The following is a 240,257-nucleotide window of genomic DNA, read 5'->3' on the forward strand; positions in this document are numbered from 1 at the left end:
CATCCTCCTAAGGTCACCTTGGTAGATATGTGACCTTTGTGGCTTCCACTGCCCCTAACCCCAGGCTGGGGGAAGCCAAATCCATGTGGCTTAGAAAAGCTACATGCGTGGAGCAGGAGCTCGCTGGCTGCCAGTTTTCTTTGGCCAGACTTGCTTTTCCTGTTTAGCCTGTTGCTATGAGCAACAAGCTCAAGAAATATCTCCTCCCACTTCTCTTGGCAGCTATGCTGACTGCTTATTTTAAGGAAGGTGAGGAGAAAGGGGCAATAAAGAAAATTAATCTCAGTATCTCTCTCTAACAACAACAACATCAAAAAAAAAAAAAAACTAACCCAAATCCTTCATGCTTGAAGCCCCTCCCCCAGCTGGTGGCAATGCCCTAGCACTGAAGTGAAGAGAAGGTCTCCTTTATACCCAGAGGACAGAGATGTCCCAGGAGTTAAGGATGACTCCTGAGCAGGTAGAACTAACACTCTTAGAGACAGGCCATGACTCTCATTCATGAACATCCTTTACCAGAGAGAAGCCAGTGCCTAGCAGGCAGCCTGAGCCCCACTGGTTGTCATTCCACGGCTGGGCAAGGCCACTAAATTCTTTGTTTAGTTACAGAGGCTTCTTTTCCCCCACAAGACTTTCATGGAGGGGCAGAACATGTTTATTTGCATTCTGGTTGGCTGGAGCGATCCAGTTATTTGTTCTCAGAACCTCTGGCTAAGCAGATGTTGGGTTAATACAGTGAGGTCCAGAGATGGGTGGCTGAGGAAGGCAGGTAGCCTGTCTCATGCTCCGGGGAGTTTTTGTGAGCAGGCTGGGGACATTTGACAGGCCAAGGAAGCTGTGTGGGGAAAGGAGGCCTCACTTCTGTGTGGTGTGTCCTGATTCATCCATAGCCCTGGTATGTGTCTCGCTGTTGTCCCCCCCCCTCCCCCCCACTTTACCCTGGTCTGCCATTCTCGCTGTGTCCCCGCTCCGGTACTCTGGGTCATGTAGGGCAACATCTCCTCCATCTTAGACTTCACCACTCTACACATCCTGCTGGAGACTCAACTATTGCTGAGCCCACTCTCCTAGGGCTGGTGCCTGTCTGAATGGGATGGTTACCAGGGCAACAGGAGCTAGATTATGAGCTGCATGGCTTGCCACATGTCGCTGTTCCTGAGGGCTGGGCACTTGGGGCACCTGAAGAACAGCTCTAACCTTCCCTCACCTGTGCCCTCTGAGCCCCAGGAAGAGTGGAATGTCCCCCAGAGAGACACCCCTGCTGTGGGCTCTTTTGCCCAAGGGGGACCTTCTGCTCTTACAAAGGCAAGATGCTTTTTGTGTCTTCTGTGCCCTCCAGCTCTCCACTCCACCCCACCCCACTCCAGGCTTTTGTCTTGTCTTTCCCTTTCAAGGTCAGGGCCAATCTACCAGCAGTTGTATTCAGTCTCGTGGGTGACAGTTGGTGGCCAAAGCACCCAAGGAGGAAAAACCACAGGCACCACCTTGCCTTTCTTCCCAGTCTTTTCTGTCAGTATGCCCACACCCTCCCCTTTCCCTTTTCAGAAGTTGCTCTGGGCTTCTTGCCACGCAGGCGACACGCCTATGATAAATTTCGACTTCCATCAGTTTGCCAAAGGCGGGAAGCTAGAGAAATTGGAGAACCTGCTGAGGCCCCAGTTAAAGCTGCACTGGGATGACTTTGGCGTGTTTGCGAAGGGAGAGAATGTAAGTCCACGGTGAGTCTCATGGGGCCTCAGACTCCTGCTGGGGAGGAGTCGCTGTGGAGGCTGTGGGTGCCTTGGGACATGTACCAAAACAGAAATCATTTCCCTCCCTGGCTGCCTGGCTGCACTGTGGTGTTCTGAAACATAAGCTCTGTGACATTGGCTTCTGAGGTCCTGATCATCCCCACTCCCTCCTCTGTAGTCAGAGACATGCTTCTGGATTTAGTGAGAAAGATGGTTAATGCCTGGTCTTCTGGAAAAAGACATGTCAGAACATAAAGTACTGTGTTACAACATTGAGCTCCAAGCTGGCAATGTAGCTCAGTTAGTAGAGTGCCGGGCTAGCATGCATGAAGTCCTGGGTTCAGTCCCCAGCATTAAGCAGAACTAAGTATGGTGGTATACACCTGTCATTCCAGCACTTGGGAAGTAGACATAGAAGGATTAGAAGTTTAAGGTCATGCATGTACACTGAGTTCTAGGCTATCCTGGGCTACCTGAGACTCTGTCTCAGAAACAAAAGCAATAAACCACAAACCCAACCAACCAAACGAACCCTCCCTGCCTCCCACTGCCACCCCGAGCTCAGATGACATGACTTAGCCACACTGAGACAGGACCTTTGAGGGGAGCAGATGCAAAGCCATAGTGCCACATCATTGGGCTGCGAGGTACCCTATTCTGAGTGGAGTGTGAAGGAAGTCCAGCTTCCACAACCACAGTCTGTCATCAGGAAACCTCAGGTTTATGAATTCACTTCCTCACTAAAACTCCCTGGCAACCCAGAGTCTCCTCACCGCATACATGTTTGCCGTCACTCATAGACAGATACAGCACAGTGAAAACTCCCCCCTCCCCCAGTGAATTGAACAAGGCCATGCTCTGCCACCATGTCTCGGTTCTTCCTGTAAAAAGTACCTTTTCACTATTTAACTGATTGCTGTGATTTTGTGCTTCATTTGGGTGATGTCCCTGTTTAACCTCAATGCCAAGGTGCTGCCTAGCATTCCAGACACGAGACAGCAAGGCTGTTCCCTGTGTAGGAAATGCACTGGGTACCTTGTTTAAGACAAGAACTGCAATGCAAGTTAGCAGAGGGTCGCATTAGTGAAATAAGCAGTATGCCGTGCCACTTGACTTGCAGGGGTGTCGCTGCCTGATGAACCCATTTTATGTCAAACCCCCATAAGATTGAAAAACAAAAGGTTGAGTTGCACCATCCCAAGGTTGTCTGCCTGTGTATATTTACCAGTGTGTATTTCTGAACAAAAACATGCAAAGCAAGGTCATTATTGACCAGCTGATGCAGTGTCAGAGACACAGGTCTTAGCTTCTCCCAGGAAGAGATGCTTCAGTGCTTGCTAAAGTGCTATAGAATGCCATTTTGTAGATAACAAGAACCAGCTGTACTTACAATGACCTGGCACGTGGGCTGCTTGAGAGTGTGCTCTCGGGTCTGCCTGTCCTTTCTGCAAGTCAGGGTCTATTGGGATGTTGCTCTGGACTGCTGCTGAGCCGATGGGGAAGAGGCAGGGGGCTCTCTTGTGGAGTAGGTTCCCTTGGGAACAGACAGACCCAGGCCATGTACTGTAGCTATTGGTCTTCCAAACACACCTCATGATCCTACCGTGTCTCCTGGCCCTAAGTTTTCAGAAAGGCACTCTGCGGATGAATTGTCTCGACTGTCTGGACAGAACCAACACTGTACAGTGCTTCATTGCTCTTGAGGTGAGTCCTTGGGCCATCTGTGTCATCCTGGCAGTCAGTGGGGCAAGGGTGGCTTTACTGGGTTGACTGTCTAGTTATAGATCAGGAGGGGGAACATTTAGAGAGGTTTCCTTGGTGGCTTCCTGCTTGTCCCACCGTATGCCTTCCCATCATAGATGTACTTATTTATATGCCTGCTGAGATGTGTCCCAGATATTGTGGGCCAAAGGCTCCAGGTGCCCTTAAGCAGATATTCTGGGGCTGAAGAGATGGCTCAGAGGTTAAGAGCACTGGCTGTTCTTCCAGAGGTCCTGAGTTCAATTCCCAGCAACCACATGGTAGCTTACAACCATCCATAATGAGATCTATCTTCTGGCCTGCAAGAAGACATGCAGGTAGAACACTGTATATGTAATAAATAAATAAATCTTTAAAATTCTATATAGAGATAGTCTTGAATATCCCCCAGAGCCAAGGCAGTGTGAGACTGGCTGAGTTACTGACTCCGAGTGTCACTGTGGCTCTAACTGCTTGGCCAACTGCCTACAGCTCCATCTGTGCCACCTATTGTCTCCCCCACTGCCTCCCGACAGTAATGTTGGTTGATCTGGCATTGGGCAGTCAAAGAGGGGCTGGAAAGATGGTCTAAGGAAAGTTGGGGGAGTCAGGCTTGGGGACAGTCTGGTGAATAAAGTACTCACTTGGAGGCCTCAGTAGGTTTTCTAGGCATCCAGTGATAACCATGGTTGGTTTCTCTCCTAGGTCCTTCATCTGCAGCTTGAGAGCCTGGGGCTAAATTCAAAGCCCATCATTGACCGCTTTGTGGAGTCCTTCAAAGCCATGTGGTCTCTGAATGGGCATGGGCTGAGCAAGGTGTTCACAGGGAGCAGGGCCCTGGAAGGAAAGGCCAAGGTAGGGGGCACCAGGGGTGGTGGGAGACCAAGGAGGGGGGGTGGTCAGGGGTGTTGAGAGGCCAAGGTGGGGGAGGTCAGGGGTGTTGAGAGGCCAAGGTGGGGGAGGTTAGGGGTGGTGGGAGGCCAAGGTAGAGGCAGGTTGAGGGGACAGGAGGAAGGTCCCTTAGTAGGTCCCTCTCACCGAGCATTGTGCCATGCAGGTGGGGAAGCTGAAGGATGGGGCCCGATCCATGTCTCGCACCATCCAGTCTAACTTCTTTGATGGTGTGAAGCAAGAGGCCATTAAGCTACTGCTGGTTGGAGATGTCTACAACGAAGAGTCCACAGACAAAGGAAGGATGCTACTTGACAATACGGCTCTTCTGGGTAATGCATGCCCACCCTTGCATGGGGAAGGCTATGAGGAGGCAAGGGTGACAGTGCATGAGGCTAATGGCCCCACCACACCCAGCCACGTGATCTGAGGTGGAGTTTCTGGTCTGTTCTGTATTCTGATTTGATTCAGTTGACCTAAGCAGCCTGACGTCCCTATACCATTGTCTCTTGGTGTCCAGAAAGCACTGATTCTAGGTTCCTGTCTTAGGGTTTTTATTGCTGTGAAGAGACACCATGACCACGGCAACTCTTACAAAGGAAAACGTTTAATTAAGAGGAGACTTACAGTTTCAGAGGTTTAGTCCATTATCATCATGGCAGCCTGCAGGCAGGCAACAGGAAGTAGACTGACTCACCAGGCATGGTTTGAGCATATATGAGACCAAAGCCCACCTCAACAGTGACACACTTCCTCCAACAAAACCACACCTACTCCAACAAGGCCGCACCTCCCAAATAGTGTCACTCCCTTTGGGGGCCATTTTCTTTCAAACCACTACAGTTCCCATGGGATAAACTTCACAGATGTTCAAGTCCCCCTGAGAAACAAAGGAAAGAGAGCATTGTTAAGCCCTGGGGTTAGGGATGTATCCAATCTCATAAGGCTGTCAGGCTTCTTTGGGGCTAGTTTTGCCCTGTTTTGTCATGGTGGCAGTGGAGCTTAGGGCTCAAACCTAGAGCCTAGCATATGAAAAGTGCTGGGCCATGGATCTGGACACCCCAGCCTCCTTTTACTTTTTGTGTTGAGCACCAAGCTGCCCACTCTGTCCTTGAACTCACAATAGCCAAGGAATACCTTGAATGTTTGATCCCTCTGCCTAAGACTCCCAAGTATGTGACTGCAAACTCTGTCATTAGTCCTGGTTTCTGTAGGGAATTTTCCATGAAGTCTTATTCCTTAGAGGCTGTGAACTTATGCTTAATGGAAAGTGGAAGGGTGGAATCAGCTGTTTAAAAAGAATGACAATGTTTTAGAAAAATAAATGAACCCCAATGTTAAAGTAGTTTTATATAGACCTTTCACTTTTCATTGTTCCATAGTTGGGGAACACTTAACTTTCCAAGGTGACACTGTATATCTGCTCTGGAGTTAATTTCCAGCTCAGGAAAATTGAAGCCAACTCCAGGTGCCATCGTGAGCTCATTTAGTGGCGAACAGAGGATATAAATGGCTGATTTTAGGGGGTTTCCTAGATATGTTTATTTTGTTTTCTGTATATGAATGTTTTGCATGCATGTACATATATGTGCACTATGTGCATATCTGATGACCTTGGAGCCACAAGAAGGAGCTGTATCCCCTGGAACTGAAGTCATAGATGGTTTGAGTCACCATGAGGGTGCTGGGAATCAAACCCTAGGTCCTCTGTAAGAGCAACAAGTGCTCTAAACCCCCTAGCTATCTCTCGAGCCCCGGAAGTTGCTAGCTTTTAAAACTGTGGATAAATTTTGGGTCTCTAAGTAGAGAGATGGATGCAATGCCTTAGGTTTGAGGTCAGATAAACAAGAATCTTGCTGGATGGGGAAGGCAAAAAATGCAAAAAAGCAGATTTGGGTTGATAAGGTGCTCTATCATCCATCCATCCCATATAGACGTGAATGCTTATGTGTTTTTACTATACCATCATGTGACACATTACTTACTTGGTTTATTGCAGTTTGACCTCACTTTTATTCCTGTGCCTTGTTCTGTAGATCATGGGCTGCAGGGTCAGTGCTAGGCTTTTCCACTGAGTACCGTGTCACTGGGTGCCCCATGCCTCTCTAACTATAGCTGGAAGGTATATTTCCAGTCCCATGCTTTCATGCTTTATCACAGATAGGAAAGCAGAGTGGTTAGGGTGGGTATTAGCCTTCTGTTTTTTACCTATGGACCATGTTCAGCTCTGTTGTTCACAGCTCATGAATGGATTCTCTGACAGGCCACCCCTTGGACAGCATTAGAGGGTCCCTACAGAGTCTGGGCTGCAGATCACGTGCCTTTTATGCTTCCTAACAGTGACACCCAGGATCCTGAAGGCCATGACAGAACGCCAGTCAGAATTCACAAATTTCAAGAGGGTCCAAATTGCTGTGGGGACCTGGAATGTCAATGGAGGGAAGCAATTCCGTAGCAATCTCCTGGGAACAGCCGAGCTCACAGACTGGCTTCTGGATGCCCCCCAGCTCTCAGGAGCAGCGGACTGGCAGGGTGAGAACAGCAACTTGGGAAAGGCCAAGTACAGTTCCCTATAGCCTGCCATGCCCGGCAGCTTGACTTTGCCCACATTGCCTTGTGAAATTTAGTATCGGTATTTGCATTTTCATTTATCAACGTGTTAAAAAGCACCATGGGTCTCACCTAGAATGTTGACTGGAAGTATTATGTTACCTTCAAGATGCCTTTTCTTTTCCAAGTACATGGAGGAGTTTCCAGGGAGTGGTTTGCCTTTCTCTAAATGGGCAGAGATTTTGTGGTCCGAGGTTAAGTGACAGGATAGTGGTCATCTGTAGGTGCTGCCATCAGGAGCTGACTAGAGCAAGGCTTGCAGAGGATCTTGGGCATTGCTTCAGTCCTGTCTTTCTCCAAGCCTATGCCAGCACAGACAGTCCCACTCTGGAACTCTGGAATCCTAAATGCTAGAGCAGCTGGAACTTGTCAGTACTGCTGTGACATCACATGGGCGTGGAGACAGTGTCACAGGGGAGGGTCTTCCACTCCTGATCTATGATGAGTCACAGTCAAAGCTTGGCCGACTGGAAATGTATAAAACTACGTGTTTGGGGTGTGTGTGTGTGTAAAGATGTACATGGCAGAAGGGATTTTGAGAGTCCATCCCTTGTGAAGGGATGCTCTCTTGGCCTGGACACATGGGGAAGGGCCTAGACCTGGCCCAGGATGATGTAGTAGACTTTGGGGAGCCCCTTTTGAGGGCCTTACCCTGCCTGGGGAGTGGAGGGGGGATGGCTAGAGGCAGGTAGGATGTTGGGGGGAGGGGTGGGAGAGGGAAAAGGGATTGACATGTGAAGCAAGCTTGTTCCTAATTTGAACTAAAAAAAATAAAATAAAATGTACATGGCACAGATTAATTCCTTGTGTAGAATTGGGTGGCATCCCCAAGATATCTCATTACACTTGTACAGATATTCCTAAATCCAGAATCTGAAACTCCTCTATCCCAAGCATTTAGGTAAGGGTTACTTAGCCTGTAGGAGTGTTCGTTCAGAGGCCTGACTGCTTCCTGCATTTCAAAATAAGGAACAGGTTCACTCCTGGGTGATGAGTAGTGACTCATATTTTAATAAAAGCATTTTCTCTTGTCACATAGCCATGTGACCCTCATCTCAGGGCAGGTATGGGGGGGGATACAGTTCAGGGTCACTGAGTCATTGGTGGTTAGTGTTGGCATTGCTAAAGTACCTAGAAGTCCTCTGAATGACATCAGAGGCAGCCCACTACTACCAAGGATATTCACCCCCCATCACTGAGGAGAGTTCCCTAATGCCATGGTGGCCCTCTTCTTCTGCCTATACAATAGGCTGGTGGTTAAGGCACACTGATGCCTGTTTGGCAGCGTTGTTACTGAGGAAGATGGCGGTGGGCTCACTGGAAACCCACCAGGTTCAGAATAAAGGGTGTGTTGACTTACTATTGCCCACTAACTCAGAGAGAGGAAAGCAGGTGTTTCATTTAAAGAGAGAAGCAGATTTATGCTTTCAGCCCATTCAGCTAAGGTGCCAAATACCATGTGGCCAACAGAGGACATGGAAAGCTAGCTGGATTTTTGCTGGAGAGGCCTCTTCCTCCCTGGCAGGAGCCATCTCATTCCTTCATTTGGAACACTGTCTGGTGTTGATGGCTCAGGTCCATACGTGTCTGAAGAAGTGTCTGGGAGATCCTCCATTAAATGGCTGTAGGGAGTCTATGAAGCACTGGCCTCCTTTGTAGCAAGGGGTGGCAGCTCCAGACTCACTGTGCTCTACGGCTCACAGGCATCTATGACACTTTCCATCAGTGGTCTTGGACAGTGTCTCCTGTGACCACAAGCAGCCATGCCAGATCAACCTGAAAAATACTTGGGAGCCACAAAATATACATGAAATAATGTTGTTCCTAAGTTCCTGGTCACTTAGGATCTGGCTGGAGAGACTTGTCACCGGGAAGGTGAGAGAATGCTCTTTAGAGGGACCAGACTGAATCAAATATTTTAATCATGGTACCCAATTTAAATGCTGCATTACCTGGTGACACGGCCATTGCTTGCTGTCCCTTTGTAGAGGAAGAGCCAGAGGTTCTTACTGTTCCAGGCTGAATACAGGGTAGGGCAGAGGTTGCATGGGCAATGAGCACAGGAGGGGAATGAGGGCAGGCTCCAGTGGCTGGTCCCTTGTGAGTGACAAGGTTCAGTGGGTTTCAGCAATGAACAGATGTGGGCAGGAAGAGTGAAAAGGACTTCATGACACAAGATCTGGCTGTTGTGATTTCTTTGACCTCTTGTTCTCCAGGTGATGGCAGCCCCGCTGATATATTTGCTGTGGGATTTGAAGAGATGGTGGAGCTGAGTGCAGGGAATATTGTCAATGCTAGGTAAGGGGCTGGGCATGGAGAGCAGGGTGTCCCTGGACCAGATGCCTTGCCAGGATCCAGGGCTCCAAGCATCCCTAGAGCCAGCCTGTTTCTGGGCCAGCTGCCCATGGCCTTGGCTGTCTGGGTCCTTCTGGCTACATTGCCTGCACACACTGGCTGATGCAGTGCTCTGGCCCTCTTCCTGCTGGTTAAACAAACAGAAGGAGGCACTGGTGTGTGTCTTCTGTGAAGTGTTACAGCCTGGGCATTGTGTTGTGGTTGAGTCAGAGAGAGGGAGAGGAAGAGAGAGTATGGTGTGTGTGTGTGTGTGTGTGTGTGTGTGTGTGTGTGTGTGTAGGATAGTGCCTGGGGAAAAACGAGGGGTGAGAGCCCTGTGGTGGGTGTTGAGATGCCCTCCTCTTAACACCAGGCAGAAAGGGGAGACCCCAAACCACTGAATCAGTACTTGATATAAAGTCAACCAGACATTCACCACCATAAGTGACCCAGTCTTACATAAAGGAACTCTTTAATTTTTAAGATTACACGTATTTATTATGTGTGTGTCTATATACACACCAGTGCCCCACAGTGCAGTATGAAGGTCAGAGGACAACTTTCAGGAACTGGTTTTCTCTTTCCACTTGGGTCTTGGAGCTTGAACTCAGGTTGTCAGGTTTGGCGGCAAGTTTCTTTACCCACTGGGCCATCTCATCATCCCTTAAGGAACTCTTAAAATAAAATAAAGCAGGCTTGTGGGAGGTCTTAGCAGATCTTTATTGTGCTTGAGTGTCAGGGGTCTGGGGAGCCACTGTGATGTGTAAGATACAATCAAAGCTAGGCCTGGTGTCACAAACCTGTCACACCAGCTACTCAGGAGGCTGAGGTAGAAGGATTGTGAATGTCAAGGGGTACCTAGGCTATAGATTTAAGTTCAAGGCCAGTCTGGGCAAGTTTAATGAGTTACTGTCTCAAAAAGTGACAAGAGGGTTGAGGATGCTCAGGAGTAGTTTCCTGACCTAGCATGCAGGATGCTGTAGGTTCAAACCTCACTACCACCAAAACGTCAAAAATAATGGACAACAGCAAAAATAGGGCAGAAAACATGTAGGCGTCAGTGGGAAGGATTGATGGCTGACACTCATTCGGGGGTACAGGCTTCATGAAATCAACCTGTAGAAAAGACAGATGGAGGGCCGTGGGGTGGACAGTGGTAGATGGGTGCTCCCTACTAGCAGGCTGAGACATCTTTGACTTCCTTGCCTTTTCAGCACCACTAACAGGAAGATGTGGGGTGAGCAGCTTCAGAAAGCCATCTCCCGCTCTCATAGGTACATCCTCTTGACTTCCGCGCAGCTGGTGGGCGTCTGTCTTTATATCTTTGTACGTCCATACCATGTCCCATTCATCAGGTAAGAACACTGAATTTATAAGCATCTGGGGAATGGGAGCTTGTGAGTCTGTGTTTTGTTCTGTGACTTCCTCCTGATGCCCCCCCACTCCTCCCAACACCAGCAGGAAACAAGACCTACCCTTTATTCTCAATACACAGAGCCAAGCTCCTGAGGGAAAATGGGCTTGAATTGAATATTGTCTGGCCACTGAAAGCTACCACGGGAAAATCCTAACTCAGGAAACCAGCCTGAGGAGGAGTCAGGACTGACATCAAGCAAGCTCAGGCAGCGCAAGGAGCAGGTGTCACATTCACATTTCCCAGACAGGAAATGCTCTGAGCAAGGGCTGAGTGGACTGCTCGGAAACTTTGAGTTCACCTCTTCTAGAATTCTAGGTAGAATTCATTTTGCCTCATTATTGCCTCCCCAAGGTGACGGCTTTGTAAGTGTAACAGTTAGCCTTGGGAAATAGGTGTCTTTTAGGAGAAGGCATGTGTAGGTGAGATCCTAGAGGAGTTTGCCTTTTTCTTGCTTTCTCCTTGTCTCCTGTTGCTACACAGTCAAGCTGGTGGCATCAGCTTGCTAATTGCTAATGAGTGGCCTGAGACCTGGCCAAGCACCTCTATATAGAGAGGGCTGCTAGAATGCCCTGTGGTGGCCCTTAGGCTCTGCATTCATAATTTTCTATTACCTTAAAAACCCACTTAGACCCTGCCCCTGCCATTGTGTTATTAGCACAGGTTGGCCATGCCCCAAGTGGAAGTTCGGGTAAAGGTTAATGATAAGTCCTGGTGATCCCAACCTGCCTGAGGTCTTCTCACCTTGTCTCAGTTTCCTGTCCCTCTGCCTCATGCCTGTTTGACTCAACCCTTGGGCAGGTTATCACCCCCACCTTGTCTCCCCTGTGGCGGTATAGCAGCAGTCTCCAGCTGTGGCCTGCTCACAGAAACATTGTGTAGCCAACAGTCTGGTCCAGGGGCTCTGCACAAGGGTGTGCATCCCCAGTGCATTTGGAGAAGGGCATTATGGGACTGATTCCCAGGTCAGCTGAAGGCCTGTTTCCTTAATTGTCCATTGTCACTTCATAGGGTATGCACTTTCATGAGAACTGAGGGGTATGGGAGGCACAACAGTGAAAAAGAGACACCATGACCATGACAACTCTCATAAAGGAAACATTTCACTGGGGTAGCTGGCTTATAGTTTCATCGTAATCACGAAGGGGAGCATGGCAGAAGCATGCAGGCAGATGTACTGGGGCTGAGAGCGCTACATCTTGCAGGCAACAGGAAGTTGACTGTCACACTGAGGGAAGCTTGAGAAAGAGACCTCAAAGCCCACCCCCACAGTGACACACTTCCTCCAATAAAGCCACACCTCCTAACAGTGCCACTCCTCTTGGTGGCCATTTTCTTTCAAACCACCACACCCCTGTTGCTTCTGCTGGGGAGAGAACTGGGGCAGACACAGAAATGATGTTTCTGCGGCGTCACAGGATACTGATGGAGGACCTGACAGAGATGCATCCCACCCAGGCAGTGCTTGGCGGCGAGGAGGACCATGGACTTGACCGCAGTCACTTCAGTAACCAAGCTTTCAGCTACAGGCTCTTCTGTGGTCGAATAGGTTTATATTCTCCCACAGCCAACAAGGCATGCCATCTTTTTGTTACAGGGACGTGGCCATCGACACCGTGAAGACTGGCATGGGGGGAAAGGCGGGGAATAAGGGCGCCGTGGGCATCCGCTTCCAGTTCCACAGCACCAGCTTCTGTTTCATCTGCAGCCACCTGACGGCTGGGCAGTCGCAGGTGAAGGAGAGGAACGAAGACTACCGGGAGATCACGCACAAGCTCTCCTTCCCCGCGGTGAGCGAGCCACGTGGGTTGGCTGTGCACTGGGCCTGCCTGCTCACTTCTGCCACGAGTGGCTTTCTGGGCTGCTGACAGGAGCCCCACCCTCAACACCTTGACAATCTTCACCATGGGGGAGGGAGATGTGCCCAGTCCCTCAGTGTTCTGTCACTTCCTACCTCAACTTCCTGGGTAACCTAGCTTTCCTTGGGTGTACTTTAGGGTGTTTCAATTCAGATTGTGGAAGGAAATGAGCGTGGTCATGTGAAGAACATTTGAATTCAAGCAGTATGATTTCCTTTTCATGGAGGCGGTAGTGCAGATTTTATCTCCTTCTGATGCGTACACACCCATACCTCTGCTGCTGTTCAGCCAGGAACTCCCATTTCCAAACTGGCAAATCCTGACTGCAAAGCCATAGAGGTCTCCAGTAGTGCATGCCACACTGCCCTCTAGTGACAACCTAGAGATTTCCTTGCTCAAGCCAATGGGCTTTATTTTCAAATTTAGATTTTAGTCTTCTCCTTCCCATAGAAAGATGATGTCCCAACACCTCAGTCTGATGTGTGAGCCTCGCCGGCTAGACACAAAAGTATGGGTCAGATGTCCTTGCCATAGATCCCTCCAGCTTCCTGCAGCCTGGTTGGACCTGGAATTCTCCTATTGGACCCAGCAGTCCCCTATGAGAATAGAGCTTTAAGAATGGCATTTCCAGCCAGGCGGTGGTGGCGCATACCTTTAGTCCCAGCACTCGGGAGGCAGAGGCAGGCAGATCTGAGTTTGAAACCAGCCTGGTCTCCAAGAGCTAGTTACAAGACAACCTCCAAAGCCCAGAGAAACCCTGTCTCAAAAAAACAAAAAACAAAACAAAACAAACAAACAAAAAAGAATGGCATTCCCAAGGATTCTCTGCACAGCAAAAGTTCATCTGTTTTCAATTATAAGTTGAAATTATCCAAATATCCAAATCCTCACTGTTGTTTTTATTTCTCCAGTTAAAGAACAAATACATTAGGAAAATCTCGATTTGTATGTAGTCTACTCTTTCTTACTTGAAAACAGGAACTTTGAAACACAGTGTACTTGGGATACATTCCACTAATTGAAATTTTTACTATATGATCCCTTTTCTTCTGTAGAAAGAAAAGTTGCATGGACTTATAAATTAGTTCTCTGTACTGGTTGTGTGGACTACAATAGCCACTGACCACGGGTAGCTATTTAAATTAATTTAAAATAACTGCATTGGTGCCTTAGTCAGTGTTCTGTTGCTGTGAAGTGACACTGTGACCTCAAAAGTCTTTTAAAAGACAGTGTTTAATTGGGGCTGGCTTACAGTTTCAGAGGTTTAGTCTACTAACTGTGTGGCAGGGAGGTAGGTAGACGTGGTGCTGGAAAGGTATCTGAGAGTTCCACACTCCAGACCCACAGGCAGCAGAAAGAGAGTGACACTGGACCTGCCATGGGCTTTTGAAAGCTGAAAGCCCATCCCCAGTGACATACTTCCTCGACAAGGCTACACCTCCTAATCTTTTCAAAAAGTGCCACTCCCTAGTCATTCAATTATAGGAGCCTGTGGGGGCCATTCTTATTCAAAGCCACCATATGTGGTCATGTTCAAAATACTTGGCATGCACTGGCCTTTGGCCAGTGGCTTTCTCAGTCAGCAGCATGGGAAGCATTTCCACTGATACAGAAAAATGTGTGGCTTGCTTGGGGCCATCGTAATCTGTCTATACCATCAAATTTGTGAGTGAACAAATTTGAATACCATAGTAGTGGGGAGAGCTAGGCAGATCTGGGTTCAAATTTCAACTTTATCTTGTACTAACTCATATCATGTAGTATGAGTTACACAACACATACACAGAGGGGAGGGGTCACCTTAATGTCTGCTGCGTGGATTCGTAAGGATAGGGTTCACTTTGGAGCAGAGTCCTATGCTTATGGACAGTCCCTATGTCATAGCTACTAGTGCTATTGTGTTGGGGGAGGAGCTCTTGCTTGGCTCCTGTTGGGCAAGATAGGAGGGAGAGAGGGAGGGAGAGAGGGAGGAAGGAAGGAAGGAAGGAAGGAAGGAAGGAAGGAAGGAAGGAAGGGTGAAGAAGAAGTTTACAATGTTGCACACTGTCTCCCTCATGCTGAACCTTTGGGTAATACCCCTTTAAGATTCAGAGGTAGGAAGAGTACAGTGACAATGATTATTGGTATAGTGCTTTTAAAGTGGTTTGGGGGCTCTGCCTGGACCGCTCAAGAACACTGTTATATCAAATAGAAAATCGGGGCTGAAGATACAGCTCATGTTTGCCCAGCACTGCATACAAATGGGTGTAGAGGTGCACGCCTGGTACCTCAGCTACATATTCCTAGACTACTTGGGGCCTTATCTCAAAAAGCAATGAAATAAAACAGAAGCAAATGAATTAAGGATTTCTTGAAAGGTTTATAGGGTTAGGTAAAAATGACACACTTCAGTGGAAAGCTTAACATTTTAGGAGAAAACCCCAAAGGCTTGTTCCTTGCCCCTCCCCACCTTCCTTACACTTGGTGATGTTCTTTACAACTTAGGGGAGAAATGTCTTTTCGCACGATTACGTGTTTTGGTGTGGCGATTTCAACTACCGCATTGATCTTACTTATGAAGAAGTTTTCTATTTTGTTAAACGCCAAGACTGGAAGAAACTTATGGAATTTGACCAGTTACAGCTACAAAAGTCAAGTGGCAAAGTAAGTTCTGCTTTTAAGACATTTTCGGTAACTGTCATGGCGTGGAGTGCCGTCTACTAAACGCAGGTACTGGTGTGTTGAAACTGAGTGGCTTTAACTCTGATTGATGGTGTAGAAAACACGTAGGATTTTATGAAGTGAGAAGAAAATCAGGAGAGTACAGTCACACAGACTGCTGAACATAATTAGGCTCTGGCTGGCCACACACAGGGTCCCTGTCTCTTGCTCAGGCTGAGGGGCTGTCCCTGAAGGACAGCATTCAGCACAGAGGAGTGAGGGTACTGACTGTCCACCACCTGTGATGCACTGTCTTACACTTTTAGAGGTGGAGTCCGCTCCTCTGAGGTGCCCCAGAGAGGGTCTGCACTTAGCCGGGGTCGTGGTTGCCTTCTAGAGTCCTGGTATCAGAAACTACTGAGTGACACTTTGGACTTTGCTCATAATGTCTTGGTGCTGTCCCTTTCTTGTTGGTGAGAATGCTAAGAGAATCATTTGCACACTCATTTGTACATAGACTCCTCCAGTGTGTCCTGCAAGTTATACCCCTTTTATTGACAAAACAGAGTTAAGTTGAATTATGTATCATGTAGTCAGCACACCAGGCCACCATTTGCTCCAGAACTGTCCTCCAGAGTGCACATGTGCTGCATCATGGCCCAGGTTTCTGAGGTCTCCAAAGGATATGGCATACATGACACAGGTTCAGGTCCTGCAGTAGTTCTCAACCCCATGGGTCAAGACCCCCTTGAGGGTCACATATCAGCTATTCTTCATAACATGTTTACATTAGAATTCATAAAGGCAGCAAAATTATAGTTATGAGGTAGAAACGAAATAATTTTATGGCTGGGGACACCACAACATGAGAAACTGTATTTTAAAGGGCTGTAGCATTAGGAAGGTTGAGGACCACTGGACTATAGACCTGTCTTCAGTTCTTTAGCATCAGAGCATCCAGCTTCCAGGTGTTCGCAGCTTATCCTCTCCAGCTAAGATTGTTGCTTATTTCAAAGCCCTGCCTTCCTAGCAGCAAATAGTGAGCCTGCCATTTGCCTTTGAGGATGCAACTACTTAAATGCAGGAGGATTTTCCCTCCAAAAAATGAGACTCAGCCACCGCTCGGGAGTTTGCCTAATTGTATAGAGATGAGCCTATCACCCTACAAATGTTTTTTCGGCCTCTACCTAATTCTCACTGCCTTCTCTGCTACATCGAGTGAGAGAGCTTTTTGTATACTGGTGCTGGAATGCCCAGATGAGCACACAGTGATACCTGTCCCGTGATCCCTTTTCTGTCTCCAAGGGTGACAAAGGTGACTGGCAGGAATACAGAAGGGAGAGGGAGGTACTTTCAATGGAGTGTGTGTGCCCAGCTATTAAAATACCTAAACATTCAATATCAGACATATTTGCAAATATAGATTCTATTGCTTTTTAGAACACTTTGGAATGTACCTCCCCCCACCCCAAAGATAGCCATGTAATTTCTTTCTCCAAATAGATTTTTAAAGACTTCCATGAAGGAACTATTAACTTTGGACCGACCTACAAATATGATGTTGGATCAGCTGCTTACGATACAAGTGACAAGTGCCGTACCCCAGCCTGGACAGACAGAGTGCTGTGGTGGAGGAAGAAACATCCATATGATAAGACAGGTGAGTGCCATATGTGTGTCTGAGACAAAATGGGGGCAAATGGGAAATACCACAGGGAAAGAGCCAGTCACTCAGCCCAGGGGCCTGGCTGTGTAGATCACAAATCATTATAGATGTCACCATCTTTGACCCACCTGTATCCTGACTCCTCCCCTCCATCATGGCTGCTCCCACCCACCCTCTGCCCTTCATCCTGGGAAGAAAGAGGAGTGGAGTCATGGGCTGACTCTTACCACTCCTTAAACCACTCGGGTACTTTTTGTCCAACCCAATTCTTACCTCTGAAAGCCTCAATTCTAAGTGATGTATGAGCAAGACTGGATTTTTTTTTTAATCAGTTAGTTGTGAAGTTATTTGGAAGTCATTGATGCCTAGAAGGGAGTGGCAGAGCTCCTTAAAGCTGGGTAATCTGAGATCTAGAACAAAAACAGGCTTTTCCACTTTTTAAGAGGAAGGTCTATGGAGATTTCAAAGCCAGGAAACTAGAGCTACATGTAGAAGAGATAGCTTTTCTTCAAGGTTAGTCTGAGAGCATCCGCATGGTTCCTGGGCACTGAGAGGCAGGGCCTGGTGAGTCGTGGCTTCTAAGCCTCAGCGTCTCTCACCATGCAAAGACTCCAGGTCTCAGAGGTGGAAGACTGCTGCAGCTGGTCCACAGTTTCAGTCATGAGCCAGGAATGGGGGGTGAGGGGGACACACATGAGCCAGAGCCAAGGTAGTTAGGTACAGAGACATTTTGAGATGTCTTTGCTGCAGGCAGCCTCACTTACATTCATATATATGTATATGGTTCTGTGTCTCTTGTTGGCTATTGGCTTCTTGAATGGAACCCCGTGAGCAGCTGGAGAACTCAACCTTCTAGACAGTGATCTAGATGGTGACACCAAAATCAGACATACCTGGTCTCCAGGAACTCTCAAGTACTACGGCCGTGCAGAGCTGCAGGCATCTGACCACAGGTATGGTCCTCTCTGGGTGGAGCATTGGCTCCGCTTCCCCATAGGATACCCACATGCTGTCCCTGTAAGGATTCGAGTGTGTGTGTGTGGGGGGGAGTCTGTGTACCCACCATTGGGAAGTAATTATTGCTAGCATTTTGTCATTGTTCTATATCGTAAGTGATGTTATCTAGGAAAATTTCAAAGATACAGCCTGTACAATGTTGTATCTTCCAAATGTTCCCAACTGTTCCACTGCACAGCTGGCTTTCCTGGCAGTTTTCAAGCTGGAGATCCTGTGCAGCTTACAGATCTGGTCCACTCATTTGCAGCCACTGTCTAGCTCTAGGCAGAGCCACGGGACTGCCCCACTCATCTATGGATGACACTTTTCAGGCAGTATTGGTGTTGTGACGTACATTTTTTGTATCTTGGGTTCAGGTTGCTAGACACTCTGAGATGTCATTTACCCTCAGCCACTGTGGGCTAAGAATGGTAGGAGACAGTAGGTGGCAGGAAGGGAGAGGGCAGTCTGACGGTCGCCTCTGGGGGATTTATTTGCTTGTTGAACACCTTAGAAGGTGGCAGCATAAGACAGTACAAGCAAGGAAGGTTTAATTATCCTGCAGTTGCTACCAGTATTGTGTAAGTTTCAGGAAGGAGGGAGTGAGGGAACGGAAGAAAGGATGGAGGGAAGGAAGGAAGGAAGGAAGGAAGGATGAGGAGAGTGGTAAAAGTGAGGCAGTTAGTAAGTCGGAACTTTGGGTCCCAATTCTTTTATCCCCTCCCATCAGGAATCAGTTTTTTTGTTTGTTTTTTTGTTTTGTTTTGTTTTTTTGGGTTTTTTTTTGGTTTTCGAGACAGGGTTTCTCTGTGTAGCTTTGGAGCCTATCCTGGCACTCGCTCTGGAGACCAGGCTGGCCTTGAACTCACAGTGATCCACCTGCCTCTGCCTCCCGAGTGCTGGGATTAAAGGTGTGCACCAACAACACCCGGCAATGGAAGCAGTCTTGTATGGGAATCTGTCCTAATTTCTGGCATTTCCTCATAATCAAATCCTAGAAAATGAGCTCTCTACACAAAAAGGGACAGGGCTTTGAGATTCAGCATGGGTTGCCATGGAGCCATGTGGAGAACTTATGCTCTAGGAGATGTGATGCCTAGGACTGGCAGCCTGTGGGCTAACAGCTCTGGGGGACAGAGGCCGGTCGGAGACTGGGATGTGACACCTGCCTAGGCCAAACATTCGCTACCATTTCCTCTTCATATCTGATACAGACCTGTGCTGGCCATCGTGGAGGTGGAGGTGCAAGAGGTTGACGTGGGAGCCCGGGAGAGGGTTTTCCAGGAGGTGTCCTCTGTCCAGGGCCCAATGGATGCCACTGTTGTTGTGAACCTTCAGTCGCCAACCCTAGAAGAGGAGAACGAATTTCCCGAGGACCTGCGCACAGAGCTTATGCAGACGTTGGGGAATTATGGGACGATTATTCTGGTCAGGTAACCCACCCCTCAGATGTACGTTTTGGAGTGTCTGCAGTATCCGGGAGAGTTGCATTAAGATCCTAGTGTTGACGGCTTGTCTCTATCATAGGATCAACCAAGGGCAGATGCTGGTGACCTTCGCAGATAGCCACTCGGCTCTCAGTGTGCTAGATGTGGATGGTATGAAGGTGAGTGGCTCCAGCCAGTGCCCTACCTATGTCAGCGCCATGGTGCATAGAAGCTGGGATTCTCCATCTGGGTCTTGTGTCTTGGAGCTGGAAGTGTGGTTCCCGCTGAGCCTTAGCTCCCTCCTGATGGAGAGCACTTTCCTCCTTTCTCCTAAGACTGTTTTGGGGCATGCAGCTCACACTTAGTTCCATTGTGATGAGATCCTGGTTTAAATTTGCATAGAAGGAAAAGTTGGAGGTGTTAGTTCAATTTCTATTCTAACTGAATGTGTGTGAGCTCTACTGAGATCACCTGAGGTCTGGACTTTGGGTTCCCTTAGCAAACTGTGATGAATGCACAGGTTTCAGAGAGAAGCATTTTGCGACTGAAGGGAACTGGTGACTTCTCTGTTCTCACTTGCTGACTGGCCTCCCAGGTGAAAGGCAGAGCCGTGAAGATCCGACCAAAGACCAAGGATTGGCTGAAAGGCTTGAGAGAGGAGCTCATTCGGAAGCGGGACAGCATGGCCCCTGTGTCTCCCACCGCCAACTCCTGCTTGTTGGAGGAGAACTTTGACTTCACGAGTCTAGACTATGAGTCAGAAGGTGAGTGACCCTGACAGGAAGGACAGGCAAAAAGTTCTAGTGATGGGCAGGCCTTGCCCAAGACCCCACCTCACAAAAGTTACTGAGGACATGACAAGTGTGAAAGTTGCATCTGTGTGTTAGCTGTGGATCACATCCATTTGTCCCAGTGGTCACACATGGGGATGGTGCAGGGAACTGGAAAGGGACAAGGTGTCCTCATGTATATTAACAGGGGCTTAGAGGCTGCTAGCGAAGGGCATGAATTTAGGTGGGAAGCTGGCCTGGGCACCTGTGTTAGTTACGTTGGCTTCACTGTGTCCAAATTCCCGACACAGAAAAAGAGAGGAATTCTTTATTATTTTTGTTTGTTTGTTTGTTTTTGGTTTTTCGAGACCGGACAGGGTTTCTCTGTGTAGCTTTGGAGCCCGGCTGAATTCTTTATTTTGGTTCAAAGTTCATAGCTGTCTTAGTGAAGGTTCCCATTGCTGTGATAAAAAGCAACTTGGGGGCAGAGTGGTGGTGGCACACACCTTTAGTCCCAGCACTCAGGAGGCAGAGGCAGGCGGATCTCTGTGAGTTCGAGACCAGCCTGGTCTACAAAAGCTAGTTCCAGGACAGCCTCCAACGCCACAGAGAAACCCTGTCTCAAAAAAAAATAAAATAAAAAGCAACTTGTGGAGGCCCAGGTTAGTTCCAGCTTACAATTCCACGTCACAGTCCATCATGGGAGGAAGTCAGGCAGGAGCTCGACACTGGAGCTGAGGCAGAGGCTGTGCAGGAATGCTCCTTACTGGCTTGTGCCCCATGGCTTGCTCAGCCTGCTTTATTATAACATCTAAGACCATGGGCCTCTGAGTCAGGCAGGCCCTCCCACATCAATCATCAGTTAGGGAGATGTCCCCCAGACTTGTCTGGAAGCAATCTTATGGAAGCATTTCTCAATTGAAAGTCCTTCTTCCCAAATGACTCTAGCTTGTGTCATGTTGACATAAATCCAACTAGAACAAAAGCCTTTGGCTCCATTGACTCTGGGTCTCTGGCAAGGCATGAACTTCATGGCACTGGAGCATGTGACAGTGGCTACTCCCCTCCCAGTGCACAGGGAGCAGAGAGAAAATACTAGTGTCCCCACAGATACTATCTCGTAGGTAACCCTGAAGCTAATCAAACTGACAGCCAGCTAGACAGTCTCACTGATGGAAGGCTGGGCTGCTACATCCTAATTACTCTCACCCTCATGTGACTTGTTCTTCCTCGAAGGGGATGTTCTTGAAGACGATGAAGACTATTTAGTGGACGAGTTTGGCCAGCCTGTGGTCTCAGATGGTGAACTTGGCGGAGATGACTCTTCTGATATCATGAGCTCCTCAGCACCATCCAGCAAATCTCCTGCACTAGCTAAAAAGAAGCAACATCCAACATACAAAGGTAGCTGCTCCCCTGCTTTCCTGGGGTAGGGTTGGAACAGTGTCCTCTTTTTTCCAATGTTTGCCCCATGCCACATCTAGCTGGAGATGCCAGTACTGTCCTTTGTGAGCTGTGACTCGAGGGGCACAGCTCTGTAGAAACTGATTTTACATCTGTGACTTTGTCCCACAGTACTTTTCTGATTGAATCTCTGAAGAAATATATTGAATGTCGACACCCTGATACATTGTTTCACTCACATAAAGACATATTATACAGTGGCATCATTACATTTTAGAATATGCAGGATGAATTCATATCCTGCATTAAATGGCAGAGTGTTAGTTAGATTCAGTTGTCTCTGATCTATCCAAAATTCCCCACCTGCCTTCCACGGTCAGTCACTGGAAAGAAGCATTAGCCAGCAAGTTCAGGACCCTTGAGCTAAGGCTGGAGATGTAGAGCATGCTGACAAGGAATTAAGGTCCAAGAGAGTGGTCCAAAGACCCCCATATGTTCCTTTGATTAGATAATGGTCCTCAGGCTGATCAGTACTTGCCACTCTGGCACCACTGGTTGGTTTTAACATCTTGAGATGCAGATTTGATAAGGTGTGTGGGGCAGTGTGTCCACGGGCAGTTCTGGTGGCTGGCACCAGGTCAGCATCAGTGACCTTTACATCCCTCTGCTCTTCTCTCCTACAGCTTTGCCCACTCTTGTTCTTTTCAGAGGAATGTCCCAGGCCAGGCATGGCATTAGGCACTCAGGAAGTGGCTAGCTTAAGCTTCTAGTATCCAAGAGCTTGCCACTGGGTGCCAGGCTAGCAAAGAGGGGAAACTCTCAACTTCCGAATCAGCTGTCACATTTTAGAATGAGGAATTAGGCTCTCCTCCCTACGGTGGGGTCCGTCTCAGCAGCTCTGATTTCACTGTGTTGTTTGCTTGTGTAGACGTGTTGGCTGATCCTTTTGGAAGGAAATGGGTCTATACATTAAAACATGCCAGGGTTTCTTAAGTCTGATAAACCAGGCCCACAGTTAATTGAGTGTTCTAAGCAGGCATTGGGTATACCCTCACCCCTGCAGAGGGGCTCTCACTTCTGAATCGGACTCTCCGGGTATCCCATGATGCTTCTGTCTCCTGTGGCTGGCGTGCTCTGTGCACAAAGCCATTTCTGACCCTTGCGTTTGGAAGAGACCGCTTTTCTCACAGCTGCCATGTCCTCCAGACGATGCTGACCTGGTGAAGTTAAAGCAGGAGCTGGAAGTTGTTGGGGATTTTCGCCACCGTTCTCCAAGCAGGTCCCTGTCTGTCCCCAGTAGGCCTCGGCCACCTCACCCACCACAGAGACCCCCCCCTCCAAGTAAGACTTTGCTTGCTATGAGCTTGCCACAATGCCTGCTGGGAATAACCGCACACCTCCTGCTATTGAAAACACAGTTCTAGACTGCCGCTGAGTCCCTTCTGACGCTCTTCCCACCCCCACCCCACCCCATCCCTGGGGCTCCTTGTTGTCCAGCTCTAGGACATGTTCCCTGTAGGAGGTCATTGGCTTCTCAGGGCATGTGAAACAAAGCCATTTTAAGGCTGTTCATCCAGGAATTTGGCTTTTGCTTCCAGACACCTTAAATCGTTAACGTAGAAATGGCCATAGCCCTTCAGGGAATTTTTCTAACCTTTCAGTCAGGCACTTGTTTCTTTGACAGATGCCCAGAGCTGCTCTTTAGGAATCTGGTTCACCCAGAGTCCCAATCATGCATGCCGCTAGCCCAGGCCATGATCTACCTCCTACTTTTGTGTTTCTCGATCTCTGGGGATGAGCCCTGTTTTACCCAGGCTCTCCCAGGATGCTGGTCCAGCCTCTGTGCTCTCCCAGGATGCTAGTTCAGCCCCTCTGCTCTCCCAGGATGCTGGTCCAGCCCCTCTGGCAATGCTTCTCCCATCAAACTTGCCTTTATCTCAAAATAACCTTGTGGCTTGCTTCTGATTTGTTTCTGTTTTACACCATCACAGTTTCCTTTCCCCCAAACCATGAGAGTCAAACACAGACTTTTCTAAGCCATTCCTTTCAAACTCTGGTTCGCCCATAGCTAGCCTATAGCAGTAATCAGTGTCAAGTTACAAGCATATCGTCACTTTTGTGAACTTACACTCAGGAAATAGAAATGATAATTTGTGGCCAGAGACTGCAGCAAGAAGGTGAAGAGCTTAGGGCCAGTATAGGCTACTTAGTGAGACTGTGTCTCAAAAAAAGTAAATTAAAAATTATTTAAATAAAATTTACAAATCACACTATTTTAGAGCTTTAATAAAAATAAAGAATTATAGACAAGAACAAGATTTAAAAGTTACTTGGCTACCTAAAAGTAACAGTTCTAATCAAAAACACTTCCATTGTTTTTCCAGTTGTATACATGGGCATCTGTTCACTATTTTAAAAGAAAAAATGAAGGGCTGGAGCTGTGTGTCAGCCTAATTTGCATGAAGCACTGGGTTCGATCCCTAATTCTGCCAAAAAGAAAATTTTAACAAATTGTTATCACTTTTGCTTGGTCACTTGATTTTTATTTCACTGACCATCTAAGACATAACTCATTAATGGTTAAAAGCAAAATGTAACGTAATTTATTTCTCCTGAGTTGGGGACTCCAGGACTTTTATTGTCTCTCAAACATTAAAAAAAAAAAAAAAATGTCCTAAGGCTAGGGAGATGGCTCAGCGTGTAAAAGCACTTGTCACACATGCCTTATGGCCTTCCCACTGTGATGTGCACCTCACATCAGAATCCATATAAAAGGCATGTGCTGGAGTGCTGTCTTTAATCCCAGCATCCTTACTGCATGATGGGAGGAGGAGGAGAAAGGGGGATCCCCAGAATCTTGACAACCAGCCATCTTGGAGTGTGCAGTGCACACAGTGGGAGACCCTGCCTCAAACTAGTTGGGAGATAAGGACCAACACCCAAGGCTATCCTCTGTCCTTACACATGTGGATGTCCTCATACACAAACACATACTTTATACACACACCTACAAACACACACACACACACACACACACACACACACACACACACACACACCATTGTTTAACAACATTTGAAATAGATTGGTCCTGATGATGTGTTTTAAGCCACTTAAACATCAATTGGTCTGTATATAAGATTAGAAACCCCCTGAGTGTTAGATTTAAATTTGCATTCCAGTCCTGCTGCCCTAGACAGTCTGTGTCAATAGGCCAAGCTATCAGAGAACCCAGGAAAGCTGCTTTGTTTCTTGTGGATGCTAGGGATGGAGCCAGGGGCCTCATCCATGCTGTGTGAGCGCTCTACTGCTAACCCACAGCCCCAATGGGTCTGCACTTCCAACCATGACTGTGTCTGCCTTTGCTGCTGCCTCCTCCCAATTTCTTGTAGCTAGCTAGCATGTCCCAAGTCACTGAAGCTGATGCTGTCTTTTCACAGCCGGTTTAGTGGTGAAGAAGTCAGCCTCGGATGCTTCCATCTCCTCTGGCACTCACGGGCAGTATTCAATCCTGCAGACTGCAAAACTTCTTCCAGGAGCACCTCAGCAACCAGTGAGTCCTTTGACTCCCAGGGAAGTGGTTAGCATGTCAACCCCGAGGGAGTGCTCCACCCCAAGGTCATGTGGATCACGCCTTTTCAAGAAATGTATAACTCTTGTCCACTTAACCCTCTCCCTGCCCATCACTCATCCCGAAACCCCTAACACTCTTCTTTACAGGACTTTATATTGTTCAGAGCACTGTAGAAGACACTTGGGATAAACAACCCCCAGTGTCCCTGTGAAGAAAACTGCCCACTTCCAGACTCCTCTTTCATTCCTGCAATTCTTAGCTACACCTAGATCTATAGAGCATTGAGTGGTAAAGGGAAAAGGAAAAATTCAGATATGTTTGGCCATTGCAAGGGGAGGAGGCAGGGGGACCACCCTGGAGGAGTCCTGAGCCACTAATGGACATGCAGATGAAGGTCAGTGGCAAGGAAGTGCAGGCTGTGCTGATGTGCCCAGGAAGCAACACAAGCTGGCAAGCTGGGCCAGGCTGGCTGTGCAGTCAAGGCAGGCTGAAGCATTGACTAGATTCCAGAATGTACAGTAATGAAAGTGGCTCTTGGGTGACCCAGGAGTTGAGGGAAGAGGTAGAAGATTCTGTTAGGAAACAAGAATCCAGGAGGTGTTTTCATATCCACATGGATCATGAAGGCACTGCCTGAGATTGTGCTCTCCAGCTCTACCTGGCTATGGAGCGCCACATTACAAAAGCCCTGTCTGTTATCACCCTGTTTGGGAGCTGAAGGTCTTCAGCTCTGGCCTTTATTGCATTCCTCTCTTGGTGGGTGGAGAAGGGCATTGAGAGATGTGGTTTAGACTTAGTGGGTGTGTCCATCACCCGATGGGGTTCTGCATAGCTCACAGCCACATGCGGACCACCTGCCGCCTCTACAGACAAGCAGGTGATGCACACACTGTGTGCCTCAGAGGCTCAGTTCCTGCCTCTGTTAATCCATGTCTCTTCCTGATTGTGCCTTCAAGCCCAAGGCTAGAACTGGAATAAGTAAACCCTACAACGTCAAGCAGATCAAAACCACCAATGCTCAGGAGGCAGAAGCAGCGATCCGGTGTCTCTTGGAAGCTAGTGGAGGTAGGCTCTCTTGGGAACCACCTCCCTGGCCAAAAGGGAGCGCGCCGAGTCCCTTTCTATCCTCTTACTGATAGCGGCCTAGAAACTATCTCTCTCTCTCTCTCTATCTCTCTCTCTCTCTCTCTCTCTCTCTCTCTCTCGATGTAAATATGTAAATGTTAATTGGTAGTAGCCTTTAGTACTTTATCTTTGATATGTTTCCACTTAAAATTATATACCCAAAATGCAGGAAGTATATAAGCCGTAACCCCGTGATGATTAGGCAGCATTTTAGAGAGAAACAAATGAAACTTTTAATGTTGGGCCACTGAGCCTGATGACCTGAGCTCAATCCCAGGACTCATGTGATGGAAGGAGAACTGATTGCCCCCAGTTATCTTGTGACATTCTCAAGTGCAGCATGGCATTTCTGTGTCCCTCCATATACAATAAATATATAAATATAAACATGTTTAGGAAAAGGTTAGAGTTGCAGGAAGTAACTCATTCTTCCAGCTGGGTGACAAAGGACCTTTGTGTATTATGTCCCTGCTGCAAACACAAAATCCACCTTGTAAGTATCGGGCAAGTGTAAATAAAGCGTGTGCTTCAGGCTGGGCATCTCCCCGCCACACCACTGTTAATTTTCTGTTGCTCCTCAATTAACCCTTGTTGTCCTACTTGGAATCCTCCCGTTCTTTTACATCACTGCTGCTAACAACTGCTGTTTTTGTTTTGGGCTATAATCCAAAATCTCTTTTGGAGAGATTATACCCTTTGTAAAAAAATAAGGGCATATTATAATAGCCCAATTATATTATCCACGGTCTTCATCTGACTTGGGGTTCTTAACACTCTAAAGGAGGGCAGAGGGCCTGGGTTAGAAACCTGAGAAACATTGTTGAAGGATTACACAGCCCAGGTGGTTTTGTTTTTTATTAACTGATACATGAATAAAAATTACAGTACATTCATAAAGTGGAGTATCAGTCATAGAAATGTAGTGGCACAAACTATAGTGAGGGTTAGCCTTGGAAATGTTACGCTGAGTGAAAGAACTGAGACATGCAATCACGTGCTGGGCTATTCCACACGTGCATGATGTCTGTGGAGACATGGAATCACATACTGTGTTATTCCACATACATGATGTTTGTGTAGACACAGAATCACATATGTGTTATATTCCACACGTGCATGATGTCTGTGGAGACATGGAATCCCATATGTGTTATTCCACACATACATGATGTTCGTGTAGACACAGAATCACATATGTGTTATATTCCACATGTACATGATGTCCGTGGAGACATGGAATCACATATGTGTTATTCCACAAGTACATGATGTCTGTGGTAGGTAGATCCACAGAGACAGAAAGCTGTAAAGAGGAATGGGTATCTTTTGGCAGAACAAAAATGTTGTGGAATTGGTTAGTGTTAATGCCTGTGCTGCTCGGTAAATACATTAAAAACCATTAAAATGGGAAATTTTTAAGGCAGGGAATTCTATTTCAGTGACACATAAAGTGCAACCAGCTCTAGAGACGCGTACTGGCGAGGTTTGAGGTTTGAAGTGTGCCACCATCTCCATGTGACACTGTCTTGTTCATGCTCTTGTTGAGGTTCTGTTGCTTTGTGGGTCTTCTTTCTTGAGAAACATCTGACACTTTCTGTATGGTATCAGGGTCTTACTGATCTTTCCTCAGGTTCCATGGGTCCCAGGCCCCAAACCTGGCTGTCTAGTACTCAGTAGCCCTAAAGACCTGTCTGTAGCTGGAAGTAAACATATTCATATGGATTCATATGGCTCTGAGGTGTAGCCTCTCTAAATGTTAGGTCGTGCTGGGGATTCCATCACCTCCTGCTTGAGCTGAGTGATTTTGTTTCAGGTATCCCAGAACTGGCCCCAGGTGCCATGCCCCTGAGAGACCAAGGGTCTTCTAAGCCAGAGGCCTCCCTGGACCCTCCAGTCCTCCCCCGCCGGCCTGCTCCTAGGGTTCCTGCCATCAAAAAGCCAACATTGAGGAGGACAGGAAAGGTAAGAAGCCGAGATGTGTGAGCCACTCATTCCAAGGTTGCTCAAGGCCATGTTACATGAAGTTATGCCAAGGACAGACATGAAGTTGGATTTGGTTTCTCTGCCCACACTTGAATCCCAGACTTAGCCCATGTCTAAAGGGGAAAACAGCTCGTTTGGCAACTGCTTTTCCCTCATCTTCCTGCTGCATCTTGGCCTCAGCTGAGCAGAAGAAGGAGCTGACTGTCCTTTGCAGGTTCTCACTCTGACAGACTGCTTCCTGAATGTTCCCAGTTCACAGGGAACTGCCGCGGGTGCTTTCTGCCCAGTGGTCCAGGCTGCTGTTTGTGTGCAGGAAGTGCATGTGGCTTCACATGCATAGACTAAATGCATTCGAAAAGCACTATGGGGGGTAGGGAGGATGACTCAGTGGTAAGAGCACGTGCTGCACCAGCCTGAGGACCTGAGTTGGGATTCCATCAGCCATGTAAAAAGTAACATACAGGTGTACATGTACCTGTAACCCCAGAGATGTAGAGGGCAGAGGCAGAAGCAGGATTGCTGGGGCTTAATGGCTGCCAGCCTAGCTCCAGATTTAGTGAGAGACTCTGTCTCAAAGGAATAAATAATGTGGGGAGTGATAAAGGAGGACATCCCAGCTCCTCCAGGCTTCCCTGTACAGATGTACCCCACACCCATATAACACTTCCTCCCTCCTTCCCTCCTTCCCTCCCTCCCTCCCTCCCTCCCTCCTCTCTCTCATGCACGCACACACGCACACAGAAAAACCATAACCAGCTCCTAGATTAGCAGTTTTTACTCTGCTCACACAGCCGTGGGGCTCATGCAGGCTTACAGGACAGTGGCCTCCTGCAGGCCAGACAGCTTCTCACCACTTTTCTTGCAGATCGTTTTCTGCTCTCGCTCGCAAGCTTCTCAGCCTTGCTTATTGCTGCAGAGACATGAGTTTGTAAGGACAGTAGCTGCACAGAGACTGACACCTGTAGATACCTCTGGATCTTCTGTTTGATCTCAGTTCTAGGAGCAAGCCACTTGGTAATCCCTGCCAGGGCACCATAGAGTGACTATTGCGTTTCCAGCCTGCCCAGCGTGAGAGGTCGCTCTGGCATGTGCCTACTTATTAAGTTCGCTTTCTGTCTTCTGGGTTGTGCTTCTGTCCTGCTGCATTGGTGTGTTGCTGTCTGTTCATTTTCCATGTTTTGTTGCAAAATGAACTCCCCCTCCTTTCCTGTCTGCAGGAGCAGAGTTGGGTTGTTTCTTCAGTGGCTGCACAGGAATTTTGGTACGAGGCTGGTGGAGAAGGCTTATGCTTTCTGTTGGTTTTCTTTCTTAAGAACAAAAGGAAACAATGGACCAGAACCTGGCCTAACTCCCTGGCCCCATTGGTACCAAAGCTTCCCTTGGCACCATGTAGTTTAAAAGCAGAGCTAAAGAAGTGGGGCTCCTGTGTGAGGTTCTCCCTCCTTCTGTATTGAAATACAAAAGATCCAAGGAGAAAGGAGAGCTGTTGGTCCTTCCAGCTGCAACGTGTTCCCTCCCAGGGTGTTTCGGTGCACGCTGAATTACCTGCTTAGGCCTTGCAGCCTCATAATGTTTCAGAAGGGTTCTCACTGAATGAAGGAAGAAGGACATTGCCCCATTTTGTCAGGCAACCAAGACAACTTCTTCATAAATTACCCACTGTGGCTCTGGTTTTAAATCTTGGTGCCCATGCTGGCCCATGTGCTTCTCCTGTACCCCCTCACTTTACGGGCTTCCAGACAGTCTCTTAACTGGTTGCCTCAGCCTCATCCATCTCTATTCCCTACTGAGTGTTGTCTGAGTGCCCACTCCTTACATGCTGGCTTCACATTTACACTCTTTCTTGCCTCTTTTCAGCCCACATCACCAGAAGAACAGTCTGAACAGCAGCCTGTCCATTTTACAGTCGCTTCCAAGGAGATGAGCCTTGAGACCCCGCTTCGAACGACAGCCCCTCAAGTCCTGCCTGTTCCCAAGCCAAGAACATTTCTACCTGGGAAAGGTGTTGAGAGGAGGCCAAGCAGAGGCAAGACAGCACTGGATGAAGTTCCTCCTGTGGCAGGTGCTACAGAGTTATCACCTCCAGAGGCCCCGTCTCTGGCTCCCAAGGTGCCCCCGAGGAGGAAGAAGTCTGCACCAGCAGCATTCCACCTGCAGGTCCTGCAGGACAACAGCCAGCTTCTCCAGGGCCACACGTGCCCCAGCAGCTCTCTGCCCCCGCTGCAGCCCGAAGCCCACCCACTCTGTCCGCAAGCTGGTCTTCTTGGCACCTCATCCGCCATAAGCCCTGAAACTGATGACCCCAGAGTGGCGGAGCCCAAGGCAGTCTTCTTCCATGGTGATGATCCGGATCCCTTCTGGAACCTTCTCCACCACCCTAAGCTGTTGAATAATACCTGGCTGTCCAAGAGTTCTGACCCTTTAGACTTGGGGCCCAGGAACTCTGAGAGGACAAACACAGACCCAGCACAGGTCAGTGTCTCAGTGGCTGAGAGGGGGCTCCCACCAGACCATGGGGGAAAAGACTTTAGTCACTGGTTGGCAGCCAATAACAAAGACAAGAGGACAACATTAGGTGTTTGATCCATGGGCAAGAACATGCCCTCTCAACTTTGAAGATACTCTTGTTCCAGATGTTCGCCTTCCTCATGTGGGCACCGCTCGACCTGGTCAAAAGGGGTTATTGGTTAAAAGTTGTGCGTCTGTCCCTCGTGTGTAGTTTATAGAAACTGTCTCCCAGTCAGTATAGTTATTCAGCAGTCACCAAAGTGTTTTGTTCAAGACCTGTGCATTCTAAGCTTGCTCTCAGGGGAATAGGATTTGCGCTGTTGGATTCAGCATATGGATTTTAAAGGAAAGAAATCTAGCTGTCCAAGATGCTCTCACTTACTGAATTTTAAATGGTTGTTCAACTTAATGTGTGTGTGCCATTTGCTTGTTGGTTTTGGTTGTGTTTTACAGATTTGGGGTAAGTGGTGGGTTCATAAAGCATAACATTAAAAGCAGTTGGGACCATTAAGAGCTGTTCTGGCCCACTTTAAACCAGGCTAAGGAAGAAAAAAAAAAATCAGGTTGAAAACAGCAGATAGGTCAACAGCATGGCTGGATCTCGTATTCTTGTGAGCCCTTTTTTTATGGAGTTGCCTTTCATAGCTGCTGGAGCTGCTGCTTCAGGCTCAGGCAGAAGGAGCCCATCTACAATGAGCATGCGTGTTCTGTTATTCCCTAAACACTACAGTGTAACAGGTGAGTTGTATGGACACAACTGCACACATACAAGAGTATGTGTAGGAACTATAGAAATACTGTGCCACTGGGGGACTTGGGCATCTAAGGATTTGGGTACCTCAGGGTGTCCTGGAACAGATCTCCCACAGAAAATCAGGCAACTCCCCGTGGGTATTAACTTTGATTGTGTGAGTCCTGTGGAAGCTGGTGGCAATTCCATTTTGGATGTGACCTGTGCATGAGTTTACACTCCACTCAGATATGGACCAGCTGCCTCCTGCATGCCCTGTACACGGCCATGGTCTTGAGCTGTGGTGTGCTGCGTAAACCAGTTTATATTCACCCCTTGGATGGAAGCTCCTCCATATTGTCCATGTCCCATAAAGGCACAAAAGGTGAAAACTCACACTGGGCCACAATGACTGATTTTCATTGGTGTAGGATATAATGTCTTCAGGAAGGAGTGTACCACATGACTCCGAAAGGGAGCGCCTCCAGGACATGCAGTGTGGGCTTGGTATCTGCATGTCTGTTGGGTCTATTGTCTCCCCATTTTCATGCATTTCCAACACTTCTGTACAAGAACTGACAAAAACACCAGGATGCTGTTTTATATTTTCAAAATACTGTGGAGCCTAGAATCTATTTGAAGCAGGTATCACATTTTTGTGTATAGAAAGTTCATTAGCTGAGGAAGACTGAAAGATAGGAAGGTCACAAGGTCAAGACCAGCCTAGGCAACAGAGCAAGGTCCTTTTCCAGAAAGAAGGAAATTCATTAGCAAATCTTATGATACCAGCTGCCATCGTTAGGAGACTTTCTCATCATAGACCGGTACAGCAATGCCCAGTGTTGTCCTGCAGTGGATGCCGGTGGGTGGGCTAGTCATAGCCACTTCGCCTGGAGCATGCCATTCACTCTTTTTACCACCAGACTCCTGGGATCTCAGAAATCATTTTATGAATTATTTAAACCTGGCACTCAAGAACAAAACTCCAAGTGTCCACATTCATCAGAAAACTGATGAGAGAAAAAGGAGCCACTGACTTACAAAGATTGAGTAGATAATATGCATATTTGGCAGTTATAAAAGATGGTATGGGGGCTTGGGGAGAGTTGGCTCAGCAGTTAAGAGCACTGGCTGCTCTTCCAGAGGACCTAGACTTGAATCCCAGCACCAACATAGTGGCTCACGATCATCTGTAACTTCAATTCCACAGGATCCAATGTTCTTTTATGGCCTCTAAGAGCACTGTATGCTCAGACACACATGCAGGAAAAAAATGCCAACAAACAAAAATAAAGGAAACAAAGATGGTGTGGAGATGATCGGAGTGCTTTCTGTGGTGCACAAGAGCTTTGTAAAGGATTATGTGGTTCACCTCGAGTGTGTTCTACAAATAAAAACCTAGAATGCATCAGAGGAGGCAGGGAGGGTGAGCTGCTTGGCAATGTTAAAGGATTGGCCACGATATTTCTTCCCACAAGTGCAGTCATGGTCGAAGAGTCTTTTGGTTTTTGGTTTGTTTAACTCAGATGCCCTCTTCCTGTATGTACCTTCTTTTCCCGCCACAGAGGAGGTATATTTGATGGCAGATAAATGTAACCCACAGTTGGAAAGGCAGCAGGGATGTCAGCCCCACAAAGTGGCTTGTGGCAAGGGAAGAACTCCAGCTTGTAGTTTTCTTCTTCGTTCTACATAGCAAAGGGCTGGCGCAGAAGCCAGGAGCCCACGAGGCAAGTGCTCATCAGAGAAGCAGCCATTCCTGGGAGTCTCAAAGTGAAGAACCCACACCCAGGACTGTAGGCCAAAAGGAAAAGTGCAGAGTTAACAATTGAAGAGTGCGAGCAGTGGTAGCACATGCCCATAGTCCCAGCACTCAGGAGGCAGAGGCAGGTGGATCTCTGAGTTCGAGGCCAGCCTGGTCTACATAGTTCCAGGACAGCCAGAGCTACATAGTGAGACCCTTTCCCTGGGGGGGAAGGAGGGGAAGGACAGTTGGAATGGCCTTATTTTAAAAAACAGCATTTATTACTAATTGGAGAATGTCTTAAGCCAGTAGCAGTAGGTTGCATAACTTCATTCTGTGCTGGGTTTGGTTTTGGTTTGGTTTAGGTCTGCCTTAGTTAATGAGACTGCACACAGCCAACTGCTTTGAAACATGCCGCAGTTCAGTATTTCAGGTATGATACTGACAATTTCACATGGTCTCTTTTTAGACTTCCTACACGTTACAAAAAAAAAAAAGTGACTGAAATTAGGAAATCTCAAGAAATTTCTACAAAGGTTTAAAGTTGCTTAAGTTTGAGATACTTAAAAAACAAACAAAAAAAACCTTCCCAACATGTATGAGTGCTAAAGCATTGGCTTTAGAATGGTCATTTCTTTCGGAAGGAAAACTGAAGGTTATACCCAGAGACTAGCAATATTAAGTCTGCACTGTGTACTGGGTTGGTAATCTGTCCTGATTGTTGGATATGTTATTAATCATTTCTGTCTTTTTAAAATTGGAGTTCCTTTCAGATATGAAGAGAACCCTGGACTCGTCTTTGACCAACCTTCCTCTACATCAAATGCAATTGCTAGTTTTTTGTTTTTCAAGACAGGGATAGGGTTTCTCTGTGTAGCCCTGGCTGTCCCAGAACTCACATAGATCAGCCTGTGTCTGCCTCCTGAGTGCTGGGCTTAAAGGTGTGCACCACCACAGACATGGGCAGAATTTAAAACTCTTGTCTGTTTCCGTGAGAAATGTATGCACAGTTCATCCATTCCTCAGTCTGCCTTAAGGGCCTTGAGGAGACAGAGGCTCTCCAAGTCTCACACACAGTGGAGCCTAACTCCCATGTCTATGGTCCATGAGAGCAGCTTTCACACGATACAGTGTGAAAGGCTTTTTATTTTTTTTCTTTACATTTAGTTACTGTAGGTCAGAAGACAACGTTAAGAGTTATTCCCTCCATCCACTTGTGAGTCTTAGAGGTCAAACTCCGGTCTTAAGGGTTGGCAGCAAGCACTTCTAGCTACTGAGCCACCTCTTGGACTCTGAAGCCATAAATTCTCAACCTTCAGCCTGGTCTATAAGAGTGAGTTCCAGCACAGCATCCAAAGCCACAGAGAAACCCTGTCTCGAAAAACAAAACAAAAAACTTCCAACCTTATTATCCTCCTGTTTTATTTCTAATGAGTTTTGATTATTGCAACGCAAAATACAACATCACCATACAGTAACAACTAGTGATTGCAGTTGGGCATGGTGACACACACCTTTAATCCCAGCACTCAGGAGGCAGAGGCAGGCGGATCTATGTGAGTTCCAGGCCAGCTCGGTCTACAGAGTTAGCTCCAAGACTGTTAATGGAGAAACCTTGTCTCAAAATAAAATCTGCCCATGTTTTGTTCTAAGCTAAGTAGTCACAAAATACAGTGACTAATGTCATGTTTCTCAGGAGTAAGACAATACTGGTCATCTCAAAGTGATAAAAAAGGAAGAACTCGCTTTGTCTGAGGACTCGGACCTGGCCAAGGGAGGGACAGACTGCAGATTCTTTGTTCCAAAGTGGTAGGAACCAGACTCAAACTCACTGCAATGCAAACTCTTGCCTGGGCTGGGCTCAGCTCAGCAGCATAATGCGTACAAGGAGTGATGTCAATAATGCTAAGAAATGCAGGGTTCCCATATACTACCTTCTCCCACAGGTAGCACCTGCACTGATATTCTGCACCAGGATGGTTGCAATTGATAAACCTAAGCCTGATGTCATTGCCTCTGATGGCCCTGGCTTCACATTAGGCATCACTGCCCTGTGTATTCTAAGGTGTGATGACACGTGGTCCACCATTGCACTATTGGAGCTGTTTCACTGCCCTAAAAAAAAAAAAAAAAAAAAAAAAAAAAAAAAAAAAAAAAAAACCAGAACCTTGCTCCTATGCATCTCCCAACCCCAACTCCCAGGAACCCCATCCCTGTCTGTCGTTGCCCTCAGATTTGCAGCCACATACTACGTGACTTTTCCGTGCTGGCTTTTAAAACCTAGTGACAGGAATGTAAGGGTCCTTCTGTCATTTCATGGGCTGACAGCACGTTTCCTGTTAGTACTGAGTTTTCTACTGTCAGGATGTACCAGTCGTCAACTGAAGATCGTGGCTGCTCCTAAGCTTTGTCAATTGTGGATGAAATTGCTATAAATATCAAGGTATGGGGTTTTGTGTGGGTATAATTTTCTACTCACCTGGTTACATACCAAGGCTAAGAGTGTGTCTTCTAAGAAATTGCCAAATGATTTTTCAAGTAGCTGTGTCATTTTACATTCCTATCAGAATCTCTGTGGCCCTACATCCTTGTCCATACTTGGCACTGATATTTTGGCTGTTCTGGTGTGTAACGATGCCATGTGATGAGCACCTTCACACACCTTTGTGTATGTCTTTGGTGATGGGTATGCGCCCCTGACCATGGTTTTAGTTAGGCTTCATTTTCTTCCTCTTGAGGTTTAAAGGTTGCATTTTTTAGATAAGTTCTTTATCAGATGTGCCTTTTTTCTCCCAACTGCTTTTTATGCATTTTAATGTTTCAGCTGTTTCCTTTTCTTGCATTTAATGTTTTCCCTAGTTTTAAAGGAGCACTGTTTCCATTACTTCAGTTTCTCATATATAACAAGGTTTTAAACTTACAAACCTACAAAACCTAGCCTCACCCTTTGAATATTTTGCTTTTTATTTTTCTTTGACCCAAGAGAAATGATTGAGACTAAGTGTAAACACAGAAGACATGATTTTGGAGAGGGCTGGGCATTTGAGTTTGTTTTTCTAGACAAGGTCTCATTCTGTATCTGGCTGGCCCAGAACTAGCTATTCTCCTGCTTCTACCTTCCCAGTGGTACACGGTTTGTGACCATGTGCAGGACTTTGCTGTGAAACAAGATCTCACTAGGTAGCCTTGGCTGGCCTGGAAAGGGCTATGTAGATCAGGATGGCTTTGAACTCAGAGATCTTGCTTCCTGAGTCCTGTTATTAAGGTATGTGCCATCATGTACAGACCAGGATATATTTTTTAATGATTTCACCAACATATTTTTAGTTGTAGGTTGGTTTACCCCAAATGTATCCATAAATTAACATTATTCTAGAAATCTATGTGCATGTATTATATACCAGATTATGTTCCATGCCATTATACCACACATACTAATTTATGTAAACTCAAGCTGAAGCTAGACCTTGCCAACACTACTTGAGTTCCTGCAGACTGACCATATCCACTCATTATAGTTATCCATTTCAAGGGCAATTTAGCTGAGGATGTAATTCCTCCCTTATTAATGTTTCTAACATGAGGTAGGAGGGTTACATATTTTTTAGGGGCTACTGTTTGCATTTTAAAGCACAGTATTTTCATTCTTTCCTTCCGTTTGCCCTCATGTAGTCACTAAAGGCACATGGGCCTTCTGCCCATGCTGCCTCGCATCGAGCGAACAGCTTGCTTCTAGTTAATATCATTTTACTTTCCTTCTGCAGTTACTGTGCTTCTGTGCACATCAAGCCATCCCTGGGCTTGAGGGTGCATGTTTGTCCAGGCTTTAACGTTATGGTGCCTTTTAATTATGTCACTGTACCCGTCTGTTTCAATCCCTTCTTTGTTCAGGTTACATTGTCTTTTAGAAGTACACGTCAGCCAGTGCTGCGTTTGCTCTAGGATGTCAAAGTCTCCGCCATTGCTTTCCCCTTGATCTTGTGCATGATAAACCTCATCTATCTACACTTTGGTGATTAATGTCCTTTCCATCGTGTACACAACAAAAATGCTGTCTTGTTGGAAAAACAGCAGCAGTAATTTAATAACACACCCGAGAGCTCTTTCTAGACTTCAGATTTAAAGCAGAACTGTATTCACCTTCACTTCTACAACAGATACCTGGGCAGCAGAGTTCAAGGAGGAAAGAGTTGCTTTGGCTCATGGTTTCAGTCAATGGTCACTGGTCCCACTGACTGAGATGGGGCATCATGGCAGAATGGTAGGACCAGCAAAACTGCTTACCTCGTGGCAGGGAGGAAGCAGAGACAGGAAAGGACCGGTGGGGGATGGAACCATTATGCTAAGAGCAACAAGGTTGAGCCACCAACTTTATGAATGACCATCAGGTAAAGCCACAAAGATGATAAATGCATTAGTGTTCATCCAGGGGAGTGGGACAGAGGAGAGGGAAACCAACTGCTGCTCAGAGAGCTTTGAGGACGATAAAATAGTCTAAAACGGACCATGGTGATAGCTGGTAACTCTGAATACACTAAAAACCAGTAAGATGTATACTTTAAGGTAAAAATTGGGGGCAGGGATGTAGCTTAATGGTAGAGTACTTGGCTAGCATGCACAAAGTCCGGGTTTGATCCCTTAGTACCACAAAAGAATTTCATGTTAATAATGCTGTTACTCAAACACAGAAGTCCATCAGCACAACTTCCTACTCCCCATGCTGGATGTGCCTCTAAACGAACACAGGAAAGTTGTGCATTATTCAGCCAGAGAATCAGAGAGCCCTGCTACCACATGGTTAGTGTATCTGACAGCTCCACATAGTTTTTTCATATGCTGATCCTTACTTTATCCATACCCAGAGCACATTACTGCGGAACTAGTGAAAATATCCTAGAAAGCATATTTGGAAAAAAACTTCTCAGCAATAGGAAAAAACAGAAGTACACAAGACCTACCCATGCATACAACCCGGCATGTGCGAACCAGTGAGAAAATATGTAACGGGCATATTAACAGTTAAAAACTGGCACTAGAACATTACAGCACATGGCACCCATGACAAACACAGCCTCTGTAAGTTCCAGTTTGTTCTCTCCAAATGGCATTTTTCATGGTCTCTTAGATGAGCCTGGGACAGTCTCACTCATGTGGACAGGCATTCTGGCCAGCCCAACTCTGTCCCTCAGTCCTAAGCCCAGCAACAGAGTTTCTTTTGAACCAGAGAAACTCAATTTAAAGCTTCCTCTGTGACCTCCAGTCTATGAGGGCACTTCCCAGTGTTGCATGAAGAGCTGTGGTCTGCTATCTGCACCACACTTGCAGACCAGGCTGCCACCATGATGGCACAGAACTGCATATAGCTTAACAAGAGGAGAAATGCCATGCACGTTTCTTGCACTGCATTCACACTCAGTTTTTAAGGTCTCTGGCTAAAGTCTCACAGATGAACTGTAGAGTACGTTGATACAAAAAAGCATCCTTTGTCTTCGGCTTGCAAATGTCCAGATGGTTGACATCTACAGGAATTAGATCCCCAATGCCTAAATCTGAAGAAAACAAAAATGTCAATAAAGCAAAGGGAGGCCAAGTTCGCCTGAGTAGAACTCTGACTCCATGTGTGAAAATGGAAGCCCAGCAAGCGTTAGTCTCGGTCTGTATTTTCCAGTTTCCATGCGCCTTTTGAGAACAGCCCGAGCATCTGTACTGAAGAGACGTCCCTGTGCCTGCAGGTGAACACAGACCGTTCTGATGCTTCACGGGAAACCCATTCTAGACCCAAATTCCCAGGAGCCTTCCCAGAGTGTGAGAGGTGGGGGAATATAGTGAGTGTGCTTGGGGGTGTGGGGGTTATGGGGGGTGAGGAGGGTAGGAGAGGGTGGGGGAGTATGGGGGTTATGGGGGGTGAGGAGGGTAGGAGAGGGTGGGGGGAGTGTGGGTGCGGTAGTAAGTGTGTGTGAGGGTGAGTGTGTGGGAGGGGTGGGGAGTATGTGAGAGGGTGTGGGGAGCGTATGTGTGGGATATGTATGGGAGTGGTGGGGAGGGTGTGTGAGGGTGTGTGGGGGCAGTTGAGAAGATGTGGGGGTCAGGCTTTAGTACTTCAGGGACTGGAAAGGCATCTGCTGTCTTGGTCTGACAAGTCCACCTGGCTGCAGGTAACAAGAGATGCCAATGAGTCACCACTGAGTGGAGGGAAGAGAGTAATACAAGGATAGTCAGGATTTTGGGGACAATGCTATGGACAGCTGCTCAGGAGACTGGCTCTGCTGTGGCTTTAAGTTTAAGGTTGTCTTGGACATCTGGAAATCCTCAAGTAGCTGCTTTGCAATACCTCAGCCTAGAACATGGGATCCCTTCCATCTTGTGTGGTGTATACTGAGATAAAGACAAAGCTCATTAGCACACTAAGAATTATCACTGTCCCTGGCTGCTAAGAGCTTGCCATTGCTATGAGCTACCAGGATAGGACCTAAGCCAGCCTCAGAAAGGAGTTCCGAGAGATGACACTCAAGCTGAGGAGACATGGTCAGTTAAGGGAGGCAATTCAGACAGTGAACTGTCTAGGTGGCCACAGTGCGAAGTAATCAGGAGGCTCTAAGAGCCTGGAAGTAGAGTCTGCACTACATCAGCAGGCCTGGGCTACTCCCATCCACGCCCTCCCCATATGTTAACACACTGGTGTCTTCTAAATTATTTCCTGCTTGAATATTCCCCATACACCTTCCACTAACCAAATCTTCCAAACATTTACATCCTACATTTACTAAAACATTTACATTTATTACAGGTTTCTTTAAGGTTTCTCTGCAGCTATCAATTTGTTGAACAAATGCCTCTTTTATTCTAGCTTACAGAAGTGCTTAGTAGTCTCTTTAATGCAAGCACCAACTGCTGGCACCTTAGAGCTGCCAACTGGCTACTGTCATCTGTTCTATAGAGGCTAAAGCCAAGGCTGTATGCTTGCAGCACGGTTTGAATCTGTTGCTAAAAAATGAATTCTGGATTGTCATTAACTTTCTCCTATACATCCCCAAGACACTGGATATAAAAACTGACATCTACTAAATGCTAGGCATCCAATAGCCACATGCCTCAAGAGTGAGTACCTGCCGACTCCACGGGCACTATGTGTAGCTTGATCATCCTGCCGATAAATGTTGGTTGTGTTTCTACAAAGTTCAGCACCTGGAAGTTCTTGTCTTTCGCAAACTCCACAAAGTCATCCTGTAGCTTCTTGAGTGCAGGAGAATCTGTAAAGCACAGAGGGAGATCGCAACAGTCTAGATCACTCAGTTCAGGACACACTCATTCATCTTTAACACAAAGGACAGGAAACTTGGGCAGCCGACTTGGGCAGGAGATGTGCTCAGCAGGTAAAGCATTTGCAGTACAAGCCTGAGGTAATGGCTGTTCTTGGTTGTCAACTATACCTGGAATTAACAAAAACCCCAACCTCTGAGCACCTCTGTGGAGATTTTTAGTTAACTGGATCATTTAAGGTAGGAAGACCCACCTTAGACCCGGATCACTTGAGGGCCCATCTTTAATCTGGGCCACACCTTCTGGTGGCAGCCTAGAGGACAAGGAGGCATCGAAGCATTTCTTCAGTGTTCTGACATACACTGAAGACCAGCTGAGACATCCAGCCTTGTGGACTGAACAACTACTGCATTCTTGGACTGTCCATTAGGAGTCAGCCATTGTTAGACTAGATAGCCTGTAAGCTATTCTAATAAATTCCGTGTGTGTGTGTGTGTGTGTGTGTGTGTGTGTGTGTGTGTGTGTGTGTGTGTGTGTGTGTGTGAGAGAGAGAGAGAGAGAGAGAGGGAGAGAGAGAGAGAGCATGCAACCCATCAGCTCTGTTCTTCTAGAGAACCCTGATTAATACACACAAGGACTTGTTTCAGTCTCTAGAACCTGTATAGAAAGCCAGCTGTAGCTACACAACTGCAATCTTAACTCTAGCAGGGTGGGAGAACAACAGGAGGCTCTGTGGGGCTTGCTGGCCAGTCTAGTCAATCATTAAGCTCCAGGGTCAATAAGAGACCCTATCTCAAAAAATGAGGCTGGTGACAAATGACAATGACCTAAACACACAGAAATGCACAGACATCAGAAGTTTGATTAATACTACTTCTGTGAAACATAGGAACCTTACAGAGTACTCAAGTATCTTCAAGATGATGAGAAATCACAGAAAACACGAATAAACAATAACCACCGAACAAGGAAGAAAAAAAATAATGCTGGGCTGTAAGAATACAAAAGCTGAAGATCAGAGCCAAGGTGGCTGAAAAGAGGCATCCTGTGCGTGCTTGGCCACACGTATTAGATCTATATGCAGAGACAGCTGGAGACATCCAGACCCTACTTTCCACTATGCTGAGGTCATCCAGAGAAGAAGCTGAAACACAGTAACTGGACCTAACATGGATTCTTAGGACGTTCTGTCCAAAGCGGTAGAGTACACATTCTTCATTCACACAGTGTTCTATAGGATAAATCACATGCTAGGCTAGAAATCACGTGTTAATGACAAACACACCATGCTTTATTACAGGATGTCTCAAAAGTTTATGTATATTTTGACAGTTCATAGTTTTTCCAAATTCATGGAAAAGGCAGTTTACTAGCTTGGAAGCAAAAGTCATAATTTGTCTAAGTTTGAATAGTTGGAAATAACATAAAAATTATGGCTACACTTGAGTAGTCGGTTAAAACAACAAAAAAAAGATAACAAAAAACCAAGCCAAGCTAAAAGTTGTGTGCAAATTCAAAAACCAGATGGAATTTAAGGAAGAAACTGATCGTTTTTTCCCTCTTTCCATATACTCAATGTTCTACAGCCTCAATTCCCCTCACAACAGAGAGCCTTACCCTTGCTGAGTTCTTTGACTTCCAACGAAGGAAAGAGAAGATAGCGAATGTTAACTGAGTATTCAGCCAAGCGTGATCCATGGTGCGGGACACTATAAAAAATCATTCCTCTGGTGTTGTTTATAAGAGCGCTCAGTTCTGGTTTCCTAGAGGCTTCCAACAGCATCTTTTTGACAAGAAGACCTAGTCACGGAGAAAGAGAGTGAATGGTTTCCTTCCCTCTGTTACAACACAACAAGACAAATATCTAAAATTTAAATAATTTCCTTTATATAAAACCTTTAATATAATGACAGTACCACAGAATTATCAATATGAGTCTACAAACAGTCAGCAGACTGCTTTGTGGCACAGACCTTTCTCTCACAGATTCCACTGCCTCAGTAAGGAAAGTCCGGCCCTGCCTGAGCAGGCTGCCAGCCACTGAAGCCCAACACTGGGAGAGTACTGAAGTGCCAAGTTACAGGTTCTGCCAAGAAGAATCAGCTATGGCCAAGGCACCTAAGCAGGTTCCCTAAGCAGGTAATGCAAAGACTCCAGGATGGTGACGGGACTTTTGAGAGGCAGAAGGGTCACATGCAGCTTTCTCAGCAAAAAGCTATGGCTGAGGCTCAGCCTAAGTCACACTTATCAGACACCCTAGCCTAGGGCTAGGTATATGGAGAAAGCAGAGAGCTGGTTTGGGGGAGGGCAGGAGAAGTGGGGCATGCAGAGAAAGTGAGGGCAAACCCCCAAGCACAGCAGCCAGGCACAGAAAAACTGTGAGCACATCTGAGCAGCACAGGTACCTGCCTGGGACTGGAAGCACACATGCGACAGCAGAGTTGGCAATGTGGAAGAAGCATGGACAGAAAGAAAGGGAAGCCTCCGGGAACACCTGCTTAACTGAGTCCAACTGGTCAACAGTCCACAGTGTGAGGCTGACGCATAATGACCACATGAAACCACCAAGTTATCAATCCATGCCCTCCCACACAGTTTGTTATTAGCTGTCCCCTTCTAGAAAAACAAATAGCATGGAAGGAGAGTAGCAACTTTAGAACTCTTAGCTAAAACATTAACTTGGGGTGGGGAGACCAGTTAAGTAAGACAGACGCGGAACTTTTGGTTGGCTGTAACCTTGACAACCACCTCATGATGGTCACTCTATGAAGATGAAACCATCCTTACCTCCCATGCTATGTGATATCCAAATCACTGGCCTATCCCCAACACCAGCAGCTCTGAGCTTGCTAAGAAGTTCGTTGCTTCTGAATGCAATGGACTTTCTGAACAAAACGAAAACAGCAAGCATGACGGGAGGCATCCATCCCCCAAATCTTGCTACCTAACTTTTGAAGACAAGAATGTTTGCTTGTTCAATGCTATTGGCTCCCAGTCTGGAGTGCAGGCTGTGCCAATATCATTCTCTATCTGAAACTTATTAACACTCACATAGTTAGAACTATCTAAGCCCCTAATAGCCCACTCATACACTAAGCACACATTATTTGAATATCAAATGGATCTGGCAATTTTTACAGGTTGAATATGGGTCTCATCCCAGTTGTTCTGAGCACTTAGGTATGAGAGGAGGGGGCGGAGGATCCCTTTTCACATCCATGGCCCGACAAAATGTCCCAGAGACTTGACTGAGTTTATGCCTACTTTGTTTATGCTATGGAAATCAAGCCTTTCGCCATTGGATTTATGTGTTAAATATTAGGAAATGATCATCAGAGTTCAAAAAGAGTAATTTCACACCAAAAGGGAATTTAACTTCACAGCTTATCAGCCTGCTAGTTTCACGCTCTTCAACTGTAATACCTCTTTCTTTTTTTTTTTTTTTTTTTTTTTTTATAACAAAGGTTTTCCTGTGCTCCTCTGGGACTGGATATCCCTCTGTTGGCCTCCTTCTGGGGCACCCATGTGGGATCCACTCATCAGCACCATGCTGTGTCACTAACCAGACCAGCTCTCTGTGACAAAGCTTGCTACACTGCACAGTGAGCCAAGGCTGGGCCTCAGCTATCTAGGTCCTGGAACCCAGGAAGGCACTGCTGCTTAAGACATAAAAGGGACCCACGTCAAAACTGCTTGGCCTCGTTTTCCTTGTGCTTCCCTCAGCCAGGAGGATTGTGAATACACAAGCAACTACCAGTTTTACCTGCAGGAGAAGTGAAGGCTTTGACAGAAATCCATGGTTCTTTCCTATTACACAGTTGAGCTCCTTATCAGGAACTCAAGACCACGTGGTATCTAAGTATCTACAGCTAATTACTTATTGTAAGCTAACGCCTTCTAGAAGGAAGACAACAATGGAGGTGGATTGGAGCATTTGCCTAACATGCACAAGACCTGAGCTCAATCCCCAACACTTAGAAGATCCACTGTGGCGTGAGCCCTTCCCCTCTCCCATCCAGTGAACCCTTCAATATTACCTTTCCATGGGGCACCTTGCTCGCCAGTCACTGAGGCTGGTGTCATACTCCACAGATATGATGCGAAGCGCAGGACAGTCTTTTGCTAGCCATGTCTAGGTAAAACAAAAGATTCATGAGCATATGCATGCATCTCCCCATCCACTTCCTTCCTAGGAATTGCTGTAGTTAGGGTGCTGATAAAAATAAACACTATCTTTTTACAGCTCTGGCCACAAAATGCCATCAATATTTGTTACACAGGCATGAGAACATTGTCAATTTTAATCTGCAACTGCCAAAATCAAGACTTGTTTGGTGGCTTTCAACACTTAGTATAGAGCTGTTTTCTCAAAGCAGAAGTATTTTCTGCTGGAACACACTGAGGTCTGAGACCTGGAAGCTAACGATAACTGTGTTGTCTCTGGGAGCTGGAGGCTGACATCTCCAGACTTCAGCAGTAATGGAGAGAAGAGCATGCTATTCTAAGGAAGCGGGAGGGGAACAAAGCCCTGGATACAATTCACACACAGTATTCACCTGCACTGACTTCAAACAAATTTTATCCCATGAATTCATTCTGGGGTTGTGGCTCTTTGGAGAAGAAAATATCAAAGAACTGCAAAGGAGAATTATATCATCCAAATTTTTCTACCTTTATAATTATTAAGTTCATAAAGTTGGCTAGTACAAGGAAATTATGGCTGTATTATTTTAAATTATGAAGCAAAGTGTATAATTGCACTCTTATCCCACTTTATCACTCATGGAACATTATTCCAGAGTCACAATATATCCTAAACAAAGTACACATGCAGGGTCACAAGCCCAGATGATGATGTAATGTCCTGCAGGTGTTTCCAAGGGAAAGAACAGCAAGAGGGAAATCCTAGTGGCACAATGCAGTGCAGCACCGCCTTAGTATGGGTGACAGTCACAGCTCCTTACCTTGGGCCAGCACGTAGTGTACCTGTTCTCATCCACCACGACATTTTCCGTCAGAGCCCGCTTACTGTCGTGCTGGCGCCAGGTTTTAAACGCTGCCCCCATAAGGCCATGGATAAAAAGGACATCGGCTTTAATGGGCTGACTGAGAGGGAAGAGAGTTTTAAAGAGAAGCAGAATAAATGCATTACTACTGTGGCAAGCCACAGGGCATTCTCTGTGGAGGGCTTTGGCAGGCTGACACAACGCAAAGGAGACTTGATTAGGGAAACTATCAACATAGGGCTGCTGAGGATCCTGGGAATTGTGACACAGACACAGCACCGTCATTGCTCCTTCAGTGAAAAGACGCACTTAGCCAGGCAGACCACCCAGCACCTCTAATGAAATCCATGTCACCACAAGGTTACCCTCTAAATAAGTCTATGAAAACATTCCACAAACCAATGAAGGTCTTTGAGAAATTAGACAACATACGCTCATCTAATGGCAAAGTCACTGTACATGAGAAATGTCAGGAGGACCTCACTAGGACCTGCAGTGGCCTCATGGGGAAACCCAAGACAACATGCCTCATTCCAGAGTTGGAAGGAAACTTGCTGACTCGGCCAGAAAGACACACATGGGGTGGCTCACCCAGCGCCTTGACCACCTCCCTTACAGTTTCACAGCTGGCAGAACAAACCTGAGTCGTCATGAGATGACTCAGCCTTAGGGGGAGACAAAAGGGAGCTGCTGCTGTAAGCCTGTGCAAATCCAATTCAAACAAGTCCCACCAGCTAGCATAGAAGGTTACCATGTTCAGGGAAGAGGGAAAGAAGACTAAAACCAGAAACAGAAGTGCAAGGAAAGAGGAAACTATCACTTTGTACTCTAGTTGGCGTAATACACACTAAAAGTCCTAGGCAGAGGTAAGAAATAAGTAAAATTCAAACACAGCTCCTGTGTTACCCCTAATCTTTAAAACTACCAACCTCACTGTTGTCTTTGCTGGGCTTTTTACTCCTTCACATATAAAAACACTGAACAGGGACCAAACTTCCCCCTTACACCTCTAGGGGGCTCATCTTTGGCTTTCCTTTTTCTGTTTTATAGGAATACTTTTAAAAACATCCTTTTTTTTTTTTTTTTTTTTTTTTTTTTTGGTTGGTTTTGGGGTTTTGTTTTGTTTTACAGAAATAATATTTTCAAAGTGTGAGGAAACACTGAATGATTTGATTTTATTCAAATGCCTCCAAACAGGCCCTAATGTTTCCACCAACCAAAAGCTAAAATGTCACCAGGTAAAATGGGTGAACCTGTTCTGGAGTTTTCCCTGCTTTTCTGTTCCCCACCAGAATATTTGGTAAATGTATTTACTCACAACTTTTTTCTTGTTTTGTGATGATAAGAAGTTGACTTTGGTCATATTATCGCTGGCAACCTGAAGCCTGAGCCATGGTCACTCACACTTTACTCATATTAACCCTCTTCCTCTTTTTGGAGTGGGAGCTAGGAGTACACTGGTCCTCCTAACATTTTACTTGCCAGTTAGAATGAACCAATAAATCCATTTGTCTTTTTGCAGAGGATTTTTTAAAGGATCTTCTGGAAGGGGACCCTGGATCCTGGTGACAACGGCTCGACAGCTACCTTCAGTGACCTTGAGTCTCTGAATGTCAGATCTCCTGTGATGTGAGTGATTGCTCCTCCCGGCTCCCGCAGCACAAAGCACTGACCCTGGGACCCTGATCCCTTCACATGCTGCTGCATTCCCATCTGAAGAGTGGACTGCAGCTCCCTGAAAGGGGTGTTGTGAGCCAGGCCCTCCAGACTGGGCATGGGAGCAGGGCTCTGACAGTTGTGGGGCTGAGGGAGGGGCCCTGTCACTGTCTCCTGTCAGCACCTCTTGCAGTCAGAATTAAGGAGCTGGTGGGGATGGAGGAATTGACTGCTACTTTTAATTTCCTGTGAAGAGGGACTTGGAGTTCGGTTCAAAGAAAGATTGACTTAAGAAATGCTGGGGGTGAAGAAAGAATGTGGGCAAGGAGGCTCCTCAGAGGGTCTGTCTCTGGAGCTCTCCATTCTTCCTCATCTAGGGAAAGGGTATGGGCTGCAACAACTCAGTGGCTGCTTCCATGCACAGCTCTTCCCTAGTCCTGGGCACACCACTAGCTGGAAACAGGGAAAACAGAAGGGGAATGGTGAGCCTACAGAGATGGGGACTATGAGTTTCTTGGATCTCTCTTTTGTAGGTCTTTCCCTCTCTTTCAATTGCAAATAAAACCACTTTCCAGTATAAAAAAATGATCATTTAAATTCATGTGATGCTCACCTTGTCCGACACTGGGGATGGAGTACATACACCCCATCTTGGTATTTCTCACACACAGTTTCTCGGTCTAGATTCGCCAGGGTTCTGGCAGCATGGGAAGCCTCCATAATGTGGTAGGATTTCAAAGCCTCTGCCATTATAGAAACCCAGCCTGAAGAAAAGAACAGATATCCTAAGCATATATATGAAGTGCATGTACATACACACACAAGCACACAAAGGTCTGGAAAGACACAGGACACCCAACTCATTAGTGGTCATTACCTCTCAGGAGGCAAGTGAGTGGAAGAGGGTGCTGAAAAAAAGACAGGTTGAACTGGTTTTGCTGTATCTGTTTTCTCAAGTATAAACAAGTGCCTACTTGTATATCATTATTTATACAGACACACGTACACACATGACTTAAAAGAGAGACTTGGGGTCAAATGTCTGTCCCCCTTATGTGCTGTGAAAGCTCAGTGAAGTTACTTCACAGCTCTGATGATCTCGCTCCTCCAATCAGCACCTGACTTGTATGAGGGACTCTCCTTCTCATGTGTCCCCTCCACCCCATGACTAGACTGCCCTGTGGAGCAGGTGCATACCTTCCCTCAGAATGTGGCCCAAACTTCAGTTAATAAGCAAAATTAATGACTGCTGCCATAACACAGGTTTCAGGGTAGTCTGATAGCAACAAAAACTTGTTTTCTTTGAACTGTTCATTTCTTCTCTCAACTATCTTTTTTTTTTTTTTTTTTTTTTTGGTCATGAGCCTTGGCCTATAATGGTTGAGCCATCTCTCCAGCTCCATTGTATACTTTTTATTTTACTTTACAAATAAAAAGTGTGTGTGTGTGTGTGTGTGTGTGTGTGTGTGTGTGTGTGTGTGTGTGTAATGGTATGAAACGTGATTTGTACTTTGTGTGCATGCATGTGAGGTTGTAGGACAATTTATAGATTCAGTTCTGTCCTTCAACCACATGGGTTCTGGGGACAGAACTCACGCTGTGAGGCTAGGCAGCAAGTATCCTTACCTGCTGAGTAACTTCACCAGCCCACTATATTGTTCTAAAACATGTTCAGTGAGAACACTTGGAATCTATTCTGGCAGTTTTCAAGAATATAATAACACGTTGTTGCTTATGGAGCTGCCCTCCCAGCATCAGGGTTCCTCAACACATCTGCAACAAAGAGCTGCAGGATGACGATGACTGATAATTGCTGTTACCTGGGCCTACTTCTCAATATACCAATTAAAAATCTTACTACAGCTCAGACAGCAAACAAGCGAGGCTCAAATGTGTGATACAAATTTCTACTTAAAAAGCCAGGCGTGGTGGTGCATGCCTTTGATTCCAGCACTTGGGAGGCAGAGGCCAGCCTGGTCTACAAAGTGAGTTTCAGGACAGCCAGAGAAACCCTGTCTCCAAAAACCAAAACCAAAAACAAAAGCTATTAAAAAAAAAAAAAAAAAAAAAAAAAAAAAAAAAAAAAAAAAAAAAAGCTGGGTGTTGGTGGTGCACACCTTTAATCCCAGCACTCGGGAGGCAGAGGCAGGCGGATCGCTGTGAGTTTGAGGCCAGCCTGGTCTCCAGAGCGAGTGTCAGGATAGGCTCCAAAGCTACACCGAGAAACCCTGTCTTGAAAAAAACAAACAAACAAACAAACAAAAAAGTGGTGTCACATGGCTGTGAGTCCAGAGTGGGGGAAGGCAGGACTATTAGGAGTTCAGAGTCATCCTCAACTACAGAGTGAGTTCAAGGCCAGCCTAGAGGTGGGGAAGGAAAAAGAGGGAATGAACACTGGCAATATGAAAGAGGAAGGAAAAAGTAACTTTGATACTTTCCAAGAGTTGTAAAATCTCATGGATGTGACAGAGGTCATATTTAGTTCTAAAAGGTGAATAATTGGGCTGCTTCATGCTTTTCAGAAACATTTCTGGTTTCTGGATTTGATTTCATTAAAATTAAAATCTGCTGAACTGGGAGTTGACCCAGGTTCAATTCCCAGCACCCCCAAGTCAGATCACAACTGTAATTCCAGTCCCAGTGGATCCAACACCATCTCCTGGCTTCCATAGCATCAAGCATGCATGTGGTACACAGACTTACATGCAGCCAAACTATTCATGCACGCCTTTAGTCCCAGGCAGAGCTAGAGTGAGGCCCCATCTTAGAAAAAGAATCTGCTGATCTAAAGACTACTTAAGGGTCAATGCATAGCTTCTAATATGTGTGTGTATAATAATGATTATACAAAGTTATACGAGCATGTATCTGCATACTCTCATTTATATATAAGTATATGTCTATGGATGTATATGTGTCTTGGTTAGGGTTTCTATTGCTGCAACAAAACACATTGACCCAAAAGCAAGGTAGGGAGGAATGGGCTTATTTGCCTTACACTTCCAGATTCATAGTCCATCACTGAAGGAAGTCAGGACAGGAACTCAAGCAGGGCCTGGAGAGAGGGGCTGATGCAGAGGCCACTGAAGGTGCTGCTTTCCCTGGCTTGCTCAGCCTGCTTTCTTACAGAACCTAGGATTACCAGCCCAGCAATGACACCACTCAAGATGTGCTGGGTCCTCCCCCATTGATCACTAACTGAGAAAATGCCTTACAGCTGGATCTTATGGAGGCATTTCCTCAACTGAGGCTCCTTCCTCTCTGATGACTCTATCTTGTGTCAAGTTGATATGCAAAACCAACCAGTACAGTATGTATATATGTATGTATGTATGTATGCATGTGTGTGTACATATGTATGTTTATAATGGTTTGAATGGATGTCCCCATAGGTTCATATATTTGAACAGTTGGTGGTTCAGTTTGTGGATATTTAGGACATGTGGCCTTTGTTGAAAATGCACGTCACTGGGGGTGGGCTTTGGGTGTTTATAGTCTCATTCCACATCTAGTTCATGTTCCCTCCTTCATGCTTACAGTTGAGGGTGTGAGCTCTCAGCTTCCTTCTCCTCTGCCATGCCTTCCTGCCATGCTGGACACTCATCCCTCTGGAACCACAAGGCAGATAAACTTTCTTCCTTAAGGTGCCTTGGTCATGTTTTAATGGCAGCAAAAGAAAAGTAACTAATACAAAAGTGTACAGACACACACACATACCAAACACACACGCACACAAAACATCATATGTATGATATGTGTGTGTATAAGTTTTCTGGGTCTCCGCTAGCCAAAGATGAGACAATTTAGCATTGGTTTAGTAAGTACAGTAATAAATTATAAACCTTAAAAACATTTTAAAAAGAGTAATCTGTGTTGCTCAAAGGGAGGGAAGGAGGAAGAGGGTGAGAAGGGAAGAAGGCAGATGTGTGTCTCCTCACGGGTGGCTCGTAGGCTGCAGGGGAAATGAATTAGTTCTACAATGGGTCTCTTTTCTGTCTGCCTCCTGGTTAACTAAATCACATCAACAATTTCAACAACCTTTATGCCAAAGTCTGCTCACCTATAATGGCTCTACATGCTAAGTTCTCAGTGTGGAACCCTAGCAATTCCTTATCACCCCAAACAACATAGTATAAAGGACCCAAGAAAACCCCAAGAGTGTTAAGTCTATTGAAAAATGAGTATAGCATGAGTTGAGCAGTGGGAGAACAGTGCACACAAAGCTGTTACCTGAGCGGACTATAGCAGGGTGAAGATGCTCGTTCAAGGCCATGTTTCCAATGATCCTCATGATGTTTCTCTGTACTTTGGGGCAGTCCTTGTAAAGCTGGTAGAGCCTCTGCAGTAGCTGCAAGCCTCCGCCTGCTTCAATGTGGTCACAGTGTGAAGGGATCTAGCACAATTAACAGAGCTCCTGTTACACTGCACCACTCACACCTCAAAGGGTGACTTCCCGCACCCTGCCCTGTGCTGCAACGCTGTAGTCCCTCTTACTCCCACCTAGTTTCCATTCCACAGGTGGGAATCAAAGATGACTAAGTTCAGCCATGCATTTCTGTCAGGTCTAACGTTTTTAGGTTACAGTGGCCAGCTCAGAACCTGGAAGACAGTGCTTCTGCAGATGTGGGTGGGTCCTTTACACTATATTGTTATTTGAGTGGCAAATGCAAATTCTGGCACTCCACACCAGATCTGCTTAGTTCAAACATTGGCAATTGGATACTGTGCCTAGCATGTTTCCCAGGTGATGTCATACTTCACTTGTGGGTACCACTAGGCTTTTTGCCCCCCCCTTTTAAAACCCAGATATAGCTGGGCATGGTAGCATACAGCTATACAAGGATACATACACAGCAAGATCCTGCCTAATAAATAAGCAAACTGCAATGACCACAATGCCAAAATGCCTAGAAATTACTAGCACTTATAACTTAGCAGTATAGCAATCTGATATTTCCCTTTCCTCTCTAACTGATTCCTCTCTAACTGATATCTTATGGAAATTAAACTATCTGATGCTACATGCACAACCATCTGGGCAAAGGAGAAGACAGCACAAATCAAAGACAAATGTCATGTTAGAGCATGGGCTGCTTCCTTCATGTGCATTTAAGAATTGTTTAAAATATGTAATAGGGGACTGGAGAGATGGCTCAGTGGCTAAGAGCACTGGCTGCTACTCCTACAGAGGACCCAGGCTCAATTCCCAGCACCTACATGGTGGCTCATCATTGTAATTCCAGTTCCAAAAATCCAATGCCCTTTTCTGGCCTCCAAGGACATCAGGCACGCACATAGTACACAGACAAAGCATCCATACATAAAATTAATACAATAAAACTTTTTAAAAATTAAATATGTAATAAAAATGAAAGTCACGTATTGGTGCTAAATCATTCTTATTAATTCTAACAGTTGAAAGTGGAATTCTAAAAGTGTAATATCTTTACCAACTCTAAGAATGTCATACCTGCACACAATGTCTTTTCATCATATTCACTGCTTACTCTGCCCCTAACTCCTCCAAGATCCTCCTCCCCATTTCTCCCCTCCCTCAACGCGTGTTCAGGTAACTATGGGAGCCACACTTGGATGCAGGTTACCTCTGAATGCTTTACTACAGCTTCTAGGCAGAACATTTCCACCGTGGCAGAGGGAACCTCGCCAAAGCTTTCCGCATACGGAAGTCCATTTCCTCCAAAGCACCACAGTCCTCCCTGAAGTCAAGACAAAGTATTTACATCTGTGTAACAGATACAAATTAGGGATTTCAAATATGTAAATCTGTGACATATTCAAATTAGGAATTTCAAGTATGTAAATGCCTCAAGGTACTTTGGAAACTGAAAGGGAATGTCATGCAAACTTCTACTACTTTTTAGAATAGAATAACACATCAGGCAATTCCCGGAACAATTTTGACACCTTTCGCCATCTGTACTTCTGTCCTCTCCTAGCAAAGTCAATTCTTTCTCCCCTGGTCAGAGTGTTCTGGCATCAATTCCTTCAGCATTTACTAATTCATACAGACTATGCTAGCTGAGTCAACTAAAAACCTAAAAGTAAAAAAAAAATTTAATGGAAAATTATCACAAACCAAAATATTAAAAACATGGTGGCTTTTATTTCTTCCCAGTTATAAGTGAAGCTCAAGTGAGAGAGTAAGTATAGTTAAGTGGCTGGGGAGGCAGCTCAGTGGGTAAAGTGCTTGTTGAACAAGCACGAGGAACCAAGTTCAGACCCCCAGCACCCAGATAAAAAACAGGTAGGGAGTGCACATCTGTTACCTCAATTCTGGGTCTGAGAGGGGAGAGCACACTCAGATCCCAGGAGCTTGCTGGGTAGCCAATCTAGCTGAATTGGCAAGCTACAGATACAACAAGACACTCTGTCTCAAAAAATAAGGTGGAAAGAAATAGCCAGAGATCCCTGATACTGACCCCTGTATACACACTTGAACACACTCACACTCACACGCACACGTATACACACACACACACACACACACACACACACACACACACACACACACACACACACACACACACACACACACGTTCAATTAGAAAATGTGACCAGTATCCAGAGTGGTGCTGAGAGCAGCATGTGCTCACAAGGAACACTGTGCACCCTATGAGTTTGCAGCCTGTCTTTGCCCTCTGACCTGTGTGAAGAACTCTATCAGCTTTCACACCTTTTGCCACTGGACAGGCTTTGTGTCTTGCAACTGTCTACTCTGCTACCCTTGGTTCTGACCTGAAGGCAACCATGTTGGTAAATAGTCCATGCATGCCTTCAACAAAGAACATACAGAGCTTCGTTTAACATGTAGAGGAAGCCTCTGGACAGTTTTCAACTGGACAACAGCAGTTCTTACTAAGGTTTGTAAGATTACTCTGGCTACACTGAGGAAGATGAGCTGAAACCTCAGGTATCTCGGAGAATGTCTAAAATGTTTCAAATGCTGCTAGACACAGACAAGCTCTAAGGGGGAGGGGGAAGAAATGAAGAGAAACCCTGGGTGCTAGAACTGGAGACAACATAAAGCCTAGGAGGTGAGCAAGGGTGAGGGTGTCAATTAGGCCCTGGACTATGTTCAGTGTAAACAATGCCTTCTTAGGTGTTTCTTTGGGGCTACATCTGAGGCTTCCATCGAAAACAAGGTCTTGAAATGTCCTTTTAAGAGGGCACGGAAGAAACTGCCATGAAGTGCTACACAGAAGACAGACTAGTGGGGCTGAAAGAAGGGAATCCTACAGGCAGCCTCCACCCTGCATTCTGCTTCATGTCAAACCCTGGCCCCAGCCTTCAGTGTGAAATCCCAATTTAAAACTAACAAGTCTTAGCCATCACTGTCAGATCCATCATGGTCCTTGAGGGATCTGGGTCCAAAGGGATCTGGGTATGAGGTAGCCAAGTGACAGCTGTTTCTTAGCAGCTGTGCTCCTGATGTCCAGAAAGTCCATCTGTGGTTAAACGTTCTTAAAGCTACAGACAGGCCCCAGGGCATCTGCCCACACATGTGCACTAACAAAGGTACTGCATCCCTCCTCTTTGTACGCTTTCTAGAGGAGCATGAGAATAAATTCCATAAAGGGGAGAGCTTATCCACCATGATGTAGAAGGGGGAAAGGTCACCTTACACCATGAATATGCCACCAACCTTATGAATCATAAAAACTTCTTTAAAATCCACAACACAGAGCCCACTGTGTAATGACTGCTCTGCCCACTCCTGCCACACACAGACTTTTGTGTTGGTCCATGGAATTCCTTCCTTTAAGAGGGAAAATATCAAGAAACCTTCAAGGAGAAAGAAAAGACCCTGCTGTGTGGGGACAAATCTATCATCCACGGTGCTTGGCGCACACTAGAAAATAGTTCATACAAGAGTGAGGCTGCAGTCCAAAGGCACAACGAAGGAAAAACACAATCACAAGGAAAAAGCCAACACCACCACAAGCAGAATCAACACCCTAAACAGGAACAGATACAAAAATCCGGAAGAGATTTTAAAACCACTGAAGAAGTGAAAGAAGAAACAGAAGCCAAGACGGTGGAGAAGATGCATGAGAGCGGGCAGCTGTAGAAAGTCGGGGTGAACAGACTCAATGTGTGCCCACAGCAATGGCCAGCAGCAGCTGCTGACAGCTATATACATGAAGACTGAGTGGCATCGGGATCACTAGGCTGCAACGTGACCAACTGAGATAAAGACCAGATGGTAAGGGCTGTATTAGGGGAAGGCAGGTTTGATCGGCTAAATTCAAGATTCTTGCTATACTCCAAGAAGAGGAGGCTGGATAATCAAATCTCGAGTTCAGATTAGAACACAGGCCTAGATGTATCAACTCAAATGATGAGAATCAAACCCATGGCTAGAGCACACTTGGCAGGCACTGTCACTGAGCTGTACCCCAGTCCTGACTATTCACTATAAAGGTACAATACCAGAGGTTGCTCCTACAAAACAATAAATGAGCTCACAAGCTAAGGATTCCTGTAACCAAATCTTTCTAATACACATCTATGTTTATCATTCTGTGATTCCCGACACCACACAGCCAAGTACAGAGTCCATAGCAGGACAAACTGAGGTTCTAAACGCTAGTCCCAGTGTCTTGGAGAAGGGTAAGTGCTCAAACCATTTGCTGAAAAAGATATAAACCAACCTTCTGCGCAGCCAGGCTCTGGCTACTCTCACTAAGAGCCAAAGATGTAAAATACTGGAGACACTCATCAATCTCAGTTTGAGGTAGAGAAGCCAGCAAATGCCTGAGTTCCTCTTCAGTGGAGGAATCCTGAAATAAAAGGCAAAAACAAAATCGTCAGACACAAGCCCAACAACCAAGTGTAACAAAAAGAACACCTCAAGAATCAAGAGTCAAGGCAGACATACAGTAAGAACAGGATGGACAGTGCAATCTGGAGAGTACTCAGCCACAAAGGTGGAGATACATAATCATTTATTTGGGTTCTATACTGCCATGCCTGCTGTTACATTTAAAGACCTATTACAAGGGCTGGAAAGATGGCTAATAATTAATAACACTAGCTACTTTTGCAGAAGATATAGGTTCGGTTCCAGCACCCACATGATGGCTCACAAACACTTGTTAACTCCAGTGCCCTCTTCGGCCTCTATGGACACCTAGCATGCATGTAGTGTATGTACATACATGCAGGCCCCACACATACATATAAAATAAAATCTTAAAAATAAACAAACAGAAAAAGGGACTGTTACAAATTGTAATTTAATTTTTACCTTAGGGACTTCTTGATATTTTGACTCAAAATGAGATAAACCCTTAATAACTAAAAATATCATTAAGCCTGGAGTTTGTGAATATTTCATTTTTTGTGATAATTACATATTCACTTTTCTTTTTTTCCAATGATTATTTACATCAAAATTTCAGTTTTGTTTTTTTATCTAAGGAAAGTTCCTCAAGATGCCTGTAGTTCAGCATGCTTTTGGCCATGGTTCTCACCAGGGTTTTTTTAAGATTTTTTTTATGTGCATTGGTATTTTGCCTGCATGTATGTCTACGTGAGGATATCAGATCCCCTGGAACTGGAGTTACAGACAACTGTGAGCTGCCATGTGGGTGAGGGAATTGAACTCAGGTCCTCTGGAAGAGTAGTCTGTGATCTTAACTGCTGAGCCATCTCTCCTGCCCCACCAGGGCTATTTTAAACCCCAAGACATATTTAGCAATGTCTGAAGACAATTTTCTTTGTTACAACTTGGGGGACTCCTTGCATCTTAGGAGCAGGGTCCAGGAATACTGCTAAATATCCTGCGGTACACAGAACAGCCTCCTCCGATAAAAATTATTTGATCTAAGAGGTCAAGAGTGCTCAGGATGAGAAATAAATTGTCTATAAAACAAGGCAGGCTGGAGAGATGACTTGGCACTTAAGAGCATGCATACCTTTTGCAGAGGACCCAAGTTTGGTTCCCAGCACTCATTGGTGGTTTACAACCACCTGTCACTCCAGCTCCTGGGGATCTGTTGTCCCCTTCTGACCTCCCTAGACACTGGTATTCACATGCAAATACTCATGTCTAGGTACCCACACATAGTTAAAGATAAAATAAATCTTGAAACAAAGCAATCCCAGCACTCAGGAGGCAGAGGCAGGTAGCCTAATGAAAGTTCCAAGATAGCCAGTGCAACACAGAGAAACCCTATCTTGAAAAATCAAAAACAAAACAGAAAAAAAAATAACAAAAAACTTACTATGAGGCACCCTCTCTTGGTTGACATCTTGTAGAATTACCTAGCAGAACAGACTCTCTCAACCCACAAAGGCAGAAAACGGCAGCGGAACAGCTGCTTGTGAGGTCCCAGCCCTGCAGAAACTAAGATTTTCAGCTCTGTATCCAGTTCACCTGTTTTTCCCAACCAGGCACCAGCTCTTCTTATTTGCACCCACACTAAAAACACGCATTCAGCCTTTCCTTCCCTAGACTACTATGCTTGCTTACTTCTTTTAAAGATGGCAAAGGAGGGGGTGGGAGAAAAAAGCGACGGTCACTTTCTTTGCTTCGTGCCAAACCAATAAGGGTCCTTGGATCACAGGCTTGCGCAATTATCCTGTACTGGTAGTCTGTTGTGAAAATAAAGTTTTTGTTAACATCAAGATTAACTCAAAGTTACCACAAGACTAAATAAAAAATTACTTGAAAGTACCCCAATTCTTAAACTGTTCTTTGTCACTCCAAATTTCCAAAGTACTTTTCACAACTCAGATGTACCTACAGTACCTGGAAGCTCAACACCCAATATAGCTCACAGTTACCACCACCTACACACCAGGAAGCTCAATGCCCAACTGGCTAAGTTGCCATCAATCACACAATTCTCCTCAACACTCCCAGTCATACTCTGAGTAACTTTTTTAAAAATCTGAAGTTCAGGGGCTGGAGAGATGGCTCAGAAGTCAAGAGCACTGGCTGCTCTTCCAGAGGTCCTGAGTTCAATTCCCTGCAACCATATGGTGGCTCACAACCATCTATAATGAGATCTGGTGCCCTCTTTGGCATACATGCAGACAGAACACTGCACAATTAAATAAATAAATTTTCAAAAATCTGAAGTTCAAAATAATAGTTGTGGTGCATGCCTTTAATCCTAGCACTCCAGAGGCAGAGGCAGGTAGATCTCTGTGAGTTCGAGGCCAACCTGGTCTACATCGTGAATTCCAGGACAGCTAGTGCTACACAAAAATCCCATCCTGAAAAAAAAAAAAAGAAAAAAGAAAAGTTACAAAAAATCTTAAGTTCAAATGTGAAGACTTAGGTAACTCAGAATCAGGAGTTTCTCTCAGTGAAATAGTATAATCTTGTTCTGGTGGAACAGGCCTCAGTTTGAGAGATGCCCTTACCAAATATACTTGGACTGCCAGATCAGCAGGTTTTCCAGTTTTGCATGGAGTTATTCTCAGATGTTTGAGAGAGAGATTGTGTGTGCATGTGTTTCCATATTAAGACTGCCAGACTCTTTTTCCTTCCTTAACCTCATTCCCCTTCTCTCTTACAGCAGAAAACAAGAGGTGGCTAACCCACAACCCGGGTTCTCATTACCATGCCAGTGGTGGGCCTCTGACAGTTCCCGCACAGCCTCCAGTCTTGCAGCTTTACTATCCTCCCGGCTCTTCCTTAAGAGCAGCCATACTGCACAGTCATGATCTTCTATGTCAACTGTGCTGAAAGTGTCTTTGCAAAAAGAACACGACAGACACAAAAGACACAATATCAACAGTTAAGGCAACATTTGTACACCTGTATGGTGTATGCAAGTTGCACATTTCTGTGTGTACACTACATGCATCTAATATTCCTGAATCGAAATTGAAGCAGCTTGCCAAGCCTGCTAGGCTGTCTGTCCAGAAAGCCCCATGATTCTCCTGTCTCTGCCTCCAAAGCACTGAGACCATAGGCATGTGCTTCAATTACTGGCTTTTTATGGAGGTTCTGGGTTAGGATCCTCACACATGAAGGGCAAGGACTTTACTGATTGAGCCAGCTTCCCAGCAGTCAAAATCTTTTTATATTCACTGTTATGTTAAATGACAACTTTAATTCGTAATAGAGAGTGAAATCAGATACAGATGATGACCAAATGTTTGATCTAAGCTCTGTCATATTATTTTTTCATATTTACTACCAGTATTACATGTATACTTTTAATATTCAATGCTATCTTTTATGTGGTCATTTTTAGTCTTAGGTTGGCTGTCCACACAACTTCCAGACCTGTGATGAAGACTTGTGTCTACACGTACCAGACCAGTGACGAGGACTCAAGTGTCTACACGTACCAGCAAATGGGCTCCGCAGTACCCTGGCTGATGCTGCCAACACTTTCCTTACTGCTTTGTGAAGTTCTTTTCTTGCCTGCCAAACAAGCCCTAAAATGATGGCAGCAAGTAAGACCAAGTGTGCACTTTTGGTATTGCCCCAATGCTTCAAAAAGAAATACATAAACCAGGCTCCAAAGTTAATCATAAAGAACATAAAACAAAAACCTTTGACCTCTTATTGTCACTATTAAATGCAAGTATTTATTATGGGAGTACAGAATACTCTGGACTCCAGAACAAGATCAAGGAGAAAATAAAAACAAAATGAGAAGATCAACTACAGAAATCCTCCTGAATAACAGAAGCTGACTAATATTCATAAGAACATTCCTTGTAAATAGCTGACCTAGAACTGAACTTGGAAAATGCTTTAAGAATGAGGTTGAGCCTTGCCAGACAGGTAAATATCAGATGTGGTAACAGTCTACACAATCAAAACTGTAAGGAGTCCTAATGGATGCTGAAGTCCAGGAAGTAATGCAATAAAGATGGTGTGGTAATAACATAGTTCAGAAGGAGCAGGGGAGCCCATCCCAGGCAGGGGTTGTAACCTGGTTATGGGCATGTGAAGGCTGACATCCTAGGACAGACTGCTGCAAGGCAGGGTAGGGTGGGGTTCACCAGGCTGCCCAGAGATAAGGAAAAGACTAAAATCTCACATCTGAGCTAAAATCTCACATCTATCAAGTAACCAAGAGGCCTGCAAGCAACCTCAACATTGAGAAGGGGATGTCCTAACTAGCATAGACATACCACTCAGGCTTGGTAACAGATGGCAGCAATAAATAAGTTGAATTCATCTTTTTCAATCTGTCAAATGAGTTTGACCGCATGAGTCACCCCCTAAAGCATGATGGTCTCTGAGCTAAATGACAAAACAAGCATTTGCACTTGTCAAACTGAACTGATGGCCCCCTGAAGAAGGAACTCAGGGTCAGACACAAGGGCTCTGGCCAGCTCTTACTCTGTTCTAAAGGAGCTAAAGAGTTGGGGAGACACAGAAGCCCCAAATCTGGCCATCAGTTAATGCCTGGTATGGTGGCTTCAATAAGAGTGGGCCCCATAGGCTCATATATTTGAATGCTTAGTCACCAAGGGTATGGAACTGTTTGATACAATTAGATTTAGGAGGTGTGATCTTGTTGGAGGAAGTGTGTCACTGGGGGTGGGCTTTGAAGGTTTCAAAACCCCATGCCAGACCCAGTCTCTCCACCTGTATACAGATCAGGGTGTAGCTCTTGGCATGGCTCCAGCACCTGCCTGCACTCCATCATGCTCCCTGCCACCATGATAATGGAGTAAACCTCTAAAACTGTGAGCCAGTTAGATGCGTCCTTTTAGGAACCTGTCTCACACGGGCTCTTCGGACTGTCCCAGAAGGCTGAGCTTGCCTTGCCAGACCCATTTTTACATTCAATAATTCACCACAAAACTTACCATGACTTTCTACCTTGTCTGCAGAGACTGTGTGCACATAGATATAAGACTTCATTTTCTCTCTTTCTACCACCTGAGTGTCTAATGTTACAGATTTCTTCAGGGCCAGAACTTCGTATGTAAAAAATAAAGAACCCCTAAAGAGAAACAAAAAGTTCTACAAATCAGGGTCTGAACATGACCCAGAGCTTTTCATAGTGAACTATTTTCTATTTTACTAGGAAACACAGTATACAGTAAAACACACAAGTGTCATTTTACATGTGAGTGCACACATAGATGTACATATGTGGGTGCATTCATCTCAGTTTCAAACAACAGTAAGTGGCTGCATGACTACAGTCAAGGAAGAAACAGAAGATTATCAGCACCCAAAGCTAACAGTATGCTCGCTCTCATTCTTTCACAGCTGATCCGTAGCAGTAACTGAATCATCCTTGCTTTTCATCACCTGTCTGCTACCTGCGTGCACAACCTTAAACAACAGTGCTCTGTTTGGCTTCATGGGAATGGACTAGGCTAGATGTGTTCTTCGTTCAGCCTTATGTGTGTGTCAGTCATCTACACTCGTCTGTACACAGTTCCCTCATGACAAAAATACACTTACCACACTTCTTTACCCACTCTCCTGCAAATGGACACTTACAGCATTTTTAGTTTAAATCTACTACATGTAATGTAACTGCACATTTTATAAATATGTACACATGTGTACCTCTTCAAAGGCATGCTCAACCTTCTGACATCCCATATCCGTGGCTACTACATGCTAACAGTCTCTTCTGTTAAGATTTCCAACTGTGGTAACATGAAGCCATTAACTGTTCACTGATACTTACCCTAAAATGAGGGATCCAGTAAGTCTTATTATATTCCCTTCAAAAAGAAAGAGGAAAAATCAACATGATTTCATTTTTGAAAGTATGAAAAGAAATAGGTAATAGTGCAAACCTTTTGTGTATAACTGGGCCAAAAGTTAAATTTTTGTTACATAGGTGATCTATTTATTACATTGAATATTATATTTATTTTCAGCCACTATAATACATGGTGGCACCAAGTACAACGTATGATTTATGCTTATGACTTCCACACACATACTCCAAGCTCCTGTTCTACCACCCCAAACCAAGTCACAGGAATCCAGGTCCCTGTGCCACCGTTGCACGTACTGGATCACAGACATCCACTGAGCATGACCACTAGGAGGGTCTACTGCTAGAGCCAAGGTGGGCTCGCCAAGTGTCCCAGCCTTTACAGAGGGACTGTCTGTCAAGTGGGAACATTAACATGACTTCTCCCTCCAGTAATCACAATGTACTTGATGGTTTAAACACTACAGAGCACATGGCCCCATTTAAAATATAGGCAACAAGAGTATAAGCTTGTATTTGGACCTTGGAAACATTTTAAAAATGTATTTTTATTGTCAAACAGTCAAATTTTATTGGCGGACAGTGGCCTACTCAATACACAACCATTCCAAAATATTCAAATCCTAGACTGCTGAGCAGGAAGGGTGGCCATGCTCTACACTGAAGTCAGACACACATGGAGATCTAGAAGGAAGACCCTTCCCCATGAACTCATGGGCCTTCACAAGATCGGGAATGAGAAGGTCTGCAGAGGTAAGACACAGAAATTCCTGGCTGTGCAACTCTCTGGGACAGTTGTGACTCCAAGATGGCCTCCTGGTGTCCTCCTCTGGCCCTCACCATGGAGATTCAGGGAACAGCCAGTATTCTCTTCTCTAATGCTACCACCTATGGTTTCTTACTGGCCTTTGAGTGTGCCTGTCAACGCTAGGCGTCACACACAGTGTGCCTCTCAACATTACTTGTCACACACAGTTTGCCTGCCAACGCTGGGCATCACACACAGTGTGCCTGTCAATGCTGGGCATCACACAAAGTGTGCCTGTCAATGCTGGGCACCACACACAGGGTCTTGTGCATGTTGGACACATGCTCTTCTCCTGAGCTCCATCCCCAGCCTCCTAGAATGTTTCCTGTCAATTTTCATGGCCATCCTCCCTTTTCTCCTCCACTACAGGTAAACTCAATACTCTGAAGTTTGCTATTCTGGGAATACTGAGAGAAGGAAGTGAAAGCTTGCTTTTCTGCTCTGGCTTATTTTCATATTTAAAATTCAGAATTAGAAGTCCCTACATTAAAAAAATCTACTGCAAAAATGTGTGTGTGCCGGGCGGTGGTGGCGCACGCCTTTAATCCCAGCACTCGGGAGGCAGAGGCAGGCGGATCTCTGTGAATTCGAGGCCAGCCTGGTCTCCAGAGTGAGTACCAGGATAGGCTCCAAAGCTACACAGAAAAACCCTGTCTTAAAAAAAAAAAAAAAATAGGTGTGTGTATGTGTTTGCGTGTGCATGTGTGTGTGAATGCATGTCCTCTCTTATGCACTGGTGCCCATGTCCATGCATGGTGTATGGAGGCCAGAAGAGGACATCTATCCTTCTCTACACTCTTTGCTTTATTCCGCTGAGACAGGGCCTCTCACAGAACCTGGAGCTTGGCTGGTAGCCAGAATCCCGAGATCTGACCCCTGCCCTCAGTGCTGGAGTTACAGGTACATGTATTACACTAGCTTTTTACTTTTATAGGTTTTGGGGATTTGAATTTGGGTCCTCATGCTTGCACAACAACCGTTCTTATCCACTGAACCACCTTGCCAGCCCAACAGGAATTTTTGTTTAGTTCTGTTGGGGAGACAGGGTCTGACTGTGTAATCCGGCTAGCCTGCTTTCCATGTTTCAGCTGGCCCTAAACTCCCAGAGCTCCATTTGCTTTTCTCTCCTGAGCGCTAAGATTAAAGGAATGGCATCATGCGCCACCATACCCAACTCCAATAGTCTATCTTAAAGCTTCACAGGAAACAGCTTGAGGACAGGGACTTCATCTTTTTCAACACTGTCACCTCAGGGCAGAAAACAGCACTGGTGCAGTGTAGAGAGGCCATCCATAATGTTTATTGTCAAATAAATGAAGGATGAGCAAGGTCAGCTGGTTTGTAGTCAGCTTTGTTGTTGGACTATCTTTGGATCACAAGCTCCCAAATAACACCATGGAGACTTATTATTAATTATGAAAGCTTGGCCATTAGCTTAGGCTTATCCACTAGCTCTTATAACTTAAATTAACCTGCTTTAGATTTACCTTCTGCCACGTGGCTCAGTCACCTCTACTCTATACCGTATATCTGACCTCTTTGGTGTCTCCCTGGCATCTCCATGTGCCCAGACTCCTTTTCCTCTTCCTCTCTCTCCCCGGAAGTCCCGCTTACCCTCTCCTGCCTAGCTATTGGCCATTCAGCTCTTTAGTAATTAATAGAAGGTGCCTTGGCAAAGACACCTCTTCACAATGTACACAAATGTTCCACACTTGCTATACAAATAAAAGAATCAGTGCTCAGGGGAGGTGTGTTTTTCATCCTTCTATTTGACACACACTGCTGGAACACCTTATGCATGCCTTAGATGACAGTAAACAATGGGACAGAATAATCAACAAGACACTGCCCTCTGAGTTTAGTCTACAGGAGAAGTCAGATAATTAACCAAGTTCCATACCGACTCTACTAAATGGAAAATGGTGGCTCTACCATGGCCTCAGGTGCCAGGCAACAGTGTGGGATGGATCAGAGCAGATACCACACCTCCACAGGACAAGGAATGTTCTCCTGGCTCAGCACTGTATCCCCAGAACCTGGTCGAGGTCCCTGGCTCTGCAAAGGACCTAGTGAGCATGTGCCAAATGAGAACACAGTAATGCTTAAGTTGGATAAGTGAGCATGAATTGACAGGACAGATGAAAAGAGAAAGAATGCCTGAGGAAAAAGGATCTTATATAGCTCTGGGCTCACAAATTTAGTGTCAACCACAGTATGGAATACATAAGCAAATGAGAAATTCAGAATGGGCTGTCTGAATGTGCTTTGTAATGCACTCTAGGAAAGTGGCCACAATCTCATCACTATTTCCACTAGAAAATGACGTTACTTCAACTGTACTCACGGATATTTCTCCAGGGTGTGTGACTTCTTAAACGGGGAGCAGAGGTTCCTATTCTTCTGCAACAGATGACACAATAGGCACCAAGGGACATCCTGTGTAGGAAAGTAATGTAACAAGGGTAATTTGATTCTTCTGACCCTAAGGACATGTCACTATCACAGTGGGTAGCCGGCAGTTAGAAAACTCAAAACTGAGAAAAAAAAAAAATCTCAACTCAGGGTTCTACTCTTGAAAACAAACCAGACTTTACTAGGATAAATTTTGCTGACTCTTACATTATTCAAGTTATATTCATAAGACAAAACTCACCAAAGCAAATACTGGGAAAGAGGTGGACATGGCAGTAAAGGGGGGGGGGGGGTCCCAACTTAACACTTATATTAAGGGCTTCATAAAACACCCATATAGGGTCAAAAACTGATGTGGTGCAGCAGGGAAGCTCCACTCCATAGGACAAGTGTGTCACTAACGTGTCACTGGGGCCACTAGTCTGGAAGCTTTAATGACAAGCTATAAATTATTATTCAAAGTATCACCTAGGGACAGGTTCTTAATAAAATGCAGATTCCTAGACATCTAATGTGTCTCTGCTCAGTGTCACAAGACTGAAACCACAGTGATTTTCTTGTGTGTGTATATGGGGGGGCATTTCCCTCATGTGGGTTTGAGGCAGAGTACAGTTCTTAACAGGTGATTGGCAAGATTCAGTTGCAATCTTCGGTTAAGACTGAAATCCTCATGGCTTTGCTGGTAATGATGGAGCCACTTAGCTCCTAGATTAGGGCCTCTGCAGACAGTCCACTACATTGCTGAAGTAACAACAGCTTGTCCCCTCCTTGACAGGTTATCTGTCACATCCTATGCTACTTTAAGGGTCTCTGCATGAATACAGTAGGCTTTCCCAGATAGGCGAAAATGAACTTTCCATTACACAGATTGGGAAGGGAATAACAGAAGGCAATGAGGAGCCAATATGACCAAAATATATTATTATATCCCTTATTATGTAAATAAGGAACATTTTTGTTTTAAAAATCTATTCATGGTCTGTAAACCTAATTCTACTTGTAAAATTTCTCTTGCTATACATAAAATATAATCACAGATTCCAGGGAATGTGACGTGTGCATTTTTTTGGGTGGGGGGGGGGAGGCTGCAGCATTCAGCCTACCATAAGCAACCATGAGAATTGTGATACCAATTTTTATAGACATGTTTTCATATTTATTCAGTAATACCCCAGGAGTGAGATTGCTGGGTCAGAAAATAATGTTCAATGTTTTTCAGCACATTTTTTAAGATTTATTTATTTATTATGTACAGTGTTCTGTCTACATGTATGCCTATACACCAGAAGAGGGCACCAGACCTCATTACAGATGGTTGTGAACCACCATGTGGTTGCTGGGAATTGAACTCAGGACCTCTGGAAGAGCAGCCAGTGCTCTTAACCTCTGAGCCATCTCTCCAGTCCATTTTTCAGCACATTTTATATTTCACCCAGCAAAGCAAAGGGTTCCTATTGTCCAACATGATAACTGCTTTTAGATTTCTTAGTGGGTACACTACAGACCTCCCTACCAATCACTATGACATTTCCAGAAAACCATGCTGAAGACCTTTTCAAATGCATGTTAGCCGTTCATATATCCTTGAAGTATCTCTTCAAGTCTTCCGCTTGCTTATGTTGGCTATCAGTTCTTCATGTGTGCTGGAAGTTGAGTCTTCTATCAGATGTACTGCAGCTGTCCTCTCCACTGTCAGGACTTCACTATTTCCTTAAAACAACATTGTGATCAGCAGCCCCATAGACTCTATTTTATCAATTCCGTCTCTTTTGTGGTTATTGAATTTTGTATCCTGAAAAACCACTGTGCAGATGATGGCGGTACACACCTTTGATCCCAGCACCCAAGAGTCAAAGAGGCAGAGTGATCTCTGAGTTCAAGGCCAACCTGGTCTACAAAGTGGATTGTAGGATAGCCAAAACTGTTACACAAAGAAACCCCCTCGAGGGGAGGGGGGCAAAAAGCAAACAAAAAATTGCCTACATCATGTCATCTTTTCTTATGATTCTAGGACAGTTTTGTGTTATACTTTATGTTTAAGTCTATGGTCCATTCCAGCTGGGTGGTGGTACACGCCTTTAATCCCAGCACTCAGGAGGCAGAGGCAGGCAGATCTCTGTGAGTTCAAGGCCAGCCTGGTCTACAAGAGCTAGTTCCAGGAGAGCCTCCTGGAACAGAGAAACCCTGTGTGTGTGTGTGTGTGTGTGTGTGTGTGTGTGTGTGTGTGTGTGTAGGGGGGACAACAACAACAAAGTCTATGGTCCATTCCAAGTTAATTTTCTTAAGATTTAATTTTTGCATGCGTGTGCGTGCGTGCGTGCGTGTGTTTGTGTACCACAGTATGGTGACCTTGGAGGCCAAAAAAAGGTATCAGATTCCCTGGAACTGAAGCTATGGGTGATTGTGAGTCATCATGTGGGAAACAAACATGGGTCCTTTGTAAGAGCCACCAGTGATCTTACCTGCTGCCAAGTTAAGTTTTTTATGTATTCTGACGATAAGTGAACTTTTTTCTATATGGAGACCCAATAGTTCCAATAAAATGTTAAAACAATGTTCTTTTCACCAATGAGGTCACTCTGTACCTTCTTCAAAAGTCAACTGACTATATGTAACACAGGCCTATTTCTGGACTCCATGGCCCTGCTGACCTACTACTTTACTCTTAAATACATAGCACAGGAAGATTCATACTTGGCTAGAAACACCAAGTCTTGATGCCGGGTCATACGAAGCTCCAGTTTTGATCCTTTTATTTCTTTGAGCCAGGACCTTGCTATGTAACCTGGCTGGCCTCCAACTTATGATTCACCTGCCTCAGCATCCACAGAGACTGAATTCTAAGCTTCAGGCACCATGCCCTGCTTGCCCTTCATTTTCAGGAAGAGCTCTTCAAGATTCTTGCCTCTTCCACATAACTTTAGAGTCACTTTGTTGATATCTGTTTAACAGAGCTTTGGGGATCATTACTGTGGCAGAAAGAAAACAAAGCAAAAATGCTTGGGAAGAGCAAACTTGGAGCAGTTTTAAAGGAGTGGGTACAGCATGAAAATGTGGACAAGAACAAGAGGGGAAAGTATGAGGGACCAGGGCTGGCGAGATGGCTCCGCAAATAAGGCACTTGCTTGTTGCCATGCCTGGTGAACCGAGTTCCATCCCAGGGATCCACATGCTGGAAGAGAACCGACTCCTTCAAATTGTCCTCTGACCTCTCCACTCGTGCACTGTGGCACATGCATGCCACCCCCAACCTACGTTTGTGAGGGCATAAATAAATAAATATAATACAAAAAATTGTAGGGCTGGAGAGATGGCTCAGACGTTAAGAACGCCGACTGCTCTTCCAGAGGTCCTGAGTTCAATTCCCAGCAACCACATGGTGGCTCCCAACCATCCATTAAGAGATCTGGTGCCCTCTTCTGGTGTGCAGATATACACGGGAGCAGAATGTTGTATACATAATAAGTAAATAAACTTTTTTTTTTAAAAAAAGATCATTGTTCTTAAAAAAAATTTAAAGAAATTCGAAGAACCGAGAGAGGGCAATAAGTGTGAAGCAAAAATTAGCATGAGCTTAAATGTGGACATATAATGACCAAGAAACTACAACTACCTTCTGCGTCAATTGCTGAGAACCCAACTCCATTAAGACTACAGATCAGGGGCTGGAGAGATGGCTAGGCAGTTAAGAGTACAGACTGGTCTTCCACAGGACCAGAGTTCAATTTCCAGCATCCACATGGCAGTTCACAACTGTCTCTAACTCCAACATCCGTCACCCTCACTCAGACATACATGCAGGCAAAATACCGATGCAAATAAAAAATTTAATTAATTAAAAAAGAGTACAGATCCGAATTTGGGAGTGAGATTAACTTCAGAACTTTCCCGAGGCCTTCACCTTGAAATGACGGTTACAGGGTTTAGAGACCTATCAACATTCCAACTACTCAGTCTCCCAGGTCAGAGAAGAGCAAGATGTGGCATGAAAGACACAGGTGTGGCTCATGAGATCACAGAGCCCGGAAGGGCTCACCTGCACGCAGGTGCTCTACTCCAAGCCTTTGGAGCAAGCAGAGAAGCGCAGCGATCACTCAAGGGCCAGAACCAGGCCCTAAGGGCCGCGGCAGGTCACCGGGTCCCTCCGAGGCCGTGCGACCTTATGGGGCGCCCTCCCCTCCCACAGCTGTCGCGACGCCCTTGCCCGCCCACGAGACCGCCCGCCTGCCCGTCCTACCTGCCGGCGCATGAACTCGGCTCCGGGTGGACACGGCCGGCTGCACAACCCACCCTCCGCTGCCACTAGCAACCCGGGCTCTCCCCCAGCGGCAGGAGGCACGTGACCCCCCCCCCGCGTTTGGCCCCGCCCTCTAACCCCGCCCCCAGCCAATCGCCCCACCCACTAGGGTGTCGCGGGCGCGATGACGCGCGGCGCAGGCGCAGTGGCGACGCCACGACGGTTCTTGGGCGTGTGGGTGGAGGAGAGCTGCAGGCTCTGAGCCGCTTGGAAAAGTAGGTTGCGTGGGACTGGTCGGCAAAACGGAGGGGAGGAAGAGAAAAAAGCCTCCCGGTCCCGGGGCGGGTCGGAGTCGCGCACCCTTCTTAAGGCCTGTGGTGTGGGGGACGCGGGGCCGTCACGCATTGCATCAGGGTTTTCCTGCAGAGGAAGGTTCCCATGCCTGGGTGTAGACACTACAGGGATCCTTTGCTTGGCTCTCACTCAGGGCCCTTCCTCTGCAGATCTTTGGAGGATGTAGTATGTGGACCAAAAGAACACAAGCTCTAGAGACCTAGATGTTTGTAAATTAAAATTACCCACTCTGACCAGTTACTTGGTCTCATCGGTAAAGTGAGGTTGTGGATCACTGTTATTTTGATGCAGCCCCCTTTTCAGAACTACTGTGTTGTGATTTCCCCGTAATCTTGCCTTTGAATCGTTCTCCTGGATATAAAAAGAAAACATTTGAATAACGAACTCACTTAACACCCGTGTTGGGTTTCTTGATTTGGAGTAATGGACCTTTTTTTTTTTTTTTTTTTTTTTTTTTTTTTTTTTTTTGAGTCCCAGTCTCTATGTAGCCCAGCCTGGTCCCGGCTTCAATGCGTACACCACCCGCAGCGGGTTGGTGCTTACTTTTTAAGGATTAATTAACCATGAGTAAAATCTGTTTGCAAATAGGATTTGTGCAATATTTATTAATATTCCAAATAGTCTGCTTTAGCGGGACTATCAGTATGCCTTAATGTTAGTTTTTTAATACTGACATTCTTCATTTCATCTTAGATGTAAATCCCCAAAGTAGATTGAAATTTTTGGATTTTTATGTCACTTTATCCTTTTTAAATTAAATTTATTTATTTTAGCATTCTTGACTTCGTCTGCACCACCTGCCTGGGAGAAGATGGTCAACGTTTTGAAAGGAGTGCTTATAGAATGGTTCGTAGTTTTAAGACTTAGTGGATCTTGCTATGTATATATGCCTTTTTCAAAATTTTGTTTTGCAAGGCTTCAACTTTGAATTTCCATAGGTTTTCTTTGTAAGTGGGACAGACTTTGTTGCTAAGTTTTCTTGCTGATGTTACATTTCATTGTCTGTTAAATTAATGTAATTAGCGTTATTTCCAACCATTTTTTGATCAGAGATTATGTGTGCTAAATTACCCTTATTAGGAAAACTGTTAGGCTGGGCAGTGGTGACGAACACCTTTGATCCCAGCACTCTGTAGGCAAAGGCAAGCAGATTTTTGAGTTCAAAGCCAGCCTTGTCTACAGAGCAAGTTGCCGGACAGGCTCCAGAGAGAGTGTGTTTTTATTCTCAAGCCATCAGCACTTGCCTAGATTAAGGTTTAGAAGAATTCAGGAAGGTGAGGCAGGCCATTAATCCCAGCACTCAGGATATAGAATCAGGCCGATCTCTTAGGAGTTCGAGGCCAGCCTAGTTTACATAGTGAGTTTCAGGCCAATCAAAGCTGTATAGTGAAAACTTGTCTTTAAAAAAAAAAGTAACAAATAAAATAATACAGGAACTTGGTTAAGTCTTTGCCACTACAGAATGTGCTCCCTGAAAAGAAATGAGAGCCAATCAGAGCAGGTTTTTAAACTCCTTAGCATAGCTTCCAGAATAGAAGAAAGAACCCACAATAGTTTCTTGAGCTGAGTTTCTCGAAGTTTCCTGAAATAGAGGCCTTTGTTGTCCCCCCTTTCTCAGCCTTGAACTCTTTGTTCAGCTCTTCCTTGTTGGAAGCCCTGTTCTCTAGATACTCACTCCCTTCATCGGAGATGCTCCTGTCTTCTTTTCTGTTTCCATATTGTGAATTATTGTATAGATGGTGGTGATGCTTTTCCTGTGATGGCAAAGCTGAGGAAGTAGCAAGGTCAAATCTTAGGAAACCTGCAACGTTTGTAGCAGCACTCTACATTGGAAATACAGTTTAAGCCACATACATAGTCTTAAATTTTCTAGTAACTACATTAAAGTGTGAAATGAAACAGGTGAAGTATTTAACCCAGATGCCCCAAGTTAGTGTTATTTTTATGTATATGTGTGATTGTCTGCATCTGTGCCTGGTGCCTGAGGCAATCAGTCAAGGGCATTGGATCTGGAGTCAGGAACAGGCTGTGAGCCACCATATGGGTGCTGGGAACTGAACCTGGGTCCTCTGCAAGAGCAACAAACACTGAATCATCTATCCAGTCCCATGTACTAAGTCTTCAAAAACACCTTCAAAGTCAGATATCTATTTTACAACATATCAAATACTCGGTAGTAACACATGATTCGTGGGCTGCCATAGGGATATAATGCAGATGTAGACTTTGAGAAGATGAGATTCTAACAAAGTCAGTTAAAAAAAAAAAAAAAACAACTGTTGAGGTAGGAGGGAATCTAGCAGGAAATAGTTCAGGAAGATAAAGGGCTGAACCAAAAGACGTGGAATGAGGCTCTCCAAGGCTACTGCCCCTGGAGTCTGGGTTTCTGCAGTACTAAGTCCCAGCTGGGATGTGGGAAAGGCAGGAAGGCTTACAATGAAGCTGTTACAGGACACAGCTGAAGTGGAGGGATAACGTGCCATCGGCAAACGTTTTTAGGACATTGGCAACATCGATCAGCCCTGAGGTGAGTGCCACAACACTCCTTGGGTCCGGTGATTTAAGCTCTTCACTGAATTGTGTAAATCCCTTTCATTCAGAAAAACGTAGACACACTAGGAGTGATAACCATTTAGCAGTTGCTGTTTTAGCACCTCTTAGCAGGGAATTACTGAGAGTAGTTGGCGTCGGCTGTGAATGCATTGAGCTTAAGCAATAGCAAAATAATCCACATCACTGAGGTAGATCACAGTTTCATTATTTTTACTATTATGTCCTCTGGTTTATCCTTATTACTGTATTACATTTAGAACTGACTGAATTTACAAAACAGCTATCATCCCACTGTGTGAAGTGCAAGAAAACTGTGTGTGATTTTCATAGGCTGTTTTGAGATTGTTGTAGAACTTGAGACAGCCAAGGACAGAAGGGCTTGGAGAGTGAAGTGGGGCTAAGGTCACTACTGAAGTACCCGAGGCGCCTTGTTTGCTGGGAAAGGAGGTAGCAGCTTGGTTTTAGAGCACTACACTTCACTGGTGACCTTTGCCAGTCCCTCTCTCCCTCCTACCATCTGCCAGTTATCCCTCATCCACATAAATGTGTGGGAGGAGAGGGGTTGAGTCTGAGATGCAAGGGCTCTGATTTTCCTGCCCTGTGGGCCCTTTGTCTATTTGTCAGCCTTTGGAAGAAGCCTGTTACACTGGCTCTGTCCACCCCCATGGGCTTCTAGAGTAGCCTCTTCTTCCCTTTTTGTTTCTCCCTGTGCTCTGTCAGTAAGTATGGACATTGCTTTTTAAATCCATTAAGGAAGCTATAGGTCTAAGTCCTATTAAACTGCAAAGGGATAGCCATATTCTCTCTTCTTGTGACAAGTTGTTTTTTAAAAACCTTTCTCTTGAAGTTGTCCTAACTCGACTTCTAACATGAAGTCATGGCTACAAATCACTAATACTTTAAGAGAGAAAATAAGACATTGGATAATAGTTCTGAACTTAAAAATTCATCACGATCAGATGTAACTGTTTGGTCTTTGTGGTGCGGTTGACCACAGGATGCCCTATACTCTGTTTGTCTCCACAGCGATCCTGCCATGAAGCAGTTCTTGCTGTACTTGGATGAGTCCAATGCCTTGGGGAAGAAGTTCATCATTCAAGATATTGATGACACACATGTGTTTGTCATTGCGGAGCTGGTCAATGTCCTCCAGGAGCGAGTAGGGGAACTGATGGACCAGAATGCCTTTTCTCTTACCCAGAAGTGAAAATACTAGCTGCTGAGCATGTGGGAATTACAAACCACAGACATGAGAGAGGCCCCATTCAGAGTCTCCTACAGTGTGTAGACATTTCATGAGCATTTTGTGGGGAAGGCTGCAGGGCCATTGATTCAGACAAAAGCCCCAACTGATTTTTTTGAAGAAGAACTAACAATTGGCTGCAATTTGGCTTTTATTATTCCTTATTAAAACAATCATAATTGTGCTGGTTCGATGGTTCAGTTGGTAAAGGCCCTTGCCACCAAGTCTGACAGCCTGAATTTGATCCCAGGGAAGGGAAGAGCTCCCACAGTTGTCTCCTGACTTCCCTGTGTGTACCTCCCTCCCACACAAATAAGTAAACCTAATTAATAATCATAAATGGTTCCCCTACCTTTTTTTTTTTAACACCAATTAAATACACCAGAAAAATAGTGGAGTTTGGTTAAATTGTCTTTGTAACTGAGGTGTTATTAATTTTGCCTGTTCCCGTGAAGTGTGCACTTTTGTACTGCAGATTTAGAAACGAGTGGGAAAGAAGCTCTGCTTTGAGGCTGTACTTTTCCGTTTTTCACACTGTGTTGGTGACATTTTCCTCGTGTGCCCATGCAGAAAGAGATGTAGCAGAAGTGTGTGTGTGTGTGTGTGTGTGTGTGTGTGTGTGTGTGTGTGTACAATAACTGCCGGGAAGATACCTGCAGTTATCTTAATACTTGGAGAGGAAGTTAGAAGACTTGCACGTGGTTGAACTCTTAGGTCATCAGAAACTATATGTAAACAAAATATGTATTATAATGCTCCAAACCAAAAAATGCAGTGAGATCAGCATTAATGGGGTAAATGTATTTTTATCCATGTGCTCTAAATTCAGCTAAATCAAGTATTACACTCTATGCTGTTTGGCAGTCTGCTTCAGTGTACTTTTCCAAAAAAAAAAAAAAAAAAGAAAGGAATTCAAAGCATAAAACAAAATACAGGGTTGGGCTTGGTGGTATACCCTGTTAATCTGGCATTCAGCATGTAGAGGCAGATAGATCTCTTAAATTTGAGGCTGTCCTAGTCTACATAGAGAGTTCCAGGCTAGTCAGGGCCACATAGTGAGACCCTGTCTCAAAAATCAAAAATAATCCATATGATTTCATAGGTTACATTAAAAATTGATGCCTTTAACCCCAGCACTTGGGAAGCTTTGGCAGGCAAATCTCTGAGTTCAAGGCCAGCCTGGTCTACAGAATTGAGTGCCAGGACAGCCAAGGCTATACAGAAAAAGTCTGTCTCAAAAAGCAAAACAAAAATTCACTTCCAAAGTGTTGAGAAATGAAGTTTACTTGTCTTCCTATTAGACCTTTCTTTGTTTTTAAGTAGTAATAGAGAGCGGGCCAGTGGTCGGGGAACACCTTTAATCCCAGTCCTCAGGAGGTAGAGGCAGGTAGGTAGATCTCTGTGAGTTCAAGGCCATCCTGCTTTACAAGAGCTAGTTCCAGGACAGCTAGGTCTACACAAACCCTGTCTCAAAAACACCCTAAAAAAAAAAAACAAAACAAAAAGACACCTACAGTATGTCTGATGGCTTTTCCAGAGAATATCAGATCACGAGACTCTGATGTAATCTAGGGTTATTAGTATCTCAATGGTTGATGTGATGGCATTACTGGGAGTGGTGGGACTGAGTTGGATGAAGGTCACTGGAAGTGTGTCCTTGGATTGTCTGCCCTGGCCTCTTCTGGATTCCCTGTTCCTGCTTCCTGTCCAAAGGGAAGCCAAGAACCATGTGCTCCTGCAGGAGGTTCTGCACAAGTGCAGGGGGCCCCAGAGACCACAGGCTGAACCCTGTTCTCTCAATTACAGGGTCATAACAACTCGAAAGTAACACAGTGAAGGGACCAGCTCCCCTTTCAGCAGCCATAACAGCCAAACACATGCTTGCCATAACCTTGCCTTTGTCACTTAGAGGTCAGATGCCTGCCTCATGGCAAGGAACCAATCAGAAGTTAGTCACTAGAAAGTCAAGATGTCTGCCTCGTGACAAGGAACCAATCAGAAGTTAGCTGGTGGCGCTATGCTTTACGACCTTGGGTGTGCTTTACGGACAAGCACACAGCAATGACGCACAAAGCATAGCAACCACCCTGGGAGGGCCTATGGACCATAACAACCAGTTGACCAATCAACACAGGGCAAGCCATCCAAGCCTGGAGGCACACCAATCATGAGCCTGTGCGTACCCCTAGACACTCCCCTTACGCTGTCCTATAAGATCTCTTGGGAGGCGCTAGGAGCTGTCTTTGCTAGCCATCCGCCCTGGGCGGGTGGGTGAAAGACCCGAGCTAAAATGGGGTTAGCTCGTTAAATTACAATAAAGCCTCGTGCAGTTTGCATCAAGCTCTCGAATCCGTCTGGTGATTGGGGTGACCTCGAACGTGGCCTGGGACCCCGGATACCTGAGTTTTCCGGGAATCTAACAACAGTAACACTGAAAGAACTGTTGAAATGACTATCAATTGATCTCTTAGAAAGCAACCATTACTGGGCCTGGGTGCCTAGCTGAGTGGTAGAGAGCTTATCTAGCATGCACAAGGCTGGGGGTCTCGACTCTACCACTGCAGGGGAAAAACCCTGTTGACAAGATAGGGAAGTTATCAACATGCTGAGGGAATACTGAGATCTTGGGCATGTTATTTTTTCTATGCCTCAAGGAACCAAGGGAAAGAAATTTTAGCTCCCCAATACATCCCCCAGCTTCTCAGTGTGCATCACATACAGCACAAGTGAGGAAAGAGCAGTCCTGAAGAAAGATTGGATAGTGTGGAGGCCCACCGCCATCAGGAAAGCTGTGGTGAGAAACACTTCACAAACCATTACTGTAATTACCAGTTTCATCAAGATCGGGACATTTTTTCTTATTCAGTCCACTCCGGGCTTTATTTTTTCTTTTTCTTTTCTTTCTTTTTTTTTTTTTTTTTTTTTTTTTTTTTTTGAGACACGGTTTCTCTGTGTAGCCCTGGCTGTCCTTGAACTTAAAGAGATCTGCCTCCCCAGTGCTGGGATTAAAGGTGTTCGTCACCACCCCCACCCTGCAGACTTTACTCTCATGAATTCCTGGATTATAGGGGTTCTGCTCACCTTGTGTTCTTGCCCTGAAGATTTTCAGTCCCTCTTCCAGTTATTTCTCTTTATTATTTGAAATTTTATAACTAAACCTGAGAGTGTGGCTCATTTTTCCTGGAATATGTGAAGGGCTTTGTTTTCTTTGTAAAGGCAGGGCCTCCTTGTGTGTCCCAACGGTTAGAGTAATACGTGTGTACCACCAAACCACTCTGAGTTACTTTTCTTTTAAGATTGGGAGTATTTTGCTTTGGATGGTAGAGGGTTCTTTTTTAAGTTTTCTGGTGGGCAAGTTTTATTTGGGAGTGTGAGTTGAAGCCAGAATTTTGTACCCAAGTTTTCAGTTAAAACTTCACACAGCTTTAATTCCAGTTCTTGGGAGGCAGAGGTAGGGGAATTTCTGTGGGCTCAAGGCCAGCCTGGTCTACAGAGTGAATTCTAGGCCAGCTAGGGCTACATAATGAGACTCTGTCTTTAAAGCAAAAACAGCAGCAACAATGAAAAACCTTTAGTATTTTGTTTTCTTCAGGAAAAGAATTTTTTAATTCTCCATTATTAAGACTTTCATTTATATGAACATTTTAATTTTGTTCAACACATAGTAACTGTACATATTTACAGGGGTACATTGTGATAATTTGACCCATGTATACCACAAGTGAAGGTCAAATCAATGTAATGATGTGTGTACAGTTGTAAGGCATAGTCACCCTACCATTCTGTGGAACAGCAGAACTCACTCCCCTCATCTAGCCTTACCGTTCATTACTCACATTGCCTCTGCTCATCTTATTCCCTGTTACAAATCTGTTTTCAAATGTCCCTGAGATTGCTTTAGTGCAAACCTGTCAGTGCTACTTCCATCCATATCTTGGCTACCGAGCTTTTCTTTTCTTTTCTTTTCTTTTCTTTTCTTTTCTTTTCTTTTCTTTTTGTTTTTTTTTGTTTGTTTGTTTGTTTGTTTTTGGTTTTGGTTTTTGATTTTTCAAGACAAGGTTTCTCTGTAGCCTTGGAGTCTGTCCTGAAACTCACTCAGTAGACCAGGCTGACCTTGAACTCACAGAGATCTGCCTGCCTCTGCCTCCCAAGTGCTGGGATTAAAGGCGTGCGCCACCACCAACCAACTGGCTAATGCGCTTATATTTAAAAGAACTGCACTTTCTTAAAAATGCTAACTATGAATGTGTACTGTTTCCTTGCGGTAGACTGAGGAATGGAAGCAAAGGAAGGAAACAATGCACACCCCCAGCATGTGGGGATACCTGCAGTGACTCTCCTAACCTCTAAGAACATAGTACAGTATTGCTCCATCCCAGTGAGATCGTGACACTTGGACATATGGACTTGCTAATCTGCTTTGTATCAAAACATGGAGCAGGAGCGTGTGTGTGTGTGTGTGTGTGTGTGTGTGTGTGTATTGCAAGATTTCTATTTGGGAGGGAAAGTTCTGATTTCTTAAGTATATTAGGGGCTACATTGGGAGCTTTACAAGATACTGATACCTGTCCTCAACCCAGACTTAAGCAAATTTAATTGTTCTAAGGTTCAGAGCACCCACCTTGCTAAAGGGTTTCACTGCTGCTTTTGCTGTGCCAGGATGTGCAATAGATTGGAGCCAGTTCTGTTGAGGGGTTTTTGTTTTTCAGTAGGTTCATCGATCACACATCTGTTCCCTTTTACTGCCAAGGAAATGCTGAGCCTACCCAGCAAGGAACCAGCTTTTGTTAAAATCCACTAATTAGATAACTGCTTCCCCAAGTAGCTGCAGGGTCTTATTTACTGACAGCCATTAGCATGGTTTGGATCCCTTGACTAGAATGACAAAGTAATTGTAGCATTCTTAATTGGTTAGAGGTATGGTTTTTTGTTTTTGTTTTTGTTTTAATATTGACTGCAAAGAAGTCTTAGCCATTTGTTTATTTTTTTGTTTACTGAGCATAATTACTTTACACTTTTTTTGTTCAAGGTTTGTTTTATGTGTCTGAATGTGCACCACACAAGAGCCTGGAAGTAACTAACAGATGGCTGTGAGCCACCATGTATGTCCTTTGCAAAAGCAACAAGTTCCCTTAACCACTAAGCCGTCTTCAGTCCCTACTTTGCATAATCTCTTTAATGGAAATACTAAATCCTTTCAGTATATAATTTCTCAACGAGGGGTCTTTCTGCATTTTGGAACTGGCTGTATAGCCTCAAACTCAAGATCTACTAAAGACTCTAGTGCTGGGATTATAATGTGAGCACTGCCATGTAGGGTCTTTCTGAAGGTGGTATTCTAAAAGCCCTATGAATTTGTTCATGTGTGTCATACTCCTCTATCTTCCTCGAATTCTCAGTGACTTCTGCATTTATTAAGGTTTTTGGATGTGTGGCTTCATGTTTTGTTAAATTAAGGTGGGAAAGTTAGTTTCACTTTGAGAAAAAAATTGAGATGTACCCAGAGAGATAAGCAAAACTGATAAAGTGACATGAAGAATTCACAAAAGTTTGATAAAGTTCTGAACTTCAACAGGACATGGAATGCAGAAAATAGATTATGCCAGCCTTAATGAAAACATCAAATTGTGTTTTATTTGCAACCTATAACTTGTAGTCAGTGCATTTTTGGAAAGAAAATAGGAACAACAATAAACTCCTCTTCAGCCAAGGATGGCCTTTAAGTCATGATCCTCCTGCTGAGTGCTGGGAGAACAAAACTCTTCATAGAGACCTGAAAAGCACTTGTCATAGCTGATCTTCAGATCTGTACACTGTCAGGGTCAGGGCCATTTGGATGAGCTTCTGAATCCACAAGATGTCATTCATTGGGATTACTTTAATGTCATCCTAATGGCAGGGAGCCTGAGTCTCCAGGAGTTCTTAGCACTTTGCCCTCCAATCCTCATGGCCTTGAACTGAAGAGCAAAGTGTTTTTCCTCTTCCTCCTGCACCTCCCTGTCTTCCTAAGGAGGTGGAAGTCTGAGCTGCCACATTTTGGGGGTATAGTTCCTGGAAAGTAAAAACTTGGCAGTGGATAGGCTATTCTAGGATGTCCCACCACAAGCTCATGATTCAGGAGAAGCAGTGCCCCTGGTAGCAGCTTTTTTCTCAAGTAACCAAGTGTTTGAGAAGCTCATGACTCCATTTGTGCTGCTGCTAAAGCCATCAGAAAATGCTACAGCTCTGATAGACCAAGTGGTCCCAGACCAGTAGCAATGGCTTCAAGGTAGAAGGCCATTTGAAACTTTATCTGAATTTGCACTTCAATGAGATGAATTTTTTAAAAAGATTTATTATGTGTACAGTATTCTGTCTGCATGTATGCTTGCATGCCAGAAGAGGGCACCAGATGGCACTATAGATGGTTGTGAGCCACCATGTGGTTGCCGGGGATTGAACTCAGGACCTCTGGAAGAGCAGCCTGTGCTCCTAACTGCTGAGCTATCTCTCCAGCCCCCAATGAGATGAATTTCATGCACATTAATGGAAGGAAACTACTATGAGCGATCCACTGTGGAACGGGGGACGGGAAAGACTTGGAAACTCACCTGACTTTGCAAGATGGTGCTGAAGTGAAGGAGGAGGTTTTTGCCTCTCCCAAAGCCCAAACCAAAGCAAAGGCATCCATAGCTGCAACAAAAAGGTCATGCTACCCGCCAGGTAGCCCAGAACCCCTGGGACTCCTGAGACAGCCCAAATATCCTTGGAAGCCCCTGCTCAAGAGAAGCAAGCTTGACCACTATGCCATCATCAGGTGCCCAGTGCCCACCAAATCTGCTTTGAAGATAGAAGAAACATACCTGTGTTTACCATTTACCATGGATGGCGAGACCAACAATCACAACTCCAGACAGGCGGTGAAGAAGCTCTGTGACAGTGGTGAGGCCAGAATCAAGATGTCCCCAGATAGGTCCTGGTAGAAGAAGGTATGTATCCACTACCTCCCGTTAATGGCACTGGGTGTTGCCAACAAAAGCTGGGGTCATTGAACCTTATGACCGATGAGGAGGGTGGGCCAGAAGGGTAAGAAGGGAGGAAGCTAGCTGATTCGTGGGACCTAGGAATGGTCATCAAGTGTCAGACAAAGGTTCATCGGTGCTCTTAGCCTACTGCTTTCTACACTCCTTTATACCCACTCCTTAACTCTGGGGGAAATCTGAGGACTGAAGGCAAATGACAACTATGGTATTAATGCGAACAAACTCTATAATGTCACCTAATCCCAAGGGGCAAATACAGTCTCAAAAGTCTAAGGATTACTTCATGAGAAATTAAGTCAATGATAGGGCTGGAGAGATGGCTCAGCAGTTAAGAACACTTGTTGCTCTTGAAGACTGTGGGTTCAGTTTCCACCACCCACAAGGTGGCTCGCAACCATTTACAACTCCAGTTCCAGGGCAGCAGCCAAAGCTGCCTTCTGACCTCTGCAGTCATCAAACAGGTATATGATGCATACAAACATGCAGACAAAACAGTCATACATGATTGGGGTGTCTTTCTGTATATATGTTTCTTTTATTGGTTGATGAACAAAACACTGATTGGTCAGTAGCCTGGCAGAAAGTATAGGTGGGGTTACGAGACAAGAATTCCGGGGAAAGGAGGCAGAGAGAGTCTTTGAGAGAGACACTATATAGCCAATGAAGGGGTAACATGCCGAAGCCTTCTCCAATAAGATAAGGCTATGTAGAAATACATAGATTAATAGTTATGGGTTAATAATTAAGAGAGAGCTAGCTAGTAAGAAGTCTGAGCCAATGGCCAAACAGTTTATTCTTAATGTAAGTCTCTGTGTTTATTTGGGGCTAAAGGGCCAGGCTGGACAGAAACTCCCATCTACATGTACACATAAATCTAAAAAGAATTTTTAAAGGATACAGTCAAAGTTACATTAGTGAGAACAGATTTCAAGATGTCCTACCTTGCAGGTGGGAAGGGGACAGCTGCTCTCTACCGTGTCTTTATATACTTAGAGGAAGTAGGCTGACACCCATGTCAAAGCATATTTTCAATCTTAATATGCTCCAACTCTGGTTTTTGCTAACCCTGAAATGCATTTCTGCTTTGAAGGCAAGAATCCTGCTTTTCCTGAATGGAAGTCCCTAAGGAAAGACCTCGAGAGGCTGCTTTGGCTAACAGGTCTACCTTATTCCCACCCCTTCACACTGTCCCTGTCCCTCTCAGTTACTGATGCTAGTCAACACTGTGACACTCCCATTTCTCCTCTCCCACTTCCTGGTCCTCTTCTTACCTTCTCTCTTTGCCCAGTACAGGATTGCAGTCCCTTCTGACAGGTTCCACAGAAAGGAGGAGGGTCTTTGCCACATGATTGGCAGCCAGGCTGACTATGGACTATGAAATTTCCTACTGGAGTAGAGAAAGCAAGAATCTAGAAAAGTAAGTTACTTTATATCTGGAAACCAAATTACTGTAGTTTGGGAAATGATAACAATTCAACGAAATAAAGAGGCTTTTCAAAATGGCCTGGCCTAGCTGACAAGGTCTTTTCCCTTGACCCGAGCTTGCTGTTTTTCATCTAAGCTGTCTGCTCAGCAAGTGTCAGCAACCCTCCTTTTCTCCCCTTGCCACACAACACACGAGCTACACACTAGTCCAGACCTGGATGTTACTTGGGTGCTGGAAAGCAAACACAGCACCTCATGCTTTTGTGGCAAGCACTGTTGCTCACTGCACCTTCTCCCACCCTTGCTGTTTCACTTACTCTACCACCATATCTTCATTGTGGCCACTGACCCTGCCCCTTGGTGCATGTGTGCTGTATTATGTGTTTATATGGGTGTGTGCACTAGTGTACCTGTGGGTATATATGTACACATGTATGTGGATGATAGAAATCGACCCTGGATGCTACACATGTATGTGGATGATAGAGCTCAACCCTGGTGTTAAAGAAGTGTGCTGCTGCACCCACCTTTTTTTTTTTAATGTGTGGTTGCTGGGGATTAATACTCAGGTTCTCATGGTTGCACAGTAGGCATCTTTTTCCAGCTGAACTATTCCCCCAGACCCTTGATATCTATTTAAAGATCATATGGTTTTGGGTTTTGGTCTTGTTTTATTTTGTTTTTTTGAGACAGGGTTTCACTGTGAAACAGCCCTGGCTGTCCTGGAATTCACTCTGTGGACCAGGCTGGTCTCCAACTCACAGAGATCCACCTGCCTCTGCCTCCGTATCTTCTGGGCATGTGGCATGCAGAGGCAGGGGATCACTACTGAATTCAAAAGCCAGTCACAGCTACACATGAGACTCTGTTTGTTTTTTTTTTAAGGGGTGGAGGGAGGGAAGAAAGAAAATAAGCATTTTTCCATGTGACCATTTTTTGTTTCTTTTGTTTTATTTTGGAGACAGGGTTTCTCTGTAGCTTTGGAGCCTATCCTGGAACTCACTCTGTAGACCAGGCTAGCTTCGAACTCACAGAGATCCACCTGCCTCTGCCTCCTGAGTGCTAGGATTAAAGGCGTGTGCCACCAACCCCTGGCCCAAGACTTCTTTTTAAAATCCCACATTGGGGGCTGTGGGCATGGCTCAGTGGTAGAACACTTTCCTGGCACCTGCAAAGCCCTGGGTCTATGCCCAGGACCACCCCCTCCACAAATCACACACTAGAAGAAGGATGTGGGGCTGCACGCTTGCAGTGTCAGCTGCTCAAGAGGTTGAGGAAGAACTCAGGAGTTAACAGCCAACCACGTAAACATGAACCCCATTTTAAATAATCAGAGGAGCTGGGCGGTGGTGGCGCATGCCTTTAATCCCAGCACTCGGGAGACAGAGGTAGGTGGATATCTGTGAGTTCAAAGCCCCCTGGTCTACAAAGCCACACAGAGAAACCCTGACTCAAAAAAAAAAATACAGGTATTGATGATGGTAATATATGTCATGTATGTTTATATATATATATAAAATGTCACCATTTATTTAGTTGTTTCCCTATTGCTAGAATTTAGGTGGTTTCTAGTATCTTAAGTAGAATAATAATAATAATTATTATGCAGAATTTTTGATTATTTCTTAAGAGATGGTTCAGTAGTTTAGAGCACTTGCTGCTCTTACAATTAAGTTCCCAACCTATGTTATATAGCTCACAACTACCTGTAACTCCAGCAAAATGAGGTCAAGTTCCCTCTTCTGGCCTACTTCCCCTGATACACTCATGTGGCATACATTCACACACACATAAAAAATTTCACAATAAATCCTAAAGATCCCTGGCTAATATACTCACTAGGTTATACATTAATATATAGTACTTAACATACATCTAAAATTGTTTTCCCAAATGACAGTAACAGCTGAAAATGCCACAGGCAAGCACACACTGAGTAGGATGTCTCCGTGTCATCTGAGAGTGCATTGGATCCAGGCAAAGGGACATAAAGTTCTTACTCACAGAGCTCAGACTGCAATACAAGAAAGTGTATGGCAGATACGAAAAGTATGGCTTGAGCATCCTTGTTCCAAAAAATCCAAAACATTTGGATTGATCCATCACTCTTGGCTCTAATCTGTCATTCATTTGAAACTAGTGCTTTTTAAAAGTCAGCACTTAATGTGAAATACCTCCCTCCGCCATACAGAAGCACCTTGTGGCATACTGAACATGACATTATTAGATGCACTAAAGTTTGAGTGCTGGAGAGATGGCACAGCCGCTAAGAACACTTGCCATTTTCAGAAGCCCCGTGTTCAGTTCCCAGCACAGCAGTTCACAACCCTCAGTAACTCCAGTTCCAGGGTATCTCACACTCTGCCGACTTCTGTGAGCACCACACATACACATGTGCACTTATATGCTGGCAAATATTCATACATACACATAAAAATGAACAAATATTAATAAATTTGAATCTTGGACTGGAGGTGGAACTCAGTGGCAGAGAAATTGCTAGTAATGTTTGAGGCCCTAGGTATAACACAGACAGACAGACAGACAGACAGACAGACAGACAGACAGACACACACACACACACACACACACACACACACACACACACACACACACACACACGTCTTAGCCTGTTTCTGCAGTGTGTACCTACCTGTGTTCATAATTCCTTGAGATCGTTTGAGCTCATGGAGTTCCAGAACAGGACCCTGACTCAATAAATAGCTAAGGAGATAGCAGAATCTCAATCTAGAATCTAATTTACAGCATTGGATAAGTTTTTCCAGTAGGAAGCACTCTTACCAAGATTTTTAAAAGCAGAGGCTCACACTAAGGTTCCTGCATCGGGGATCTAGACTTCACCCACACTAGAATTTATCCTAGTCTTTTCCCCTAGATCATCGGAAGTAATGTACTGCTACTCTGTGTATATGTGTATTTCTCTTCAGAAGTGGTACATTGCACTAAATGAATTTGGCTTGAATCTCAGGCTTAGTTTTCACTAGAAAAAGAATGTTTACATTTAAATTGGCAAAAGAACTTAGTTTCTAAACTTCCTTATCTAGAGATTTCAGAAGTATTTTTCCTTCTTTTGATTATGTTTCCATATTACTTCCATATTACTTTGGAACATCTGTCTCTCTTTGAATGTGTGTGTGTGTGATTACATACAATGTATGTGGGTTTTTTAATTATGTGCATGCATGTGTGTCTCTGTATGATATGTGTACATGTGTACAGTTGCCAGTGGATGCCAGAAGAGGGTGTCAGATCACCTAGGACTGTAGTTACAGGTGGTTGTGAGTCACCTGGTGTGTGTCCCGGGAATTGAACACAAGTCACCTAAGTCATCTCTCCAGTCCCTATATGGGATGTGTGTGTGTGTGTGTGTGTGTGTGTAAAGCATATTCTCACCAGCCGGAGGCCTCTAAAATAGTGTCATTGTCATAAAAAAAGGCATTCTAGACCATGATATTATCCAAATTAATTTAGTGTCTTACATGTAAACCACATGAGTAGTTTTTTTCTTAAAACTTATTCACAGTGTATGTTATGGGTTTTTCTATCCTACGTATCTTATAGCCCTTGAGAAACTTGACTTAAAATTAAGTCATGGAAACGGGACATGTCTCACTAATTTCAAGTTGCTAGGCAATTTGTCTATCATATCTGAAATGTGGCAAGGTCAGTAAAATGTAACATGCAAGTCAAATATAAATCTATTTCTTTTTGTTGTTATTTGCTTTTTGTTTTTTGTTTTTGAAACAGCGTTTCTCTGTGTAGCCTTGCCTGTCCTGAAACTCACTCTGTAGCCTTGACTGCCCTTGAATTCACTGAGATCCACCTGCCTCTCCCTCCCGAGTGCTGGGATTAAAGGCGTGCACCACCACCACCCAGGGGAAATCTTATTTTTGAAAAAATTCATCTGATCTCCTGGAACTGGGGCTATTGGAGGTCGTGAGCTCCCATGTGGGTGCTCACACAAATCTTCTAGGCGAGCAGTTGGTGCTATTAACTGCTGATCCATCTCTGTAGTCCTGGTGCTCAATATTTTACAGCAAAAGGTAGACTCCTTAGTGAATATACAAAAGTGCTTTATTTAAACAATCAAAGACTGGCCGGGCAGTGGTGACAACTGTCTTTAATCCCAGCACTCAGGAGGCAGAGGCAGGTGGATCTCTGTGAGTTCGAGGCCAGCCTGGTCTACAGATAGAGTTCCTGGACTGGCTCCAAAGCAATACAGAAAAAACAAAAACAATCAAAGACTGTCAAGGCAATATTAATCTAACCATACTTCCAAACTTGAACTTGATTATCTCACACCTGTGCCAAGAAATTGCCTGATCTGTGCTTTAATACTTCCAGATAAACTCCCTCCTGTAAAACCAACTTGATCTAGTCTTATTTGAATTATTTGGTATTTAATATATTTCCCATCAATGTTAGTGTTATTTTGTTTCAAAATATTATATTTTTATACTATTGCTGTTATAGTTTGAATATGAAATGTATTCCCTTAAAATAAGCTCATGTGTTAAATCCTAGCTCTCCAGTTGGTTCAGTTTTGGGAAGTTCTGGAAACTTAGAAGGTGAAGCCTTGCTGAACCCTAGGAAAATAAGCCAAAATAGATCTTTCTTTCTTTTGAGGCCTTTCATTTACTCATCATCCGCTGATTTGTTTATCCGTCTTTATCCATCCATGCATCGGGTATGTGCATCACGTGTCCAATTGCCACCTGCCATCATGCTAGGCACAGAGTGGGGATAAAACAGTGAACTTGAGACTTGCTTTTCTTTCCTGAAGTTAAATATTTCTAACTCTTGTTAGACTAATGCAATTCAAAATAGGTTAGTATTTATAATGATTGATATTGGCTGCAGTTTTCCAAGGCTTAGCGAAATAGCATCAATTTTGTGTTCCTTTAGCTGCCCTGTATCACAGAAGACTTGGGAACTCAGCCCTGTTCTATCTAGTTTTGTTCCCTGGGTTCAATTCTTGGCAGCTGCCTTGTTGACAAGAGACGACAGCATGAAAAAGCACTCCTCTTTCTTAGCCTCTTTATCGACAGCTCTGGCTTGCTCCATGGGCAAGCACTAGTTATCTGGCCCCACTACAGTGGAGGGGCTGTCCTCCGAAAGGACATGGACAATCTACAGCTTTGCTATAGAATCCCAAATTCATGCATTGTGTTATAACTGTGAGGTTGCTTTAATATAGGTAAATCATTGCTGCAATTGCTCACTTCTGTAGCCCAGTACCTAAATAGTCAGGCCCTTCAGACAGTCTCTTCCTCTATCTAGTCTTTGTTACTGTTTTACTTTGAGGCAGGGTCCTACAGTGTCACTGATGATGCCATGGAGTTCCCTATGTGGCCCAGGCTGCTTTGAACTTGTGGCAATACAAGTTCATCCTCTGAGCCAGGACTACAGACATGAGCCACCATACTCAGCCTTCTGTCTAGGTTTTTTTTTTTTTTTTTTGGTTTTTTGAGACAGGGTTTCTTTGGCTTTGGAGGCTGTCCTGGAACTCGCTCTGTAGACCAGGCTGGCCTCAAACTCAGAGATCTGCCTGCCTCTGCCTCCCGAGTGCTGGGATTAAAGGCGTACACCACCAACGCCCGGGTTCTGTCTAGTTTTATTCAAGTATAAGTTATTAAATTTTTAATAAATTATACTCTATGGAGCAATATGTAATTATGTGGAAATAATTCATGTTTTGTTCTTTTGGTAAGTATCTTTCAAGTCTTTGGTTTGCAGTTATAAAAAACTAAGTTATTTTTTCTGGTTAAAATGAAAATGGCTAAAGCATTTAGATAAAAACTAACAATTTTACAAATAAGAGATGATGGTTTAAGCACCTAGTTGTAATTAGCAAGCTGATTTTACTAAGTATTTGTGGGTTCCAGTACATCTTTACTGTATGCTATCTGCTCTTTTTGTTTGTTTTGTTTTGTTTTGTTTTGAGATTGGGTTTCATGTAGCCCAGACTGGCCTCAAACTCAGTTTGTAACACAGGCTGGCCTGCAACTCCTTATCTCCCTGGCCCTCCCTCCCAAGTGCTTGGATCACAGGCCTGTATCTGTACCACCACACCTTGCTTTTCTTTCTTTCTTTTTTTTTTTTTTAGAATTTGTTTCTATTAACCTCATGTATAACTCCTGTATTACATTTTACGCCATGCCACTTTTCAAAGCATTGTTGTGGAGTTTCAGGGTAAATGGCAATACTAATCCACAGACCTGGAATCACAGTCAGGGAGGATGGAAAGATGGCTGAGGTCCTTGGAGCCAAAAATGTATTGAAACAGCTGGGAAGATTTTGTAATTAAGAGGGAGCCAAATCTAAAATTGCCAAAACATTTTACTATGCCAGAAAAAAGACATTTCAAGATTGCAAAGGTATGTGGAACATATACATGTTTCTCAGAGTCGATGTCCTAAGCCACTGTCTTCTCTGTTCCAGTCCTGTGTCACCTGGTTCCTCTTTCTGGTCACAAGATGGCAGCAGCAGCCACGGAGACTGCATCTTCTGCAGGGGAGGTTAACCATTCTCAGGCTGGACTTAAACTTCTCCCTTTATAGGTTTAAAAATGAAGGCCCCAAAGTAGCATTGCACTTCTGTACACCAACTTCACCTCAGTTTCCTGCAGGGCTGTACAGGAGGGAGGGGGATATTTTCATACATTGTCTCATTAAGAAGCAGCAGATGAGCCATGAGATGCCTTAGTTAGCTGAAGGTGTTGTCAACCAAGCCTGACCACCCAAGTTCAGTCCTGGAACCTCATGGTGGAATGAGAGATGCAAATCCTGAAAATTTCCCTCTGACCTCTGCACATGCAATAGGCCACACCAGTACTCACACACATATGAACAGAATACAATAACTAAAAAAAATAATTAAAGGAGAAGAAGGTTACTGATACAAATAACATATATCAGAAAGCTTATGATTGGTTCCTCCAAAATAAAGGGTTTGTTTGTTTGTTTTTGGTTTTTGGAGACAGGGTTTCTCTGTAGCTTTAGAGGCTGTCCTAGAACTAGCTTTTATAGACCAGGCTGGTTTCGAACTCACAGAGATCTGCCTGCCTCTGCCTCACAAGTGCTGGTTTTAAAGGCATGCACCACCACCACCTGGCCTGTTACTGATTTCTAACTGGCTATTGTAACTTTTTTTTGAGGTAGGTTCTCACTGTGTGTCTCTGGCTGTCTGGAGCTCTGTAGATAGGCTGGCCTCAAACTCATATTCACCTGCCACTTCCTCCCAAGCACTGGAATTAAAGCTATTAATTACTACACTCAGATAACTGGTTACTATGTAACTGGCTATAAAGTGTATCTTGGATTCATGGCCAAAGGAATAAAATGAGTGTTGTGGGAGGGACAGAAATAGAAAGGATGGGTAAAGGTAGAAATTAAACTTTAAAATGTGATTCCTTCCTCCCTTTATTGTAAACTGGGGTAAACTTGATGTGGATTGGTACAAGGCCCTTGTAAACTTTTTGGGACTTTATACTTAGTACTTAATAGTTTCTTTTGACTGGGGTATAAAATTGCATGGCCATAACTTATACTACCTTGTAATTAGCTTGTTCCTCAGTTTCTTGTGGCTTAATAAAAACAAAAACAAAATTGCCTATGGGAGGTTGTTATAAATATTCCAAACCATGGAGAAGTCATGTGTCAGGAAATTCAATCTACTTCTCTTTCTTCGTGAACTTCAGTTAAAAAAAAAATGCATGCCCCCAAACCATTCTTGCCAACAAAAATGAGAGCAGGGCATAATGACACAAGCTTGTAAATCTCAGCCTCCCAACTCTCAAGAGGCTAAGTCAGAAGGGTTGTCACAAGTTCAAGGCCAGCCTGGGCTACATAGGGAGACCTTGTCTTTGAAGAGAGAAAAACAAATCCCCCAAAAAGTGCAGCATAAAATTTGAGAGTTCAAAGAATCAGACACCAATGCCCTCTTTTCATTCACAGGCAGGCTGGAGAGGAGTAGCAATGTGCCCAAGCTTGCCTAATATGAATTATAACCCACATCTTGTGATTCTGTCCTTTAAAAAACTAAGCATTACTTATTTATGAGTATTTTGCCTGAATGTATCCCTGTGTACCACGTGTGTGTCTGGTGCTGGGAAGGTCAGAAAAAGGCATTGGGTCCCCTGCTACTGTGAGCTGCCCCATGGGTGCTGGGACGTGAACATGGGACCGTTGTAAGAAGCATCTCTCTAGTCCCATAGGTTCTTCTAAAATGTCTTTATTTTGGGAGTAGGCCTGAGGGGTGGGCTCAGCTAACGACTTGCCTGTTGTACTTTGAGTGCCAATGTCCACTAGAGGCCCTGCCATCTCAACAGTTCACCAGCTGACGGCACTGTTTAGGGAAGTGTAGAAGGTGCCATCTGGCTGGGAGAAGTGTGTCACTGGGGGCAGGCTCTGAGATTTCAGAAGCCAAGAGCCATTCCCACTTCACTCATTTTACTTCGTGCTTGATGTGTGCTTCCAGCTGTTCCTGCTGCCAGGCTTCCCTGCCATGATGGGCTCTGATCCCTCTGAAATCATAAGCCCAGGAAAACCCTTCCTCCTGCAAACTGCCTTAGCCATAGTCTTTTATCACAGCAATAGAAGAGGAATCAATAGAATGCTCCACCACTGAGCTCTGCCCGAAATCTGTTCCACCTTCAGGACTTTTGATTCATTCTTCCTAGTGGTGGTTAAAACAAAGCCGAAACACAATAGAGCAAATGGGTTAAACAACATTGGTGAGGCAGAGTGTTTCATGTGTTTACTCTGGTTTCACTACATTACTCTGATGTCTTCAACCTCAGACTTTATGGCCCCCCAGCTGCCAACCCTAAGGTAGCTGTTTCCTAGAGGGCAGCTGCATCTTCAAGTTTGGGTCAAACTGTCCCAGCATATAACCCCTTAGCGCCCCGACACAGGCTTCCACAGGAGAGCCACAGAGCTCCATCTCCCTCTCCTCTCTCACTTTCAACACCCCTCTTAACCCTTCAGCCACTGTTCTTGACAGCCTCATGCAAGAGAGGGCCTGGGGTATTGGTCTCATTTCTCCCACAGGAATGGGAGTTTCTTTTATAAGTAACTTCTCCCTTCTAGAGACTTCTGCTAATCAAGGGCCAGGTGTGGTGGCACATATCTGTTACCCTGTCATTCTGGAAGATTCGGCTGGAAGGTCACTAGTTTCAAGCAAGCCTGGGACACATAGTGAAACCCTGTCAAAAGACAACATAGCAAACAGAAAACAGCAGCAAGAGGTGAGGCACCATTAACGTAATTCCAGAAACAGTGTTTGGGGATAGCCAAAGAAAAGGAAAAGGAAGGAAAAGCTGTTCCAGCTGCGGGCCATGTGTGCCACCCTGTCCACCTCTCTGCTTTCAGACTGCACCAAGGTCACAAATGCAAAAGCTTGATCTCATTTCGTAAAGCTATTTTCTTGTTCCCCATTTGCTCCCTTACGAAGAGAGCCAAGCAGTCTTTTGGTCCTAGGCTTTGGGTCCAGCTGTGACTTTGCTGGGCAACATTGAGAAGGACGAGGAAGAGGAAATATTTGGCTGACTGGAGTTTTAGGCTCTAAGGCAGAGAGGCACAGATGGGATCTGAAGTTCTGAGTGTAGAGCCCAGCTCATCGGAGAAATAAAATGGTGGCAACAAATCCAAGACTGCCAGTCAGGGCTGGTTATCCACTTTCCTCTAGGGTCACCCTGATATGGGCTCTTTCTTTATCTGAACCAGCTTCCTACCTTGCAAATCCCCACACAGAGCTTTTGTTCTGGACAGTGTGGTCCAGAGTAGGAGATCAGTAAAGATGGCAAGCCCAGCTTCAGCAAGTGAACCTAAGTTTCTTTGGGGGTTAAACATTTTTGTCCTCAACAGCTAGTTGTGAAACTGCTTGACATAAGACAGTGGCTAGAGTTCTTACTCCCCCCACCACTCATCATAATTTGCCCTGTTCTAGCCTCAGTCCCTCTACACATTGGTAGGAGTGTGGGTGTGACTTAGCTTAGAGCAGTCCAGGGGATGTGGGCATTTGTCCTTTCTGCTGTGTTTCCAGTAATGAAGCCTAAGCTGGCACCAACATTTTTGGCTCTCAGAACACAGTGAAAGACTAAAGGCTTGTATCTTATTCTCCAAAAGCTCTGGCTCCAGCTTCCATGGGCATGTGCTGAATATCCTGGTGGCTGAAGGGTTGAATCAGCAAAGACTTTGGGCTTTGGATTTTGTAACAGCCAGGGAAGGGAGATACTCACACTGATACTGGGTAGCAGGGAGAAAGGAAAGAGATCTTGTGACAGGATCTCTGGGGTCCCAGGATCTCAGTAATGTGATAGGGTGTCAAGAGAAGGATGGAGAGGCAAGGAGGGACCAAGAGTCACCTAGTTATAACTGCAGAGCCCTTGTGCCTGCTGGACCAGTTTTGTTGTTCCCACCTTCCTTCACAGAGGCTCAGCCACACAATGGAGAGCACACAATGTTTATGTCACAATGGTGTCATCATGCTCTTAAACCAGAATGACTATCAGTTCAACTCTGAGCTCAATGTGTGGCCACAAGGCAGAAGAGAGTGTAATGTCCAAAAAAAGACCACACATCCCTCACATTTTAATAGTGTGGGAAGAAGTTTTCTCCAACTTGAACTTAGAGCCAAAGGAAAGCCAGTTAGGAATTGAACCAGTATTACTGAATAAAGAGATGCTATTCATTGCAGTAACCATCTTCGGCAGTTATTGTTTATTGGTTTAATTTCTCCAACTGTGTCGTTAAAATTCTAACACTGAAAAAAATATTTTAAGCACAATAAAATGGAAACTACTGGGCCAGTGGGATTTCAGAGGCCAGTAGAAGGGTCCCCTTTCCAAATCTCCCTTCTAATGGCTCCCAGTTGCTTCAGGTATTTAAATAAGAGGCAAATCTCTTCATTCCATAATTAGAAAGGGTTTTAAAGTGTAAAATGCAGATTCACAACCGACTTAACAGATTACTCAAGTGAGTCCCCAGGTGAGACCCAAGCTTAAGATCTTAAGCAAGCCGCCTTCCTTCTGGAAATGTCATCAAAGAGAACAGACTTTTTAAGGGGTAAGGAAGGGGCCAGGCACGGGAAGCAGTTACAAAACAGAGAACAGAAAGAATAGTAAGATACAGTGTTAACAGATACAGAGTACGATAGAAAGAACAGCCTTGTTGTTCCAGCATGTGGCTCTCCGTGAGTTCCAAGCCAGCCTGGTCTACACAGAGTTCCAGGAGACATAGTGAGACCCTGTCTCAAAAACAAACATACCTCTGTTGGCATTTGTAAAATATCCAGCACAGTGTTAGAGCCTGACGGACTCTTACTCAGACTTCTGATAGAATTAATGGAAGGAAACATTTAAAATATGAATTGGCTAGGCACGGTGGCTCGAAATCCCAGCATTCAAGAGGTTGAGGCAGGAGAATTGAGTTTGAGGCTAGCCTGCGCTAAAGAAGACCCTGTCTGTAATGAACAAACACACACAAAACCGTAAAATGCTTTTAAACGTTTGCAGATAGACAGAAATAGAAAGCAGTGCCTCACACTTTGAGAGAGCGTCTCCTGTTCTTAGCCTTGCCTTAAGATGCTGATCTTGCCTATTTTTAAATTTTAAACCACGCATTCTCTACACCCAGCAACGCTTTCTTTGTAACGATGGAAAAACCGAGGGGTGGCACAAGTTTCCGTTCTTAGCCCATCCATTTAATAGAGGGGGGAAAGGCTGTGTGTGAAGCCTGGTTGCCTGTGTGACTTAACGTGACGCTACGGATCCTTTTCTCCCTTTAAGCGACTGGAGGGAGCACTGACGTGACAGCAGCAGCACCGCTGAAGGTACTTGAATGGCTGTTTCCACGGGAGCCACGCTGGCTCATAGTACAAGCCGCCGTGTGCTCGCCAGGGGCTCTGGGTGGGAGCCGGCGTGATGTCCACTTCCGGCCCCCGCTGGCAAACGCAGACCGGATCGCGTGTGAGCACACTCCGGAGGAGGCGGCGAAGCTCTGGGCGATTCCAGGTGCCGTGGTCCAGGCTGGGCGCCGTGGCCGCGACGGAGGCGGGCGGCGCGTGGGAGGATCGAGACCGCACCCCGCGCGCGCGCCCGCGCGCCCGCTCGCCCGTTCGCCCGCCCAGCCCGCTCGCCCGCCCAGCCCGCGCGCTCGCAACGGGCAGCGCCACCGCCGCGGGTCCGCTTGGGGCGGGCTGGGGAGGCGCCGGGTCACGTGGCGCCGTCACGTGGCCCCAGCCCGACTGGCGGCGGCGCTGAGGGAGGCGGAGTCTCGGCCGAGACGCGGGGGTGGGGGAGGCGGCGGCGGCGGCGCGGCGCCGAGGGGCTGCCGGAGGCGGAGGCGGAGAGGCGCGGGGCCGCCGCCACGGCCGCTCGGGAGGTGAGGCTGCACCAGGGCGGCGGGGACCGGGGCGGCGGGGCCGGGGCGGTGGGCGCGGTGGGAGCGGCCGGCGCCGCGCGCGGGGCTCCTCAGCGGACCCCCAGCTCGGGCGGCCCGCGCCTTGCTCGTCCGCTCTCTCGTTCGCCTTTTGTTCCGGCGTGCGAGGAGATGGGCCGACCGGGGAGCTCAGGCGTGTGTGTGTAAATCAGGAGGCGTTTGGCTTGGAGCCATTTTTTTTTTTTCTTCTTCTTCTTCTTCTTCTTCTTCTTAATTGTGGAGACAGGAAAAATCCCTTCCAACGGTTTTCCCAGGGAGACTGGCTTCGTCGGCCCGGCCTCCCCGCGGTCCCTAGTCTATCTGCCGGCCTCGGGGTCCCGGGCGGGTCTCCTTTCCCTCTTTCTCCTCCCTGCCCTCCCCACCTTGAGTCAAGCCCCGCCAGCCAGCGGGTAAGCGGGGTGTCTGTCTGCAAAGCGGCCCGGTCACCTGTCGTGGCAGCTGCATGGAAATCCCGGCGCTCCTGCTGTCTGGAGCCTGTGCGGTTTCCTCTGGCAAATCACGGAGATTCCGCTCCCAGCGCCAACCCTTCCTCTGCGCCCCTGCGCCCTCCTAACCCAGCTCCTGGTGCTGACGCGAAGTTTCATCGTTTGGGGGCAATTAGCAAGGAGGTCCCCACTACTTTCTGTGGAGGCACCGCTTGGTTGGGAAGGTGAGGGCCATCTAGCTTTGTGACTTGAATTGGAGGTGGAGGGGTTGACAGTTGTCAGTGGGGTTGATGTCACTTAGGGGCCTCTTCTTTCTGCCTGCCAACCTGCCCAGGTAGGTAATCCGAAAGTCAAGTTAAGACTTCTCCCTCTGGGGATAATCTATTCCCTGAGGGGAGGGAACTGTTTTCAGGGTTTCTATTTGGGGACTCCCTTTTTAAAAATTACTGTTTAGTTTTCTTTCTTTTTATTTATTGAGACAGGGTCTGTTTAACCCTGGCAGGCCTGGAAGTTAACTGAGTAGACCAGGCTGCCCTGGTACTCAAAAGAGATCGCCCGCCTCTGCCTTCAGAGCTGAGATTAAGGGCTTGTGCCACCACACCAGGCCCAACTCTTTATTTTACTGTGGTCAAGCATCTTGAGGGTATTTCCTTAAGTCCTTGAAGCAGGTACAAGGAAATTATTTCTAAGGTTCAGAGGGATGTAAGAACAGTTCCAGGATCCTCTTATTTTGAGCCCGTTTTTTGTGTACCTGGAGTCTCCACTCCTTGGTGGGAGTTGAGTTCTTGCAGGAAGCCCAGGGGGACGGTGCCCTGTTCCTGGAGAGTCCAGGTTGGGATGGACGTGAGGGACTGGGCCCTTGTATATAGCCATACAACAACCCAGAAAACCCATGGGAAGACTCCTAGCCTTCAGGTGGGCTGGGAGTTGAGGTAAAGTAATGTAGTGATAGCCAAGGTCCGAATGGGGAGTCATGTGTCCTTTTTTTGTGCTACTGTTGGATAAATGATTGTATGAGCATTTGTGAATAGCCAAATCTAGTGTTTACTTTCTCAATTAAAGAAGAGTAATTTGTGTGAAACAGTTACTAGATGATGAGAATTTCTTTAAAACATCAAAGACTGTTTTAATAAGGGCTGTGAAAAATAGCAGTATTTTCAGGTGATGGAAGAGGTGTTGCCCTCTAGACTTGGAAGCATGCTGTACTGAGTTATAGGAAATCATGTAAGAAAAAAAATGTTTTTAACACTGTGGAGCTTTCAGGCTTGGAGGATGAATAGAAAGCCATCCTTACCCATGTTGTGGGGAATAGCAGTGTATTTACTGCACGTATTTTAAATAACTTAGAAACGATGAATGTGAATCATATTGACTTTCTGGTTCTCACATGGAGACATAAGAGTTGAATTTATTCATAACTCGCCCCCACCACTAAAACTTCAAATGGAATTTTAACTCTTAAAAAGATGGATGATACATGAAAACAGCTTTTATGTATTTTTATAATGAGTTTTCCTTTCCTTGCCCCCCTTTTATACCTCTCCTCTTTGTCTTTCTTTTATGTGTTTGTGCCTGAGTGTGTGTGTGTGCTATATGAAGCACATACAAAAGAGGGTGATGGATTGATCTTCTTGATGGAGTTACAGGTGGTTATAAGCCATCTGATATGGATGTTAGGAACCAAAATCAGGTCTTCTAAGAGCAGCAGGTGCTCTTAGTATGGCCTCATGAAGAGATGATGATTAATGGTAGTAGTAGTAGAGTTTATTATTACTGATAGTACTAGTTGATGTTGTTGTTTGTGAAGAGAGTTTTAAATCGAATCATCTACTGTTGGTGCTGAGATCCTAAGTATGAAGTATGGTGGAGACTGCAGCCTTTCTTCAATCCAGAGTTCAGCCCTCTCTCTGTCTGGATGACATATAGAACTAAATGTGAACACTGTTTTCCTTCTGAGTTTGCTGCAGGTCGGATTCAGGAAGGTTTTGAATGGCTCTTGTGACCATGGATAAGGTAGGTGGCAATCAGTGACTTCATGCCTTAAACCACCTTCATAACATCCATTTTTCTCTTGTTTTCTGTGGAGGGAAAGGGTGAAGACTGTGGGAGCAGCCCGATGGTGCATGTGTTGGTAAAGTGTAGTTAAACATTGAGTAAAACCTCTGGGTGAAATGCTGTGATGTAGTTACTGCATTCTTCCTGGTTAGGGCCTTTGGAGTCTTGTCAGTCTCTCAAAGGTCATTTGCCCGTACTGAGACTGTTGAAACTGCATGGAATTTGAGATAACAATGTCAGATTTCTTTTAGTTGGGCTGGGGTAATGTTAATTTAGTTACTACATTTTAACATAATTAAAGTATTTTGTGATAAAGTATATAATAAAAGCAGGGATACTTTTTACTGTCTGTTTTGAACAATTCAGTGTCATTAAGTTCATTTATTGTTAAAAAACAATTACCACTAAGGTTTCCAGTCTGGAAGCCCATTAATCAAGAACTTTGTGTTTTTTCCCATTTCCTAGCTTCTGGAATACCCCTTTGCCTCTATGGAACTGACCACAATTAAAACCACACAGTAATTTTCCTTTTCTGACTTGTTTGTTTCACTTAGCATATTGTCCTCAAGGCTTATCCATGGGTTAGCATGTCAGCATTTCCCTTATTTTACATATCTATATAGCAAAGAATGACGAGAATGAAAGGATACATGGATAAACTAGAAACATATGAGTAACACATATGAAGCACCTCAATATGTGTTGAGTTCTAAAAACTCAGCCAAGCAAAGCTGAACACATTTAGAAAAAGGATCTAAGGACATTGGAAAATTTTTCTTTAAATGTTAATTTTATTATTATTATTACTTGTAGTGCTACTGGACATTGAACCCAGGATCTTGAGCATGCTATAAGTTATTTTTTATCATGGAACATCTTAACCACTAAAAAAAGGTAGACACTAATATACTCTGCAGCATTTTCTCTCTCATCCAGCCTTAGCAATTATACAACATCCTCAGTCTTATTTTAGGGTTATTTCTTCCTGTCATTGGATGGTTTAAAAGCAAATCAACTGCCTTATAATTTTGTCTATATCTTAGTATACTCTAAAAAAGGCTCCACAATAAATCCGATTATTTTAAAAAATAATTTCTGGGTTATCAAAAATACCTTAGTGAGTAAAGGGGCTTGCTGCTAAGCTTGAGTTTATTCAGGAGGGGAGAATTGACCCCCCCCAAGACGCCCTCTGACTACCACATGTGCTCTGCCACCCCCTTCCCATATTTCTGACTAGGAATGTGACTCAACACTGAGAGTATTTGCCTAGAGTGTGAGAAGCTCTAGATTTGATCTGTGATGTTTCAAAAAGAATACATATATACATGGACACAGACACATAATATATCAGGTATCCATTTATTGCTCCCTGATTATCATATGTGTGTGTCATGACCTATGGTCTAAAGATAGGAACAGATTTAATTATGAAATCATCTACATATAGTTGTTTTAATTGAGACCCAAATAAGGTCTATACATTACAGTTTAATAATTTGTTTAGCATTCTCCTCCCCTCCTGATTTGCTTTCCCCTCCCCACTCGCTCTCTCTTTTTGAGGTAGGGTCTCCTTGGATGTCCTGGACATTGTTATGTAGACCAGGCTGGCTTTGGACTTGTGGTAATCATCCAGCCTCCCCAGTGCTAGAATTACAGGTGTGTACTTATTTCCATGCCTGGCTTCAAGAAGTCTCTTTGAAGTCCATAGGTTCTCCATCTTTTTCTGTTTAGTTTGTATTGAAGAAACTGAATTTTACTGATTGTGTCCCCATAATGTTAAATACATTGATTTCTTGCTTGTGTTTCTTGTGCATTGATAGTGATTCCATGAGAAGAATGGGATCCAACCCTACATGGATACTGAGGGATGGATGGACATATGTATAGTCTGAGCACAGGACTGAGATGCCATCTTCTGCTGTTATGTTGGCAATTTAAACCCCAGTTAAAGCAAGTGAATTCAGTAAAATTTAAAATCAACTACAGTATGGTATTACTGTGACTTCTGTTCCTTCTTTTTGTGATTTTAACATTTGACATTTGAACATCTGCCAGTGTGGGGTGAGTAAGGATGATAGTAATTCCCAGGGCTGGGACACATGAAGGGAAACAGATTTACTCTGAGGTGCAGAAGAGGTCAAAATTAATGTTTTCAGTTTGAAGAGCTGTTGCTAGCTATCTAGGAAAAATGCATAAGTATTTGACCTAGCGTATCTACAGGTAATAGGAATTTATCCTCAGAAATAATAGGAAAAGTTAGTGTGCATGCACAAACACACACGCCCGAATGAGAATAAAGGGATTCTGAGAATAGTTTTGCTGTCAGTTGACATTCCACAGGATTGAGAAGAGGTCACAGGGAGAGTTGGGATGCATTTAACTAAAGAAAGGAGAAAACAAGGAAATGGACACCTACTGCCTGCTTAAAAGCAAATGTGTTTTTCAGAAATGTTGACTGAATTACCATTTATCCATCACATTACTGTGAACAGATGAACTTGGTGTATTAAGAGTAGAATTAAAACACAGTAGTCAACTGTGGTGGCTTACGCCTTTAATCTCAGCACTTGGAGGTGGAGACAGGCAGATCTCTAAGTTCAAAGGCAGCCTGATCTACATATGGAAGTTCTAGGACAGCTAGGGCTACATAGTAAGAATCTGTGTCAAAAAAAAAAAAAAAAAAAAAAAAAAAGAAGAAGATAATAATCTCTCTAGGAAGCCTTTGAGAGTAGTGGTGTATTATAGATTATGGTTTTGTAGTGTTCGATACTAAGACTTTTTTGACCAGCACAATTAGAGTCAAAATGAATAAGAGCTTTGAAGATAATATGTGTTACCATGTAAGAGATTTCTCACTTAAAAATTATTCAGCTATTCAATTTACACTGTTATGGACACAAAAGAATTTGTAAACACTTTATGGGAAGTATTATGTTGTTAAATTACTATTTCTTTTGGTAATTTTCATGTTAGAGCATATTTTGAATTGGTGTATTAGAGCCATTGAGTTAAAAGTTTCTGTAGTATTCTATCTACCAATGTCTAAGGCTGAGAATTTGGCTTTTTCAAAGAATAATTGAAATGTTTGACTCTTGTGTTTTCCTTGTTGGTCTAGCTACTTACTAATTACAACAATAGCTTCTAAAAACAGTTTTGCTCAGGGACAGATGTGGTGGTGTATGCTTATAATCTTTCCACATGGGAGGCTGAGGTAAAAGGATTGCGAGTTCAGGGCCAACCTGGGCTCCATAGCAAAGCTCCGTGTCAACAAATACATGAAAAACAACCCCTGTGCCACCCTCCCAACCTTCCATTGCTCAGTTTTGAAGTCCAGTCTAAAGGTGTGGACAGGTGTTCTTCCTCTCACTAGATACAGGCTCTTTTCCCACTAACAAAGGAGATTATCATAAACTATTTGGCACTTAACTCTTGGTTTGTAATTATATGTGACTTTTCAAACTCTAGAGGCTGTATAGCAAACCCTTCCAGTACCATGTCCTTCTCTCAGTTTCTGGACATTGAGTAGATTTGCCACCTTTGGGCACATCACTATTTCTGGCAGCTATGATTAGTAGTGTCAGAGGTCCTCAGGTGAACAGCAAGCTGAACTTCGAGTCCTGGGACAGTTTAAAATGTTCATGAAAAGTAGGTGAAAGGGTGTTTGTAGGAATACCTTCATTTCTTAAGTTACAGCCACCCTCTTAGCCAAAGTAACAGGTCTACAGGTGCCCCTCCAGTGGCGGCATGTTAGAGTTTGTAGCATGGGAAGAAGTTAGACTTATGGCCCTGGCCAGCAGAGCTGGTTGTCAGAGTTGCTATTAATTGTTAAATAACCAGAAAGTTTAACTAGATTTTGCTATTTGTCAAATTAGAGACACATTGATTTAAAAAAACAAAACAAAACAAAACAATCTTGGACTTAATTTATCTGGGGGAAAGTTTAAGGAGATTGGATCCTAGGGAGAACCAGGTAGATAAATGTGGTTAATATTCAGGTCGTATTTCCTAGCTCTGCTAGACAGTTTGAACCTTCCCCATCTTCATTCCTGTCATTTTCCTCTGTGAAGTGAGAAGCCCAGTTTCCTGTCTTTTTTTTTTTTTTTTTTTTTAGATTTATTTATTATATATACAGTGTTCTGCCTCCAGGCCAGAAGAGGGCACCAGATCTTATTACAGATGGTTGTGAGCCACCATGAGGTTACTGGGAATTGAACTCAGGAACTCTGGAAGAGCAGCCAGTGCTCTTAATCTCTGAGCCATCTTTCCAGCCCCCAGCTTGCTGTCTTTTTTTTTTTTTTTTTAAGATTTTATTTATTATGTATCTAACATTCTGCTTCCATGTATATCTGCACACCAGAAGACAGCAGCAGATCTCATAACAGTTAGTTGTGAGCCACTATGTGGTTGCTGGGAATTGAACTCAGGACCTCTGGAAGAGCAGTCAGTGCCCTTAACCTCTGAGCCACCTCTCTAGCCCCTGCTGACTTATATATAGGAAATTTGTGAAATCCTGTAATATTTTAAATGCCTTGAATAAAACACAACTCTTAATAAAAGCTAGAAAGCTCACAGCTAGCTTACCTTGTTCCATTAGTAGTCATTTTAATACTGTGACAGAAATGACAAAGTGGCCCAGTGTGGTTTTGTCTCTTCACTCTACCCAGTCTGAGGGACTTGGGAATAAATTAAGTAGTGTAGGATTGGGGTGCTACCTAGATTCTATCCATGATAACTTCTTGGAACATTAGTTCCCTACCTCCTTGGATTCATAGCATCTTATTTTGTTTGGTTTTGCATTTCTGTCCTCCTCTGGACTGTGCTGTGTCATAGCTGGTTCTCTTATCAGCAAAGTGTGTGTATGTGAGAGTGAGTTTTCTATGTACCTCTGGCTGTACATAGAAACACTAAGTTTTTGAAACTTAGTGATTCACCTGCCTCTGCCTTCCCAGCGCAGGAAGTATGCCCAGTTTATTTTTTAAAGTTTTGATCAGTTAAAATGCTTTGAAAATTTTTGCAACACAATAGGAAGTCTTCATAATGAATGAGATTTGTGATTATTGTGCATTTTTGTATAACAAAAACAAGTGAGAAATATTAGGCTGAAAATGCTTTTCTTTATAGAGGTAGAGATTAACTCAACAGTGGTCATGAGGTACTTTGAAATCAATCTTCTAAACATTTAATGTGCTGAGTTTATTGTGCATAGAGGTTTTATTAAGATGTCTTAAGTTTTCTTTTAAGATGGAGGGTGTCAGGTTGATCACTTGATTCAGAAATGATGTGACTGTCATTCTTAGTTCTGTGAACCCGGTACCAGTTTCGTTACTTGGCTTTCTGTGCATCCCCTTGTCTATCTGCGTATCATATTGATGCATCTTCCTTAGTTGTCCTTCACCCATATTCAGATGGTGAACTTTCTTCTAGTGACACAGAAAGATGGCATATTCGTGGCTTTGAGGAATTAGTCTATTTCTCTTGTGTGTACAAGACCAGCCAAACTTGGGGCAAGTGTGGTAGCACTGTCAGTTTCTGGAGGTCTGTCTAAGCCAATTACTTGAACCTTTTAGTTTTAGTCATTGGACCTTTCATTAGATTGTTAGTGACTAACAAAATTGGTTTGAGTGGGACCTCCTTTGGTGCTAATGAGCAGTGAGGCGGACCCCAAGGTGAGTGATGGGGAATGTTCTTCTGTATATATGTTTGTCTTATTGGTTGATGACTAAAACACTGATTGTCCAGGCAGGATGATAGGTAGGACTAGGGGAAAAAGAGGATTCTGGGAAGTGTAGGCAGAGATGAGTTGTCATGTGGTCCCAGGAAGTGACGTAGCTGGGCAGAATCAGTATATAAGCAGGGACAAACAGGAAATCGCTCTCTTCTCTGTGGAGATGCTGAGCAGTCATCATGTAGCAGGCAAAGGAGTTGCAGGTCCGGCATTCCCCGGTAAGCCAAGACCATGTGGAAATTCTTAGATTAATAGAGATAGCTTAATAATTAAGACAGAGCTAGCCAATGAGAAACCCTAGTCTCTGGCCAATAGTTTCATAATTAATATAGTCTTGTGTGTTCATTTGGGGCTGACGTGGCTCTTGGACCAGGCTGGTGAGAAGAAGTTCTGCAACAGGTGAGGTATCTGAAGAAAGAAGTGTGCTGTTGGGTCTGAACTCACTGCCGTGCTGGATATGAATGGGCTCCCAGAAACAGGATTTGGTCCACTTTTCTCCATTTCCTATCCACCTGGTCTTACCTACTGTCTGTTATCGTTTAGTGATTTAGGAATTAAACTGTCTTACAACATAGGTTGTCTAGCATTCCTGGAAGAAAATCTACTGAGATGAAAACTTTCTATTATGGAAATAAATACTAGTTCAGTGCTTTCAAGGCCATGCTTTGTTCTCTGTAAAAAAGTAATTTGTTTCTTGGTCTCTCTGTTATTTTGTCTGTGGAATTTCACCCTTTTATGCCCACTGTTTCTTCAGTTTAACATGGTTATGTAACTAATGCCATTCTTACTTTGACATGGTAAGCTATACATTAATGAGAACACTTGGAAAGAAGTATATTCCATTTTAATTGTCTGTTCCATTTATTTGTTGTTTGTTTGTTTTTTTGAGACAGGGTTTCTCTGTGTATCCCTGACTGTCCTGGAACTTGTTCTGTAGACCAGACTGACCTCAAATTTAGAGATTAGCCTGCCTTTGCCTCTCGGAGTGTTGGGACTAAAGCCACACACCACCACTGCTCAGCATGTTTCCTTTTTATTTATAAACAGTTTAAGTCAATCAACCAGTCACACTTTGCTGGGTGTGGTGGTGTACATCTTTAATCACATTACTTGGATCGCTATGAATTAAGGCTAGCCTAGTCTTCAGAGTGAGTTCCAGACCATCCAAGAACTACATAGTGAGACACTGTCTTTAAAAAAAGTACAAAGAATTATCAATCAAAACGATGTTAAGATAGATCAGCTTTAGATTATTTTATTTATTTTGCATGTATAGGTGTTTTGCCTCTGTGTGTGTGTGTGTGTGTGTGTGTGTGTGTGTGTGTGTGTGTGTGTGTGTGTGTGTACTTCGTGTGAGCCTAGTGTCCATAGATGCCAGAAGGGGGTGTTGGGACCCTGGGACTGGAGTTAGACAGTTAGCCATTATATGGGTGCTGGGAATTTAACCTGGGTTCTCCAGAAGAGCAACCAGTGCTGTTAATTGTTGAGCTATCTCTCCAGCCCAAAGATAGCTTTAAATGATTAAATGTAGTAGGATACATGTTTATTCTTTGAGTATGTGAATCTCTAGCTATCCCAAAAAATGGAGCTGTAGGTGTGCAAAGGGACCTCACTTGTGTTGTCTTCCTGCTTGCTTTTTTGTTCAGGCTCATGGCTGGTGTTGACTTCAAGTATAGTTTCGACAATGCAGACTAACTCCTCCTAAGACTTCACACCTGTTTTGACTTGACTGCTGTTGCAGGCATGGAGTGGTTGAGTTTGATGTATTGATTTGGAGAGGAAAATTTTTAGGTTTAAAGAGACTTTGGAGACAGGTGTGGTTGTGCATGCCTTTCTTTAGTACAGCCCTTGGGAGGCCGAGGCAGGCAGATCTCTGAGTTCCCAAAGTTCCAGGACAGCCTAGGGCTGTTCTACAGAGAAACCCTGTCTCAAAAAACAAACACGAAACAAACACAAAACAGCTAGCCAACCAACCAACCAAACAAAACAGGAGACTGGTTAGTAATGAAAGACAAAAGCTGGCTGTGCTGGTTAGTTCTGTGTCAACTTGAGGGAGCTAGGGTTATCTGAGAGGAGAGGACTTCACTTGAGACTTTGTCCCCATAAGACAAAGTTCTCAACCCTTTTGGGGGTCAAATGACCCTTTCACAGGGATCGCCTAAGATGGTCAGAAGACGTAGATATTTACATTATGATTTGTAACAGTAGCAAATGACAGTTATTAAGTAGCAATGAAAATAATTTTATGGTTGTGGGGTCACCACAACATGAGGAACTGTATTAAAGGATCACAGGTTGAGAACCACTGATATAAAATTAGGCTGTAGGTAAAGCCTGTAGGGAATTTTCTCAGTTAATGTTTGATGTGGGAGGGCCCAGCCCATTGTGGTTCTGTGAGAAAGGAGGTTGAGCTAGTCTGTAAGCAACACTCCTCCATGGCTTCTGTATCAGCTCCTGCCTCCAGGTTCCTCTGGTTTGAGTTCTGCCTTGGCTTCCCTGAGTGGACCAGGGTTTAGGATATGTAAGCCAAATAAATCCCTTTCTCCCCAAGTTGCATGTGGTCATGGTGTTTGATCCTATCTAGTAACACAGACTACAGCAGCCCTTGGCTGAGGAAGCCTCAGGGAAGTCCTGCCTTAGAGGAATCCTGGCTGTAGGAGTCACAAGCGTTGGATGCAGTGGGAAGGGATATCTAGTTTAATGAGATTGGGAATGTGAGTTTGCATATGTCATATGTTTGGAATGTGTGAGAACATTTGTAGCCATAAACAAACACTTAGGCAAGTAAGTAGCCTTTTTTTTCCAAGATAATTTGGAATTTACTGTGATCTGTATTTTCTTACATGTATATCATAAATATTTTCAGCTAGTTTGCTTTTCAGGTTTATGTGTGACATATTTTGATATATCAAAGTTGAAATTTCCTTATTGAGGCAAACTTGTGTGTCTTTTCCCTCATAGTTTCTACTGTATGAGTTGTTTCCTTTCTTCCTTCTTTTATTTATTTATTTATTTAATTTATTTTGAAATAAGCGTCTTACTATGTAACCTTGGCTGTTTGGAACCAACTCAGTATATAGACCAGTCTAGCCTCAGACTCACAGATCTGCCTACCTCTCTCTGCCTCTGCCTCTGGGATTAAAGACATATGCTACCATGCTTGGCACTACTATATGTTTTTTTGGAAAACTTCAGTTTATTGATGTGTGGGAGAGGAAATGCCAGTGCCTTGGTGAGAAGGATTCTTCTTTCATGCTGGACCATGCATACCATGTTCAAAGATTTGGTTTTTATTTTAAGAGCTTCTAGAGGCTTTAAATACTGGTGTATGGCATGACCACAGAAGTGATTTAGACTGTTCCCTCCAAAGAACACTGCAGGCAAGAAAGCAGTAAATGACTAAAGCCCTCTTGATTGGCAGGTGCATCCAGGAAGTATATTGGAATCCTGTGAAGGAAACATCCTTTCTTCATCTTTGCCTCGGGTGTGAACAGAAAGTAGTTTTCATGAATCCTTCCTTAGAAATAATTGGTGAATAGCCTGTCATTGTCTTTGTCTCTGATTATTTGAAAAATGTCAGCTAAGAAATCTATGTTAGTGTTATAAAAGCAGGACACACATTTTTAATGTATATAAAATTTAGAATGGCTGGGGCTACAGCTCATTGGTAGAATACTGTTTCCTTTCCCATGCATGATGCTCTAGGTTCAATCCCTGGCACTGCACAAAAAGAAAAAGTAGGATGTATCTAATGTATCTCAAGTTGAACTTTTCTCATCACCCTAGGTTTCCTCCAGGTTTGATGTAATATGATCTGCTCTGATTCCCATACATCTAAGTATGTTAGCAAAACTGGCTAAATCTGGCAAAATCGGGCAGAGATCCTGTCTGAACTCTGTAGTGGAAGTGCAGTGAAAAGCTACAGTATTTCTGTAATTACAACAGGGTGTGGTTAGGCCTTCGTATATTTTAACTGTTGAGTTATAAGCAGTCACCTCCCCTGAATGCTTTTAAAGATGTTGGTCAGTTGGCATCCAAGTAGGATGTTAGTTGTGTTTGGAATCTTCTGTGTAAAGGTGGGAGGGATTGGTGTTTCAGGTGGTGGCAGGTGCGCTTCCTGCCAAGTTGGCATAATGGAAACAGGGCTCTACTGAGTTGCCATCTGTTTGTAGTTGATAGCAGTGACTTCTGAGGAGTAGGGAACTGTTCCGTTTATGTTCAAATACTTAGGAATTAGTAATGTGCAGACCATGCTAATGGGGTCTCAACACTATCCAGAGGCGTTTAGACTGTTAAGTGAGTTTGTTATCACTACATTTAGAAGGTGGCTGCTTACTTCAGCCCTCTTCTCCCTGATCTCTGAAGAGACAGTTCTTTTCTGCCCACCCACACTAACCGCTTTGCCTTGTCCCCAGTTCCATATTGAGTTGAGTGGGCTAGGGGTGTTTTGTTTATATACCTATCATCCACAGCCCCTGTTGTATGTGTTGTAAGGGCTTCTGCCTGTCTCTTAACACTTTTGGGGGTTTGTTTTTGTTTGGGAATTATGGTAAATGTAATAACTCACCATTTTATCTTTTTTTGGTGTGTATACACACATACACAAGCACATGTGTGTATCGCTTTGTGTGTGGGTACAAGTGTGTGAGCATTTGTGTGTGTGTGTGTGTGTGTGTGTGTGTGTGTGTGTGTGTAGTCAGAAGATGTTGTTTTTCATGTGTTGTCTACTTTGTGTTTTGAGACAGTCTTGTACTATTCTGGGATGTGCAGTTTTTTTGCTAGATTGACTGGCTGGTCTATGAACCGAGTATATCTCCCAGCCTCTGCCTCCCCAGTGCTGAGATTACAAGCATGTGCCAGTTTTTCTTTCTTTTTTTTTAAATTAGATTTATTTATCATATATACAGTGTTCTGCCTGCATGTATGTCTGCATCCAGAAGAGAGCACCAGATCTCATTACAGATGGTTGTGAGCCACTATGTGGTTACTGGGAATTGAACTCAGGACCTCTAGAAGAGCAGCCAGTGCTCTTAATCCCTGAGCCATCTCTCCAGACCTGCCTTGTTTGTTTTTCTGAAGAAGGATCTCACCATGTAATCCTGGATAGCCTGGAATCAGCCATATAAACTAGGTTGACCTCAGACTGACAGAAATCATTCAGCGTCTGCCTCCCTGGTGTGGGGATTAAAGACATGCACCACCATGCATGGCTGCCATGGGTTCTTTGCTCTTATCCTCTAAATTTTGCTTTATCTCTCATATATTGTACTTTCGAAGCAACAGAGTAGAATAGAACACTCATTTCCCTTTTAACCTAGCAATTAATTGATAGGTTAACTTGAGGTGTTAATCTGTAGCCCAGTGACCTACCAGAAAATACCTTTCAAGCTCTGCTGTGGCTTGGGTTGGGGCCACCATAGGTTTTAATCTCCCCTTTTCCAAAAAAGTGAAAAAGTCTGTAAAGCCCTCCCATTAGTCAGGGAATTCTTGGTAACAAGTAAAGAGTCCTAATTGAACTAAAATGATAAAAGTAATTTATTGGAGGGGTCTGCTTGTCTGCCAACTCTTAGACTAGAGACCAGAGCAGAGCCTGGGAGGCTCTATGGCAGAATCTGGAACCTCTCCATCCCCTCCCCAATCCCTTGCTTAGCTTCCTTCCCTCAGGGCTTCCATCACAGACTAGCGTTTTCTACTCTTTTGACAAAGGAGCTAGAACCTGGCTGCTAGCCTCCCCTTTCATATTGAAGATCCAGGTGTCTGAGACTTACCTTCTCATGTCTGTTTGGTGAATTTTAAATAATTGTAACTAGGCTCAGATATATATATATATATATATATATATATATATATATATATATAAATTAAAATAGAAATCTGTAATCAACATGATTCTGCCAATGAGAAATACTTTGGTTTATTGCTCTAGTGTAAGGACTAATGCTTCAGCATTTGATGGCCTGTTAGAAAGCACTTTCTGCATGCTGCTGACCATGGAAGTGTTTCCTCTGCAAAATGTTGAGATATACTAGAAGATGTTTGGGCAGTCATTTGTAGAGAGATCAGGTGAATGCAGTGCATAAGATAATTTTTAGCCTGATTTATTCAGCTGTTGGTGTGGTATTGAGCATTGTCATGCAGAACATTTGTTGACCAATGGCTTCACCAACTGGGCTTCAGAATGTTGTAGTGGGATCATACTCAAAGCAGACTATCAAAGAACAGCCAGACCTTTTTTTTTTTTTTTTTTTTTTTTTCTTATTTCTTTTTGGGTGCAGGTTCAATATTGGGAAGTGTCTAAAAACTGCTTCTTGGTTTAACCACTTAGATGGTCAGTGCCAGTTGTTATATATAGTCTACTTCTGTTGTATGACAAAATCTTACTGGGAAGTGGTCTGTTGTCTTAGAGAATAAGCAAGAAGAGCAATTCAAAATGATTTGTCTGGTCAGTTCCTGAGGCACTCACTCTTGGAGCTTTTCACCTTTCTTCAAATGCTGCATGAGTTCTCTGTACTGTTGATGTGCTGAGTTGTCTCTACTGCTTTAAGACTCATTTTGAACTTCAATGAGAAAATTGTTCCAGAGCCAACAAAATGGCTCAGTGTGGGTAAAGGTACTTGTTGCTAAGCCTGATGACCTGAGTGTCATCCCTGGGACCCACATGGTGGAACAAGAGAACCAACTCCTTCATGTTGTCCTCTGGCCTCCATGTTTGCCCACCCCCATTAAAAATGTAATAAAAATGTAAAAAACAAAACAAAACAAAAACCTTAATCCTGGCATTTGGGAGGCAAAGGCAGGCAAACAGCTGCTAACAGGGAATGGAACCAGCCCAAGAGAAAGAAGTACAGTCAACAAAGCTGAATGGAGTTGAAGCTCTGAAGAGCTTTTTTAAATCAGACATGGAGATGTAGAGTTTGGAGTTTGCCCAGCTGGTTTTCAGTCTTGCTTTGGTCCAGTATCTTCTATGTTCCCTTACCTATGTTTTGGAATGTTAATGTATACCCTGTGCCATTATATGTTGCAAGTATGTGATCTGTTTTTTGATTTTGATTTTACAGGGGATTACAGTTAAAGAGATTGCATGAATCTCAGACCAGACTTTGAACAGACTTTTAAATAAGTTTGAGACTTACTGAGATAGACTGTGGGGACTTTTGAAGTTGGACTGAATGTAGTTTTGCATTATGATATGGCTACATACCTATGGGGGCCAGGGTGGTGGTTTGAAAGAAAATGGTCCCCGTAGGGAGTGACACTATTAGGAGGTGTAGCTTTGTTGGAATAGCTTTGTTGGTGTGACCTTGTTGGAGGAAGTGTGTTACTGTGGGGGCAGGCTCTGTGGTCTACTATGCTCAAGCTGCACCCAGTGTGGAAGGCAGTTCACCCCCTGATGCCTACAGATCAAGATGTAGAACTCTTAGCTCCTTCCGAAGCACCATGTCTGCCTGTGTGCTGCCATGTCCTGCCATGATAAAAATGGACTAAACCTTGGAAACTGTAAGTCACCTCAATTAAATGTTTTTTCTTTATAAGAGTTGCCATGGCTATGGATGTCTCTTCACAGCATTAGAAACCCCAGCTAAGGCAACTAGCATCAGATGACAAATGTAAAAACTGCAATTACTTTTGCACCAAATTAATGAATTTCTGGGAAAACTTATGCATGATGTAGAAAGTGGCCACTCCCATAGTAACTGTAACAGAACAATGCTCTTAGGTGAGGTCAAAGAGGTCTAATAGAAGGAGTCATTTTGCTACAGATGTAAAGTTATTTAACTTGGGAAAATACCTGACCCTTGCATTAAAAATTAAAATGAAGCCATGTGTGGTGCCTGTAATCTCAGCATTGGGGAAGTTGACACAGGACAGTCTTGAGTTCCAGCCCAGCCCAGGCCACATAGTTATTGAGGCCAGTTTTGGATATGTAATGAGATCCTGTTTCAAAACACCAGAGAGTTTCAGGGATGACTCAACAATTAAGAGCACTTGCTGCTTTTGCAGAGGACTTGTAAGTAGTTTCCAGCACCCACATTTCGGTTCATAGCCATCTGTTAATTCTAGTTCCAAGGATTCAGTCTCTTTCTTCTGGCCTCTGGGCACTGCACCATGTGGTACACATACATAAAACATACTTTAAAAAGCAAAATATTTAAAAGAAAAAATGAAAAACATACCAAGTAGAGTGTGTAAAGCTGACGTGAAAGAATTCCTTGAGCTCAAGAGTTTGAGACCAGTCTGGGAAACTTGTGGCAGAAAAAAACACCAACCAGCCAACCAACAAGTAAAACCAAAACTGCAGTAAGATGAAAAACTAAGTAAAATGCCACCACCACTGACCACAAATGGAGCAAGCTGAAGAAAGGAACAAATTCTCAACATGCTCTTTATAAGATCAAGTCGCTTGTTTATTAAAATAAGTAGAATTAATTGAACATCTATCCCAATGCTGCTTCCAATCATTGTGATGTATTATCTTCATGTTTAGACAAATTGTATGGTGCAATTGATTGGGAAATATTTTTCCAGTACCTTTTTCTTGGAGCTATCCAGCTAATTTCTTTTTTTTATTAATATGATGCTTTTACTTTGGGTTTTAGTACAAATATGCATGTACAAACTTCTTCAATTGAAAATATTTGAGACAAGTTGTTCAACTGTCCTAATAAATTTGAGCCCATTTTCGTAGCATCATTTGAGCTCAGTGAAATTGTGCCAAAGTTTAATCATCAGGGTAACTTGATGTGGGAGATGTTATTTCTTGGAAAATAAAATGTAAATAAAATATTTTCAATTTCGAGACAGAGTTTCTCTGTGTAGCTTTGGAGCCTATCATGGCACTCGATCTGGAGACCAGGCTGGCCTCGAACTCACAGAGATCCACCTGCCTCTGCCTCCCGAATGTTGGGAATAAAGGCGTTTGCCACCAACGCCCGGCTTAAATTATATTTTTTAAATGCCTAGGAAGAGCTTGCTATCAGAAGAAGCAAGGCATGTTCTAAAAATCTGCTAATTTGGGCTGGCAAGATCCCTCCTTGGGTACAAACGCTTGTTGCATAAGCCTTCTGATCCCAGTTTGATCTCCAGAATCCTTGTATAGTAGGCAGATGCAATGGTGTACATCTGTATTCCCGGCACTCCTCCTCACTCAGCTTGTGAACCAGCTACCCAGAGTATGAAGCAGCAGGAACAACAAGAGAGACCTTGTCTCAACAAGGTGAAAGAAAAGACTCAATCCACAGAAGATAATATCCTGACCTTTTGCAATACTGTGCGAGCCTATACTCTTTCCCCTCTCTGTAATAATAAAAAAATAAAATGTGCTAATTAACTCTGTGAATTTGGATTTTTCTATAGTGTATTCCTTCACATTAGGCATTACTAGTATATTGTCCTTCCTTGTCTTGTATCTCATTAGGGTCACTTATTCATTGGTTAGTCACACACTCCATTGACTTACATTTTGTTTTGTTTTTTCTTTAAGACAGGGTCTCTGCTTCTTGGTGTTCTAAAGCTTGCTAGTTTTGTAGCCCAGGCTGGCCCCACATTCACTACCTCCCATGCAGTGGGATTAAAAGTGTGAGCCACTTTTCCTGGTATCCACTGACTTCTGAGGCTATGGGAAATGGGTGTTCATCTTTTGCTCCACTGGTTACACATATAGTTACCCTGTGTGAATTTGAGAACTAAAGCCGAACGCAACGTGGAGTCAGAACTAGATTGTAACAGTTTAAGAAAGTACTCATGCAACGGAGCCAGTGACCAGGTTTACACCGGATGCCTGCTTGTCAGATCAGCCAGGTGGGAGAGGGAAAAAGAGCCACGTGTGTTCCTCTCTGATATTTAAACCCTTGCTACATCACTCTGACCACGATCCAAGTGGGCGTGGTCAGGTGCACCTGTGCCAGCCCCAAGTGGGCGTGGTCAGCATTTCCCCCTACAATTCCACTTTTAGTCTAATGAGGACTAAAGCTTAACAGTGTAAATTATCTATAATTAGCAATCATAAAGGTGAATTACAAGTACTCCCTACAATTCCCCTTTTAGTCTAGAGAGGATTTAAACTTGACAGTGTAAGTTATCTATAATTAACAATCAAAAAGGTGAATTACACGAAGTTATAATAATCTACTAATATCACATCTTATCTATGTCTGTTCCTACTAAATCTTGAAGTCATCTGAAAGAGATGTCCAAGCTTGAACACCTCCTTCCAAACCCAACCTTAAACAATAGGAAACTAGCACTAACTAGGTGTCAACAGTGGGTAAAGGGAGCATAGTATTCTCCAAGTTACTTCCTGCTGAAATGTGACGATAGCCTCGTGGGGTCCTGTGGAAAGAAAATGTTAGAGTAGTGACAGTTTTAAGTGGATTATATCCAGTCCATGTTTGGTGGGAAATGCTTGATTGAAGGTCTAGGTTGAAGTCCTTATCTTGATTGAAGTTCTTGTGTTGATTGGAGTCAGTACCTGAAGTTCTGGCTGGAGTGTCAGTTGAAACGAAGTTGGATCCAGTGGACTTGATGAGCTGTGGCTTATTTTCTTTCCAGAGAGTTCAAGGATTGCTGCCAGGCAGTTCCTCATTGGCTGTGTGGAACTCAAACATAAATGTTAGCAGAGAAATTTTTACTTTGATGTGTATGCTTACCAGGAAAGGCAACAATGGGAAAATAACAATTATGAGACAATGTATACTTTGAGAGAAAGAGCCAAGAAAAGACAAATGACAGTCCCCAACTTTCTCTTATTCTATATTACATCATCAATTGGCTTCTTGGTATAGTACAGAAACTCTGAATTTCATTTTAACAACATGCTTGGATTTAGAGGAGGAAAGCCAAATTCAACTCTAAAGCCAGCATTGGTTTAATTGAATAGGGACTAGAAAGTAAAGAGAAATAAATGTAGATGTATTTTCAGAGTTTTGTTTGATGGTTATACTTACCTTCTTTTCTTTAAGTATCTACCTATGCAGTGCCTTTTGCCTTCTGGAGATGAGTTTTCCTGTGAAAATAAAAACAAAACACTTTGCTTTGTGAGGTTTCTATACAGTTTATGGGATATACCTTGGTAGATTACCTATCATTTCTCATTAAGAGGATTTTCTTTTTCAACTCGAATCTTGATTAACTTTGATGGTATCCAAAGGTTTTCATCTCCTGTGGAAACAAAGGCAAAACCTCTTCCCCAACATAACACGTGTCCTGGTTAAAGTGGTCAATACATCTTTGAAGTAAGTATACCAGCTGATTCAGTTTAGCAGTTTCTTCCGTAGTCCAGTGTCTTTCTGCAGCTGTTTGTCCTTTCTCATTAACATTAAGAAAGTTTAGTGTTAATAAAGCATTATGCAACCTATGTTTGGGGTTTTTTGCTCCCCTAGCCTGTCTATGGAGCATTTCTTTCAGTGTTCTATTAGATCTCCCTACCACTGCTTGTCCTGTAGGATTGTGTGATATACCGGTTACATGCTTTATATTATAATATTTGAAAAACTTCCAATTTAGTGGAGACATGCTGAAGCATTGTCAGTTTTTATTTGTGCAGGTATACCCATAACGGCCATCACATCTAACAGGTGTGTTATAACAGAATCGGCCTTTTTAGAGCTAAGAGCAGTAGCCCATTGAAACCCTGAAAATGTGTCTGTAGTATGATGCACATTATCTTAAATTTCCAAATTCTGCAAAGTGAAAGACATCCATCTGCCAAACCTCATTTCTCTGAATGCCCTTAGGATTACAGCCTGCTGGCAATGGGGCTTGATTATAAAAGGAATAAGTAGTACAGTGTCTCACTATCTCCGTGGCTTGTTGCCAAGTGATGGAGAAGTCATTTTTCAAATCTTTGCTGTTTATATGGTTTTTCTTATGAAATTCTGAGGCTTCTAGCACGCTTCCTATTAATAAATAATCAATCTCATCTTTGCCTTGTGCTAGTGGGCCTGGCAGACCTGTATGGGATCTGATATGTGTTATATATATGGGATGAGTGGTCAGAAGCACCTGTGCCAGCCCCAAGTGGGCGTGGTCGGCATTTCCCCCTACTGAGAACTCTGTCAGTTGGATTCAAAAGTTAGTTTGAACATTTTGTGTGCATTCTGAATCCATATACAGTAATAGAGGGAAATGAAGTCTCATTTAATAATTATAAGATTGTCTTTTTTTTTTTTCTTCTTCTGCCCTGAGATCAAATTTAGGGTCTCACCCATGCTAGGCAAATGCTGTACCAGTGGACTACATCTTCAGCTCTAGTAATTATATCTTTGAATCATTCATGACTAAATATCAAAACAGTATGTAAGTGATGAGGCATATGCTTCAACACTAGTTGTCTGTCACTAGCTGAGAGTTCCTGTAGTTCAACTCAGTTCTAACTGTCTCCACATGGACTTCATGTCAGACCCTCAGATTTTAGTTGTCTCATGGCATATGCTGGCTGCAAGGCTTGGAGAGCAGCCTGTCCCTCTAACTGATCATCGGCTGTAGGCTTGGGTCTCCTTGCTACTTTTCCAGGTAGGATAAGTTGAACTCACTGAAAAAAGCCGCTTAGCATCTCCCAGTTAAGATGAGGTGTGCAACTGGAAGGCCACTCTGACATGCTCCTTGCCTCACAGAACTATCCTGCCTTCAGATGACTTGGGGATATTTGTTATTGCTTTAAAGGATTCAGAAACCTCTCATGTTCCACAGTAGTGTTGAAAGAATCCCACTGTTGGGAGCCCTACTGATAGGTTATGGGAGCCCTGTATTTCATGTGACCCTCTCTTCTGATGGCCTTGCGCATACTTTCAGGAATGACTCTTGGAATGCTCTTAAGTAGAATGCCCTAAAATATACCTCTATCATTACAGTGTGGAGCTGGAGGAAATCCAGGAAGTGAGGAGACTTCATGTTGTCAATGTGACCAGTTAGTAATGTAAAACAGAAGGGAATAAGAGGGGTTAAATTTCATATGTTGACTTGTGACACACAGACTAAATACTGTTCATTTGGTACATTGTAGTTTATAAGGCATTGTTCAGATCATCTTTACAAATGTCACCTTTGGTCTTTGTAGTATTTAAATTTTTTTTCTTTAATCTTTTTGGTTTTTTGAGACAGGGTCTCTGTGTGTAGCTCTGGCTGTCCAGGAACTCAATTTGTAGATCAGGCTGGTCTTGAACTCAGAGATCTGCCTGCCTCTGCCTCCTGAGTGCTGAGATTAAAGGCATGAGCCACAACAAAGTGGCAGACAAAATATGTTTTAATTTTGCCTATACCTGATTGTAAGTTTGTACATCCCTTGAGTGCAGGAACCTGTGGAGGTCAGAAGAGACATTGCATCCCCTGAATTAGAGTTACATATTGTCAGTCACCATTTGGTGCTATGAACCAAACTTGGGTTTTCTGAAATAACAACTATACTTAACTGCTGAGCCATCTGTCTAGCCTTCTGGCCTTTGTAGTATTCTTGATCCAAGGCAGAGCAAATAGTCTTTCACAGTCGTGTGCACAATACCAGGGCTCCAATAGGTTGGCCAGAACTATCTTTAGGGTCTTAGCCCATCTCATTTTCTTGTCTCTCCTTTTAAGAACTTTTTTTTACATGTCTTTTTTTCCTTTTCATTGAAAACAATTTTTTCATACAGTATATTCTGATCATGTCCCCCCACCACCATTATAACTTGATGGACTTACTTAGTGTTCACATTTTTCTCACAGAAGAGTTGAGCTCAGTTAAAAGGGATGTGAGCTGGGTAAGCCGGTACATGCCTATAATCTCAGCACTTGAGAAACTAAGGCAAGAGGGGTATGAGTTTGAGGCCAGCCTGAGCTACTTAGTGAGTTTGGTGCAGCCTGGGCTGTGCCGTGAGACCCTGTCTCAAACCATAGCAACAAAAAACTCAAAAAGCAAAACAAAGAAGTAGAAAGAAATTTTGTTGATAGCATGCTTTGGCTCAACTGAGTCCTAACATTTTCTTCCTAAACTGAAAATCAGAGCAAAATTGTCTATGTGCCCAAAATTAGATCTTACTTGCATGCCTAGAGCTCCCCTTTAGTTCCTAGTTCATTGCAAAGTCTTTACATATTGTAATTGTATGAAGCTTTAACATTTTACATCAAAGGAAGACTGGAGATGGCTAGGTTTGTGGTTACAGACTCTTGAGCTTTGCTATTGTGGTACTGTCTCCTTTTGCTGTTTTTGTTTTATGAGTTTGAGCATGAAAAATAGCAAAACTTTATAGTACATTTATATTATTTTTTTTTCTTTGGTGGTGCTGGGGCAGGAACACAGTGGCTCCAACTGGCTGAGTACACACTGTTACTGAGCTGCATATGCTCAGCCCACAGCATGCTTATAAGATGGGGTAAGATCACTGCAGTCCTCGCTAGCATACTTAAGTATAGCATTCTCTTGAATGCTTTCTTCATGTGCCTTTTTCCTAATTACAATTAAGATCATAAATAGTTCTGTGTTTTAAAATTTAAAACGATATAATGAAAGCTTTTTGTTTTTATATTTCTGTTGCTGGTTTGCCTGTCCCCCACCCTTCTCTCTCTGTCCATATATTCTAGACAGGCTCAAACTCATGATCCTGTTGTCTCAACCTCCTGAGTTTTGGGATTACAGGTATTTGTCACTAAGCCTGGCATTTTATATAGTTTTCATAATTATTTTTTGGGAAAAATTTACTGTGGTAAAGAATACATACAATATTTTAACTGTTGTAAGTATAATTCAGTGGTAATATCTATCTATTACTAGGCAGATGCCATAGCATGCAACACAGTACTTTTTCTAAAATTGGAACTGTGCACTGTTAGCCTCCTCCAGACTCAGTCTGGGTGCCCCCTGTTTGTGTTTTTCTGTATGTATTTGTCATGTTGAGATTGACTTAAAATTTAGCATAGTGTTCTTGGAATTCATGTTGTACCATGTGCCTGAATTTTCTACCTTGTTAAGGTTGGGAGATAACTATATTTATGTATGTATTATATTTTGTTGACCCATTCAACCATTATCAGGCACTCCTCAATTAGAGTTTTTGAAGACAGATAATTGTCCATCATGTAGATACATCATAATATATTTCGACAGTGTGGTTGCCTTTATCTAAGTTGGTTTGTCAACATGTCACACCCAGTTGGAAAAACAGAGTACCTCTCATCCACATAGAGTGATCAAAGCTAGGCTCCAATTCCCTTTGAGACAGTTACTATATAAGTGGGAGGGTAGATCCAGAATGCCCACAGTTGGATTTCTGGTCCTCTGCCCATCTCTAGTAGTGGCCATCTGTGAGTCTTGGAGATCACTGAGGGATTTCACTGCTTTTTGAAGACAGTCTGGATTCATTCCTAGTCAGCTCATTACATAGGACTCAAGTTAACTGCAGTGCTGCTCCCCTTTCCTCTTGTCCACTGCCTGTCAGTGGGGTACAAGAAAAGCTTGGTAGAGTCAGTCTGGTTCTCTGTGGGTCTGTGTCATCCTTTTGCCAGCTCCTATGTGAAGAAGTAGAAGTTGGTTGAGGTAATATACTTGCTTGACTGAATCAAGGCTCTTTGGTACTTTTCTGTCAGTCTGATCTCATGTACTTCCATTTGTCTCTTAGTAATTTAGAAGTCATCATTGGTCTCTCTGTTTTCTGCATTTCTTCTTTTATCTCTGATCATTTTAGTGGGAATTTGGGAAACACATGGACTAACTTGTCATCTTGAATTTTTCTTGTTTTACTATCTTCCTTTTTTCCACTGCTATAACAAAATGCCCTAGACTGAGTAATTTGTGAACAATAGAAATGTATTGCTCTCAGTCCTGCAGTTGAGTTCAAGGTCAAAGATATCAGTACATTTGGTATCTAGGGAGGGCTACACGCACCTTGGAGTAATCTTACCTTATGAAAGGGACAGGGACACTCACTGGAGCCTTTTGTATAAAGGGTACCAATCTGCTGTGAGGATGCAGTTTTTATGGTGGAATCACTTCCTGAGGTCCCCAGCTCTTAAGTTTTTCTTAGGTTTATTTATTTTAATTTTTGTGTATTAGTGTTTTGCCTGCGTGTGTATCTGCATACCACATGTGTGCCTGGTACCCTCAGAAGTTGGAAGAGAGCATTGAATCCCTTGGAACTGGAGTTACAGATGTTGGTGAGCTGTCACATGACTGCTGGGAATTGAACCCAGATCCTCTGAAAGAATAAGTGCTCTTAACTGTTGCATAATATTTGCAGCCCAAGATCCCAAACTTGATAGCATATCACCCTGAGTATTAGGAGCTAACATAACAAGTTGGGGGCATACCAAAATTTACTTAGATCATAGCAGTTGTGTTTTCCCATTTTATTTAACTCTCTTAATCTGTTTTCATTAAATTTATTATCTATTAATTATATGTATAGATAAAGGTGATTTTGGGTACTTTTCTCTTTTATATGACTTCCTCCCCTGCCTCGAGATAGTATACCAACTGGAATTTGGGCAATGTTGAATAGCACATTTTGTGGACATCTTTGGTTGATTCTTTGTTTTAGTTTTAATAATACTGGTTTTAATCACATTCTGCATTTTGCCAAATTATTTTCTGGAAAAATAAAGCAGAATTGGAAAATGGTTGTCACCCACATCCACACTGTGCTGACTGACCATGAGTGCTGAGAAAGTTACTTCTCATCTGTGGCTTTATCATTCTAAAAGGAAATTTCACTCTGGTTGTTTGTGTTTTCAAATGTTGCTATGTACTTTATTAAAAATTTAGGGGATTGCAACTATCTATACAGAGTGGATTTATCAGTAAATATTGCTTGCATTCTTAAACTGATCAGATCTAATCCCCTATTTTAGCTAAATTGACTTTCATTTAATAACATGAACAAAAGATAGCACAAAACATGATGTTATAATAATGTAGATGATAATAAATTACCCTACTCCCCAAATTTCTACTCTTGAGATTTCATTGTTTTCTCCCTTTAAATCATTTGCTTTTTCCTGTAGATATTTGGAGCCTGAGAATAGCTAAATTTGGTTTTGATTCATTTTTTGTTCTCATCAAATAATCACAAGGCTTTTCCTGTTTTACAGCAACATGGGAGTGGAGTGGAAATGACTCTTGTTAATCTTGGCAGTGTGGTTTGGTGGAAAAGGATGGTATTGGCGTAAGATGTTGAGTTTTATTTCTGTCACTCTTAGACTAGTGAGGTTTGAAAAACCTCATTTAAAATCTTGATTTAAGAATTTGTAAAGTGGTTGTATTAGCTCTCTGGGAGGTTGTGAATGTGAAGGTGAGCAATGGGCCCTTGGCAATGGAAAAATTCTTAGTTCTTGCTCAGCCTTTCTCCTTTCTTCAGTAGTTCACTCTCATAGCATGGCCATCCAATAAGAAGTGTTATGTTTTAGTTTTTAGTTGTAATTGAAGATAATCCCCCTCTATGAATTATTCTTTATTTCTACTTTAAAATAGAATCAGAGTGAATTGTTTTTGAATATCCTTTTACTTTATTCCAGATTTTACAAATGGTAAGATATTAATAAAATAACGATAGCATTGCCCAACATTTATTGAATATTATATGGCAGCCAGGCAATTATTTGCAATGCCTTCATATATTTCTTTTAATTTTCCTATATTCTCATACCTTAAGGAATGGAGTCATAGAAGGATCCAGTTGGGGAACATGAGAACTGCCCAGTGAGTTTGTCTGTAGAATTGCAAAGGTTGACTACCTCCCATCTGAAAGTAGCATTTCTGACCCAGGATTTTCCAGACTAGGGATCTCAACTAATAAAGCCTTTTGTTATTTGAAAGTCTGAAAAACACTGCACTCAAATCTGAAACCCCCTGATCTTACCTAGTTTGGACAAGGCTGCTCACCTGCTTAGTCACTGTCTGCTCTGATGCTGTTTGTCTGTTATCATGGCCTCTCCAGGATTGCCTATTTGGAGGCCTTTTCTTATTTCCTTTGCTCTGTAAGCCCATTCTATTGCTTATAGATCTAGATGTAGAAAAAACATTATAATGATCTTTATAGAGAAGGTAATTATTATGAAATTATGGTAGGGTCAAGCATAAAGCATTGTTTCTATTAAATATGTTGAGTCTAATCTGTAGCATTGAGTTTTTCCTAGCTGAGGCAATGTAATTTGATTTTTTATTTCTTTCCTTGACATTCTCTCTAATCTGAACCACCATTTTTTTTTTTTTTTTAATGTGTGTGTACCATAAGTGTGCCTATGCGAGTGTCCTTTGGTTTAAATTGCATACTTTTGTGAGCTGACTGGTGGGCACTGGGAATTGAACCTAGGTCCTCTGCAAGAGCAGACAGTTCTCTTAACCACTGTCTCTCCAGCCCTACCTTTAGTCTTAACAGTAGTTTAACTTGTTCTCACTAGTTAGGGGTTTCTTGTCTCTGGAGTTCTGTCACTAAATTTTCCTTGGCTCAGGTCTTTTAATTTTTTGTCTTTGTTTTGCTGTTACAACATCTATAGGTCCTGCTGCATTGGCTTCATTGCAGGATATAGTTGCATCAAGAGTCTCTCAACTTTGCCTGGGTACTTGTTGACTGTTTGCAGCATTGATCTCTTGGTATAGAAGTTTGTGTTGCCTGCCTTCTCCCACTGTGCTGGTGCTTCTTGGCTCAGGGCCTAGACTTCATTGACCTTCGCATTTCCAGTGCCGGCTCAGCTTAGGGTTATGTTGGCTGCTAAGGAGACATTTCCTCCTGAGAGTGTACTGTGGTTACTCTTACTCTTCACTCTGGACTGTCAACTTTTGTTAGATTCCTTAGCTGCATCTTCCACCTTTACCTGATATGGGATGTTAGAGTTTACCACTAGATACATACCACCGCTCTAGAGGTGGTGGGGCCTGGGAGAATGGAGCCAATCAATGAGGCAGACTAAAGTCTCCTGCAATAGTCAGCTTTATTCAAAGCCTCAGATAGTTTGTACTCTGAGCATTAGGAAAGGTTACAGAGTAAAGTACTGATGAGTTTAAGCTGTATACAATCACAAGGTCAAGCTACACATGGCAAAACCATGTTTTTCCATAGAGGCATATAAAATATAGTTTAAATATTTAATTGAATAACAACAGCAAGCAATAATGAGTAATCTGAGGTAGACTTACCCCTATCTCCTACACCTGGGAGGAGCATAAAAACACATTCCTAGAACAATTTCATGTTTTGAAGACACTGTGGTCACAACATTCTTGTCTTGTTTTCTGGGAGTGCTCATATGCATTTACTACTTGGATTTTACCAGTCACTACAATCAGTGGCTTCATCAGATAGTTGTAAGAACTATTCTTTAGTTTCAGCTACAGCACTTGCTTGTTAGAACTTTTATTTTAAAATATATACCTATATCCTATTTTTTTGTCATTGTTTTGCAGATTTGTAAGAGCCCAAGACCTTCAAGTCATTAATAATCTGACGGTTCCTGAATTAACTGGGAAAACAAACAGATCAAGTGCCAGTTGAAGACTGTATCCATACATGTAAACCTTGTCTACACACACACCTTCATAAGAAGACAGGCTCATTCTGCACACAGAATTTCGCAGCTGATGAAAATTAAGCATCAGATGAAACAACTTGATACTGCTGGGGTCTGGAGTCGGTGGAGCGCAGTCCATCACTAATGACAAATTTTCCTTATGGTGTTCATGGGCAGAGCAAGTTTGCAGAAGAAAAAATTGCACGTATTAAGCCTCAAGATTACCTCTCCAGTATAAAGAAGCAACAGAGTTTAAAACTCTGCACTAAAACTCAGTAACTTTACTTTGGTTGTGGCTTTCGTGAGGGGAGAGATCTGAAAAGGAACAGATAGATTCCTTTGTGTCTTTAGCTAACTATTTGAAAAAAAATTTATTTATTGTTTAGCTTTTTGAAAATATAAGGTATTTTAAAATTCTAATTGGAACTGCCAATTACAAAATAAATATCAAGGAAAAACCTTCTTGAACTAAGGTGTGTGAACAGGCTTGTACTCAAAGGTGTCTTTTCAGCTCAGCAAAGCGTAGAGCTGCTCTAGAGAGATGGTACAGCTTGGAGAATGCTGATACACACCTGGAGGGATGGTTTAAAGACTTGGATTTGAGAGGAAGATTATTTAATGGGCTTAATTCTAAGATTGCTTTCTTTTCCACCAAGATAGAAGAATACGTGATCTTTAGGAGCAAAAAAAGCAGAGAAACGAGTTTAAGGAGAAGCAAATACCTGCAGCCTCTTTTTCAGGGAGAATCAGGAGTAAGGAAAGCACTTGGTCCAGGTTGAATGCAGCTCTAACCTCTACTCCACCAAGGGAAGGGGCTTTGCTCCAGTCCCTATGGCACTGAGGGGTGCTCCAGCCAATGGAGGAGTCCTTCTAGGGAGCCACGTATTCCTGGGGACACAGGGCCAGCCTTTGAGACAGGAAACTTCTGATTGTGAACAGTGGGGAAAAGTGTTTTTCTTCCTGATATTTGGGCTGCCGTTTGCACACGAGCTCCAGCCTGATTTTGCTCGTTAGTGTGCCTTTTCCCTTATGCAAACTTTTTCAGCTGTCCAACAGAAATTTGTCTAGTTCAGAAATTGTGCCAGAGGGTGGCTTCAGAAAGAAGGTGATCTTGTATGTTCATTGTCTGCATTTGAACTTTTGAGTAGAAAATTCTAGTTAGAGGGATTCTTAAACACCTTAAGTTACTTGAAATCTATGTGTCTGCAACCCTTTATCTCTGGAATCACATTACACAAAACTGGAATCTCAGGCTGAGAATAACCAAACTGAGTGAAGACAAAGCGAACTGCTTCTCCATCACCACTTACTAAAAGAGCTCTTTCTCCAAAGGATTGGCATGTTTTCCCCCTAAGAACATAAAAATGAAAACAGACTCCATGTGTTTTTAGGCATTACCTTTCTTAGCAGACTGATGTTATCTTTTACAGAGGAATTTTTTCACTATGTATTTGGTGGATCTTTGTAAAATATTGACCTAATTTGACTGTAAATCAGTTGTAACTAAAGGAGAAAAAAAAAACAAAAAACAAAAAAACAAACCGAGTCCAGCTACAAAAATAAGCCAATGAAAACTTGGTTTGAAGTTTTCAGTTCTTTTTAAGTGAAATAATTCATTGACAAAGTATGTATGCAGCAGTGGAGCATGGGCCTGTGCTTTGCAGTGACTCCAACATCCTCTGTCTGTCCTGGAAAGGGCGTGTCCCCAAGAGCGAAAAGGAGAAGCCTGTGTGCAGAAGGCGCTACTATGAAGAGGGATGGTTGGCCACAGGCAATGGGCGAGGTGTGGTGGGGGTGACTTTCACCTCTAGTCACTGTCGAAGAGATAGAAGTACTCCACAGAGGATAAACTTCAACCTTCGAGGTCACAACAGTGAGGTGAGCTGTGATTTTGTTTCCATTTTTCTGTGGTTTATGTCTAGTGGTCTTTTTGAGCCTCCTCCCTGGCCCCAAAGTATATTTCAGTTTCTTAGACTTGGTGGTAGTGAGACTTGATACTGTGAATTTCATCTCCTGTATGCCACCAAGAAAGATACTTTTAGGTGGGCATTGTTCATGGTGTCCTGTCCTTCAATAAGTAAGTCATGTGTCCCCGTCCTTTCCTGCTCTCCTTTCCCTCCTGAGAAAAGCACAGCTATTTGGGGGATACCCACTGTGAGGTATCTGATTAGGGTAGAAGAATCACACCAGATGATCCTAAGCAGCTTTTTAGGTTCCTTGTTTCCATGACAGAGAAGGACATATTCTATCCTAAGGCTCAGTGTGAAAGTCACAGTGGTGCTACCTCCACCTCCTAGCCAATTACTGTGTTTCTGTGGTGATGGCTTAACACCTAGCCTGTGTTTCTTGTAGTTGGAGGTGAAAGAACTCCTTAATTTGACAAGACCCATTGTTTTCACATCATATAGGCTCTGTTGTACTGATGTTTATGTGTTCTATATTTATACATAGATTCTTCTGGCCTTCTAAAACCCAAAAGTGGCATTATATGTAAAGTTTATTCTACTATTTGTTGAGGAATGCTTAAGTGCTAACGACTGTATTTAAAAGAAGGCCATGATTGATAGTTTCTTGCTAAGTTTATTTGTATAACACCATAGTAATATACTTCATTGTTCATTAGCTTATTTGAGTGTTTCTTAGGAGGAATTTGTGACGATTTTGGGTATCTTAAAATGTCATTGGATGGTTATGCAAAAGCAAGAATATCTTTGAGATATGTGTCAATCGTTCAGACTGCTGTAACTAAATACCAAAGATTTGGTAGTTTATGATCAATGCAGATTCACTCCCCGCAGTTCTGGAGGTTGGTCTGAAATCTGGCTTGTCAACTTAGAGGGTTTTGTGGAGATGATGGGGGTACACTGACAATTATTTTTTGTTGGGAACAGGTTGAGAGATCCTCTGGGATCTCTTATGAGAACACCAATCCTGTTCAGAAGGGCTCTGCTCTCATGATTTAACTCTCTTTATAAAGGTCTTCCCTTTAGGTTATATTTCAACGTAGGGGTTTAGAGAGGAGCTCAGCATTCATACTGTAGCAATATAATGTATAGTCTCACATGGAAACTTCCACTGAATTAATTGTGGAGTATTCCAGTACCTGTTGTGGGGACCTGCTGCTGTTCCTTCTCTGACTTTACATTCATCTTAGACCATTCTTGCTGCTATAATAAAATATCTTATACTAGGCAGTTTATAAACAACATAGATTTATTGTTCATAGTTATGAAAACTGAAGTCCCAGATCAAGGCTGCAGTGGGTTCACTACCCATTCTCTGAGCTTTCTCTTTGTTCCATAGATGTTCTTGGTGTAGTGTCCATCAGGTCTGTTATAGAGGTGCTACTGTGTGTCAGTAAGGCACACTCTCACTGAAGGGTCAACCGTGTTTCTCATTATATAGTGTCAGACTTCTTTTACTCAGTGTCAAATTTAAGATTTACCACTGCTGTGTACATTGATAGATTGTCCTTTAACTGGTATTAGTTTCCCATTGACATAAGATACACCATTTGTCCAATCTATCAATGAGCATTTGGATTTCTTCCAGTTTTTGGCTGTTATAATCATAACTGCTGTGACCTTTCATGCACTGTGCACTTAGAAAGTACAATTTCTGAGTCATAGTGTTGGTATGTATTTAAGAGCAGAAATTGCCAAATAGTTTTCCAAAGTGGTTATACCATTTTACACTCTACCACTGAAATTTGAAATTTTCAGTTGTAAAGCCAGGTTGAGAGTCTGCTTCTCAGTGTGAGTTTAATTTACTAATATCTTTCTGATAAGTTTGAACTTTTCTTACTAAAAGTAAGTATATTTATATATGTGCATATACGTAATATTTTATTAGTTTTTGGGGAATTTTATACTTTAAGGAATTATATTTTACAGATACTTTCAAACTTATTGCAGTAGGTATATAAAACACATGTCTTACATATACATAACTTGGGGCCTGCCTTAAAGATATGTAATAAATCAGCATGAATATGTTTGCTAAAAGCAGCATATATTTCAAAATATTTTGAAATCCTCATACAGTGTAGCCTCTGCTCAGGATCTCTCAGTCTGGGTAGCACTGTATGCTCATGCAGGTTGTTGGGATTGTAGGACAGACTTTTGGGCCTAACAGGCCATTCATTCAGTGAACTTGTTGTGTTAGCCTCGCCTTTCTGTGCAATCTTTCTGACTCTGTCTCTGGAGAAGGGCCCTTTGAATTGGCTACACCACCTCTATTCTTGAAAGAGGACTACAGGTTATACATATGGAAGTGGAAGTGAGAGCTCTGTGTACTACACAGGGGCCTGTAATTTGTAGACAGTGACCTGCTTCATTGTTGAAACTATTTTGAGTTATTTTTCCCTCGATGTACATTTTTATTCTTCATCTACTTCTATTTTTTTCACATTGAAATTTGTTCCATTTATGACTGCCTGACGAGTGGAGTGACCAACTGTGCTTGTTTCCAAAGATGTGGTACTGTTCATGATAAATCCAGGGAAGTCCCAAGCACCATAGATAGTCATCCCACTTTCCAGTACCAACCTTGACATTAGAAGTTTCCAATCTAGTAACTGTTTCTGTGGTTCCCAGAAGAGTCCCAACAGATACCATCCAAGCTCATAGACCCTAGACATTTTGTCTAAGTTCATGCAGTATGTATGGAGGAGAGCTAGAATTTAGTTCAGAGCCCTCTGAGGCTCTTCAGCTTATTTCTGTTTTCTCAAAACTTGTGTTAAATGAAAATCCATAGGAAATGGGAATTTTTGTTAATAGAATGCCTGGTATGAGTGAGGCTCCTCATTATCTTCCCATCACTTCAGCTTCGGACTTGAACGTTTAATTATGAGTGCTTCTAGAAGCCAGACATATATGCTCCACTTCCACTGTAGTATGGCTTCATGGTACATCCTATGAGATGCTTTCTCTGACATGCCCCCGTCTGCACATTGAACAGACTCCTGTGGTTGCACTGACAGGACTTTGCTGAAGTTGTCTGCTCGGTGGGTTTGGCAAACTTAGTAGAAAATGCTGTGTAGTTTCTCACACTATTCTTCAACTATCCGGTTCGTGTGGCTTCTTTCCCATCACTCTAATGAGGCATTGTCCTTCCCTGTGACCTTATGGTGCTGAACCCACAGGTTTCCGTTCTGCACTTGATGTACCTATGGCATAGTAGAGTTCTCTCTTTCCAGAATACCAGGCTCTCCTATTACTCTTTTGCCTTGACTTTATACTTTTATTTAGCTCTGTCTTAAAGTGTTAAAGGGGGTACAGCTTTTTAAAGTTTATGTCTTTGCCTTTAATCCCACCTATCTTGATGACACCTACATTTCTGTCTCCTTTGTTTTCTCTCTCTGGTTCCAGATTGCATTGTCCAGTTTGATATATGATATTTAAGATTGTACCTCAGTAGTCTCAAGTCATAGTCACTCCTTTCCCAAGGCCCCTCCCATCAAACCAGGACCCTTGGTGATCTCTGAGTCAGTAGGCGAAGAGCCAGCAGTCAAGCTTTTCTCATCTCCCTAGGATTCTGGTCCCCAAATCCAGTTGTTAAGAGCAAAATTTCCTTGTGTATCTGGGTTCCAAATTGTATCATAAGCACTATTTTCCCCATCTTTCTTCACCACCACACCTAGTACAAGCCTCTCCACAGCTCTTCTCCTTAAACGTTATCACTTAGCTTTTCTGGAGATTGTACTTAACAATATATATTTAGTTTCCCCAAGAGTTATTAAAATATTATAAAATTATTTGTAAAGTACTCCCCTCTTTTAAAACCACTGCATGGTATGCATCACAATTGAAGAAGTGTGCGGTAGCTGTTGTACTGAGTTCATTACTAGAAAAAGCAGGAATGGCTGGGTTATGAGAAGGATCTTTTAAATTCAGTTTTATGACTCTGTCATGCTCTGTGGTAAAGACTCAGAGCCAGACAGTGTCCACACCTCAGGGCACAAGGATGACGAGCTTTCTTAAATCCATAAGAGCTGAAAACACTTTTTTTTTTTTAATTGTTAGGCTAACATGCAAAGTAATGGGTTTTACTATGGCAATTATTATTATTTATTTATTTAGAAACATTTTGCAAAATTTAACATTTAGTAATATATAAACTAATTCAACTGAGAAAATTCATTCTATGTTAAAGCTAGCAAAGCCCACAAAGCTTTTATTTCTCATAGATTCTTCATAGATTGTCTGTCTGTAGTTAGCAAGTAGCATAGTACAGTGAGAGTGATCGGTGGTTCTATCTACTGGCTGTTCTCTTGATTCAGAGAGCAATTGCACTTACTGTGTAACTGATGAACCGTATATCCGTGGGACCCACAGTGGAAGGAAAACACTGACTCCCAAAAGCTGTCTTCTGACAGACATTGGCAGTGCTCCTCCATGCACACGTATGATAATACATTCTAAAACATTGCCACAGTTAACTTCACTGCCCCCTTTAATAAGGCCATGCTTGAAGAAGTGTGTGGTAGCTGTTGTACTGAGCTGATCACTACTGAGTGCTATAGGATGTCAGGGGATGAGATGCTATGGACACACGTCATCAGAGAAGCTTTCTGGGCAAGTCAGAGAATGAGCCATCCCCAGGCTCATTTTGATTGCTTAACCGTTTGAAGGTCCATGCTGAGCTGGATCCTGCTGAGCTTTGCTGTACAGTGATGAAACAAGAACTGTTCCAGCCTCGATGACTTGGACATCTCAATGGCTACCATTCAGGTGGCTATTGTGTTGCTGTTACTGATGGCACTTGTCTGTCATATATGCTCCATGATTCGTCATGTGCTGTATGTTCATTATTTTTAGGGGAAGGCAAGGCTAGGGGTCAAGTGGGGCCAGACACAGTCATGATGAAAAGCAGCAGTAGCAGCTATATTTGGGAGGGAAGAAGGCAGCAAGCACTTTTGTATACCCCAAACACCATTAAAAGATCATCATTTTCAGAGAAAAAAATGTTAAGAAATCAGATGTGAATACGGAAATGAGTATTCTGTTTAGTGTTTTTAACTTCACTGTGATTCCAGCCATTATGTGGTTCACTTGTTATAATTTTGTTCCTGGAGTGCTCCACCTGGGAATCATTTGTGCTACTGAATCTCTGTTAGAGTTGCTCAGTGGCTTGTTGCCCATCTGATTTCCAGAATTCCCTTCTGTGATCATCATCTTGGGTATTCCCTTTGCTTCTTACTCCTTTTGGAGTGCCTTTTACTTTCCAATATTTTTGTAAGAACCTGAAAATAGTAAATTTTAAGATTTTGTATTACTTATTACTACTTTAATATTCCCCCCCCTCTCTCTCTCTCTCTGTGTGTGTGTGTGTGTGTGTGTGTGTGTGTTCCAGAGGATATCCCCAAGTGACATTCTTAAGGAGCTGTCTACCTTGGTTTTTGAGACAGGGTCTCACATATTAGGTTAGGCTGGCTGACCAACAAGCCCCTGGGATCCTACTCTTGTACTTCCCCAGTGCAGGAATTATATCACATCTGCCCCCCCCTTCCTTTTCTTCCTTCCTGTACTGACTGGTTTTGTATCAACTTGACACAGGCTAGAATCGTCAGAGGAGCCTCAGTTGAAGAAATGCCTCCACGACATGATCCAGCTGTAAGGCCTTTTCTCAATTAGTGACCTGTGGGGGAGGGCCCAGCCCCTTATAGGTGGTGCCATCCCTGGGCTAGTGTTCCTGCATTCTATAAGAAAACAGGCTGAGCAAGCCAGGGGAAGCATCATCCTCCATGGCTTCTGCATTAGTTCCTGCCTTCAAGATCCTGCCCTGCTTGAGTTCCTGTCCTTGTTTCCTTCAATAATGAACAGCAATATGGAAGTGCAAGCCAAGTAAAGCCTTTTCTCCCTAACTTGGTTTTTGGTCATGGTGTTTCATCTCAGCAGTAGAACCCTAACTAATTTTCTTTATCCTGAAAACGTGTGTTCTCAGACCCACTGTCATCCTGTAGTAAGGGAATAGAGACTGGAGACATTGGTGTCAAGAGTGACAGAGTGAAAGAAGCCGGTCTGCAGAGGACTTGAAACCTTTCCCTACCTGTTGCTAATGCAACAGATGGAACGTGATGTGAGAAGAAAGGCAGCTGCCATATACAAAGGTGGGAGAGGAAGGTGCTATGGGAATGACCTGCAGAGGGTATTGAGCCTTAATGTCCCTGTAGATGTCTTTTCCCAGATCACTAGCTCACCTGGAGATCTCAGGGAGTGTCCCCCAACACTCTCTGGTTTGAGCCTTAACAGTCCTTAGGGTTTTCTTCATTTGCGTTTTGCATTTCCTTGGCTGGCTAGAAAGTGGAGCTGAGGTTCTCTGCTGAATGGCCTGGTGATTGCTGAATGGAGGAGTGGAATAATGTGAGGTGAGGAGCAGAGAAGGATTACAACAGCTAATGGGAGTTGTGGGGGGAGGGACATCCCACTGAGAGAGACCAGGCTGCTGTCTCCAGTTCCACCATCAGTTTGGGGACCTATGGTGTGTTGCTTTCTTATCTGCAAGGCACTCCTGAGCATGTATTATAGGAAGCTTGTGCAGCTGCTTCTCAAGACAACAGAACCTGAGCTGTGGCCTGCAGCATACATAGAGTTGTTAGACATTGCAGCGAGCCCTTTAGGAGATTGTTGTTTTGGTTTATTTTGTTTTTGGTTTAAAAGTCAAAGCTGCCCTGGGATGTGGTATGGGATGGCGTAGAAAGGAATTCTAGTTGGGTTTATCCACACACTTGAATCTGAGCTTCCAAAACAAAGAGGCCTGCATGTTTTGCCTAAGATTGCTCTGCTGGGTGCTTTTATTGTACCTCCTGGCAACCTACATTTGGTTTCTCTCCCTCATTGTTGCTGTTTGAGGGAATGCTCAGTGACATATGTTGTTTTTCCACTTGGCCTAGTTAGATTTGATCATCTAAAATATAGAAGAAACTGTCTCTATCTTACAGATCTTTCTTTATCGTAGAATACCTTCTGTTCAGGGCAATAGCATCCTTTTTTCTCCCTGTGTAACCCATCCATCTAACAATGTATAAACTGTTAAGTTCTTTTTCTTTCTTTGCTTATATTTTTAGACCCTCAGGAATGAGCATTAGTAGAAAATTACATTGGAAGCACTAATGGTTAAAGTTTATAGACTTCTTGGTAGCAGAAGTAAATGTTTAATGACTTTGTAAGATGCTTTGAGTTAATATTTAGGATTTTGGGAAATGATTTTATTCACACATTAAAGTATTTGATCGTGATCACTTAGAGAGTGACTTCACATGAGCAAGAGTACTTACTTAGTTTCCCTTTTAATTATACTTAAAATACCAAATTACCTATTTTCAAGATTGAAATTCCCGGGCGTTGGTGTTGCACGGGAAGCAGAGGCAGGCGGATCTATGTGAGTTCGAGGCCAGCCTGGTCTCCAGAGAGAGTGCCAGGATAGGCTCCAAAGCTACACAGAGAAACCCTGTCTCGAACCCCCCCCCCCAAAAAAAAAAAAGATTGAAATCACTCAATCACCCACCTACTGGAGTTAGGATCTTCAATATAAAACATTTTTTCTCTTTACCAAAGGAATTGTTTAAGAGCACAATAGTTCTTAAAATTTCTATTGATTTTTATCTTATTTATTTATTTATTTATTTATTTATTTTTGAGTCAGGATCTCTACACAACCGTTTCTATCCTGGAATTCACTCTGTAGACCCAACTGGTCCCGAACTCCCAGAGATCTACCTGTCTCTGCCTTCCAAGTGTTGGGATTAAAAGCTGGTGATGATTCTTAAAATTCAAAAAGAAATCAGTGAATCATATCACAGATCACCATTGTGCAGTAACAAACAGTATAGTATTAACCACATATCCAATATTAAATTTTAAAAATAGGCAAGTGAATTAATTTTAATTAAGATATAACCTAATATACTCAAAATAATTGGTATAAAATTTTTGAGTGGTATTTATACTCTTTTAAAAAAAAGTATTTAGTCTTGGAATTTAGCATATTTAAATTGTATTAGCCACCTTGCAAGTGCTCATTTGCTAATAGTTGTTGTCCTGTACTGTGTAATTTCAGACAAGCTACCTATAGAAATCATAAAGGCAAGTCTTAGAACCTTGGATGAAAGCATTAAATTAAGCATACACGAAAGGTGGAACAAAATACAAGGACATTCACTCTTACTGAAATGCCCTTATTGTTAACTTGTTGCTTTAGTCTGTGATTTGCACCTCTGAGAAGCCTCCTTTTTCCTCTTCGAGGGGATATATGTAATGTGAGTTTCACGTATGTATCTTTGTCATTTTCCATGACTCAGGTGTCCTTTTGCTGTATTGTATCTCTCTGCCTCTCCTGCTGTCACCCTCTCCTGTCCTCCAGGTCTCAGGTTATACCCTGTTACTGACTATTATTTGGAGATAACCACCCAGAAGTTAGAATTAGTGAGATAATTGTGAATACAGTCTTTTCCTTTCTTTAATCGTTTTAGTTTCTTGTTCTACTTATAGGTAGTCCTCAAGGCTAGTCCACTAGATGAATGGGTAAGGAGAAATTGGTACATATACAAAATGCAAAGTAATTCAGTTGTAAAGAAAAATGAAATGTGCAGAAAAATGGATGGGCCTAGAAAGTATATTCATAGAAGTGACCCAGACTCAAAGATGCTAGCCTGTGATAGTCATCTCTTTTTAAGAGCAGAGTTGAGGTTGTTTTGTTTTCCCAAATATCCAGGCCCAGTTTTTTCTACCTTATGAATTAGGGGTCTTGGTGTCCTTTATCTTTGGCATGTATGACAAATATTTCTCTCAATATTTTATATAATTTTCGATTTGCTTATTGGAGTATCTGCCATGAAAAAGGCTTACTAATACTTTTTAAACTTTGTCAAATATGGTAGTCTTTATTGCCAGATTTTGAATCAGAGTTAGAAACTCCTGTTTTAGTCTTTGGACATACTACCCTGTATGCATCTAATTTCATCTGCATTTGGACACTAAGCATGATGGGGCCTGATTAGTATGTGGATGGGTTAAAGCCTTTTTAAAATGCAGGTAATAGAAGAACCCATGCATATTTACTTCTAGCTTATAAGTAGACTCAAGTACTGCTGTTAGTCATTAGAGAGCCTTATCTACAGCTTCCTCCAGCAGGGCAAGCACTAATTAAGCACCCTCAGATGTGCCAGGCAATCTGTCTTAAAACTCTTCTATGCATAGCTGAACTAAGGAGAGATTACCACCGAGGTAGTTAGAATTGTAATTAGTGAGATAATTGTGGATATACATCCTTTTAAAATCTCTTTAGTTTCTCAGTCTATGAGAAACTAAGACTGGTCTGTAGTGGCATCTTGTTTCCCCAGTAGACTTGCTGTTGTGGCTTCAGGTGTGCAGATGAGACCCCTTATAAGGAAGAGGAGGGGTTGGCTCTCTCTCTTTGGTAAAACAAGATGCCACTACACTGGTCACCTTTTTGGAGAATCTGGACAGTTAATTTGGTCACTTTGTTTAAGATGAGTCTACTATTTTGAGAAGAGTCCAATCCAAGGCACATTGGTGTCATAGAGCTCCATTTTATCGCAGAGCTATTATTTAAAATGAGAGATTGTATGGGGCCTTTGGTAGTGGATCAGTATTTATCCCTAGCATACAAAAGGACTTTGGGAGCCCATTCCACATAGAGGGATACTCTCTCAGCCTAGACACATGGGGGAGGGCCTAGGCCCTGCTCCAAATGATATGACAGAGTTTGAAGACAGACCCCCCCCATAGAAGGCCTCACTGTCCCTGGGGAGCAGAAAGGAGATAGGATAGAGGGTTAGTAGAGGGAAGGGAAGGAGGGGAGGAAGAGTGAACTGGGATTGATATGTAAAACAAGCTTGTTTCTAATTTAAATTTTAAAAAATAGGAAAAAAAGCCCTTCCTTAAAAAAAATAAATAAAATGAGAGATTGTGTATTATAAATCTTGCCTGTTCTCCCTGACTCAAACTATGGAGATAGTGCAGGAATGAGAAATAGGCTGTCAAATACCTTTTTGCTGTTAGAGGTTTTGTGAAGACACTTCCCCTACCCTCTACTGATTAGTTAACCCTTCTCTAGAGGAAAGGAGGGAGGGAGTTACCTGTGCACCTGAAACTGAAAACACTTAGTCCCTCATTTGCTCTTTTAAAGGATGCACAATGTACTGGGCATGGGAGCTCACACCATTTGGGAGGTAGACGTAAGAGGATCTCTCAGTTTGAAGCCAGTCTGATCTGTGTAGACAGCTCCCAGATAGCCAGGGCTACATAGTGAGACTTGTCTTGGTGGTTGTGCTGTCTTTAAAGATGCACAGTGTAAATAAAAGAAAGAAGAGTCAAGGGAGCTAATGCTGAGCCCTCAGGAGCCCCATAATGGTCAGGGAACAAATAGGAAGACACTTGGGTTTTGCTGCAGTTCTCAGAGGCATTGGGTTGGTGACTTTTAGTCACCTACTTTTTGAGTTGTAGTTTGCTTTAATCTGTTCCCGAGTCAAGATTTTGTTTGTTCAGAAATGAGAGCTTTTTCCTAAGAACATGCTTTCTTGAGTGAACACAGAAAAGGATACAGTGCTGTTGTGAAGGGCAGGGCTAAACAGAGGCCTATACCATTTGTTGGAGGTCTGTCTTATACTAGGCGTTTGGGATGTAAATGTTGGCTTCTGTGGGAAGAACATTCTGAGAAGATTGCCTTTCCCAGGTGTCAGCATTGCTTGTGTTGTACCTCTGAGATCTTACATAAAAATGCCCAGGGTAAGCCAGCAGGCCCACAGATGCCAGCAGCTCCATTAGATTGGCAGAGAGAGTGCTATACCATCTGCCCTCATGTTCATCAGCTGGCAGAGCTACACCAAAGGTGTGATCCTGTGCCCAGAAGAGTCTCCAAGAACTTAGATACCTAGTGGTTTGTTGGTCAGAGCCCAGCAAAGTAGCTTTCGCTCTTACTAACTGTGTGATGCTGACACTCTGACCTCTCATTCTGAATTCACATACTGTATTCAGAAGGCATCGCTGATGCTCCTTCAGGCTTGGACTTTCAGCCACTTAGGAAGTAAGGCTAGACACCCTACCTACCCTGATCTAGGTCCACTGTGTGCAGTGAATTGTCCTGATATTACTCTGGATACTTAGTGGATTAAATTGGAGAATTTCCAGGAGACTGAACAAGTACCAAACAAATGTTGTTTTTAATGTTCTAGTTTGGAATTTCACCAGGCCTTTCAGCCCTTCTCCTCCACTCACAGTTCTGCTTCTCTGTTTTGGAGGTGTGTATCTCAGGATGGGGAAGACATGCAGCATTTGGAACTAAACATTAGATATTCTTTTAAAAACTGATGCAAGTGTTAGGGAGCTATTCATAGAGGCAAAGAAGACTCTATGTGTGGATTTAAGTGTGCTCCAAATCCCTCTACCAGGAATTCTCACACTACTAAGAGAGTCCTCTTTTTTTTTTTTTTTTTTTTTTTTTTTTTACCAGTCTTCATTTCTTTTACTTAGAGCTAACTATTCCAGGACCACTCTACTATCATTTTTTTGGAAACATGTATTTCAGGCTACCTCAAACTATTAGGTAGCCAAGTATGGTTTTGAACTTCTTTCTTGCCTCTACCTTCCAGGTGATGGGATTTTAGACATGAGTTACCACACTTGGTTTATATGGTGCTGGGGCTAGAACCTGCTAGGTGTGAGGGGAAAGCATTGCTTTACACACAACTGCACACGCACATGCCTCTGACCAGAATTGATGCAGCTGACCCAACCCTTTCCCCATCTCCTTCCATTCCCTTCCATTTCCTTTGTGCCTTGTTTTAAAACTGGACTGTTTGAAAGGCTGTGAGGTCTGACTCCAGCCAATGGGGAAAAGGTACAGTCACCAAATTAAAGGCTGTATGACCTGCCTGCTCTGGGGTGTTTGTTAGTCTCTCTGGGTTCTAGTGCACCCCTTTTCAGTTACTGTTTGTGCCATCCTTGGTGAGACACCAAGATTATTCCTTGGTTTCTGATATAGGCAAAAATTATTCCAATTGAACTGCCACACACCTCCAGCCAGGGCCACCACTCTATTTAGAATGACACTGCCCATTTTATTTTCCTCAGAACAATGTATTTCCCACCTCTCTCATTTAGAATTTAATTTCCAGAAACCAGGTGTGGTGGAACACATCTGTAACCCCAGCTCATAGAAGCCTGAGGAACCATCTAGGAGGTTTGGTGATTGTCCTATTTTATCAGTCTAAGCAGTGGCCTCAACTAGACAAGGCATGCTGAATCACAACACTGAGGAAGTCCAGGCTAACAGATCTTTGATTTCTGGTCCAGTCTGATCTATAGGACAAGTAAGCTCAATACCCCTAGAACTACATAAGACTCAAAACAAACTTGTAGAGTGGACACACTACACAGGCACAGCTCACCTTAGGTCAGCTGTTAAGATTTCTCTTTTTATCTAAACAAACCCCTCAATCCTCTGACATACACACTTTACTCAATAGATTTGGGGCATTTGGAGAAAACTCACTGTGTCATATCAGTCTATGCCTTCTTTTGAGCACTTAGCACCTTTTTACAAAAGGGCCTTCCTTGGTGAGTTGCTTTAGGCCTCACTGTGAGTGACAAGAGATAAAGGGATTTGTTGATTCTTATAGAAAATTAGGTAAGTTAAGAGTGTGTCTTCTATGAGTTAGTTGTACATCACACATCTGCTTTACCCTAGGTATAAAAAGGCCATTCAGAGGCCTTTTATTGGAAGACAGGAGTAACATTTGTAGGGTAATAATACACAATTTATAGAAAGTTCTAAAGGCCTGAGTGAAACACAGATGACTTAGAGGAAAATACATAGTTTGATGATGTCATTGTGTTCTTTTCAGAAGTGGTAACACTTTATGTTGATAATGCTCCCCCAAAAGAAGAAAAGGGGACAAGCCCTGCCAACCAGTCTATTCATAGGGGGTATGAGAAGGCAGGCGAGCAGTTGGCTTGAGTGAGATCCTAGGGGAAATGCACACGATACTAGCTAGCTACGGGGTTTTGTTCCCAAATAGTCACCAGCTATGCTCATTACTTCTCTTCAATACAAATTCTTTGATGTTTAGCAGGGAGAGAGAGGTGATATTAGAAGGTAGCCCTCACAGGAAGTCTTCCGTGATTGGTTCTTTCCACTCCCTCTTCTCCTTTGACCAAGAAGGAAATGAGTCTTGTTGATGATTGTGTGTGTTGATGGAACTTGAAGGGAGGAACCCAACCACTTTTTCTTTCCTGCAGAAGAATCTTTCTTTGGTGGTTAGTTTTGCATCCTTTCCTAGTTATGTTCTCCAAATGAACTAACATGATTTCTAACTTGGTAGTTAAACATATTAAAATTACACATTGACCCAGACCCTGGCTACAGCAGGATCATGGACCCAGACATGGCCTTAAGCTGCAGGCCAAGCCAGAACATCACCATAGCTTCAGGTGGCAGCACAGGCCACTTAGATCAGTTTGGTCCGTGGTAGCAACATAGACCCTGGCTACAGTAGGGCCTTGGATCAGACATGACCATGACCTCAGGTGGTTGTCCAGACTCCTCATATCTACCTGTTCGTCACCATAGTCACCGTCTTCAGTTTCATCTCTCCTCAGTGCACAAACAGCGCCGCTTTGCTATCTCTTCCAACTCTCTCCCTCGTGCTCCCTTCCCCATCTCTCATCACACATCACTTATTCTAGTTGTGCTTGCTGAGTGGCCTGGGGTGGGCACTTGGGTGTCTTCAGCCATGTCATTTTCTTTTTAATAAGGAACATATAGCCCCATTTAAAAGAGTGTCTATTACCAACTACATCCTGATTTTAGAAATTATTTGTGGATAAGCCTGTTTATCTCACCTGTTTTTTCTTGTAGTATAGAATATTTTTCATCATTAACATAAAAATTTTAGGTGATTTATTTATTTTACCTCAAAACTATTTAGACATGTCAGCTTTGAAGTCTTCTGCTGTGGTTGGAAAACTGTTTTAAGATTACTCTTACTGGCCTTTACTGAGGAGGGCCCATTGCCTCATTGAAACAGCTCTGTTGCATAACTGTCCTGTATCTAAAAATACTCACTTGAGTGGCACCAGCATTTGCCAGGGATATGAACTCAACTCCTTGGTTATCTGTACTAACTCTGACTCCAGACTGTCTTGCTGTTTGTCTCAAAGTGATCCTCCAAGATCACATAGATCACACCAAGCTTGTTTCAGTGAAGTTTTGATATGTTGTGGCTACTGACAGCAGAATAGACAGATTGTGATTATTGGAGTTCGGGCTTGACCAGTTAATACCTGGGGTTTAATGATTGAATGAATACTTTTTCAAAGGTCTTTGGTGCCTGGATTGTTCCATACCTGCATTTGATCTATACACAAAAACTGTTGTAATTTCACTCCACACAGCCTCTGTTTAGAGCCTGGAAAATTATCATAGTTGGCTTACTGCTGGTCAAGATTAGCATTCCTTTGAGTCCCTATTTTGTCACATGAAAAAAAAATACAGCTTTCTCTTATAGGTTGTGTGTACAGGTTACACATAATTTATTGATTCTAAAAATAGTTCAGTTAGTAGGGGTGTCTGCTGAGTCTTTAGTGACCTGGTACCGCCAATTATCTGGCACTAGAATAAAACACCAAGTGTTGGTTAATATCCTGTTCCTGCTGCTGTGGAGTTAAGATTGTGTTTCTTAGAATAATTTTGTTTCTATATAAAAATGGTATCTAGAATTTAAACTACTTGAGTGTTGACTTCGTGGTAGACACTGTTGTATCACTTTTATGGGTTTTTTTTTTTTTGTGTGTATGTGTCTCTCTGAGTGTATGCCATGTGTGTACCAGTACCTGCAGGCTGGAAGAATGTGTTGTGTCCCCTGGAACTGGAGTTGCAGCTTCTTGTGAGCTGCCCAGTGGGTGCTGGGGGCCTGAACTTGGGTCTTTTGCAAGAGCAACAAGTGCTATAAAATGGGGAGCTGTCTAGATTTCATGTTAGCCCCTACTTTGTTCATTCAGTGTAGTACAGAGAGTCTTCTACCATACTCTTCTGGGTTTCTGTGTGATCATAAAAGTTTTCTGCAAGAGTAGAAAAACATGCCATGGTGTAGCTTCGCCTATTCTGAAGGTGCTTGATAGAATTAATTTATAGTTTCAAAGAGCCATTGTGCCAACTTGCTAAGGTGTCTTTTATATCTTACTAGAATCAGTTTTTAAAATACCAACACATTTTCACATAAAGGCCACAGCTTTAACGTTAGGCCTTTGTTTTGTTATAATACTTGTAGTGATGTCACTTTAGAAGGGAGGACACTGAGCATTGGGAGCTTTGAGTCATTTCTGGCATCGAGTGCAGCAGGCAGGATCAGACCTCGAGGCTCAGAGCATTCACCAGGAGAGCTTGGTTTGACCCTAGGTTGGACATTGTCCCTTGGGCTCTCCAAAAGTGGGAGCTGAGTGAGTTTCTGGTATGCTTTCCAAAGCAAGGTATGGAATAGATGATGCATTGTTTGTCCCTAGGAAATCTGTGCTTGTATGCTTTTGTATGTATAGACTATCTCTAGAAGGGATGTGTCCATGCAAAAGGAATTAGGAGGCATGGAGACAGGGCAAGAGGGAGCTTTTCTTCTCCACATCTGTTTCCACGTTGTGGTTTTATGTCATGATCATGAGCATGAGATGCACATTCAAACCACAAATACAAAAGAATAGTGGATTTATTCTGTGTAAGTGCCTGTTCTCATTTCTGTTTGTTTTGATCAGAGAGGAGCACTGTTGTGTCATATGGAATTTACTCTTGAGATGGATTCAAAACCCAAGTCTATAGTTTAAGCTGTAGTAGCTTCTTTGGTTTGCTGGGAGTAAATTGTGTGGTGGTGACAAGATGTTAGTGGAATCAGAGTATCTTTGGCAGTGAGCAACTCTTTAAAAAGTCTCCAAGTCTCTATTTTCTCTGTTAGAGATACAGCATTGTATGACATGTGTTGTCTGAGATATCTAACGTTCACTCACCCCTCATGCCACCTCACCCTGTATCTGGGGTTCCTGCTGAGAGTCCAGGCCAGTGGGAAACAGCTGGTGATGCTCTTGGCTTAGGTGCTCTGTGTTCCTGGCATCAGTGAAGTGGTATCAAATAGCTCTTACAGAGCAGTGAGATGTAGAAAAACTTTTAACAGCCTCTCAAGGGAAAGCAAATCTTGTTCATTTCCACTGGACTTAAAGAGAACTTGATGTTTGGAGTGGCTGTCATCCATATTCTAGTACCAGGAGCCAGAAAAGACGCCAACAGAGAATTTTGAACATGGAGACAAATGATGTCTGGTGACCCTGGTTGGACCTACCTGGAGCCATAGCTGATGTTCCTTCTGCTCCTGGCCTCAACTTATGGGCTAAATGCATTTTTGTCTCAAGTTTCCCTTGAATGCCAGAAATACAACTTAAAGTTGTAGATAATGTCATTTAAAATTTAAGATTATTACGGGTGAAATGACATGTGATCTGTGCAGCACAGTGAATGGTACCTAAAAAAGCACTGGCAGGTGAATAATATATTCTAAAGTAGAGTTGAGGCCACAGGGAATAGAGAGCAAGGTGTTCAGTTCCTTAACAGGCACAGGCATACTCACTGTGCAAAGCCATGTACTTTAAAATAAAAATCCCCTTGCATTATAGCTGCCAAGAACTACTTAGATTAAGTTCCAGAATAGAGGCTTGTTGAGAGCATTCTTCTGGGAGTAGATTTGAATTTCCTGTTTTCTAAGTTTTAAAAAGACATAGTTCCACTTTAAGCTGTGTGTGGTGGCATGCACCTGCCATCCTAAGACTTGGTAGTGTGACGTAAGAGAATTATGAGTTCAAGGCCAAACCTGGGCCACATAGTGGAACCTGATCTAAAAATAATACTAATAAACAAGTCCATTCTGCTACTTTTAAGGAAAAAAGGAAAACTATCCGGTAATTTGAGGAAGTAACAGGAGCAACAAAACCCTCAACAACAACCGCACAGGTAGGAACCGGCAGGTTCTCAGGAGACCCATTGATGCCTGCCTATTTGACTTCTCAGGTCCTCTGAAGCAGAAAGGTCAGAACAGCAGCTGTGGGGCTGTAGAGATAGGAATGATTTAAACACTTTGAAAGTTATTAACATTGAACTACAGGACCTTTTGAGTTACATACAGCAGAACTGTCTTGTTGGTTTTCTGACATCTTGACACATAGTGTAGTGTGGCATACATCCTGAAGATTAGGTTTAAATAAAATTCAATTTCGATTTTAAGAGTTTGAGTAGTATGAAGTAATTGGAAAAGTCCTGGAGTGCTTCAAGAATAGTAGAGAACTGGGCAGAGAGATGCCTAGCAGCTAAGAACACTACTGCTTTTCCAGAGGACCTGGGTTTGATTCCCAGTACCCATATGGTGGTACACAACTGTCTGTCACACTGGTCCCAGGGAATCCAGTGTTTTCTTCTGAACTACCTGGGTACAAGGCACACTGTGTACAGACATACAAAACACCCCTGCGTGTGAAAATAAATAGAAGTTTAAAGAGAGCAGTAGAAATCTGTTGTCTTTAATAAAAATGCAGCTCTGCAGTGAAATTTTTTTTTTTCTGGTTTTTCGAGACAGGGACCAGGCTGGTCTCGAACTCACAGAGATCCACCTGCCTCTGCCTTCCGAGTGCTGGAATTAAAGGCGTGCTCCACCACTACCCGGCTTGCAGTGACATTCTATACATTCTAGGTAAGCTAAACTTAAAAATAAAAAAATATTTCCAATGCACACGGAGCTCATGGTCCCATTTGTCTTTTTGTGTTCTAAAGTATTGTCTTTTTGCTTTTATCATCAGCAAGTAGACTTGAGAATACTTGTTTTTATTTTTGCTGCTTGGTTACTTTCATGTTATGAAAAGGCATACATTGTAGTGCTTAGGAAAAATTGAGTATGGATATAAAGATGAGGAAATCAGGCTTATACTAACACTTTTTGCAGTGATAATAGAAATTATTGATAGCATTTTCTGTTTATTTAGAACTTGAAATTATGTGTAAGAATATATAACTGTAAATAAATGTTAAAGAAAGTTCTTTCTTGTGACTGAAAGCAGAATCTAGTAACTAATAGTTAAAGGAGTTCCAGCAACAGCACGTGTTTATACCTCTGCACTCTACTGTGTGCTAGGTGATAGGTAAGACTTGTGACTTTTGAGTGTCCATACAATGCTCTGAGACAGGTATTTGCTTTATCAGAAAGCCCAGGTGGTTCAGTTTTGCCTCTGGCATGTAATGAAAAGGTGAGGCTTTTCACTTCCTGTCCTTCTTCCTGGTTCAGTGCTCCTTAGAGGAGCTGTAAGGGAGAAACCAAGGAGAGAGACTCCAGGTAAATACAGAATGTGGCGCACACGCCCTTCAGTTGAGTGGACTTTAATGTCCCAGGTAGCTCTGTCCATGGGTCAGGCTGGTTAAAATGATGGTGTTCAGTTACATTTAATGGTTGTGGAGTGCATTGCTACATGAAAAGTTTGCTTAATGATACTCATGTTTTTCAGAGAGAGGGCACTTAACTAAAATGTTAGTGAAAAATATGGGTGTCTTCTAGCCTTTACTCCTTAAGGAGTTCTCTTTTCAATCAGGCAGACTTTTCCTAAGGACTTCCCATAATACTCATCTCTAAGCTACTATAAAATGTGTGTTTTTATAATTTGTTGTTGATAAATTCAACAGATGTTTGATCAAGCCCCTACTAAGTTGTAGCAGTTGGAAACATGATTTAGTTCTCCATCCCTTTCTTACTCCCTTTCCTAATGTCATTTCCTTTTTTAAAAAGTTTTAAATTAGATTTAGTTTCTTAATGAAAAAGATTTCATCTTTGGAGACTAGATTGATTCCATGGAGACAGGAAACATTGGCAGAACTTGCTGGGCTTGCAGGGTGTGCACTTGTCCCAGGACAAGTGTGAAGACACTTTTCTTTTGTTTGGAAAGATGCTTGCTTCACTCTGGGAGTAGAGGCAGAACTCCAGGTTGGCATCAACCATTATTTAGAAACTTGGATTGCACAGACTTGCTTGAATGGGGCTGTGAAGAGTCTATTAATAGTAGCAGGACAGGCGTGCTTGGTTGCAGTGCTGCTGAGAAATAAATGCTGATGTTTTCTAGGAGTGGATTACAGATGTGATAGTGGTGGTATTTTATTTATGTTGATTTTCCAAGAATAAAAGCAACTGGGGAAGAATTATGAAATTTAAAGAGAACACTTCATTTGTCCTTTAGGACCAGTTCTTCATTTTATATTCCATCATGAGAATTCTGCCATTTGGGAGAAGAAAGCTGCCATACTGGGGGCAAGGTGGAGGGGGGGGGACATGGGACAGCATGGGACACACGGACAATGGTGTAGCCTGGCATTGACTCGGGCAGCTAGTTTATCACTTTGATTGCTATGTGATTTCACAAACACACTTTACTTTTTAATACAGTGAAGGCAAATGTGCTTTTAGAAGCATTTCTGCTTTTCCACTGGTAGTGCAAGCAGTAAATATAGAGGCAGCATGCTGTCCCAGCTGGTGCTGTATAAGCACTCAGGGTCAGCCTTTCAACTGTGAACTTATTCACAGCTGGTTCTGTCTAGTACTCATTAAAACAGGTCTGAAATGTGTCATTTTCCCTAGTGACACACTTCCTCCAACAAGGCCACACTTACTGCAACAAGGCCACTCCCTTTGAGGGCCATTGTCCTTCAAATCACCACAGACACCAACGTGGACTCAGGTGGCTGAGTGGACCCTGGGCATCTTCACTGCCTTCAGTAGTTACTGAAGCCATGGACATGAACACAGACCCTGGCTTCTATAGTATCATGGGTAAAGTCAGTGTGTTTTTATTTACAGGGTTTCAGAAGCGACTCCTTTGCTGTTCATTAAAGTCATTGAAGTTTTAAGATTTCTCAAGATAGCTCTTTCTCAAAGGACTAGTGCATATTGGAGTTGTGCTGTCAGCCTTGCCATAGTTCTTTTATCTCTGACAACTTCATAGTTCTCTATCTGTGGAAACATTTCTGTTTTATAGAAAATAATGAAGTTAACCCAGATTTCCACATTAGGTTTCTTAAGTTTCAAGTATCCTAAAATCCAGTGCTTGGTGGCATATGCCTTGGTGGCATAGCACAGCGTTGGAGAAAGTAATACAGGACCATTAGTTCATGGCCAGATGGACTACAAGTCTGGTGGGGAGGCCATCCTCTTCATTTGGAAAAGCACAAAACATTTTCTGAGGTTATTCTATATGCTAGAATTTTTTTTCTTTTATTTTACGTACCAACCACAGTTTTACCTCCCTCCTGTCTTCTGGTTCCCTCCCCCACCTCCTATCTATCCCCCACCTCCACCCACTCCTCCATTCAGGAAGGGGCAGGCTTCCCATAGGAGTCAACAAAGCATGGCATAACAAGTTGAGGCAGGACCAAGCTCCTCCCCCTTCCTCAAGGTTAAGCAAGGCATCCCACCATAGGGAATAGGTTCCAAAAGCCAGTTCATGCACCAGGGACAGATTCTGGTCCCATTGCTAGGGCCCCACAAATAGACCAAGCTACACAACTGTCACCCACATGCAAAGGACCTAAGTCAGACCTATGCAGGCTCCCTGGCTGCCGATTCAGGATCTTGAACTCCCACTAGCTCAGGTCAGCTGTCTCTATGGGTTCCTATGTCATGATCTTGACTTCCCCCTTGCTCATACAATTTCTCCTCTCTTGACTCCCAGAGCTAGGCCCAGTGCTTGACTGTGAATCTCTACATCTGCTTCCAGCAGTTACTAGATAAAGGCTCTCTGTTGACAATTAGGGTGGTCACCAATCTGATTACAGGAGAAGGCCAGTTCAGACACCCTCTCCACTATTGCTAGGAGTCTTAGCTGGGGTCCTCCTTATGGATTCCTGGAACTTACCCTGGCACTGGGCCCCCTCTATCAAGATATCTCTTTCATTACTCTTCCCCGCTGTGCCTCCCCCAACTTGACCAACCTGATCCCGAATGTTCCCATCCCCCCACCCTCCCACCCTCAGTTTATCCAGGAGATCTCATCTATTTCCCTGTCTCAGGGAGATCTATGCATCCTTCTTAGGGTCCTCTTTGTTACCTAGTTTCTATGAGACTGTGGATCATAGTATGGTTATCCTTTGCTTTACATCTTATATCCACTTATGAGTGAGTAAATACCATGTTTGTTTTTCTGGGTCTTGGTTACCTTACTCAGGAAGATTTTTTTTTCTAGTTCCATCCATTTGCCTGACGATTTCATGATGTCCTTTTGTTGTTGTTGTTTGTTTGTTTTTTCCCTGCTGAGTAATACTCCATTGTATAAATGTACCACATTTTCTTTATCCATTCTTCAGTTGAGGGACAGCTAGTTTGTTTCCAGGTTCTAGCTATTATGAATAGTGCTGTTATGAACATAGTTGAGCAAGTGTCCTGGTGGTATGATTGAGCATCCTTTGGGTATTTATTATATTGTCTTATAGCACATAGTTAAATTTTGTAACAGTTATTAGTATTTTGTAGTGTAAAACAACTATTCCAAAGCTTAGCTCTTAAAACAACTGTTTGGCTTAAAATTATTTGGATCAGAAACTGACCTGGGTTAAAGTAAGCCATCTTTCTGGTCTTAATAGACTCAGTCATGTATCTCTCTGGTCAGCTGCCAGCCAGCTCTGAGATTGTCATGTTGTCACTTGTAATGCCATAGGCAACCAAGCCGTGTACCTCTCTACTGTCAGCAGGCCATTCTGGGATTGTTTACATGATCAGGATACAGGTGTGCATATGGGAGAAGGTGGCCAAGGAGGAAGGGGATGGGAGTGAGAGAGCAAAAGCAGGAAGGATCTCTTGGCTCAGTCTTAGAACTGGCATACCCTCTTCTCTGCAGCTTTGTGTTGGCCAAAGCCACAGGACAAGCCCCGATTCAAGGGGTAGAGAAATAATCCATGTTTCTTAAGTGGTGGAGCTACAAAGTCACAGCTTAAGGTGGAAAATGAGTCATGATGGATGATAGATAGATAGATAGATAGATAGATAGATAGATAGATCTGGATGGATAAATAGACAGATAGACAGACAGTATCATCTTGCAGTCCTGGCTGACTTGGAACTTCGTGTGTAGACCAGCAGCACACAGGCAGCCTCAAGCTTCAGCCTCCCTACACCACCACAGCCAGTAGTTGTAGATATTTAAAACTACTGCAAGTTTCATGCTCATTCAGACTTAAAAAGAAGGAATTAGCCTATCATTTACCTTAAGAAATAATGGTGGTTTCATTTATAAAAATTATGGGGCAGCTAGCTTTGAGTTCCCAGAAAGTTTCCTGGGAATGGTGCCACCCACAGTGGGATTGGCCCTCTCCTGTCATTTAACAACCAAGGCAGTTCAGCACTGACATGCCCAGGCTGTGTTAAGTTGACAGGTAAAGTTACTGGGATAAGGCTCGAGGCAGAGATTTTGGAATCATCCTTCTAAGAATAAAAGGTATATCCAGGACAGTGATGGTACTCTTACAGAGGAGAGAAGAGAATAAATGTGTGTTGTACAGGAGATAGTCTGGCCTGGGCCAGAGAGACCAAGGAGGCTGCTGGAGTTACTTGGAGCAGTATCTGTGGCTGAAGTTGACCCCAAAGACTGGGAGGGGAGTCCTTAATTACAAAAATCATGCCCAAATCGTCTCCAAATAGGGCCTAGAAGCTGGAACATCGGTGTGATTAGTCCTCAGTACTTGTTGTGGTGGAACTTATGGACAGGGTGCTGCATCCATCTGCACTGCAATAATTCAAGTAAAGGGATATGCTGCCTAAGGATGCTGACGAGTGGTCAGGGTATGGAGTTTCTTTTTCTTTCTTTTTATAAAAATATTTATTTGTGTGTGTAGGTGTTTGGCCCTGGGAAGACAGGAGAGGGTGTTGGATCCTCTGGAACTGTGGAGTCACAGGCAATTATTAATTGCCATGTGGGTGCTGGGAATTGAACCCAGGTCCTCTGTTCTTAACAGCTGAGCTATTTCTCTAACCTCAGGTGTGGAGGTTCTCTGAGGCTTTTAAGTATTGGCTCAAGGCAGGAGCTTAGAGTAACCTCAACAACTGTATCAATTCTTGGGAATGTTGAAGGCTCCAAGTTGCCTTCAAGCCTACAGGAAGGGAAATTATTACAGACAAGAAAATAAGATAAAAGCCTTGTTCTAGCTTCAGGAGCAGTCTAGGTTCTCTGGGAAATCAGTGGAGTTGAAGGGTGATTTACACGGTTTAAGTCCAGAACTGTGCTTCGTTCTTACAAGTCTGGGGGTACTGGTTTGACTTCCTTGTAGAGACTGAGTATGGCAGTTGCATAAAGGGGTTGAGGTTTGGGATGTAGCAGAAAACCAGGAGCCATGTGTGTAACTGGGGTTTGAAACTACTTAAAAATTCAGTAGACTGGATAAAGCTCTGATGGATGACCGTAGTGTGGATAGGGTGGAGCTGGCAGGAATATTGGTGGGACACCCTAGGGCTACTTAAAAGAAAATGCAAAGGATAATAAGCCAAAAATCTAAGGTGTTCAGGAAAACAAGGACCAGTTTTGGTTTGTTTTGTTGCTGGGTGGATGAAGGTACTTTTTAGACATTTTTATTAGGGTATGTTAATTGTACAAGATAGCAGGCTGCACAATAATACTTACAATCTAATATTTTAATAAGCTGAAACAAAGGAAAAAATGCCTTCTAGGTAGGAGAAGAGCTTGAAGGTAAAAATGACAAGCCACCTATATTCCGTACTTTTGAGATCTTATTAGCAATTTTTAATTTTGTTTTCCATTACATGTTAAAATGAGGATCACTTAAGATTTGAGTTTACTTTGAGTTCCTCTCTACAGGTTCAGCAGAAATTATGGACAGCCTCTCACCAGCATCCAGGCTATATATAGTTCCCTTTACTTGGGCAATAATATGAGTTAGGAAACAATTACACCAAACAAAAGCTTTTCAACCCATGTTTAGCATCCATGCTTCACATGGATGGCTTGGGCCTGTCAAACAACTTTCAAACATAACAAAATGCCCTCAGAAACACACCTGACACAAGTTGTGTGTGTACTGTCCAATTGAAGGGTAGGACACTGTTGTAAGATCTGTTGGTATCTAAGTGGAGATAAATCTAAATGGAGATTTTCCATTTGACAAGAGCCCAGGCACTTTGCCAGACTCTCAGATGGTAAAATCAGTTGCCTTTGTGTGATGGCTCTTACCAGAGCCACGGACAAACATAGAATGAGCTGAGGTGTCACACTGCCCAGACCAGGTAGAGGGCCCAGTAGGAGCTTGTGATTCATTTATATATTTATCTCTGATTTGTGGTGACTTGGGGGAAATGATTACAGCTAAGAAAACAAGATACATAACTTTTTCTGTAACAGCGAGTAGGTTTGTTTTTTGTTGTGACACAACACCATGAAAACCTAGTATTTGGAGTTTAGAAGTATGTGAAGCACACACCGCAGAGCATGATGGCACCTGTAGTCCCCACTAACTTTCCAGCAGGCCTCACTGAACAGGATGAGCACAGGCTTTGCACCCCATTTTAATGGGGCTTGGGGGTCATGTTTGGTAAGTTAGTGCAAAGTAGTTTATTTTCAAAGATTTACTATTTTTAATACGTGAATAATTGATGATAAACTTGTATTCAAACATGAGGCTTTATTTTTGTTTTTTTTTTTTCTTCTGTGTTATCTTGATGCTTATTAGAATTGTGAGAGAGTGAATTCGTGACAATGGTATGGTTTCATTTATCTTTCTAAAAGCTCAGATTATGGGGCTGGAAAGATGGCTCAGTGGTTTAAGTGTGTTTTCTGCCCTTGCATTGGACCCAAGTTTGGTTCCAAGCATCAACATGGCCGTTCATACTTACTGTAACTGCAGTTCCTGAGAATTTCATACCTCTGGGCTCCATGTTATATAAACATGGAGCACATAAATTTATGCAGGTATACCACTCGCATGTGTGCATGTACACACACAAATAGCAAATCTTTGAAAACTCACACTTATTAATGAAATACAAAACAAATTGGCTACTGATCTGTGTTTGTTCAGATTTGGCACCATCACTGTTAATGCGTGTAGCACATTCACCACTTGTACACCTATCTCCCTTGAGCAGGAAGCTCCATCCAGGTAGGGGCATTGATGGGGAAAGTTCTTTTGTGTATGTGTTTGTCTTACTGAATGATAAATAAAATACTGTTTGGCCAATGAGGCAGCAAGTTAGGCAAGACTAGGAGTCAAAGAGGATTCTGGGAAATGTAGTAGAGAAGTGGTGATCCAGGCAGGACGTGACATAGCAAGGAAACTCATATTTAAGCAAGGAGAAACAGGAAGTGTCCTTTTCCCCCTCCGCTCTTCCTCCAGCGGCGCAGTGTGATACACCGGCAAGGGAGGACACCAATGGAAGGTGTCCGATAAGATAAGTCTTATATAATATATAGATTTGTGATAATTAAGACTGAGCTAGCAGATGAGAAATCCTAGTCATTGGCCAAGCAGCATTTGAACCTAATACAAGTTTCTATATATTCATTTGGGCCCTAACTCAGGCGGGCGGCTTGCGTAAAGCGCACATGTGGCGGTGGGGCTCGGCTGCTTTTGGCGGAAAGATTTATCGTAACAGGGCATGATGCTTTCTTTTTTATTTTTGGTGTCTAGCCTAGTAGACACTTAGGTGTGTGTGTCTAAAAGAGAAGCAGGAGTGTGTAATGGAGGTGGGAACATCACTCTGACTTGATACTTGGGTGCACCATGATTTCCTTTATTCTTTAGACAATTCCAGGGGATTCACTGTGGTCTTTTGTGAAAAACCTAAGCAGAGTTCTGGAAATTCGTCTGACTGGTGGCTGTTCTGGGGTCATGAAACTCTTGGCTGTATTTGTGTTTGCTTAGTTTTGGTCTCTCTCATGGGTCCTTGTACCTGCTGATGTTATGGGTCCTTGTGCCTGCTGATGTCATGGGCCTCTGAAAGGCTAGAGTGGAAGACAGGCTGACAGTAGTCTCAGTGACTCACAAGGCAGGAGGAGTCTTTCTCAGTTTGAGTTGTGTAATATTAGGATGGGAAAATACTTTCCCACATCGTGGACATTTCCCCGTGATCTTTTGTCTTCACTGTCTCTTAGGCGGTAAAGAGGGTGACAGAGCAGAAGGCCTTGGCTGGCCTCTTCTTGCTGGTTTTACTTCGGTGAAATTGCCTTAAATATATGAGCCATGTTCTCAGCTCTGAAATGATAGTAATAGATAGTTCTCCCACACAGGTGTGTACTAAGAATAAAATGAGATCCTTTAAATACTGTGATGGTAGGAAAAGCCACTTAGTAAACCAGGACAAATGTAACTTCTCATATTACCACTGATAATTCATTACAAAACCATGAGGCTTACAGATTATTAACTCTAGCATTATTTATGATGTTGTTATAGCAAAGGATGATATATAAATTAGGAAAATACCCCTTTCACATAAATTATTCAAAAGAACATAATAAATGCTATTAATCTTGGGAAGTCAAGAGGGAATGATGCTATGTCCAAAATCCAATAAGAAGTCAGGTTGAGATGAGTGTCATAGGTGGTTTAGTTACTGTAGGTTAAAAGAGGTTTGTTGAGTTAGAGGCTAAGATCAGTCCACTTTTTTCTCAGTCCCACAGCCGCTAAGATTCAGAACCTGAACTCAGGCCCAAACTTACAACTTGACCTGGTACGTTGTTCCTCATTGGGCCACCTTACGTTACTCAGAATATATCCACCTGTCTAGTACACATTCTGGCAGGCATTTCTGCTATCCTTTGTAAACTATGCTAACATTCTGGCTAGTTCCCTGCTATCATCTAGTCATGATTGTCTCTGTTCTATGGTAATATTGTGAGGGTTATAATGAAATGATTAAGATGAAAGGGGTTCACAAACAATGTCATACACTTTTTCACTAAAATCATATTTAAGGTGCAGTTTTGCATTGTTTGGTAATTGTCTATGTTCAAGGCCATGGATGACAGTAAGGAGATGAAAGTTACAAAGGTCAACAGAAATGTGCTATTAGTGTCCTGCAATAGACAGAAAGCTCATCCACACCAGTATGAAGATGACAAGGGAGTCTCCTGGGACTAGAGCAGCACTTTGACCTGGATATGAAAGGGCTGGGGATGCAGAAGAGCACTACAGATGACTGATTGTGAAGACACAGCCAGAGGCTCTGTGTTGCTGTTTTGAATGTCAGCTCTCTGGATTCATGGTCTACTTGCCTCAAACCTTCCTCGTGTGGCTGGGAAGACAGGTGTTCAACACTATTCCCAGATAACAGTTCGACTTTTAGCATAAGAACTTCAAGCCTGTTAAGGGTTTATTTATAAAGATTCACTTCTTTTTTTTAAATCCACTGGTATTAGCTGGTACTTTTTTTCTCCAACTAGGTATTTGAATTTGTTGACAAGGATCAGCCAGCTGTCTAAATTGGGCTGAGAGGGCAGTAAAACCCTAAGTGGACTTGAGCAATGACTGTTCTGCAATGCTGACCTGAGCTCGTTGTGCTTGGAGGCTTCTAGGATAAGGATAAGGCATTCTTGGGCTTGTGTGACTGAGAAGACTGTTGATTCAGGGGATAGTTCAGAACTCATCAGGTGATTTTCTCAGGTGTATTCAAGGAACTACTTGAAAAGCTTCCTAAAGATTGGTTTAGGAACTCTGAAATTAGTGCTAGATTATAACTCTACTCCCTAACACAGGCTTTTCAGTTACCAGTTGGTTGACTAAAATCAATACACTATTGTTTTCTTTTAGAAAGAATTGCTTTTATCTGTCTCAGTGTGGCCATTCTGAATATAAATTTCTGTATTCCATTTGGTGATGACTGAGAAATATTTCAAAAACCACACAATTACCTGTTGACTGTATACCTCTGTCCTTAAGAACTTGTGATGACAGTATGTTAAAGATAAACCATCTTGAGACCATTCTTTGCAGTTTTCTGCTGTGCACATTGTCTGCCATTGTGTAATGCACATTGGCACTCGGGGCTTCTGACTGGTAAAGCTGTGCTGTAGATAGCAGTTCACAGACTGGCATTTGGGCCAGAATTTTAAAAACCACATTTTGGCAGAAAGAGTGTGGTTTCTGGAGTCAACAGATTCTGGCATCAAACCCTAGACTTCAGGTTAGTACATATCAGGTTAGGCAAGCTTGTCCTCAGACTTCAGGTTCTTCTGTAAAATTTGGGTATCATCCACCTTTGTAACCCATTGTAGCCTTTAACTAGCTTTATAACCCAGGCCCCTACTTCTCCAGTTTTAGCTTCACTGATGCTGGAATTGTACAATGTACAACCATACCCAGGAAGGTCCTTTTCCCAATTCTTTAATTATTCTAAATTTTTGTTCCCTCTCCAAAGTAGTCTTACCATTAGAAGTGATAACATATAGCTTGGCTTGTATTGGGAAAAGCCTAAAGCACACTGTATAAGATGTTGATTATAAGTATTACAATTCATTCACTTTTCCTAAGTTTGACCAGGGTTTAATTCTCAGAACCCTCATAGCAGCTCATAACTGTCTGTAACTCCATTTCCAGGTAATAAGACCCCTTCTTCTGGCCTCCACAAGCACCAGACCTGTATGCATTACACAGAACAGACATGCATGCAGGCAAAAACACTCATGCTCATGAAATCAATGAAATACGTTTTTAAAAAATTTAAATCTACTATCTGTTGATGCTAAGCTTTATAAATCTTTTTTGTGTTGCTATTAACAAGATAACTGAGGCCAGATAGGGTTACGAGGAAAAGAATTCTTTTAGCTCCTGGAGATCCAGGAACAGGTGTCAACACTTGCTCAGCTTCTTGTGAAGCTCTTAGGATGGCTCAATTAAGGATGGAAAGCAGAAAGGGCAAACAGGCATGGGCAGAAACTAAGCATGTAGAAAAGATGGGGGAGAGGTACCAGAGTGACTTTTAACCAACTCTTAGCATAACCATTCCAGTACCAGAAGAGCAAAATTTACTCCAAGAGAGTGACCAGTCCCTTTTCAAGGCCACAACAGTGCTCTGTAGCTACACTGAGGGTCAGGTTTCAACATGACCTTTGTTGGGCCAACCCATATTCAGAATGGATTGGAATCCAGTAATCCCATGACTATAGCATCTCAGAATGCAGGTGTAGCGCAATCTGTCTCTCCGAGCCCCATACAGTTTCTGCACTGCTCTCTTGGTATTTACCTCTAGAGCAGTCACAGCCAGTAGAAGTACAGAAGAGCCCTGTTACTTGCCTGCAGCCTGGTGCTGTGCAGACAGGTTGTGATGGTGTTTTGGATCAACACCTAAGAGGAGTAGTTATTCCTCCTCATGGAGGTCAAGAGTGGGTGTCCACTACAAATCTGAACATTTTATGTATTTCTAGAGTTTAATTTATTTTTCTTATTTTCTTAGTCCCTAGGTTCCCCCCACACACACACACACATTATACCTTTACAATTTTGCTTTTTGGGGATTTTACATGTTTTGATATTGTTATACTTTTCCTAAGTCCTCCTGGAACTGATTTGAAAAAAAAAAAAAAAGTATGGGGAGAGGCGGGAGACTGCAAAGGAACATGGGCTTTTGACTTAGTCCACCAAAGTTCACATGTAGCTCCACTATTGAGTTGAGACATGGAACAAATTAGGAAGTTTTTGTATGCCTCAGTGTTTGTGTCACTAAAAGTAAGGCAAATCATAATTTTTATGAGAAAATGCATGTTATGCTGTTAGTAGAGAATCAAGCAGTGTGTTGGCACCTAATGCATAGTAGTTACTTATTATTGTCATAGCATTCCCTGTCACATAACATCTAGAGCCCTACTCTTTGCTGATTTTGGCCTGAATCACCCTTAACTTTAAGCAGTCAATCATTTAATGAATTTACATAGAACTTAACCATCCATGTTCTGTAGAGAGCTATACATGTTCTTTGGGCCAGAGTTCCATTTGAATAACCCCATCAAGTACTGTGATGAGCAACTTCTGCTTTTATGTCATCGAGTGCAGTACTCTAAAAAGGCAGAAAGAATTCCTGAGTGATGATATCGTTCTTCCAAATATACACAGAAGTGTAATCAAGCTGTTCTGTCTTTTATGAAATTATATAATTATGGTATTCCACACTTTGTTTTGGTTAATCATCTTATCTCACTCTTCAATCCCTCTGTCCCCTTTCCTTCCTTCACCACTGTATCCTTCCATTCTTAATAGTTAGCTTTCTGCTTTCATGGCACATCTATCTATTACCTAGCCCTGCCTCCTCTTTTAAAACCCTCTCCCCCTGTTAGGATCAGTCTCTTGTCTAGTTTCACCACCTGGCCTGTACTCAAGCCCACACAGATAAGAGAGAGGACATGCAGGATTTGTCTTTTCTGCGTGGAAGTTACTTCAATATAATTTTCAGATCCATTCATTCTCCTACAGCTTTTTAGATTTTATTTTTCTTTGCAACTGGATGATCATTGTATTTTTCATTGGGCCATATTTTCATTTATTTTCTGTCCTTTTTAACTTTTTTTTTTACTGCATTTTGTGTTTGTCTGCTTATTATGTTTGAAAGCACAAATGTGTTCCCATGAATGGCACAGTTTGAGTGTGGAGTTCAGAGGACAACTTGCAAAAGTCAGTCCCTTCTTACCGTGAGATTATCAGAGATCTACCTTGAGTCGTCAGATTTTGCAGCAACTGTCTTTACCTGCTGAGCGCTCTTGCTGGCCAGTGGTTTTCTGGTTTAAAAATATATAGCTATTCTGTATTCTAGATACCAACTCGCTGTGTGAAGTGCAGCTGCAAGGACTGTCTCCTGCTGTGATGGGTTCCCTCTGATGATATTCATTGTGCAGGAGTATCTCCCCCCATCCCCCTCTGTTGTTCTTGTGTCCTGTGCTGTTCAAGATCATTCAGAAAGTTCTGGCCTATGCCTCTATGTCTTGAAGTGTTTTCTCTAGAATTGTCTCTAGCATTTTCAGCATTCAGGTTTTATATTAAGGTCTTTGATACGTTTGAATTGATCGTTGTGCAGTGTAAGAGATAAGAATCTGTTTTATTCTTGTGTGGCCTTATATCAAGCTTAGCTGGCACCATTTGTTGGATAGACTATTTTCTTCCAGTATATGCCTTTCACATCTTTGCCAAAGATTGAATGGCTATCACTGTCGTGCTACTTTTAGGTCTTTCTTTCTGTTTCATTGGTGTCCTCACCTGTCTGTGACAACCTTATACTGCCTTTGTCACTGTAGCTCTGTAGTGTAATATGAGGGTTGGCAGCATGATGCCTTTAAGGGTTGTTCTTTCTGGTGAGGATTGCTTTGACTGTTGGTGCATTTTGTGTTTCTATTAGATTTCAGTTGTTTAATGTTCTGTGAAGAATGCCACTGGAGTTTTGATGGCAATTGCATTGAATCTGTAGATTGCTTTTGTTAATATAGCCATTTTCATGATATTTTGTCTTTTGTTCAGTTGAACTTGTTGCTATTTCACTTACTGAATAACAGAATCAGATGACCTGGGTGATGATCACCACAGGATTGTTATAGAGGCTGTTGTTTATCTTGTTTTTGTTCAAATTGTGTTCTTTTTAGATGGAAGGAAATGGTCCTGACCATTGGTGACACAGTTGCTCACTGAATTCATTTCCTGTGTGTGTCTCCGCCATTTGGAGAGTCCTATTTCAGAAGCTGAGCCTCAGCACTAACTGGCATTTAGGTGTAAGGAGTGAAGCAGCATATCGTGGACCTTAGCTTATAATCCATTTATGCTTCCAGCAGTCCTGTCCTATGTTTGTATTCTGGGTTTCTCTATATGATTGCTATAAATTGATAGGGTGGTTCTTATATTAGAGACAATCATAAGCTGTTTTGTTTGTTTGTTTGTTTGTTTTATTTTCAAGACAAGGCTTCTCTTTGTAGCCTTGACTCTCCTGGAACTCACTCTATAGCCCAGGCTGGACTTGAACTCACAGAGATCTGCCTGCCTCTGCCTCCTAAGTGCTGGGATTAAAGGCGTGTGCCACTACCACCCAGCCAGACTGGTTTTTTTGTTTGTTTTTGTTTTTGTTTTTTGTGGGTTTTTTTGTTTTTTTGTTTTTTTAGATACTCAAAGGCATGAATTGAAACTTATTTCACCCCCCCTTTTTTTTTAATAGATGAATGCAGCCTTCAGCTAAGATAGTAGCTGGAGTTCTTTGGTGCAGACTAAATTAATCCTATTTCCCCTTTGAAGGGTAGGGAAGTCATGGCTTAGGTTGCCTGATAGGTCCATAGTACCTTACTTCATGACCTGGGCAGCTGAGATCCCAGCTGATCCCTAGCTGGTAATTCCTCACCACTCTGGTATGTCCTAACATTGCCAAGGAGGCCGGCAGGATTTAGAGAACAGGAAATAAGCTGTTGGGAGATAAGGCGGGCAGCTGTGCATTGCAGACAGGACAGGAAATGAGGATGAACAGGCCAAACAAACATTAGCAGTTCTACTTCATTTTTAAACCAAGAAGCAATGGAAAGACTTCCACTTCCAATTCAGAGGCATCCACCTACTCAGTTGTGCCAATTAGAACGTGGGGTGAAGAAGCTTGTGTGTAAGTACCACATTTCCAGTGATTGCTGCATTTCAACTCAGAATTCCAGAAGGATGAAGCTGAGTCAGAATGTCTTGTTTATCCAACAGTAGCAACTGTGTTATCTTAAAAAAAACCTTACTTTAATATTAGAGATAATTTGAAGTACATTTCGCCTCTGCTCTTTTGTGTTTGTGTCATTCTGTGACTGCAGGTTATTTCCATGAAGAGGCGTTTCCTTGATGATAACCAAGTATGTGATTGCACATGACAGTGGCCACTAGTGGCAGAACATCTATTTTACAGATACCCTTACAGTAGATGAATGTTCACTATGCCTACCCAAAGAAATCATTTTAAAACTGCAGTCATGAATGTTCCTGTTTGTCGTTTCATTCTTTGATAGCCATTCTGAAATGGTTATGGGCTACTGGGAAAAAAGAGATCAACTTGTAACCACCCACATATCTGTGCAGTGTAGTGCTCAGGCCAAATTACTGTCAGATCTGGAGGGAGTAAAGGAATCTGACATTATTGACTGTTAGGAAATTCTGAATTTTATGATACATTCAAATGTCATTTTGAAGATTTAAGTTGTTGATTTAAAAAAAAATCAAATCAACTAGATTTACATAAGGCCCCCACCTCTGTACATTTGCAACTCTTTAATTATATATTATGCCTGTTGATTAATCTGAACTCTGGGGCCAGAGATGCCTTAATTTCTTTCTTTGGCATCTAACAGTGTTTAGTTCATCTTAAGCATACAGGCAGTATTTACTGTTGTTAAAGTGCCTTTGGGAATTTGAAATATTTTCAGTACTTTTTATAGTTCAAAGATATAATTTGATAAGTATTAAAGCTTCCAATTTTATTATCATTTCAGAATACACTAAAAATAGCTGGTCATTTTGGAGATGTCCCCAGCAGCACAGATCCTGCATTGACAGTGATAGCCACAGCACATATGTCAGTGATAGAAATGCAGAGCTGGCCAGAGTAAGGGAGGAGTCTCAGTCAGTGTAGGGCATGACTGGATGAGATAACTTAGGGATTTCTTGCAAGTTGACTGGATTGTGGTAGCCATCAACTGGATTAAGTTTAAAGATTGCTGGGTTCAAAAGATCAAAACTTAACAGTTTTCTTTGTTTTTAGTAGTGTTATAAAAATGCCATAATACTTTTTACCTTTAAAAAAGTTGAGGTAAGCAAACTAGGGTCAGCCTAAGTCAGGCTGTTCTTGGGGGCCCCTTAGTGTATCGTTCCTCAGAAACACATGTAAAGATCTTCAGATCAGATGTGCCCACTACATAGTTAGGAGACGTTACGGGATTTGTGTATGGTTGGTCTGGAAGGAGGAGGTATTACACACATGAGGAGGGTCTGGCATTGGAGGAGGTCCATTAGACTTAGGTTTACTTCAACTGCAGAGCCTAAGTTAGAGCTTGGAAACCATTTACAGTGCATAGCTCAGGAGAGATAAGAGCGAGTGTCTTGATTGACTCGAGTGCTTTTGCTGATCAGTGGCAGTCCTCTACTGACACATCAGCGGCATCCATGTGCCTGTGGCTGTTCTGAGCTCACTGAGGGTGGTAGAAGTGATTCATAGCCTCCAACTCAACATCAGCCACATAGCATAAGTACAATAATGACGCTGAGTTCATCACTGTCACCAGGTGCTTACAGTGGTGGGGGCAGTCACATGGTGAACCTTGAGATACTGGTTTCATGGCTTACATTCTTGAGACTAGGCAGTAGCTCACTGCTGCATGGATGTTCCTGACCCTTTTCATTAGGACTCCCAAACTTGCCAAGTGTATGTTATGTAGACTGACAAACCACCTGACAGACTTCCTGTCTTTTTAAGTTTTATCATTATTATGTCTGTGTGTTTATGATGAGGAGCGTTCACGTGCTTCTACACATGTGTGGAGGTCAGAGGGTAGATTTGTGGATGGTTCTCTCTGTGTACCTTTACACATGTTCTAGGGATCAAATTTTGATTTCTAGGCTTGAGGCAAGTACCTTTACCCATGGAGACACATATTACTGTCCCTAGACTTTCTACCTTTTTAGATTAAAAAAAAAAAAAAACAAAAACAAAAAACCCCCCAAACTTGTTTATAATTGAGAAAGATGGAAGAAATTTCTCTAGATTTAAGATTTTCAAAAATTATACTTTTAATTTCTTTCTAATTAAAAAATTAGTAGTGCATATTAATTTTACAAAAGGAGTTAGGTTCCCATACTCATAAAATTAAAAGCTGTTTTAGTCACTGTCCTATTACTATGAAGACACACCACAACTAAGGCAACTCTTGTAAAAGAAAGCATTTGACTTAGGCCTGCTTATGGTTTCAGAGTCTTACTCCATCCATTATCCTTATCATGGCAGGGAACATGGCACAGGAGCAGTACCTGATCCAGAAGCACTGAAGGAGAGAGAGAGTGTGTGGGTGACACTGGGCCTGGTGTGACACAAGGCCACACCTACTCCAGTAATGCCACACCTCCTAATCCTTCTAATCTTTTCAAATAGGGCCACTCCTGGTACCTAAGCATTCACTAGGATGATATGAGCCTCTTGGGGGTCATTCTCATTCAAACTACTACAGAAGCTTATAACTTCATGTTTTCTCTCAGAAAAACCCAAAGCGACTTGAATGTTTCAACTGTGTGTTTTCCACATTGGCTTTGTTAGATGATGAGATGTTCAGAAATATGATAGTCCAGTAAAGATAGAAAGTTAAGCCTCATCTTTCCTTTTTCCTATATTAAACAAATAATGCATGATTCAAAAATGGTTACTATGTGAAAATCATTTTTCTACAGCACAGGACCAGCAAATGAGAGATCGTCTCACACCTGTGAGAGACAGGTGCTGGGTTCAGGTGGGGCCTTTGTTTTCATGTTGGGGTATATATTTCATTGTTTGTTCAGGTGTCTTCTGTCTTCCAGGACATGTCATGTGTGTCTTCTTGCCATGTCAAGTGTGTCTGGATTCATGTGGACTTTACCCAGTTGCTCTGCTATTCCCTACACTCTCCCATCCTTTTCCTATTTAATTCTGGGATTTGAGTCCTTTATAGAAATGAACTTGATCAGTTGTTTTTCTTGTTTTTCTAGGTTGTGCTGGTGAGATGGAATGAGCCGTACCAGAAACTGGCCACATGTGATGCAGATGGAGGGATATTTGTGTGGATTCAGTATGAAGGCAGGTGGTCTGTGGAACTGGTCAATGACCGTGGGGCCCAGGTGAGTAGATGGTAGAATTCTTCCAGTGAAACACTGCTGCTTAGAGATCAACAATTCAAAAAAAAAAAAAAAAGTGTTTTTAGTACCCACGTGGTGACTGTGGCTCACAACCATCTATAACTCCAGTTCTGGGGGACCCAATACCCTTTTGTGGTCTTTGTGAGCACTCGTGCTTGTACATTGTATCCATACATATATCTGGACAAAAAGCTAATACACATTAAAAGCAAGAATCCTATGCTTTAGCTAGATGGATAACTACAGCACTGCAGACCCTTAAGCAGTGTTAGAAAGGTGCCTGTCTCACAGAGTTCATAAAGAGTGGCTATCTCCACACCTCAGATTTGACTTTGGGCTGCCATGTGGCTACTGTTTTGACAGGTGGGCACTGTGCTGGGAGCTATGAGGCAGTATCTCTGTGAGCCTGCAGGTCATACACAGTGAAATCTGCTAGGTGTAAACAGGGTTTGAGGCATGAGTTTCCTGAACGGTTTGATTTAATTCTCAGTGACCCTGAGACAGGGGCATTACTGTCACCTTGTTATAGATGAGAAAACAGGCACAGACAACTACCTTGCACTTAGAAATCAAAGGCTGGGCTTCTGGCCTGTGCTGTCTGACCACAGAGCTCATGCCTTTGACCTTGCAAAGTGACATGCACATCTCATGGACCGGCAGACTACTGCATTTGAAGTTTTCCTTCAAAAAGGCTGATTAGTGTCACAGGGCAGGTACCATTTCCTCCTTTCCCCACTCTGAGGACGATGGAAACAGATGGAGCTTTATCGGTGCCAGGGGATCCCATTCTGCTTACCTACTAAAAGAGTCAATAGGCTATGAAAAACAATCACAGAGATTAGCACATGGACTAAGACAGCAAAGGAATGACCACCAGAAGTGTCTCAGAGAGTCCAAACTAAACATGGAGCTACTGCTCCAGCACCTGCCTGCATTCTGCCATATCTCACCATGACTATAGTGGACTGACCCTCTGAAACTGTAAACAAGCCCCCCAATTAAATGCTTGCCTTCATAAGACTTGCCTTGGCATATGACTAAGACATATGCCACAAGTGCTTTTTTTATTCCATGTGTTTTTTTCTCAAGCTTCACAGGAACTTTATTCTGAAAATTTGCTATTCTTAGCAAATAGAAGACAAACAATCCAAGGTGTTCAATAACTTGCCCAAGGAGGCTTATGGGCATGAAAATGAGAACCCAAACCCCATTGTTCTTCTAAAACATTCTACCACATTGTTTCTAGAAAAAAAAAAACAAAACAAAGCTCCAAACCATTCTATTTCTCTTTGGCAGAAATCCATGTGTTCATATTATAGCCCCAACTGCCCAGACTTTATTATTGTTTGAAAGACCCACCCTGCCAGCCAGGCTGCAGTACCACTCCATGTTTCCCAGCACTATCCTTATCAGCAAGGACCCCCCCAATCCCCCCCACACACACAACACTCCAACCCCATTATCTCCATCTGGCAGCTGTGTAATTGATTTGCCTGTCACATCCTTCCATGATTTTTCCCATAGAGACTTGAGAACAGACACACGTCAGATTCAAGAGAAGTAGAGTGACGTCATCCCTGGGGGCAAGTGAGCTGATGTGGACCATAGAACACCTGGCGGCACTCAGTGCTCACAGGTGACTGTGCCTGCAGGTGCTACTGAAGTATTGCTTTAGCTTGTGACACAGTGACAATTTTTTTGTTCTTTTGCTGTTTAAAATTGGTTTTCAAACCCTAGAAGCTATAAGCAGCTGCTATCATTAAATACTGACATTTGGGGGAGTCCTGTTTGCTTTTGATAATATTGGAGTTAGGGCTGACATTATTTTTAGAAAATGCACACACAGATAATGCTGCTCACTGGTACACCTGGAAAATGTCTAGCAGCTGTGCAGCTTGGAGGAGGAGCATTCTTGAATCAGCTCAAAGAAGAGCCTGGCTGTTTAGGAGGAGCAACAGATGATCTGGTGAGAGCACACAGAGTAATGGAGCCATCGACAGAAGCCAGTGCTGGAGTTTCTCTCTCAGGAAATGATCATGAGGCCATTATTTCAAAGTGGGCGTGGAACAGTGCATGCGTTCTTTCACAGCGTTAGTCACCAAGGATGGCTGTGCCAGGCACATACTCTGAAAGGGTCTGATGAAAAGCTGCCTCAGGCAGTGGTGTGGCCAAAGTGCTGCTTGGCTTCAAGTAATCTGAGGACTCTTCAGTAAGTGAGACTGATAGGTCTTTGCAATCCTAAAACAGTCCCCAAAGAAGGGTTTCTGCTATTTCTTCTAGCATTTAGTACATACTTGGTCTCCAGTGTTATTTTTCCAGTTTGGGAAGAGGGAGACAGGCAGGCAGGCTCAGGTGGAGGTGGGGTGGGGGGTGGTATTAAAGTTGGGATTGACTCCACTGCTGAGGCACACCCCAGGTCCTTGGTTCTCTCAGACACGACCTCCCTAAGTATGTACTTGATCCCCTGCTTCTATTCAGCACATACCGTGCATCTTCACTGCCTTGTGCTGAGGTAGTAAACTCAGTTCATCTAAACACCCTATATTACCTTTTTGTGATCTTTATCAGTGACTTTTATTTCTTTGGGAGTGGGGATAACACCCCCAAAGCACAGGAAGCAAAAGCAAAAATAAACAGGCTTATATCAAATCAGAAAGCTTTGTATAACAAAGGAAATGGCAGCCTTTAGAGTGTGGGATGTTTGCAAACTATATATCTGACAAGAGGTTAATATTTAGAGTTGCAAAGAATACAACAGAAAAAAGACCAAGATGTTCCAATTAAAAACTGGACACTAGACCTAAATAAATACTTTTGAAAAAAAAACATAATGCATAGACAGCAGATATATGAAGAAATGTTAAAAATCAGTAACCTTGGAAATGTGCATCACAACCCTAGTGAGATGAGAAGTCTGCTGTCAAAGACACAGTACTATAAGAACATGCACCCTGTGCTGGCTGGTGTCATGTCAACTTGACACAGTTACCTGAAAGGAGGGAGGGAACCTCAATTGAGACTATGCTTCCTTAAGACTGGTTGTAGGGCATTTTCTTAATTAGTGATTGATTGTGAAGAAGAGCTCAGCCCATTGTGTGTGGTACCACCCCCAGACAGGTGGTCCTGGATTCTATAAGAAAGCAGGCCGAGCAAGCCCTGAGGAGCAAGCCAGTAACCAGTATCCCTCCATGTCCTCTGCATCAGCTTCTGCTTCAGGTTTCTGCCCTGTTTGGGTTCCTGTCCTGATTTCCTTTGTTGATGAGCTACAGTGTAGAAGTATAAGACAAATAAACCCTATCTTCCACTTGTGTTTTTTGGCCATGATGTTTCATTGCAGCAAGAGAAACCCTAACTAAGACACATGCCCTTGTGAGAGTTGTTAGTACAGCCATCATGAAGAACACTGTGTAGAAGTTCCTCCAAAGATTAAAGTTGGAGTTACCATATGATCCTCAGCCCGTTGATTAATGCACACAGCAGAATGCTATTCACCCATAAAGGGATGAAATTACTCATTTGCACCTGTGGGTGGAACGGGAGGTCATTATGTTGCTGAAGTAAGCTGCCACAGAAAGACAAGTACCACATGATCTTATGGTCCAATTCTGAAAAGCGTCTTTTCATAGGTGGATCAGAATGGTCACTAGCTAGGGAGAGAAGGAGAGATGGGGAGAGGTTGGGCAGTAGGCCCAGACTATAGTTAGGTCAAATGCACACACTTCTGGCACTTCTGGGTACTGCATAGGAGAGCAGGACTGCTTTACTTTGTTCACTTAGGACCACGTCTCTCCCATGAAATACTTGCAGGATAAATATATACAATGAGCATCTAAATAAAATATTTACTGGTAATAATTTACTTTAATTTAATAATAATAATTTACTTTAAAACAATTCATATACATATACTCTTTTCACTTATTAAAGATAAGGCAAAATTACATACAAATGAGATGAATATGTTCATTGTTTTCTCTAAAAAGTTAAATATTGGCTGGGCATGATAGGTTATAGCTATAATCCCAGCTCTTGGGAGGCAGAGGCAGAGGCAGGAGAATTGCTCCAAGTTTGAGGGCAGACTAGACTATATACCAAATTCCAGGCCAGCAGGAGACCACATAGCGAGAGCTGGTATCGAAAAAAAAAATAAACAAAAAAGAATTGAATCTTAGCTGAATATTTGACGCTGCAGAATATATACTATCTTCAATAGATTTTAGAATTGATCGGTATTTTGATCTTAAAATCATCAATACTGAAAATGCCCATTTTGCATAAATATGTAGCACAAGATGGCAGAAGTATATGTAGTCTACATCAGAAGTCTTTGGAAATTCTGTCCTAATCCTAAAATAAAATTCATGGAATGGCCTTATGGAACTCTAGTCAGCAACTAAAATATCAGTTTTAAAAATCAGATATTCTAACACAGTGTGATCCAAAGATAACTCATATGCTACATACCTAAGGATAATAGTAGAAAATGTGAAAGGCTGTTTTCTTTTTTCTTTTTTTTAAATGAAGTCAATGTTTGTACACAAGAAGAAAGCTTTGCATGTGAAGTAAAGACACCTCACTTTGTAAGGTATAACAGACTTGAGTTTGGGTGGCGGTGCTTCAGTGTGAAGTAAAAAAACTTCAGTGTGAGGTATAACAGAGTTGGGTTTCGATGGAGGTGCTTCAGGAAGCACTCCTTGGTGTCTCATGCACACTGGTGCTTGTGCGCAGTGCATGTGTGTGTATTACATGGTCAGAACCAAGCCTATAGTGAAGTCTCACTGTGCAACACAGGCAGGCTCTGGCAGAAACACCATGGGCCCAGTATGTATTTGATTTTGGGTTAATTTTTGGTCATTGCATGCTTAGAAACCACCTATTCCTGCCAAAATTTTGGAAACCTTATATTCCACTGTTTGACTCCATATGGGATTATGAATAAGTTTAAGAAGCCAAACAATAGTACAATAATTAATGTACTATTTATTGCTTCTTGGCATTGGCTGTGTGTTTTAGCTTTCTAAGACAGTCCTCCCTTTATCGTAACTGTTTTCATGATACATAGTTAAAGTACGTGTAAATAATAGCATGAGCTTTGGGGAAAATGTCAAAGTTATTGCCCAATGTAATATGCTGTTTCTGGAAACTGCATGTTCTTCACAGAAACTAGATAGATCATGTAAGTGGATGGAACATGATGTGAAGCCAAAGCTCAGAGTTTTCCTAGAGAAAAGCTTTGTCTGGTGACTTACAACAGCTGTTGAAGGCTGTTCCACACATCAGTGCTGTGTCATTGTAGACACTGCTAATCAGTGCCCGCCTTCAGCCCTGTTGAGAAAACAGTTGAAAGCACTTTTCTTTGCTGCTTATTTTTTATGTCTTGAAATGTAATATATGCTTAGCAATGTTACAAAGTTTTTAAAAGAATATTCCCAAGTATAAGCAACAGTAAAGATTATGATTAAAAAGAAACCAAAAGTAGTACAAACTAAAAAATAAATGAAGGTGGTAGAGACAGGATCAAATACACTAATGAACAGAATAAATATGAATGGACTAAATTCAATTAAAAAATAAAATTGGACAGATTCTCCCTTTAAACACCTAACTCTGATGATAAAGTACTTTGCACGAAAGGCGAGGCCTTGGGTTTTATCCTTGGCACCAATTTACTAAATCCTGGTGAGCATGGCATAGTGTTCACTGTTGCTTTTTTGTTAAGATTTACTTTTTATGTACATTGGAGTTTTGCCTGCATGAGGATGACAGATCCCCTGGAACTGGAGTTACAGACTGTTGTTAACTGCCAAGTCAGTGCTGGGAATTGAACCCAGGTCCCAGGTCCCAGGTCCTTTGGAGGAGTGGCCAATGCTCTCAACCACTGAGCCATCTCTGCAGCCCTCAGTGGTACAATCTTGTAATGTCAATACTTTAGGAAGCTGATCCAGGAGGATTTCCTGAGTTCAAGTGGACCAGGCTGGTCTACGTATGCCAGCCTATGCTTCTCTGCAAGGCTCTATCTCATGACAGACTTCCCCAAAATTCCTGCATATTTGAAAACAAATACATTTAAATAACATCTGTCAAATCCTGTATCTGTGGGTAGTGGTGGCAGCAGTGATGGTGGCTCACATCATTAATCCCAGCACTGAGGAAGCAAAGGCAAGCCTGTTCTACAGAGCAAATTCCAGGACAGCTGGGGCTACACAGAGAAACCCTGTCTTAGGGGTGGAGGTGAGAAAGAAAAGAAAAAGAAAAAGAAACAGTCAAATCCTGTGTCTGGGGGCTAGAGTGATTAGCTCAGTGGTCACCAAATCCAGAGAACCTGTGTTTGGTTCCTGTGCCCACCAACAACAGGCAGCTCACAACTGCCTGTAGTGCCAGATCCAGAGGACGTGGTGCTTTCTTCCAGCTTCTGTGCACATACCCTCAGACAGACATACATGTACATATAATTAAGAAGAATAAAATAAATATTTTTAAGATTCTGTATTTGCAAATTGTGAGGACATGATTAAATGGTTAAAGTCATAAGATGAAAGAAACGTATCACCTTTCCCTGCCATGGTTGGAATCAAGGTTGCTGTCAAGTGCTTTAACTACAAAAGTGCATTTGTAGCCCAGCATTAATTATTTATTTACACACTAGTTCCCCCATCCCTGAGGTATGAGAATAGTGAAATATTGAAAAACCCATAGAAGTAATTCAGCACAGAAAATGAATGGAAAAGCAGCATTTGAATATATGTTTGGAACAACACAGTCACTCAGGATTCAAGTCTAAGCTCTCCACTTAGGTTTCCACCCCTTCACTCTGATTAGAGGATTCCTTTCTAGTACTGCAAGAGAATTAGAAGAGTAGAACTTTACTGTTCTGTAACTGACCAACAGATGGGGATGGAGAATCTGTTACTAACCATACAGGAGGCTATGTGGGAAAGGCCAGAGCTCTGGGGCCAGGTGTCTTTGTGATGACTCAGCTGTCTCTCTCACTGGCTGTGAGGCTAAGGCCACTCCTTTGTGCCTTAGGTTCTCTGTGGATGGAGTGATGATACTTCCTTGGATGGCTGTTGGTAGGCTTAATGAATTCAAGTACAGAAAAGCCCTATATAGTGCTGACACACAGTTCTTGCTGTATTTTGTGGCAGTGATTTTTGCTGTGCTTTCCTTTCCTCTTCACCCATCTTCCCTCTTCTCCACAGAGTTGGGTCTAAAACTCAGGGTCTTACCTACCAGCCAGTACATACCCAGCTCCTGGGGAATGGGTTTTGTTGTTGCTGTTGTTTTGGTTTTGTTTTCTTGATGAGAGGTTGACTGGTTGGTTTTGTTTGTTTGAATTTTGAGACAAGGTCTTATCCTGGAGCTAAGGTTGATCTGGAACTCACAGTGATAGTTCGAAGTGTCCCATAAGTCCAGGAGTGTGTCACCATCTCTGGCTACTGTAGCCTTCCCTTTTGTAGTGTTGTCTTTAAGCCATTTTGGTCTTAAACAAAAGCTTAAATTAATTAATATGCCTCAGCTTTGATAAAAAGTGTTTTCCCTTTCATGCTGTAAACTGACCCTTTTTTATATGTCTTTAAGGTGAGTGACTTCACATGGAGCCACGATGGGACTCAAGCGCTTATTTCATACCGAGATGGGTTTGTCCTGGTTGGTTCTGTCAGTGGACAAAGACACTGGTCATCTGAAATCAACTTGGAAAGCCAGATCACGTGTGGAATATGGACTCCCGATGACCAGCAGGTAATGCTCTGAAATGTCACTGTGCACTGTTACTGTAGCAGGTTGAGGAAGAGGCTGAGGGGACAGATACAAAAATCTCTTACAGCATCACAAAGCATGGAGGGCACCATTCACCAGTGTAAACGCTTGTCAGGTGTGCAGGGAAAGATTAAACAAGAACACTGTCCAGGTTAAAATTAAAATATGTAAATGAAACAAAAGATTAGAGAAATCCCAATGTGGTAATTCAGTTAATATTTTAATTATATGAAATGTTCATAAAAATTCATTTTTAAAATCCAAATAAACAGCCAATTAATCAGTAGGTAACAAGTAGAAAAGGAAATTCAGCTAATGTCATATTGTGGAAAAATTTTTTCTCTGTGGGAACAATTAGCACAGTTCACTTATGAGTAGTAATACTGAGATAACACAGATGGTGCTGAAGTTATTGGGCCAGTGTGTGACTGGTGTCCCCATCACTTCTGGTCAGGGAAGCAGTTGGCCAGCATCTGTCAGAGGTTTACAGCTTGTCATCTACTCTGCGAATATACCTCCGGAATTCTGAGAGCAAAAGCAGGAAGAATCAGCTGCACTCATAAGGCTTTCTGTGTGATGGAAAAGCAGGGCCTTACCCGAGAGTAGGTGCATTCAGTGTGGCTGAGCCACTGACAAGATCTATGGAGATAACAGGCCACAGACCATAGTTATGAAAATGGCAGGCTGACAGAGCTCTTAGAGAATTAGGGAGAAATCAGGATATGAAATGGTTGTCATGTGTTGCCACACTATAAACTGCCCCAAGGATCCCTGAGCACAGTGAGAAGAACTGGGAGGATGTGATGGGAGGATGTGAGTCAGACAGAGCACCGAGTACCTTCGTGACAGCAAGCCTCTGGTTGCTTTTCTCAAGTATAATTTCAACTGTTTCTTTGTTGTCCCTATTTGTTTCAATGGTAAAATAGCATAATGACTCATAAAATTGTGTATTGATCATTTTAAAATATGTTATTGACTAATTTAAATCTTTGCAAATATAAAACATGTGTTTACCAAGTATAGCAAAATCCATAAAATGCCAAATTTCATACCAGAGATGGAATAAATTTTTTAAAGCAAGCAGTATAAAATGGAAACTGTATCTTCTGTTTTTGAGCCATATTTCTTCCCTTTTTATTTATTTATTTTCACTAAATGGTTACCTTGCATTCATTTCATGTTGCCATCATATCAAGTTTAAATAGGCAAAAGTTTTTCAAGTGTTGAATATTGCTTCATGCTAAAAGTTTGTGTTGTGTTAAGAAAGGTAACCCTGTCTGGATATTGGATAGTGAATGGGGACTATGTATATTTTAATGGGGCTGCCATAGCAAAGTACCACACATAGGGTGGCTTAACCAGCAGAAACTCATTTCTCACAGTTCTGAGGCTGAAGGTCAAGACTGAGACATTAGCATTGTATCTTTGGCTTATGGATGGCCAGTGCTTACAGTGTCCTTACGTGACTCCAGCCCTGGAGTCTCTCTCCCAGGATGCCCACACCTGTTGGATTAGACTGTCACTAGCATGTCTTCAGTCCTCATCTGAAAATATAGTCACATTCAGTAAATTTGCTGGAAAGCAACATAATTTTGGGGGCATCTAATTCAGTTTGTAACAGGGTAATAAATTATTGGAAAAGAGAAGTTCACAAAAACAGCACTAGTGTAAACAGTTCGATAATTTTGGAAAGTGTTTATATTAGAACACATGTGTTTATATTAGAACAATTGTAGGATTTTTGGGGAGGGACAGCATACATAAAAAAAAATAACAGATATGATCAGCAAAAGAGTCTGTAGGTCTTACACTGATCCAGGGCAATGGAGCAGTGATGCTTTTGCCATTCTAAGAAGCCTCTGACATTGGTTTCCTCTGTGTTTTCTTGGGTTTGGGAGACCAGAGCACTTGAATATGAAAGTGCTTTGAGATGTAGACATTTGCATTATCCCACCAGTGGGTTTAAGGTCTTGGCCACCTGTCCTGCCACTGATGCATGCTGCTGAGAGCTTGACTTTGATCTCCCTTCTTTGGAAAGGCAAAGGTAGTAACAGACCTCCAGCCACTGGCCAGACAGGCTTCGTCTGTCTGACAAAAGCCTCAAAATCAAATTTTGTGAATTTAGTCTAAAAGATGAACTCACACGTGTAGTAACATGGGAAGAGATTCTCTGGTTTTTCCTAGAAGAATCCCAAGAAAAAAACAGTCGTCAGGGGCTTTCCTCTGCAATAGCTATAGAGTTCCACAGGACTGTGTGCCGTGGAAGAAAAGTCTTTACCTAACTAACATACTGGTTGTTAGCAGTACCCAACTTCAATTGCCCTGAGTACAGTTCATACTTGAAGTTCGAGAAGTCTTTAACACACCTGTTGTTGGCTGTGCCCAACTTTAGTTGCCCTGAGTACAGTTCATACTAATTTTGTAACAGCTTGGCTTCAGGTTAGGGGAACTTCGTTTATAATACATGAATGTGTTGTGGGAATCTTTCTGAAATAAACACTCCAATGCCAGTGAGAGTGGAACAAAGAAGTCAGTAGTGGACTGGAGCCAGGGTAGCTTCTAGAAGGCCTCAGCCTCCGGTCTAGTTGCATTCTCATTTACCCTAAAGCCATAAGGTAGGACGGTCAAGCAAGAGAGCAGAAGCGCATGCGGCAGTCAGCAAGTTGTTAAGGCAGTGAGCCATCGTTTTAGCTATGTCTTCAGGTCTCCTTCTGTTCTAGGGGGCAAGTGAAGTCGTGCTTGGAAATGAGCAGTGCACCAGTGCTTGAGGTAAATCACTAAATCAGTGCCTAATAATTGGTCTTCTCTATCCTACTCTAACTCAAGTGCACTGCCTATTAAAATACACTTAAATGTTTTTCATGAAAGGGGAAGAAAGACATCCCTCTAAAACACAACCCCATGATCAGGCCTTTGAAATAACACAAATGCCCAGTTTGCCACTCACCAAAAAGGAGGCCCAAGGTAGTTATCTACACTTGAATTTTTATAAATTGTCCCAAGTGATGCTGGGATCTTCCTAACTGGATCAGTGTGGATTGTCTAGACCTCTCCTGTGCAAGGACCCAGGACCAGGGCCAGTGTGTGCTCACCTGGTCCTATTGTAACTCCTACTTTCAAACATTGCTCCTGCCTCTCCTGTGACAGCCAGAAAAGCCTTACAGTCTGATTTTAAAATGCTACAAATTTCTCCAAGCATATTCCTAAATATGATGAAAGCAATTTTTTTTTCCCTGTAGCTACTAACAAGCTTCTTCACAAAAGGGATGAGTTGGCAGGCATGGTGCATTTGGGCAGAGGCAGGCTGACCTGTAAGTTTGAGGCCAGCCTAGGGTTTGAGAGGTTCTAACGTCTGGATCTGTGCTTCTCACAGTACTTAAGATATGTAGTGACCAGAGCAGAGTCTACAGGACTATCACTGGTCCCTAGGACAAACCAAGCCCAGCACAAGCTAACCTAGGAAGGACAGATTTCAGCTGGCAGTGACTGGTAAAGCTGATTGAGCTGCTCTGCCATCTGTGCAGACTTGATAGGCTGACTTCAAGAAAGAGGCCCACTGACACTGTATCAGTTAGGAAGGAGCAAAAGCAGGAAGAAGGTTCCTGGAAATGGAGTTCAGATTAGATTCTACTTAGCTGACCTCCAGCAAAAGCAGGAGATGGGACCCTGTTTTGGGTTGTGGCCCAGATCCTGTTCTCTTAGACACCTTGAGCCTTCACAGGCAGGAACTTGGGAGAGGCCAGTGTTATTCTAGGGACATGGCCTAGCCTTGAGTTTTTAGAAAACAGTATCAGTGTTCACTCAAGGATGGGAGAGGCAGAAGGGGAGTGAATGAAACTATTTGTGTTGAAATCCTGCCTTTTGTTAGGTCACAGTTAGGTGTAGTCAAGGTCAGGACTCAAAGGTTTTGAGTGGAGTGTGATTGGGGATGGTTTTTACATTGAAACAGTACATATCTCATCTCTCTGACAAGACATACATGCTCTCAGTGCCAATGGCAGACATGTTACATGGGCTGTTGTGGGAAAGCATGAAAAGACAGCCATGACAATTCCACAGGAATGCCTGTGGAACCCTTGAAAGTTGGTTCTTGAAAGTTAGACACTTGCCTTCAGATAACCATCCTCAGACAGGGGTGGTAGGAAAGCATATGAAGAAAGTCTAACCCAAGGTTGACTTTAAGATGTGTAGACAACAATTTTCTTCCACATCCCATTCTTAATTTGTTTAGTGTAAATTTCATGAAAGAGCTCTACTTAATATATCTTTTAGTGTGGACAACTTGCTAGATTAGCAGACGGAAAGATACATTAAATAGATGGAGACAAGGTTCATAAACTCAGGAGGTTAGGTTACATTTAGGGCAGGTGAGGTTTAGACATTCAACAGAATACTTTTTAACACTGAATATAAACTCTTGCCACAAAATCCATGTATTAAACCTGGTTTCCAGAATTATCCAAACCTCCTCTTAAACATCATTTAATTTTTTAATACTTAAATATTTTCTTTAGCAAACATATCCAAAATATGAAGCTTCATGTTATAATTTTGTTTATGTATCAGAATAATCTAAACTGTTCAAGATACCTCTAAGCCACAACAACAGCTTGCATCTTTCTTTCCACATTGTCATTCTCAAAGGTATTCCATAGAGGGGCTAAGATTATAGCTTAGGAATAGAGCACATTTGAGGCCCTAGGCATGATCCCATCAACCCAAAAGGAGAGGCAAAAAAAAAAAAAAAAAAAAAGCCTGAAGGAAAAAACAAAAACAAAAAAACTTATCAAACCCCTGTAAATTCTTCTTCACTTCTATTATAGTGCATGACTTTCTCATCTACCCCATAGTAGTCGATGAGCCCGGTGAGGCTGAGTTTTCTCATCATCCTCAGACATGACTGCCTGCATCTCATACAGCAGCCGCTGGCTGCACTTCTACCACTTCTTTATTAACAACTCTAACTCAGACAGGTTCTTTATTCTATACATTTTGACAAGTTTTAATCTCCGAAGGTCTTCCTTCTCTTGAACCTGCTTTGCCATTTTTTATTTTTCTTCCTTTAATCTTTCTTTAGTATTCTCACTCTCAAAATCATTTTGGAGGGCACTGGATGACCCAGGACCAAGTGACTTAGATTTGCATGTATTTATATTCTCCAAGCTGTCTTTTTCAGATGCACTGTCTTTGAGTTCCAAACTTCCTTAAAACTCTGAACAGCTTTTTTCTTTTGATGATGCTCCTGATTCTGAAAAGGTGTTCGGAAAAGGTTCCTCCTCTACTTGGTCGCTTCACCACACTACAAAAAGAAGAGATGATGACCTTGTCTTCTTTAATGTTTCTTTAAGTGTTCCACTAATAATTTGTTTTCCTAAACTATTTGTTTGGGGTGATGGTAGAGTCTCACTGGTCTCGGGAGTGTCAGGTAAAGTCAATGCTGAATCTGCTGCGCTCTCCATCTTGGTGGATGTTGAATCTGATTCGCTCTCCATCTTGAAGCGAACTCCTGATTTCCTTCTTTTTCAGCCATGCCCACAGCAGAACAACAGACCCACAGCCAGCATAGCGACCACAGTAGACGGCCTCACCCTCAATATATCTTATAATTTATTATATCTAGTGATTCTGTAATTAGTTGAGCCCAGAGAGAGACATGAACAACCAGAACTGTAATGTGTGTGTTGGAGCAGGGTCTTGCTAAGCAGCTCAGGCTGGGCTCAAATGAGTACAGAGATTGCAGATGTGCACCACTGTGCCTAGCTTTGGGTCTTAATTGCTATCCTCAGTGACCAAAACAGCAACAAAATGTGAAACACAATGTAAAAATACAGTAGCTGTACCTCTTTCAGTTAAACAAATTTCTGCCACAAAGCACTCAAAAATTTCAGAATACATGCAAAACAAAACAAAATGCTCCAAACTAGAAATAATGTAGCATACTGGTAGGATGAGATGGCAGCAAAGGCAGGAGTCTATCTGCTGACTCTTTTCCTTGTTTTCTCAGTTGTGGTGATTCATGTCCTCCTCGACTGTTTTAGAAAGGAACCTTCCCATGTGTGATTAGTTCAGGGCTTAAAATAAGGACGGGCTTCCCTTTCATAGTGTAGTACCACTACAGAACCATTCCTGGATCTGTCTGTAGGGAGGAGGGAAGAGAACTTGTGGCATTGCTTTAATGGACAGACTCATTTCTGGGCAGCAGAGGGTAACTGCTCGCAGCTGCTAGGTTAGTTTAGAAGTAAGTGGTCTTTTCTTCAGTAAAGTGATGAGATGTCTTCAGACTTACAGAATTGCATATTTAGCCCTAAGACACAGATTTAGGAGTGATGGTTGCAGTCAAGTGTGAAACTTCTTGTCTTTTCAGAATGCACCAGGAAATAGTCTGTCAGGTGAGCAGTTCTTTCATTTACAGCTGCCTCATTTTAGAAGCTGACTCTTTAGTTACATAATGTCTGGGCCTAGCCTTGAAGCTCCTCTGAAGGCCACTGTTGTAAAATGCACCCGGGAGGTCTTTGAGGGGGGAGTTTGTGTGAGTTGTACATCAGAACAGTGGCTTCCTCTGAAGAAAAGGAGGCTGTCCTTTCATTCTGGTCGTCAGCAGCCTGTTCAGGTTTGCCACTAACCATGCTAATGTTTCCCCCTTATGAAAAAGTCACCACCTCCTTCAGGAACTAATTCCAGTGCTGCTAATTACACACCATTACCAAGAGCTGTTTGTGGAAGCATGTGTTGTTGACATGCAGTTCGTTGGTCTGGTCTTACTCAAGAGTATAGATGAGTATTGTGCCAGAAGATGATGATACTGGTGAGATGCTGCTGCTTCCAGAATCAGAGTCCTGGGAATGATGCTTCACCTTCACTCTCTCCCACGCAGGGTTGGAGTGTGGCTCACAGTTCACTGTAAGCCACTAGTAACAGTTGTGCTCATCTAAAACTAGTTCTATTTGGAAATGAAGAGATGTACATACTGCCTTAGTTAGAGTTTCTAGTGCTGCAATGGAACACCATGACCAAAAGGCAACTTGGGAGCAAAGACTTTGTCTTACACTTCCACATGATTTCGTCATCAAAATCAAGACAGGAACTCAAAAAGGGTAGGAACCTGGAGGAAGGAGCTGATGCAGAGGCCATGTAGTCCTGCTTACTGGCTTGTTCCTCATGGCTTGCTCAGCCTGCTTTCTTACCAGAACCCAGGATCACCAGCCCATGGATCACACCACCCACAGTGGGCTGGGCCTTCCCCCATTAATCATACTAAGAAAATACTCTACAAGAACTATAGCCTGATTTCATTGAGGTGTTCTCCCTCTCTCTCCTACTCCCCTCCTCTTCCCCTTCCGCTTCCCCATCCACTCCTTCTCTTCCATTTCTCTTTAGAAAAGGGCAGGCCTCCCACAGGTATCAACCAGCCATGGTATATCAAGCTGTGTGACTAGGCACATCCTCTTTTTTCAGGACTGGATGAGACAACCTGGTAGGAGGAAAGTGTCCCAAAAGCTGGCAACAAAGTCAGAGACAGCCTCTGCTCCCAGTTAGGAGTGCCACAAGAAAAACCAAGCTATACAACTGTAACATATGCATAGGGTCTAGGTCAGTCCCATGCAGGCTCCTGGTTGTCAGTCAGTTCCGTCTCTGTGAGCACCTGTGAGCCCAGGTTAGTTGCTTCTGTCGATTTTCTTGTGTACTCCCTCTGATTCCTACAATCCTTCCTCCCCCTCTTGCACAGGATTTCCCAAGCTCCACCTGATGTTTGGCTAATGTGGGAAATTACCAATATGGAGCCAGTTAAAAATACAAGGGAATTTAATAAGGAAAAGCCTTACTTACAGAGCAACCTAGCCAGCCAGTGTGGCAGCAGTAAGTATAGCAAGCCGAAGACCACGCCCTTGCAGTCGTGGTCAGACACACCTGTAGCCAGCCCCTAAGCAGGCGTGGATACATCATCCCCTACAATTCCCCTTTTAGTCTAAAAGAGGATTAAAACTTGACAGTGTAAATTATCCAAAATTAACAATCATAAAGGTGAAATATAAGAAGATACAACATTCTGCTTATGTCACATCCTAACTATGTCTATTTTAACTAAACCCTAAAGTCATCTGAAAGAGGTGTCCAAGCCTGAACACCTCCTTCCAATCCCAACCATAAACAATAGGAAGCTATCCCTAACTAGGTATATACACTATCCTAAGTGACAACAATGGGGGAAAGGGGGCGTAGCATCCTCCAAGTTACTTCCTGCTGAAATGGGACTACGACGATAGCTTTGTAGGAAGAAAATGTTAGTGTAGTGAAAGTCTTGAATGGATTGTATCCAGTCCATGTTAGGTAGGATTCACTTGATTGAAGATCTCACTGGAAATCCTCAACTTGATTGAAGACAGTACCTGAAGCTCTGGCTGGAGTGTCAGTTGAAACGGAGCAAGTTGGATCCAGTGCAGTCGAGGAGGTGTGGCCCATTTTCTTTCTGGGGTGTCCAGGGATTGCTGTCAGGCAGGTCTTCATTAGCTGTGTGGGACTCAAACATAGATGTTAGCAGAGAAATGTTTGCTTGTGTAAGTATGCATACTAGAAAAGGCAACCATGGGAGCATGAGAGGGTGTACACCTTGAAAGCATGAGCCAAGAAAAGACAAAGACAATCCCCAAATTCTTCTTTTATTATGTATTTCATCAATTGGCTTCTTGAAACTCTAAAGTTTAATTAAACAACGTGCTCGGATTTTAGAGGAGGAAAGCCAAATCCAACTCTAAATCCAGCATGGTTTAATTGAATAGGCAGTAGGAAATAATGATAAAGAGTTCTCTGAGAGACAGCCGTAAAGTTAACTATATGGCACATTTCTTTGTTTGATGATTATAGCTACCTTCTCTTCTTAAGTATCTACCCATGGAGTGTCCTTTGCCTTCTGGAGATGTGTTTTCCCGTGAAGATAAAAGCAAAACACTTCCCTTTCCTTTGGGAAGTGTCTATTTAGTTTATAAGATATACCTTAGTAGAATACCCGTCATTTTTCCTTGTCAAGAGGTTTTTCCTTTTCAACTCAAACCTTGATCAACTTTGATGGTATCCAAAGTTTTTCTTCTCCTGTGGAAACCAGTGCAAAACCCCTATCCCATCGTAACACATGTCCTGGTTTCCATACAGAGGTTAGTACATTTTTGGAGTATACCAGCTGATTCAGTTCAGCAGTTTTTTTCTGTAGTCCAGTGTCTTTCTGCAGCTGTTTGTCCTTTCTCATTGGCATTAAGAAAGTTTAGTGTTAATAAAGCATTATGCAACCTATGTTTGGGGGATTTAGTCTTCCAAGCTTGTTTGTGGAGCATCTCCTTAAGTGTTCTATTAGATCTCTCAACCACTGCTTGTCCTGTAGGATTGTGTGGTATACCTGTGACATGCTTTATGTTATAATATCTGAAGAACTTTTCCAATTTAGTGGAGACATATGGTGGAGCATTGTCAGTTTTTATTTGTGCAGGTATACCCATAACTGCCATCACCTCTAGCAGGTGTGTAATAACAGAATCAGCTTCTTCAGAGTTAAGAGCAGTAGCCCATTGGAACCCTGAGAATGTGTCTATACTATGATGCACATATTTCAAATTTCCAAATTCTGCAATGTGAAAGACATCCATCTGCCAAACCTCATTTCTCCGAATGCCCATAGGATTACAGCCTGCTGGCAATGGAGTTAAAAAGAACAAGTAGGACAGTTTCTCACTATCTCGTTGGCTTGTTGCCAAGTAATGGAGACATCCTTTTTCAAACCTTTGCTGTTTACATGATGTTTCTTATGAAATTCTGAGGCTTCTAGCACATTTCCAATTAATAAACGATCAATCTCGTCATTGCCTTGTGCTAGTGGGCCTGGCTGACCCATATGGGATCTGATATGTGTAATGTATAGAGGATTACTTCTGTTTCTGATTGTTTCCTGTAATTATAGAAACAATGAGGTTAATTCTGTATTATCAGGAACAAATTCTGCAGTCTCAATGTGTAAAACGACTCTCTCTGCATATTGAGAATTAGTAACTATATTAAGAGGTTCTGTAAAATCCATAAGTACCATAAGAATTGCATATAATTCTGCCTTCTGTATAGATGTATACAGACTTTGAACTACTTTACTTACCTCACCTGCTTTATAACCAGCCTTATCTGATTTGTTGGCATCAGTGTACAAGGTAAGAACTCCAGAAATGGGAGTTTGTCTTACAATACGTGGAAGAATTCAGACTGTCTTTTTTATGAATTTAATTCTGTCAGTTTTGGGATAATTGTTGCTAATCGTTCCCAAAAAGTCAGTAAGAGCTATTTGCCAATATTCATTATCCTTCCATAAGGAGGAAATTTCCTCATTAGTTAAAGGTACTATAATTTCTGCTGGATCTTTTCCAGTCAGTTGACGAAGTCTTAATTTGCCCTTTAAAATCAAATCAGAAGTCTTTTCAATATATGTCTTTAACTTTTTATTCTGTTTACGTGGCAGAAATATTCACTCCAATATGGTGTCTTCCCTCTGCATCAGAATCCCAGAAGGGTATTCTCTGGATGGCAAGATAACCAGAATACAGTCTAAATCAAGGTTTATCCAGTCTACATGCACATCCAATATTCTGTTTTCTACCCATTGTAACTCTTTTTCTGCCTCAGAGAATAATATTCTCGGACTGTTTAGGTCCTTATTACCTTTAAGGGCCATTTTTAAATGCTTTAAGTCATGTCCCTCTACCCCAATAATCTTCTGTAATTGAGGAATTTCCCCTAATAATTTCTGAAGAGAATTAAGAGTTTGATAATGATCCCTTCTAATTTGTACCTTTTGTGGCCTGATTCTTTGTAACTCTATCTTGTAACCTAAATAGTTAATAGAATCTCCTCTTTGTATCTTTTCTGGGGCAATCTGTAACCCCCAACGAGGCAGAACTTCCTTCACCATTTCAAGCATACGTTCCAAAGTTTCCTTATTAGAATCTGATAAAAGAATGTGATCCATGTAATGATAAACAAAAGATTGTGAAAATGTCTTACGAATTACTTCCAAAGGTTGCTGTACAAAGTGTTGACACAAAGTAGGACTATTTAGCATTCCTTGTGGCAAAACCCTCCACTGATATCTCCTAATTGGCTGTGAATTATTAAGAGTTGGTACAGTAAATGCAGATTTTTCTCTATCATTTTCCTGTAATGGATCAGTGACTGTGATTGGCCATCCCTTAGGAATCAAGGAAGATAATGGCATTCCAGGTTGCATAAATCCCATTGGTTGAATTACCTTATTTATGGTTCTCAGGTCTGTCAGCATTCCCACTTACCTGACTTCTTTTTGACAACAAATACAGGAGAATTCCAAGGGAAGGTAGATTCCTCTATGTGTCCAGCCTCTAGCTGTTCCTGTACTAACTTTTCTAAAACCTCTAGCTTCTCAGAGGTCATAGGCCATTTTCCTACCCAAACAGGTTCATCTGTAAGCCACTTCAATGGCAGGGCCTGGGACTCTTCTGAAGTCTATCATTTGTATTTAGTTTCTGTATAGCCTGGATGGTTGGTAACCATTTTCCAGAGCATCTTACCAGATCTTTTCTACTATCTGAAGATTGTACATAATTTGTATCCGACACTGGAGGAATACAAATAGGAATATTAATCTGAGTATTCCCTTGCTGTAAAAGATCATGACCCCAGAGATTTATAGCTGTATCTGCCACGTATGGTTTTCAGTCTCCCTTTCTGTCCTTCTGGTCCAATGCAGACCACTGAGTTAACTGTCAAACTCTAGATAGAGTTCCAATTCCTAAAAAATTGTACATTCGCCTCTCCAAGAGGCCATTTCTGAGGCCAGGACTTTTGGGTTTTAATAGTCATATCCGCCCCAGTGTCTACTAAGCCAGTAATAACTTTATTATTAGTTTTCACTTTCAACTGAGACCTTTTATCATTAATAGAAGTTTGCCAAAATATGTGTTTCTCATTTTGTCCATTCACATTTGATTCTTCATCACTATTCAAACTACCATCTAGAGCAGTATTATTTTTCACAATAGGCAAAGAACTATCTATTCATCCTGTGAGAGATTGTCTTCCACTGCTACTGGGAATGACTGGACCTTTCTTGATGTGGGGGCCTTCTTGAGCCCCCTTCAGCATTTCCCGGCCTTAACGGGTTTCCTTGCATGTCCCTGGTCGATCTGCATTCACTGGTCCAGTGTCTGCCCTTACCACATCTTCTACACAATCCAGAAGGCCTTCTGTATGAGGCATTGTTAGAATTCGCTTGTCTACAATTTCTCTTGATATGTCCCATTTTACCACAGCTGAAACATCTAGGTTCCTGGTGCCTTCGTGGTCTCCTGGGGAAGATGCTTCCGACCCAAGGTTCTGGTTCATAGTAGTAATAACCTGTAGCCTCTTGGTACCTATGTTGACCTCTGTAAGGTGCTTCTCCTTCCCAAGCCCTTGCATCCTCACCTCTAGAACTTTTAATCTCCTGTTCCCTTTTTAAACCTTTCGAGATAGCTTCTCCTACCCAAGCTCCAGTATCTTGCACATTATAGTCAATATTGGCTGCATGGAAAACCCATTCTTCTAGTGGAGCTGATTTGATCTTTAAAGGCAAAATTATTCTTTTGCGTATTGGGTTCGCATTTTCATAAGCTATTTTATATATAATAGTGCTTCCTGCTCTAGCAGTCACCCAGAGTGTAGTTCCCAGCACCTAGGTCAGGTGACTTACCATGTCATCTGTAATGCCAGCTACAAGGGTATCTGATTCTTGGTCTCTGTGAGCAGGCATCAGCACTCATGGACACGTACCTACACACAATATGTATAATTTTTAAAATACAATAAAATAAATCTTAAGAAACTGTCTGAAATGAGAGATAGCGTTAACTAGGTATCTGCTGATAAATGGTAGCATCACCTTACAGAGTCTCTTTCCTGCTCTCACCTGAAGACATAGTAGGAAGAAAATGGGAGGCCAGTCTTAGGGGAGGATGTGAACATTGGGTTTAATTTAAAGAAGAAAAGAAAAAAGTCAAATTTTGATTGGTATTAAAATTTGGCCAAAAGCCAATGATTTTTGCGGAAAAATTTATAGTTAGTTTTTGATCATTATTCACAGAACATTGTGACATCTTGGGGTACAGACCTGCTCTTAAAGGGTATGATAGAGACTGGCCCAATACCAGAATGGAGTAGAGTACTGACTGAAGGCTGTGCTTAGCGTAAGATCAATTCTGTGTAGATAGCCCTGAAGCCCTTATATGAGGCAGGAGTACCTGTTGTGTACTAGACAGATGCTGGTCATTGGAGCCTAAACAAAGCCAGTCTTTACTGGAGGAAGCAGGTCTGTGTGGTGAGGACAGGAGCATGCATTTCTCCTTGGACATGCTGTCATGGAAGGGCTTTTGACACTTCTGGGGGAATATAGCAGGTGGGCAGTTTGGTACGTGATTCCAAGGCCTAGGAGAGAGACTTAGCAAGGGGTTGGCTATAGCTCTGAGGTGTTTTTGGCTGTTGCCATGATTGTAGTCTCTAAGAGAAAAAAGTTAGGCCTAACCTTGAACAGCACGACAAGGAGGAGCTTGGAAGGGGCTGCTGTGCTGGGGAGGAAGCACCAGCACCAGGTTGCCTCAGCTGTACTTCTTCCTGTCTAGGACTGTGGCCAGAGACTGGGGCCCTGCCCCATGTATATTCATCATTGCACTGTCTTGTTCTCCTGAAGGCCTTTCCTCACATAAGCTTTTTCTCATTGCAAGTATTAGGTGTGAAAAAGAACTTGGAATGGAGATTTTTTGTTTCTCAAATATGATTCTATGTTGCATTAGAGTTCTTCAGTTATCTGTGACATACTTATTCCCAAACGGTTGCTTTCTCAATCATTGCTGACAGCTAGACTGGGGGTGTGGGCTTCCTCTTGCTCCAGTCCATCTCAGCAGTGGACTGTCTTCCTGTGGGAGCCATAGTTGGAATGAATTCATAGTGGGCTCTTGGAGCTGGTGTTTTGTTCTCTTTTGCTTTGGTGTGGACCTTGAATAGCAGTCACTTATTAAATTGCTAGTCCTTTATTTTAAAGACTTATATGTCTGTTCTCTAGCTGCTCTCTGTTCATTGTCTAAAATAGAAACTGAGTGTCACTCCATGCAGAGGCGTGTCCTGCCCTTTGCAGACACTTTGCTGAGCTTAATGCACATCAACAGGTCGTGGGGAGACACATGCTGATATACAAAGCTCCCATCCTTCAGATTTCAACTCAGGCTGCCAGAACAAAGAACTGTAAACGAGTTGGCGGAAACAGACATCAACTTTTCATATTTCTGGAGGCTGAGAAGGTCAAGATAAAGGTGTCAGCCAGTTTGATTATTGGTGAGGACTTCTTTCAGCTTGCAGATGGCTGACCCCAGGTACTCACATTGCCTCTCTTTGATGTTTGGAGGTAGAGAGGGGGGAACTACAACTTGTATCTCTTCCTCCTAGAAGGGTAGCAATCCCTAATCCCACCATGAAGGTCCCATTCTTGTGACATTATCTAGACCTAGCCCCTCTGTAGGCCTCATATTAGCCCTGGTTTGACCATTTCGTGAGTTGATCAGGTTGCATGGTTTCTCCTAAGCTATTTGCATCTGAAATATAGATGGCAGTTGACATGCTTGTCACAGTGAGAAGTGGATGTTGAGCACAAAATACAACATTTATAATAGTTTCAGACCAAGATCTCTAGAGACTGTCACAAAGCTGGTGGTATGGCTCATCATGCTTCCTGGGACCCAAGGTTCCTCCTGTGATGTCTAGCTGGTGACACACATGCTGTTGTCAGTGAGGAGCTGACACCCTGCCTACATTCATTGTGGGGTCAGAGAAAACATACTAAGCATACTGAGGTGTCAGGCTCCTCTGAGGTCTATTCCAGCGTGAACCAGAAGTCCCTGTTACTGTGATGATGTGGTTAGCTTCATGCTTATCACCAGAGTGAGCATTTAGTTGAATACGTTAATACCATCCGTTTCCACTGCATTATTAACTCATTAATGTTACTATCACGTGTAAAAAAATTCTAAACATGCAAATTAAAAACTTTTTCAGGAAAAAGTATGCTTGTATGGGAATATATTAATGAAACCCATTATTTTATATGCCATCTAAAATTTTTAATTAAAAAGTTATTTTAGGAGCATCTTGTTTTTAAGTATGATAAAATAACAACATGCTTACACAACCAAATGTATTAATGAATTTCTGCTGAATTTTTATTTCCCCAAAAAATGATGATCTTTCCTTAGCCCCTATCTTTTAACCAGAAGATAACATAAAATAAAACAGTAAAGCAGGTTTTTTTGGTATTTGAAAATGTCTGAATAGCATAATATAGTCAATATGCTGCCAGTGACATTTGGTGTCTAAAATTCTGATGGTTGTCAACTTGGAAAAAAAAAAAAAGTTAGACTCAACCGGGAAATGACCTCTGAGCTTGCTACTGAGGGGTTATCTTGATTACATTAGTTGAGTAGGAAGATACTCACTTTGGGTTGCACTGCTCTTGGTTGTGATCCTGAGCTGCATAAATGGGGGAAAATGAGCTGACCTTGCATATGTGCATTTACTCATCTCTGACCCTGTTTGTGGAAACAGTGTAAGCAGCGCCTAAAGCTCCTGCCACTATGGTTTCCTCAAATAGGCCATTTGATGTTGCCTCTGTAGGGTATTTTGTCACAGCAACAGAAAAGAAACTAAGACATTGTGCTCTCATCTTCAGTTTTAATTGGTTTATCTTTTCAGATGTGCATGTGTTTTGTGTTCCTAAAATAAATTGAGACTGAGATTTACTCCTGCTTGTTCAAGGGCCCTGATCTTTGGTTGCAGGTGTTGTTTGGCACAGCAGATGGACAGGTGATCGTCATGGACTGCCATGGCAGAATGCTGGCCCATGTCCTCTTGCATGAATCCGATGGCATCCTCAGCATGTCCTGGAATTACCCCATCTTCCTGGTGGAGGACAGCAGTGAAAGTGACACAGACTCAGATGACTATTCTCCTCCCCAAGGTAACCAGTGTGTTGTCCCTCACTTTTACTCCATTTTCCAGAGAGAACATCTTGAAAGAGAATGCACCACTTAGAGAAGGTCCACCTGTGCACATTCGCGAACAAGCACACACACACACACACACACATGCACGCACGCACGCACGCACTTCTCTTAACTTACTGGAGAGAGCTCTTATGCTGAAATGCAGCAGAACTGGCCTACTCTTTCTCTTCTTGATGTGAGCCTTTCCTGCTACCCCTTTTCTCAAGATCACTGGTTGAGCTGATTGCACTCCAGAGGTTTAGATTTTCCTAGACATAAAATTAGACATATGTCTCCTGCTGTCCCTAGGGTTTTGTGGGACTTAGCTGCTTAATGGGAATAAAGAACACTGCAGATGAAAAATTCTGTACTATTAATATAATTTAATATGTGATATAGCCAAACCCCTAGTGGTTTCAAAGACAGTAGCTTAGCTTCAGTTGTATAAAAGAAAGATTGGTTCTGCTGTTCCAGAGACCAGCATCAAGAGCTGGTTCTCCATGTCCTTGTTTGTGCTCAGTCCCCTTTCTCAATCTCAGAGATCATTGCCCCTCTGCAGGCCTTATTGGTGTTAGATACTCAAAGTGATGATTTCAAACTCAGGCCTCCTGTACCTCTGGTAGTGCATTTTATTTTTCAGATGGGTCAGAGACCAAAGGGAAGAAACAAAAGTTGAAGGAAGCCTTTAATACTCTGCTGGCCTCTGCCTGAGTCAGCATTGGCTGTTCACCAGTATCCCATCCCTGCACTTTCTTTTTGTCCCTTCCTTCCTTCCTTCCTTCCTTCCTTCCTTCCTTCCTTCCTTCCTTCCTTCCTTCCTTTCTTCCTTCCTTTTTTTCCTCCTTTCTTTCTTTTCTTTTTTTAGAACAGTGTATTATGAAATCGTGGGAAGGAACAGCTCCTTGCTGAAAAGGGTGTCATGCAGCTGCAGCCTCCTGTCCTCAGTTGATTTTATTGTGTACCCTGGAGTTGAAGCCATGCATTGAATAGTTTCTCATCTTTCCTGCCTTCGTGAGGCATCCTGTTCTGTGAAGGGCTTGACCAGTGTCATCAATGTCTACCTGGCACTTGTCTCCTCCTCCTGTCACAGAGACACATGCCTCCCAGGAATGTTTCCCATGTGAAAAACAAGTTATCAGAATGGTTTCAGGATCACTGGGTGGTAGGAGGGAGAGTGTTCATCACACACAAATTCATTCAGGAGGTAATTATTCCTTTCCTGATGGGACACAGCCTTGATAAAAATGTTGGTCACATTTCTGCAGCCTCAGAGTAGTCAATTTCTATGAAATGCAGTCAGCTTGTCTTTAAATAAATGGGATCGAGATTCACTCCTCCTTATTTTACTGGAGGAAATGGGGTGTGAAGACCAAGGTTACAAAGCAAGTCTGAAGTTGATCTGAGGCAGCAGGCTATTGCTGACATTCTGTAAGCAGAGTTGTGCTTCTCAGAAGCAGTGAGCTGCTTTAGGGATAACACACACTTGCCTTTAGATGTAGTGGTATTTGCGTGCAGAGCTATTTGATGCAGTAGCTTAGAGTGAAGACAGGGGATGCAATCTGGGGTTACCCAGCAGGTGAGTGTCCAGTAGGCCACCCCGGCTGGCTGCGGGAGATAGTGTGACTGTGGCACCCACTGAAACTTCTGAAGGTTCTCACCATCCAGCTGTTAAGAGGGGCTTTTAGTTAAAAAACATTTTTTATTTTATTTTTTATTTATTTTATTTTATTTTTGATCAGGCAATAGTGGTACACAACTTTAATTCCAGCACTTAGGAGCAGAGGCAGGTGTGGATCTCTGGGAATTTGGGGCCAGCCTGGTCTACAGAGTGAGTTCCAGGACAACCAGTGCTATACAGAGAAACTCTGTCTCACCACCACCACCCCCCAAAAAACCCCAGCTTTTAAGAATCCATTTATTTTACATGTATAGTTGTTCTGACTGCATCTGTGTCTGTGCACTTCATGCATGCAGTGCCTGAAGAAGCCAGGAGAGGGCAGTAGATCCTGGGTACTGAAGTTACAAGAATGGCTGTAAACCACCATGTGGGTGCTGGGGATCAAACCCTGGGTGGGCCTCTGGAAGAGCAGTGAGTGCTCTTAACTGCTGAGCCATCTCTGCAGCCTTTTGCTTTCTTAAGTAACTTGTAGGTGAGGTCGTTGGTCGTGTACGCCACACATGGTAAAGTACTTTATGAGTCACATGTGGGCTCTGCCCTCTCTGAACACTTAAGGAACCAATACTGGCTGCCATGGCTGCTTATTGCCTGTAGCATTCAGCGAAGCCTTTTGCTCTCTGTGCATTGGACCACAATTAAGAAAACATCGTCGTCCCCTTTCCCACCATTCTTTATGTTATACACCATTTAAATAATTTGCACTTCATATCTGAAGAAACACATAATGCTTCAACATACACATTAATAAACTCACATAGGCTGTCACCCTCAGTTACCTCCGGGACTGCATATCCTCCATCCTATTCTCATCCCAGTTGCCCATGCTGGTGCCCTGTGTGGCTCCTCAGAGCTTCAGTGCTTGCTTCACTTAGTGGCATCCCAGCCCAGCCCAGCCTGGCATCTGTATTGTTAGACAACTTTTAGGGCACTGTGGTGGTTTGAGTGAGAACGGCCCCATAGACTCACATGTTTGAATACTTGGTCCCCAGTTGATGGAACTATTTGGGAAGGATTAAGAGGTGTGCCATTTGGAGAGGTATGCCTTGGAGAAGTATGTCGCTGGGTATGGTATTTGAGGCTCCAAAAAGCCATTCCATCCCCATTTAGCGCTCTCTGCTTCTTCCTTACACATAAGGATGCAAGCCTTCAGTTACTCTTCCAATACCATGCCTGCCTGCCTGCTGACTCTAACAGCAGCCATGAGCCCCAAATTACTTTTGTAAGTTGCCTTATTCATGATGTTTTGTCATGACGACAGAAAAGTCACTAAGTCAGACACTGTGCAACAATGCAGCCTTAAACACCTGGAACAGGTTTTGTGCTCCTTGTCTGCCTTCCACTGTGCCTTGTGTTTCTACAGATGGTCCTGCGGCATATCCCATCCCTGTGCAGAACATCAAGCCTCTGCTCACTGTCAGCTTCACCTCGGGAGACATCAGCTTAATGAACAACTACGATGACTTGTCCCCCACTGTCATCCGTTCAGGGCTGAAAGGTACAAAACACACCTATCTCCCCCCCCCCCCAGGTGGGACCTACACACATCTGCCTTCTGGGCTGCTGCCTATTGCATTCTCTCCTGTGTTGAGGTTTTTAGTGGAGTTCATTGCAAGCGTGCTCTGCTAAGCTCCCTGCTTACCGTAACAAGTCTGTAGCTACTCTTGAGTCGGACTTCCTAATACTCAGTGTTCATCTTCACTTCCTTTTTCTGCTTCCACAGGGTGGCCTGTTGTTGATTATGTTTACATCTGACTGTCACTTTACTCAGATGTAGCACCTGTCACTTTTGAGGCAGCAGATGGTACACAAGTTTTCCTTTACACAGAAGCACTTAGAATTTTAGCAAGCTTACTAAAGAATTGACCATTATACAGTAGAGTTACCTTAAAAGACCTGTGGCGGTTCCAGACTGTCATACACGTGAAGGGTAATGATAAGTGCTGGTACCTTCCTGTGAGGAAATGTCTTCTCAAGAGAAAAATTAGTGGCCAGAGCTACTGGGGATGTTCTGATCGTGCTATTCAAGAACACTTAGGCATAGTGACCTTGGATTTTTTCGCAAAAAAGTAAAGAAATAAGTCTTGTCTCTTTAGAGATCACTGGGGCAAAGTAGAAAAAATTTTAAATTCTAATCCTGGTCTGGTTCTGGTTCTTGATGTTATAGGAACCTACTATCATCTGAGTGGGGAGACAGACAAGCTAGGACCTTCTGTGCAGCTGGTTACTGTCTTAAGCTGACCATCATCAAGAGTCATTGCTGTGATGGCAGCTGCTCCTTCTCTAGGTTCTTCTGGAACCTCGGATATAATGAGTCATGTCTGTGCACATCACACTTGGCGGCAGTATATTGCACTTAACTGTACTGCCCACACACTTACTATTTTCAAATTATAGAATATTTTAAAGGAAATTGTACTTGTTCTTAGGTGTCTGTTTCATTTTTCTGTTTCAGAACTGCACTTGTAAGGAACTATTTACTCTTCCAGCTCCCCCAGGATAGAAACTCTTCATACCACAGATAGTCCCTTTCGGAGTTAATAACTCTTTCTGTTGCTGGCAAACTTGAATTCTTGTGCTGCTTTGTTAATTATTTTCTGAGTGTTCTTTCTTCCATGGAGTTAAAAATAAGGGCTGGCCCTTATAATTCCTCCATGTACCTCCTAACCTGAGGTTCTATTTTTCTTCAAAAATTATTTTTTAAACTTTTTAACCACATTTGCTTATTTCTTGAGATCCGCCTCTAGTTGTAGAGTCCTGAATTTTGTTCTCTATCAAATATCTGATTACAGTTCAAAACAATGTAATTGTCATTCCATTCCTATTTATTCTTCACAGATTGTTTATTTTCTTTTACCTCCTTGTTATGGAGCTCTTATCTTTCTATTTGTGTGTTATCTACCTGTCTCTCTGTCTGCTCCTTGAATGTCTATCAACACCTCAGCTTACCAAGTGTGCACTATGGTAATAGGAAAACAATAGGTGACCCAAATTAGTCTTTTAAAAATGTACTGTGTTTTTAAGTTCATTATTTTCTATAAGTTTAGCATGATAGTCATTACCTATGAGAAATCTAAATCTAGTCTGAAATGTTTGAGTTATTTTTGGTGTTGTAGCTGGGGATGGTTATGCACTTCTGTGCTGTGCTGTTTCTCCCAAATTTCAGAGTAAGATTCACCTGAGCTACTACCATTCACTAGTTACTGTCTGAAAGTAAGCTTTTTCCTGCCTGGGTGTCAGAATGTTTGTTTCTGATCTGATATCAAAATGGCTTAGATTCAGTCTTACATGTGGTATGAACAGCAGCAGTAGTTCTTGTTTTTAAATTTTATTTTTAATTTGTTATTGAGGTGGTTTGAATGTAATTGGCCCCCATAAGCTTATGGGGAATGGCACTATTAGGAGGTGTGACTCTGTTGGAGTAGGTATGGCCTTGATGGAGGAAGTGTGTCACTGTGGAGGTGGACTTTGAGGTCTCATATATGCTCAAGCCACACCCAGAGTGACAGACCACTTCCTGTTGCCTGTGTAACAAGATGTAGGACTCTAAGCTCCTTCTCCAGCACCGAGTCTGCCTACATGCCACCATGTCACACCATGATGATAATGAACTAAACACCCCAATTAAATTTTTTCCTTTATAAGAGCATCCATGGTTGTGTCTCTTCACAGCAATAGTATCTCTACTACAGTTATCTCACAGTCTGTATTAGTAAATAATAGAAAGAAACAAGCACTATAAGATCAGAGATGCCTAGTTATTGCCTTATGACAATCCTGTGAGACAAATGGGTGGGCAGAGATATTGAGAGAGTTCAGAGTTTGCAATTCAAGACTACTAAAGACGTGTAACCCCGATTCTTTGGAAAATCTCTTGTCCCCTTGGGGTTTCATAAAGGCTGAGGGTCTCTGCTCACCTTGGTCTTTCTGTAGTATCTCAGAGAACTTTTCCAGGGGAGAAGGGTGACTCATGATGTCCTTTATCATCCTCCCTCCCTCCCTCCCTCCTTCCCTCCCTCCCTCCCTCTCCCTCCCTCTCTCCCTCCCTTCCTCCCTCCACTGAGTTATGAGCTCAGGTATTCTGACACAGGCACTAGCAGCACATCTCTAGGTGTTATAATCAACTTCCAGAGACCTTCACATTGCTTACCATATGTATCAGGGAGCAAAAGACAAAAGGTGTCATGGTAGTTATTATTTGAATTGTATGTGTGGGTCACAGTCCATCAAAGAGGGAGGTCAGGGCAGGAACTCATGCAGGCATTCAAAGCAGAAAACTTAGAGGGATTCTATTTGTTGTCTTGCAGACAGACTTATCTTCAACCAGCTTCTAAGAAAGCCCAGGACCACCTGCCCAGGAAATAGTACCTCCCACAATAGGCTGGACCCTCCCATTTAAGTCTTAGTCAAGGTGATCCCCAGACATTCCCATAGGCCAGTCCCTTAGATGAGACTCCTCTAGGCTGTGTCAAGTTGACTGTTAAAGCCAACCAGGACAAGAACAGTACACATCTGCTGGTTTCTGTGTGTAAATGTTAGAAGGCCCAGATGCCCAGACTCTACTGGTATTGTAAATAGTCTTCAGAGATTAAAAAAAAAAAATTATTAAGGATCTTGGGAAGAATGTTGGAGATTATTTTTCAAAGTGATTCAAGCACAATACTATATCTATATATCTATATCTATATCTATATCTGTTTCTATATCTATATCTATATATAAAGTCTTCTGGGGGCGTGGAGGATGGGTCAGTGGTTAAGATCACCGACTGCTTTTCCAGAGGACCTGGGTTCAATTCTCAGCACCCATATAACAGCTTACACACAACTGCCTGTAACTCCAAGGTCTGACACCTCACACAAACATACATATAGGCAAAATACCAGTGCACATAAAATAAAAGTAAATAATACATCCTGAATAAGCAATGTTATGTCCTAGTTGCAATCAAATGAGTACTTGCTTTTCTTCTGGTTTCCCTACCCATTTATGACTATTTGAAGTTTCAATTCCAGGAACTCTGTCCCTGTAGAGAAATTAGTGGGAAATTCCAGGGTTTTTTTCTTAGTTGCCAGGGCTTCATGAGGTAACCACGGAGCACAGCTGGGCCCTGCTAAAGCTCAGAGAAGCCAACACTTTGTGTTGTGTCAATTGGTATTACAGGTTCTCTCCTTGTCGGTACAGAAGTGACAGCTGCAGAGAAGACCTCACCCTGCAGATAACAACTCTGAGTCTGACTCCGCACTTGTGTGAAAGACATCCCTGGTTGTAGGCATAGAGACTTAGTCTTCTTCCCACCTTAGTATACAGATCCCATAAGTTCTCAGCCTACGCTTGCCTTGACTCTGAGCAATCTGAAGGCATTGTGCATCAGTGCTGCAGAGGCAACAGCTTGTTTTCTTTCAAATACACTTTGTTTCCAGAAAGAAAAAAAGGAGCGAGAGAAGTGGTGTATGGTTATTCATTTACCCACGAAGCGGGGTGTGTCAGATGAGGAACCTTGGAAACATTACTGTCTTTATTTCTTCCCCATCTTCTGTTGCTGCTTTGCTGTGATTTTCTCTAGTTTCTTTATGTACAGAATGATGTCATCCAAAGGTCATTTCAGTCTCAGATCATAACCTAAGTTTTCTCTAGGCACAGTCTGGCGTCAGCTGTGCAGAGCACACTGAATGTACGTGTCTTTTAGGTTTCCTCTCCTGTTGTAATGAAAATCTTGTTAACCAGGGTATTTTACTTGATTTTTTAATTCCTTTTTTTGTATTTTGAATTTAATTTATATGAAAAATCCACTTTACTGGTGGTTGCATGGTTTCAGGTGCTTTACAGCCTTTTCTGTTCTGTTTGTAACTGTTTACCTTAGCTCTGTTTCCTACTCTGCTAGTGTTGACTCAATGAGAAAGCTCCAGGAGAGTGACTTGCCTCAGGAATGCTCTCTTAGCTTCTTGAGGACATTAAAGGACTTCAGTTACTACAGAGTGTATTGACTTTAGCATCAGAATTATTTCCATCACTTGGGGTTTGATCACATGTGACCTGGTATAGATTGGGCACTGAATTTTAGTCCTGGCTTCTGAACTATATGTGGTGGTCATGGTGGATCCTTCAGTGATTTAGTTCAACCTCTCTACAAAATGGATCTAGACTGCTAAGAGCTATATAGCCCAGGTGGTGGTTTTAAAGCACTGAGAAAGGGAAAGAGCCACAAATCTTATTAGTATTAATAGGTGCTAATTTGTTTGTTTGTTTGTTTGCTTATTTATTTTACCAATAAGAGATGATTGCTCATACTAGAATAAGATACAGTATTTACTAGCCATTTGTAGGTGGGTGTCTCTTCTCCTAATGCTCTCTGCCACTTAGCAGGAATGTCTTTGTTCTTTCTTTTGCTCTCACATTGTCATAAGTATCCAACAAAAGCCAGAGCTCTCCTACAGATGTGTGTTCAATGCCTGAACTTAACAGGCCCAATGGTGCTTTGATTCTTTTTTTTTTTTTTGGTTTTTCGAGACAGGGTTTCTCTGTGTAGCTTTGGAGTCTATCCTGGCACTCACTCTGGAGACCAGGCTGGCCTCGAACTCACAGCGATCCTCCTGCCTCTGCTTCCCGAGTGCTGGGGTTAAAGGCTTGATTCATTTTTTAACTGGAGAATTTGAGTAAATTTTTAGTCACCTATGGACCTAAAGGATACCACAGTAGCAAAGCTCTGATAGAACATGCCTCAGCCACAGGTCTTTTCTTCTAGAAGTTCATAGTTTTATTATGGGAATGATGCTACTATAGGTAGATATTTTTATATTGTGTGTATATATCTCTATACATTAATAGTGAGATCTTGCTATGTAGCCCAGGCCAGCCTTACACTTAATGACTCTTTTGCCTTAGCCTACTAATTAACTGGGATTACAGGCACATGCTACCATACCTGGCTTTAACATGTCAATTTTATTAGATCTGGTTTTTGCCCTGAATTAGTTATGTTCCAGAAGAACAGCAATCCCCACTAGTGTAGGAAACATCTGTTTTTAGTAGAGTATTATCTTGTAGGAGATGTACCTTTATGAAAAAAGAGGAAGGGCCACTGTTGGCTTTGTCTAGGAGCTCTGTGTTTGAGTCTACTCAAGACAGTCATGTGGCTGTTGAGGAGGGCTGTGCTCATGCTAACCAACCTTTTGTGTGGTTTCAGAGGTGGTGGCCCAGTGGTGTACACAGGGAGACTTACTGGCTGTTGCTGGGATGGAGCAGCAGCCCCAGCTCAGTGAGCTGCCCAACGGTCCTCTTCTGAAGTGTGCCATGGTCAAGTTCTACAATGTAAGAGGAGAGCATATCTTCACGCTGGACACGCTTGTACAGGTGAGGACAGTTGAAAATTCCATTTGCTATGTTCCATCTTTAGCAAATAATAAGTGACTTATTGTAGTTACCTTTGGCAAGCTTTTTTTTTTTTCCTCAATTGATTCATGTCATATAAACCAGGGAAATAGGGAAGAAAACATTTTTACCTTTTAGCCAAAATGTTTGATTCCATTTTGAAATCAGATGAGTAGAGAGAAAATAGAGGGATCTGCTTCTGATCTGGCTAGAAAGGAAACCTGGAGATGACGGATTCTAGGTCTGCACACAAGAGAAACGTGGAGACTTAACATATTCCTCCTGTAAATATGAACAGTAGTCGTAGAACTGACAGAACGCTAAGGCATGTCTCAGAGGCCATACTGCACTAGACTGCAGGCTTACACAAGAGTAGCATAGCAGCTGGGGCCCCTTCATAGCGGGCAGGTAGGAGAGGATGGGAAGTTTTTTAGTATTTCTAAATTCATAAAACTTTTGTGCTCAATTGGGTATTTGTGAATTCAGCTTGAAACATGGCTCCTGATTCTGTCTTAGAGTCTGTGTCCCAGCAGCATTCTGCTCCTGCTTTCTTAGTTCAGAGAACTGAACCCTAACACCTACTGCATAGTGTGCTCTCTTAAATGTGCCCAAGAGTTTATGACCTTCTTTTCACTGAGCCCTTGAAGTGTGGAATGCCTCTAGCATGTATTACTCTACTGTCTCATTTTCTTCAAGCCACGGCCGTATTTTCCACCTTGTTGTGCCTTGCTTGGAGTGTTACCATCCTCCCTCACCGTGCAGAAGTACTTCAGCTCTTTCTCCTGTTCCTCTACTCCTCCTTGGTGGGGCATCCTTGCTTGTCTCCACCCAACCTGTGGATTCTTTCTTGCCATAAAAAACTAGGTCATTGGCAAGTGCTGTCTGTGGAGCCTGTCTCTTCTGTCCTGTTATCTTTTCTGTAAACATGCTTTGTTGTTTCTTCAGTAGAATAGCCTTGACCTAAGGGCTAGGGCAAGAATGGGATTTATTACTTACTGAGTGACAGGTAGTTAGTTGGGTTTCTGAGTGAGGTAGTACATGTTCTTCAGGCTGTTTGTTGTATCAGGACACCAGTTCTTAGGAGAGGCGGCCACTCGTAGTAAGACAAGCATTAGCTGGAACTAAATTACCCAGCCCTCTTGATTTCATTCTCCTCTGGCTTTAAGGGGAACAGGAGTGCCTGTGTGACCTTTGAAAGGACTGAGACAATACGCATGAGCACTTCCTGTGACACCGGACTGTAGTGGGGTCTGAAGATGTGCTTCCTTTGTTCAAATGGATGGTGATTGGAACTTTCACTTAGTTCCTTAGAACAAAGGACAGTCTGGATTAGTTGTGTAAATTCTTGATATAAGAAAAGAGGTGCATGCTTAGGATAACTTCATGTCTGACTTATAATCAGCCATCATACAGATAGTTCCATGGAAAGCAGAACTAGGAGGAGAGAGGACAGGAGCCTGCCTTCTGCAGTCCCAGCAATTCTGTCATAGCAGATCCATTCATCTATCAAAAAGGAATGGAAAACCACAGGGAAGAAGTTGTATTTCTGCAGCCAGCTCTAGTGTGTCCGATTGTGTAGGCTGAGGACTGGTTCTCATGACTTAAGTTAGGCATGTTATACTGGGAACAGGGTGTAAAGGTAAAGGGTAAGCCAGTGTCTTTAAAGCGAAGGCTGAGGGCTGGGGATTTTGCTCTGTGTTAGTGTGCATCCACATCAGGATTCCCAGCGCTGCTAACAAATAAGTGAATAAAATGTAAGTCTGCTACTACTGGAGCCACTGTCCTAATATGTAGCTGTGGAGCTTAATGACCACACACACACACACAGTGTTTGTCTGCTGTATCAATGATCAAGCTTTCTGTGAGGTAACAGGGCTCCTCCCTCAGTGATCTATCCTCTGTGGAATCCCCTCATTGTAGAAGCCCAGCTTGAAATGTTCTAGAAGGCCTCAGATTTGAGTTCCTGGATCCATAGCTAATAAACGTATCATCTTCTTTGGCTGGGAAGTTGTGGCCCAGCCTCATGGATAAACATACAAGATAAATTGTCTTTAGCCTTGCATCTTGCTTTGAAATTGAAACCAGGATTAGCTGGCCCTAGGGGCTATTTTAAGGAATTGTCTTCATGTGTTGCTTTTATCTTGATGTTTGTCACTAAAGTGTTGTGAAAATTCTGTTCTATCTGTCATTCATATAAAAGATGTGACATCTCCACTTGTGATCTCTGAAACCCCTGGAGACCTCATTAAATTAGCACACTATCTGTCTGGATCAGCGTGAACAAATCTCACAGTTTCTCTATCACAGCCCTTCTTCTCTTTCTGCCTTGCTCAGCTTATGTAATACTCTCACTTAGATAATACTCTTGAGTTTGAGATTTATTTCAGTGAGAGAAGTTTCTAACACATGCACATTTAGATTGCAGCTTGAGTTTTCAGAGATCCTCATAACCCCTAGAGTCTTCCCTCGGAACTCTGCTGCCCCAACTTTTCCAAAGGAATGTCTGCTTGCCCTTTCTGGCCCATTGCTTTGAGGAGGGTTGAGAAGAGCAGTGACCTAATTCCTGAGTTGTATCCATAATGGGTCCCAGAAGACTATGGTGCTGCCTTCTCCTGTGATCCTCACAGCATTCCCATTGGATTCATAAAAAGGTTCAGGCTTAGAGCTGGGGATTTGTCCCAGGTTTCATGACTGGGAGCCCTACACCCATTGTTAATATGACCTTGAAGTGCTATCTCTTGGAAAAAATTGATTGAAAAGGTCACATGATTTACCTCTTCATCACCATGTAATTCATTGGAACAGCACTGGATAATTTGAGGATCGAGATGGCCAGTACTGTGTAAGAAGTATAGGTGAGTGTGCCCTGACGTAGTCACTCTTGCTTTTAGAACACAGTTCATACAGAGCTGCTATTCTCTGCTGTGCTTTGAAAAACCAACATTCTCAAAACTGTCAGATGACTTAATTTCCTGAAATAAGTTTAACTGATCCCCCCCTTTTCCTGGCAGCGCCCCATCATCTCCATCTGTTGGGGCCATCGGGACTCCCGGCTGCTTATGGCCTCAGGACCAGCCTTGTATGTGGTTCGAGTAGAGCACCGAGTGTCCAGCCTCCAGCTGCTGTGCCAGCAAGCCATTGCCAGTACCCTTCGAGAAGATAAGGACATCAGCAAGCTGACCTTGCCCCCTCGACTCTGTTCCTACCTGTCCACTGCCTTCATTCCCACCATCAAGGTAGCCTTCCCACCCTCCCTGTTCTTCCTTCCTAGCCTTTCTGCCACAAGAGACTGGAGAGATGCAGGAGGTAGCAGAGGTGGCACAGAGACTGTACTCTGTCTGTACTCTGCCAGTCTGCCTGCCCTTTCTGGAATCCCAGATGTGCTTTTTCTGCCTGTGTCCCGCCTCTAGCCCCCGATTCCAGATCCCAACAACATGCGAGACTTTGTCAGCTACCCCTCAGCTGGCAATGAGCGGCTGCACTGCACCATGAAGCGCACAGAGGATGACCCAGAGGTTGGGGGGCCCTGCTACACACTCTACCTGGAGTACCTGGGAGGACTCGTGCCCATCCTCAAGGGGAGGCGCATCAGCAAGCTCCGGCCAGAGTTCGTCATCATGGACCCTCGGACAGACAGCAAATCAGGTGGGCCCCTTGCTGCAGGGACTGCAACCCTTCTTCTGTGGTTGTAGAATGTCACTCTTAAAGCCATGCAGTCAGAACTCCTGTTTCTGAGACATGCTTTTGTACTGGCTAGTGTGGAACATTCTGGAAGTTACTCCATTTCCTGGTTCCCACCTAAATGAGTGTTCTGTAAATGCCCTTGTTGGGAGGTCTTCACAGCATTCGATGGGTATCAGGAAACATCAGCTCCCATTCAAGGAAAGCTGCTCCTATAGGCCTTCTAGTACCGGGTACCTTACTGTAGTACTGGGGTAAGTAAAAAAACATGAAGTCCCTGCCTTCCCAGAAGGGTGACAGAATTCAGGTTTTCAAGCTTCAGTCCTCCTCAGTGCTGTGCTTTTGCCTCTGTTATCCACTATTTGCAGTTAGGTTCCTGTGGAAATTTCTTACTGCTCCATTAGTTCCAGCATGAATGGACATTATGTTCTTGTGAAAGCCCCTCTTGGGCAACAGTGCCTAGACATGTTAAAGGTGCACGGAGGCCCCCCAGGAAGGGACGGAAGGGTTTTGTGCCCATTAGCTGTCAGCCAAATGTACATGCTCCTGTGAGTGCCTGTGGCTTATAAATCCTGCCACCTCCCTGTGAACCCTGCCACAGAATGCACAGCACTGACCTTGTTGTCCATCACCTATCCCAGTGTCCTGATCATCCTCAGGATCCTGCGTACCCCGGAGGGAGGGAACTGGTCATCTTTGTGTTCCAACATTTGAGCCAACATTGCTTAGACTGGATTTGTTCTGGCAGTTAATGTCCTCCACTTGCTAGTGCCACTTTACTATTTTACTTGTGGACTAGCCTTTATCTCCCATGGTGTCCCTGAAGCTACCATAGCATGTGGGACCAAGGTCTCCCTAGTTCTTAAAGCAGTGGCCTTGTTCACCCTCAACCTCCCTTGGCAAAGCCAGTATTTACATGTCTGCTCCAACCACGTTGGTTAGGCATTATCACAACGCCCATGGCAGTGTTCTCTGCCAATGTTTCCATATAAAATAAAAAGCGAAAAAAACCAGTTTTCAAATGCTGGATGTTCATCATTTTTCCTGATGTTTGACTTACATGATCAACTAGTACCAAGGGTAGAAGGAAGGAGTGTAAGAATTGCAGGCATACAGTCAGAAAACGGGGAGGGAAAATGGGAGCCACACAGAATGGCTTTGGGAGGATAGCACACTGACAGCAGGGGTACAGGGCCAGGTACCTCGGAGCCTGCGTCCTTCTCGCTGTACATCTTTCTCTCCCAGAGACCTTCCTGGGGTACAGCTCTAGAAACATAGGCTGAGACTGAGTATTACGGTCTCTTGAGTGAAGGGCTTGTTTTTCTCTCTGATGTGTCTGAATTCCCTTGCAGAAGGGGCCGTGGCCTCCCAAGGCCAGACTGACTGACTTACTGACTAACCTGCCTGGCTGCCTGGTTTTCCTTAATGTTCATACTGCCAGCTCACTCCAAATACAAACTGCTCGGTTGCTAACACGTTTAAGAAATAAAGTGTTTTATCTTAATAAGTTTATAATTAAAAATTATAAATGGAATACCAAACACCAAGTCGGTACCCACTTTTTGTGGTACTTGAGCCCCTGGGAACCCTGCTAGAGCACAGGACAATTTAAGCACCTGAAAAGTTCATCAAATTCAAACACCTCATGACAGAAATAGAAGCTGTGTCACAAGGCACAGTATGACTAATTGTCAACTAAATGGTACATATAAAATAGCTCAGAGGATGCAGGTGGTTTGCAACTTTAAAAAGCCAGGACTGTCTCATCACGAGAAGCTGGTTAACCTTGCTAGACTCTACAACATTGTTTCTTGGGATGGCCCTTGAACCACTGGGATAGGTCTATTTAACCATAAGTCCTAAGCTCACTCACATCAGCCGATGAGGTCTGCTATGGGACCTGGGTTCCTTGGCAGATTTTTATGATTTACTGCAAGGAATTTTCACCAAGTGTCTTGGCAATTAGAATTACCATTGTGGGGCTGGAAATTTAGGTTGGTCTATATAATGCTTGTCCAGAACACAAAACCCTGAGTTCAGTGTCCCCATAAACCAGGCATTGTGTGACATGTCTATAATTCTCACATTTCAGAATGAAAAGTAGGAGGATCTGAAGAGCAGAGTCATCGCCATCTGCTTAGCAAATTCAAGACCATCCTGACTCTCTGACAGGGAGAGAAAGTCTGAGTGATGTTTAGTTCACACACTTGGAGATATTCCCTGAGCCTGCCTCTGGTTTGAGTCATGACTAAGCTTCCTTTGGTCTAGTTACTAGTACATTAAACCATAGAAAGCACTGTTTATTGTATATGGACCAAACCTTTCTATGTGATCAAACTCTGACACAGAACTGTGACTTGCTAGATATAAAGTATATTCCTCTGCTTTGGTAAATAGCTTTAAAACAGGGTGACAGTGGACATAGACTGGGTACCAGCCTCTTTTCTAGTTGCAGGCAAAGCTCTTTGTGTTACAGAGAGGCTCCTGTCCACCTATTACTGCCATCTACTCAGAAACTCAGTGCTGATCTTGAATTAACAAACTCATCCTTTGAAATAACAACATCTGTTTTAAATGTTGGGATCACATCATTTTCTCTAAATTATGTTTGAATGTTGCAATTTGATTGAGGCTCTTCAGAACGTGAACCTTTGTCAGCACAACAATTTTGAAGAATGGGGTACTAACTTATTAAGGAAGGTATGAGGCAGGACTGTGGGGATTGGGTGGCTACAAGAAGGGGTACAAGAGTGTGGGGTTGTGGAATCAGCAAGAGACTTGTGGTAGGGTGTCTACTTGTAGTTCTGTGCTTTGTCCACTCTGCACTTTTCTGTTTTGGGCCTCTTGAGATTCCATCTGCTGGCCAACTAGTGAAGTTGCCAGTAATGGCTTCCACATTGAAGTCCTTATAGAGCCACCTGAAACTACCAGTGTAAGTCCTCTCTGCCCAGAGTCTCCCTTTCCTACAGGCCTGAGTGTGCTGAGACTCAATATTCAAACTTTTATTTACAGCTTTTGACATAATGAACTGAGTAGAAATGGCTTTCTGTTTAGAAAGAGCATAGAAATGTAAAGGAAAGGACGGCTTCTCTTTCTAACCTTTGACCTAATGAGGAAGCCAATGAAGTCAGCCTGTACTATATAACAGTAACAGTTGCTTACACCTGATGATTGGTGTCTTACAGATGAGATCTATGGGAACAGCTTGATTTCTACTGTGATTGACAGCTGCAACTGCTCAGACTCCAGTGACATTGAACTGAGTGATGATTGGGCTGCCAAGAAGTCTCCCAAAATTTCCAGAGCTAGCAAATCGCCCAAACTTCCAAGGTTTGGCTTCCCTTTGTTGTGCCTTCAACATGATGTGACATTGTTTGTTCTAAAAGCAGAGTTCCATTGAAGCTGACTATAATGAGAACTCTGAACTACCTTAGGTCTAGATTAATGTTCAAGTCTAGAACTTTTTCTGCCCAAATTAACTTTGAGAAGACGGACAGGAAGTTCACACTTGAGCAGCAGCAAGACCAGTTCCACTTTTGTTTTCTTATCACTTTTCATTCTGGAAGATTCTATCTGGAATATTCACAGCTTTCCTTTTTTTCCTGCCTGCCTTTCTCTTTCAAGATAGAAAGGAGGTATGCTAAGGCCTCAAGACTTTACTCAGGTCAGCAGAGGGTGGGTTACCTAGAGCAGCCATTGCTTCCCAGCGAGTTTGTTTTCCCTTCCAGTTTGAGAAAAGAAAACCATGGTTTATTGTAGACATGTTGTATTGAAGAGAATGCCAAGTTCTGTGCCTGTAACACTGTCTGAAGGCAGAAGGGCTGGTGTCAACCACCACTTCCTCTTCCTCTTGTTGTCATGGCTGTGTGACTAGACAGACAAGGCTTACCTATGGGTAGTAATGGGCAGACTCTTGCTTGTTTACAGTTCTGTGATAGCATGCAAAATCAGGTGTGATATACATACCACCTTACACATGCCCAGGTGCTCATCTTTTAAACAGCTGGTTCACTGGGTAGTTGATTCACCAGTTTGTCCACACCAGTTCAGGATAAAGGACATGACCATCATCCTGGAAGGTCTTTTGTGCTTTTTGCATTCAGTATGACTTTGTTGCTATAGGTAGCAGTGTTAAATAATCTGCTAAAACCCAAACTGGCATAGAAAGAATTTTATAAATCACAGTGGCCTTAAGATGAGGAACAGTCTTCTTCTTACCATTTCTCAGGGTTGATTCTGCAAACCTGTGGCAGAAGGCATGTGGACTTTCTAAATATACTGTAAGTCAATGGATAGTGAGTGTTCATTCTCTAGATGAATCACTTGGTCTGATTTCCATATTTTAAAATATATGTATTACTTAGTATTTAGTTGGCATTCTTTCCTAAGTCAAAAGCAAGAGCATTCTGTGAAGTTAGGGCCTTGAGCATTGAGAGCCAACATCTACAGCTGAGTATCAGAGAAAGGAGTTGTGGATCCAGATGTGTCCCTCTCTGCATGTCTCACCCATCTGGCCTTGTCTCCACAGGATCAGCATTGAGGCCAGAAAATCACCCAAGCTGCCCCGGGCTGCTCAAGAGATTTCTCGATCTCCCCGGTTGCCCATGCGCAAGCCCTCCATGGGCTCGCCCAGCCTGACTCGGAGAGAGTTTCCTTTTGAAGACATCACTCAGGTAGAAGTGCATTGCTAACAGTGGGGCCTCTGTGCTGTCTATAACCATCAGGCTCCTTGGAAGCACCACTGTCCTTCTCAATGTTCCTGTCTTGTTTATTGCTACTCCTGCATATACATTGTATGGCTCTGTTCCACTTACCTGTCTGTTGCTGGAATCTTCCTCCCGGGGAGCTCTGAAATGTGTCCCTTCTTCACTTCTGCCTCCTGGTCCTGCAGTGACATTTCAGTTCTAGGAAGGGAATGCTGGTCATAGCCCCACAGTAGCCGTACCGCCTTCCTCAGCCTGTGTTATGCCTAAGTCACCATCTCCATCTCGTCCTCATTTTTGCCCCCACTTCCAGCCCTAACTCAGTTCGTACCTTCTCTGTGAAGGCTTCTGCTCTGGCCCAGCCCACACATGTGGTGCCTAACCCCTTCTGGTGTTCTTTAAACACTTCTTTGTGCTTAAACCAGGGACAGTCGTATTATCCATCATTAGTTCATTGTATTTTACCGATACCCACCTTGAGCATAGAGGTGAAACAATAGGATAATTGAGAGGTTTAAAGACATAATGGTTTCAACTCAGCTGACATCTGCAGAATCTATCAATGATAAAAAGGAGAAATGAACAAAATGGGGTTCCAATCACTTTGGGGTGGCAGTTGGCCTTTTCTCCTTTAAAATTTTATTTAACATTGTTTCCGTTATTCACATTATGTTGTTATTGCTTTGTTATTTTATTAATTTACTTATTTGTTTCTTTTTGATATAGCTAGTAGCCCAGACTGGTCTGGAACTCAGTGTACTCCTACCTCAGCTTCCCAATTGCTGAGATTACAGCCCTCCACACCTGTTTTATTTATTTATTTATTTTTACTTATTTTTGAGATAAGGCCATGCTGTTTTCTCCAGGCTGGCCTCAGATTCCCACTTCATCCTCCTCACTAGTTGGAACTACAAACATATATCACTACTCTGAACTTTGACGGCCTTTTTGGGAAAATTTTTTTTTTTTTTTGGAAACAGGGTGTCCTCTAACCCAGGGTTTCCTCAAACTTGCCATGTAGGCAAGGATGGCCTTGAACTTCTGATTCTTCCAGCTTAACCTCCAAAGTGCTGGAATTCCAGAACTGTATTACCAGGCAGAGTTTGTACAGTGTTGAGATGAACTGAGGGCTTCATGCATGCTGGATGGACATTCTGCAAACTGATCCACATCCCCAGCCCTTTAGTAACTTCTAAAAGATATATTACATATGCATGTATGTGTGCTTGGGTTCGTTTATGTGCACCAGGTGCATACGTGTGCCCACTGGGGGCAGATCCCCTGGAAGTGGAGTTAGAGGTGGTTGTAAGCCACCTGATGTGGGTGCTGGAGATGGAACCCCCGTCCTCTGCAAGAGCCGCACATGCTCCTAGCTGCTGAGCCATCTCTCCCGCTGCTGCTGCTGACCCTTTTACACTGGGATAGAGCGAGCACTCCTGCTCAGTGCACCACCACTGTGACATGGGAGCCCACTGTGCTCTAATTAATCCCTCATCTTAAAAGTGGCAGAAGTTGGAGATTTCATATTTATGATGGTGTCTGCCTACAGCTCCTTCATGTTAGCACTCTCACTAAGTGAACAGCAGACAGTGTGAAAACAGACTGAGATTCTTTCTCTTTTTCCCTCTTCTCCCTACAGCACAACTATCTTGCTCAGGTCACATCCAATATCTGGGGAACCAAATTTAAGATTGTGGGCTTGGCTGCATTCCTGCCAACCAACCTCGGTGCAGGTACCTCATTCCATTTTCTTATTGTCCCATTTGGAAATCAGAATAAAAGATACAGTTTCAACCTGTGACAGCTTAAAGTAGAAAATGAGCTCTTAAGACAGTATAGGATTGGTATGTCTGTCACCCTGATTACAGCCACTATGTTGTCAGAAAAACAGACCTGTATTTACTGGGTATTGTCCCTGGCACTTTCATTTTTTTCCCCCTGAGAAGCTCTGTGTTATGAAACTAGTAAATGTAACCAGAATCTCTAGGAGAGCACTGGAGGAGTTCTAGACATTTGGCCATTGTGAGCAGATTCAGGTCCAGTGTCCAGTTCTTGAATCACAAGGAACTTGTAAAGAGAAGAAAACATGGCATTAAAGACCAAGGAATTAGTTGGCTGTTAAGAATGTGGTTCTTAGCAGTATATGTTTATCAGTCTTGTTTTTCCCATCTGATAAACATCCTGTCCATGATAGGTTTGATACACAGATTTAAGTCTAAGGTATGTTTTTGGAATTTACAAGTTGTGGTTCTGTAGACAAAGAATTTTCTGACCTCACATGGCTCAGTATACATCAGCAGAAGCTAAGCACTCCACTCAAGCTCCTGGTCCAGCCTAGGCAGATCTGCCTGGAAATGAAGGGATCCACAGACCTCCCTTTCTCTCCATCACACTGCTGACTCTCTGGCTTTCCGATGGCATGCCTCCATTAACTGTGCTCCTTTTTCCCACCAGTCATCTATAAAACCAGCCTGCTGCATCTCCAGCCACGGCAGATGACCATTTATCTCCCAGAAGTCAGGAAGATTTCCATGGACTACATTAACCTACCTGTCTTCAACCCAAATGTTTTCAGTGAAGATGAAGATGACTTACCAGGTGTGTCATGTACGTGGACTTGTCTGTCACAGTACCTTGCTTTGTGTATCATGCAAGGGGGATAGAGTGGTCAGTCTTTGAGTCTGGTTGCTGGTGCAGTTTAAAAAGACCCATCTCACTCAGTAAGCTTAGGAGATATGGTATGTCTGGAGGAAAACAACAGTATGTGCTTTTCGGCAGGTGGGAAACTACCAGAGCATGGACACAGAGCACTTCTCACATCATGTGTCATCATTCTTCTTTGCTTTCTATTGCGTATATAAACGCCACGACCAAAAGCAGCTTAGGGAGGAAAAGGTTTATCTCACCTCACAGCTCACAGTCTTTGTTGAAGGAAAGTCAGGCAGGAACTCAAAGCAGGAACCTGGAGACAGGAAGAGCTGTGTAAAGTCAGAACTAAACTTTGTCTCAGTGTCTCGCCTAGCCACCAGCCTTCTTATCCCTGCTTAGAGAGCGCCTCTCTAGAGACCTGTAGTGCTCACAGATCCCAATTCCTCAAGCCTCCCCTGTCTCCAGGACTCAGAGCCTTTGCATTTGAACACCTCTTCCACCAGCCAAAGCAAGCCTCCTCATAGAGGCCTGGCTTGAGTTAGAGATGCTATATAGCACACAGTTTTTAAATTTTACAAACTGTGGGCTTTTAGATTTGTTTACTGGAGTGGGGTATTCTTAAAGGTTTAGAATGTTTTCCACTGGCTGCCAGGGAGTTGTGTCTAACTATTCTCAGTTACTCAAGGGCACTTGAGAAACATTCCCTTTTTAAAGTACAGGCCCACTTGGAATTTTGTAGAAATGACTCTACCTCCAGCACCAATACCTACCCTTTGATGAATGAACTTTGGGTACTTAAGCTTGACACATGCTCTGCTATTTCAGAGTCTCCAGTTTAGATACAGCTTATAATTTCCCTTTGACAACCTCTGTTCTCCCAAGTGCAGTAAACAGCTTTCTCTGCGTTCAGTTGCTGCAGTGACTACCGTTGCTGTGTGTAGTCCTCAGTTAAGAGGATGTCTCAGGGCTCACAGACAGTGATTATAACTCCACAGAGACTCTCCACTGGAGAGGGGCATACCTAGGGCCATTGCTCCCTGGACACCAAAGAATATTTCAAAGAGAGATCATCAAAGGAATGACAGGAAGTTTCAGGTGGGGCCCAGATCCCTGCAGTCAGAGGATGAGCTATCTCAGTGGAGGCCCCAGGGAAGATGCAGTTACAGACCCCAAGGCCAGGCTTAACTTTTGATATCGGGGTGGCTTCATTCTGCTGTTGGGTGCAAAGTCAGACAACCTCTACAATGAGCCTGTTAGGTCCTGTTTGCTGCTCAATTATTTGTTGCTGTGCAGCATTAACACCAGGTTCCAGGCCCTGAGGAGGAGACACAGCCACTCAGTCAGTGGAGCAAAGTTGGAGTCAGCCCCACTGCCACCAACACGGGTACAGACTGTGGCTCTGAGCACCTGCCCACAGTCAATCATGGTTTGTGAAGTGACTACTGGATAGTAAATGGAATATCCACATGCTTTTATTTGGTTGGCTATACCTTAAATGCTATTTGAAATGCTAAAATCAAGTGAATACGAAAAGGCCATTCTACTAATACACATATTTCTAGGGGAGTCATTGGTTTTTCCACTTTATTTTACATAGGCATTTTGTGAGTATAACCATTAAAGAGTTTTTTAAACATTTGTGTATGATGGTGTTATTTAGGCACATGGTACCAAATTCAGAAGGTTCAAACATGTTCATTGAGATGTTCTGACAATGCCTCAGCCCATGTTCAGCAGGTAGGCTGTGCTGCAGACTCCTTAGTTGGCTATGTGTTCTTGTAGAGATGTTAGGGAAGCTTGGTGAATAGCCTCATTGTCTACAAGCAAGAGCATCTCAGTCTTAATTAATAGTTTGATTTTGTTTGCAAAAGATCAGATAAGTCTAAGCACATTGTTTATTCTGTCCCAATTCCACAGCACTGTTTTGCAACCAATTCTTTTTTCTGATTTTCTTCCAGTTACTGGAGCATCCGGTGTTCCTGAAAACAACCCACCTTGTACCGTGAATATCCCTATTGCACCAATCCACAGCTCAGCTCAAGCTCTGTCGCCCACACAGAGCATAGGGTTGGTGCAGTCCCTGCTGGCCAATCAAAATGTGCAGCTGGATGTCTTGACCAATCAGACAACAGCTGCAGGGACAGTAGAGCATGCAGGTGACGCTGCCCCCCAGTACCCGGTTTCCAGTCGGTACTCCAGTCCTGGACAGGTGATTTTTGGAGGTGTAGAAATGGGCCGCATCATTCAGAACCCTCCTCAATTGCCTTTGCCACCGCCGCCGCCTCTGCCGCCACCGCAGGGGCCTCTGCCTCTGTCTGTGGTAGACCATGGAGATCGAGACCATGAGCACCTACAAAAGTCGGCCAAGGCCCTTCGGCCAGTGCCTCAGCTGGCAGCCGAGGGGGATGCTGTGGTTTTCAGTGCCCCCCAGGAGGTCCAGGTGGCAAAGATGAATCCCCCACCCCCTTACCCGGGAACTATCCCTGCTGCCCCCACCACAGCAGCACCCCCACCCCCTCTGCCACCACCACAGCCTCCCGTGGATGTGTGTCTGAAGAAGGGTGACTTCTCCCTCTGCCCTCCGGCCACACATTACCAACCTCCCCTAGGCTATGAGAGGATTACCACCTTTGACAGCAGTGGCAATGTGGAAGAGGTGTGCCGGCCTCGCACTCGGATGCTCTGTTCCCAGAACACCTACACTCTTCCTGGCCCAGGCAGTTCTGCCACCCTGAGACTCACAGCTACTGAGAAGAAGGTCCTCCAACCTTGCACCAGTGCCACTCTGAACCGCCTGACTGTCCCTCGATACTCCATCCCCACAGGGGATCCACCTCCATACCCCGAAATTGCTAGTCAGCTGGCCCAGGGGCGGAGTGCTACTCAAAGACTGGACAACAGTCTCATCCATGCCACCCTACGAAGGAACAACCGTGAGGTTGCCCTTAAGATGGCCCAGCTGGCTGACAGCTCCCGTGCCCCACTGCAGCCCCTGGCCAAGCCTAAGGGTGGCCCCAGTGGGGCAGTAGCACAGCTCCCAGCAAGGCCTCCACCTGCCCTGTATACTTGCAGCCAGTGCAGTGGAGCCGGGTCCAGCTCACAGCCAGGTGCAACCCTGGCTCATGCTATCAGCACCTCCCCACTGGCCTCCCAGTCCTCCTACAACCTTCTGAGCCCTCCAGACACCTCCCGTGATCGTACTGACTATGTCAATTCAGCCTTCACAGAGGATGAGGCCCTGTCTCAGCACTGTCAGCTGGAGAAGCCTCTGAGGCATCCCCCACTTCCTGAAGCTACTGTCACAGTGAAGCGGCCTCCCCCTTACCAGTGGGACCCTGTGCTGGGTGAGGACATTTGGGTTCCTCAGGAAAGGACAGCACAGCCTGCAGTGCCCAACCCCTTAAAACTGTCCCCTCTGATGCTAGGGCAAGGCCAGCACCTGGATGTAGCTCGACTGCCCTTTGTGTCTCCCAAGTCTCCGTCCAGCCCCACTGCCACCTTCCAGACAGGCTATGGCATAGGAGTGCCATATCCGGGCAGCTATAACAACCCCTCTTTGCCTGGAGTGCAAGCTCCATGTACCCCTAAAGATGTCCTGTCCCCAGCACAGTTTGCACAACAGGAGCCTGCTGTCGTACTTCAGCCAGCATACCCATCCAGTCTTTCCTATTGCACCTTGCCCCCCACATACCCAGGAAGCAGCACATGCTCCAGTTTACAGCTGCCACCTATCGCCTTGCACCCTTGGAGTTCCTACAGCACCTGCCCACCCGTGCAAAATCCCCAGGGCACGCTCCCCTCCAAACCCCACTTAGTGGTGGAGAAACCTCTTGTGTCCCCACCACCTGCCGAGCTCCAAAGCCACATGGGCACAGAGGTGATGGTAGAGACTGCAGACAATTTCCAAGAAGTCCTCTCTCTGACAGAAAGCCCTGTTCCCCAAAGAACAGAAAAATTTGGGAAGAAGAACCGGAAGCGCCTGGATAGCCGAGCAGAGGAGGGAAGTGTTCAGGCTATCACTGAGGGCAAAGTGAAGAAGGACGCGAGGACTCTGAGTGACTTTAACTCTCTCATCTCCAGCCCCCGCCTGGGGAGAGAGAAGAAGAAAGTGAAAAGTCAGAAGGATCAGCTGAAATCCAAGAAGTTGAACAAGACAAACGAATTCCAGGACAGCTCAGAGAGTGAGCCCGAACTGTTCATCAGCGGGGATGAGCTGATGAACCAAAGCCAGGGCAGCAAGAAGGGGTGGAAGAGCAAGAGGAGCCTGCGGATGGCCAGTGAGCTGGAGGAGTTCAAGTGCCGCAAAGCTAGTGAGAAGGAGGATGGGCGGCTGGGCAGCCAGGGCTTCGTGTATGTGATGGCCAACAAACAGCCTCTGTGGAACGAAGCCACACAGGTGTACCAGCTGGACTTCGGAGGAAGGGTGACACAGGAATCTGCCAAGAACTTTCAGATCGAGCTGGAGGGACGGCAGGTAAGGAGCAAATGGGCTGGTGCTGTGGATGGACTGGAGGAGCAAGCCTGTAAAATGCCAGGCAGGAGGCACGGAACATCTCCCATCTCTTGGGTGGAGCTAGTTGGTTTGGGTTCTCATTCTCTCAAGAGTGCCTTCTGGTGCCTTCTCATGTACTTTAAGTCAAGTGATGCACACACCATTAGTCACCATGGTGATTCCATGAGATTAGAAACAAAGACCATGGGGCCCTACCCATCTCCTCACCTGCTCTTCATTCAGTTGCAGGTGTCTCCTAGAGTTTGGAATTTTTTGGTATCTGTCTTGTGTTTGCATAGAACATAAATTTTTATTTATTGATATTTGTATTTTTGCCATCATATATTGCCTTCCTCCTGTGTAACTCTTTAGTGGATTGTGCTCCCTGCTTCCCTCAGGAGCTGGCAAACCTGGTTACCTCTTGCCTGCTTTTTTATTTTGTGGCTTTGCTTCCCCAAGACAATGAAGTTTGGATAGATAGATATAGTATATATAGTACTCCTTCCTTCTCAGCTGTTCATCGCCAGCAGTGGAGGAATGTTATTTTCTCCCCCTCATATGTACACACGAGAACTGGCCCCACTTTCCCAGGTTAAGGTAGGCATTGGTGACTGCATCATGTCATGTGATTCATGGCTGAGCCTTGGGTGAGTCTTTAATTTCCTAGTTATTGTTTGCTTATTTCTCTGTTTATGGCTAATTCACCCTCCAGCTTTCCAATAGAAGGCCAGTCTCCTCTTGGTACAGATCAGGACCATAGAAGACAAACCATGTTTCTTACAGCACAATGGCCTCTGTAACCCTGCCTCCTCACTTTACCTCTTGACTATCCTGAGAAGTCCATCCATTTTAAAATTTCATTTTTACTTGATTAACTCATCAAATATTTTTACTGCCTGTTTGTGTGCCTAAGCCAAAAATTGGCATACTGACCCGTGGGTTCATCTAGTCCTTTTCCTCTGTTTATAAATAAAGTTTTGTTGAAACATGGTTCTTTCTACTCAAGTCTACAACTGCTTTTATCTAACATAAGCAAAGTTGGATGGTTCTACAAAGTATTAATTACAGGCCTAAAATGTTTATCAACATTTTACAGAAAGCTTGCCAGCCCTTTTATTCTAAGTGGGCTTGAGAGTATTGAGAGACATGGAGGTAATTGTTCTCATATGTCTTTCAAAAGAGGGAGAAAGACCACAAAGAAGTGAGTGTGGACCCTGTGCTATGGTGCTGTGATCTCATGTTCTGAGGCCATAGGAAGTACCAAAGGTACAAGTTGAGCAGGACAAAGAGGAACATGATGGAAAGGAGGTTGTGATATTCTAGAAAGTTGACAGGGAAGCCTGCTCTGAGGCAGAGACCTTGGACACAGTTGGCACATCTCTGGTCTCTCTCAGAAGGTGGAGTCGTCTTTCGTCTTCCCTGGGGAGCCCACTATATTGCACCTATAGCTCTCGTGTGAGCCCCTTGTCTTCCCTTGCATTATCATCACCCATGACCCTCTGTCCTCCCTGCTATACACCTGTAGTTAGATCCAGGAGCCCCGTTCAGACTCAGTTGTTTGGGTTTCTAGACCTCCACTGGACAATACCCTCTGCTTCTCTTGGAGTTGACACATCTGGCTGTTTGCTCACTTTCTCTTCCATTCATGTGTTTGCTTTCTGCACATCTTCCCTAGGTGATGCAGTTTGGACGCATTGATGGCAATGCATACATCCTAGACTTCCAGTACCCCTTCTCAGCTGTGCAGGCTTTCGCTGTGGCCCTGGCCAATGTGACTCAGCGCCTAAAGTGAAGACAGATGCGGGGGGAGACATGCCAGGAGCCTTTAGAGGGAGACGTGCTGCTACTACCCAGGAGGACCAGAAACACCGGCAGTGGAAGAAGCCAGCAGGCCAGAAGGGTGCTGATCCTTAGGCATGGTCAATTGTTGAGTTACCCTTTATCGTCCCTCCTTTCTTCTTTTGATAGAGTGGTATTTGGAAGTCAAGAATTTGAGGTATCTTGTGTTCTTGAAGATAGTGTAGCTTGGCTAGAGAATGTTGTACTGATTTACTTTTCAGTGACTAGGACAAGGGCCTTTGGAAAGAAGACAGATCACTTCAAGCCTGCTCTTCTTCTAGATGTAGGGAGTGTGTGTTAGGGTTCATTCTTCATGTTATATGGGCTCTGTTAACCTTCCAACATTATCGCTAGTACAAAAAAATTTTTTTGCAACACAACCAAAACTCTGGAAGATTCAGCTTGTCTTGTGGGGGAAGGACAGTGCTTAATTCACATGTATGTGCTGCTCACTAGAAGGTACCTATATGAATGAAGGACATGTATGCAAATGCCTTGTGTTGTGCTGATGTATGCCAAGGTAAATGGGTGCTGTCACCAGTGTGAATGTGATTCAGCAGGCAGTGGGTTAGGGGAAAGACTGCCCATGGAGACAGCCTCACAGCACTCTGCAGACACTCGGGTGAGTTGGTGGTGTGGCTTGTGTGAGGGCTGTTCTCTCTCAAGGGTACACTAGTTCTTTGTGTCAGAATCCCATCTGACTTTGGGAGAAGGCAAGGGACATCAGTGGGTAGATCCAGGCTGGGGCAGAGCTGGGTTTATGTCACAGTCTAATGACTGGTCAATCACCAGATACCTCCACTTGTCTACTCCTTTGCTTGTTTTAGTGTGAAACATTTTGCTGTAAACATCTTTCTCTTTAGATCTCCTTGCTCTGTCTTTTCTAAAGTGTGAATGGGACTTGATTTGAAACTATACTGTTCCTTCCCTTGGCCATATTAAAGTTGATTTTTAATGCTTCCCTCAATTATAAGTGTAATATTTGTGCATTTCCCAGGGTATTAAAAGATAGGGATGTGGTCAGATCTTGGGGAAAGCTCCACAGTGTTCTGTAAGGGAAAAAAAGAACTGTCTTTAGGTGTATAGCCTGTGCTAAAAGACGAACCACTGGAGAACCCTTGTTAAAACTGTCATACTTAGGTAATTGGCTCTTTATACTTCACTCTTACTATAGACTCTGCCCGGTTTCTTCTCCTTGTGGGAACACACCTTGGGCAAGTATCCAGACCTGATAGTAAGAACCAGTCCATGTTGTAGTTCTTACCTGTGATGTTGTTCATTACCAGAGCACAAGAACTGTCTGCTGGCTTTGACTCCTAAGTTGGGGTTTTATTTGAAAACTGACAAGTGGAAGATGCTAGAGGAAAATTATTTTCAACTTAAACATTGTTTTGTGTTTTTGTTTTTTCTTGTGTTTGGTTTAAGAATTAGAAAAGAAACTGACTGATTTCTTTATCTAGGCAAAATTAAGCACTCATCATTCTTTCCAAATTCCAAAGAAATACTGACAAGGACATTTCCCAGCTGATACTGGAGTTTTCCGTTTTATAATTTAAAGTTTGGGAGCTGATTCTTAGGTGAGTCAGTTGTCCCAGAAAGAGTTGAATAGTATGTTGGGAGTTATTGTGTTGGTTTACGTAAATTTCTTTAGCTTGATAAGGTGTTTCAGTGCTTATCATTAGTTGTGCAATACCATTGTAGCCTTTCAGTTTATGGAATAATTTAAATGCAATTTCCTTTGTTTTGTTGTCTAAGATAGTTATTTATCTTGCTCTTTATAGTATTCTTGGGAACTATTTTGTTACTATATGTTGGTGATTTATGCCCATTTTATTATTTATTTAGAAAAATAGTACCTTTGTAATGACTTACTTGGTGGCAATATATTTTGCTGCAAAAAATAAAGAGAATATGACAGAAGATTTTTTTGCTGGATAATTTGTAACTTTCTTGAGAATTGGGAGAAAATCCTTTAATTAGTCCCTTAAAAAAATAAATTCACTCTTTATCTCAGTACTGATTATATTATGGAAAACTGCCTGTTTCTCTGAGCTAGCATACCCTGAGGTAGTATTTCTCCTTATTTTGAAAACTTTAGTTAAAAGTAAGAAGCGAGAGACCCCTTAGATAAGAGTAGCAAAAGAGGGACCTTAATAATTCTCACTTTTTTTTTTTTTTGGCTCAAACTGGATTTTTGCAAAACCTGCAGAAGCCATACTTTATGACTTTGCTAAATAAGATCAAATATGAAGGAAGTCATCCCTAAACTATACTTTCCATCCATGGAGATATAGGCTTCCTGTGTTGAGTGAGGATTGGCCTGTAAGCTGCAGTGTGGAGCCAGGCATGCCTGCCACCCCACTCTACTCCTCTCCCAGGCTAAGGAGTGAGTCTTGGATGCCAAGTGTGCCCTAAGCTGCTGGCTGCAGCAATTGTGACACAGTGTCACTTAAGATAATGCCTTCATCCAGTCAACATCATTTGATTAGATTCTCCTTAAGTTAAGACTCTAAGTAACAGAATTGTAGGTACTTCATGGTTATTAATAGCAATTGTTAATGTCACAGTGTCTCATTAGATCCCTAAATTTAAAAAGTCATCTACATAGAGATTTGTATAAAAACAGTATATTAATAAACAAAAACCAGCCTTAGGTTTTGTTTGGCTCTAAACTCATCAAAACAGAGGTCATGGATATTAGTACAATTACCAATTTGAATCTGTATTCTGAGAAAAACTGGACCAATGAATCTATAAATACTCAGAGCTCTAATGGTCATAGGAAACAAAAGCTTTTGCATGCTGGTACTTTTCATCCATAGCCCTGCTCCCTTGTGTAGTGTCCATTCTGTAATCAAAGGGCAGGGGCAGGGGGCAAGGTCAAATTGCTCTGTCACAGGGGTGGAGAGTGACTTTGGACAAATCCCTAGGGGTGTATGGCCTCCTTTTGTCCATCTCTTAATGATTGGACATTTGTTTACACAAACTTGAAAACTCCATTCTAGCTTCAGTAGCCTAATTCAGCAACTCATCTTCCCCTTCGTAAGGTGAAAGTGTGTTTCAAAACATAGTCTTTTTGTAGGAAAAAAAAAAAAAGCTTGTTTTTTTTTTCCTGAGTTGGAGCTGTCTACTTGAACAAAAACTGGCACCCCTAAAATGTGTTTAGTCTACTAAAATTACAGAAGCACCAAATCCAAGTACAGTATAAGTCCCTATGGGTGTGCTTTCCTCAGTGGGCTGAGAAGGGAGTATGGTCACAGCCTGCCTCCCTTAGAGCACTCATGTACAAGAGTGCTGCATTTTCTCCTAATTCAAAAGACTTTCTGAGAAAGGGACCTGTGGGAAGGGAACCTGTGCTGTCCCCGTGTGGGTTGTGAATGTGGTGACAACATTAGCTGGGTTGCAACTGTCATTTGATTTCCTGGGACCTTATGGTAGTATACAGTTCAGAACTCTACACCACTGTGTATGTATCTCCTTATCTCTGGCTGATGAACTCTGGGGGATTGTGGCTTATATTGTTTCCATTTTTTTTTCCTGGCTTTGTGCAGTTTTCTTGTGACTTTAAATGAGTCTGTATTTTCTGTTTACAAGTTAATTTTAAGGGGAAGGGTTGGGCTTTAAGATCTTGTTTATTGTAGATATTTTTTTTCTCGTGTTGTAGAAAAGCATGGGTTAATACATTTGAGTGAAAAAAGGCACTGTATTATTTACCAAAGGTGTATTGTTTCCATTTGTTTATAAATTTTAGTACTGTAAATTTGGCATAATTTCCAAGTTCACTACTATTGCTACTGCTGGCATCCATCTTTCTCCTTCTCTCACCTTTTATTCCCATAAATGTGCATTGTGGGGTGCATAGGTCACAGACCAAATGAGACCACCAGCATGTTCTTGTCCATACTTCAGGAACGGCGTACACTGTTGTGTACACATCAGCCCCCATCCCTACCCTGTTGGTTTTTATTTTTATTTTGTTTTTAATTCAGCATCTTGCTTTGTTTAACTTTCCAGACAAGATCTGTTGAGAGTCACCATTGCTTCTCAATGAGCTCTCCCTTATTTGCCTATCTCTATATGTACTTTGTATTCTTGACTGTGCAGGAAGTTTCTAGAAGGGATTAATGGTTTGCATTCAAAATGATGTAGTTTGTCCAAATTACTTTGCCTTTATTATTGAGATGGGTTACCCTCTTTTTTTTTCTTGATGATTTGAAATTGTAATTTGTCCAGCTGTTGCTTAATAAAATTTTGCAGATCAAAAAAAATTACATGTGTGCCAAGGTTGAATTATGGGTCTTGGGTCATTTGAGAAAAAATTACCTCCTTCCATTGGTATGACCTGCTGACACCAACACCCCGCCCCTTGCTTCAAGGGTCCCCTGGGAAATGCCAGCATGACTGGAAACACTGAAATGTCCCTGTCAGTCCATTCCACTGCTGAGTTTGAGGGGTCAGATTGTGTTGTCTACTAGGTGAATTGTTTTGACTTTTTATTTTTTTCTTCCTTTTGAAAACATTCCAATTAAGAATGCATGTATAATCTTGGATGACACTGAGTTTACCAGATGGTGTAATCTGATTTGTACTGCTTATTAATTTTTTCTAATAAATGTTTAGTTATATCATGGTGGGGGGAGATGAATGCATCTGTATAATACCTAAAAGATCAGAGGTGCCAAATAAGTTGACATCTTAGTTACTTTGTGGGAAACACAGTTTTAAGCCATTTTGCTAAAACACACCAGTTTAACTGTTGACTGGTACTACTGAGTGCTTACAAGCCTCCTTTTCCTTTAGCTCTGGGATGTGGGGACTGGAGCATTGGGGGCATATGTACAAGCACTTCACAGTGTCTTCAGAACAACTGTTGCACTCACGGAAGCTTAAGGAGCAGAAGAACACAAACTTGCACTAACTCTAGCACAACATAATCATGAATTGTTGTAAAATAATTACGGGATTGTAAATCTATGCTTTATAGAACCAAAATATGACCAGCTGCCTTATACAGAATCAAATCTATCTCATTTTGTTATGAGTGTTCATGACCATTGGGGAGTATCATGATGTCTTCACTTAAACCAAGTACCCAGAACTAACCCACATCTGTTCTGTCTCTTCCCACCCACCAACATTCCCAACACCTAGTTCCTACCTAGGCCTGCTGGAAGGGGCCTTGTCCAGGATTTCTACTACCACCAAGCTGCTTGTCATCTTTGGGACAAGTCAGTCAAGTCAGGTTTTCCCAGAGTGATTTATTATTTTTAAAGATTTATTTATTTTACTTTATATGTAAGAGTATTTTGCCTGCATGTGTGTATGTACACCATGTGGGTGCCTACTGACTGTAGAGGTCAGAAGCATTTGTTTGAGTCCCTGGAACTGCAGGTTATGGACAGCTGTAACCCACCATGTGAGTGCTGGGGAATCAAACCTGTTTCCTCTGCAAGAGAAAAGGTGCTCTCAACCACTGAGCCTACTCTCTAGGCTGCGTGATTGATTTTAACATCCTGGAAAGAAAACTTAGAAAAATCCCCATCTATAAATTCAGTTTAGAAAGGTTGTGTTCTGTTGATTAGTTTCTGCCTCCCAGCCCCAAAAACTCAGGGTGAGGAGGAATGCCTGCCTGGAGGATGCAGAGACACTGATCAGAGCACAGTGCCCTGACTCCACTGTAAAGAAGACGCTGTTCACCTCCCTCATTTGTAAGGACAAAATTGGAACGTTGAAGAGATTGAGATGATCGCTGGACTCCATAGACAAAAGCCAGTCCCGAAACGGAATCCAGGGTTTCCCGGTCACATTAGTGAGAAGACCTCAATTATTCCTGCATTCTCACTCTCTTCTCTGTTTTGTTTGAGACGAAGTCTCCATATATCCCCGGCTGTCCTAGAACTTGCTGTTTAGACTAGGCTGGTCTCACTCATAAAGATCCACTTGACTCTGCCTCCCAAGTGCTGGGATTAAAGGCCTGTGCCATGCCAGGCTCCCAGCCAGCTTCCCACTCTTGTTTAATAATAACCTATTTGTAATCAGTCACCTAGGAGGAAAAGTGGATGGGCCATCCTTGCCCTTCCCTAATGAACTTATCCATTGCAGATGTGTTCTCATGTTGGTACTTTGAAATTTGAACTTTCGAAGTCTGAAAGCTTGTGTCACAGGCTGTATCGTGCAGCCAGGCATCACAAGGGCACAGACTGATGTACATTTGTTCCTCTGCAGTTCTTAGAAACATCTGTGCCATCTGCTGAAAATCCAAAGCTATTCGTATGCCAGGCGACCTCACTCCTGGTGTCATTTTAGGTTTCTGCCATATGGATGGCTTCAAGTGAAGAAGGTAGCTCCACTCTGGAGCAAAAGCCAGCAAGAGCCCAGTGTCAGGTGCAGACTGTGCACCTTCCCTTCTGTTGTCTTCCCTGGGTTCCCTTCCCTCTGCTGTCTCCACAGAGAAGTGTGCTGCACTATGGAGGTTCTGAAAACCAGCACCCAGTTCTCTTGAGTGAAGCTGGAGACAGGTAAGAGAGCTCCTGGGAAATTACAGAACCATAAACATGAAGTGACTGTTGGTATTAGTGAGAAACAAATCTGGAGGATCTACTCAACTCCAGCTTGTTTCTCTTGGTCATGCACAGTTTGAACCTCCTCCCAGCTTAGCACTTTAGAAACTCTGGAAGCCCATTTGCCTCCTTTCAGCCCATGTTCCTCTCTGCAGGTACCTAGCGCTCTTGCAGTCATCCATCAAACACACTGCTGTGACTCCCTTGCTCCACTCCACAACACCCCTGAAAGATGGAGGAAGCTCCATAGAGAATGGGCTGGACGCAGAGCAGTTGCCTTCCCTCGGCAGGGCTAGCCAGACCTACCTCCTGGGCTCTGGTGGTAGAGAGGGCCTGGGGTCATACTGATGGGAACCGATGCTGGCATAGCTTTGTCAGCTCTTCCTTGGACTCCTGAAGGTCTTACATGATTCCTCCTTTGACATGAAACATCCCAAAATGTCGCCTCAAGGATCTGGTGTTGAACCGACCAAGGTCTTGCACAGTTTCTCTTCACAGGTCACGAAAAGCTGAACCTGCCCCGTGTTTGGGTTGGCTTTTGTTTTGCTTTGACTTGTCTGTTTTTCTCTCCTCCAAGTGAAAATGCCAGCAGCCCAAACACCAGAATACAACTCAGGTGATGCTCCTGTTCTCAAGGAATGTACTTCTTTCTGTGTGCCATCGGGATCCTGACTTCTGCTTCCTGCCTTTCTTAAGTCCCTGCTGCTGACCAGAGGAGGCTAGGGGTATGGCTTCTTACCAATGGTAGATGTTTCGGCTCCTTTGTTGTAAAAGTGTGTAAAACCACTGCTCTGGTCCTCACTCATCCATCAGGAGAACCAGTCCCTGCTTGGGCCTCTTCTCCAGCAGTTATGGAAAAAGTCTCGGCAAGCCCAAGTGGTGTCTTCGATGACCACAGATCTCACCATGTAGGCTGAGAAGGGAAGGTTGCAGGTCATAGTTTGTAGAACTGATAGACTCTGATCCTTCTCAAGCCCCTAGGAGTTAGCCTTAGCTTCTTCCTGTCCATCAGTTTCCAAATGCTACACCTAGAGATGGGAGTCTCCCTTGCTTACAGTGCTTCCTCTCCTGCGATGAGCTTATAAGCATTCATTTTGCTTTTACCCACCACACGTCCTAGCAGGTGCTAAGCTGCAAAGCTAACTTTAGCTCCATTGAAGCTGGCAGGAGAGTGGGTGCTGAAGGGGACTCCCACACGGTGGGGGCTACCTCCCAGACCCTGGATTAAGCACAAACCACACCCAAATACCTGTTTCTACAAAGAGATCCCTTATTAAAGGGGGAAGAAAAACAGAAACAGCAGCAGGTGTCCTTCTGAAGACAAAAAAGGGAAGTCTGGGTTAGAATGGGATAGGACATGGTGATAAAGAAGATGGAGGATGAGGGAGAAGGGAAGGGACAAGGGACAGGCGGCAGGGATATTTGTCCCAGAAAGACAAAGGACTATCTCTGGATGGAGAGGAGACAGATGTGGCACATAGGCAGATGACGGTTTATAAAGGTAAAAGGGAAACCCCATGATAGGATGCGGTTTTAATTTTAAGTGGGCATGTTAATTAGGTGAGCCGAAGGGGGCTTTTGATTGTTGGACTTTGGTTATCAGCCTCAAGAAGAGGAGGTGGCCAAATAAAGGAATAGACCTTGGTGTCTAGCTTTAGGAATGCAATCTAACAGTTTTTAGCATGACCCAGGGAATGGGGGAGAGAGCAAGACCATTCATAGACACATGCTCGGATGGCTAGTGTCCCTTCAGTTCTCCACATACAGCTCCCAGGAAGAGCTGATGGGTCAGGCTCACCAAAGCAATGAGCTTCTTAAAACTTAAGTCGCACAGACCTGCTCAGGTCCTGGTGAGGAATTCTGCCTGCCAGTCGGCCACAGTAGTGACAGCCCAGCTCCTCTGTGTTGTAAGGGTTCCCTGCAGCAGTTCTGCCAGCACAGCTGACTGTAGGTAGTGTCAGAGGCACAGAGGCAGGCATTCTGCAGGCCAGCAGCCTTGACCTCAGCAGTGCTGGCCCAGCCCACCTCGCTGCTTATGGTGTTTTTCATGGCATTGCTGGGAAATTCAGATTTGCCCTGTGATGATTCAATGCTGTAGTTTACTGAAACATACTGACAGTGAACAGAAGAGGAGGCTTACAAAGTTCCCAATGTGCACTGGAGCCACCCAAAAGGCAGGAAAAGTGGGTATTCCAACTGTAGACCCAGTTCCTTGGGAGGCAGAGGCAGTAGGATCACTTGAGTCCAAGAATTTAAGCCAGCCTGGATTGCATAGTGATAGGATGTCTTTAAATATATAACTTATGTCAGGCGTTGGTGGTGCACGCCTTTAATCCCAGCACTCGGGAGGCAGAGGCAGGTGGATCTCTGTGAGTTCGAGGCCAGCCTGGTCTACAGATAGAGTTCCAGGACAGGCTCCAAAGCAATACAGAGAAACCCTGTCTCAAAAAACAAAAAGCAAACAACAACAGCAACAACAAAATAACTGAAAAGGGTATTGAAAAGATGGTTTGTTAATCAAAAATGTTGTTCTTGAAAGACCCCTGCCCCTTAGCTCTTAAGTTTGCCTCCTCCTCCGGTCCGCAGCTGATGGGGCGTGCGGCGGATGCCTCGCTCCTGTGCCTCCCCGATCTCCACCCCCGCCGCCGCACGTCCGGCCGCCGGTTCCCTCCAAAGCTGGTCCACCCGGCGGGGCCCCGTGCCCCCTGCCCGCCCGCCTGGCACCGTGCCCCGGGGCTGGGGCCGAGCAAGGAGCCCGCGAGGAGGCCCGAGGGCGAGCACCAGGTGGGCCGGCACGAGGGCGAGCACCAGGTGGGCCGGCACGAGGGCGAGCACCAGGTGAGCCAGGTGAGCCGGCCTGGGGCCCTGCCCCCGAGCCCCCGCCCAATGGGGAACACTCGGTCTCCGCCCCCAAGGTCAGCCATCTGGACGCGGAGGGGGGAATTGAGTCTGTTGTACCAGACACCAGACCTTGAGAATATGCTAGTCTGGAATGGCTCTGTGCCTCATTTGAACCATCCAATAGAAATGACTCTGTACTTTGCCTCATTTGAATGACTCTGTATTTCACCTCATTTGAATGACTCTATACTTCGCCTCATTTGAATAACCCTGAGTAGCGCCTCATTTACATTGACCAATGGGAATAGCTCTGTACTGCGCCTCATTTGAATTATCCAATAGAATCCCTGCTTCTCGCTCGCTTTTGCTATATAAGGACCCCTCTCCCTTGGCTCGGCGCGCTTGGCCTCACAAAAGCTAAGTCGCCCGGGTACCCGTGTCTCCAATAAAGCCTCTTGCAGTTTGCATCCAAGTTCGTGGTCTCGCTGATTCCTGGGTACGGGTCTCCTTCTACGAAAGTACCTTTTCGGGGGTCTTTCATTCTCACAGAGGGTTAGGTTCCCAGTGTCCATGTGGCAGCTCACATGGAATCTCTAACTCCAGTTCCAGGGGATCCAACGGCTCCTGTGGCCACCAGGCTCACGTGCTGCACAAACAATATTTGCAGGTGAAGCACCATATACATAAAATAAAAATGAATCAGCCTTCAAACAAACAAAGAACAGGACATAGTGGAACATGCCTGTAAGGCAGAGATGGGAGGACCCCGAGTCTAAAGTCAGCCTGCGCTATACAGTGAATTTGGGGAAGCCTGGAATAGAGTAAGTGCTTATCTTGAAAGTGACAGAGCAAAGGTGGAGGGAAGAAAACCCAGCCACATGTGAGGCTTGAGGGATGGGGAGAGGAATGAGAGCCACAGGTCATCTGAAAGGGCGAATAAGTGATCTTTGAAAAATAAACGGGCTCTAAAACCAGAGAAGCTTGGAACAGAGTTCCCTAGGCTCTGTGTGGGGTGTTTGGTTTTTTCCATTTCTTCTCCAGTAGCAAATTCTTCCTGACTGAGATTTCCTAACATTGCATTCCTTCCCGGAAGGACAGAAGAACTTCAGAGAAAGCCTCTCCTTTGGGAGGGATGGGGGAGATAAAACAGTCCAAATTTTAAAGGTCCCACCATCTTTAAAATTCTAAACATTTAAAATTCAGTCTCTCTAAAATATTTGTTCTCTTTTAAAATTGAAAGTTTTTGTAAAATTCCGAAGTCTCTTCAAAAGTTCAAAGTCTGTCAACTGTGGGCTTCTGTAAAAATCAAAAGAAGTTAAATACTGTCTTACTTCAAGAGAGGAGGACTAGGGCACAGTCACAATCTAATAAAAAACAAACTAAAATCCAAGAGTGTAAATAACTCAGTCTGGGATTCTCTTATGATCTTCTGGGCTCCTCCAAGGGGCTTGGGTCACTTCTCCAGCTCTGCCCTCTGCAACACACACAGCTTGTCTTCTAGGCTCCAGCTGCTGTTCTTGGTGATCCCATGGTATTGGCACCTCCAAAATACTGAGGCCTTCTGCTCACTTTCACTAATAGCCTCTTCTGGGCTCTGTTCATGATGCCAGGCCTCAACTTCTCTGTGTGACACCTTTTATCCTGGGCCTTCAACTGCTACTGAAGCTGCACCTTCACCAATGGCCTCTCCTGGCCTCTTACAGTGCCAAGCCTCAGCTGCTATCCATGACCCCTTCATGCCTTCAAAACCAATGCCACCAAGTTCAGCTGCCAGCACGAAGTACGACCTTGGCTGTTTCTGGAGCAGCTTCTGTGTGCTGACCCTGAGGAAACACTTCCCAGAAGATTTCACCTCATTGATGTTAATCACCACAGTTTCTTAGCCCCAGCTGACCAACATCAAGTGTCCCCGAAAAGCAAAGGTTTTGCTTTATTGGCTCTGGTCCCTTGTTAATCACAGCCAATTCTTCAGCCAATAACCAGAACCATAGATTATTAATTCAAATGTTTGCTTCCTTCTGAGCCTTCACAAGCCAGGCTTCATTGTCTGCACTGCTTTCACACACTTGTCTTCTAAGCTCCTACAGAACAGCCCACTGAGCTCTCAACACTCAGTGGCTTTTCTAGGCCAAAGTCCTTCCACAATCCTCCCCCAAACAACTTGTCTTAGTTAGGGTTACTATTGCTGTGATGAAACATAAGCAAAGCAACCAGAGGAGAAAAGAAGTGATGTGGCTTACACTTCCACATCACTGTTAATCACTGAAGGAGGTCAGGACAGGAACTCAAACAGGGTAGGAACCTGGAGGCCGGAGCTGATGCAGAGGCCAGGAAGGGGTTCTGCTTACTTGCTTGCCTGCTCAGCCTGCTTACAAAACTGAGAACCACCAACTCAGGGATAGCACCACTAAATAAGAAAATGCCCTACAGCTGAAGCTTAAGGAGGTATTTTCTCAATTGAGGTTCCTTCCTTTCAGATGACTCTAGCTGGTGTCAAGTGAACATAAAACTGGTCAGAACAATGAGAGACAAGAGCAGGGGAAGGTCAGAGGTCAGTCAGCTTCTGAATTGTGAAAATGTAAGGAGCAGGTCATTGTCTACCGACCCAGTTACCACACTCATAAAGCCTGCTGGTAGAGTGGTGGGTGTTCACTGTGAGGAGCTACGTGATCAGAGGAGTACCTATAAGTTCACATGGATTTGTAATGATATCTTGTTTGTACTCTAGCAAATAAAGCTTGCTTGAAGGTCAGAGGGCAGAGCTAGCCACTAGTTAACCATAGAGGTCTGAAGGTCTGTACAGACAGGCAGGAAGTGATAAGGCAGGATGAGACAGGAGCTCAGTTTCTTCAGCTGGGAAGTGGAGGAAAAGTGGCTGTAGTTTGCTTCTTCATCACTCTGAACTCTCAGCCTTTAACCCTATATCTGACTCTGGGCTTTTATTGTTAAGACCTATTAGAACTTGTGCTACATGGATTCCAATCCCTAGCGTGACAAAGTGACCAGCAGCAGCCTTCACTGGTCCCTGCTGCTAAGTAAAAGTTATGTTCTGCCCATTCCAGTACAGCGGTTCCTGGTGTGGGTGTGGCCTTCCTGCAGCACTCCTGAAGGAAGTACCGAGGACAGTGATGTGCTGCCCAGTGCTTACCAACCACCACTCTAGAATCAAAAGTGCAAACAAAAGCTTGTTACATATGCATATGAGCATTCTGAATTAAGATATGAAGACAATAATAAAGTATATAGTACACTTCCATCATAACCCCATTTAAGCAACTTAACTGGTGCAGAAAGCTTCTGCCAGGCATTTTTCTAGCAACAACCTAGCCTCCAGTTGGCAGTTCCAACATGAATGTTAATTGATATTTTTATGTTCATTTTTAAGTGAAACAAAAGTAGAAAGCGTATGTTCAGTAAAACATCTGGAATGCAGTTATAACCTCCCTCAGGTGTTAGTGGCAACTTCTTTGTTGATCTGGATAGTCATTTTTTAATACAAGGTTTTCTCATGATATTCCCTGATGGCATGGCTGCAGATAAAGCATTCATGCAACTCCCTTGGCTGCAGATAAAGCATTCATGTAACTCCCTTGACACGTGTTCATTTCCCATGAAAACAGGAATCATGGGCTAGGCCTGGTGGCACTTGAGCCATCAACCCAGCTACCAGGAGGCAGGAGGATTGCAGGTTGAAAGCAGGTACTGTCCAATAAGGGCCGGGATTATAGCTCAGTGATAGAGCATTTAGCTAATGTTTACAAAACCCTCGGCTCATACTTAAGTCTAGTGCCTTCACCAAAACATTAATTGTAAAGCAACCTGATTTGTAACTGTCCCACCAGAGTCCACTTCCAGCGGCACCACTGTCCCTGACAGAGGAAGTGGCCGCTATGCAGTCAGCAACACTTTTCATTTTGCACCATGACACCGCTTAACCAGCAGCTTTTAAGATTCCTGAAGAACTCTCTGGGTTGTTTGGAAACGATTCCAGCATGTTTGAGGTGGTGTGTGTGTGTGTGTTTCAGAACCAAACAGGCCAGCCTCAGATCCAGTGGCAGCGGAGGGATACGTTTGGCTAGACAGTCTAAGACAACAGCTGTCACATTCAGTAAGCGCATGTGGTGTCTGCCACCGTCATGCCTGGCTTGGGAGGCAGCTGCGCTTTGGAGAAGACAGTGTCCAGCCTTGCTCTTTTCTCATCCATCCAGCATCTATAATTCCAGAGCCACGGAGAAGGGTTCATACCTGTACCTCCTCTCCTCCCTCACTGACATCTGCAGAGGCCTTGGGGTTGCCCACTCTCTCTTCCCAGACCAGTCCACTTGGCAACCAGAGTGGAGTTTTGTGTCTGTTTTGTTATATAAAGTAAAATACTAGTGTTAACAGTATTCCTCAGTTTAAAGCCATTTGGCAGCACTTGGGTAAGTGGGGTTGGTGACAGCCATCTCTCCATGTTTCTGCATTGCAGAATGAAGACTGCCAGCACTGTCTCAGCCAAACATGGACTGGACAGCTTATAAATACTACAGCTGACTTCTCACAACTCTGGAGAGTAAAGGATGAAGTCATGATGCCAGCATGGCGAGGACCTAGTAAAGGACAGCTTCTTCATTGTCCCCTAGTGATGGGCCAGGGTTAAAAAGCCCTCCAAGATCACTTATTAGGTCATCCATGAATGTTGCCGTCCAGCCACACAGCCTGGGTTCAGGTCTTGAGACAGGGAAGGGGCATCGGTGTGAAGAAATGAAGTGTCCAACCACCAGATGAGCTTCATACAAGTGACTGGCTCTGAGTAGCTCCAGCCGTCTTTATTTATACATCAAAACATGTTTTTCCATAAGTTTTCTCCATCCAACATTAACCTCCAGCAAAAATAAATATGTCAAATATGTTTCTCCCAACGTCCACATCAAAACATCTTTAAGCCCCAAACACCACCATTTTGCTTACTTGGCCAAATACCAAGCCAGGTACATCCTGTTTTTACAAAACTGAAAGGTGATAAACATAGGCGCACATTTTCAAGAACAACATTGTTCAAAATATATTTACAGAAATAGGGGTGATCTGCCTCCAGTCCTGTCAGCACTGAATCAGAACAGCTCCAGGGTCTGAAGTGATAGCTGTCATCCCCAGACAAGAAACCCAAGAAGTATCAGCTCCCAAAGAGAAATATTTCAGAGAAAATGGGGTTTCCAGAAATGATCATATCCCATGCATGATTTATAAAATGACACTAAAACTGCCAAGAGGACAATCAGGAGAACGTGCAGGCTGCGCAGTCCCAGCAGTATTCTGCATTATCCTGAAGTCCACTGGCCCTTGCCAAGACAGACTGTCCCTGTGGGCTTTTCCCTCATCTGGAGATCAGTTGGACAAATATTCATATACTGGTCCAAAACTAGGTGGCAGGGCTCCCAACACATGATGGCAAATTAGACAAATAGCACGATACATAAAAGATGTATGTATGGAGATGACTCTTAAGGATGAAAGAGGACATAACTTCACATGGAGACTATTATAAAGAATAAGAATCAAATGAATGTTGTATGCCATACTTTTGAACACTTGGAAATTGAGTCATTAGTAGAAAATCTCCCTGCAAAGAAATGTCGAAGACAAATGATTTTACTGGTGAGTGACATCAAGTCTGAAGGAACTTCTACTTCTGTTCTTCACATACTTCCAGGAGAAGGGATAGGTAGAGGAAGGCATGGAACATTTCTCCCTGAGCCCAGCTCCCAATGTAAAGCTCTTGGATTGCTACCCAGAGAGGGAGGGAAACTAGACCTCACTTGCCGTTTTCTTTCTCTTTCCCCCTCCAGAAACTGGTATTACAACAGCAAACTCACTAGCCAAGGTCAGGACTGACTTAAAACATTTGAGTTTCCTTTTGGGTTAACTGAGCTAACTAAAGACTGTTGAGGGCATATGCCTTTAGTGCCAGTGGCAGACAGATCTCCATTAATTCAGGGCCAGCCTGGTCTACATAATGAGTTCCAGGATAGCCAGGGCTATGTAGAGAGTCACTGTTTCCATAAAAAAATTCAAGAAATTTATTTCTTATTTATTCTCTCTGGGGAAATTTGACTCAAATAATTTTTATTTCTGTAATGTACTTAGATACACAATTCTAGACAGAGATAAATAGTTACATCATATACTAGAGTATTATTAAAATAGCGTAATAGAAATCCAGAAGGGGAGGAGAACAAAAGTTCTTGTTGCTTTCTAGAAATAAGGTAGGAGTAAATTTTCTATTGCATCACAACAACAACCCACAAGACAATGAACATTTTTCTGAGGAGACTCTGAATATCAGTGTCCAGAAATGTCAAGTTATATACAATACACCAGTGATCCCTATCCAGGTGTTCAAGTGGAACTTTATTGATGTGATGTCGAAGTTTGGAGGAGGCCAATGAGTCTCCAATACAGATACAACATGAAAAGCACGGGGTTGGGTCTGGAGATGGAGCCCAAGGACTCATGCATGCCAGACATTGAGCTGTACTCCGGGACTCTACGTGCCATCACTTGTAGAGATGGGCTGGCTCTCTAGCCTGATCGAGACAAAGCAAGTGTGAGCAGCTGAAAGCTATTGGTATATATCTAGAAGGAGATATTACTGTGTCCTTACACACTAAGATACAACATAAATTAACCTTTGACCTTGGATGTATATGACTGAGAAGAGAATGAATTAATTCTGTTTCCTGCAGGGAAATCACTGACATCTCACAGATGATTGGGGGACCATCAGGAACAAAGTTAATTAGATATGAACTAATTCTGTATAAACATCCAAATAACATGACACAAAAAGCATCTCGACCAAATATCACACCCATTCTGTGGGTGTGATAGTAAAAATGCTGTGTAGATAGTAAAAATGGTACAATCTATCCAAGAATGAAATCAGCAGTGTACTTGGAGATGAAAGTGTTGGCTTGCCACATTGCACAGAAGACTAGCATCTCCAGCATACATATAGAATCTGAGAACTGGAGTCTAAATTCTCTGAAAGTCTCGCCTGTCTCAAACTCGGCAAACTAATCATGCCTGTCTCAAAAATGGCAGAGAACACTGAGTAAGACAGTGCTGGAAAATGCTCAGCCAAACACAGTGCACCCTCAGAAATTCTGCCCCTTATTATAGCTGTTAGTGGAAAATGCATTCAGAGTGTCCCAGCTAAGAGCCATAAAAACAGGAACCTTACATGGTCTCGCAGGAAGAATGAAGCAAACTATCACATTTGGGCATCTGTGATTCATTGCCCTTCCCAGCTTGTTTTCTAGGTCTTCTTAATGCCATTTATTTAATTCATCTCAGAGAATGAAAATGATCTGAGCAGTCATTTCCGTTTGATGGTTCTTTGTAAGAAGTCTCATGTGTTCTCAAGAGGAACAATGTCCTTTAGAATGTAATTAACAAACCAGCAGAGAAGCAGGGGGTGACTGTGTTGATGGAACGTTCTGCTCTTCCCCTGAGACTTCCTGTTTCAAAAAGACAAAAGAGGCAAAGGACTCATTTCAAGTGGTATTTTTTTTTTCTGAGACAAGGTCACCTGTATCCCAGTCTAGCTTCAGTTCCCTTCAGCTGCAAATACCCTTAAACTTCTGCTCCTCCTGCTCCACCTGCCTCCACCTCCCAAGCGCTGAGATTACAGTATGTGCCACCATACACATGGCACATGGTGATTCCTGGTTCAAGTGGTATGTCTTCTCTTTTTTTGCCACCAATACCTTTTAAAGATGCATCAGAAATATATCTGCACAATGTATATTGACTAATTTTCATCTAGGTGAATAATGTACTTAGATAATGTGCAAGAACACACTAGCTCCAGTAGTTTTCAAAGCCTCATTAGCCTTATGTTTTAATTTTTATTTGATTTCTGTGCATATGTATGTGTGTGGTGTGTATGCGTGTTCCGTATTCGTGAGTGCGCAGCTGTATGGGAGTGTATGTGCTTATGCACGCATGTTGACACTAGACATTGATGCTGAGTTTCTTTCTTGATTGCTATCCACCTTAAATATTGAGGTGGGTCTCACTGTATCTAGAACTCACCCTTTTGGCTGGTCTGTCTAGCCAGCTTCCCCCAGGGGCTCCCTGTGTCTCTGCCTCCTTTGAGCTGACATTATAGGCAGGCTACCTCAGTGTTTACGTGAATTCTGGAGATTAGAACTCTGGTAAGCATTTTACCCATTGAACCTTATCTCCAGCCCGGTTTATTTATTTATTTATTTATTTATTTATTTATTTATTTATTTATTTATTGCTGCAATCACACGAGGTTTATTGACAGGAACCAGCGCGCTGGGGCCGAGACTCATATCCCACGCAGGGCATAATTGGCATACATCAGGGGTTAGAGTGGGCCACCATGTCCAGAATGGGGCAGTCTTGGAAATTGACCAGACTACCTCCCCAGTTTGTGATATCACCTGCCAAGTTAATTTTTGGGGAGCATGGGGGTTGTTATCCTTCACCTGAGCTATGCTCACGACGCAGGCACAGCTTAAGAGGATCCATAGTCTTTTCCAGTTTCCATTCATTTTTTTGTAGTTCAGGGGCTTGCTTTATGTGGGAAGCGTGGATCCAAGCAGAGACGCCTTCAACCGTCACTGCTGTAGGGGTCCTTAGGAGCACCAAATATGGTCCTTTCCAACGAGGCTCTAGATTCCCAATTCAGTGCCGTCAGACAAAGACAGCATCCCCTACTTGGAACTGGTGTGGCACTAGTGAATCTTCGGCCTTATTCACCTCTTTTAGTTGTTCCCAGGTCTGGCGTCTCACCAACTCGAGGGCCTCCAAGATCGACTCCACTCAGGTGAGGGGGTGGTCGCAAATCCAGGACGAACCCCCAAATGTAAGACCTTTGGAAAGTTCAGGCTTCCAGGATCTTAGCCCAGGACCGCCGCCACCCCAATCACCAGGCTGCATTAGGCTTTATTGTTTGTTTAACGAGTTAACCCCATGTTAGCTCGTGTCTTTCATCCATCCACCAAGGCGGATGGCTACAAAAGACCGGTTTGTTTATTTTTGAAATCATCTGGCCATGTTGCTTAGGCTAGTCTAGATTCCTTGACCTTGAGTGACCCTCCTGCTCCAAGCAGATGGATGGAACTACAGGTAGATGACACCATGCCTGGCTCCTCTGTTTTTAATTGGACCATGGGGACACCTTAATGTTACTTCAGTCTCAATAAACATCAAGTCATGCCCTGGAGAGTCCAAAGCACTGAAAGGTCAACTCCAATCGAGGAGCAGTTCAGTCAGGGCGTCCTTAGAGTAGTGGTGCAGACAGGTTAACCAGATCCAGGCTACTCCCCTCCCAGGATGGCAGGCGTTTTCCCCAGAAGACAGAATAGGCTTAACCAAAATCAGAAAAGAAGCCCCTGACCTCAGCGTCTCCATAGCCATGATTATGGCGCTAATGATAACATGTTTGTCAACATCAGTGAGTGACATCTATTTTAAAAAATGTATCCATCCCAGCAGGAGGCTTGAGTGTTGATTGGCAGAAAGCAAAGCTGATGGCTTAATGTGGAGTCTCTCACGCTTCTGGGTTCATTCAGCTTGGTGGAGAGGGTCTGGGTCCACTGGATTTCACCGCTGTGTTACACGTTAGACTTTCATATTAAACCTTGTGTCCACAGACCTTCTGTCATTGTGTTTACAGAACTCTCAGTCTCTCGTAGTCCTTGGTTGGATATCAGCTCCCAGTTAAGCTACAGGAATATTATAGTCTTCAGTCAGTTAACAGTATTTATCAAATGCTTGATCACAGGCAACATTTATTGTGGAGAATGGAGAGGCAAGCATATTGGTAGGACAAGCAGTTACCTGTGACATCCCCCCCCCCCCACTATGCAGCCTTGGCTGGTCTGAAACTTGCTCTATAGATCAGGCTCATCTCATTTTTATCCATCCTTCTGCCCCTGCCTTCTGCCTCCCAGGCACTGGGATTATAGGTGTTCATCGTCATGCCTACCCAAATATCTCCTGTTTTAACACAGGTAGTAGTTTTTGCCTTAAATCCCACCTTTGGACTTTTAAAGATTCATTATTTTGATTTAGAACTGTCTTCACATAAATATAAATCCGGGTTTGAAGCTGGAATGGGTGTTTATTGAGTTGGCCTTCATAGGGTTTCTGTTGTTGTGAAGAGACACCATGACCATGGCAACCAGAGGTTTAGTCCATTATCATCATGGCAGGGAGCATGGTGGCATGCAGGCAGACATAGTGATAGCTACAATCTTGATCAGAAGGCAACAGGAAATGGGCTGTGTCACTGCACAGTATCTTGAGCATAGGGAACCTCAAAACCCGCCCCCATAGTGACACACTTCCTCCAACAAGGCCACACCTCCTAATGAACTGACAAGGGCCAATTACATTCAAACTACCATGTGAGTTCAAGTAAAATAAGGACTCACTAACTTTTTATATGTTTGAGGTCTCCATGATAAAAATGTTTATAATGCTTACATTCTTTTTAGCCTGGTAGCTTCATTTTTTACTGTAAGGATATAATCTGAAATAGAAAGATTTATCCCTATCCATATTCATTGCAGCACTATTGAGAATTACTTATAACAACAAAAACATCAAAACGGTGAATGAGAGGGAGCTGATTCTGTGAATTGTAATGCACTGCTCTGTTTAAAAACCTTATAAAATGTGCCACTGTCATTTGCTATCGAAAGAGTGAATTCCACATAGTGTATGTATCACAGCTCCAAATGTGTAAGATACTTAGTGTCCTGGTGAAATGGACACATAAGGGACTGCAGAAGACTCTGGGTCTGCATTGTGGGGGGAAATACATATGCATTGTGTTCTAGATCATAAGGAAGCTACCCTGGGACTCTGCAGGGCATGTGAACATGTTGTTATACACACTCATGCCGCTCTAGCTTAAAGTGGTTGCTGTCCTGTCTTAAGTTGAACAAGCAGAGTGGCAAGTGACAGTGGTGTGGCCTGGTGACACCTGCATAAATCATACAAAATTAAGTAGTTTGGGACTGATTAATTTTGTGTATATTCCATATCAAAAACTTCCATAACATGCAACAACATGAATGTTCATATTCATTGTAATATTCAGCAAACAGAGGGATGTGTGCTATGTGGCCCCATTTTTATAATGTTCAAAATCAGGCAAGACATCATGTCCAGTGACAGAAATCAGAATAGGGTCAGGCTTAAAAGGTGAGTCCTGGAAAAGGACCCAGCAGTGCCTTCTGGAGTGCTGGGACCAAGCTGTGTCTTCAGCCCCACATGTCTTGGGTGAGTATGTATATGTAAGTCTGAATACTCCACACACCTCACACATTTTATGTATTTTGTACCTCTTCCGTGGTTCCCATCACTGTGCCTTATTCTGGCCCCTGGAATTCTGGCAACTAGACCTTTGCTCTCCAGTAAGAAGTGGCAGGATCCTTTTCTACAAACCAGACAAGTTGTATCTGTTCTGTTCTAGGAAGAGCCCATTCTGAAAACTTATCAGCCTGCGATATCAGCAGTGCTGGACAGGGCTGGTCGAGTGGCACGTGTCATCTCCTGGGCCACTTGCTTTCTCTGGTCTTGATCCTGTGGCTGCTGCAGCTGAGAGCTGAAGAAAACCCTGCTCTCAGCCTGGTGGTTGGTGTGGTTTGTGGTGGGCACCTCAGATTCCCTCCACAGAGCTGCCCACAGAAGATGTCATACCTGTTCATGGAGTGTCACACTCATTGCACTTGTTCATACAAGTTACAGAGCCAGCCCAGTTTCCATATCTCACCCCTGGATGGGAGGCGTGACAGACTTCAGGAGTGTGATGTGACATAATTTGGCACCATGGGTAGCACCCGGCCCAGCCTTCCTAACCTGTACAAGGTGGTTCATCTGTTTCTGAAAAGGACCTGAGATATGTCTACTCCCTCAAGCCTTGACATTCTTCATATTTGCAGATATCACGCAAAGCCACAGCTTTCAACACCGTTTCAGTCACAGGCAGTAGAAAAATGGCATAATGGGCCCTCTAATGAAATTCACAGTGGAGCCATCAGCTCCACCAGCCACGTCACCTGCCCATGTCTCATAGGAGTGTGTCTCTATCTCATAGATGGAATCCCTGGTGTGGACCTCAGGAGGCAAAGAGATGACAAGAGAGTTGCCATCAGCAATTGAGATCTCAGGGAACTTGGAGGTGGCCTTGTTGTAGCAGAGGTGTGTCTCGGGGTGCATGTGTAGTCCTGAGGTGTTCGTCAACTGAAAGCATAGGAGCGCTTGGTGCTTAGACTATTAAATACAAGGTCTAACCCCTCCCCCTGAGCACACAGGGTTCCCGAGTGGTAAAGTAGGATCATTTAGCCACATCTCTGGACACCTAAAGAAAATCTCTACAAAAGATGAGCTAGGCATGGCAGTGCACACCTGTAATCCCAGGACCTAGCAAGTAGAGCCAGGAGGATGAATTCAAGGTCAGCCTCAGCTATTTGAGAATCTGTCATATGCACACGCATGCCTGTGTGTGTTGGGGGTACTTGAAGGTACAATGCATCCATGAAACAGGAACAGGATTTTCTATAAGAATGAACATTCTTACAGATGTTCAGAAGTTATGGGAAGGTTTACAAGGCCTAAGGGAAGAGCTTGGCTAGTCAACAAAGAGTTAAATCATTTTTTTTCTTTGTTTTTGTTTTTCTGAGAGAGGGTTTCTCTGTGTAGCCTTGGTTGTCCTAGAACTCACATGCTGACCCCGAACTCACAGAACTCAGCCTACCTCTGCCTCCCAAGTGCTAGGACTAAAGGCATGTGCCACCACCGCCGACTTTTTTTTTTAAATATACATAGACTTCTTTTACATTTTTTGTGTATGTCTTCCGTGATCGTGTGTCTTCCCACGATGCATGTGCACCCTGTGCGTGCCTGTGGCTGTCAGAAGAAGGGAGTTGGGTTAGTAGAAGCTGTGAACCACCATGTGGGTGCTGGGGACCGAACACAGGTCCTTTGCAAAAGCAACAAGTGCTCTTAACTGCTGAGCCATCTCTTCAACCACAGGGGTTTATTTTTAATGCTTTTCTTGCCCAGAATGGGAGGGTGTTTGTGGGATCTGTCCGCGGTGCTGAACGCGGTTGTCAGCTTCCAGCCTTGGGCATTCCCTGTTAACAGGCCTCTGGGCCCGCCCTCAAGTAGTTTTCCCTGCTCAGCTCTTCCAGTTTCTCTCCTCGGTACAGAACCCAGGGAGGGCGGCACTGGGCGGCTTGATGATCTTGGGCTGGGCCTCCCTCTCCCAGGCGGACCCCTGGCAGGCAGGAGGCGACTGGGGCCTCTGCTGGCGCGGTGGCGCCGGCGTCTCCGTGCGCGCCCCCTCCCCAGCTCCCGGCCTCTGCTCCTCCCCCTGCCCGGTCCCGCCCAAGTGCGCCCAAGGCCGGTGCCGGGAGCAGGCGGTGGAGAGGGGCCGAGGACGGAGATCTGGAGGGCGGAGCGCGGCGCGGGTATGGACGCGGAGTACCCAGCCTTCGAGCCGCCGCTCTGCAGCGGCCTCAAGCAGCTGTGCCAGCGCCTGCAGGAGGCGTACCGCGAGCTCAAGGAGGACCTCGCGCCGTTCAAGGATGACCGCTACTACAGGTAGGTGCGGAGGGCTCCAGCCCTGTGTCCCCGCCGCCGCGCCCCAGCCGCGGAACGCTGAGTCCAGGACAGGGCGAGGGCTGCTGGCTGCTGGCTGTGCCGCTTGACTCGAGGTCAAGGGCGGCCCCAAGCGGCCTGGTCCTGTGCCCTTCTCCATTCCAGAATCCTGAGCAGGGAGGCTAGCCTTAAGAGGACTGGGCTTTCGTCCCTGCTTGGCTCCTCCCTCATGTTCTGGTCTCCCAAGCCTGCTGCCTAGCTGTGGCCACAGGAGCCTGGCCAAGCCCTGCTTTGGGGAGCCGCCGCCCTCCCCCCTTTACACACACATACCTGAGCTTCCCGGAGCAGGGTGGGCCTTCGCCTCTGTGCTGGGGTGCTCAGGCCCAGGCACATGGTTTCAAGACCCAGCTTCTTCCCTTTTCAGAGAAGATACGTGTAGCAGCCACGTATGGGCGAGCGTCCAGAGGAGCTGTGGGTGTGGGTTTGTTTGAGCTCTTTCTGTCCTCTCACCTGCAGTAGAAGTCAGAATGGTGGAGCCTGCTGATTGGGATGCTTGCTGAAGGGCACCTTTCCCTTCCTCGCCGCGCTGTGCTTTCTGGCGGGGAAGTGTCTGTAGCCAAAGGCCTTGCATACCTAGTGCATAGAGCTGTAGGGAAAGGACTTTGTCTGGGTCCAGAGGGGCAGGCCTATGTTGATTGTGTTGCTGAGTAGCTGTGTGAGCTGGGAGTTACCTGGGTCGAATCTCAAGCTCCCTCATCCGTGAAATGGACAGCTTGAGCCAGGTGTGGAGTTTAATAGGTAAACAGTTTACACAGTTGGTGGTGGTAAAGGGTGGCACACTGTATGCTGGTCTAATAGTTACACTGTTCTCCAAAAGCTGTGTCACAAGTAAGTCTTCTAGAAAGCCCAGAGGCTTCCTGGGGCTGCATCAGTTACTACTGAATGGAAAGGCCATAAAAAAAAAAAAAAAAAAAAGCCCTGTGGAGGTGAAGGGACTCTTCGGGTAAAGTCCCTTGCTATGTGAGCCTGATGACCTGAGTTTGCTCCTCATGTAAAGGTGGAAGGAGAGAGCCAGCTCTACAAGTATCCTCTCACCTCTACAAGCATGCTGTGGCATATATGTGCAAGCACTTCACACGTCATACACACATGTGCACACACATATCATAATGAAACTTAAAAATATTTTCTATTGTAATGATGTGGTGCCGAGACCCCGTGAACCCCGTGGTTATCTCCCTAATGAAACCTCCTGGGAGACCTGGCAGGGAAAGGCACTCATGGGCGTTTCAATTTGCATTGTTGAAACAAGATAATCTCCCATCTCCTCCTGAGTGTTTTCCGCTGTTCTGTACCATGTCCACTGAGAACATTTCTTTGGTAAAGGGGGTAGCAAATATGGGCATGGTCTGCACGCAGGTAGCAGAAAAGAGAATAAATCACATCTGTGTCATTCCGTCCACACATCCAACTGCTACTGAGTCTCTCCTGTGGCTGCTCTACATGTGTGGGACGTGTCTGTGAGCAAGAAAGACTTGTGACTAAATCGAGTAGCTTACAGAAATGTGGGATTTCCTGTTGCCATGCAAGCAGGCAAGACAAACCAGGAGACACGATAGTAGGACAGGAATTTTGTCAGGTCAGGTGGTCAGAAAGAGTCCTTAAGAGGAATAAGAAGCTTACTAGATGGGGCATCATGGACGAAAATGACAGAAGAGGAAGGAGGAGTACAAAGTCCCTAGAGCCATACAAACGTGATCTGTTCAAGGCGCAGACAGAAGACAAGAGGTTACAGACCATCGTAGAGCAGGTCGGGTAGATTAGAGCCTTGATGTCAGAAAGTAAGACCAGTTGTTGTGATAAAAACACACAAACAAACCACCATGGCAAAGGCAGCTGGAGGGGGAAGGGCTTATTATTCTGGCTCACAGGGGTATAGTTCATGATGGGGGGTGGGAGCTGGGTGTCAAGGCCTCTGGCTATGCTTTCATGGTAGCCATAGTCAGGTCACAGAGAGAGATGAATGAGCAGCAGCAACATTTCTCCATTTATACAGTCTAGGGGAAAGTCCCCACCTCAATCAATACATCCCCCCAGGCATGTCCAGGGGCCCACCTTCCAGATGGTTCTAAATTCTGTCACACTGACAGTTAACACTAACCATCACACAATGCATACATTGGAACAGCAGTGTGAAGTCACTAGAGTCACTGGGGGCAGTGACAAGCAGTTTGGCTGCCTGCCCTGTGGCAAGCCTGTGAGTCTTTGTCATCTGAGTTAGAGTCTGAAGACAGATTTGCCTTAGCTGGATGGGGGCAGAGGTTGAATCTGCCCCCTGCCATGAGAGCAAGCCAACGGCAGGGTGCTTTGCACTGTCTTATGTAGTAAAGCACTTCGCTGAGAGCCAGCAGAGGCTTCTGTAGCAGGGAGTGTTTTATTAGGTCACCGAACTATCCTCAGCTGCCACACTGAATCTCTCCCTCAGTGGGTCACTCCTTCGCACCCCAGCTGGAATGCTCTGGTTACGGTGACAGCTGCTGGGTCTGTCTCACCAGACGGCTGACGTGCTATACTATTCTGTTGGCAGCCACTCTCCTCACGTCTTTGTTTCGTCACTCATGATTAATAACTAAAGCATACTGCTCCCCCCACACCACCCCTGGAGGACCAGAGACTAACCTCACATGGTTGACAGTTTTCCTCTAACAGGGTAAGGCAAGGAACACAACTGTTAATGACTTGTCTCCCGATGATGGCTGGCCCCTTCTTCGGCGGGCATGGCTGTGTGCCTAGAAATTGCAAAATCTGCTGTAGTGGAAGCTGCAGCCATCAAAGGACTGACAGTCATCTCTCCACAGAATGAGAGATGACATTGTGCTCCCTCTAAACTGGGGAGCTGAGATGCTGGGTTCTGGGCTCTATTCAGCCCCTCAAGAACTCCTGGATTTAGAGGAATCACTGAATTCCACCATGGCATCACATAGTCATTTGGATTGCTACTTCTCATTCATATTCATGGGGAGGAGTGGTCTGCTAGCCATTGGACTGCTGCTTCTCATTCATATTTATGGTGAGGAGTGGTTGGCTTTCTGTGAGTGAAGCTCTTCAAAAGAGAAGGAATAGCCTTAAGTTCAGTACACTCCTCAGCCATGGCATCAGTGGAGAAGACAGATCTGTTGACAAGGACTTGTGTCATATACTTCAGATGGGGTGCAAGTGGGTGTCATTTCTGCAGAAAATTGGCAGTGTCTGCAAAGACCATGTGTACACTTACCCAGCGTTTCACTTGAGTGTGGCGTCTCTTGCAGGGACACAGACAGGAGGAGTCCATCAAGAGACGGGAAGCTGTTCTTATCAGAACAGGTTCGTACTGACATCAGTACAGTATAATGTTTCTAAGCTGGAGGCCAACTAAATATTCATCCACATAGAAGAGATGAATGCATTGCACTTGCTCCACAATTAAATATTATATGGTGATAAACACTTTACAGCTGCACATAGCAAGAATCTCACAGCTAGACACTCTCCCCAGTCTCTTACAGTGTTTCTTAAGGGCCTCCCACTGAAGAGACAATTGCTCCAGAACCCAAGTGTCACCCAGGAAAGTCAGCTGGGCAGTCCACCACCTGTGCCTCTTTCCATCATCTGGCTGCACACACATCCTGCCCCTGCCAGGTCCCCAGTGAATGCCCAAGCATGAGCCTGTGGATCCTTCCAGGCCTCACCCTGTGTTCTGAAGTGTTTGACCCTGAGGTGGGACCTACTTAGGCTTCGAACTCTTGTCCTCTGCTACAGTGACCACTGTGCCTTGTTCTACCTCTTTACTCTGTGTGATTTCACAGACTCTCTGGAAAGATCTCCTTGTTATTGTGAGAATTAAAGTGGACCCTTCATTTTCTTCAAGCAAACAGCACTATCAAACTCCTTGTAGGAGGAATCAAACCCTCTGTAGGAGGACCTGGGGACGCTCCTGTGTGCTTGAGTTGTGCATATTACAGAGGGACTTTATACATGGTGGGTGAGTGAATCTAGGCGGGTTATAGTATAGGAACCAGGCACTAATAACTCTTATTGCCTGCCTGGCAGCTTCCAGATCAAAGGGAGAGGCTGGGAAGATGTTCCCTGAAGCCAGAGGTGGAGCAGCATCCTTAGTACCACCAAACTCTGATCTAGGTCTCTGGACCTGCCCTGAGTCATTCCAGAACTTGTGAGTGTCCCTTTCTTTTGTTTTGGCATTGGCACAGTGTATGGATGCTAGCTGGCTCAGCATCAGGGGCATTTGAGATGTTCCTCAATGAACAATACGTAGCCTCCGGAATAGAACACTCAGGTGGGACTGAAGCTTAAGTTCTAGTCCCAGGCAAAGCTTTCGTCTCTCAATTCACTGTTTGTTCACTGAATGAGGGGGAGCAGTGTGACATCCATTGGCCTCCACAGGGAGGGAGAAGAGATGCCGGCAGCAGGAGCCTCTGGATGCCTCCCCTGGGCCTGCTGCAAGTGGAATAGAGTGTTTTCAGTGTCTATAGTTTGCAAGACATCATTATTTAGAATACAGGAAGAACTGATGTCATCCAAGATGTGCAACCAAATCCCGTGTCCACAACTGGGTAGAACACCAGAGTTTACAGGGGGGCTGAAGGTGCAGAGACCCAAAGACCACAAAGCTTTGGAGGAGGGGGGTGGGAGGAGGGAGATGCTTGTGAGGAAGTGAAGACTTGGCAGTGGCAGGGGTGTGGCCAGAACCACAGTCAGTGATGTGCGTGCAAGCACCCCCAGGGCTCTTACTAACTAACCCAGGAAGCTCCGGGCATGGGAGTCACTCCCTGCTGATGCAGGAGACCCCAGCTCTGCTGCCCAGTTTTCACCCCAGTGCTCTGCACCTCAACCATGGACTTCCAAACACACCAAGAAACTTCTTAGCCCAAAGTTGTGCACCCTGATTTTTACAGTGCTGGGGATGGAACCCAGGCCCCAAGCATGCTAGACAAGCACCCTACGATTGAACGACAGCCCCAGATCACCCCTTTCACAGATACTGGACAGTTGGTTCCCCTGTACAGAGTACAGGTTTCTATTCGGTATGTGGAATACCCCCAACAATCCACAGACCCCAGGAGGGGTAGCTTGCTTGCAGGCAGGGTCCATCACCCTCTGCCCTGAGTGAGACAGCTCCTGTCATTTCCCACTGTCCCAGGTAGGAGTTTTTTTCTGAACAACTTCTTGGTTCTGCCCCAAGCCACAGAGGCAGGACTCTGTGAAGTGGAACACACTTCCCTGGGACTTGAGCCTTCTGGGACCCACAACTCCCGTCATCTCACGTTGCATCTTCCATTTCCCTCATGGCCACATCGAGTGCTGTGCTGCAGGCTCATCCACAACACCGCCGGTGTCCCGGGCCTGTCCTGAGCCTGCAGTGGCAGCAGTGGGAGCCGAGTGCCATCAGACCTCTTGTTTGGTGGTTCAAACAATTATAATTATTTCTGTGAGGGCCTTAGGGTGAGCACAGTATTTATTTACTTATTCCTGACCTTTAACCCTCTGCAGTCATGCTGGCTTTAAATTCATGATTGTTCTGCCTGAGCTCTCCCAGTGCTGGTATTATAGGCATGAGACACCGCCATGGTTTTTCCTTTTTAAATATTGTTTTTATTTATTTATTTTGGTTATTGTTTATTTGTATTCACTTTTAGGTAGAGTCTTACTATGTTGCCCCGGCTGTCCTGGAACTCACCACATAGATCAGGTTGACCTCAAACTCAGCAATCTGCCTGCCTCTGCCTTCCACATGCTGGGTGTTTTTATTTTTGAAGTGTGTGTTGTGGGGAGGGAAGGATAAGTGTGTGTTGTGCATGTGTGAGTGTGTATTTTCACTTTTGAAGTGTGTGTGTGGGATAAGTATGTGGCATATGTGTATGGGTGTGGTGTGTGTGAGTGTGTGGTATGTATGTGTGGCATATGTGTGCAGGTGTGGTGTGTGTGTGTGAGTGTGTGTGTGAGGGTGTGGTGTATGTGTGAGGGTATGTGTGGTGTGTGTGAGTGTGTGGTATAAGTGTAAATGTGTGTGGTGTGTGTGAGGTGTGGTGTTTGTGTGGTGTGTGGTGTGTGTGTGGTGTGTGGTGTAAGTGTGTGTGGTGTGTGTGTGTGGTGTGTGGTGTGTGTGTAAGTGTGTGTGGTGTGTGTATGTGGTGTAAGTGTGTGTGGTGTGTGTGTGTGGTGTGTGTGTGGTGTGTGGTGTGTGTGTGGTGTGTATGTGTGGCATGTGGTGTAAGTGTGTGTGGTGTGTGTGGTGTGTATGTGTGGTGTGTGGTGTAAGTGTGTGTAGTGTGTGTGTGAGGGTGTGGTGTATCTGTATGGGTGTGATGTATATTGTTCAGGTGTGGTATGTATACAACTGTGGTGTATGTGTGCAGTGTGTGCACACATATGTGTACACAGGAGCCTCAGGAGGACTTTGCTGTCCTGTCCCCTCACTCTCCATCTTACTCCCCTGACACAGGCTCTCTCACTGAATCTAGAGCTAAGCTGGTGGCCAACAAGCCCCATCGATTCTTCATCTCTGCCCCATGGGACTGGGGTTACAGGGGCCTGCCTACACAGTCTTGCATGGTTTTTCTTTAACTATTTTTTTTAATTTAAATGTTTTTTCTTAAAGTTTCCCCCTTCCCTATCTCCTATATCCTCCCCACCCCCTAACCACCCAACTTTATGTTCTTTCTTGCCTGACTTTTTACATGGGTCTTGGGATCCAAACTCAGGCACTCATTTTTGCATAGTAGGCACTCCTACCCATTGAGCCATCTCTCCAGCTTCCCCAAACTCTCCCCTGGCCTTTTGTCTCCAGTATCTCTCACTGGAGATCACCTATCACCAATCGTCTCTTAGCCTGACTTGGTCAGTGTTCCCCAGGGATCCCCCTGTCTCTGCCTTCTTAGAGCTGAGGTTACAAGCTCACAATTACTATGCCTGACTGTTGGTTGTGGATTCTGGGGGACTGACTCCAGGTCCTCATGTTTGTGTGGCAAGCCCTTTGTCAACTGAAACATCAACACAAACCCCAAGGCTCTTTCTAAAATATCAGTTATCTCATAGTTTCTCTTTTCCTATTCCAAAATGTCTTAATACTATCAAGAATGCCTCCACAACTTTAAAAATTAATGT

General features: G+C 43.7%; 4 protein-coding genes and 1 pseudogene across 17 annotated transcripts in view; 3 read left to right on the forward strand and 2 right to left on the reverse strand.

Annotated features, from left to right (window-relative positions):
- Synj2 (synaptojanin 2) overlaps nucleotides 1-31,184 on the forward strand; it is a 99,186-nt gene extending 68,002 nt beyond the window's left edge. Inside the window, 21 exon segments of the mRNA XM_027401066.2 lie at nucleotides 1,546-1,718; nucleotides 3,353-3,434; nucleotides 4,176-4,325; nucleotides 4,528-4,693; nucleotides 6,702-6,893; nucleotides 9,188-9,269; nucleotides 10,520-10,660; nucleotides 12,317-12,509; nucleotides 15,063-15,221; nucleotides 16,722-16,878; nucleotides 17,720-17,837; nucleotides 19,095-19,313; nucleotides 19,408-19,486; nucleotides 19,903-20,071; nucleotides 21,314-21,481; nucleotides 22,688-22,822; nucleotides 24,922-25,034; nucleotides 26,012-26,120; nucleotides 27,994-28,142; nucleotides 30,021-30,736; nucleotides 30,738-31,184. Coding sequence (XP_027256867.1) covers nucleotides 1,546-1,718; nucleotides 3,353-3,434; nucleotides 4,176-4,325; nucleotides 4,528-4,693; nucleotides 6,702-6,893; nucleotides 9,188-9,269; nucleotides 10,520-10,660; nucleotides 12,317-12,509; nucleotides 15,063-15,221; nucleotides 16,722-16,878; nucleotides 17,720-17,837; nucleotides 19,095-19,313; nucleotides 19,408-19,486; nucleotides 19,903-20,071; nucleotides 21,314-21,481; nucleotides 22,688-22,822; nucleotides 24,922-25,034; nucleotides 26,012-26,120; nucleotides 27,994-28,142; nucleotides 30,021-30,736; nucleotides 30,738-30,882 — 3,615 coding nt within the window. The 3' untranslated portion in view covers nucleotides 30,883-31,184.
- Nucleotides 31,185-37,797: 6,613 nt separating this feature from the next.
- On the reverse strand, nucleotides 37,798-69,316 carry Serac1 (serine active site containing 1). Of its 4 annotated transcripts, none has more exons than XM_027401069.2 (18): nucleotides 69,206-69,316; nucleotides 66,520-66,678; nucleotides 64,901-64,992; nucleotides 61,713-61,749; nucleotides 60,874-61,010; nucleotides 59,395-59,484; nucleotides 58,658-58,789; nucleotides 57,560-57,681; nucleotides 55,737-55,865; nucleotides 52,668-52,781; nucleotides 51,295-51,457; nucleotides 47,678-47,828; nucleotides 45,367-45,508; nucleotides 44,440-44,534; nucleotides 43,190-43,287; nucleotides 42,020-42,202; nucleotides 40,249-40,392; nucleotides 37,798-38,691 (listed from the first exon to the last, which is right to left on the reverse strand). In XM_027401069.2, the coding sequence occupies exons 2-18, from the start codon at nucleotides 66,531-66,533 to the stop codon at nucleotides 38,555-38,557; spliced, it is 1,980 nt and encodes a 659-aa protein (XP_027256870.1). In that variant the 5' UTR covers nucleotides 66,534-66,678; nucleotides 69,206-69,316; the 3' UTR covers nucleotides 37,798-38,554. The 4 variants fall into 4 exon arrangements, with proteins under 4 accessions (XP_027256870.1, XP_027256868.1, XP_027256871.1 ...); XM_027401067.2 differs by having other exon boundaries at nucleotides 59,359-59,484; XM_027401070.2 differs by lacking the exon at nucleotides 59,395-59,484.
- A 52-nt stretch (nucleotides 69,317-69,368) lies between these two features.
- Nucleotides 69,369-73,750, forward strand: Gtf2h5 (general transcription factor IIH subunit 5). Its single transcript, XM_027401071.2, has 3 exons — nucleotides 69,369-69,480; nucleotides 70,333-70,405; nucleotides 73,139-73,750. Exons 2-3 carry the CDS (start codon nucleotides 70,371-70,373, stop codon nucleotides 73,317-73,319), a joined length of 216 nt encoding a protein of 71 aa, XP_027256872.1. The 5' UTR covers nucleotides 69,369-69,480; nucleotides 70,333-70,370; the 3' UTR covers nucleotides 73,320-73,750.
- Nucleotides 73,751-93,634: 19,884 nt separating this feature from the next.
- Tulp4 (TUB like protein 4) lies at nucleotides 93,635-211,036 on the forward strand. Of its 11 annotated transcripts, XM_035440431.1 has the most exons (18): nucleotides 94,961-96,701; nucleotides 97,557-97,637; nucleotides 98,564-98,804; nucleotides 121,835-123,816; nucleotides 129,495-129,551; nucleotides 159,685-159,813; nucleotides 167,410-167,571; nucleotides 183,454-183,634; nucleotides 186,698-186,832; nucleotides 192,521-192,687; nucleotides 195,717-195,941; nucleotides 196,116-196,350; nucleotides 199,572-199,716; nucleotides 200,915-201,059; nucleotides 202,729-202,822; nucleotides 203,544-203,696; nucleotides 205,697-208,212; nucleotides 209,906-211,036. In XM_035440431.1, exons 4-18 carry the CDS (start codon nucleotides 123,565-123,567, stop codon nucleotides 210,020-210,022), a joined length of 4,713 nt encoding a protein of 1,570 aa, XP_035296322.1. In that variant the 5' UTR covers nucleotides 94,961-96,701; nucleotides 97,557-97,637; nucleotides 98,564-98,804; nucleotides 121,835-123,564; the 3' UTR covers nucleotides 210,023-211,036. The 11 variants fall into 11 exon arrangements, with proteins under 11 accessions (XP_035296324.1, XP_035296318.1, XP_035296325.1 ...); XM_035440428.1 differs by lacking the exons at nucleotides 97,557-97,637; nucleotides 98,564-98,804 and adding an exon at nucleotides 94,156-94,206 and having other exon boundaries at nucleotides 96,656-96,701; XM_035440430.1 differs by lacking the exons at nucleotides 97,557-97,637; nucleotides 98,564-98,804 and adding an exon at nucleotides 94,463-94,912 and having other exon boundaries at nucleotides 96,656-96,701.
- LOC113834089 lies at nucleotides 172,376-173,119 on the reverse strand (annotated as a pseudogene).
- Nucleotides 211,037-240,257: the final 29,221 nt, after the last annotated feature.

The sequence above is a fragment of the Cricetulus griseus genome, chromosome 2, assembly GCF_003668045.3.
Source record: "Cricetulus griseus strain 17A/GY chromosome 2, alternate assembly CriGri-PICRH-1.0, whole genome shotgun sequence".
NCBI lineage: Eukaryota > Metazoa > Chordata > Mammalia > Rodentia > Cricetidae > Cricetulus > Cricetulus griseus.

Coding starts and splice junctions, on each gene's coding strand:
- Serac1 (XM_027401067.2), bottom strand. Junction 58,790..59,358: donor GAGTCCTCGTCACTGGTCTG/GTACGTGTAGAC, acceptor CTTTTTGCAAAG/ACACTTTCAGCACAGTTGAC. Junction 55,866..57,559: donor CTTTGCCATCTTTAAAAGAA/GTAAGCAAGCAT, acceptor CTTTTATTTCAG/GATTCCTCCACTGAAGAGGA.
- Gtf2h5 (XM_027401071.2), top strand. CDS start 70,371: ATGGTCAACGTTTTGAAAGGAGTGCTTATAGAATG. Junction 70,406..73,138: donor AAAGGAGTGCTTATAGAATG/GTTCGTAGTTTT, acceptor TTGTCTCCACAG/CGATCCTGCCATGAAGCAGT.
- Tulp4 (XM_035440433.1), top strand. CDS start 123,565: ATGTATGCAGCAGTGGAGCATGGGCCTGTGCTTTGCAGTGACTCCAAC. Junction 183,635..186,697: donor TGACTATTCTCCTCCCCAAG/GTAACCAGTGTG, acceptor GTGTTTCTACAG/ATGGTCCTGCGGCATATCCC. Junction 208,213..209,905: donor TCGAGCTGGAGGGACGGCAG/GTAAGGAGCAAA, acceptor CATCTTCCCTAG/GTGATGCAGTTTGGACGCAT.